Raw genomic sequence first — 214,888 nt, forward strand, 5'->3', positions numbered from 1 at the left:
TAATAATCATAATTGTGGTTCCTAAATTCAGAGCACAAGGACTGATCCCTCCATTTCTCCACTGAGCCTGAAAAGGGAAGAAGGGGAGTAGAATCATGAGTCTGCATCCTCCTGTGAAACCGTCTTAAAGACTGGGCCAAATACACTTGGAAGAGCAGGATGCACTATCCTGAAAGATGGTGTAACCTGAACATATCCCTGCAGGCAATCAGGAAAGCATTATTATTATTATGATCACCTTTGGCGCTCCCCGGACAGCCGCCTGGTTGCGCCTAGAGAGCTCTTGCCCTATTTTGCTCACATGCACCATGGAGTGGCACACATGAGCAAAGGGGGGATGATTAACGCTGTTAATCGAGGCTAGTTTGCTCCAGATTTTTCTCCTGTGGCCCAGCACTATTGCCAACAGTGTACGATTTGTCAACAGCACAACGTTGGTAAGACTGTTAAGGTAAAACAGGCAGCACATCCCCCTCCTTGGGGACCCTTTGTAAATATTCAAATTGATTTTATTCAATTGTACAAATGCTGTAATTATGAATATGTACTAGTATTAGTTGTTTTTTCAAGCTGGATTGAAACCTTCCCCTGTAGGAAGGCAGACGCCAAGACTGTGGTAAAACTTTTACTTAAGGATTTTATACCAAGATTTGGTATACCTGTTAGTATTAACAGTGATCGTGGTACTCATTTTACTGGACAGATTGTAAAAGAATTGTGTACAGCTTTACAGATCCAGCACAACCTCCACTGCCCCCATCACCCACAGTCTGCTGGGACAGTGGAATGCCAGAATGGGATTTTGAAAAACAAACTGGCCAAGATTTGTGCAGAAACGAACTTGAAATGGCCAGATGCCCTTCCATTGGCATTAATGAGCATGAGGGCCAGCCCAAATCGAAAAACTGGACTCAGCCCATATGAAATCCTGACAGGGTGCCCGATGTGATTACCAGCAGCGCCCCAGCTGACCCTTGCTCAAATGGACATTCATTTAATGAATGATATCATGCTTAATTATTGCCAGACATTAATGAAGTGTGTTAGGTCCTTTTATTCACAGGTAAAAGAAGCTGGAACAAAAAACAGGACTATGTAGCACTTTAAAGGCTAACAAGATGGTTTATTAGATGATGAGCTTTCGTGGGCCAGACCCACTTCCTCAGATCAAATAGTGGAAGAAAATTGTCACAACCATATATACCAAAGGATACAATTAAAAAAAATAGAACACCACTTGTCATCACCCACAGCCCCCAACCCAAACCTGTCCAACACACCATCAACAAATGACAGCCTACACTGGAACAGGACACCAAACTCCGAGAGACTCCAGAAGACAGACCCACAGTCTCCTATAAACAACCACCTAAAGACCCTGAGCAACTGTACCATCTGTTGGAACCCGCGACTGGGTCTACATAAAGGTCCATCAGTGACAGACTGCTCTAGCCCCATGCTGGAAAGGCCCTTACCAGGTCCTGCTAACCACCAACACCGCTGTGAAGTGCCAAGGACTGCCTACCTGGACCCATGCTTCTCACTGTAAAAGGACCCCTCCACCTCGAGATGACTCGACTTCGACTACTGACGGGTTTGTCCCTCTTTCTGGTCCAGTTCTTTCTCCTGCTGAATAGCAGAAGACAAGGGCAAGGTGAAGTGCTAGTAACCTCTCCCTTGCCCACTAACAGAACTACTATACCTCTGGTATATGCCAGAAGGACCAAAATGTTATAGGGTGATTGGTTAGTAACCTCTCCCCTGCGTGATTCTGAATTATTACTATTTCAAGAAAAAAGAAGAAAATTCGCTCCTCTGACACTGCCACAGTCCAGAACTTTTTAACAACAAAGGACATTAAGAACTGGCCCTGCACTATACACTGGCAAGGAGGGACTTGTGGGACCTGCAGTTGGGAGTGTGGTGTTGAGTGGTTTGGTGGATTTCTTCCAGGAGCTGCAATCTGTGCTTATGGGCAAATACCAGCAGAATGTACTGCACTCCCCAACTGGCTCTCAGATGATGAATACCAAAAGCATCTTGATGCCACCGTCCTTACTACCTCCTCCACCTTCACTGCCATTCCGGTAACGTACCCAAATACAGATGACACTATGTATTCTGATGAAATCCAATGGCCAAGGCCTTCACATCTTAGTGACTTAGCTAAGTATTGTCTGGAGAATTTATTTTTCAAGGTTCTAAATTTTTCATTTAAGCAAACAATTGAATGGAAGTCAGATGGATCAGTAGAGTTAGGGTATGTCTACACTACAAAGTTAATTCGAAGTAACAGACGTTAGTTCGAATTAACTTTGATAGGCGCTACACTAGCAAACCGCTAGTTCGAACTTAATTCGAACTAGCGGAGCTCTTAATTCGAACTAGGTAAAACTCATTCCACGAGGACTAACACCTAGTTCGAATTAAGAGCTGTGTAGCCACTTAATTCGAACTAGTGGGAGGCTAGCCCTCCCCAGCTTTCCCTGCTGGCCACTCTGGGCACCACCAGGGAAAATCTTCTGCCACGCTCCCGGCCCCGGAGCCTTTAAAGGGGAACGGAATGGCTACGGTGCCCATGCCAGGTGCAAGCCTGCCAGCACCCAGCCAGCTGCCACCCAGCCAGCTGCACCCAGCCAGCAGTCACCCGCTGCCACCCAGCCCTCCGCCTCTTCCCGGGACCAGGCTAGTGGCTCCTAGGAGCCTGCCCAGGTCCGCAAGAGACAGGCGCCCGCCTGGTCTAGTGCAGACATCGTGGACCTCATCCACAACCTCCGCACTAGGTACAGGAAAGTGGCCGTCTAGGGCAGGATAGCTGCCAGCCTGGCCACCCAGGAGCAGGTGTGCATGAAAATCAAGGTGGTCCATCTAGCCCAGTAGCCTGTCTGCCAACAGCGGCCAACACTAGGTACCCTGGAGGGAATGGACCAAAGACAATGACAAAGCCATTTGTCTCGTGCCATCCATCTCCAGCCTTCCACAAACAGAGGCCAGGGACACCATTTCTACCCCCTGGCTAATAGCACTCCATGGATCCAACCTCCATGACTTTAAAGAGAAGTTAGATAAACTCTGTTATAGTTCTAGCCTTCACAGCCTCCTGCAGCAAAGAGATCCACAGGTTGACTATTTGCTTTGTGAAGAAAAACTTTCGCTTATTAGTTTGAATACTGCTACCCATTCATTTCATTTGGTGTCCTCTAGTCCTTCTATTATGGGAACTAATGAAGAACTTTTCTTTATGCACCCTCTCCACACCACTCATGCTTTTATAGACCTCTATCATATCCCCCCTCAGTCTCCTCTTTTCTAAGCTGAGAAGTCCCAGTCTCTTTAGCCTCTCTTCATATGGGACCTGTTCCAAACCCCTGATCATTTTAGTTGCCCTCCCCTCTCCCACCCTCTCTCTTCCCCTCTCCCACCTCCTTTTCCCTGTCTCCCCGAGTTTTGTTCAATAAAGAGAGCTTCTATTTTTGAACACACGTGTCCTTTATTTTGTACATCAGGAAGGGGGATTAGGGAGGGGTAAGTGGAAGGAGGTGAGGGAGGAATGGGGTACGAGCCCCCGATGGGGAGGACTGGGGTGGCTCTGTGGGCTCCTTGGGGTGGAAGCTCTCCTGCAGTCCCCCGATTGACTCTCCTCCCCAGATGGCAGCCTGCGGCGAGTGCAGCCGGGCTGATGGCTGAGTGCTGTGATGTGTCGAGTGTGAGCATTCAGGTCACTCCAAGCCAGGACTGCTTTGCTGTCCCTCATCGAGTTAGACAAGTGAGGAGGGAACCCCTGAGAACTGTCTTTCCGAGGTGGGAGTCGGGTCCCTTTAAGCACAGCCCTCGGCTAGCCTGAGACAGCAGCTCCACGCTCTAAGTCCTAATCTGATACCCTGCCGGCACTGCTTCCAGCCATCCTTAACCCCGGTTCTGGGTCCACTCAATGTGGACATGCTAGTTCGAATTAGCAAAACGCTAATTCGAACTAGTTTTTAAGTCTAGATGTGCTAATTTGAATTAGCTTAGTTCGAATTAACTAATTCGAACTACATTAGTTCGAATTAGTGCTGTAGTGTAGACATACTCTTAGGGATTTATAATATTACTGTACATGAACATGAGCCAGAAAATTCTAGCATTGCAGTTAGGGGGTTTTCTGATGGGGTCGACATGATGGCCATTCCCCGAGTTTGTAGTCTGTTGAAAGGAAGAGGGTCCTATTGTTATTTGGTTACCCAATTAGCAAATGGCCAAATTCAGATTCAGAGAATGTGTTCGCCTCATGGAAATTTAACCTGTACTAAGATAATTCCCCTAACTAATAATCTTACCTGTGCTACATTGCAATATACTCCTTCCTATGCTATTGATATTAGTGTTGCTCAAAATTATATTAGAGTTTTTAATCAACAGATGTGGTATGATACTGTGTCTAAAAGAGATGATGTGTTAGGATATCGATGAACCATAGTTAATGCCACATTAGGGACTGTAAAATTTACACTGCCTTTGCCCAGCTTTCAGGTTACCTCTTTGTATCCAAACTGTTCTAAGGGGGCTGCCATTCAGTTAGCACAACAGAGGGCATGGGTTTCTACCAGGAGGAAAGGGACTTGGGAGACCACCTGTGGGATGGTGCCAATAGTGCAGCAGCAGTGTGGAACATATACGGGGCCAACAACATGAGGAAAGGCTGGGACAGATAGAGGAAGCCACTGGGCTTATTACTGGAGCACAGCTAACCCAAGTTCAGGCTGGAATTGGTGAATTGCATGTTATCTCCGCCCTCAGCTCAATGACCCAGGACTTGCTGACAAAGATGATACTGGATATCACTGAGGCGGAGAAGATATTGCAGTGGGATCTGGCTTGTTCGGAAATTCAGGATTTCCTGAATGACCAGCTGATGGCCATCCAAAGTGATCTTGAACATCAGACCTGGCCCACTGCCCTTGCAAATGCCTCGGGATACCATCAGAACTGTGGCCATGGAGACATACTTGGAGATTTTCAGAGTGGAGATGCAGGCACTCACAATGCTCCTTCCAAGCATACGGGCCAGTTGGAGGGGTGTGGGCCCCCACATACCGAATCTTGCCGGGTCCATTGGGAGGATGCATGTGGGACTGGGTGATTCACCGAGACATCTGGGAAATTAAACAGCCTAGTGCGCCCAGCCGTTTCATAGTCAGTCCTCCTGGAATAACACCTGATATTTGGATAGGGATAGGATGCTTTGGAACCCACACAGCTTCAGTGCATACGAAAGCTGAAACCAGGGGAAGTTGTAACTGTGCACGACAGCATTTGTTGGGAAGGTATGGGACAAGAATACACCCTAACAGGACATTTGCTCTTTCAAGCCAATAATAGTTGCGTACATGTTACCACCACCTTACAAGACATGCCCTTTATCTCACCACTGTTATGAGAAATCACATCATTTATTGGCCCGCAGACAAGGTCCTACAAACAACCCTTAGATTCCAAATACCCCTTGATAGGACTACCCTAGTACCTGACCGATTCCAGAATTTACTTTCACTTATACCAGAGGTCCAGAAAATCTCTGAATGACAAGGTCAAATTTATGTTCTCCAAAATACCTATCAAATTGAGACACATGCTTTCCATACAGTCTATAGAACATCCCTCCTGTGTACTAATTATGATGTATCGTGTTATGTAACTTAGGCTATGCAGCAACCCCATTATAGAATTATTGCGGGTATATTAATGATTGTATTGCTTTTGCTTATTATAGGATTATTTTATTGTTGTTATAGAGGATGTACTAATGGAAATAGTTTTCATTTTCATACTAATCATGTATTACCATTACAACCAATCTATACCTGTGAAGTCAATCATCTCGATGTTAAAACAGAAATACAATGTTTAATGAATATAGAGATTTGAAGGAGTGGTTGTGCCTGGAGCACAAAAGGGGGGAGTGTGGAAGCAGGACTAAGGCAGAGGGGATTTGGGTGGCCATTTCAGAGTTTGTCAGTAGCAGAGCAAGAGTCTGGTTCACTCTGACTCCTGCTAACGCAAGAGCTAGAAGAGACGTTGCGTTCGCCTCTCTGTCTCGCTCTCCAAGATAAGAGTGGAATGCTGACCTCAGTGAGAACCTTGGAGATAAGACAGTGTCTGATGGGAATTGAGTGGGCAGGGAAGTAATTGTTTAATGTTATATGTAAAAGAAAGGTATATATATTGGCTTTTAATTGTTTTGTATTTGAAGATCAGCTTATGCTGTCTTCCCTTGCAATATTGCTCGAATAAACTGCCTCTGGCAACTTGTTGCTTAAACACAACGCAGAGTGAAGGCTCGTTATCTTCCACATCATCTTGCCACTTAAAATGTTCCATATGTCTCACTCAAGTCACACTGGCCTTTTTGTATCATATTACAATTCAAACTCATCTGTAACTGTCAGTCGAGTTATCATCCCTAGATCAATTAGCATTACTACTTTCCAGGTTTTTCATTCTAATTGAACATTTGGGTTTTACATTTTCCCCAGATATAGTATAACAACTTCAAATTTTCCAAGAAAAATATGATTCCCTATTATTTCCTGCCTATATGTCTAACTTTGCCTGATTCTTCTGTATTGTTTTTATGTCTTCATTTAGTATCACCTGTGAGTTTTTCCAGGTTTCTCATTAACTTCCCTATCTACACTTCCAGATTATTAATGCAGATGTTAAATATGACATGTTTATGAGTTTATGTTTATGACTGAGCAATTACTTTGCTCTTCCAATGTCTGGCTCAGATATGGAAATGGAAGAAAGCTGGCTGGCTAAAGACCAATCTGGAAAACAGTGATGCTGTTTGGAGGGGGAAAGTAGTATGTTCTGAGGAACTGGTAATGTATATGACCACTCCATCAGCTAAGGGTTGCCCAGTATCCAAATGTGTCACAATTTGAGATTTTGCTAAATGTACCAAAAAGACCCTTATATAGAAGCCAGAAATACCTTATTAATATTTGGCTTGCCTTTTCCACTCGATCATATGTTCCTTTTTGTTAGCTCTATATTAGACTACTGCAATGCACACTACCTGGCTCCAACAGTGAAAGGCACCTGGAAGATTCAGCTACTGCACAATGCAAGGTACCCGCCTTCTAAGCAAGATGGCCAGGAAGCGAACTGCACCCAGACTAGGCACTCTTCATTGACTGTCAGTTATTGATTAGGTGTGATTTAAGGTGATTGCCTTCCACTAATCTCTGAATAACTAAGTACCCTACTACCACAGAGACTGCTTCTCTCATCTGATCCATCATTTTAACTGTCTTCATTCAGAATGCTAGGGCAAATCTCTCCCACTGTACACTCAAGGTATCTGGAGACAGGATATTGTCTGTGGTAGGTCTTCATTTTTAGAATTCTTCCAAAAGTACATCTAAAGGTGAGTTTGATTACATTAGAATAAATTCTGAAAGATGTGCTGCTTTGACTAGGCTTCTCACTAACATTTAACTTATTAGCAAGTTTTTCTTATCTCTGTCCAGTAAAGATAAGAGATTACAAGGAATGGGAGAGTTGTTCCGAATTTGTGCTTCTTATTCTTGGGAAATGTTATAATCTAAACCATATACAATATGATAGATACTACTGTGAAAGGTGCCATATAAGTGCCTATTACAAATAAACAATAAAAAACTTCTATAGCAGCACACATTACCATCTCCATTCATGATATTTCATTTACTTTTGTCTTATTAGTAATAAATGTCTGCAATCTCTGGAAGAAAAAAAAGAGTTGCTTACCTGGCCATTACCAACCTAACATTCAATGAAGGTGCAAACAGCTCGTTATGTAGATTCTTGTATTAGTATCCCCCTTATCTATTGACTTTGATACTTATCTGCTTCATTTTAATTATCCAATCTTCAGGTGCTTACTGATTGCCAGTTCTGCCTTCCTGTTTTTCCCTTTGATTTTTTTCATAACTTCTGTTCCTTGTTTCCCGCCCCCCCTTTTTTTCCTTTCCCCCTCTCCCCTATTTATTTTGGGTCTGCACATCCTAAACTCAAAATTCCAGTCATCTGAAGAAGTGGGCTGTGCCCATGAAAGCTCATGATACCATCTATATGTTTTGTTAGTCTATAAAGTGCTACCAGACCAGTTTTTGTTTTTGGTTGGTTGTTTTTTTAGTTTATCCTTGTGATGGGATGGATATGCCCTGCACTGAAGAGGAGGAGGCTAAGTCTCTGTGAGCAGAGGAAATCCCGCCCTTCTTCCCAGACAGGGCATGCTCCAACTGCTAGAGCTGTATAAAAGCTAGGGGAGCAGCTCAGTCTGGGTGGACTGCCAGCAGGGCAGGAGCTCATGCCGGAGTTCTTGAGCAGTCACTACAGCCTCACCAGCCCCAGGAGCCACAGCCCAGGCAGCAGCCACCGCAGCCACAGCAGCCCCAGGAGCCACAGCCCAGGCAGCAGCTGCTGCAGCCCCAGCAACCCCAGGAGCTGCAGCACAGGAAGCAGCCACTGCATCCCCAACAGCCACAACCCAGGCAGCAGCCACTGCAGCCTCAACGACAGCCCCGACATCAGGGACCATAGGAAGCGGCTCAGGGCAGAGGTTTGTCCCTCTGGGAGCTTAGCGTGTTTCTGCAGGATGCCCCGCTGAGCAGGCAGTGGAAGTGTCCATTGCCAACAGGGCCCTGGGTTGGGACCTGGAGGAGTGGGAGAGCCCGGGTCCCCCTACCACGCTGCCCCATTGTCACGTTATTAGATTTTGAGGGGAGCAGCCGGGTCACTGCTGCACCCATGGGGGGGTGTTAATCCCAAAAGTGGGTACAAAGGAGCCGTGTGAGGTGTCAAGCAAAAGCTTACTTTATACTGATTCTATATATGCTATTCATGTAATTGTATAATGTCTGCATGTGAAGTTATAAGCGTGTATTCTGTGTGGATACTGAATATTTCTCTGTTTGTGGCTTAGAATAGACGAAGAATGCTCAGCCTATGGACATGCTAATGAGCAAGTCTCCAGGGAACAATGGATCTCTGGAGGATAAAGACACACCTGGCCACTGGCCATGTGACTCTAGCCAGCTTGGAAGAAACCAGAAGGGAGGGATAAATATGCCATGTGGTCGACTCCATGTTGGTCTGCAGATTTGCTCCTGACCCCAGACGCGGCCTCGCAGGGATTCACTGTGGACCCATCCTGATGCTGCCTGGAGCCAGGAAGAACTGTGGACCCATCCTGGCATAGGATGCGCATCAAGGACTTTTAAGCCAGCACCTGTAACATCTCTGCTGCAAGCCTGCATCGAGAACTGGGAGATTCGATGCATGTAATGTATGATACTTTAACAACCTTACTCTCATGTTTTTCTTTCTTTTAGTAATAAACCTTTATATTGTAGATTCTAAAGGATTGGCTCAGTGTGATTTGTGGGTAAGATCCAGAGTGTAAATTGACCTGGGATCTGTGGCTGGTTTCTTGGAACTGGACAGAACTTGTTCAGGGAAGGTGAGATTGGGTTCTAAAACCCCTAACCTGTGTATGAGGCCGGGGGCCATCTGGGGCATGGATATTGATGGGATGTTGGAGGGGTTTTGCTCGTGAGGCTTCAGGCAGGCAGCTGAAGCACTCTGTGGGACTGGTTTATGGCCTGTTTGGGAAGGTCTCCAGTCTGGGGGCTGTAAGGAGCCCCAAATTTGAGCAATTCACCCTGAGCGGACACCCTCAGCTGTGCCCAGACCTGGCCCGCTCACTTCCCTGAGGCATAGGCCTCTAAGCCAAAAAGCCTTCCAGAGGGAGACCACAGACTACTCTGGACTAGGCCAGTGGGCCGTATTTCCCCAGAGTCAGGGGCACTGAATTTTGGACTAGGCTGGTGGGCCATATTTCCCCTGAGCAAGGGACATTAAACAGTGAAGTTGATATCACGGGGTAGGGTGTCTTGCCCCAGGACTAGGGGCACACCCTATGACAATCCTGTGCAGACTAACTTGGCTACCCCCTGAAGCTTCTGTATTGTAACTGTTGTTGTTTAGGAGGTCAGTGTAGATACCTCTAAGTCTGATGGTGGGAGGGGAGCTGCTCCTGGCACAAAGTACCCTGTGTCATCTGTTCCAACATACTGTCACGGCTTTTTGAATGCTGGTACCAGGCTTGTACTCCTATTAGGATCTTAAACAAACATCAGTATTGAAAACAAAGCTGGTCTTGGTCTTGCAGATGGAGCCTATGTTGTAATCAGAGATTGTACCGAAGATTCTATTCACATTAGTGAAATCCTCAGTGCCATGAAGGATTCTGACTGTCCCCCTGTACTATAGTAACCTAGGGTACTGACAACAGAGCTGGCAATGACAATAATTCTGCCATTAATCCAGGAGGAGCAAGGAACACTGAGGATGATGCCACTTCAATCAAATGTTCCCAAATAAGAGGTGAAACGGGACACACAGGCAGCTCTGATGCTGCCTGGTACACAGTGAAAACTGATGGTACGGACATATCTGTTTTCTTTATCTGACTCTACAGACACCCCTGAGACAGTACCAGAGTTGATTATAGTGTTTCCCCATAGTACCTCATCAGTACTGTAGAGCTGACTAATAGCCTAACTTCATCCCCATGTACCTGAAGACTCATGGTACTCATTGGTACTTCCCTTAGATGGTGAGGACAAATCTTTCCAAGCACTGGAATGGCCCTGGTCTATTTTGTGGGTTATTCTTCTTAAAGGTCCCTGTACTGGTCTCTGGCTGGAGGGAGGCCAAGCTGCCTCATTATAGCATGGTTGGACCAGTTAATGGGCCCGGGACGCCCTGATCCAGGACTGGTCCACCAGTGGGTAGGGTGGGACAGCGGATCAACAGCTCTCCTGGATAATAATCCTAAGGTCCAGGCCCTAACTCAGAGCCAAGCGATAAACAGTTTAAAGTCTCAGGCCTGGCTGCAGGCTGAGCAGCAGTTCTATAACGGCCAAGCCCTTAGTCAGGATTGAGCAATAAGTACAAACAGTACCACAGTTCAAGGGCTTAGGCCTGGTTGCAGACCAAGCAGCAGTTTATAAAGCCATGCCCTTGGTCAGGGTGAGGAAACAACAAGCAATCCAAATAGGTAAACAGACTAGCAGACAGTAGATCTGGCCGCTGGCCAAGCAGCATTTATGAAAGCCACACTCTTGGTCAGTGTGGGCTGCCACTGGGTCAGTGGGAAACCTGGTGGCAACATGCCGACCAGGTCACTAGGTCAGTGGGGATCCTGACCACAATGCACTGCCCAATTTGCCTGCATGCCATCAGCCAACCCAGTATTGGATATCCCTGGGCCACTTCCTAGTTCCCCATAGGGGCCTACCTGCCACAGCTTCTCGTCCTAGGGATCCACCAGGGATGATGGCATTGGCAGCATGTCCATGGACTCTGGGTCAGGGTCCAACAGCAGTCCAGCCGTGCAGCCCAATCTCCAGAGCTCGGAATGGGCCCTGGCCATCCAGGCCAGTCTTCTGGGCCTAGCAGTGGTCATGGCAGCCCAGGCAGCTCACCCCAGTCTTTCGTCCTAGGGTAGAGCTGCCATGTCTTCTTTTTCAGGAGAGCAAGGAGTGCATCTGGCTTGCTCACCTTTTGGGCTCCATCTGAGCTCTCAGCCCCTGCTTTTATAGACTCAAGCACGCCTTTCTGCTTCTTGTGGGTGGGGCTGGATTGCTCTGGCACTCCTCACCAAGGGGTCTTAGGGTGTGGATCCCCTTCCAGGTTAACAGGAGGCCAAGCTGACTCACTACAGACCCAATGAAGGAAAGCAATCCCTCTTCCTTCTGGATGAGGAATCTGTGTTTAGTAGAGAAGTTCCAGTCTTTATTAGTTCAGGAGTTCTTCGAGGGGTCTGAGAGTTCACAGGATCTTCTGTGCTGAAGCAAACCTGATTGCCTATTCAAGAAGGAGTTGCCTTTAATCCTAAATCTCGTTGTGCTCTTTTAAAGAATTTATAGGTGAAGATCTTTCCTTTACAATCTGCTCCCCAGGGCTGTGTCCAGACTCAGGGTTTTTTTCGGGAAAAGTAGCCTTTTCCCGAAAAAACTTCCCCTGCGTCCAGACTCAAGCCGCGTTCTTTCGAAATTATTTCGAAAGAACGTGGCTTTTCTTTCGATGGCGGTAAACCTCGTTTCACGAGGAAGAACGCCTTCTTTCGAAAGTTCCTCTTTCGAAAGAAGGCGTTCTTCAATATAAATAGGGCTTCCTCGAAAGAGAGCATCCAGACTCGCTGGGTGCTCTCTTTCGAAAAAGCGGATTGCTCTTTCGAAAGATCCGCCTGCAGTCTAGACGCGATCTTTCGAAAGAGCCTCTTTCGAAAGAAGCCTGCAGTCTAGACATAGCCCAAGGCACGAGAGTCATCTAGTGCTGTTGGGGATAGTTATCCCACACAGAGGACAATGTTTAATCCCCAGTGAGGACATCCTACCAGGAAAAGTTACCCAACTAAGTGCTACTACTAAGTGCATTATGAATAACTATAACTACATACAAAGGAAATCAAAGAAAACTATCGATTGTTATATAAGATCACAATAACTGCTGGAAATGTAGTCATCAGCAGTAAGAAGGAATTGAGGGGTGTCAGGATGGTGCCACCCTTTTGTAACTATGGAAGGGGCTATGAGGGAAAGGGCATGAGCGCAGACCCTATGAATACCATGAGGAAAAAAATCTTTAGTTAGGTATAGTGGGCTCACATGCACCTGAGCAGCATATATACCTGCAACTACTCGAAGGGGAAAAGAAGAGCCCACATTATATGACCAGCCAGCTCAATGCAGAGCGCCAGCAATCACTGTACAGACCACACGTAATCTGTGATCCACAGTTTGAGAGCTGCTGCTTTAGTACATTGTTGTTTATGTTCTTCAACATGCAACTATAAAATATCCAGGGAGTTCAATATAATTTTGCTATGTAAACCTTAACCAGACTTCTCTGTGCTTGGTTTCTCTTTTATTGTTGCATTAGTATTAATTTTTACTTTTGATTAACCTCTGAATTTAGTATTTTTTCACTTTCTGCCAGGTAATAAATTAAGTAAGTCCAACTGTAATTAATTTTTGTACCTAGTTTTTAATTTGTTTATTTTTTAAACTTTGACATGCGAATATAATTTATTTACTTGGAGAATTTTCAAATTAGCATATGTTGGAGTTGGAGAATAAGACAGCTCTGGCCTTGTCTATCTCTGTCTAAAAGATGGTGATAGAAAATAATTTCTAAAAATTATTATTAAAAATGTTTTCAGTTCTGACAGATTTGTTCCCATTGTGGACAGATCACAGTATAGTTAATGGTTTCTGAAAACCATTACCAAAATTAGATTATTGCCCTTGTTTGCAGTGTTAAAATTTGTTAACCTCCCTATGACCTATCTATAGTGGAGAGAAAACTATGCTAGCTCAAATTATTTTAAATAATTTTAATATAACGTTTCCTAGTTTGACCTTTTGGCATAATAAAAAGGGCTAGTGTATCTTAAGGTTATGTAAAGACTAATGACTCATAGCAAGACTAACTATGCAGATGCTGATTTTCCTCAGGGACTGATAATGGTAATAATAGGGCTTGTCCTTACTGGCATTTTTCAGGAAATTATTCTCCATTGCATTTTCTCCTGTACTAGCAATGACTAGAAAATGAGTGTAGACTTAGCACCCATCATTTTTATCACTGCCTCTGATCAGAGTTAGAAAACATGGCAGTTAAAAACCCCTGTACCCAAAATACATCCATCAGAGCTCCAACTATTGTTAGTGTTGGTGAAAATGCAATGGCAAGAGATTTCCTGTAAATTGCCAGCACAGATATAAGTTAAATGACACAAGCTGAAACATTACCTACTCCGTGAAAACACTGAAACCTGATTGTTCTTAAGTGGCTCACACACATAACTAATAACTCGTCTAGATTATGAGAAGGAGCTATTTACTAGAATCTTCTTTTTATTGGTAGTTCATTTTAATACTTGACAGGACTTTAACCCTTACCTCAAGGTTTCTTGTTTTCCTTACTAGCTTCTTGTGAGAGATTTTACTGAATACCTTTTGAAATTCAAATAAATTACTACTGCCCTTTTTGTAACATGTTACAGAATGAAATAATTTAATTGGACAAAAAAACAAAAGGTATCCTTCCAGGCTGGTTTGATTTTATGAGCATATACCGGTACATATTCCAGAATATCATTACTCTGTCCTTAATTACATGATATCAGTTTTCCTAATGCTGAGATGACTCTGCAAGCTTTGTAGTCATCCCAGATTCCTTTTAAAAGATGGGTATCATGTTGGCTACTGTGGCGGGGTAGCCCCACCACCCCCGGAAACCGCCGCGGGCCCGCGGCAACCCGGGTGTGGAGCTGGAGCCATACCAGGGCAGGAAGCCCAGGCCGAGCCAGGACGGGCGATAGCGGCACCCGGACCCGGACGCGGGGACTCTGGGGGGGGTGGGCACCCGTTCGGGACGGCGCCGGGGGCGATGTCACCAGCGCGCCCCGGGGGCAGGACGCAGGCCGATGACGTGGGGCGGCCCATCATCTCCCCACGCCCAGCGGGGAATTTAAAAATGGACTCCGGGCCAGGAAAAGGGGGAGGCCTGGGGAAGGGAGGAGCGGCCCCGGAGGAGGCGGACGGAACCAGGTACTGGCGGCCCTGGGTGCAGTTTAACCCAGGGGGTCAGGGCTAGAGGTAGACTCTGGCTGGGGGGGAAGAAGCGGCCCAGGGCGGGGCCACGGAACCCGTGAGCGGGGGAGTTTAGGGTTCCCAGACCCCCCCCCCCGTTTTGAGTGAGGACAGGCGTCCTGACTCTAGGGCCCTGGGTCGGGGTCCGGAGCAAGGGCGGGCCCGGATCCTCTTCCCCCCAACCAGCCGGGTAGGTTGGTGCACGGCCTGGGCCTTGAGAGGCGCAACGATACCAGGCGTAATTGGAGTTATATTGAGACGAGAGGGACGACCAGAGGGGAGGGTTATCGAGGGGAGGGGGTTCTCCCCCCCTTCTCCGCTGGGGCGCCTTACAGCTATCTTCAAATTTTAAAAGTTTTTATTTTAAGGAATGTACAATATTTACAGTCCCATATTTAGTTTAGATTTCTGTTTGCATTTTTGAATTTAAGTCTTTTACATTTTAATTATAAGTACAAAGCAGTGAGCTAGCAATATTTTCACTTTTTCACCATGAACATGAGGCACACGAGTTATATTAGGCAGTTAAAAGTGTATATTAAAATTAGTGAAAACATTTATTTTAGTTTTATTAATTTTCATAACAAATAATTCAGGGTGAGAATCACTCCTCTTTAGGTCCAGTGCTAGTGAAATACTGAAAAACACTGAACCAGCAAAGTCAAACCCTTCTGTCGCAGGTCAGATATACCCCATTACACTTTGGGACTGAGTGGGGGGAAGCATTTTAGCCGTAGGTCCAAGTCCAAACAAATGCCCTTTTCCTCAGGATGGTATGACCTAATGGTCAGAGTAATCAAAACACCATTCAATGTGAGGGCAGAATGACCTAGTGCCCAGAGTCAATGGAGTTGCCTTTATATGGGGGTAGAGTAGGCTACCAGACTAAGGACCTTCTCTATTCCACCAGATCCCATCCCAGAATCTATCAACCAGAAGTATATCTATCACTGGGTCAGTAGAGATCTCTCTGACTTAATTCCTGCTTCCACAAAAAGATAAATAGTAGTTCCTCTGGGCTACTTCCTTTCCTGTCTGCCTGCTCTGTAGCCCACAAGTCCTCTGGTGCTCTGGGGTAATTGGCTGGCAAAGGTCCAGCTGGAGCATGCCCAGCAGGGTTCAGAGGGTATGGCTTCCTCAGCCCACATATGGGCTGTGCAGTGCTGTCTAGGAATACCCCATCACACCTCCCAATCAGGAATAGAAAGTGGGGCAACTGAGCAGCATCCTTTTGCTAATCTCTTGCAGCTGTTCCAGGATATGAACTGAAATGGTGGTTTTAATCTCTGTACAATATTTGCATAGGTTAATAGAATGTGAATCAATGTAATTAGCACCTGCAGTCTCTCTGTTCATCAGATATATCCTTTGACATTAGCTTATATGACACGGAGACCATTTCTGAACCACACAGTTTGAATGACAGGCATCCCTTTCTTGCTGCTCAGCCAGCAGTCCCCATGCAACCCTTATGCTATTCATGTGGAAAAACTTGCACCAACCCTCCACAGGCAGATGGATTTAATCTTTAGTGCATTTGAAGGGAGTATTTAGGCATCCTTGTGGTCTCTTTTATTCCTGAACTCTTTGTTATTATTTATGTATTACTGAAAACATGCTATGTGTATTATAGACATGCAATAACTATTTCCCTGCCATAAGAAATTACAATCTGAAGACTCAGTCCTGAAGACTGCGTCCTGGGGAAAAGCCATTTTTACACAAAAATTGAAAAAACAACTTTAATAAAATATAATCTACCTCTTCCTGTTCTTGTTATTTTACTTTTTTATTTGTTTTAACTCTCGTCTTTTTTTGTCTGTTTGCTTGTACTGGATATATTTTGACCTTTTCCTATTGTTTTCATCGTTTGTGCACGTTTTCTTTTTCATGTTTTTAAACTTCCATTACAGGCTAGAGATTGAAATTTGGGCATCTAACACTTTTAAACTCTTTTGATAGCCACATCCATGTACTCTGAACACCATTTAAAAATCTTTCATGCCTTGTCAGTGAGAGAACCTGACTCTGCAGCAAGTGGTGAGGGAAAGCACTGAGGTATGTGTCCTCTGCATGTCTTCTGACATTATTCCTGCAAGTTTTATAGCAACTATCTAATGCCAAAATGCATAATATGGCCAATTATGAAAAACGAAGACTACTTATCTATAACCAGAGCTCTTTAAGATGAGCCTTTTGTAGGATCAAGGTGCCGGGCTTACAGAACATTCCAGAAAATGCCCTATTCACTCTCCCATGCTGAAGAGTTTTGAGGGTAGAAAAATAATGGGAGTTTATTGTGCAGTATGACAGACAGGAAATTCTGGGTAAAGAAAGACAGCAGAACTGCCAAAACAATAGTCAGGACTGGATGCCATCCCAAGAATAGATAGACATGACTGATCTTCTCACTCTCCCAAAACAAGTCTTAATGAGGAAAAATTGCTAAACACAGATATATATCTGCAGTATCAGTCATGCAACATTGTATGATGAACACAGCATAAGAGCATACCACAGATGCTGCCTATGTTTTAGATGAGGATTGACAGTTCCAGGAAGCTAAAGCCCTGTCAGATCATGCTAACTCTGAAACATAATGTGTTACATGGACAAACATGGACCTTGATGTATGTGCCAGCTAAGTCTCTCCACGAGTTTGGAAAACTTATAGATAAGTTTTAGTCCCACAATAATGACAAAGTTCTCTGAATCTGCAAAGTATGATACTTATCTACTTGAATATAAATGTGATTCAGGGACATACAAACATTCTAGTGTCTTAAAAGAGACTGGAAATCCACCTAAAACAGGATGCTGATGTAATTATCTCCTATCCTGTAACAATGCAAAAGGAGATATTTACTAAGATACGATCCTTGTGGTCATCTATGCTATCAAGAATAGCATCTTCATTTAGAGTATTTTTTTCTGCAGCTCTTACAACAAAGTAACTACCCCAAGCAGCACTAAAGATGCATATAGCAGTCCTGTTTTAGGTTAGATTATTTCAAAGAGAGGAAAAATTGTTGGTATCTGAGGGTATGTCTACACTACAGCGCTAATTCGAACTAAGCTAATTCGAACTAGCGCATCTAGAACTAAAAACTAGTTCGAATTAGCATTTTGCTAATTCGAACTAGCGCGTGCACACTGATTGGACGCAGGGGGGCATTTAAGGGCAGCTGAAACAGGTTCTGGCAGGGCATCAGGTCAGTAGTTGCTTTGTGTGGCTGCTGTCTGAGGCTATCTGAGGCTCGAGCTTAAAGGGACACCCCCGGACAGCCAGTTCTCAGCTTTTCCTGCTTGCTTGCCAACCTCGCCGAGGGACAGCAAAGCGTTGGTCTCTGTGCCCGTCTGTGTCGGTGCTTCCCTACGGGGGGGCCGCCGCAGGTGGCAACATGGAGCCACAGCTCGCCCTGCACCTTCTGGTGCACTTTCTGGACTTGCTGCTGCAAGCCTGCCACCAATGGCTCGAGGCTGCCTGGCACCACCTGGTGCACGTCAGCCCCCTGCCTCTCTGCCTGGCCACCCTAGGGGCCGTGGAGGAGCCGCGGCGGCGCCCCGGCACCGGCGTGCCCCGCCGCGTCTGGCGTCTGGACACCAGCACCGACTGGTGGGACCGCATCGTCCTGGAGCGCTGGGAGGACCGACAGTGGACCCAGAACTTCAGGATGAGGAGGGACACCTTCCTGGAGCTTTGCGAGTGGCTCGCCCCTGCTCTGCGCAGAACGGACACTCGCATGAGGCCCGCCATCCCGCTCCAGAAGCGGGTGGCCATCGCCGTCTGGAAGCTCTCCACGCCGGACAGCTACCGATCCGTCGGGAACCAGTTCGGCGTGGGGAGATCCACCGTCGGAGCGGTGCTCATGCAGGTATGGCACTCTTCGGCCACCGAGCCAGGAGGGAGGGGGGCTGCGAGGAGGGGATGGGCCGCCCCAGGGACAAAGAGGGGGCGGGAGGAGGCGAAAGCGCTCCGCACCGGAGGGGTCGGTCTGTCCCGGCCGTACTACACGCTGCCAGGGGGGTTGCTACCGGGAGTGGGGCGCGGGGCACTGCCAGGGCACGAACGCTCTTAGCCACTCGGGCGCCCCACTGATTGGCGCTTTGCTGTGTCTCTCTCCGCAAGTGGTCAAGGCCATCAACCGGGTGCTGCTCCGCAGGGTGGTCCGCCTCGCCGACCCGGACGCCGTCATCCGGGGGTTCGGCGCCCTCGGCTTCCCCAACTGCGGTGGGGCCATCGACGGGACGCACATCCCCATCCGTGCCCCGGAACACCAGGCGTCCCGTTACGTGAACCGCAAGGGGTACTTCTCTGTGATCCTGCAGGCCGTGTGTGACCACCGGGGACAGTTCACGGACATTAATGTGGGCTGGTCCGGCAAAGCACATGACGCCCGGGTGTACCGCAACTCCTCCGTGTGCCAGCGGCTGCAGGACGGGACCTTCTTCCCCGACCGCCACATCAGGGTCGGGGACGTGGACATGCCCGTGTGCCTGGTGGGGGATGCCGCCTACCCACTGCAGCCCTGGCTCATGAAGCCCTACATGGGGCACCTCAATCCCTCCCGCCAGGCCTTCAATGCCAGGCTGACCAGGGCCCGCATCGTGGTGGAGGGGGCCTTCGGGCGACTGAAAGCCCGCTTTCGATGCCTCCTCACCCGTCTGGACCTGGCCGAGCACAACATCCCTCCCGTGGTGGCAGCATGTTGTGTGCTCCACAATTTGTGTGAGCGAAAGGGGGAGGCTTTCCTGCCAGCCTGGATGGCTGAGGCTGACCGCATGGCTGGACACTACGGTCAGCCCCGCACCGCCGCCATCCGGGAAGCCCAGCGGGGGGCTGTCCGGATCCGGGAAGCCCTGCGGGAGAGCTTCCTGGTGGAGGAGGAAGACTGACCTCTCCCTTGCATGCCCCACTGGGGCCTTCTTCCACCCTACCCCCCTTCCCCTTTCCCCTCCCTACCTACTGTAAAATAAAGACACCTGTTTTTCAAACAAAAACGTATATTTATTTCACATAACTGGGGTGGGGGAAGGGAGGAATGAGGGTGGGAGAGGGGAGGGGGAAACCTGGGACGAGGGAGCTGGAAGGGGAGGGAAGGGAGGAAGAGAAAGGAAAGCTCAGGGGTTGGAGTCCGGCTGCCTCTCCCGTCTCACCACACTGCGGGACCGGGGGCGTCGGTGGGAAATGGTTGTGGAGGAGGGGGCAGGAGGGACGGGGGGTGTGGAGGAAGCAGGAGCGGGAGCAGGAACGGAAGCAGGAGGGGGAGCAGAGGGAGCAGGGGAACAGGGGGAGCAGGGGGAGCAGCAGGAGGAGGAAATGGGAAGAGGTCGAGCAGGCTCTGGAGGTGGCCTCGCAGGGAATGGCCCTGCTCCTCCAGGGCCTCCAGACTCCTCTGGCGCAGCCTCAGGTCCTCCTGGACCCAGTGGTCCTGGGTGCGGAGCTGGTGATCCATGAACCAGAGATGCCGCCTCTGATACTCCTCCTCATTCCTGGCTCTCCTGCTTGCCCGGGCACGGGCAGCTGCTGCAGGCGGAGTGGTGCGCCCTGCAGGCCCAGGTGCTGCAGCTGTGGTGCAACAAGACCAGCGGTCAATTACCCCAGGGGCCCAGGTGTGTGAAACCCAGCTCCCCTCTGCAAGGCCAGGGCCCCTGCAGGATCCCCAGCTGCTGCTCCTTGGTGGGCAAGGTCCAGGCGCACGGTCCCGGGGCTCCCTCTCGCCCCAGCCCCCCGTACACATAAGGGGAACACGATGGTACTCACAGGTGGACGCCTCCCCAGCCTCGGACGACACAGGTGAGCGGCTCTGTGGGGTGCCTCGGGGGTCCCGGGTCCCGGGCAGGCTGGCGGCAGGCTCCTGGCTCTCAGAGCCCTCCTCCTCCTCCTCCGTCTTCTGGAGCGGGCCCTCTGCTCCGGGGTCTATCACGTCCCGAGGGGCAGGGATGGCATGAGCCCCCAGGAGGCGGTCCAGGGCGTGGGAGTGGGGACAGGCCTCCAGGTCGGCCCCTGGCTGGCAGGCCCGGGAGTAGGACTGCCGCAGGTCTTTGATTTTGGAGCGCACCTGCTCCTGGCTGCGCTGGTGGCCCCTGGCGGCCAGGCTGGCAGCCACGCGGCTGTAGACGGCCCCGTTCCTGTGGCTAGTGCAGAGATCGTGGACATTGGAGGCTTCCCCCCAAACCTCGATGAGGTCCACGATCTCCGCACTTGACCAAGCGGGCGCCCGCCTTTTGCGCCCCCGGGCAGGCTCCTGGGAGCCGCCAGGCTGGTCTTGGGGAGCATTGGAGGGCTGGGTGTCCTCGGGTGGCTGGCTCATGTTGTGGCAGGTGCAGGGTGTGCTGGCACGGGTGCTGGCAGCCTTGCAACTGGCACAAACTGTGTAGCCAGCCCATGGCCCTTTAAGGGCTCCGGGGCCGGGAGGGGGGCAATAGAGTTTCCCTGGTGTTGGCCAGAGTGGCGACCAGGGAAAGCTGGGAAGGATTAGCCTCCCACTAGTTCGAATTAAGGGTCTACACAGCCCTTAATTCTAACTAGCTAGTTCGAACTAGGCTTAATCCTTATAAAATGAGGTTTACCTAGTTCAAACTAAGCGCTCCGTTAGTTCGAATTAAGTTCGAACTAACGGAGCGCTAGTGTAGCGCCTAGGAAAGTTAGTTCGAACTAACGTCTGTTAGTTCGAACTAACTTTGTAGTGTAGACATACCCAGAGATAGGAACACAGATGACAACCAACTGTCTCTTGGAAAAAGTCAAGAGTTGTGCATAGGGAAGAAAAAATGAGGAGAGAACTTACCAGGAGGAACTTACCAGGTCTAACTACTTAGTAGCTGCTTAGTGGGAATATCTCTTGCAATTCATAGAGTATGTTTGATTAATCAAAAACTCCTTCTTTTCAGTAGTCTTTTAGACTACAGTATAAATACTCACAATCAAAAGACCCAGACATCTGGAATCAAGATGTCAATCACAGAAACTTTGAATGGGGATGGAAATTCTTGCCTCATTTCAGAAAACAGGACCTTATGGATATCAATACACTGTTATAGGGCTGGCCCTTTAAGGGAGTTACTTGCCCAACCTTCTAGCAACTGGCTCCACTCAAGGCAATGAGTTATCCGCAGTCCAGCTGGGGATGGTTAACTGCCTAAGGTTCTGGAAAGCAGTTAATGAAGTAAGGAACACCTACGCTAATAAAACTATTAGTAGAGCTCAAGCTCTTTGGATAGTTAGCAATGACGTGGCAGATAAGAAAGCAAAAATGGTTTTTAAATGAAGAAACTTGAACATTCCTTTGAGCTGGAATTTAAAAGTTTAGTTTAAAAAAAAAAAAGAATGTAAAAAGAAATGGCAAGAACTATGGACCAGAAGAAAAGAGGAAGACATTCTAAAACATATCCCCCCAAAATAGATGATAATGCCCTATTCCAAAATAACTAAACGATCAGACAAGTACTCATATTTAGACCATTAACTGTCACTGAATAATTATTATAGTTTTCCCAGGAAAGAAAGATTCTCTATGAAGAATTTAGATGCTTTAAGCAGGGATGGCCAAAAGCATGATGGTGGTTCATCAGGTTTAATCCTGGTGGGCCGCTGCCACTATATTTACCTGCATGACTGCAGGTATCAGCAATCAAAGCTCCCATTGGCCATGTTTTTCCATTCCCAGCCAATGGGAGTTGCAGTAAATGGCACAGCCCAAGACACCACTTCCTGCAGCTCCCATTGGCCGGGAAAGGTGATCCATGGCCAACAGGAGCTGTGATTGCTGGTACCTGTGGCCATGCAGATAAATATAGCAGTGGGGGCCCTCCAGGAGCTAACTCTGGTGGATTCGAATGAACCTGTGGGCTCGCGTTTGCCCATCCCTGCTTTAAACTGACAGAATATACTGTGAGAAAAGTATTTCAAAGTGGGAAACAGTCAAAAAGCCTGAATATGTTTTTAAGGATATAGCACTGGATAAGAGAGCATACAGGCATGTTTGTACAATGAATATAGTTAGTGGCAATTACCAGAAGGTGAATCTACTTCACCACATAGCATAAGAAGAGTAAAAAAGGAAGCTCCAGAGAAGGGAGTTCCCAGGAAGCCTGAATTAGGCAAATGCCTTCCAAGTAAGGAAGACTGTAAGAAAGACTCTGAATGACTACAAACCTACTGCTAGAACTTAGAGTCCATTGTTTTGGGACTTTTTCATTTTATCTGCGCTCAGATGTAAGAGCCTTTAAACCTTTGTACAAATAAATGCTCCTTTCAGAAAGTTTTATTAAACGGAGATACTGCAGTAGAGTGTTTGGCTTCTTCTTAACCAATAATTTCATTTGTACATCATTAAGAAGGGGATCTTGAGGTGGGACACAGGAGAGCCACACTCACACTCAAAGGAGTGCCAGGAAGTGATAGCTCTCCTTTTAAACATACCTGTGATACTGAATGAAAGTGTAGTCAGATGTTCACCCCCATTCAAGTGGAAGGGGTTAATGGAGGCCTTTGGAGGCCTTTCACATTCTGTCTCAGAAAAGAGATAGGGAGGTGAATCCTCCTAGCAGCCTAGAAAACCTGTGAAGAAAGAAGCCAACTGGAGGGAGACTTCATGGAGAGGCCAATCAGGGCCTAGCAGGTTAATACAAAAGAAGCTGTGGGGCAGAACCGGGTCACTTGCTGCCAGGAACCCGAGGAATGCGAATTGCATTCCTAGCATGCTGCAGCAAGGGTAACACTTGGACAGAGCAGTTGATGGCAGGGACTGGAAAGCAATAAGGAGCTCCTGGCTGGCTGTTGGTGATGCTGACTGAACACCCTGGGAAAAAAGCAAAAAAGGAACTAAGGCCATGGGCAAGTGAAGCAGCATTGAAGAAAGAGGAGACACGGCAACAGGCTGCTATCTACAGAGTCCCTAGGTCAGGACTTGAAGTAGTGGACTGGCTCTGGTCCCTCTCCACATTCACAACTGGGGGAGTGGCTTGACTATTGAACAGTGGTATCAACCCCCAGAATAGGGAAATACAAATGGTGACCTAGCTAAAGGGCCAACTCATGAAGAGGATGATATGGTACTTGGACTGAGGAAGCTCTGAAGATGAAAAAAATTATAGAAGAGGCATCGCCTGGAGAGGGTACACCAGCAAGTAGAGCTAATATCTGTGATAGCCACTGCGGTGAGTGGATCCTGTCATAAAAAGTCTTGCCAATCTCTAAACATGGCTACTGACTGCAATGTGGTCTCGATTAGGCCACCATTTGATGGCCTATGCAATATGCTCTTATAATGCCATCCATCAGAATTTAGACAGATTTGAATTTCACTAAGAAAATCTTTGCAATTCAGAGAAACAGCACTCAGCTTCAATGCCTTTACAAGGAGCCAAATTTCACACTGACTTCACAAGACTGGGAGTGAATAGTTATGAAAAGATCATGGTGTTCAAAATCTAGCAAAATACTCCACTGACCCAGTGCAAGATCCTGTACCTCAGTGATATAGAACTATTAGACAACAGGTTCTTAAAAGTCAGAGATATCAGAACTTCCCGGTGTCTGGATCCCAGATAACCAGAACCCTGGCTTGGCAGTCAAGATGTCTAGCCATCAAAACTGGCTGCAGGTTCTGATCCCATATCCATCTGGACTCAGATCAATATTTGTCAGTCCTGTATTCATGCACAACTTGGCGGGGGGGGGGGGGGGGGGGGCTTATATTGGTTAGGAGTTATTTGAGGGGGTTGGTACTTGCCAGATTTGGATCCAGGTTTTTCAGCCCCCAATGCAGGCTTGGCTGCCAGATCAGGATCTTTTCTGTGGATACAGATCCTTTGGAAACTGACTTCAGTAGCCAGAATGCCACTTTAAGCATATAACTAGGTTTCATGGGCCAACAAGCAAGGGGCCAGTCTGGGATGCTGCTTCCTGGAGCAGAGATGTGAGTCTATGGAACACTCTTCAGAACAGACACAGGACTTATTCAGTGCCAACTTACTGGACTGGGCATGAGGAGCTCCCCAATCAGTGGGGTGTGAGAGGTGACTGAACTTGCTCCCATAGGTCTTGATAAACCCCATGCCAGATAAACATCTCCTCTTTTTTTTAAAAAGAAAAATTTGACTAAGCAACAGACTACCTCTAAATACATTTTGCCTCAAAAGAGAAAAGAGAAAGAAAATAAATGCTGATGAGGGAAGCATTGAGGACACTGTGTTCAATCTGAGTTTTCTGTATCTATATGGTTAGAAAAGAACCGGGGAACAGTTGGGGCCATTTGCCCTTTTATCTCCTCAGAATTTTTCAAGATGGGAGGGGTTACTGGCCCCAATAAACATTCCTTCCAGAAGGTTCTGGAAGTTCCTGCTGTAAGCTTCTTGGTTCCACAAATGTGAATATCCAGAGGCCACTTAAAAAAGAAAGAAGTATTCTTAGAACAGTATGCATTATGCAGCCTTCACAGATGTGTTACCAAGGGGTGAATTTGAGCTGCATAGAATACAATGGGCATTACACAGGCAGTGCAAAGGACTAACAAACTCTATCAATGTTTCCTATTAGACAAAGACATGTAATTAAGATTATAAGACTGAAACGCAATTTATGACTACTTAAATCAATTCTTTCTGGAAATGTGAAGATCCACCGTCTTGCCAAAATGTCTCCAAAATTCAAGATGTGTTCAGAATCAATACACCAAACTTGTCTGCTTTTATTTTTAAATCTAGTTTTCAGCTATTTAACATAACAAAATATTCCATGTAAATAGCAACAAAATTATAAATGGGTATTTACTTAAAATCTCTCCTAGCAACTTGGAAATATATTTTAACTTGTTTAGCAATGTTATCAGGTAACTTTTAGCATTCAATTAAAATAATTACCTTTATAACTATGTAAATTATTCACACATGAATCTATGACTAAACGGGAAAGGTTCTATTTTTTAAGTTCTACAAGCTATCTTTGAGTTCAGCCATTAAAGAATCTATTTCTTTAAACTTGTCAGTTATGTTCTCAATACACTCTCCAGCCCTGAAAGCTATCCCATCAATAATAATACAGTCCTCTTTGGTGTAGTTTTCCATTGGGCTTCCTTCAGTACTCTCTGTGCTGCATTTAGTTACCTGAAAAGCAAATATGCATTCTCTAGATGCATTACATTAAACTTAAAAACAACATTAAACAATATTGTTACCAAGTTCAGTCAGCAAGTCAATCCATAATCAAAATATATGCAAAACTCTCACCACAAACAATCAAAGTGTGAATATGCCTGGACATTTTTCTGTACAGGCAGTCCCCGACTTACGCGGATCCGACTTACGTCGGATCCGCAGTTACGAACGGGGCTGCCCCGGAGGACACGGACTGCGGGACCTCGCGGTCCTGCCACCCGTGTACTCCGGGGCTTTCTCAGCGTCTCCCTGGTCTGCAGACCAGGAAGACGCGGAGCAAAGCCGCGGGGGGGCTCGGGCAGCGAGGCAGCCCAGGCATGCCTGGGCTGCTCCGCTGCCGGCTTCCCCGAGGCTTTGCTCCCCGTCTCCCTGGCAGACCAGGGAGACGGGGAGCAAAGCCGCGGAGGACCCAGGTGGCGGGACCGCAGTGCATCTCGGTCCGCCGCCCGCGTCTTCCTGGTCTGCTGGGGTGGGGGTGGGGGGGCGCAGCTAGTACGCCCCCCCCCCAGCAGACTAGGCTTTTCTCCAGACGCCTGTGGCAGAGCAGCTGGGGCGCTGCCAGTTGGTCCCGCAGCGCCGCTCTGGGTGCTACTGGACCAACCCGGCAGCACCCCAGCTGCTCTGCCCTAGGCGTCCTAATTCAGCCGCTGCTGGTCAGTTTCAGCAGCGGCTGAATCAGGATGCCTGGGGCAGAGCAGATGGGGTGCTGCTGGGTTGGTCCAGTAGCGCCGAGGAGCGGCGCTACTGGAGCAACCCAGCAGCACCCCAGCTGCTCTGCCCCAGGGGTCCCCAAGTCAGCTTCTGCTGAAACTGACCAGCGCTGACTACAGGAAGCCCGAGGCAGTGTTGCTCTACCCCGGGGTTCCTGGAATCAGCTGCTGATCAGTTTCAGCAGCAGCTGACTTGGGGATGCCTGGGGTTCTTAAGTTGATTCTGTATGTAAGTCAGAACTGGCGGTCAGTTTCAGCAGCAGCTGAATCTGGACGCCAGTTCCGACTTACATACAGATTCAACTTAAGAACAAACCTACAGTCCCTATCTTGTACGTAACCCGGGGACTGCCTGTAAATGTAAAGCATCTGCAGGAATATTGTAGTAGGTCTAAATGGACAGTATTCATAAACTGGAGATATAAATCTATAGCATTCCAGTAGGCCATGCAGGTCTGGGTAGACCCTGCTGATGCACAGTAAAAGTTCCCTAGTTCCTTTCACATACTGCTGCTTCAAATCACAGCACATCAATGTATTCGGGGAAAGTTTTAGTACCCTTAGACACTTAGTGCTATAAATTTACACCACAGCTTACTGCACAGTAAGTCCTTCTGTAGATGTGCCAATAGTAAAGCAAAATCTCTTCTATATACAGGCAGTCCCCGGGTTACGTACAAGATAGGGACTGTAGGTTTGTTCTTAAGTTGAATTTGTATGTAAGTCGGAACTGGTACATATTGTAGGGGAAACTCTAGTCAAACATTTTTTTTAGTTTTGGATAGCATAGGGAAAGGTTAACTCCCCTCTAATGTTTGTTTTGCTGTCTGTTCCCCTGTTCAGAAGATTTCACATCTATTTCTGTCCCTGTGACAAACTCAGGACTAAAGGAGTAACTCATCAAATACCAAACAGCTCTGCACCATGCTTTGAGCTAATAGCTTTATTTCCACACACCACCCAGGGTTCTAGGAGGAGGGTCCTTTTTTTGCTAACACAATGAGGCCACGCACTTTGTTTGTTTTGGTGGAGTCTTTGTTTGCCCAGGGAGCCCAGCATGTACAGGGGGAGGAGGGGCGGAGAGGCTGCTTTTGTCTGCTGTTCGGCAGCCTGTTGCTCAGGGGAGGGGGCAGCCTGTTGCTGACGGGGGGGGGGGACGTGCAGGCTGCGAGGCCGCGGGGGGGGGGGCAGCGGGTGTGGGGAGGCACTTTTCCTCTGCCCGGCAGCTCTGCGGGATCCCTGTCCCTGCAGCCAGCTGCTGCTGCAGGCAGAAGCCAGTTGGAGCCGGCGGGCCAGAGGAGCCGGCCCGAAGAGGAGGAGGAGGTGGATTCTAGGACCCAGGTGAGCGAGCCCCGGGGATGCTGCTGTGTTCCGGGAGCCTGGCATGTATAGAGGGGAGGAGGGGCAGAGAGGCTGCTTTTGTCTGCTGTTCCGCAGCCTGTTGCTCAGGGGAGGGGGCAGCCTGTTGCTGGCAGGGGGGTGGGGGGGCGTGCAGGCGGCGAGGCTGCGGGGGGGCAGCGGGCGTGGGGAGGCACTTTTCCTCTGCCCGGCAGCTCTGCGGGACCCCAGTCGGAGCCGGCCCGAGGAGGAGGAGGATCCTAGGACCCAGGTGAGCGAGCCCCGGGAATGCTGCTGCGCATGTGCGGGAGTTGCCTCACCCCGTTCGTATCTAGGGATCCGACATAAGTCGGATCCACGTAAGTCGGGGACTGCCTGTATTGTCATTTTACTGAGATTTTAATATGTGAAGCTTAAATGTAAAAACCACTTTCTACCAAGAATACTGTAAAATGTATCTCAAACCAAAAGGAAACAATGCTATCCTGCACTATGCAAGGATAGATTATCAAACCATGGACAAAGATCAGCAAATTAATGTGGGTGCCAGGATATTGCCTGCACAGCATTTTCCTCAACTGCAGATACCCCAGAACTCTCTCTAAGTCTTAGACACTATGGTTCTTTAAGCAAATTAAAGAAGTAGAATAGTGGAGTGAGAAATTTTGCTTCACTTATCCAGAGTATGTCATTCTGGGTAGAGATATGGATCCATACATTCAACAGTGATGGGTTCTATAGTCTCCATGTTATTGGAGGTGGAGTCAGGTGTTTTGATTGACTGAATTTACTTTCTAGCTAACTTTTTACACAGACTAGCCCCTCCAGAAAGCTTCTTCCAAAGCTGTTATCATAGGTAAATAAAACACTTTTGCACATAGCAAAAATCTGTCCAACAACTAAGAAGGAGAACTGTTTAATTCAGTGGTCACCAACCAGTAGATCGGGATCTACTGGTAGATCTTGTAAGCTCTGACGGAATCCTAACTGGTTTGACCAAGAGGCTATCAAGTGCCAGCACTTCAGCTGCCCCTTCCCCCACTGCTGCATATCACCTGCCCTTTGCCTTGGAGCTGTCCCCTCAGGAGCCTCTTGCTTTCTGCAGGGAAGGTGGAAGAGGGGTGCTGATGTCAAGGTGCCCCCCTCTCCCGCTCTGTATCCTTACTAGAGCAGAGACGTGGCACAACAGGACTTGGGATGGAGTTTGCTGGCTGCTTTTGGGAGTGCTCAAGGGCCAGGTCAGGGATAAGCCTGCTTTAGCACCAATGCACCACCACCCAGGAGCCACCTGAGATAAGCAATGCCCATCTGGAGCCCACATCCTGAAACCCTATCCCATCATAAATCCCCTCCTGCACCACAAGCTCCTGTCTTAGCCCTAAGCACCCCTGCATCCAAATGCCCTCCCAGAGACGGCACCTAGAACACCCTCCAGCAACCCAACTGCCTTCCACAAGCTCAGCTCAGAGCTCCCCTCACTCTCCAAATCCCTTAACCCAAGACCAAAACCTGCAGTCCAAACCTCTGCCCCAGCCTGGTGAAAGTGAGGGAGAATGGGGGAGGGAGGAAGGACAGAGTGAGTAGGGGTGGGGCCTCAGAGAAAGCACACAAAGGAGGCAGGGCAACTGTATTTGGGTTTGAGGTAAATCTTGGATTGCAATTAAATTCAAAAGTGATCTTGTGATTACAAAGGTTGGAGACTACTGGTCTAATCTAACAAAAGCACATAAAATGGGTTAAGCCCCAATGGTTGTTGATGAAATGTAAGAGTATTGTCATCCATCAGTTCTCCCTAAAAAGAGAGACAATACAACATTACTGAGCAATCTCCTCCAAAAAGAAAGAGATGAAAATATAGAGGGTGAGAGGAATTTATGGACCCATCTCTCTACCCAGAACAAAAATTTCCAGGTAAGTGTAATAGATTTCCTCATTCTCGCTTTGAGAGATGGTTTCATAAATTCAGTAGTCATGCAATTTTTGTAATACTATAAACCTACCCTGATCATTACCAATTGTTGGGCTGGCTAAGAGCCACATCTTAGAAAACCCTTCTGCCAGAATCTACTTCACCTAACTGAAGTTTATTAGCCTTACAGAAATTAGCCAATGTATTCAGGGACACTCAAGATTGCTGCCTTGCAAAACTGTTCATATATTGCGCTGGACTGAACCACTCATGAAGATGCCATTTCATTCATAGAATGGGCTTTAATTCGCCTTACATTCCTTGGGAAATCTGCCCTCTTCCAATTATACCTTGCTATGAAGGACTGGGAAGCTTTCTGTCACTTAGGCGCTGTCTAGACTATATGCCTCTGCTGACAGAGGAATGTAAATTAGACTAACCGACATAGCGTATGTCTACACTACAAAGTTAATTTGAACTAACGGACGTTAGTTCAAATTAACTTTGATAGGCGCTACACTAGCGCTCCGCTAGTTTGAACTTAATTCTACGAACTAGGTAAACCTCATTCTACGAGGACTAAGCCTAGTTCGAACTTACTAGTTTGAATTAAGGGGTGTGTAGCCCCTTAATTCGAACTAGTGGGAGGCTAGCTCTCCCCAGCTTTCCCTGGTGGCCACTCTGGCCAACACCAGGGAAACTCTATTGCCCCCCTCCCGGCCCCGGACCCCTTAAAGGGGCACGGGCTGGCTACGGTGCCCGTGCCAGGTGCAAGTGTGCCAGCACCCAGCCAGCAGACCCTGCATCTGGCACGGCTCGAGCCAGCCACCCGATGCCCCCCAGCCCTCCCCCTCTTCCCGGGACTAGGCTGGCGGCTCCCGGGAGCTTGCCCAGGACCGCAAGACGCGGGCACCCGCCTGGTCTAGTGCGGACATCGTGGACCTCGTCCACGACCTCCGCACTAGGCACAGGAAAGTGGCCGTCTAGGGCAAGAGAGCTGCCAGTTTGGCCACGCAGGAGCAGGTGTGCATGAAAATCAAGGTGGTCCACTGAGACCCCCGACCCTGAGCCCTGAGCTTACAATGGCCGTACTGGGTCAGACCAAAGGTCCATCTAGCCCAGTAGCCTGTCTGCCGACAGCGGCCAACCCTAGGGACCCTGGAGGGGATGGACCGAAGACAGTGACCAAGCCATTTGTCACGTGCCATCCATCTCCAGCCTTCCACAAACTTTGGGCAGGGACACCACTCCTACCCCGGGCTAATAGCACTCCATGGACCCAACCTCCATGACTTGATCTCACTTCTCTTTAAACTCTGTTCTAGTTGTAGCCTTCACAGCCTCCTGCAGCAAGGAGTTCCACAGGTTGACTCTTTGCTTTGTGAAGAACAACTTTCATAGAATCATAGAATCACAGGACTGGAAGGGACCTCGAGAGGTCATCGAGTCCAGCCCCCAGCCCTCAAGGCAGGACCAAGCTCCATCTACACCATCCCTGACAGATGTCTATCTAACCTGTTCTAAAATATCTCCAGAGAGGGAGATTCCACCACCTCCCTTGGCAATTTATTCCAATATTTGACCACCCTGACAGTTAGGTAAGTGTAATAGATTAATGTCCAATCTAAACCTCCCTTGCTGCACTTTAAGCCCATTACTCCTTGTCCTGTCCTCAGAAACCAAGAGGAACAAATTTTCTCCTTTCTCCTTGTGACACCCTTTTAGATATTTGAAAACCGCTATCATGTCCCCCCTTAATCTTCTTTTTTCCAAACTAAACTAGCCCAGTTCATGAAGCCTGGCTTCATAGGTCATGTTCTCTAGACCTTTACTCATTCTTGTCGCTCTTCCCTGTACCCTTTCCAATTTCTCCACATCTTTCTTGAAATGTGGCGCCCAGAACTGGACACAGTACTCCAGCTGAGGCCTAACTAGTGCAGAGTAGAGCGGCAGAATGACTTCACGAGTTTTGCTTACAACACACCTGTTGATACAACCTAGAATCATATTTGCTTTTTTTGCAACAGCATCACACTGTTGACTCATATTTAACTTGTGGTCCACTATGACCCCTAGATCCCTTTCCGCCATGCTCCTTCCTAGACAGTCGCTTCCCATCTTGTATGTATGGAACTGATTGTTCCTTCCTAAGTGGAGCACTTTGCATTTCTCTTTATTAAACTTCATCCTGTTTACCTCTGACCATTTCTCTAACTTGCTACGGTCATTTTGAATTATGTCCCTATCCTCCAAAGAAGTTGCAACCCCACCCAGTTTGGTATCATCTGCAAACTTAATAAGCGTACTCTCTATCCCAATATCTACATCATTGATGAAGATATTGAACAGTACGGGTCCCAAAACAGACCCTTATGGAACTCCACTTGTTATCCCTTTCCAGCAGGATTTAGCACCGTTACCAACAACTCTCTGACTACGGTTATCCAGCCAATTGTGCACCCACCTTATCGTGGCCCTATCTAAGTTATATTTGCCTAGTTTATCAATAAGAATATCATGCGAGACCGTATCAAATGCCTTACTAAAGTTTCTGTTACTAGTTTGAAGCCTGCTACACATTCCTTTCCTTTGGTGTCCTCTAGTCCTTCTATTATGGGAACTAATGAAGAACTTTTCTTGATGCACCCTCTCCACCACCACTCATGCTTTTATAGACCTCTATCCTATCCCCTCTCAGTCTCCTCTTTTCTAAACTGAAAAGTCCCAGTCTCTTTAGCCTCTCTTCATATGGGACCTGTTCAAACCCCCTGATCATTTTAGTTGCCCTCCCCTCTCCCACCCTCTCTCTTCCCCTCTCCCACCTCCTTTTCCCACTCTCCCCGAGTTTAGTTCAATAAAGAGAGATTCTATTTTTGACCACGTGTCCTTTATTTTGTACATCAGGAAGGGGGTCTAGGGAAGGGTAAGTGGAAGGAGGTGAGGGAGGAATGAGGTACAAGCCCGCGATGGGGAGGACTGGGCTGGCTCTGCAGGCTTCTGGGGGTGGAAGCTCTCCTGCAGCCCCCCAATTGCCCCCTCTCCCCAGATGGCAGCCTGCGGCTAGTGCAGCCGGGCTGATGGCCGAGTGCTGTGATGTGCCCAGTGTGGGCACTCAGGGCACTCCAAGCCAGGACTGCTTTGCAAGCGGGGAACCCCTGAGAACTGTCTGTCCGGGGTGGGGGTCGGGTCCCTTTAAGCACAGCCCTCGGCTAGCCTGAGGCAGCAGCTCCACGCTCTAAGTCCTCATCTGATGCCCTGCCGGCATTGCTTCCGGCCATCCTTAACCCCGGTTCAGGGTCCACTTAATGTGGACATGCTAGTTCGAATTAGCAAAACGCTAATTCGAACTAGTTTTTTAGTCTGGATCCGTTAGTTCGAATTAGCTTAGTTCAAATTAACTAATTCAAACTAAGTTAGTTCGAATTAGCGCTGTAGTATAGACATACCCATAGTCAGTGAAGCAGGGATTTAAATATCCCCCGTTTCATTAAAATAAAAATCGCCGCCATGCTGTGCAAGCTCAGCTGATCGTCGGCACAGCATGGCAGTCAAGATGCGGATCGGTTGACAGGGAACGCCTTTTTCGACTGCTCCCTTATGCCTTGTGAAATGAGGTTTACAGGAGCGGTCGACAAAGGCATTCCTTGTCGACCGATCCGCGACTTGACTGCTGCGCTGTGCCAACTATCAGCTGAGATGGCACAGCACAGAGGCCATTTTTATTTTAATGAAGAGGGGGATATTTAAATCCCTTCTTCATTGACTATGTCGGGTAGTCTAATTTACATTCTTCTGTAGGTAGAGGCATGTCGTCTAGACATATTCTAAGGTACATTGTATATTACAATAAACAAAGTGGAAGATTGACTTAAGGATTTTATACTGTAAACAAACATCTTAATTTATCTTCTAGACATCTAGGTGTGTCAAATACTTTCTTTTGGATTGGGAAAAAAGAGGAGAGCAAAATCTCCTGGGATTAGGAGACAAAGAAAATTATCTCAGGAATGAATGCTGGGTCTGTCTGTCAAACCACCCTTCCATTATAGGAAAAACAATAATTTTGAGTAAAGAAATAGAAAGGTCCTAATACCCTTCCTGTGGGTGTTATCGACACTAGAAAGATGGCCTTAATTGTCAGGAAATATAGTGTCACTTCGAAGAGTTGGTCAAAAATTGAACTTCCCCTTCCCCCCAATAGGATTTAATATTAGAAAAGATCCCACGGAGCTATCTCAAAAAGGAAGAAGATCTGACTGGGACATGAGCATTGATTATTTATTTGTTTATTTATTTTTCATTTGTTATTATGGGGTCAGATAAGTTGACCCTTAGCTGCCAGAACTCAGGCTATAACCAATGCCTGAGATATAAGTGAGTTTACAATAGCTCCAGAGACAGACCAGTATTCTGTAAGAATTTGAGCTGCAATTTAACTAGTGCTAATCCTATTGTGTATCTTTCTGATGAGCATCAAAAATCAAATCTTCTCCATATTACAGTCTGAACCTCTCTTGTCCAGGACTCTCTGACCCAGCAACATTGTGGTCCGGTAGGAACACGGATATTGCTTGACCGGAGAGCCCCTGGACTAGAGAGCTGAGTGACGACGTGTTGGCATAAGCAGCAGCCCTGGGACAGCGGAGCCGTGGCAGCCCTGTCAGCCCAGGACAGCGGAGCCACAGCAGCTCTGGTGGCCTGGAACAGGGGAGCTTGCAGCAGCTCCAGTGGCCCGGATGTGGCCAGACAGCCCGCCTCCATCACATCCATCTTATTTGCCTTCCTGAAGCATACAGGACAGAGAAGGAGCAATAAAATCAGCATAGTCTATGCTGGCTCATCTGATCCTGAGAAGCTGAAACATAGATATGAGGAGAGATCAGGATATGTGAGACTGCCACCGGCTGGCACCTATGTTGATTCGAACACACACACAGTCCCTGAGAGGAATTTCCCACTGAGAAAACAATGTCCAGTACTTCAAAATTTAATCACCTCAAATCTCTCTTACAAGTGTAAATTAAGTTCACAACTCCCTTGTAAGAACTGGTCTCACAGCAGACAGACCAGCATCAATTGGCATTACAGATAAGAAAGAGAAATACGTGACCCCATAAGTATATAAGATGGGCCCAGCACACACTCACTTTGAGTGTCATTCTACCCTCTACCTGCTGGTCGGGTTAGGTGTTTGACCTCCCGAGGTTCTATGGGGACGCCCACCTCGTATTTTCGTCTTTCCTAGGAATTGAGGGACCGGCCCTGGCCTGACATGCTGGAGTCGAGAGGCACAGAAGGGGGTAAAAATGGTACCTGGATGTGGTCCTCTGTCTTAAGTGTACACATAGCAAGAGTAAGCTGTTACTTGGTACCATTATTTCTATTTTTCTATCTTTATCTTCTTTGTAACCATTTTAAGACCTATATTTTGCTAATAGTTAAGAAATAGAATAATAGCCATTGCAACCATATGATTTATAAGCTTCCTCAATAAACCTGTAACTGTTTAAGCTTTAACCTGCCTCCTTCAGTTGCTGTAACAGAACCAAGCACAATTTAAAAGAACTTCAGCCGGTCTAAAGGGACAGTTATAGGAAGAGCTTGGGCGTTTGGATCTGTGTCACTCCCAGGTGACAGGATCCACTGGGGCATCTTTCAGTCTTTCCTCAAGGCTGCCCGCTGCGAAGGTATTATGAAATTCTAGCAGCTGAAATCTAAGATGTAATAAGCTCTTCCTATATAACGGGGCGTCTGTTGGCCTGCTGGCCACCCTCTGCGATGGGACCCCGGTCCTAGCAGTAAAGGCACGGACGTTAAACCTTTTCTTGGAAACATACACACACACACTGCCCTGACCGTCGGCTGACACCGGAGCAGCACAGCTGACCAGAGTAGCAGAGTGGCAGCAGCTCCAGCAGCCCAGGATAGTGGAGCCCCAGCATCCAAGGCAGCCCAAAACAGCAGAGTGCAGCAGCTCTGATGCCCCAATGCCTGGTGGCTCTGGAGATTTAAGAACTGCTAAAACTGCTTCACAGTCTCTGCAGAGAGCTAATTCTGTCAATAAAATTTTGAACATGGGTTCTTTTTTTCTACATTAGATGCTTTGTCTTCACTGAGTTTACCATTCCATTCTTGCAGCCTTAAGCATGTTTGCCAGAATGGAACTGCAAGAGACAGTTCAATCTGAGCCCACTGGAAAATATTTTCAGGTATTTTCTGTCTCTTTAACCTCGTTCCCTTTTTGATCTCTTATTGCTGAACGCTCATGGAAGATACCTCAACAGCAGTCTTATACAGAATAGACTTGAAAAACGGTATGGGGATCCTCTAAGACTATGGTGTCTGTGACGGGGCGGGACCCACATACCCTGGTGAAGCGGGCCCACCCCGCACTGACCCCGTGATCGCCCTGTCACTCCTGGGAGCGGCGCAGGGCTCGGTAGGAGCGTGCGCGCCTTGTAGCGCGGCGGCGGCTCAGCTGAGCGGCAGTGCGGAGGGCACCGCAAGGGAGCTGTCAGCAGGAGGTGAGGGGGGGGCGGAGTCACAGGGGCTGACGTCAGACGACGGCGGTGACGTCAGACGTCCCCGCCGCAGCTGCGGCGGGGAGTTTAAAATGGAGGAACGGAGGAGCCGAGGAGGGAGGGGGTGTGAGGAGGAGGAAAGAATAGGGGAAGCCAAGGCAAGCCAAGTGGGGTGGAAGTAGCCCAGGGCAGGGCAAGGAGCCGGCGCACCGGTGGGTTGAGGGTCGTTACCCCTCCGGTGGGACAGGTGCTGGAGAGTCTGTCCTTAGGGCCCTGGGCTGGGGTCCGGGAGAGAGGGTGGGCCCGGACTCCCCTCCCCGCAGTTCCGTGGCTGCAGGCGTACCAACACGGGAAAAAGGGGACTGTGACTAAGGGTATGTCTACACTACCCCGCTAGTTCGAACTAGCGGGGTAATGTATGCATACCGCACTTGCTAATGAAGCCCGGGATTTGAATTTCCCGGGCTTCATTAGCATAAGCGGGGAGCCGCCATTTTTAAATCCCCGCTGCTTCGAACCCCGTGTAGCGCGGCTACACGGGGCTCGAACTAGGTAGTTCGGACTAGGGTGCCTATTCCGAACTACCGGTACACCTCGTTCCATCAAGAAGAGGAGGGGGAGCGGGACGAACCCCCACACGTGGTGGAGAATGTGGGTAAGATGAACCCCTAGACAAAGGGGGTGTAAAAAAAATCGGGGAAAAAGGGGGGGGTGTAGGTAGCACTACAAACTGGTGGATACTGAAGTAAAGGAAAGGGCCCCCAGGCAAACATGGAGGCGTCAGACATGTTTAAGTGGTTAACAGAAAACCAACGGCAGCAGCACCAACAGCAGACGGCCCTCCTGCAACAGCTGGCAGTACAGCACCAGGATCAACAGCGGCAGCTCCTCACCGAGGTGGCAGACCAGTTTCAGGCGAACCAAGAGCGGTGGGTGAGACAATGGGGGGGTTCTGGGACGAGGACATCCCGGGGGGCAGGGCGACGAGGTGGTGGAAGGGGGGGCCCTGGCCCAGTTGCCAGTAAGGTTGGCCAAGATGGGGCCCTTAGACAACCCCGAAGCGTTCTTGGTCACCTTCGAACGGGTGGCCACAGCCGCCCGGTGGCCAAAGCAACATTGGGCAACGATTCTAGCTCCCTACCTCACGGGCCCAGCTCAGTTGGCCTATCGGAGCCTAGATCCACGTGAAGCCCTACATTATTTTAAAGTAAAAGAGGCTATACTGGACCAGTTAGGGGTTACACCAGAGTCCTATCGCCAAAGGTTTAGGCAGGAAAAGTACCCTCCCGGAGCAAGACCCCGGGCCGTGGCCCAAAGGTTGAGAGAAGCCGGCTGGCGCTGGCTGGAGCCAGAACAGCAGACCGGGCCTCAGGTGGCCGAGAAGGTAGTCTTGGAGCAGTTTATCAATATCTTGCCAGGGGGGGCCAACGGTGGGTCCGCTGCCACCATCCCGCATTGTTAAACGAGGCGGTTACCCTTATGGAGGATTTTTTGGCGGCAGAGGGAGGAGAAGGGGGGAGTGGAAGCCGGAAGGAACCCGCAGCAGGGCAGGGCAGAGGGGGGGTGCAACCCTCCTCACGCTTTGGGGAGAGGGCCGTGGGGGGAACCCCCCCCCGGATCCCCCCAGCCCCGGCAGGAGGTGACTGGCCCCGGTATGGAGCAGACCTACAGTGGCGGAGCCCATGCCACGTCCCCCACCTCGAGAGATTCGGAAGGAGAGCTCAACTCCGGCGCGAGCCCCAACGGGAGGGTGCTACCAGTGCGGACAAGAGAGACACTTCCGACGCGACTGCCCTTATATGGATTGCTCCTACGGGCAGGTAAGGGTGGGCCCAGACACGGGGGAAGCTCAAGGACATGGGAGGATCTTGAGGGAAATAGAGGTAGAGGGTCAGGCGGTCACCGCTCTCGTGGATTCAGGATGTGGCCAGACCCTGGTCTGAGCGGATCTAGTGGAAAGGGGGGGTCCTAGAGGGCCCCCGGTAATGGTCCAGTGCGTGCATGGGCAAGTGGAATTGTACCCCATGACGTGGGTACACCTCAGGGATGGGACGCAAGAAGGGTGGGCCTACGTAGCCCTCGTCCCAGGGTTGGTGTATCCTGTCCTGTCAGGACGAGATTGGAAGGGTTTTGAGCGAGCCCTGCGGGAATGGCCGGGGCAAAAAGCTGCAGCAGGGACTGTAGCCCTCACGGCTGACCCGAAAAACACCCACGAAGGAGGGGGTGTGGGGGCGGAGCAAGAAGAGACAGAGGAGGGGGTAGATTGGCCCTCAGATTTTGTGAGAGAACAGAGGGAGGACCCCCTGCTACAGCAGGCATGGGAACAGGCCGCCGGGGATAAGGGGGAAAGCGATAACCCCCGAGGGGCTTTAACCTACCCCCGGTTCGAGATACAGGGCGACAGATTATACCGGGTCATTGAGGGAAAGGAGGAAGGAGAAATAATCACCCAGCTATTAGTACCGGGCAAACGCCACTGGCGCCTATTAGAGCTAGAGCACAGTAATCCGTGGGCTGGCCATTTGGGGTATGAAAAAACCATCCGCCATCTGCTTCAACGATTTTACTGGCCAGGAATTTACTGCGCCACGAAGGACTTTTGTGATTCTTGCCCAGAGTGTCAGAAGACCAGCGTGGGGCATGTACTGCGGGCACCTCTGGTGCCGCTGCCCGTGGTGAGGGTCCCTTTCCAGAGGATTGCTACAGACTTGGTAGGTCCCCTGGAGCGAACGAGGAACCGATGCCAGTACATCTTGGTAGTCATCGACTACGCAACCCGGTACCCGGAGGCAGTATCCCTACACAATATCACAGCCGCCACGGTGGCGGAGGAACTGGTCAAGATCTTCGCGAGGGTGGGCCTACCGGAGGAAATCCTTACCGACCAGGGGACGAACTTCACCTCCACCTTGATGAAGGAATTATGCCGTCTATTTCGGGTCAAGGCGTTGAGGACCTCCGTATATCATCCACAAACGGACGGACTGGTCGAAAGATTTAATCGAACACTCAAGGGTATGCTCAGAAAGTTCGCCCAGGAGGAACCGAATGCATGGGACCAAGCCCTGCCGCCCCTCATGTTTGCGGTAAGAGAGGTGCCACAGGCCTCTATGGGGTTCTCCCCCTTTGAGTTGTTATACGGCAGGCAACCACGGGGGATTTTAGACGTAATTCGGGAAACCTGGGAGGAACAAGCTATCCAAGCCGTAGGGACAGTACCCTATATCCTTAGGTTGCGGGAAAGACTACAGCGGGTGGGGGAATTTGTGAAGCAGAATCTCCTTGAGGCACAGGGTCAACAAACGCAGTATTATGATAGGAAGGCACGGCTGCGTACGTTCCAGCCCGGCGATAGGTTTCTGCTCCTACTGCCGGAACAGACTTCCAAGCTGTTGGCCCATTGGCAGGGCCCCTTTGAGATAATTCGTAGAGTAGAGGAGGTGAACTACGAAATCAGAATGCCAGGGAAGTGGAAGGCCACCAACATTTATCATGTTAACCTCCTGAAAGGATGGCAGGCGAGGGAGAGCTTGATGGGAGTCACGGTGGGGGGCTGGACAGGAGTTTCAGGTGGGCCAAGAATTAGCAGTAGAACAGCGAGGGGAACACCTAAGTGAGTTAGCTGCGTTTCCGCAGGTTCTTACCGACGCCCTGGGACAAACGGAGGTCACTCGCCACCATATACGGACCAAACCGGGATGTACGGTCTGTGACCCGGTGTGACCCCTCCCTCGGAAGTTGTGGCCGACGGTCTGGGAAGAAGTGAACAAGATGCGGAGGTGGGGTGTAGTGGAGGAGTCGCACAGTGCTTGGAGGAGCCCCATCGTGTTGGTCCCGAAAGCTGACGGCACCATTCGATTTTGTATCGACTTTCGAAAAGTCAACGCGGTATCCCAGTTTGACGTGTATCCGATGCCCCGTGTTGATGAGCTACTAGAGAGGCTGGGAACGGCGAAGTACTTGTCCACCCTCGACCTGGCCAAGGGATATTGGCAAATACCGCTGACCATGGAATCCCGGGAAAGAACGGCCTTTTCGACACCCTTTGGCCTGTACCAATTTGTAAGGCTGCCCTTCGGGCTCCAAGGGGCAGCAGCCACCTTCCAACGCCTAATGGACAAAGTGCTACACCCCCACGAGACGTATGCCGCCGCCTATATAGATGACATAATCATTTATAGTACGACCTGGCCCGAACACCTAAAACGTGTGAGGGCCGTACTGACGTCATTAAGAGAGGCAGGATTAACGGCCAACCCCTCCAAATGCCATTTTGACCAGCAGGAGGTTTCCTACTTGGGCTACATGGTCGGTGGGGGCAGAATCCGACCCCAAGTAAGTAAAATCGAGGCGCTGCGAGATTATCCGGCCCCGAACACAATAGGGTTGGGGGGCTATTACCGCCGGTTCGTGCCCAACTTTTCAACGCTGGCTGCCCTGTTGACGGACCTCACGCAGGAAGCAGCGCCAAAAAAGGTACGCTAGGGGCCCCAATGCCAGGAGGCCTTTAGGAGACTAAAACAGCAGCTGACACAAGCCCCAGTGCTGGCCCAGCCAGACTTCACAAAACCCTTTGTCCTACAAACGGACGCCTCGGAAGTAGGTCTCGGAGCGGTGCTGTCACAGGGGGACGGAGGGGAGGAACACCCCATTGTGTATGCCAGCCGTAAGTTACTGCCCCGGGAACAGAAATATTCCACGATAGACAAGGAAGCACTGGCAGTAAAATGGGCCGTTAACTTGTTGCGGTATTACCTCCTAGGCAACCCGTTCAAGGTGGTGACAGACCATGCCCCCCTGCACTGGCTACTCGCCATGAAGGATGCCAACGCTCGCATTATGCGATGGTATCTGTCACTTCAACCATACCGATTTGAAGTCCACCATCGAGCCGGGAAAGCCCACGGGAACGCGGACTTCTTTTCAAGGAACATGAAAGAGGAACAGGGAGGCCGGGCAGCGGGAGCGGAGAACGTAAGGGGGAAGGCGTGTGACGGGGCGGGACCCACATACCCCGGTGAAGCGGGCCCACCCCGCACTGACCCCGCGATCGCCCTGTCACTCCTGGGAGCGGCACGGGGCTTTGTAGGAGCGTGCGCGCCTTGTAGCGCGGCGGCGGCTCAGCTGAGCGGCAGTGCGGAGGGCACCGCAAGGGAGCTGTCAGCAGGAGGTGAGGGGGGGGCGGAGTCACAGGGGCTGACGTCAGACGACGGCGGTGACGTCAGACGTCCCCGCCGCAGCTGCGGCGGGGAGTTTAAAATGGAGGAACGGAGGAGCCGAGGAGGGAGGGGGTGTGAAGAGGAGGAAAGAATAGGGGAAGCCAAGGCAAGCCAAGTGGGGTGGGAGTAGCCCAGGGCAGAGCAAGGAGCTGGCGCACCGGTGGGTTGAGGGTCGTTACCCCTCCGGTGGGACAGGTCCTGGAGAGTCTGTCCTTAGGGCCCTGGGCTGGAGTCCGGGAGAGAGGGTGGGCCCGGACCCCCCTCCCCACAGTTCCGTGGCTGCAGGCGTACCAACACGGGAAAAAGGGGACTGTGACTAAGAGACTAAAGGGGAAGAAGAGGAGGGGGAGCGGGACGAACCCCCACAGTGTCCAACAAGCTAGCCACTAGCTACATGTAGTTATTTGGTTGTTAAGTGTGGCTTGTTCGCTATAACATTAGCCACTATAGTGGCTACTGCTTCAGAACTGGTTGGACACCACGGCTCTAGAATTTCTTTGCTTCATATTTGCATGTGTGACCCTAACTACAGAGGGAGGAGCAGCAAAAGAGAAGGTTGAGGATATGGAGTCATAAGTCTGCAGAGGACAGCATAAGCCTAAACTTTTTTGCTTAAGAGACTCTAAAATGGCTGTCAAGAAGGCAGACCCAGAGCCTATTTTAAAACAACAGCCTGTGGCCATTGCAACCCCTCTGCAAAAGGAAGAGTGGGCAGAGTGGGGAATACTAATTTTTCAGAGCTGCAAGTGGTTCTTGAGAAACCTCAGGTAAGGGAATATTTTGACCACAACACACACACTAGTAGGAACAGAGGGAGGTCCCTGCAACACTCATAGCTCCCTGGCACGATCCTTTGGCTGGTGGAGGCAGAGGATGGAGTAAATGTGACTAGGGTCCTGCAGTTTTATGGTGCACCAGTTCTGTTGATTAAAACCCCTAGGGCCTCTATTGTTCACTCAGTGATGGGAGCCTACTTTGCATCAGTGGCTGCAGATAGGTCATTGGTGTCCTTGGTTATTTGTTCAGCTCCCAGTGGCTTCCTCAGTGTATGCTCCTGGAGTTGGACACAACCTGGTCTACATCAGGAGGCATGGCTTGGGCCCTAGTGCTCTGTGGCACTTTCTTTAAAGCCTTGTCTTACTAGGGGCCTCATTTGCCTGTAGCTACCATCATACTATTCCATGGAGCAAGCCAGCAGCCTGCTTCCCAATCATGGTAGCACCAACTTTGGAAGAACAAAATAAACTTTTCCACTTCAATGCACTCAATCCCTGTGCTTACTCTTCTTTTATGCTTTTACAGCCAATATAAGGGGTAATTTGTGGTGAAACACTGAAGGTCTGTGAGATGAATTTTAATAGCCCTTTAAAAGACACTTGCACAAAGAAAAAAAGGGGAGAGCAGAAGGGAAAAGAATGTAGAAAAACAGAAAAAATAAGTAGGTTATGGACAAATTACAAAGGTCCTAACTTCATCTGCTTCACTTGTGGAGATAGGAAAATTCTGAAGGGGCTTTTAAGTGGAAGAATTTATCTTGAGAGTCAGCCCTGATCATCAAACCACTGACTCTGCTACTGATAAAATGTAAATAAAGAACTCCTCACTACGTATTGAATCTCTCTTGTCCAGGTCTCTCTGGCAAGGGCATCATTTCAGGTGCGTAGGGGGGCAGCAGCCATGCACTCTGGGATGTAGCTTGCTTTTCATCCCGTTCCCCAGATGCTAAGGAAATGAGGAGAAAGTGCTGTATTCTGTGCATTCCTCTCACACGTAGCTGGTGAGCTCCCTCACACCATTAGCATCTGGGGAACAGGATGAAAAGCAAGCCATGTCCTGGAGCACACAGCTGTTGCCCCCACTACACTCCCAAAATGGTGCCCTTGGTCTTTGGTCTGGCAACATCCATAGTCTGGCAGGACTATGGATATTGCTGCACCAGAGACCCCCTCGACCAGAGGGTTGGGTAATCATGGGGTTGGCCACAGCAGCTCTGGAACAGTGGCGCCATAGCAGTTTCAGTGGCCTCGGGTTAGCAGAGCCCCAGCAGCCCCAGGGTGGCAAAACCACAGCAGCCCTGAAAGCTTTGGGGCAGTGGAGCTGTGGCAGCCCCAGTGGCCTTGGGGAAGCATATCCACGGCTGCTCTGGCAGCCTTGTGGTAGTGGAGCCCGCAACAGCCCTGGAGAGTGAAGCCACAACTGCCACAGCAGCCCCAATATTTCTAACTGAACAATTTGGAAAGGACTTATTTTATTTCCAAAGTTATAATGGGAATATAAGTCCTCCCTCAGTGATATTCATCTTGAAACAAGGTGACTTTTTGTAGTATAGACCATATTACATTTCAATGAAATCAAGTCTTCAACTTGTTTTAATATTAAACAGTCCTATAGATAGTTTCAATATTTAATATATAACTTTAAGCCATTGCTTTTTAAGTTTTTTCAACCAGTATTAAAGCAGAATGTAAACTTGTTTTGTTTACAGTTCCAACTCAGAAATTCCAGACTTCCAGTGAGGTTTAAGCATGACGCACACTGCTACTACTATTGGGCTCACAAATGCTAATTGTCATAAAAATGTTTAAATACTTTCAAGCTCTTTATTCATGTCAATTTATTCTTATCTTTTAAACTTGTAGACTGAAAGGCTAAACAAAATGTATGCATTTATTTTATGCTACACAGACTGATGTCACAGAACTGTAACAGGAACAGAATGAGATAAAACATTCTTAGATGAGAGATTCTGGAATGGGCAAGAACAAGAAAGGCCAGTGATCTGTGGAATGTAGAACATTTATAATGTTGGACAGCATTTTGTAGGATGCTGAGGGTCAATAAATAAAATGATAAATCTATAGCCCATTTTTTTCATTTTAGGAGAATATTAAAATGCTGAATAAAAGTATAGGACATGAGAGGAAGGTAGGAGAGCCTTCTGCTAATGTTGACCTATTCCCATTTCATCACAAAAGCATTAGGGTACGTCTACACTAACCCCCTAGATCGATCTAGGGAGGCTACTGAGGGTGACCGAAATTGCAAATCAAGCCCGGGATTTAAATATCCCGTGCTTGATTTGCATGTTCCTGGCAAGTCGCCATTTTAGAAATTGACTAGCCCGAAGTAACTGCCTGCTTCTACACACGGCAGTGAAACAGGATTCCGATTTAAAGCCCTAACTCAAATTAGCTGGTATTCCTCCTGGTATGAGGTTTACCAGCTAATTCGATTCAGGGGCTTTAAATTCGCACTGTCTAAACACAGGAAGTCAAAGGAAGAATACTCTTCCTTTGACTTCCTTTACTACTTGGGTATGTCTAGACTGCATCCTTCTGTCGGCAGAGGGATGCAGATTATGCAGGTCGACATTGCAAATGAAGCGGGGATTTAAATATCCTGCATTTAATTTGCATTAAAATGGCCGCTGTTTTTGCCGACTCCGCACTTTTTCAGCAAAAAGCAGCAGTCTAGAGGGGGATCTGTCGAGAAAGAAAGCCTTTTTCAACAGATCCTTTAAACCTCCTTGCAGGAGGCATAAGGGATCTGATCTGGAAAGCTGGGGTGGGCAGTAAGGTAGCAAAATTTCCAGATAAAAAAAAGTTTAATCAGGACCAGAAGGGTATATGAAGAATTTCAGAGAGAACTAAATAAGACAGGTGAATGAGCAACACAATAGTAAATGAAATTCAATGCTGATATATGCAAAATAATGTATATCAGAGGGGAAATTTTAACATATTGATGCACCTTACAGGATTCCAAGTTAACTGAATCAAGTCAAGAAAATGTCACTGTAGACAGCTCAATGAAGATCTCTGTTCAACATGCATCTGTTGTCAATAAAGCTAACACAATGTTAAGATAAGGATCAGAATGGTGAATAACAAAGAATATTATAATGCCTTTATATAAATCTATGGTGAAGCTTTATACGTTTCAAAGGCATATTGCAGAATTAAAGGGAATGCAGAGAAGAGTAACAAAAATGATCCAGGCCTGTCAAGGACAGAGATTGGAAAAGCTGTGATTGTTTACTTTAGAAAGGAACAAATGATCAGAGGCATAATAAAAGCATGTAAAACAATAAGAATGCAGATCAGAAAGAGGAAGTTACTCACCTTAAGCGGTAACAATAGTTCTTTGAGACATGTGTCCCCATCAGAGCTCAGTTGTCTTCCTGGCACCACAGATTGGAGTTATCCCTAGCAGGAGCTGGCCGGGGCTCACATGTACACCAGGCGCCTCATGCTGTTCACACCTTTCTCTTTACACGTACGGCCCAGCTCACACCAGTTCTTTGCGTACACCCAAGTATCTGGAAAATATGTAAAGAACAGAGACCACAAAAGAGGGGAGAAGGGTGGGTAATGGAGCACCCACGGAGACATACATCTCAAAGAACCACTGTTACTGAACAAGGTAACTTCCTCTTCTTTAAGTGATGTCCCCATGGGTGTTCCACTGTAGGTGACCTTATAGCAGCACTCGTGAACACAAGGGAGGCGGTTCTCAGAGTCACCATTTAATAACTGTTGATAACACTGTCGAGGCTACTGAGGTATCTTTAGTGAGGTGTTGAGAGATAGCATAATGCTTCATGAAGGTATGGTTTGAGGATCATGTGGATTCACATCAAATGTCCCAGAGGGGAATGGCCCACAGGAAAGCTGTGGAGGATGCAATGGCTCTTTTGGAATGTGCCCTGGGTGCACCAGGAAATGGCTTGTTTCAAATGGTATAGCATTGGGTAATACAATGTACTATGAGTCTCGATATGCATTGTGATAAAATCAGATCTGCCTTGTAGCGCTCCATTATGGAAACTAGTAATTATTGCGACTCACGAAAGAATCAGATTCTATCTATGTAAAATGAAAGTGCTCTACTATATGTCCAGGGTATGAAGGATAGCTTCCTGTCAAGATGAGTGTGGCTTAGGATAAAAGGATGGAAGAAAGCAAAGTTACTCACCTTGGTGCAGTATCTGTCATTCTTCAAGATGGTGTCCCTGCGGGTGCTCCACCACGGGTGCTGGGCTTGCCCGGGCACCGCAGAACTGAGACTTTTCTAGAAACAGTACCCTGCTGGACCACGCATGCACCGTGGTGTCTCACAGCGTTCACGCTCTTTTCTCTGAGTGCACGGTCCAGCCCCCGCCAGTTCCTTGAGGCTGCCTCGGAGTCTGTAAGAGATAAGAAGAAACAGCAGACTCCGAAGCGGGGAGAAGGGTGGGTAGTGGAGCACCCACAGGGACACCATCTCGAAGAACGACAATTACTGCACCACGGTGAGTAACTTCACTTTCTTCTTCGAGGATGTCCCCGTGGGTGCTCCACCATGGGTGACAGAACAACAGTAGTCGCCAAGCCAGAAGTCCCTATTTATCCAATGTGGAGAGCACTGCTGCTGCCACCGCCGCATCAGAGTATCTCCCCTAGAGTAAAGCATAATGTTTGGCAAAGTGTCATATGAGGACCACGTGGCCGCTCTACATATGTCTTTCAGGGGAACCCCTTTGAGAAAAGCCATCGAAGTCACCATGGCCCTAGTGGAGTGAGCCCGAGGTCTGATTGGGAGTGGTATACGCTTCACATGTTCTGAATAAGATCTTGAATAGCATGGAACCTCTGCAGGGGTAGGTAGGCTCTGGCTATAATTGAGTCCAAGTGAGCTCCTATGAATTCGAGATCTTGAGTCGGGTGCAAAACGGACTTTTGTTCGTTGATGTGAAGTCCGAGTGTTTGAAAGGTTCGTTTGGTGACGCAAATCATATTGAGTACCTCGGAGGTGGTACAGCCCTTGAGGAGACAATCGCCCAGGTATGGAAAAATAACTACTCCTTGTCTTCGGAGATAGACCGCAACTTCTGCCAGGATTTTTGAGAATACCCTGGGAGCAGACGAGAGTCCAAAAGGCAGGACTTTGTATCGGTAATGGTCTATGCCGAAAACAAATGTAGAAACCTTCTGTGGGCAGGATGGATCAAAACATGAAAGTAAGCATCCTGGAGGTCGAGGGCCACAAACCACTTGTCGCGATCTAGCGCGGGAATTATGGCAGCTGATGTGATCTTCTTGAATCTTTGTTTTCATAGGAATCTGTTCAAACAATAGAGATCTAGTATTGGTCGCCAGCCTCCTGACTTTTTCTGAGTAAGAAAATAGTTGGAATAGAATCCCTTGCCCTTGAATTCTTTTGGAACTGGTTTTATTGCCCCTAGAGAGAGCAGGTGGTTGATTTCCAGGTGTAATAGGACCTCGTGAGGGATGGGGTAGGGGGGAATGGTAGGAGGAATGGAGATGAAAGGGATAGCGTAGCCTGTTTAAACAATTTCCATCACCCATCTGTCTGTTGTAATTTCGGCCCATTGGTGGAAAAAGGATTTCAAGTGTTGATGGAAGATTTGGGTGAGTTGGTCTTTGGTGCTGCCAAGAATCGCTTACATGCCCCTGACCAAGGAATCAAACTTGCTGCTTGCCATTAGGTGCGGTCTGGGTGCAGTTGTTCACGTTGTGGCGGTGTTGAGGCCTTTGGCATGCACGTTGATGATCAAAACTCTTTTGTTGTTGATGTTGTTGCCACTAGTGATGAATGTGTGTGTAATCGTATCTCCAGTGGTATGGAGTATACCGTCGTCTTCTAAATAGAGGGGTGTACATACCTAATGAAGCTTTATAAGTTTCAAAGGGATATTGTAGAATTAAAGGGAATGCAGAGAAGAGTAACAAAAATGTTCCAGGCCTGTCAAGGACAGAGATTGGAAGAGTTGTGCGGGAGTCCTTTGAGGAATGTAAGACAGTGTCAGTCTTTTCAGCAAATAGCTTGTCTCTGTTGAAGGATAAATCCTTGACTTTATTCTGTAGCTCCTTAGGAACTCCTGCTGCTTGAAGGTAAGAAGCCCTGCGCATAACCACAGCAGTGGCTGTAGAATGGGCTGCCGTGTCCGCCATGTCCATAGCTATTTGGAGAGCTGTTCTAGCTGACGTGTAGCCCACTTGAACCACCGATTTTAAATGGGCTTCTTGGATTCCAGCAAATGGTCCATCAACAGGGTCAAGTATGAAAACAAGTCAAAGATATGGTTGGAAAAATGCGCTGTATAATTGGCAATTCGGAGCATTAATGTTGCCGATGTGTAAACCTTTCTACCCAGTAAGTCTAGCCTCTTAATTTCCCTGTCAGAGCCCAGTTGTTTGAATTGTGGGGCCTTAAACCTCTGTTGGGCTGCATCCACCACTATGGAATTGGGCTGGGGGTGAGTGAAGAGGAATTCCATCCTTTTTAGATACCCGCTTAAAGAGCTCTTGAAACTGCTGGAGGTCATCTGGTAGAGAGACGCCACCAGGGATGACTGCTTCATCTGGCAAAGAAGAGTCAATTGGAGAAACCTCTGATGGTTGGTCATCAAGGTGTGTCTGCTTCGGTTCCGATGGAAGCTGAGGTGGGGATGTAGTTTGCCCTGTAGGAGTGGGGGGCGGGGCTGGAGTTGGTGAATGCCTAGAAGAGCCATAATCACAGCAGGATCGTGCACAGGAGCAAGATCTATAATGGTACGAGTATCTGCTGCGAGAATCACGTAGGAAATGGTTGTCTCAGTAGTATAGCCTATCCAGCAGTGAGCATCTTTCAGGATAGTAGGATTGTGTGCACTGCCAGTGATGTATGTGCGGAGAATGGAGGAGAACGAGAGTGGTTGTAAGAAGCTCTGGAGGAAGCAGGAAAGATGGAGCGATGGGGATGGTAGTGTCTCTTGTGGTGAGGATACGAAGCCAGAAACGGAGATGGCAGTCTGTGAGGTGAACGTGGAGATCTGCGACGGCTACCGTGGTAAGATGGAGAGCATGGTGCTGGTGGAGAAGGAGATGGTGCCAGTGAGAAGACAAGGGAGCAGGAGCGGCTTCGATGTGGTGATGTCATGGGGGTTGGGCTTACGGTGCTGGCTGTAGATGAGCACAGTGCCGTGCTACCTGGTGCCATCCTTCCCCGTGCCGTTGACTCTGGTGCCGTCCGCTCTGGTGCCTCTCCTCCCAGTGCCGCGTGATGGTCTGGCGCCGCAACAGCTACCGGTGCCGACACTACCAGTGCCAACGATGCTCTCGGTGCCAGTCTGGTCATTGGTGCCGGAGGCTTGGGTGCAGGCCGAGCCAATGCAACCCTCGGTGCCGCGGACGGTACCGGCTGTGCGGTCTTTTTTGGTTTCGGCGCCACAGATATTTTAGGGCATGGTTTCACCGTGCCGGGCTTATCCCCATCACTGACTCTACCATGAGAGATGGCAGGTAGAGATCTTGTAGGGGAGAGCCTAGATCTTTTAGGTGAAGCCATGGTAGCTTTGAGGGCTGTTCCTCGGCAGCAGAGGCAGGTCATGGCAGTTGTAAGAGCATTCGGAGGTGCATCTCCCTGTCCCTTCTTGCCCTTGTGGTAAGTTTAGTGCAATGAGGGCACTTCTGGGAGACATGGAATTCTCCTAGGCATCTGATGCAGGAGGAGTGGCCGTCCGATGCAGGCATTGCCTCACAGCAGTTGTCGCACTTTTTTAAATCTGGCAACAATGGCATAGTGAATGCCCGAAGCGGTTTTACTTGCCGCTTATGCTGAGTTTATTCTTTATTTTGTTCTTCTCTCTCTTTTTTTTTAAACGAAAATCTAGTAACTGTTTAACTATATACAACAGGAAAGTGTAGGAGGAAGGGGTACAATAAGAACTCAACTGTATTGAACTACAAGTAATTAAACTCCTTTTTTTTAGATTAATGAAGGGGGTAATCAAACGATATAGGAAAGAGGATAAAGAACTATAACTACAGAACAGATAGTCTCACGACAAGGTGATACTGTGAAGAGCGCAGTTCCTTCCATCTGCAGCCCGAGGCGGTCGAGAGGAACTGGCAGGGGCCAGACCACACACTCAGGGAAAAGAGCACGAATGCCGCGAGACACCGCAGCGCATGCGCGGTCCGGCCGGGTACTGCTTCTAAAAAAGTCTCCGTTCTGCAGTGCTGGGGCAAGCCCAGCACCCACAGTGGAGCACCCACGGGGACATCCCCAAAGAAGAACTATCTGTTCACTGACATGGAAATCAGAGCAGTTTCATGGAACAGTACTGAATACGGATCGAATAATTTGTTATTACACCAGGACATGAATTTGTGCCATTTTTGAAAGTAGGTGGAGCATGTGGTGTGCTTTCTACTATGCATCAATACTTGTTTAACACGGTCCGAACAGAACATTTTGGATTCTAGGAACCAATGAGGAGCCAGGCTGCCAGGTGCAAAACATGGGGCTGAGAACGCAACAGAGTCCCTTGGTTCTGGCTCAGTAGATCATGACAATCACGGAGGGAATAGAGTAGCTAGGAAGACATCTGAGAGAGATAAGGAAACCACATCTGCCGAGCCCAGGAGGGGGCTGAGTATTACTATCGCTCCATCTTTGTTGATCTTCTCAAGGATTCTTGGGATGAGAGGGGTTGGTGGGAACATATAGAGTAGAGGACCCCTATAGTTGAGGAGAAAGGTATCCCCCAGCAATCTGGGGCCAACTCCGGCCCAGGAGCAGTAGTATGGGCACTTGGCATTCTTGTGGGAGGCAAACAGATCTATTTGGGGAAAGCCCCAATGACAGGAGATAGATTGAAGCACTTGATGTAATTCCCACTTGTGATCTGGTGCAAAGTGCCTGCTCAATGCGTCCACTGTGGAATTGTTGATACCAGGTAGGTACAATGCAACCAAGATTACTTTGATGTGGATGTACCAATTCCATAAACATACTGCTTCAGTGCACAGAGAACAGGACCAGGCACTAGCCTGACAATATAATGCATTGTTTTTATATTGTCGGTAAGTATCCTAACAGTGGAGTTGTAAAGGGTGTACAGAAGTGCTTGCATGTGTTAGCAACCACTCTCAATTCCAAAAGATTTATGTGGAGGGCTGTTTCTCCTGCAGACCATTGACCCTGAGCAAGACTATCCAAGTGAGCACCCCATCCAACAGGTGGGCATCTGTGGTGATCTGTACAATACGGCTGACTCAGTGGAATGGGACCCCCACTAGTAGATTGTATGGTTCAACCCACCAATTGAGGGAAGTGAACACATTGGGTGGGAGGGAGACATGTTTGTGGATATGGAGCCTGGAAGGGCCATATACAGATGCCAGCTAATGTTGGAGGCATAAAAAATGTAGTCATGCATAGTGTACTACGTATGTTGTTGCTGGCATAAGTTGGCCCAGGTAAGTATTGGCACTGAAGGTCTCATGGTAACATCTGCAAACAGATCATATATAGTCTGGAACCTTTGCATCAGGAAGTAGGCCTGCAGCATAGTGGAGTCTAATCAGGCACCTTCAAGTCCAGAGACTATGTCAGCTGAAGAGTGAATCGAAGGAATCGTCTGTGAGCAGGATGGATCGTGACATGGAAATAGGCAACTTGTAGGTCAAGGGCTGCAAACCAGTCATCCCCCCCCTAGTCCTGCACTGGGATGATCAGCTAGGTTAACCATTTTGAACCACTGACTGCAAAGGTATCAGTTGAGATTGTGAAGGTCAAGAATGGGTCTCCAACCACACGTCCTTCTCTGTGTGAGAAAGTAGTAAGAATAGAAGCCTTTGCCTCTGAACTCACCTGGTACCCTCTCTACTGCTCTGATGGAAAGGAGTCAGGGGACCTCCTCTTTTAATAGATCTTCATGAGAGGGGTCCCTGAAGAGGGATGGGATGGTTGGGCAAGATGGGGGAAACGATGTACATGGGATAGTGTAGCCATATGTGACAATCTTGACCAGCGTTCCAATGTAATGGTAGCACAATGGTGACAGAATGGTCTCAAGAAGTGGTGAAAAAGGATAACCTGTTCATGGTGTGAATGTGTAAGGGGGAGGTCTTGCATGCCCTCGACCAATGCCTCAAACCTGTTGTTTGTTTGCCTGTTGTTTAGTGGTGCAGTTGTTTTGCAGACATCTCCTCTGAGGCTGCTGTCTCACACAGAATTAGTCTAATCCTCCGTGAAGGCATCAAGAGTAAGAAAAGTAAGAAAGTGTACACCCCTCATGTACGCAAGGTTGTTCTCAAAACTCTCCTTGTGTGGAGGACCTCATTGGTCTTTTCTGCAAACAATTTTTTTTGTCACATGGGAGGTCCTCTACTTTAGATTGCAGCTCTCATGGGACCCCAGCAGCTTGAAGCCAAGACGCTCTGTGCATCGTTATTGAGGTTGCACTGGAGTGTGCCGCTGTATCGGTGACATCCAGAGCCACTTGAAGAGAGGTTTGTGCAGTGGCATAGCCCTCTTGAAAAATAGACTTGGGAATAGGTCTTTTATTATGAGATAGGTGATCAATGAGTCCAGCAAGTTTGGAATAATTATCAAAATCATGATTCGCTACATGGGCCAAGCAATTTGCAATATGAAGTTCTAGAGTCGATGATGAACACATTTTCCGACCAAAGAGGTTCATACGCTTACTCTCTTCGGTAATTTAGACTTCTGTTGGGCTGTGTCCACCACCATGGAGTTTGATTGAGGGTGGTAAAATAAGAAGTCCATGCCTTTGGAAGGGACAAAGTATTTCTTGTCAGCCCATTTGTTGGTGATCAGGGCAGAAGCTGGGGCCTGCCAGATTTCCTCAGTGGCTTCCATAATGGTTTCATCAATGGGCAATGCAATTTTGGCCTGTAGGAAGGGTTGGAGGTTTTGAAGGAGACAATGTTGTTTCTCTTGTGCCTTGGTTAGGTGGACCTCCTGAGTAGCAGCCACTCTTTTAAACAAGTCCCAATACTGCTTAAGTTCATCCATAGGTGAAGTTTCACCTGGGATCACTGCCTCATCTGGGGACAAGGAGGACTGGTCAGTGGGCAAGGTATGAGGCTGTTGTTCCTCAGGCTTGGATATTTGTCCCTCCTCTAGATCAGCTTGTTAAGGGTGAGGAGAGGTACTCACATGAGGTGGTGAGATGGGTCGCCTGTCAGCCAGTGTGGAAAAAACTGTAGACTGGTGTCTCAAGGCAGAGCGGTAACAGCATGGTGACCAGTGTCTGGGTAGGCCGGTGGATAATGGTACTGTGTCATCCAATGGGGTGGACGGTCATAAGAGCATCTACACTTGTAATGCTCATAGTATGAGCTAGTGGGAGAAGACTGTCTAGAAGAAAATACACTCCTACATTTCTCTTGTCTAGCTGTGGAATGCATTGTTTTGTAGTTGATGATTCTTAACAACAACAACATCTTACCAAGATGATTCTTACCAACAACCACAGGACATACCACACTAATACCAACCCTGGTACCTTCCCTTGCAACAAACCCCGCTGCCAGCTTTGTCCTCATATTCACTCTGCTGACACCATTATTGGGCCTAACCAAGTGAGTTACAAGATCAAGAATACATATTCCTGCGCCTCCAGAAATATAATCTATGCTATCATGTGCCGTAAGTGTCCGTCTGCTATGTACATTGGACAAACATCTCAGACACTTCGCCAAAGAATCAATGCCCACAAAACAGACATTAGACAGGATCACAAAGAAAAAACAGTTGCTTGTCATTTCAACCAGAAAGGACACAGTCTTAATGACCTGCTAACCTGCATCCTACTTCAGAAGACATTCAAATCTGTACTTGAAAGGGAATCCTCTGAACTGGTATTCATGCTAAAATTCGACACTCTCCGCACCGGAATTAACAAAGACCCCGGCTATCTTACACATTACAAAGATAGCTTCCCCAATTATCACCTCTAATACTATTAACTCACAGACATTTCCCCTTCCCCGCCTCTAATATCATTAACTCACTGGCATTCACCTTCCCCCCCCCCCCCCACCCCCCTTCTGTTCTGAAATGTGATTTGTCCTTTTCATGTGTGTTCATTTTTTTAAAATTGTATCCTTTGGTATATATGGTTGTGACTATTTTCTTCCATTATTTGATCTGAGGAAGTGGGTCTGGCCCACGAAAGCTCATCATCTAATAAACCATCTTGTTAGTCTTTAAAGTGCTACATAGTCCTGTATTTTGTTTTAGCCTACCTAGGTGCTTTAGTAAACACCACCAAGAGCTATTTGTACCTTTAGATGCCCAAATACCTTTGTAATCTGGCCCCTAATAGAGGGAACAGATTATCCCACATTGGATCACTACTGGATTCTTAAACCTTCCTCTGAAGCACCTGGTCTAGGTCAAGATACTGGACCAGATAGACCTCTGGTCAACCCCTATATTCCTAAGAAATAGTTTCTAGTTGTGGGAAATTGGGGTACTCCATCTTCTATCTGCATCAGTATGGAGTTATTATCTTGATGGAAGGTTGGGGAGAGAGAAGTGCCTGGATACAACTAGTGAACTTAAAGTTATATATAGCTAATCAGTAAAATTCCCCCTGCTCAAGTCATGCAGCAGTTCTGCTGAGTCATTATAAACAGGAAAGAGGAAGTCGGAGGAGAGCAGCAACTCTGCTTTTGATATTTCTGAAGATGATGCTTTTTTTTTGTGTGCCTAGTTGCTCCTCTGCTGGTACAGTAGTGCTACAAAAGGATTCTAAGAGGAATAAGGGATCTTCCGGAAAAGGCTTTATTTTCCAAAAGATCCCGTCTAGACTGGCGCTTTTCTCCGGCAAAGCCCCAAGCCGGAAAAAAGCGGCAGCCATGTTCATGCAAATGCCGCGGGGGATATTTAAATCCCCCGTGGCATTTGCAATTCCGAAGTGTCTCATTAGCATCCCTTTTCCGGAAAAGGGTGCCAATGTAGACACAGCCTATAGGTGTTCCATCTTGCAGCCCTAGGCTGTAAGAAGGAACTGAAGGTCACTTCCTTATGATCGCTGATATGGAGCACTGGAGAGTGCAAAGATGACCCTGAAAGGCAATGCTATTTAACAAAAAATTGCACACACACACACAAATGTTGTGCATGTGCACCAGTAGTGGGATAAATGTGGACAATCATGCAAAGATGATCTGATACAGTGGTGGGTTTTTTTGCACTTATATAGAGGAGTTACCCTGGATCATGTGCAGGGAATGTGCAGATCTCTAAAGACCATTTCCTAGATAAATATACAAATGCAAAATTTGAAATATAGGCATATAAGTATTCTAAATGAGATCTACATTACATTACACACATACAGATATCTGCAGTATAATTAATAATGGGGATATAAGTGGATGCATCTCCCTGAGACTGGAATTTCAACCATGAATATTAATTTCCAATATCTTCTGTTCAAAGGTAGGATACAGTATAATGGTTTGCATTAAATATGCTCTTTTAACAATTTTATTGTATATCAGTATTATAACTAATTACATACATAGCATTCAAAAAGTGAGCAGTATACGTTATTTTCAGAAGCAGTTTATATAGTCATTAAACTATATTTAAGTTTTTCTTAAGCATTAGCATAAATTCCACTAAAAGTAAAAGTTTCCAGTAACTAGTTAGTAGCAACACCATGTATAATTCATACCTTTTCTCCTATATCTTTTCCCTCTGCATTTCCATATGACCCGCCAGCTGTTTTAAAAGGGTCTGCAACACACCTGAGAATTTGTTCTAGATCTTTTAATATAACTTCTGTCTCAGAGACAACTAATAAAACAACAAAATCAATAATTTAGCTAAAATGCACATGTATATTGATGCAATATTATTAATGAAATATTATTTATTAATCAGTCAATTAAAACAATGTGTGAGATACAGAAATTCTACCGGAAAAATCATTATTCCAAACATGGGTTTCATGTGGTAAATTCCATAAATTCCACTATCATTGAAACTAGTGTAAATCCAGAGTAAATTTGCTGGCTTCAAATGTGAGCATAATTCATCTTTTGGTCTTTAATTATTTGAAATCAACACAGGTGTAAAGAATAAGGAAAGAATATTAATACAGTTATTTTAATCAGGCAAAACTCTTGCAATTTGTACAGTACTGTTATACAAGATAGGGGTAGAAGCTTACCTAAAAAAATTAAAAATTAAAACAATTTCTTAAATTACTTTACAAAACATATTTCTTTAGCTTTTTGGATGGAACATCTGAAGTAGATACAAAATGCAACAGGATTCAAAACACCAACAGGGTCTGCTGATACAGAGCTCTTTGGAGACAGGTCTGAGGTGGCTGTTCTTCTCTTTCCTCCAGAAATAGAATGGTGGCAGTTGCAAGCACCTTTTTCTAGGGCAGCAGGAATATGAATACAAGAGGCCATATGACAACCACTGGGCCCTTTTGAAAATGCAACCAAAGACAATATACCAACTCAAGATCAGGATCCTTCTTTTGGCATGTCTATCCTGCTTCTACAGCGAGTGGCCTCAAATAAGCTCAAACCATTGTGTCCTATAATGGCCCATGCTCCTCTCTCCTACGTTAGGAAGCCCTTAAATTCTGAGAGTTCTGCATAGCCCACTTGATGCTTCAGAAGGATTCCTACCTCCCTGGATCTCAAAATGAGCCAGCGGACCACCTCATCAGATCTTTTCACAATCACAAGTGATCCATTCGCCTGGATGCAATAAACAATATCTTCAAACTATGGGAACTTCTTCAGATCAACTTGTTCATCAGGAAGTGCAACACAAAGTGCCTACAATTCTGCTCTTTCCTAAACCAGTCCAGGCTCACTGGCAGACATGTTCCTTCTTCAATGGAAAGATTGCCTCTTCGGATATGTCTACATAGCCAAGGGTATGTCTACACTACCCTCCTAGTTCGAACTAGGAGGGTAATGTAGGCATACCGCACTTGCAAATGAAGCCCGGGATTTGAATTTCCCGGGCTTCATTTGCATAAGCAGGGCGCCGCCATTTTTAAAACCCCGCTCGTTCGAACCCCGTGCAGCGCGGCTACACGGGGCACGAACTAGGTAGTTCGAACTAGGCTTCCTAGTTCGAACTACCGTTACTCCTCATTCCACGACAACTAGAGTATCTATCATGCCTTGTAAGTGGCACACTGTTTAAATCCTGGGGATTTCTGCATAGTAGGAGACACCCAGAGCAAAAAGAGTAATCTAACTAATTCGAACTAAATTACAATATTAAAGCTATAAAAATGTACAATGTATATTTTTTTAAAATCTGGCAAGTAATGAAAACTGAAGCTAAAGAGGAGCTCTGTCTCTTCACATGGATGGTAAGAAGGAAATAAGAGAGAGGAAGCAGCCAGCAACCCCTTTTATATCCTCAGGTTGGAGGACAAGGATGGCAGGGATGCATGTACTATACAGTACTACAGTTGGCAAAATTTCTGACTAGAGTGCACTGGGCACACATACCCCTACAGTGGAATATATATGTGCATTATGATTCTAAGGAGAGTTTAACATTGCAGCAATAGGTTGTCTTAGAGGTTTTTTTTTGTTCTGTGTGTACATACATGTGGCTTGTATGCTACATATTGTTGTTCATGAAAGGCAATCTTTTCAACACAAAAGATAATCAATAGCCTTAATATATTACTATGCTAATTTGTATGTATGGATAGTTTATACGTACTTAGATTTTCCTTTGACAGGAAGTCATCTGAAACCATTGTTTCAAGAGAGCATCTTAGCATACTTTTCCTAGAAAAAGATTTTAGCATATTTAATACAAGTTACAAATGATGCATAACAAAAGCCCATTTTAAAATATAATATTTATTCCTACAACATTTTTCTAGGTTCTTTTTCATAAGAGGTAGTTGCCACATACTGATTTGTGGAAAATACCTTTCTAATTCATATCCTGACAGTAATATTTATTATAGCTACAATCCCATGTTTTTATTAAGAGTTTTGGTCCCAAGGTTTGGATAAGCAGTAAGAAGAAAAATGTTATAAGAAGCAATTTCTATTAAACCAAAATTTCTATTAGACCAAAAAGTCAAATTTAGACACAAAAAGAGCCAAATTTTCAAACTCTGACTCACAAAAATTTTCCAGGCTAAATTTAGATAATATAGATATCCAAGTACCTTCCCGCAAATCAGGTTACTGCAATATTTAAGTGACCTAATTGTGTGTCTATACAAATACACCACTTTTATTATTTGTATCTGCATAATTGCAGGAACAAAAATGAAAGCCTGCTGAAAATCTAGCCAATTATCACTAACAAATTATTTAGCAAGGTAAGTAGCAGTGAATTTGTGAAAGACAACTGAAATCATGCTTAGCAATATTTCTAAGCTCTGAAAAAATAGCATATATATTTCTTTCTTGATGGTCCTCCTGAATTCTCCACAAACATATTACCCTTGGTTTACATATCTCCCATCTGATGAAACCTTCTAGTTACAGAGGGCTAAATGCCTTCTTTTCATCAATGCTCTTGCATTGACTTGGTTCTTTTTACAAAAAACAGGACTATGTAGCACTTTAAAGACTAACAAGATGGTTCATTAGGTGATGAGCTTTCATGGGCCAGACCCACTTCCTCAAATCAAATAGTGGAAGAAAATTGTCACAACCATATATACCAAAGGATACAATTAAAAAAATGAACACATATGAAAAGGACAAATCAAATTTCAGAACAGAAGAGGGATTGGGGGGAGGTAAATGTCTGTGAGCTAATGATATTAGAGGTGATAATTGGGGAAGCTATCTTTGTAATGGGTAAGATAATTGATGTCTTTATTCAAACTTAGGTGTAAAGTGTCAAATTTAAGCATGAATGACAGTTCAGAGGATTCTCTTTCAAGTGTAGTCTTAAAAGGTCTTTGAAGCAGGATGAAGGTAATCGTTGAGACAATGTCCTTTCTGGTTGAAATGGCAAGAAACTGTTTTTTCTTTGTGATCCTGTCTAATATCTGTTTTGTGGGCATTGATTCTTTGGTGAAGTATCCGAGACGTTTGTCCAATGTACATAGCAGGCGGACACTTTCGGCAGATGATATCATAAATTATATTTCTGGATGAGCAGGAATATGTGTTCTTGATCTTACAACTCACTTGGTTAGGTCTTTTTAGTGAGATAAAGTGGATAATCCTTCTACTCCAGCACCCATATCCTCTGAAATGATAGAAGCAGTCTTTCATAATATCCTGATATACTAATCATGGTGCTACCACGCCTTTGGAAAGTAATTAATTACTCAGTAAAAACATTTTAAAAGAACCCAAATCTTACTTTCTATTTTGTCCAATTCCATTTCTATTTTTCCTGAAAACTTGATTTTTCTGAGCTTTTATCTGAGATACAAAAAAATTAGAAAACTTTGTAAGTAGTAATATGATTTTACATTTTAAATTAATTTGTTTATATATTAGTACATTCTCTAACTAAATGAACTTTTATAGGAAATTTAAACTTGTAAATACAAATATGAAAAATTACTTATCAAAACACTTTTAAAATCAATTAAACAATTATAACAGCTCAAGTGATATTCTGTAGATCGCTTAGCTGGACTCAGACTTTTATTACTATACTTAATATTAGTGAGCTTCTTCTTTGACTTTTGTAGTTTGGTTTAATAAGACAGATATGTCACATGTTTTAGGCAAATATATATGTAACCCCAACAGACCCCAGTTTTCTACAGTCACAATCGAACCTAGGATCTCAGTGCATGAGCCTATACTGCATGAGCTAAACGTCAACTCTTAGCAGAGGCTGTAGAGCAGACTCATTATTCTCTCTTTAAGGGTATGTCTACACTAGAAAGTTAGTTCGAACTAACGGACGTTAGTTCGAACTAACTTTCCTATGCGCTACACTAGCGCTCCGTTAGTTCGAACTTAATTCGAACTAACGGAGCGCTTAGTTCGAACTAGGTAAACCTCATTTTACGAGGACTAACGCCTAGTTCGAACTAGCTAGTTCGAACTAAGGGCTGTGTAGCCCTTTAGTTCGAACTAGTGGGAGGCTAAGGCTTCCCAGGTTTCCCTGGTGGCCACTCTGGCCAACACCAGGGAAACTCTATTGCCCCCCTCCCGGCCCCGGAGCCCTTAAAGGGCCACGGGCTGGCTACTCACTTTGTGCCAGTTGCAAGGCTGCAAGCACCCGTGCCTGCACAGCCTGCACCTGCCACACTATGAGCCAGCCATCCGAGGGCTCCCAGCCCTCCACTGCTCCCCACGACCAGCCTGGCGGCTCCCGGGAGCCTGCCCGGGGGCGCAAAAGGCGGGCGCCCGCCTGGTCAAGTGCGGAGATCGTGGACCTCATCGAGGTTTGGGGGGAAGCCTCAAATGTCCACGATCTCCGCACTAGCCACCGGAACGCGGCCGTCTATGGACGCATGGCTGCCAGCCTGGCCGCCAGGGGCCACCAGCGCAGCCGGGAGCAGGTGCGCTGCAAGATTAAAGACTTGCGGCAGTCCTACTCCCGGGCCTGCCTGCCAGGGGCTGACCCGGAGGCCTGCCCCCACTTCCATGCCCTGGACCGCATCCTGGGGCCTCATGCCGTCCCTGCCCCCCGGGACGTGATTGACCCCGGGGCAGAGGGACCGCTCCTGGACACCGAGGAGGAGGAAGAGGGCTCTGAGAGCCAGGAGCCTGCCGCCAGCCTTCCCAGGACCCGGGACCCCCGAGGCACCCCACAGAGCCGCTCGCCTGCATCATCAGAGGCCGGGGAGGCGTCCACCTGTGAGTACCCTCGTGTTCCCCTTATGTGTACGGGGGGCTGGGGCGAGAGGGAGCCCCGGGACCGTGCGCCTGGGCCTTGCCCACTACGGAGCAGCAGCTGGGGATCCTGCAGGGGCCCTGGCCTTGCAGAGGGGAGCTGGGTTTCACACACCTGGGCCCCTGGGGTAATTGACCGCTGGTCTTCTTGCACCACAGCTGCAGCACCGGGGACTGCAGGGCGCACCACCCCGCCTGCAGCAGCCGCCCGCGCCCGGGCAAGCAGGACAGCCAGGAACCAGGAGGACTACCAGAGGCGGCATCTCCGGTTCCTGGACCGACAGCTCCGTCTCCAGGACCACTGGGTCCAGGAGGACCTCAGGCTGCGCCAGAGGAGTCTGGAGGCCCTGGAGGAGCAGGGCCGTGCCCTGCGAGGCCACCTCCAGAGCCTGCTAGACCGCTTCCCATTTCCTCCTCCCCCTGCTCCCCCTCTTGCTCCCCCTCTTGCTCCCCCTGCTCCCCCTCTTGCTCCCCCTCTTGCTCCCCCTGCTCCTCCTGCTCCTCCTGCTTCCGCTCCTGCTTCCTCCACACCCCCTGTCCTCTCTGCCCCCCCCTCCACAACCATTCCCCACCGACGCCCCCGGACCCGCAGTGTGGCGAGACGGGAGAGGCACCCAGACTCCCACCCCTGAGCTTTCCTTTCCCTTCCTCCCTTCCCTCCCCTCCCCTTCCAGCTCCCTCGTCCCAGGTTTCCCCCTCCCTTCTCCCACCTTCATTCCTCCCTCCCCCACCCCAGTTCTGTGAAATAAACAGACGTTTTTGTTGGAAAAACAGGTGTCTTTATTGTACAGTAGGTAGGGAGGGGAAAGGGGAAGGGGGGGGTAGGGTGGAAGAAGGCCCCGGTGGGGCATGCAGGGAGAGGTCAGTCCTCCTCCTCCTCCACCTGGAAGCTCTCCCGCAGGGCTTCCCGGATCCGGATGGCCCCCCGCTGGGCTTCCCGGACGGCGGCGGTGCGGGGCTGACCGTAGTGTCCAGCCATGCGGTCAGCCTCAGCCATCCAGGCTGGCAAGAAAGCCTCCCCCTTCCGCTCACACAAATTGTGGAGCACACAACATGCCGCCACCACGGGAGGGATGTTGTGCTCGGCCAGGTCCAGACGGGTGAGGAGGCATCGAAAGCGGGCTTTCAGTCGCCCGAAGGCCCCCTCCACCACGATGCGGGCCCTGCTCAGCCTGTTATTGAAGGCCTGGCGGGAGGGATTGAGGTGTCCCGTGTAGGGCTTCATGAGCCAGGGCTGCAGTGGGTAGGCGGCATCCCCCACCAGGCAGACGGGCATGTCCACGTCCCCGACCCTGATGTGGCGGTCGGGGAAGAAGGTCCCGTCCTGCAGCCGCTGGCACACGGAGGAGTTCCGGTACACCCGGGCGTCGTGTGCTTTGCCGGACCAGCCCACATTTATGTCCGTCAACTGTCCCCGGTGGTCACATACGGCCTGCAGGATGACGGAGAAGTACCCCTTGCGGTTCACGTACCGGGACGCCTGGTGTTCCGGGGCACGGATGGGGATGTGCGTCCCGTCGATGGCCCCCCCGCAGTTGGGGAAGCCGAGGGCGCCGAATCCCCGGATGACGGCATCCGGGTTGGCGAGGCGGACCACCCTGCGGAGCAGCACCCGGTTGATGGCCTTGACCACCTGCGGAGAGAGACACAGCAAAGCGTCAATCAGTGGGGCGCCCGGGTGGCTGGGAGCGTGCGTGCCCTGGCAGTGCCCCGCGCCCCACTCCCGGAAGCAACCCCCCTGGCGGCGTGTAGTACGGCCGGGACAGCCCGACCCCTCCGGTGCGGGGCGCTTTCGCCTCCTCCCGCCCCCCCCTTTGTCCCTGGGGCGGCCCATCCCCTCCTCACAGCCCCCCTCCCCCCCGGCTCGGTGGCCGACGAGCGCCGTACCTGCATGAGCACTGCTCCGACAGTGGATCTCCCCACGCCGAACTGGTTCCCGACGGATCGGTAGCTGTCCGGCGTGGAGAGCTTCCAGAGGGCGATGGCCACCCGCTTCTGGAGGGGGATGGCGGGCCTCATGCGAGTGTCCCTTCTTTGCAGGGCAGGGGCGAGCCACTCGCAGAGCTCCAGGAAGGTGTCCCTCCTCATCCTAAAGTTCTGGGTCCACTGTCGGTCGTCCCAGTGCTCCAGGACGATGCGGTCCCACCAGTCGCTGCTGGTGTCCAGACGCCAGATGCGGCGGGGCACGCCGGTGCCGGGGCGCCGCCGCGGCTCCTCCACGGCCCCCAGGGCGGCCAGGCGGAGAGGCAGGGGGCTGACGTTCCCCAGGTGGTGCCAGGCAGCCTCGAGCCATTGCTGGCAGGCTTGCAGCAGCAAGTCCAGAACGTGCACCAGAAGGTGCAGGGCGAGCCGTGGCTCCATGTTGCCACCTGCGGCGGCCCCCCCGAAGGGAAGCACCGACACAGACGGGCACAGAGACCGACGCTTTGCTGTCCCTCGGCGAGGTTGGCAAGCAAGCAGGAAAAGCTGAGAACCGGCTGTCCAGGGGGGGTCCCTTTAAGCACGAGCCTCAGATAGCCTCAGACAGCAGCCACACAAAGCAACTGCTGACCTGATGCCCTGCCAGAACCGGTTTCAGCTGCCCTTAAATGCCCCCCTGCGTCCAATCAGTGTGGACGCGCTAGTTCGAACTAGCAAAACGCTAGTTCGAACTAGTTTTTAGTTCTAGATGCGCTAGTTCGAACTAGCTTAGTTCGAATTAACTAATTCGAACTAAGTTAGTTCGAACTAGCGCTGTAGTGTAGACGTACCCTCAGTGATTTCATAGCCACTAGACAGGACAGTAATCCACTCCCAGAAGATGTGAGTTACATATACACAATTTATTTTAAAAATGCCTTGTATTATGTACAGTGTATGTTTTATGTGTATGAATAAGGTGAAAAAACAATGCTAGATTAATCCATCCTAAAGTACTATTGAAAGAATAATTAAACTATCATCTCAAAAAAGATAATATATGTTCTTAATCAAGATTTTTTTTTAAATACCAGTAAATGATGATAAAAGAAAAGGGAAAATAACTAACTTTGTGCAATAACGGAGGCTCTTAAAGATAGCTGTCCCTGCAGGTGCTTCACCATAGGTCTTGAGGCACCACTGCACACCTTGTCAGAGATTTACAGTAGGAGTGCCCTCCAGTGGGCTGCGCAGGCGACGAAGGTGACACACACGGTGCTGCTACCATGCATGCGTGTCCAACCATCCCTTCAGTTCCTTTTCTGCCCCGGAAGGACAACAATGAATCTGAAGCAGAAGGGAGGGAGGACGAGTGGTGAAGCACCCACAGGGAAAAGCATCTTGAAGAACCTCCGTTACTGCACAAAGTGAGTAACCTTCTCTTCTTTTTTGAGGAGTGTCCCTGTGGGTGCTCCACCTTAGGTGACTATATAGCAGTACCCATAATAGGAGGTGGGTGCTTTGGCTAAATGCTGTGTTGAGCTTTGGTGAGGACTGTGTGTCCGAATTTAGTGCACCCTTTCAGGTAAGCCTCCAGGGTATAATGTCTGACGAAGGTGTGTGCAGTAGACCAGGTTGCAGCTCTGCAAATATCCATGAGATGAATACTGATGAGGTAGGCTGTAGAGGTTGCAATGGTCCTTGTGGAGTGTGCATGTAATTGGAGTGGTGGCTCCTGATTAAAGCTGGCATAAGCCAGGAGGATGCAGTCTACAATCCATCTGAAAAGTGTCTGCGTAGAGATTTGCATGCCCAAGGATCTTTCAGCAATGGAGACAAAAAGTCTATTAGATTTATGAATTGACCTTGTCCTTTCCAAATAGAAGGCAATAGCGTGGCACACATCAAGCATGTGCCATTTAGGTTGCTTGGCAGTGGCAAGAGGCTTTGGACAGAAGACGGGTAACACCAGAGGTTCGTTGCAATGCCAGGAGGTAAGTATATTTGGTAAGAACTTCGGATGTGATCGCAGAACCACCCTGTCCTTATGAAATACAGTGAAGGCTGGGTCAGCCATTAGAGCTCCAATTTCACTCACCCTTCTGGCTGACATAAGCATGACTAACAGAGCAACCTTCATTGAGAGGTACAAAATTGAACATGTAGCCATAGGCTCAAATGGCTAAGAGCTTGTAATACGAGGTTTAGGTCCCAGATTAGTACTGGTGTTCTAACAGGTGGGAAGGTGTTTTGAATGCCCTTTAAGAAGTGTTTAGGCGTGGGGTGGGCAAAGACCAATTTCTCTTTGATGGATTAGTGGAATGCAGTAATGGTTGTGAGGTGTACCTTTAATGAGCTGAACAAGAGACCTGTATGTTTTAGGTGTAAAGGATACTGTAATATATCACCCAGTGGAATCATAGATGGATCTGTTGATCTTTGGCTTGCCCAGAAAGAGAATCTTTGTCACCTTTATAGGTAGGATTTTCTTGTTGTAACTCTGTAAGGGTATGTTTACACTACAAAGTTAGTTCGAACTAACGGACATTAGTTCGAACTAACTTTAATAGGCGCTACACTAGCGCTCTGCTAGTTCGAATTTAAATCGAACTAGCGGAGCGCTTAGTTCGAACTAGGTAAACCTCATTTTATGAGGATTAAGCCTAGTTCGAACTAGCTAGTTCGAATTAAGGGGTGTGTAGCCCCTTAATTCGAACTAGTGGGAGGCTAGCCCTCCCCAGGTTTCCCTGGTGGCTACTCTGGCCAACACCAGGGAAACTCTATGCCCCCTTCCCGGCCCCCTTAAAGGGGCACGGGCTGGCTACGGTGCCCGTGCCAGGTGCAAGCCTGCCAGCACCCAGCCAGCAGACCCTGCACCTGGCACGGATCGAGCCAGCCACCCGATGCCCCTCAGCCCACCCCCTCTTCCCGGGACCAGGCTGGCGGCTCCCGGGAGCTTGCCCTGGACCGCAAGAGGCGGGCACCTTCCTGGGCTAGTGTGGAGATCGTGGACCTCGTCCACGATCTCCGCACTAGGCACAGGAAAGTGGCCGTCTAGGGCAGGAGAGCTGCCAGCCTGGCCACCCAGGAGCAGGTGTGCATGAAAATCAAGGGGGTCCACTGAGACCCCCGACCCTGAGCCCTGAGCTTACAATGGCCGTCCTGGGTCAGACCAAAGGTCCATCTAGCCCAGTAGCCTGTCTGCCGACAGCGGCCAACCCTAGGGACCCTGGAGGGGATGGACTGAAGACAGTGACCAAACCATTTGTCTCGTGCCATCCCTCTCCAGCCTTCCACAAACTTTGGGCAGGGACACCACTCCTACCCCCTGGCTAATACCACACCATGGACCCAACCTCCATGACTTGATCTCACTTCCCTTTAAACTCTGTTCTAGTTGTAGCCTTCACAGCCTCCTGCAGCAAGGAGTTCCGCAGGTTAACTATTTGCTTTGTGAAGAAGAACAACTTTCTCTTACTAGTTTCAAGCCTGCTACCCATTCCTTTCCTTTGGTGTCCTCTAGTCCTTCTTTATGGGAACTCATGAAGAACTTTTATGAATGCACCCTCTCCACCCAACCCCTGCTTTTAGAGACCTCTATCCTGTCCCCCCTCCGTCTCCTCTTTTCTAAGCTGAACAGTCCCAGTCTCTGTAGCCTTTCTTCATCTGGGACCTGTTCCCAACCCCTGATCATTTTAGTTGCCCTCCCCTCTCCCAGCCTTTCTCTTCCCCTCTCCCACCTCCTTTTCCCAGTCTCCCCCAGTTTTGTTCAATAAAGACAGAGTCAATGTTGGAAGAAACGTTATCTTTATTTTGTACATCAATAAGAAGGGGGGCTAGGAAAGGGTAAGTGGAAGGAGGTGAGGGAGGAATCGGGTACGAGCCCCCGATGGGGAGGACTGGGCTGGCTCTGCGGGCTTCTGGGGGTGGAAGCTCTCCTGCAGCCCCCCGATTGCCCCCTCTCCCCAGATGGCAGCCTGCGGCAAGTGCAGCCGGGCTGATGGCCGAGTGGTGTGATGTGCCCAGTGTGGGTACTCCGGGCACTCCAAGCCAGAACTTCATTGCAAGCGGGGCACCCCTTAGAACTGTGTGTCCGGGGTGGGGGTCGGGACCCTTTAAGCACAGCCCTCGGCTAGCCTGAGACAGCATCTCCACGCTCTAAGTCCTCCTCTGATGCCCTGCCGGCACTGCTTCCGGCCATCCTTAAGCCCTGTTCAGAGTCCACTCAATGTGGACTTGCTAGTTCGAATTAGCAAAACGCTAATTCGAACTAGTTTTTAGTTCTAGACGCGTTAGTTCGAATTAGCTTAGTTCGAATTAACTAATTCGAACTAAGTTAGTTCGAATTAACGTTGTAGTGTAGACGTACCCTAAGGGTATGTCTACACTACCCTCCTAGTTCGAACTAGGAGGGTAATGTAGGCATACCGCAATTGCAAATGAAGCCCGGGATTTGAATTTCCCGGGCTTCATTTGCATAAGCGGGGAGCTGCCATTTTTAAATCCCCGCTGGTTCGAACCCCGTGTAGCGCGGCTACACGGGGCTCAAACTAGGTAGTTCGGACTAGGATTCCTATTCCGAACTACCGGTACACCTCGTGGGTACCGGTAGTTCGGAATAGGAACCTAGTCCGAACTACCTAGTTCGAGTCCCGTGTAGCTGCGCTATACGGGGTTCGAACCAGCGGGGATTTAAAAATGGCAGCTCCCCGCTTATGCAAATGAAGCCCGGGAAATTCAAATCCCGGGCTTCATTTGCAAGTGCGGTATGCCTACATTACCCCGCTAGTTCGAACTAGCGGGGTAGTGTAGACATACCCTAACTACTATTAAGATCTGCCTGACCTGATCTGTAAATGTGGCTTTAACTGAGGAGAGCCAGTGAGAAGCTATGATCAGTGGCAAAGGACGAGGGGAAAGGGATGCTGGATTTGACCCTTTTGCTTAGTCAGGAGATGAGGGACTATCGGGAGCTGCCAAGGTCTTATGGACATGTGGAACAGGTAAGTTTACCAGGACTGGCACAGCCACGCTGGAACAATGACTATTACTGATGCTGCCCCCGCTCTTATTTTTTTGACCATAGCTTGGTGAAGAAGAGGGATTGGCAGGAAGGCATATAGAAGGAGTGCATCCCAAGGTATTGTAAAGACGTCCCACAGAGAATGTGAGTTAATGTTCACACATGAACAATACCATGGACACTTCTCGTTCGCATTAGTTGCAAATGAATCGATCATTGGGAATCCCCAATGTGTGAATATCATGTGAAGTATGCTGTTGTCCATCTCCCATTCGTGGTTGGAAGTGAACAGGAAGTTGAGGGTGTCCACTGTAATATTGTCTTTGCCTGGAAGGTAAGAGGCATGTATGCAGACATTGTGATCTATGAACCATGACCATAGATGGGTCTCTTCCTTGCACAGGCAATAGGATCTGTCTCCAACCTGCCTGTTCATACAGTATGTTGTGGCTTCATTGTCTGTAAAAATCTGTACAGTGTTCCCCTGTATCTGTTGCAATTTCTGACATGCATATCGTACCACTCTGAGCTCCGAAATGTTGATGTGCAGGGAGCACTCGTGGGACTGCCATCAGCCCTGGACTCTGGGGGGGTCTGAGCGTGCTCCCCACTCCAGGAGGGAGGCATCCATCATGATTGTGATCGTTGGGGGACTTGTGAAGAAGGATACCCCAGCGCACATGTTTTTTTGATCCGCCCACCAACACAGTGAGTGTTTGATCATGTTTGGGACTGAAATCAGTTTGTTGATACTGGTATAACGGGGTCTGTACACCATTCTGAGCCATTGCTGCATTGTCCTCATGTGTAACCACTGATGTGGCCACCGCTGTGTGGCCTAGAAACTGAAGGCAAGTTCTTGTGGGAACTTGTGGGCTCATCTGTAGCACCTCAACAAGGTGTTTGATAGTTTGGAATCATTGGTGCAGGAGAGAGGCTGTTGCCTGAATGCAATAAAGAAACACTCCAATAAACTATAATCTGAGCTGGTTGGAGCTTGCATTTGGATAGGTTTATTTGCAGCCCCAGGGTCTGGAATAAGGACATGGCTTGGGAGACCGCCTCAAGGGCCTCTTGGCTCATGGCCTCTCTGATTAGACAGTCCCTCATTCATGGAGGTGGGTGGCCACCACTACAATAATTTTTTAGAAGACTCTTGGGGCTGTGGAGAGTCCAAAGGGTAGGACTGTGTATAGGAAGTGTGTGTTGCCCAGTACAAACCTCAGATAATTGCAGTGTCCTGGATGGATGGATGGATGGATGGATGGATGGATGGATGGATGGATGAAAATAAGTGTCCTGGAGATCGAGAGTCGATAACCAGCCCCCTTCTTTTATGGCTGCTATTATGGTAGCTAAGGTCATCATCTTGAAGCATTGGCATTGTATGTGACAGTTGAGCCTCCTGAGATCGAGAATTGGTCTCCACCCTCCTGGTTTCTTTGCTGTGAGGAAATAATGGGAGTAGAAGCCTTTGCCCTGTGACATTGGGGTATAGGTTCTATGGCACCTAGGCGGAGAAGATGCTAGATCTCTTACAGTAGAACATTCTCATGAGATGGGTCCCTGAAAAGGGACAGGGATGATGGGTGGGTGGAAGGGATATCAGTAAAAGGAATGCAGTATCCATCCTTAAAGACATCTATCACCCACTAGGCAGTCGTGATAGAGGACTAATGGTGGAAGGAGGGTAGTAGATTGTGGCAGAATAGCAGATGGGTTTGGGGCTGTTCTAGATAAAGGGGAGCTATCAGACTCTTCACCTGACCTTCAAAAACATTTACCTTGAGGTCAAAGGCTAAGACGTGGCTGGTTGGTCAGAGGCCTGTCTGCTCCTGGTTTGTCGTTGTGTCCTCCAGTTGTCAAAATGCCTCAGATTGGTTGAAAGGGGAAGATTTGTATCTTTGGTTAAAATATCTGTTTTGTTTGTGCTTGGCTGCAAGTACATGTATCACAAGGGTTTTCAACGTTGTTCTGGAATCCTTGAGTGAATGGAGAGGCGCATCGGTAGTGTCAGTTAACAGCTTTGATCCTTGGAAGAGGAGATCTTTTACCGCGGCCTGCACTTCACAAGGAAACCCTGACATGTGGAGCCACGAGGACCTCCTCATCATGATGGCAGTAGCAATGCATTGTGAAGTTGTGTTGAATGCGTGGAGGACTGCCTGTAGGGCCGTGTGGGATATCAGCATTCCCTCGTTTATGCTGGCAGAAAATTGTTCATTTCTGCCATCTGATAAGCTGTCAATAAAGAGTGAGAGCTGTTCAAAGATGTGGTGGGTGTGTTTTTCCAGCATTGCTGTGTAATTGGCTGCATCCTTTGCTATCATGTTGGGGGATGGACGAGAAAACAGAAAATCTGCACCCTGTAAGGCCACGTAATATTTATGGTCAGATCTCTTGCAGACCGATGGGATTGTGAGTGGTGTCTGCCATATGATTTTGGGAGGATCCAAAAGTGCAGGGTCCACGGATAAGGCCAGTTTAGAGGTTGGTGAGGCGTGGAGTATGTTGGTCAATTTATGTTGGGTCTCAGGGAGGCAGACCAAGGAGACCTCAAGGACATCTGCAACTCACTTGCAGAGTTCTTGGAAAGAATGGAAGTCGTCTCCCGCCATAGGAGGTAGGGGCATGAGGGTGTCATCCAGAGAAGAGGAGGAAATATGGGTTCAGGATGGGAGGAAGCAGATGATTTCTTGTCACTGAAAGCTATCTCCTCTTCCTCTTGGTAGAGCGATCTGTCAAGCAATGGCAGGGATGTTGCTCTAGAGGTAGGAGCAGTTGGAATGAGCTTTTGCACCCTTTGGGGGTGTTCAACTCGATATGGTGCCCACGGTGCCGTCCAAGGACTCCTTCTCATCATCATTCGACAATGGTGGTGCCAAGCCTGGAGTATCTGAGTATTAGAACCCAATTGATACAAAAATGACATCAGTGCTGAACTGAGGTGTTGTGGGCACCAAGGACACCCTGAGCTCCTCTGCCATGGTGAATGGGGCCAGTACCAGCGTATGTGGTGCCAACACATCTGGAATGGAACTATGGCTGCTATCGGTGGCACCAAGAGTACCAAGTGTGAGGGAGTCAGTGCCATTTGCTTGTGGCTCTTTGGTGCTGGGGCAGCATGGGTGCCGACGGTATTGTATGTAAATTTGTTTTTTTCAGTGCTTGCAGTGCCGTGGCTATAGACAGCTTGGTCTTGTCTTTCCTCAGTGCAGATGTGTGTGCCGATGGCCTTGCTCGGCTTAGCCAGATCCTTGAACCCTCATGAACCATTGGTTCTGCACAGGGAGGCCCCAGAACCCTGACCAGGGTTAGAGCAGAGGGCATGTTAGGTGTTTACTCCCGTTTTTTTGAAGGAGAGTCACCTTTACTCGAGGAGTGAAATCTCTTCCTAGTTTGGTCAGAGGAAGAGTCTCTTAAAGACAAGCTGGTGATGTTGCTCTTTCAGACATGGCCAGAAGTGACAGTTGGTGCAGGGGAAAGGAGTGCTCCAGGTCTGAAGCCAGTATCATCGTATTCTCCAATTAAAGGAGTTTCAGTTGAAGCTCCCATGCCTTCCTTGTGCGAGCTATCAGCTATTTGCAATGCTGGCACTGTGCGATAGCGTGTGCCTGGCTGAGGCAGTGCATACATGGTCAGAGATGGGGATAGAGAGCCTACAGGAAAGGCAGCATTTGAATCCCTGGGAACCAGGCATTCCAGGTAGAGTAGAACTATTAGGCCAAAATTAGCACAGTCCAACAGGAAACTTTTTTTTCCAATAAAGAAAAAACTAATTCTAACTAAGAGGAAGTTACTCACCCTGTGCAGTAACGATGGTTCTTCGAGATGTGTGTCCCCATGGGTGCTCCACTGTTGGCGTTGGGCTTGTCCCAGTGCCACAGATCGGACATCTTTTAGCAGTTGTCTGCCAAACCGCACATACGCGTTGGTTGTCTCGCAGCTTTTTGCGCCATTTCTGGTTGTGTGGTCCGGCTCCCGCCAGTTCCTCCTTATCGAGGTCTGAGAAACATAATCAGAGACTCCAAAGAGGGGAGGGGGGCGAGTCATGGAGCACCCATGGGGACACACATCTCAAAGAACCATCATTACTACACAGGGTGATTAACTTCCTCTTCTTCTTCGAGTAGTGTCCCCATGGGTGCTCCACTGTTGGTGATTCCACAGCAGTAGCCTGTAAAAAGGAGGCAGGGTTTCGAGTCAATGTGTTGCTGCTGTTGAAAGGACCGCAGAGGCAACTGCTGCGTCAGTCACAAAAATGTTAGAAAGTGAGTAGTGTTTTGCAAATGTAAAGTCCAAGGACCACGTGGCAGCACGGCAAATATCCTTAAGAGGGACTCCCTTGAGGAAAGCAGTGGAGGACACAATTACCCTGGTAGAATGGGCCCTGATAGTATGTGGAAGGATTTTGTTTCATAATACATAGCACCACATTATGCAGGAGATGATGATCTTTGATATACGTTGTGTTGATAATGGGAGACCTTTGGAATGCTCAGCTATGGAGAGAAGTAGACACCGAGACTTCCAGAAGGCCCGAGTTCTTTCGATGTAAAAGGCCATTGATCGACGGACATCAATGGCCGAGGTTCAGGCCTCTTCTTTTATTGCCCCCCCTTGCTTGGGTGTGGTTTGCAGGGGAGGAGGAAGGGACCCAGGTCCGCCCACTCCTCTGGGTCCTGGCCCAGGGACCCCATACTTAGCAGTTACCTGCCAAGTTTCAAAGTCCATAATTGCAGTCATGTCCTTGGGCCACATCCCTAGTATGCCGTTTCATCCAGCCCTTCTCTAGGACCTTGTTGCTGAATTCCCCTTGTCCGGGGTTCTGTCATTGGCTAGCCTTTGGCTGCAGGATCTAGCACGACTCCAACTCGGAGCTGTCCAAAGTTCTGGTGTTCCCCAGTCAGCCCAGAAGTCTACCAGGGTTGAGCTCCAGGAAGGAACTGACAGGCCTTACCTAGCAGCTTTTTATATAGCAGCCTGCTGCATCCTGATTGGCTGTTGAGAAGGCTGCACCTCCACCCTGCTTGAAGGACCTCTCCACTGCTCCTGCTGCTGGCCAGGGTGCTGAAAGGCCTCCAGCAGGTATTGTCCACCTCATCACAATTATAAAATGTTAGCAAAATAAATTAAGTTTTTTAGCATATCTACATCCAGCAGGCCACAACTATAAATTGTTTTCTCTATTCTGTCGAAATGGAAGAGAGATCAGATCTGTTATTCTGCAAGGTCTGTCTCACTTGAAGAGGAAAGTGTGAGCTGAGGTATGAATTGAAAAGGATGGAGTAGGATTTTTCTTCTGTAATTGAGAGGTAGGGCTGCAGTTTTTATATCTGTTTTTTCAATATATGCTAAATTCATAGATTTTTAAGCCCAGATCATCTAGTATGACTTCTTGTACAATACAAACCACAGAATCTCACACAACATACTTCTGCATCAAGCCCAGAACTTCTGTTTGAGTTTTAGCATATCTTTGAGAAAGATAATAACTCCTGAGTTATAGATTTAAAGTAATATAAAATCTAGCACATCTCCCAATAATTTTCCAATGGTTAATTAGCCTCCTGGTTAAAAATGTGCATCTTACTTCTCATCTGGATTTCTTTAATTTTACTTTCTAACCACTGAACTGTGTTATGACCAAAGGGTGCGTCTACACTGCAGTGGTTTTCCAGAATAACACGCTACTATTCCCGAAAAATAATACTAGCGTCCACAGAGCAATTGTGTTATTTCTAAAAAAGGCTGAAATAATGGATGGCTTCTTCTGACAGCAGTAGTAAAGAATAAAATTGTCAGATACATAGAGGAACATAATTTGTTGGGGGAAAGTCAACATGATTTCTGTAAAGGGAAATCATGCCTTACTAATATTCCGTTACAAAGGGTAGAAATAAATGGTAATTTTTCAGAGTGGAGAGAGGTAACTAGTGGGGTCCCCCAAGGATCTGTCATAGGACCAATCCTATTCAACTTATTTATAAATGATCTAGAGAAAGGAGTAAACAGTGAGGTGGCAAAATTTTCAGATGATGCTAAACTGCTCAAGATAGTTAAGACCAAAGCAGACAGTGAAGAGCCTCAAAAAGATCTCATAATACTAAGTGATTGGGCACAAAATAGCAAAGTATTGATACATGTAAAGTAATGCACATTGGAAAAAATAATCCCAACTATATATACAATAGGATGGAGACTAATTTAGCTACAACTACTCAAGAGAGAGATCTTGGAGTCATTATGGATAGTTCTCTGAAAACATCCACTCAGTGTGCAGCAGCAATCAAAAAAAGCAAATAGAATGTTAGGAATCATTAAAAAAAAAGGAATAGTGAATAAGACAAAGAATATCTTATTGTCTCTATATAAAACTATGGTATGCCCACATCATGAATACTGTGTACTGATGTAACAAAATACAGGACTATGTAGCACTTTAAAGACTAACAAGATGGTTTATTAGGTGATGAGCTTTCGTGGGCCAGAAAGAAGGTGTTCTTCAATGTAAAGAGGCCGTCTTCGAAAGAGAGCATCCAGACTCGCTGGGTGCTCTCTTTCGAAAAAGCGGATTTCTCTTTCGAAAGAAGCCTGCAGTCTAGACATAGCCATAGTGTCCAGCCTTTTTGTCTCTTTATTGTGACTTGGGTGTTCTGGGGTACTGTTGTTGCTTCACCCTCTGGCTGGCTGCTTTGACCACTAATGAATTAGGGGAAGAGTGAGAGAAGAGGAATTTGACCCCAGTGGGAGCAACGTAATATTTCTTATCTAGTTTTGTTGATATTGGAGGAACCGATGCCGGAGTTTTCTGGATTAACTTAGCTGGATCCATCAGGGTATGTCTACACTACAAAGTTAATTCGAACTAACAGCCGTTAGTTCGAATTTACTTTCATAGGCGCTACACATGCAAACCGCTAGTTCGAACTTAATTCGAACTAGCGGAGCGCTTAATTCGAAATAGGGAAACCTCATTCTATGAGGACTAACGTCTAGTTCGATTAAGTAGTTCGAATTAAGGGCTGTGTAGCCACTTAATTCGAACTAGTGGGAGGCTAGCCCTTCCCAGCTTGCCCTGGTGGCCACTCTGGGCACAACCAGAGAAATTCTTCTGCCCCCCTCCCAGCCCCGGAGCCCTTAAAGGGGCACGGTCTGGCTACGGTGCCTGTTCCAGGTGCAAGCCTGCCAGCACCCAGCCAGCAGACCCTAAACCTGGCACGGCACGAGCCAGCCACCTGCTGCCACCCAGCCCTCCGCCTCTTCCCGGGATCAGGCTGGCGGCTCCCAGGAGCCTGCCCGGGGCCGCAAGAGGCGGGCGCCCTCCTGGTCTAGTGCGGAGATCGTGGACCTCATCCAGGTTTGGGGGAAGGCCTCCAATGTCCACAGCCTCCGCACTAGGCACAGGAAAGTGGCCGTCTAGGGCAGGAGAGCTGGCAGCCTGGCCACCAAAGGAGCAGGTTTGCATGAGAATCAAGGTGGTCCAGTGAGCCCCCTGACCCTGAGCCCTGAGCTTAGAACTTAAGTATATAAGAACGGCCGTACTGGGTCAGACCAAAGGTCCATCTAGCCCAGTAGCGTGTCTGCCGACAGCGGCCAATATCAGCTACCCAGGAGGGGATGGACTGAAGACAATGACCAAGCCATTTGTCTCGTGCCATCCCTCTCCAGCCTTCCACAAACAGGCCAGGGACACCGTTCCTACCCCTTGGCTAATAGCACTCCATGGACCCAGCCTCCATGACTTTAACTAACGTCTCTTTAAACTCTGTTATAGTTCTTCACAGCCTCCTGTGGCAAGGAGTTCCACAGGTTGACTATTTGCTTTGTGAAGAAGAACTTTCGCTTATTAGTTTGAAGCCTTCTACCTATTCATTTCATTTGGTGTCCTCTAGTCCTTCTATTATGGGAACTAATGAAGAACTTTTCTTTATTCACCCTCTCCACACCACTCATGATTTTATAGACCTCTATCATATCCCCACTCAGTCTCCTCTTTTCCAAACTGAAAAGTCCCAGTCACTTTAGCCTCTCCTCATATGGGACCTGTTCCAACCCCCTGATCATCTTAGTTGCCCTTTTCAGAACCCATTCCAAGGCCAAAATATCTTTTCTGGGGTGAGGAGATCACATCTGTACACAGTATTGAAGATGTGGGTGTACCATAGTTTTATACTTCCCCTCTTCCTTCTTCCCCGGCTTCCTCCTTCCAGCTCCCTCCTCCCAGGTTTCCCCCTCCCCTCTCCCACCCTCTCTCTTCCCCTCTCTCACCTCCTTTTCTCAGTCTTCCCAGAGGTTAATCCCCCCCACCACTCCCAGTTTTGTTAAATAAAGAGAGTTTCTATTTTTGAACACACGTGTCCTTTATTTTTTACATCAGGAAGGGGGGCTAGGGACGGGTAAGTGGAAGGAGGTGAGGGAGAAATGGGGCACAAGCCCCCGATGGGGAGGACTGAGGTGGCTCTGCGGGCTCCTTGGGGTGGAAGCTCTCCTGCAGGGTCTCCTGGATCCTGATAGCCCCCCAATTGACACACCCCCCGGATGGCAGCCTGCGGCAAGTGCAGCCGGGCTGATGGCCGAGTGCTGTGATGTGCCAAGTGTGGGCACTCAGGGCACTCCAAGACAGGACTGCTTAGCTGTCCCTCATCGAGGTAGACAAGCAAGCGGGGAACCCTGAGAACTGTCTGTCCCGGGTGGGAGTCGGGTTCCTTTAAGCACAGCCCTCGGCTAGCCTGAGACAGCAGCTCCACACTTTAAGTCCTAACCTGATGCCCTGCTGGCACTGCTTCTGGCCATCCTTAACTTTGGTTCAGGGTCCACTCAGTGTGGACATGCTATTCTGAATTAGCAAAACACTAATTCAAATTAGTTTTTAGGTCTAGATGAACTAGTTCGAATTAGCTTAGTTAGAATTAACTAATTCGAATTAAGTTAGTTCGAATTAGTGCTTTAGTGTAGACATATCCTCAGTGCTTTGTACAATGGTAAAGCCAGCCTGGTACATTGAGGTAAGATGAGTATGCTCGTGAGTTCGTGTTTGGTCTCTGTTACATCAGAAAGTTTTATGGCAAGTGTGTCTGCTACACTTCTAAAGAAATCTTCGAATGTTCTGAAGTCATCCCCTCTGATTGATGACACGGGGAGACTGTGTTCCTCCGTCATGCAATAGGAATTATTGGGCGGAAAAGAGGAAGCCTGAGTTGCATGCTCCATAGATGACTCGCTGTCATGGTCAGTTTGGTCCCAGTCAGCTCATCTTTGGATATTCGTATGAACTGATTGTGCCCCAGGGACCTGCATAGTGTGTTGAAACTGTTGGGTACGGTAAGGCACCCAAGGGTCCCAATGGGGGGGGCATCGGTGGAGGCATCCACTGTGCCAACTGCCACTTCTCCATTTGCTGTTGTTGTGGTTCTGCATACAGAACCACTGTTGCTGGTCCATTGACTGCTCTTCCTTGTCATCACTAAATCTGGAGGATGTTTGTGAGGCTGGTGTTGAGGAGAACAGGGAACCACTAGCCCATGGGGTGCCATCGGTACAAAATAGTAGTGAGCATGGTACCGATCTTACTGCGAGGTCTGCCTCTGTCAAGAATCTCAGTACCAGAGTATGCAGAGGCATTGCCATATAGTTCCATACAGCTGCCTGCATCGGTACCTGTGAGGGGGTCACTCACCACCGTAGCGGGGGTCCGTCGTCTGTCCCCGGAATCAGTCCATTCCGCCCGCACGGGCCTCCGCTCACGTGGGGTTCCCCCTCTGGAATCCTCCGGTCACGTCGTTCTCTTCCCCACACTGCCCTCCGGGGGATTGGTGTCTCTCCGGCAGGCCTTACTTCAGGCCTAGCAAGCTGGCCGTTTGTCTGTCCGAGCGCCCCCTGGCCCAGCCTTGACTCTCTAGCCCTGCCCTAGCTCCAGGGAGCGTCCTGCTCCCCCGGCAGCCAGGCTCACACTCCCTTCTCTGAAGCAGCCCTTCCCTTTTATGGCTCCCAGCTGGGCCTTAATTGGCCAACGCCGCCCAGCTGGGCTGAACTCCCCGGCCCTGCTCCAGGCTGGGGTTTGACTCTTAAAGGGCCAGTACAGGGCAGCTGCTCTGTTACAGTACCGTTGGAGCTTTGAAGTGCGTCAGTATTGGTGGTACAAGCGTTTGTTCAATTCCACTGCTCTGCAGCTTACCGGCTTGCTTGCTCCTCTGTGGTACCATGTCTCCCTCTGGTACTGCATTACTGTATGGAGAGCCTGAAGTGTGGCCAGCAACTCCATGCTTCATATTAGGGTCATGGCTTTTCTTTAAGCCAGATCCCTTTATCCCACTTTTGGGAGCCCTGCCTGGTGGCATTCTTATCAGTCTCCTTTGACTTTTTGTTTGCTAGAGGCTGAGGCTCAGCGGGGGATCAGGAGTGTATCAGGAGTGTATTGCGCTTCACTTCGGGTCCTGCTCTTTAGCACATCCCTGTGAGGGAGTGCTCCTTCTGCCCTCCTCCCCAAGGGTATGTCTACACTACCCCGCTAGTTCGAGCTAGTGGGGTAATGTAGGCATACCGCAATTGCAAATGAAGCCCGGGATTTGAATTTCCCAGGCTTCATTTGCATAAGCCGGGTGCCGCCATTTTTAAATCCCGGCTGGTTCGAACCCCGTGCCGCGCGGCTACACGCAGCACGAACTAGGTAGTTCGAACTAGGCTTCCTAGTTCCTATAGAACTAACTATACTACAAGGAGAGGGGCTAACTGGGAGGGAACTAATACTTGAAAAGCTTCAAAATCTCCTCAAGTTAAAAACGACTGCGTTCCAACTCCGTCCGCGGCCGTGGACGGGTTAGGAGGAACTGGCGATAGACTGTGCTGCGCAGAAAAAGGGCGCGAACGGCGCAAGGCAGCCTCTGCGCATTCGCAGTCCACCGGGGGCTACTGCTGGCTAAAACTCTCTGGATTGCAGCGTCAGGACGAGCCCAACACCTGTAGTAGAGCACCCACACGGACACTACTCGAAGAAGAATCTTGGGTTTTCGTAGCATTTAACTGGTTAACCAACTAAAGTGGTATCCTAGACTGGGGACTGTTCCAGCCTGGCTAGAGCAGCCCCCCGCCATCCACAGGTTCCCACCCCAACCTCAATGGGGCTTGGTCTGTCACCAGCTACCCAGCTCCCATACCCTGCTGGAGCAGCACCTGCCGAAGGGCACCCAGGCTCCTCACAGACAGAGGTTGCTCTGTGGGAACAGCTGCTGCATATGAGGTGCCTGGACTCTATGCTTTCACATTGCTAGTTATAAAGAGGATGGTGATCTATTTTTCTCCATGTCCCCAGAAGGTAGTACAAGAAGTAACAGACTTAACCTGCAGCAAGGAAGTTTGGTTTAGGTTAGATACTTGAAAGATTTTCCTAACAATAAAGGTAGCTAACCCTAGAACAGGCTTCCATGTGAAGTTGTACAATCCTCATAACTGGAGGTTTTTAAGAACAGGTTGGATGGACATGTATCAGGGATGGTCTAAGGTTACTTGATCCTGCCTCAGAACAGGGGCCTGGACTAGATGACCTCTTGAGATCCCTTCCACCCCTACATTTCTATGATCTGATGAAACCTATAAAACAGAAGTAAAAATGCCAACCAGAAGCTTTGATTTCATATTATGGGTACTAAAACATATAACTGAAATCATACTACAATTATTTTTAATAAACACTTGCATAGACATGTAAAATGGGGGTGCTGCAGCACGCGCACACACACACACCCTCCATGGTATAATATAAGTTCCTGTCTGCCAGCCCTGACCCTAGGATCCCAGCCCCAGCTTTGGCCCCCTTATCACTGTCTAGGTCCCCTCTTCTGGAGATGCAACACTACTTCTGGTCTTTCAGCATCCCTACTACTAAAAATACTCCAGCACCACTGTTCACTTGTAGACTACTTGATAATAAACCACCTGAATCATTGCAGTAGTATTTGGGTTGTAAATAATAATTTTAATACTCTTATAAAAAAAGTAATGGTGTGACTGAACTCTGGCAAGAAGAATCCAAGTACATGAAAATTTGAGAGCCAAAAAATAGTTGACAGTGACTAAAGTGATATAGTATTTAAAAAACTAGTTCGAAAATTATTTTTGCGTATGTTTTCAATCAAAAAGGAAATGGGAACCAATCATTTAAGCATGTATTTTAAAATATAGTCTTACTCTTCTCTTGGATACCACCATATTATTACAGGCTTCTGTTTTGTCTTCTAAAAACCCTGTCCCTGAAAAACATTGCAAAATCAATAAAAACACTCATTATTATTCTTGGCAGGTAGAGTATAAATTATTGTAATAGTGGTTTGTTTTCATCATTAAAATATACAATGGTATAGTCAATTGATTTAGTAGGTTACAGTAATGTTACAATAATCAAAGAGTTTGTATGACTCTGACTTTCACAACAGAGGTCCTCTTGTGGGTACAATTTCTAACTACAAATAAAAGTTGGGCTCTTCACACTGTGTTACTAGAAAAATATTTACTACAGCAAAATAAACTATACATATGAAGGTAGAAACAAAGATGGATTCTTCTTGAATAAGTTTACGAACCAAGTTGTGAAACTGTTCTCGAAGGTATACTGCATTATAAAACTGCCATTTTAAAATTTTCTTTTTAACAAGCAATGCATTAACTTTAACTATAACTTCTACAGTTTCTTAATAGATTATTCAAATATCATCTTTTTAGGATATCTTTATGCAATCTGATATAGATATTAAGCTTTCATTATGAGCACTGTATGTTTCTCTTCCCTAAAACAAGTATTCATTATTTAAACATTCCATCTCAGATGTGATCACAGTCAGACTTCTAAATGTAAAAGGTGGGCCAAAAAGTAATGTAACGTCCTGCCATGTAATGCACAATAGGTATATTACTTATATATCTATAGTGTATTCACTTGAGTTGTTGCCTATACACTCAATTTTGAGTCTGAGGAACAGAACAGCATAACTGAATATATTTTTTTTAATTTATTTATAAAAGGCTGCATATACTTCTCTACAATCTAAGGAATATTATTTACAAAGTATATAAGAACTTTAACCTTTCCATAATAGATTTCACTAGTGAAAATATGCCCAGTATAAAACAGTAACAGTCCAGACATTTTTGTTTACAAATGTGTTTACAAAGTCTGTAGCTTGCAGTTTATTTTTAAACTACTTAACCATAACAGGCCAAATGTCTTTTTCTTTTACTTTCCAGCTTTCATAGCCTCCTATCAGAAGAACTGATAGTTTTAACAAAGTATGCCTTTTCTATCTGTTACAGCTAAGTCTATCTTCATTGGGTATCAGCAAAACACAGACAACTCACTGTTCAGACAAGTAAGTAGGCCAACCATAGAGAGCGCTGAACACATTCTCCTTGATCCAGAGACCCAGCAGATTTTGGTCTACCTGGGCCCATGTTTTCATCTATTTTGCAACAAGCAAAGATGGGTGTCTAGAAGCATCTCAAAGCAGAGTTCCAAAACTAAATAAGATAGGGGCATGTCTACACAAGGAAATTATTTTGCAATCCCCTTCTGGCAGAAGGAGACCAGTTCAGATTGGTGGGACCACATCATCCTGCAGTGATGGGACGACCAGCAGTGGCTGCAGAACTTCCGCATGCAGAAGTCCACCTTCCTTGACCTGTACAAGTGGCTCACCCCTTCCCTCAGGTGACAGGACACCTGCATGCTCCCTGCCATCCCCATGAATTAACGCCTTGCCAATACACTCTAGAAGTTCTCCATGCCAGAAAGCTACCACTCTGTCAGGAACCAGTTTGATGTGGGGAAATCCACAGTAGGAGCCATGTTCATACAAGTAGCGAAGGCCAACAGCAGGAAGGCCATAGACAGCACAGGGACAATCGTCTTGAAGAACCTCTGTTAATGAACAGGGTGAGTAACCTCCTCTTCTTCTTCAAGGACTTTCCCTGTGGGTGCTCCACTTTAGGTGACTATAGAATAGTACCCATAATGGTAAGGCAGGTGCTTCAGCTAAATGCTGTGTTGGACCTTGGTCAGGACCGTATGTCTAAATTTAGTGCCCTATTTTAGGTAATTATCGAGCACATAATCTCTGGCGAAGGTGTACGTGGAAGACCAAGTTACAGCTCTGCATATGTCTGAGAGGAATGTTACTAAAGTAAGCTGTACAGGTTTCCATGGCCCTCATGGAGTGTGCCCGCAACAGAAGTGAAGGCTCCTGGTTAAAACTGGTGTAATCCAGGCAGATGCAGTCTCAAATCCATCTGGATAGTCTCTGGGTAGAGATTGCATGCCCAGGGATCTTTCAGCAGTGGAGATGAAAAGTCTGTTTCTATCCTTTCCAAATAGAAGGCAATTGCTCAACGCACATCAAGCGTGTGCCATTTAGCTTCTTCAGCGGTGACATGAGTGGAAAGAAGACTAGTGGAAAGAAGACAGGTAACACCACAAGGAAATAAATAAGAAAGTAAGTATATTCGGTGGTAACTTTGGGTGTGGTTGCAGAATCACCCTATCCTTATGAAATATTGCAAATAGTGGGTCAGCCATTAGTGCCCCAATTTCGCTCACCCTGCTGGCTGGTGTAAGAGCGATCAGCAGAGTCATCTTCATTGAGAGGTGAAGCATTGAGCATGTAATCATAGGGTCTAATGGTATATGGGTGAGAGCACGAAGTACCAGATTGAGGTCCCAGAATTGGGGTTTTAACTGGAGGTTGAACTGGGGTTTTAACTGGCAGGAATGTGTTTTGAATGCCTTTTAGAAAGCACAAAGTTGTTGGGTAGGCAAATACTGATTTGTTTTAAATGGATTGCAAGGTGTACTTTCGCTAGCTTGTGAGGGGTACTGTTATGGCGGCGAGGTGTCTTTTCAATTAACTAAATGAAAGACCTGAGCATTTTAGGTTTAAAAGGTACTCTAATATATCAGATAGTGGGATTGTTGATGGATTCATGGATCTCTGACCTACCCAGAGGGAGAATCTGCTCCACTTGTGGAGGTAAGACTTTCTTGTTACTCTGTGACTACTTATTAAGATCTGTTTGACTTGATCTGTAAATGTTGCTTCTACTGAAGAGAGCCACTGAGGAACCATGCCCAGGGATCTGGAGGGATGGATTCCAGATTTGACCATCTCTACATACCTGCTCCACATGTCCATGAGACCTTCATGGCGTCTCCCAATAGTTCCCCATCTTCTAGCAGGTAAGTCTAGAAGGTCTGTCGTGGCCATGCTAGATCAATAAGTATTACTAATGCTGCATCTGCTCTTATCTTGTTGATCACCTGGTGAAGAAGTGGGATCGGAGGAAACACATATAGAAGGGATGCATTAGAAGGTATTGTAAATGCATCTCCCAGGGAGTGTAGCCCAATGCAAGTCTCATTGTTTTCTCAAGCAATAGAAGTTTCAGTTGAAGCTCCCATGCCTTCCGCGTGCGAGCTGTTAACTGTCTGAAAAGCTGACACTGTGCGGTAGCATGTGCCTGACCCAAACAGCGCACATACTTGGAATGATTGACAGAGACAGGAATAGATAACCTGAAGGAGAAGCAACGTTTGACTCCTGGGGAACCAGGCAGCCCATGTAGTAAGAGTCTGTGAGGCCAAAAAACAGTAGCTGTATAACAGGAGAAAAGAGGTTGTTGGGTTTTTTTGAAGAAAAAACTTTAACTATAAACTAGAAAGAACTGTAACACTAACTAACTATGTGAGTAACAAGACAATTTTCAAAATTTTAAAGTACTTTAAAAGAAATTGGAGAGCAACTGTGGTTCCGATCGATGCCGGCGGCAACAGAGAAGAAACTGAAGGGATGGTTGGCTGCACAAGTGTGGTAGCAGCACTACATGTGCTGTCTGCTTCGCATGCACAGCCTACCGGAGGGCACAGCTACTGTAAATTTCCAACTTGGTGCGCATAGGCACCTCAAAGACCTACGGTGGAGCACCCACAGGGTCACTTCTCTGTATAGACAAAAGGAGCGGGACTATAGCTATAAATGGGCAGTAAGAAGCTGAACAAAATTTTTAAAAAGAACACTTTCACTAGACTCCAAGAAGCAGAATTTTGTCTGAGACAAAAGACAAAGTCTTCAAAATATCAGATGCATCAGCTGCATTTTGGCAGATCTCCTGGGACACTGAGGGTGTGTCTAAACTACACCTCTCTGTTGACAGAGAGATGTAGATCAGGCACATCGAAATTGCTAATGAAGCAGAGATTTAAATATCCCTCACGTCATTAGCATAAACATGGCTGCCACTTTTTTCCGAAACAGAGTTTTTTAAAAAAAAAAGATAGTCTAGACATGGAGCTGTCGAAAATAAACCCTTTTTCAACAGTTCCTGTAAACCTCATTTTTTAGGAATACAGGATCTGTCAAATAAGGGTTTATTTTCGACAGATCTGCATCTAGACTGCCATTTTTTTTTAAAAAACTCCATTTAAAAAAAAGAGGTGGCCATGTTTATGCTAATGAGGCATGGGATATTTAAATCCCTGCTTCATTTGCAATTTCAATGTGCCTAATCTACATCTCTCTGTCCACAGAGAGGTGTAGTCTAGATGTAGCCTGAGAACACCAATATCTAAACTTTCAATGTACCACTACTTGGCAGATTCTGCTTCCAAAGACTGCTTCTGGAGTATGTTAAATACCAGAACTACTTTACAATACAATAATCCAGACACAAGAGGGCCAAACAGGTGTTAATGTGCACATTGATGACATCATGTGGGGCAGTGCAGTCACTGCACACTGAGAAGAGTACTGCAAGTGCTAATACCTTAAATTGAGTAAGTCCAAATGTCAATTTCAAACAAAGGAAATAACATACTTGGGAGAGAGACTGACCTCTAAGGGAATCTTGCCTGATGAATTAAAGAGTCAAGCAAGACTGATCATGCAGAGACCTGAAAATAAAAAGGGAATTCAAAAGCTGTCAGGCATGTTGATTTATGTCATCAAGTTCAAGCTTAAATAGTGAGCTTGCACAACTCACCTAAGACATCTCTCCACAAGGTCACCAAATGGGCATGGATGCCAGATCATAGAAGAGAATTCAATGATTTAAAGCAAATTCTATTAGCTCTGGAGTGCAGTTTTTGACCCAGTGAAAGACATCACATTCTCAATAGATGCTTTGAAAGGAGGGCTGGGACCAGTACTATTATAGTGTCCTGGAATGGACTGCTTTCCAGTCTCAAATGCATCTAACGCTATGACAGCCATAGAGAATTTATGCACAATTTGAAAAAGATGTGCTAGGTCTGGTGCATGTATGTATAAAATTTCATGACTTTCTCTATGGTGGTAGCTTCAAAGCAGGAGCTGATCACAAACCATTGCTTGTAATAAAAAAAAAAGGATTTTGTAGAAGCACCATCAAGGATTCAACAATTGCTTCTGAAAGTACAGAAAAGTATGATGCCTTTCTAGAGTTCCAACATGGATACCACTTAGTAATGGCAGACATACTATCAAGAGCATATAGGCCATGTGACAATACACAGCTGGGTGATCTAGAATAAGTACTAAGCATACATGTGAATGTGATAAAAACATGTGCTGTACCTACAAGCATATGGGATGAACTGGAGACAAAAATAGCTAAAGATGAAATGCTGCAAGTAATAATAAAAGTGATAAGGAGGAAAAGATGAGCTTTTAGTGATTTCTGGCACATTCTTGAAAGGAACATTGATTGTCATTCCCACAGTGATGAGAAGGAAAATATTTAGAATAAATACATGAAGGGCACTTTGAATGACTACATCAAAAAGTAGAGCTAGAGAAATTGAATTCTGACCACGGATAAATAGTGACATTCAAGAAATGATGAGGAATGCTGTGGCACATTAAAGACTAACAGATTTATTTGGACATAAGTTTTTGTGGGTAAAAAACATTGTGTCAGATGAAAGTCCACACATCTAAGAAAGTGTTTTTTTCCCATTAAAGCTTATGTTCAAATAAATTGGTTAGTCTTTAAGGTGCCACAGTACTCCTCACTGGTTTTGTAGATAGAGACTAACATGATTACCTCTTTGAGAACTGAAAAAATGGCAAGCAAGTGTGGGTCATGTCAGAAATACAGAGATTCTCAGCAGAGAGAACCAAGGATATTATATAAATAACTCACAATTCCTTTGGACAAAATTGGAACTGACATATTCTGCTTGGAAAGAACACAATCATCTGGTTGTAATGGACTACTAAGGGGCTGCACCCCCTGCTCACTACACTTGCCCACTCCCCTCTTTCTGGGGATAAGCAGCCCCGGCTCTCCCCTCGCTGCTTCATTTTCTTATGCCAGGTAGCCTAATCTATATGCCTCTGGCGACAGAGGCACGTTGTCTAGACATACCCTTAGACAAACTTCCTGTTTTTCTTAATGTATAGCTAAGCGATTTTACTAGAGATTTGGGCCTCAGGAAGGATACAGGGTCAAGCTGCCCTCTCTGTGACACCCAAACTCCCTTTTTTTCCTGAATGTGGTCTAGCTCTAATTTGGGCCTGTTAGCTTGGTTGCTAAAGTTTAAACAGAGCAATAGTGGTTCAGGGACATTACTGGATTTGCAAAAATCTCCCCGTAAAGGGCGGGAAGGGGGGAGGGAATGGATTGAGGGGGGTGGAAGGGAAGAGGCAGGCAGAAACAAATTTTTATATGTATAGATCAGACCAGTTTCCCAGAAGTCATCACACTTAAAGATACCACAGCATCAGCTGTTGTCAGGCACATTAAATCTGTATTTGTATGTCACAGAATACAAAAAATAGTCATAACTGACAATGGACCACAGTTCAAAAATAGTGAATTTTTGGATTTTGCTAAAATGCATGACATTTAGAGCCCATAGTCCAGCCAATGGATTAGCTGAATTTAGACGATGTATAGACTCACAGACCTCAAGGCCAGAAGGGACCATTATGATCATCTAGTCTGACACCCTGCACAACGCAGGCCACAGAATCTCACCCACCCGCTCCTGGAATAATCCTCTCACCTATATCTCAGATATTGAAGTCCTCAAATGATGGTTTGAAGACCCCAAGATGCAGAGAATCCTCCAGCAAGTGATCCATGCCGCATGCTACAGAGGAAGGCGAAAAACCTCCAGGGCCTCCGCCAATCTACCATGGATGAAAATTCCTTCCTGACCCCAAATATGGCGATCAGCTGAACCTTGAGCATGTGGGCAAGACTCACCAGCCAGACACCTAGGAAAAGTTCTCTATAGTAACTCCTATCACCCCACCATTGGCCTATTTACCACCGATAGTGAAAGGTCAGTTAGTTGCCAAGATCATGTTATCTCATTAAACCATCCCCTTCGTAAACCCATCTAGCTTAATCTTGAAGCCAGAGAGGTCTTTTGCCCCCACTACTTCCCTTCGAAGGCTGTTCCAGAACTTCACTCCTCTAATGGTTAGAAACCTTCGTCTAACTTTGAGTCTAAACTTCCTGATAGCCAGTTTATATCCATTTGTTCTTGTCTCCACATTGATATTGAGCTTAAATAATTCCTCTCCCTCCCTGGTATTTATCCATCTAATATATTTAAAGGGAGCAATCATGTCTCCCCTCAGACTTCTTTTGGTTAAGGTAAACAAGCCAAGCTCCTTGAGTCTCCTTTCATAAGACAGGTTTTCCATTCCTCGAATCGTCCTAGTGGCCCTTCTTTGTACCTGTTCCAGTTTGAATTCATCCTTCTTAAACATGGGAGACCAGAACTGCACACAGTACTCCAAATGAAGTCTCACCAATGCCTTGTATAACGGCACTAACACCTCCTTATCTCTACTGGAAATACCTCACCTAATACATCCCAAAATTGTATTAGCCTTTTTCACGGCCATGTCACATTGGCGGCTCATAGTCATCCTGTGATCAACCAGGACTCTAAGGTCCTTCTCCTCTTCCGTCACTTCCAACTGATGTGTCCCCAGCTTATAACTAAAATTCTTGTTATTAAACCCTAAGTGCATAACCTTACACTTCTCACTATTAAATTTCATCCTATTACTATTACTCCAATTTACAAGATCATCCAGATCTTCCTGTATGATATCCCGATCCTTTACTGAATTGGCAATACCTCCCAACTTTGTGTCATCTGCAAACTTTGTTAGCACACTCCCACTATTGATGCCAAGGTCAGTAATAAAAAGATTAAATAAGATTGGTCCCTAAACTGATCCCTTAGGAACTCCGCTAGTAACCTCCCTCCAACCTTATAGTTCACCTTTTAGTATGACGCGCTGAAGTCTCCCCTTTAACCAGTTGCTTATCCACCTCTCAATTTTCATATTAATCCTCATCTTTTCCAATTTAACCAATAATTCCCCATGAGGTACTGTATCAAATACCTTACTGAAATCGAGGTAGATTCGATCCACTGCATTTCCTTTATCTAAAAAATCTGTTACTTTCTCAAAGAAGGAGATCAGGTTGGTTTGGCACGATCTACCTTTTGTAAAACCATGTTGTAATCTATCCCAATTGCCATTAACCTCAATGTCCCTAACTACCTTATACTTCAAAATTTTTTCCAAGGCCTTGCATACTACAGATGTCAAACTAACAGCCTGTAGTTACCCAGGTCACTTTTTTTCCCTTTCTTAAAAATAGGAACTATATTAGCAATTCTACAATCAAATGGTACAACCCCTGAGTTTAGAGATTCATTAAACATTTTTGCTAATGGACTTGCAATTTCATGTGCTAGTTCCTTTTAATATTCTTGGTTGAAGATTATCTGGGCCCCCCGATTTACTCCCATGAAGCTGTTCGAGTTTGGCTTTTACCTCAGATATGGTAATATCTACCTCCATATCCTTATTCCCATTTTTGCCATTATCCCTAAGCTCCTCATTAGCCTCATATGTATATAGTAATGAGTATGCTGAAAACACAATGAATGGAAGAGAAAATCTGTATTAAGCACTACTCAAATATAGAGCCACACTACTACAATGTAGGAAGTCACCGCCTGAACTCCTCTACAGACATATACATGCTTGATGACCAGATATGGGACAAAAATAAAGGATGAATAAGGAGTCTGTGATCATGAGGAAAAGACTGAGAAATTATAATTAGACAAAATATTACAATAAAGAAGTAAGATCTCTTCCACAATTTAGACATAAAGACTCATTGAGAACTTAACACAGGCACTGACAAGTAGTAATGCGAGGTGAGAATATTCTCTGGAGAATTATTTTCCGAGCATGAGAATATTCTGAGAATATTCTCCAAAAGATTATTTCCGAAGAATTTTTGAGAATTTTCTAATTTTTCATTTCCTCTTGAAATAATATATTGTATTCAACTTTTATAACACCCTGAATGTTAAAGAGCTTTCTTGATCATTCAAGATAGTTTGAGAACATTATAGAATGTTCCAGAATGTTATGGAGCTTTCTAGAACATTCATGAGTCAGGAATTCTGACTGCTATGGAACTTTCTGGAAGCATCACAAAAAGTATATATAGAGGCAATAACACATTTATTCTCTTTTGTGAAAGGTGCATATGTGTTTTCATCAGGATGAAAAGAAGAATTAAGCCTAAAAGTGATGTGTGGGATTATTTCCTTCATAAAACAGTTAAAGACGAAGTGTTATATGAATATAAGTATTGCAAGGCTGAATAGATCAGAAATGCAACAAGGATGAGAGAGCATATTTCCAATTGTTTGAAGACTCCTGCTTACATCAAGGAAAAGGCAACAAAATTCTCAGAGTCCAGAAGTAGATCACCTCAACCATCAATTGCATTAACATCTATAGAACACTGATAGAGTGACAGTGAATTTACATCACCACATTCCACATCTAGTTCAGCCAAGGTGTGTCAGTTTATAAGTCTCTACTTTGATTCTATGAATGAAACTGAAAACAAAGTTTTGGATGAATTTTTTGCACGAGCTATATTCTCATCAGAATTGCCTCTTTCACTGGTTGAAAATGAAGATTGGATTACTTTCATGCAAAAATTAAGACCATCTTACAAGATGCCATCCAGGTACATACTTTCTAACAAACTTTTGGAAGCTGAATATCAATGTGTTGATGCTCTTATAAAAACAAAAATTGCTGACACCTCTTCTCTTGCACTGCAGTGTGATGCTTGGAGCAACCAAAGAAATGAATCTGCTATAAATTTTATTATATCAACACCCCAACCAGTGTTTTACAAGACAATGGCAACCGATGTTGAACGCCATACTGCTGAGTATATGGCATTCCGTATGGAAGAAATAATGACAGAAATAGGCACTGAAAAATTTGGTGCCATTGTCACTGATAATGCTGCAGCAATGGTGAAATCATTATCAATGCTTAAATAAAAATACAATCACATTGCCATGTCCACTTGTGCTGCTCATACACTAAATCTGTTAATTGGTGACATCAGTAACTTAAAATCTGTTCAAGAAACTGAAGCTACTTGTAAAACTATTGTGAAGGAAATTAACAAATCACAAGTTTTACAAGCTCATTTTACTGTAGATGCTGCCATTGCTCTGGTAGAGTGGACCCATATTGTTATTGGGGGCTCACAAGTGAATATGGTATATGCAAGAGGAATGCATTCTGATATCCAGTTGGATAGTCTCTGTTTAGAGATGGGCATGTCATTAATCTCTCTGTGGAAGATTAAAAAATCCTGGAAGAATTCTGAAATGATTTTATTCTTTGCAAGTAGAAGGCCAATGCCCTACAGTTGTCCAAAGTACATAAGGTCATCTCTCTGCTTTTATTGTGAGTGTGACGGGGCAGGCGGACCACCCGCTCTACCCTGCACTGGGACGGCCACCGAGGCGGGGGGCGAAGGCCAGGAGGGGGAATTAAGCGGCTGGGGGTGCGCCGCCGAGAGCCGAAAGAAGACGCCGAGCGACACCGCAGCCAATAGCCCGCAGCCCCGTCTGGCGCCTGCTCATGACGTCAGCAGGGGCGCCGGCCAGGACGCCGAGAAGGGCGGGGGCCCGGGCGCAGGAGTGACGTCAGCCCAAGGCGCCAACCGGCGGGAAATTCAAAAGGGCCGTAGACGCGGCCAGGAGGGGGGGAGTGTTCGGCCCTGGGAGGAGCCCCAGGTCCTGACATGAAGCCCGGACCCCGAGGGGTACAGGCTGCCAGGAACCCCCCGAAGCGAGAGACAGAGGGTAAGCTTATCTCCACGCTGGGGGAGCCAGTAGAGGACCCAGGGTGGGGCCGCGAACCCCACAAGTGGAGGGTTTGGTGGAATCTTGACCCCCTCCACTGACAGGGGATGCACGTCCCCTTCTTAGGGCCCTGGGTCAGGGCTTGGAGAGAGGGAGGGCCCGAGCCCCCTTCCCGGTCCCCCAGGGATCCGCGCAGGCTCGGATCACGCCTAAGGTACGGGAGATACGCCAGGGCCAGGAGGCCGACCATAGGGCAAATCTTCCACACAAGACGATTGCCCACCCAAACTCGGGGTGGCCTTTAAGGGGACGGTTACAGTGAGGCTTGAGGAAAAAGACAGATAAGTATATGGCTTTATTACAGTTGAAAGAGGGAAGAGCTTTTGGAAGAAACTTAGGTTGTGCGCAGAAGACAACCTTATATTTGTGAAATATGGTATATGAAGGATGAGAGTTCCATGTTCCATGCTATCATGAGAGTTCCATGTTCACTCACCCTGCATTGTTGAATGATGGTTACTAGAAAGGCCACCTTCATAGATAAATGCAATAAAGAGCATGCAGCCATGAGTTCAAAGGGCTTTCCCATTAACACCCCTAGGACAAAATTTAGATCCCTAGCTGGAATGGGAGCTTTAGCTGGTGGAGTATGTATTTCCTAGTCCTTTTAGAAAATGTTTGACTGAAAGGTGTGTAATCAGAGGCTTTGTCTACACTACGCATTTTTGTGGCAGAAAATAGGCTAATGAGGGAATCATTAGCATGAGTCACGATATCATTAGCATATTTTCTACCGTTTCTTTTTGCGCAAGGGGTTTTTGCGCAAAAAGAAGCAGTGTAGCCGCTTCTGTTTTGTGCAAAAACCCCATTTTGCACAAGATTCTTATGCCTGTCCCAGAGAGGCATAAGGATCTTGCACAAAATGGGGGTTTTGTGCAAAACGGAAGCAGCTACACTGCTTCTTTTTGCGCAAAAAGAAACAACAAAAAATATGCTAATGATATCACAACTTATGCTAATGAATCCCTCATTAGCATATTTTCTGCCGCAAAAACTTGCAGTGTAAACAAAGCCAGAGAGTAACTATCTACAGGAAGATGTAATGCTGTAATCTCAAGATGTACCCTTGTGTAGCTAAGGGAGAGTCCCGTGTCCTTGAGGAGTAATATTTGGGGAAGATCAGCTGACATGGGAGAGATCTGTTGCTTGTCACACCATAGAGTGAATCAATGCTACTTATTTAAATATGTTTTCTTGCAGATGGTCTACAAGAATTGAGGAGGATTTCCTGTACCGGTGCTGAGCATGTTGTTTCAAGTGGCATTAAGCAGCAATGAGCCATATCTGGAGCTGAAGCTTCAGAACACTGGGGTAACAAAGATCTCCATCATTCTGAGTGAGGAGCCAGGAAACCAAAGGGAAGCGCCAAGGGGACACAAATGCCATCTGGAGCAGGTAAGGGCCCCTGGTCTGCCTGGGCCAATTGGGTGCTATTAGAATGACACTGGCTCTATCTAGAGGATTACCTGTTGGTGTAAAGGCAGTGACAGGAATGCATATAGTAGGGATGCATCTCATTTTATTGTGAACGTGTCCCACAGTGTAGCCAAGGCCTTCCCTGGAACAATACCTCAAGCATTTGGCATCGGAACAGTTTGCAAACAGGTCTATGGTAGGGTACCCCAATCATTTCAATACCCGTGTAAGCATGCTGGGGTTGAACTCACATTCGTGATTCAAAGTAAACAGTCTGCTAAGGTTGTCCGCCAGAATGTTGTCTTTGATGGGGAGGTAAGATGCTGTGAGACTGATGTTGCATGGGATGCACCATTCCCATAGTTGGATAGCTTCTAGACGAAGTGGTTAAGAGCAAGCTCCACTCTGGAGGTTTATGTAAAACATTATTGTCAGATTGTCCATGTAATGACTTGTTTAGAATTTAGTTTACAAAAGGGCGTGATATGTAGATTGGACTCCTCTTGAAACCACTGTTCTTAAACAACGTGGTAGCCAATATGAGTTCCCCATCCTACTAGAGAAGCATCTGTGGTGATTGTCATACATGGGGGTGTGGGATGAAAGGTACCCCTCTGCAAGAGTTGTCCTGATCCGTCCACCAAGAAAAGAATTCCTATATCTTGGGGGGAAAAGAAAGGTATTTGTTTTATATGCTAGATGTGTGGTCTGTAAATTGGGTTTAGCTATACCTGTAACAATCTCATGTGGAGACGTGCATTTGGAACTACAACCGTCACTGTGGCCATATGGCACAGGAGCTGTAGACAAAGCCTTGCTATAACCTTTGGACTGTGCTGTACCAGGGAAATCAGGTCCGTGATGACTGTGGCTCTCTGAAACAGGAATGATGTTATAGCAGTTGTACAGTCTCGGTGATGTGTGGGTTTAAATGTGCACTTCTGGAAATTCCATTGTAGGCTTAGCTTGTTGAACGTGGTTCTGGTGATGGTCACCACTTGTTCTGTGTCGAGGAAGGAGGGTCCTTTTAATAGGCAATCATCCAGATATGGGAAGATGACAATTCTAATTTTCTGGAGATATGCTGTTACCATTGCTGGGGACTTTGGAGAAGACTCTCAGAGCAGTTGAGAGTACAAAAAGAAATACTGTGTATCGGAAATGATTACAAAGTGGAGGAAACCTCTGTGTGCAGGGTGTATGGAAATATGTGAACTGTAGGTTGAGGGTAGACAGCCAGTCTCCTTTCTCCAAGGCAGGGATTATAGTGGCAAGGGACACCATCTTGAAGAGTTCTGTACAAATGAATTGGCGGAGGTTGTATAAATCAAGGACAGGCCTCCATCCTCCGGTTTTCTTTGCCATAAGAAAATAATGGGAATAAAACCCTTTCCCCATGTTGTTGAAGTACATGTTCTATTGCTGCCAGTTGCAGGAGATGGTTCAGTTCTTGCACGAGAGAGCTCTCATGAGATGGGTCCCTGAAGGACAGTGCAGGGGATGCATAGGAGGAGTAACTGAAAAGAGGATGCAGTAACCATTCTGCACTATTTCCAGCATCCACTTGTCCACAGCTCCACACTTGGTAGAAACATGCTAGTCTGTTCCCGAAAGGTGTGGGGAAACTTGGCATTAGCCTTGGAGAGTTTGGGGATGTCCTGCTGTGACAGACCGGGCTGGGTCCGGGCACAGCTGAGGGCATCCACTCAAGGTGAATTGCTCAAATTCGGGGCTCCTTACAACCCCTGACTGGAGGACCTTCCCAAAAAGGACACAAACCAGCCCCACAGAGCGCTTCTGCTGCCAGCCTGGCCAGCCAGAAGCCTCACGAGCAAACCTCTCTGACACCCCAGCTCTCTCCGTGCCCAAACAGCCCCGGGCATGCCCACAGGTGAGGGGTTCTAGAACCCAATCTCACCTACCCTGAATAGGTTCTGTCCGGTTCCAAGAAACCAGCCACAGATCCCAGGTCAATTTGCACTCTTGATCTTACACACAAATCACGCTGAGCCAATCCTTCAGTATCTAAAGATTTATTACTAAAAGAAAGAAAAGCATGAGAGTAAGGTTGTTAAAGTATCATACATTACATGCATTGAATCTACCAGTTCTTGCTGCAGGCTTGCAGCAGAGATATTATAACTGCTGGCTTAAAAGTTTTTGGTGTACATCCTATGTCAGGATGGGTCCACAGTTCTTTCTGGCTCGTGGTTCCTTTCAAGGCTGCCTCTAGGATCAAGAGCTGATTCGAAGACCAAGATGGAGTCGGCCACATGGCCTATTAACTGAGGGCTGTGTTAACAAGTTCATGGAATATCAGAATGATCTGGGCCATGCTAAGGCTGTTGCCATAGGGCTGTCTCCTACCTAATCTTTTTGAGAACTCTCTTTATCAAGGAAACTGGAAGGTATGCATACATAAGCACTGGTATCAGAAACACAGCTAACTCTGGTCAGAGTTGCCTGGCAACCAAGTGAGACCAGCTGGTCCCCATAAGTCTTCACTGTGCTCCCTGGCTGGATAGAAGAGCCAAGATAATCATTTAAGCCTTGTGGCAACAGGAAAAGTGCAGGTGCTCAGTGAATTATGCACCTGGAGCTGCTTCTTGTCCTGGTCTTGTGTCAGACCTGCTTCTTGTACTGGTCCTTGCCATAACGTATGCATGTTCCCACTCCAGACCTCGCCTCTATCTTCTTCTAAACCCACTGACTCCAACCTCTGGCTTATCTTCTATTCACAACTTCAGTTCTGTTCTATCTTCTTTTCCGACCACTAGCTTCCACACCTTATATTCTATGTGTGATACCAAATGACCATGATCTCAGAAAAGCAGCCAACAGCAAGCTAGGATTCATAGTCACTGGAGCCCAGTGTGAACTATGAACTTTCTGGATCACTCAAAGGTGGTAGGGTCTCCTCAAGAAGCCTTCTCCCCTTTGGGACTGAAAAAACCTTCATGAATCCCTGAAGGAGTAAAAGTTTTAGGAAAGCTCTCTGGACATTTGGATCCTTTTTGATAAAGAGCAGCATATTCAACTCTTGCATATTATATGTGCTTCTCCCAGACAGAAGAGACACTTAGGGTGTGTCTAGACTACAGGGTTTTGTCGACAAAAGTGGACTTTTGTCGACAAAACTATACCTGCATCTACACTACCGCTGAGTTCTGTCGACATAACGTCGACAGAACTCAGCAGTTTTGTCGACGCTGGTAAACCTCATTTTACGAGGCATAACGTCTTCTGTCAACACAGTTTCTGTCGACAGATGGTGTTATTGCATGTAAACTGTCCTTTGCGTCTACACTACCATGTCGACAAAGCAGCTTGCTTTGTCGACAGAACTGAATGTAGTGTAGACACTCTTTGTCGACAGAAGTTTTGTCGACAGTATTTGTCGACAAAACTTCTGTCGACAAAAGCCTGTAGTCTAGACGTACCCTAGGTGACTACATAGCAGTACTCAGGATGCGCTCTGGAGTCAAGGTTTATCAGTGACTGAAAGTACTGCTGAAGCCACCATAGAGAAAGTACTGCTGCAGCCACCGCTGAACTATTGCATAATGCTTCATAAATGTGGCATTGGATGACCAAGTGGCCGCTCGGCAAATGTCAGCTAACGAGAGTCCTTGTACAAAGGCCGTTGATGTGGCCATAGCTCTGGTGAAATGTGCTCTTGGTAAGTTTTGAAGGGTTTTGTTGCGAATGGAGCAACAAGTAGTGATGAATGCCACTATAAGTCTTGAAATAAGCTGGGACAACAAAGGGCTGCCCTTAGAACGGTCCGCTATGGATACTAATAAGCGATCCGTTTTATGCCAGTCTTGAGTTCTTTCAATGTAGAAAGCAATTGCTCGACGCACGTCAAGGGTTTGGAGCAGTGTCTCTCGTGCGGAAGCATGGAGTTTCGGGTAGAAAAACAATCGATTCATTGATGTGAAACTGAGAACAAACTTTAGGGATGAAGGTAGGTTGGGCATGTAATGTAACTGAGTCCCTGTTGAAGACTGTGAAAGGTGGCTAACCCTGCACGCCGATGTAATTGTCAACAGAAAGACAACTTTAATGATGATCATATGGATAGACGTCATGGCCACTGGCTCAAACGGTGGGTATATCAGTGTATCCAACACAAGATTCAAGATCCAGTAAGGAGGTGGTGGTCTACGCAGAGGTTTAAGGTTTGTCAAGCCTTTTAATAGCCTCTTAGTAAGCGAGTAGGCGAATACCGACATCCCTTCTATGGCATCGTAGAAGGCACTAATTGCTGATAAGTGGACTCTCAGAGAGGCCACTAAAAGACCTGTTTGTTCAAGAAAAAGAACATAATTGAGGATACGGTGCATAGGTGATGTATACGGGTCGATCTGGTTGTCAGAACACCAAGCAGCAAATCTCCATCTAGCAAGGTAAGCCTTGCTTGTGGATTCTCTTCTGCTATGCAATAAGACTGTCTTTACTTGCTCCGAACAGAGATGTTCCGATGCCCTGAACCAGCTAGGAGCCATGCTGTTAGATGCAGGGTTTCCAGTCTCAGGTGCAAAAGAGAACCATGGTTCTGAGAAAGCAGGTCTAGTAGAGGGGGAAGAGGACGCAGTGGTTGTACAGACATTAAACTGTGAAATGGGTACTACGGTTGCCTTGCCGATGCTGGGGCTATAAGAATCAGTTGGGGCTGTGTCTGCATTGACTTTCTCTAATACCCTGGATATGAGCACCGTAGGAGGGAACGCATAAAGCAGTGACCTGTCCCAGCGGATCAGTAATGCGTCCCCAAAAGACCCCTTGCCTATGCCAGCTCTCGAATAATAGTGGTAGCATTTCTTGTTTTTGTAGGTGATGAACAGGTCCATCTGTGGAGCCCCCAGAGATGGAAGATGCCCTGAAGAACATCTGACTGAATCTACCACTCGTGATCGTGTGGGAAATGTCTTCTGACCACATCTGCCATTACATTGCTCATGCCAGGTAAGTATGATGCTATTAAGGTGATGTCATTTTGGACACAACAGTTCCATAACTGGACTGCTTGTGGGCAGAGCCATTGGGAATGTGCTCACCCCTGCTGATTTATATAAAACATTGTTATGATGTTGTCTGTCAGCACCCTGACGGTTATGCTGGTAATTTGAACCCAGAAGTGTTTGCGTGCAAGGAAAACTGCCCTGAATTCTAGAGGATTTATGTTCAGAGTGGATTCTGTTGTTGACCACTAGCCCTATACCAACATGCCATCCATATGTGCGCCCCAGCCAATGAGGGAGGCATCTGTGATTAACTGACTCAGGGTATGTCTACACTACCACCCTAGTTCGAACTAGGGTGGTTAATGTAGGCAACCGAAGTTGCAAATGAAGCCCGGGATTTGAATTTCCCGGGCTTCATTTGCATATTGCCGGGCGCCGCCATTTTTTAATGTCCGCTAGTTCAGACTCTGTGCCCGCGGCTACACGCGGCACAGACTAGGTAGTTCGGATTAGGCTTCCTATTCCGAACTACCGTTACTCCTCGTGGAACCCTGAAGACATGAAGCGATGGTGAAAGAGGGAGGTGACGTGATGTTCCACATCTGTAGGAAAGACTAGTTACATACCCTTGACCACGAAGTCAAATTTCCTGCTTATTATTCGCCTGGTTGGTCAGACGGGGTGATTGGGGGCGCCTGTGTTGTGGGCTCTGTCTTGCACGGGGTTGATCTGAGATGTGATATTGCTGCTTCTGGAATGGGTAATCGTACCTTCTCTGATATGGGTAGTATCTCCTACGCCTGAAGGGCGGTGTGTACATCCCAAGGGTATGAAGTGTCGTCTGGGAATTTTTCCCCAAATGGAGGACCTCATTTGTTTTGACCGCCAACAGCTTTTTTTTTATCAAATGGGAGGTCCTCCACCTTGCTTTGGAGCTCCTTGGGGACTGCAGCTGAAGCAAGCAAGGACGACCGTCTCATGGCTACTGCCATCGTGGTGATATGTGCGGCTGTGTCTGCCATATCTAGGGCAATCTGCAATCCTGCTCGCACTGCTGAAAAACCTTCTTGCATCCCAGATTTTAAAAGTTGTTTCTTTGAATCCGGGAGATATTACAGAAGATCCGCCATTTTAGAATAGTTAACAAAATTATGATTGATAATAGGGCGTCATAATTTGCCATGCGCAGGAGCAGCATAGCTGACAAGTAAACCTTCCTGTCAAAAATGTCCAATTTTTTAAAATCAGGTGCGATGCTCATGTACTGTGGTGCCTTGGCCCGTTGTTGCGCCACATCAACCACTAATTAATTTGGTTGTGGGTGATTGAAAAGGAACTTGAGGCCCTTGGAAGGCACAAAATATTTCTTGTCCGCTCATTTGCTAGTCGGTAGTATGGAAGCTGGGGTCTGCCAGACCTCAGCAGCCTCCATGATGGCGTGATCAATCGGGAGGGCAATCTTTGAGCTCTGTTGGGGATGTAGGTTCTTCAGAACCGATACTGTTTGGTCTGCACCTCAGCCAACTGGACCTCCTGTGACTGTGCCACCCACTTAAAAAGCTCTTGAAAATTGCTTCAAGTCATCCGGCGGGGACATATCTGCCGGGAAAACTGCCTCATGAGGGGAAGATGACAAGCAGTCCACCACTGGTGGCTCCAGTTGTTGATCATCTGCCTGTGATAACTGACCTTCTTTGGGCTCTGAATGCTAGGTCACCATCACCGGCCTGTGGGAGGGAGAGGTTTGTTGGTGTCTCTCCTGTTGCTGCGGTTCCACTGGAGCAACCTGATGGGTTGGGGAACGACAAGAGCATGGAGATCGCTGATGTGAATGTGAACGATAGTAACACATTTTTTAAATCCTGGTGATCCAGGCATTGCATTTACTCGGTTGTTGTTCTTTCTTTTTCTTATTTTTGTCTTCTCTTTTTTTTTTTTGAGGCGGCAAGACGCCGCTACTTCAGCAAGAAAGAAGGGGGGGGCAGGGGACGTGGCAAAGCCGCAAACTCTAACATAACAGGTTTTGGGGGGGGGGGGAGTTGGAATCAGAACTATGAAAACAAACTATGTTGAAACCTAACTAACTTATGTACATTTGTCTATTTACAGGGAAGATTAAGTAGGTTCTGAGAAGAGGAGAGCTCTGTCTGAGGCTGAGGACAGTTGAGAGGAACTGGCGGGAGCCGGGCCACATGCGACGATCAAAGGGCGTGACCAGTGAGAGGTGCTAATCGCGCATGCACAGCCCGGCTGATTACAGCTATTGAAAGTCTCCAATCTGCGGCGCCAGAATGAGGCCAACACCTACAGTGAAGCACCCAGGGGGAGCACTCGAAGAAGAATAATGCTTCTTTCAAAACTGTTATTTTGAAATAGTGTTAGTGTGCTCAGCTACTGCTATTTTGAAGGAATGCCAACATGTACAGTGAAATGGCCACCAGCCTGGTGGAAAAAGGACACATACGGACCCTTAACCAGGTCTGCATGAAAATAAAAGAACTCCGGCAGACCTACACTAAGGCCAGAGAGAAAAATTCTTGCTCAGTCTGGGGAGTCATCGCAGTGCCAGATCTGGTGTGTGTGAGACACGGAAGAAAGGTGAGAAGTCCCATCCTCCCCTCCCATCCACAGGCTCCTGGTCTGGCCATCATATTCCCATGACTGTTTGTCCGCTGGCTGTGGAGGTAGTGATGCTCTCCTGGAATGTCGGTGCCCCTTCAGGAAAGTTCCCACTGTGTAAACAACAGATTGCCTTGCTTGAAGCACATCGCCATTGTGTGAACTGAGACCTTTGGTATCGGTTCAGAGATTAGGGCTAGGCTTCATGCACAGTGTCTCCTGGGATGACTGCCCTTGTTACTTTTCTTCACAGCTGAACCAGCAGCGAACGTGGCCTTTCCACCATAACTGGGAGCAGTGGAAGGTCATGTGGGAGCAGCTTTCATGCTAGCATGAAGCCATGTGCTCCTCCATAACATCTGTCCTGGAATGCATGGCTACATGCATGGAGCAGGGCACCAGCCACCTCCCCACACCTGCCCCTCAATTCCCTGCCCAACTGCTCACCCCACCCCTCCAGCTCCCTGCTCCCACCCCGGCTCCTCCTCATGGCCCTCACAGGGGCTGCCAGGGCCCCCGAACATGTGGCAGTGGGACTTCACAGGCAACTAAAGCCTCCCAAGGTATCCAAGGCAGGCACCACTCATAGCCCCATCCCTGAGACCTGCTCCTCCCCCTTACTTCCCCTCCCCAATTCCAGGTTCTTTCCTCAGTCGCTCCCCTGTTGTATATTCCCCAAATAAAAAAATCAGAGTTGTCTGTTCAAACAAACAGTCTTTATTGTTTGCTCTGCAGGGGAGGGGAGAAGTTAAGAAGGGAAGGCAGGGGAAAGGAGAAGTAGGGGAGGAAATGCACACAAGGGCAATGCAGGGTCTCCTTGTGGAGAGGCCCAGGGAAGAGTCTCACAAGTGGCCTTGGCTGAAACTCTACCTCAAATCCTCCTGGATGAGCACAGCCCCGACGTGCTCTCCAGATGGCACTGGTGTTCAGCTGCTCGTATGCCATGACCAGCCGCTCAGCCTTTGCCCCAACCCTGGCAGGAAAGTTTGCCCCTTGCTTTCACATATGCTGTGGAGCACACAGCAGTCTGCCACCAAGGCCGCATTTGTTAGAATCAAATCCATTGGTTCTAACTAACATTACTCCTCATTTTAGTAACATTAGTTCGAACCAAGGGGTTTGATTTGAATTAACATGACCTGGAACGCACTTTCAAATCAGCTGGGTTCCGAAACAGCGTGCGGCCGAGATTATGCTAATGAAGCGCAGGATATTTAAATCCCGGCTTCATTTACTATTTCGAATGCCTACATTTGCATCCCTAGTTCGAACTAGGGTGCAAGTGTAGACATACCCTAGGTTGGGGCTTAGAACTACATTTGGATAACCTCAAAATATGCTGTCAATTTGTAAAAACAACAAATGTTTCCATCATAACTTTCAAGTCTGATCAGCTCCTAGGCGATTAAATAATGCAGGATGCACAATATGCAAATGTATCTACAATCCATGAGACTCCTATTTTTTAATATGTTTCTCTACTCTTTAGTTATCAGCTACATGCACCCTTAGCACTTTTCCTTTTTATTAATAATAGGCTACGTCTACATTGCACATTCTTGCACAAGAATATATGCAAATGAGGCATGGCGATGAATATTGCCGCACCTCATTTGCATACTTAATGAGCCACCATTTTGCACAAGATAGACTGCTCCTTCTTGCGCAAAAGCCCCCTCTTGCGCAAATAAGCCTGAAATAAACGGCAGAATGGCTCTTGCGCAAAAGGGGTTTTTGCGCAAGAAGGAGCAGTCTACACTGCTTGAGCAAAAGCCTCTTGGCATTGGCATTGGCTACTGCTGTGTCGGAGACGATGACTCTGGAAAGAGCATAATGGTTTGCGAATGTAAGTTCAGAAGACCACGTTGACACTCAGCAGATGTCCTTGATAGGGACCCCTTTAAGGAAGGCTGTTGAGGATGCTACTGCCCTGGTGGAATGGGCCCTGATCAGATGAGGTAGTGTGATATTTCTCATTTCGTAGCAATTGATGATTCATGACACAATTATCTTAGATATTCACTAAGATGATAATGGATGGCCTTTAGCGCGGTCATTTAGCGAGATGAACAGATGGTTTGTTTTCCGTATATTACGAGTTCTTTCAATATAGAATGCCAGTGCTCTACAGATGTCTAGTGAATGAAACCTTGCATGATGTTTAGATGTATGCGGTCTTGGATAGAACACAGGTAAGACAATAGGTTCATTTATATGGAAGCTGGAGTTGACTTTGGGTAAAAATAATGGTTGTGGTCGTAGGATGACTGCCTGTGGCGTGAAAATGGTATAAGGAAGTGATGCCAACAAGGCTGCCAGTTCCCCTTCCCTGCATGCAAATGTGATTGCCAGTAGGAACACAACCTTCATGGTAAGAAAGTTAAAACTGGATGTGGACAAAGGTTTGAAAGGTGGCCGCATGAGTGTATCAAGAACCAATTGAAGGTTCCAAGGATCTGGGGGGTTGTTTGTGCTCAGGGAACAGGTTGTTCAGGCCTTTGAGGAATCTTCTCATAACAATGTGAGAAGATGGTGTAGCCCTCGACTGGCTGTCTAAAGGCTGTGATAGCCACTAGGTTGACCTTCAGGGATGATAGGGAAAGTGCACTATGTTTGAGGTGTAAAACGTATTCTAGAATGGAGTATAACAGCACCATCCGGTGAACCTTTTCAACTTATGCAGGTAGGTAGTTGGGGTCGAGGTTTTTCTGCTATGTAAGAGCACGTGGTCGACCGCTGTTGAACCATCTAATCTTTCTTGCTGGGAGGTGTCAGGAACCAAGCGGACAGGGTGAGGTGATCCAGTTGTGGATGAAGTAGTTTCCCCTGTTCCTGCATCAGAAGATTGGGCCGACTGGGAAGATGATATGGGGGATGAGACGACATGTGGAGCAGGTAAGGGAACCAAGTCTAGCATGGCCAGAATGGTGCTACTAGGATCAGTGTTGCTCTGTCCGCTATTGCTTTCTCTAGGACCTTGTGTATTAGGGGAATAGGTGGAAATGCATATAGCAGTTGTCGACCCCAGTTGAGCAGGAAGGCATCGCCCTTCAACACTTGGCCTATGCTCACTCTGGAGCAGTAGTGATCGCACTTCGCGTTGTACTATCTTGTGAAGAGGTCCATAGTTGGGTGGCCCCAGCATTGGGACATGCTCTCTAAGACTTCAGGGTGTAGCTCCCATTCGTGCTGTTGTGTAAAATGTTGGCTGAGCGTGTTCACTGTCGTGTTGCTGTCTCCCGGGAGATATGCTGCCGTAATTATGATGTTGTGTCGAATACACCAGTTCCACAGATGCACGGCTTCCCTGCACAGAGTGCGGGAGCAGGCTCCGCCTTGTTTGTTTATATAATAGACTGTTGTCATATTGTCTGTAAGAATTTGTACCCTCTGGTTGCGTATCCAGGGGAAGAAGTGGTTGCAAGCATTGTACACTGCTCATAACTCGAGCAGTTTTATATGGCAGAGCAATTCTTGTGGCGACCAACGGCCTTGCGCTTGTTTGTCCTACATATGGGCCCCCCAGCCAAGAGGGGGGGGCCGGAAGTCACCTGGATGGTAGGCTGGGGTGTGTGGAATGGGATACCAGCTAACATGTGGTGGGGGATTGTCCACCGCTTCAGAGATCACCTGACTGCATTTGGTACGGTGACCACTCTATGCACATCGCATTTGTGAGGTGTGTATACAGTCAATATCCATTGTTGCAGGCATCTGAAATGCAGCCGTGCCTGGGCGACAACATAAATTGCGGCTGCCATATGCCCCATCAGTTGCAAGCAGGTGAGCACCGGAACTGTGGGGCTGGTAGTAAGGACCTGAACAAGATCTTGGATCTTGCTGAGTCTGGCGTTGGGAAGGTAGGCACCATAACAGAGTCGAGACGAGCGCCTATAAAGTCTATAGTCTGTTGAGGGATGAGGAACGATTTCTGGACATTGATTATCAGGCCTAGGTTGTCGAAAAGTAGTCTTGTCGTGGAGATCGTGATTGAAGGATTGGGCCTTGTCAAAGGATCAGGCCCTGAGGAGGCAGTCATCTAGGTGAGGGAAGATTATGATTCCTAGGTGACTCAGGAAAGCCGCTACTACAGCAAGTGTCTTGGAAAACACCCTTGGGGCTGACGAAAGGCTGAATGGCAGTACTTTGTATTGGTAGTGTTCGGAGCCTACGAGGAAGCAGAGAAAGCGCCTGTGGGCTGGGTGCACTGTGATGTGAAAGTAAGAATCTTGTAAATCGAGGGATGCAAACCAGTCTTCTTGCTGCAACGCTGGTATGATGGTGGTGAGAGTAACCATCCTAAATTGTTGCCTCCACACGTATTGGTTGAGACCACGGAGGTCCAGTATGGAACTCCAACCGCCGAACTTTTTTTGTGTCAGAAAATTGCAGGAGTAATACCTTCTCCCCTGAAACGGTTGCAGCACTCTCTCTATGGCTCCTGTACAGAGGAGGTGATCTACCTCTTGCTTGAGGAGCAGCTCGTGAGATGGGTCCCTGAAAAGGGATGGGAAGGAAGGAGTACTTGGGGGACAGGATGTGAAGGAGATAACATAGCCCGTTGTTATGAGCTGCATGACCCATTTATCCGTTGTTATTGAAGCCTAACTTGTGTTGGAAGGGCCGCAGGCGGTGGTGAAAGAGTGTGGTATTCGCATTCGAGGCAGAAAGAGTTGGAATGGTTTGCAATCTCTCAAGAAACACATCAAACTTGCTGTTTCAATTGTGGCTGAGTTATAGGTCTGCAGGCCTGTGGGCATCATCTTTGAGGACGTTGTTTAGGGCGTTGTTGTTCGTACTGTCGTAGCTGTACATAAGGGGATGGTCTCTGTCTCTGAAAGGGTGTATACTTTTTGCGTCAATATGGCAGCATAAACATGCCTAAGGTTCTTAAGGTGGTACGTGAGTCCTTGCCAGAATGAAGTAGCTGGTCTGTTTTCTCCACAAACAGACCTTGTGTGTCAAAGGGCAAGTCCTCTACCTAGACTGATTTTCCCTGGGGACAGCCAACATATGGAGCCACGAGGCCCTGCGCATAATGACAGATGTTGCTGTCGTTCTAGCCGCAGTGTCGGCTGTGTCAAGGGCTATGTTCAATGCTGAACGGGAAGTGCTATAGCCCTCATGAATAATGGCCTTGAGCAGCTGGCGTTTTGTGTTCGAGTAGCTGGACTAACTTCATGTAATTGTCGAAGTTATGGTTGGCTAGCAACGCAGAGTAGTTGGGCATTCAAAGTATGGACATGGCCGAGGAGTAAACTTTTCGTCCGGGAATGTCAAGGCATTTGTTATCCTTGTCCCCACCAGCTGTTTTGTATTGGGGGGCTTTTGCACGTTGCTGCGCTGCGTCAACGACCAGCGAATTCAGTTGGGGATGGGTGAACAGGAACTCCATCCCCATGGCCGGGACGTAATATTTCTTATCAGCCTTTTTATTCATTGATAGACTCCTTCCAGATGGTGCTGGCAATCTCAAATATAACCTCATCCAGAGGCAGCGCGACTTTGGAAGCATGGGAGGAAGGATGTAGATTTCACAACAGATGGTGCTGTTTCTGTTGGACTTCTGTGAGCTTCATGTTCTGCGTATCAGCTACCCAGCGAAACAGGTCTTGGAATTCCTTTAGGTCATCGGAAGGTGACATATCTCCGGTGAGGATGGCATCATCCGGAGAAGAGGAAGCCACATCTGTGGAAGAGGCTTGCTGTGGCGCCTCTACCTCTACGTCTTGTGGTAGTTCTATGATAGATTGTTCCACAGAAGGTAGGTCACAAGACGGAGTCGGTGGTCTGGCTGCTGCCGGAGTGGAGGATCTACTCCTGCCGCAAGTGAACCATGATGGAGCTGGTGATGGTGAAGAGTGGATCGATCAGGAATAATGGTCTCAATGGTCATGATGAGCATACCAGCGGTCATCATAACGAGAGTGGTATGAGTGTCTGTAGTTGTCTTTGTACCTGGAACCTCGAGAATAGGAGGGACATGTTGGTGACCTGGATCTATGGTGAGAGCAGCAGGGAGATGGCGATCGGTAATATCTGTGGTAATTGTGTCTTGGTGGAGGGGAGACACTGTGTCTCAGCCGTCTATGATGCCGGGGTGGGGACAGTGGCTCAGGGGAGAAAGCCGTTGGTCCTGGGCTTATTGGCGGCCATCTGCTCGTGGAGGAGAGGGATGCCTGCATGAGGGGTGTGGGCGGAGTTTCGCTAGGTGTAGAGATCCTCTGGGAATATGATTGGGTTGGAGAGCGTCCCAGCGGTGCCTGTGGTTCCGGTGCCACGTGTGATGGGGCCGACTGGGGCTGTGGTCGGGATGTCGGTGCCGACGGCGCTGTTTGTGCCGATGTCAGTGCCCATTCCAGTGCCGAGGTCGTCGGTGCCTGAAGGAAGGGGCCCTGTTGCACCGCTGGCTCGCCCGGTGCCGGCATCAGTGCTGGGGGGCTGGGCACTGGGTGCGTGATTGTTGTCGGTGCCGACGGTGCCGGGAGATCAGGTGCCAGAGGTGCCGGGGCTGGCTGTGCAGGCATCGTTGCTGGGGTCGGCTTCAATGCGGGCTTTGGTCTAGGTGCCATATGCACCATTGAGCTTGGTGTTGATATGCTTCACACCAGCTTCTCTTTGTGTGGCTTTTGAACTGCCGCTTTCTGAGAGGTGCCCAGCTTGTCCCCGGAGCTCACCCTCATTGCTGGCAGGGAGCGAGATGGGGAGTGACTCCTTCAGGAGCTCGTCGCCACAGGGGAGGGCCGATGAGATGTGGCCGACAGGGATGGCGGTTGTTCTGCAGTTTCCGTCTGCGGCCAGAGCGCCTTGTCGAATAAGAGCATTTTAAGGCGCATCTCCCGGTCACGGCGAGCTCTTGTTGTCAGCCTCAAACGGTGCTGACATTTTTGGGGGATGTGGCCTTCCCCCAGGCACTGTATACATGAAGAGTGCCCGTCTGACACGGGCATTGAGTCCCGGCACGTCAGACACATTTTGAAGCCTGGTGACCCGGGCATGATTGAAGAAATGAGGGTAAACATTTTTTTTTTTAAACTCACTAACTAACTAACAACTAGAGAACTGTAAGAAACTAAGTACTGAACTATCTACAAAACTCTCCTCTCTCTTAGTTCTGGCAGGATCGACATGAGAGGGAGCTGTTTCTCCATCTGCGCCCGAAGATGGTCAGGAAGAACTGGCAGGAACTGGACCGCACAACCAGAAATGGCGCGAAAAGCCGCAAGATGGCCGCCGCCCATGTGCGGTCCAGCGAACAACAGCTGAAACATCTCCGAACTGTGATGCCACACCCTGGCACCCATGGGGACACTACTCAAAGAAGAACTTTACTGCTTAGAGAACAATACAAAATTAAGGCTAACTTAAAGGTTAACTGTGAAAATAATAGTCTGCAATATTACACACACACAAAAAAGAACATATGTTTTTTCCAGGTAATTTAACGCTATACTTTAAAAAAAATTGATCAATTATCTAAGACAAAAACACCTAAAATATATATTTTAAATATCTTTTCTCTAAAGGGTTCTAAAATTATTTCCAGTTTCTCTAGCCAGACTAGCACTAACTGTGCTATAAATCTCTTCACAAACAGAAGTAGTGGGTTAAGCCCATGAAAGCTCATGATACTGTCTACTTGTATTGTTAGTCTTTAAGGTGCTACTAGACTATTGGTTGTTTTTTTAAGTTTTTCTAGTTACAGACCAACTCAGCTATCCCTCTGAAGTTCACAAAGTATATTACAGAGTCCAGAGTCACTCTGGAAAAAATATCAAGAGCATACTTCCTTGATGAGAGTGAGAGGCATCAGAATCACAAACATGGATAGGAAGATTGTCCCATTCTAAATTAATATTTTTCACTCTTCAAAACATTTCCCAAAGATTGAAATTTCTTATGCTTAGTCTTAATCTAAAGATAAATGTATCTGACAGTAAAGCAAAAATTAACAGCGGCAGGAAGAATATTTCCCTTTACAAGACATTGCATGCTTAGATAAACTTGTCTAGATAAACTTGTCATAAACTTATCCTTATGAATTGAAAAGTGCTTTTAAAACAATCAATCTTAAAAAAATCTTAAAGTAAAAAATAATTGCACGTCACTTCCTCATGAGCCATGAGAGGTAATTTATTTTAATAAATACTCAATTATAAATTCCTTTTGAACAAACTTTCCTTTCAATAGAAATGCATCTGTGAAAGTCCACTGATAGTGAGACACATACTCTAACACACCATTTTTCCTATTATAATATTAGCACGTTCTTAAAAAGAAAAACTTCCATGATTGAAAAAAACCTCTGCATATGACCATAACTGTATTTACAAGCAGTTCTGAAAAAATATGGATTATACCATTTTCTGACAGATGGCACATTTCAAGTCTTTGCTGAGCAGAGAAGGTAAGTAATTTGTTTGCTTCTTCCAATGCACTTTTATACCATTCCTTTTTTCTCTTGCATTGTTCTGGCTATGGAAATAAAGAGAAACTTTTACTAAATTCCTCATCATTACTTCATTTTTCTACACTTTTCATGCATCAGAAACAAAATAGCACTTCAAAAATATTTTAAAATCACTAGAAAAGAATTCTAGACAGCAAAGTATTTAGATTAACTCAGAGCTTCCATTCAAGATAAATGCACCTGTATCTATTTCTGCTAAATTACTAAGGGTACATCTAGACAGCACCCTTCTATCGGAATAAGCTACGCAAATTGCTACGCATAGCTCAAATTGTGTAGTTTATTCCGAGTCTCACTCAAAAGAGATTATTTTGAAATTTGACTCTGTCTACACAGCACCAAATTTCAAAATAAGGCACTATTCTGACAAATCCCTTAACCATTATGGAATGAGGATTACAGGGATGCCAGAATAGTGTGTCTGCTATTTCGGGAAATAGTGGGTGCTTTTAAAGACGAAGCATTGCTATTTCAGAATACTTCTGCAATCTAGACATACCCAAAGGATACATCTAGACTACATGCCTCTGCCGAAAGAGGCATGTAAAATAGGACACCCTACATAGTCAATGAAGCGGGGATTTAAATATCCCTGGCTTCATTAACATAAAAATGGCCACCGCGCTGTGCCGACTCAGCTGATCGTTGGCACAGCGCCCGAGTCAAGACGCGGATAGGTTGACAAGGGAAACCTTTGTCAACCGCTCCCTTATGCCTCGTGAAACGAGGTTTACAGGAGCGGTTGACAAAGGTTTCCTTTGTTGACCGATCCGCGTCTTGACTCGTGCGCTGTGCCAACGTTCAGCTGAGCTGGCACAGCGCAACGGCCATTTTTATTTTAATGAAGCCGGGGATATTTAAATCCCCGTTTCATTGACTATGTCAGGTAGCCTATTTTACATGTCTCTGTCAGCACAGGTATGTAGTCTAGACATACCCTAAGTGTACAAAGGATAGAAATTGTCTAGGGTTATTTGTTTGTTTTGTAATTAGACCCCTTTCAACATAGAACATGAATTCCTACATAATGTAAAGACTCCTATTCTAAGGCTCTTTATTGTGTTTACCTTTCTGTTTAATGAAATCAACATTTTGAGTCTATAAGGACTGCAGAGTGAAACCCCAAAATGATCTTCATTCACCAGAATACTTTAAGTATCACTCATAAGCCCTTTATGATACACTCCCATAGAAATTTTATCCTCACCTATAACAAGATGTGACTACATAATATTTAATTTTTATCTCAATGAACTACCTGACTATGGTACTACTGCAGTTCTTGTAAACATGTGTTATATCGGGAAATATCTATTACTCCAGTCCCTGTTCATAAGATTTGTGTATATTTGCAAATGCAGTCCATTTTGTAGTGGGAGAGGAAAGTTCTAGAATTTGTGCCAGTTATTTGGAGAGGAGAAAGGGAGATGATATAGTGATTGTGAGGGTAAGCAGAAGGAAGAAGAAAGAGGCATATGCTTTTGTGAAGGGAGAATGTAATGATGGTGGAAAGAGTGCTGCCATGGGGCGAAGATGAAGTGGTAGAGGCATCAAAAGAATGCCCACCATATGATTAAGATAGGTCTATTGAACACTGTCTTGGGGCTTCTTGGTTATCCTCCTCCAGCTTTTTGCAGCCTTGATCTAGCTTTACCTATATTCTGGATGCAGAGCTCTAGGAACAGAATGAAACACTAAAAAGAGTACAGTTGAGTGCATTGTGAGAAAGATGCTTACTAAAGACAGCTCCTAGAGGAGTTGCAGCACAGTAAGATTAAGTGCCAGATTCCACTCAAATGCTCAAGCAAGTTACTTGCTATGATAAGTAGAAGCTGCAATAATTCATTTATGGAAAGATTTTAAAATGGCATTTTAGCCCTTCTGTAATATACAATGAGAAATTCCAAATGAAATTTTATTATTATAATGGAAACTGATATTTTAAAAGAAAGGACAATCATAAATGTTTGATGTAGAGTGGAATATTCTTGGCATACTAACCTCAGTTCTATAAAGCATCTAAACATACATGGCTGAAACACATTTACCAGGAGCATTTGTTTTAAGTGGCAAGACAAATCCATCTTGAAGAAAATGGTTTTATCTTGTTGGTAGGCCCTAGTATTTAAACCTGAATCTCATCCATACATATTCAGAAGTTGTAGGTTTCTCTCGTTCTGTGATAGAGTACTCAATACTTCTGATGACCATCTTCCACTAACATCCAAGCTGTTTATTGCAGCTTCCCGAAGTATATTTGGGCTCTTTATGTCAACAGATTTTTCTTTATGAGAATATGCAGAAGTGATTGAAAAGACACTACGATGAACTTTCTCTAACAGTTTTTCTTTGAGATACATTGTACATGTCTATTCCAACTAGGCACGTGCTCACCCAAGCTACCAGGAAGTTTCCCCGCAGTAGAATCCATTGGGCCATTTCTGATACCCTCTGAGGTTGCAGTTATAGCAACAGTATAAAGGGCCCTACCAACCTACAGTTCCGGCAGTTCCTTCCTGCTGGCTAATTCTGACAGAGGTATGGGAGGAGAGATCAATGCCTTTTAGATGGTTCTCCAGAAATGAATATTGAAAAGTGGCAGTTTTAATCAGTGTGGGGCATCAGACACTTATACTAAAGCATTTCATTTGCAATTTTAGAAGCAGAAAATTAAACATGCATAAAGTATCACTGCTGTCCATAAATATACAAATATAACAGGCATCTTTCATTCCTAGGTTTGCCACTGATCCACACCTCAGGTCTCTGAACATGTATACATGACAAATTAAACTGCTCCATCACAAAGTTTTAAAAAGTGAGTAGCCATTAACTACTAAAGTGGTAAGCTTTCTCACCATCAAGGGCAAGCATGTACTCAATGGTAAGGTACACTGGTTAATGTCATCAGTTGTCTTCTTTCTCACCGACTTGTGAAGAATTTCATTTTAGAACTCAAGTACTGTCATCAGGAAAATGTTCTCAACTTTTAAATAGTTTTCCGGATTTTACAGTACTTTTATCATTAGTTCCTTATCGGTAAACTATATGCTTAATTCAAAAGTATTTTATTCTGTTAGACAACTTCATTTGAGTACTCTCAAAGACTTTGTTACTATTTTTGTTTGTAGGTTTTTTTTCTTTTGGGTAGTTGTTTTTCCCTCTCCTTGATATAAGCAATTTTTTCTCTTTTTGAGGGAGACAGTATAGTACAAAAGGAAAGCAGATGAACAAATTGGAATGCTGCATTGGATGCACATAAAATACGTTATTTCTTTTGTTTTGTGATAGGCCATAGTAATACTAGATCTGCTCAAGACATCATTTTTTAAATCTCTCTCAAAACTTCTAGACAACAAGGCACAATTTATGCAGAAAACCTTGAGCAAACTTAGGGAAATGTTCATGTCTTCCCAGGAGGTGAGATTTTGTGTCACAAGCCCAACATTAACTGGGCAGGAATGGTCCTTTACCACAGTTCTGATGTCAAGGAGATCCAAAACACTTCAGCTGAAAGGAGACCACTGGAGAGCTTTTCAGAAAATCAGTGTACTTTTCATTATGATGGAAAATGTTAACTCTACATTCAGAAATTTCTTGCTGAGAAAGTTTCCCAGAGCCAATAATAGTGACAGTGTTTCTGATTAATCTGCAAACTGCAGCACTAACTATATCCTATGTCAAAGCACATCTAATATTCAGTTGACAGACATTACTTGAAAGTACATGGAATCTTCCTCAACAAAACATTTAAAGATATTTGATTCTCCAGTTGCATTTCACCATAAAAAGGGTTGCATTGGTGCGATGTTTTCTTGGTGTTCAGTAGACATATAAATACTAGAAAAATACTTGAGTCAAAATATGTTTTCTGCACATAAAAGAATATGGGAACAGTCTCCCATTCATAAAAGCAGAGGTACTTTATGCCTTCCCATCATTTTCTTTGCTGACCAGAACACTGAGAAATATGATACAGGAGACGGCCCTTTACATTAGTGGCCCTTTGATGGACTTGAAGGCCTGAGTTCTTCCTCAAGTGCTTGCTTATGTCCATCCCAAAGTAGATGTGTGCTAATCCAGAGCACAGTTGCCAGAAAATTTTTTCTCAATGGTATCCATCAGGTTGGCTCTGTTGCCCACTGGAGCTGTATGATCATAGTGCTGGTATAAATAGTCCTGCCAGCCTGCAGCCTCCTCACTTCCTTCTTACCACCCATGATGGTCACTGGAATGTTCTTATCCTTGTGTTTCTACAACTACCGTCTCAGTGGACTTTCCCAACCTTTAATGTATATCATTATTTCTTTTTCTTAATAGTTATCTTAGTGGAATCTGCTAACCAGAGTTAATTTCTGCTCAGTACTGTGGCATGTGTTGGTCTACAGATTTTAAGCCTGGTGCCTCATGTCACAAGCCTACACCTGTGAGTGACCTCCATTCAAGCTGCCCTAAGTGCCTGGGGGAATCTCATTGGGATCAGTGACTATGGGGGGAACCTCAGGAACCTTTCGTAAGGTGTCAGGAGTCTTTAGATGGTACAGATGCATGCATAGATGGTGCTGGGGCATTGTGCACAGAGGAGGCAGTGCTTAGTGCAAGATCTGTCAGTGTAGGTGGTTTGGAGCCGGAGTGCTGCCTCTCTTAGCAAGACCTTGAGGAACTGATCTCTATCTTTCAGTATGTGAGGTCGGAAAGTCTTTCAAATCACAAAGCAATCTTTCTGATGGCCCTCTCCTAAATACTTCAGGCACGAAGTGTGAAGACTGCTTCTGAACACACACATTTGCCACAGGTTCCACGGACTTTGAAGCCAGGAGACTCGGGCATGCCCTGGTGCCAAGGATACATGGAAGGAAGAAGATTAAGTTTCCATTGGTATGTCTATCGAATCAACTAAGAACTTTATCTACTAACTATCGACTATCACTAACAACTGAAACTGTGAAATCTTCTGGCTACCAGCCATGTACACGCACACACACCTGATTGGAATCCACTTGAAGAAGAATTTACCTTTCTAAAGGCTAATTCCAGTTTGTTGTAAGGTAATTTCTTAATTTCTTTCACACTTTGATTGAATAATTATGTATGTGTATTGTATTATAAATATACACATGCATGTATTACAATGCTATATTGACTCTTCTAGTTACAGCTAATTAAACATGACTTCTCTCAAAGACTTGGAGAAAATGAATCAACACCAGTTAGATATGCTTAATTAGTAAAACAAAAGTAGGATGGTAATTCAGAGCCCATCACGTGTTATCCAATTCTATAAAGGAGATACATATAGTTTTATTGTAAGTCTTCCAGAAAAAAATGTCTCAATGAGGATTACATGTTGAAGAGACAGTGAACAATGGGAAAATGTTTCAATCTTAAGGATAATATATAAAACACACTTCTTTAATTAAGATCAAAATATTCATGGCCACTGTACATTCAGAACTCTGAATTAAGGCAATCAGCCAAGTTCACTTCTGATTTACCTAGACTTTTGCTAGCAAAAACAAGTCTGTAGGGCCACCACATATGAAGTACCAAGACGAAGTTGCAGCTGCAATCTCACCTCTACCAGGTGACCAGGCAGTCAATACAAGCCCCAAAATGGTACCTTTGCCTAAAGGGAAGCATGGCCAGAGCAGATAAGAAACATATTGACAAGGCTATTGTGAATTCACGCTGGGATTCGAAGCTGCCCTGTCTTAGTGACAGTTATATTATTTCAAAAGGTATTTTACATGTGAAAAAGCTTCAGGTTTGGAATACTAGGCAGTTTATGGCAGATATTTCTAACTGCACTTTTTCTAGTTCACACTGATAGTAAAATGGGTGCGTCTAGACTGGCAAGATTTTGCGCAAAAGCAACCGCTTTTGTGCAAAATCTTGCCAGCTGTCTAAACTGGCCTTGAGAATTTGCACAAGAACACTGACGATCTAATGTAAGATTGTCAGTGTTCTTGCGCAAGAACTCGGATGCTCCCACTATGGAAAAAGCCCTCTTGCGCAAGTGTTCTTGCGAAAGAGGGCCAGTGTAGACAGGGACAAGAATTTTTTGCATAAGAAATCCCAGATGGCGAAAATGGCCACCGGAGATTTCTTGCACAAAACTGTGTCTATACTGGGCACAGATGCTTTTAAGTAAAGGCACTTGTCAATGTAGACGCTCTTTTGCGGAAATACTTTTAACGGAAAAACTCTTCCGTTAAAAGTATTTCTGCAAAATCATGCCAGTCTAGACGCAGCCAATGTGTAGAAGTTTTTGTTTTCTAGACACATTTTAAAAATACAGTAAAAATAGCAATTGGAAATAACTTAGAAATAGGAGCATTTTTTAGATTTGTTAAATAGTTATACTTTTACTAGTGGGCTTTTGAGGTTGTCTGTGATTGTGTGTATAATCCAAAAAAATTGTAAGAACAAAAGTGGGGCTGTAAAACTCCTTAATGTCTTTCTGCATGAGGCTATTACTTTAAGTTCATATTCTCTGAAATATATAGAAATTGATATAGAGAACAGAAATGTGTTTTAAGTACAACTGCATAGCCTCATCCAAATCTGCTTTGAAATGTAACATCCATCAGACCAAAAAATAATTTTTATTAGATGACTTAATTTTCCATCTCTAATTTCTTAAAAGTTAATCCAAGATTTCAAATAGATAACCTGATATTATTATTAACTTCTACACCTAAACAAATATTCTGGTATTGATTCAGGTTATATATCTATTTTCTTTCCCTTTAAAAGTAAATAAATGATATAATTGAAATTATTTTAGAATATTTATCATGTGGCTATATATACACACAAAATGCCAGCATTATGAAATGTTAATATATCATTTTACCTACCTTAATTGAGCTTGGATAATGGCTAATATATTTTACTGCAACCCAACCTCTGGAATGGGGATCACCTAAGAATTCTATGTGATTGCTTTGAACATATCCATCCAAATCATATGTCACATATTGTCCGTTAAGAGGATCAGGACAAAGTATGCCAGGCCATCTTTAAAAATAAAAATTGGAGACACTTAGAAATGTACATTTTACAACAAGAGAAATCCATACATCAGTAACCACCAAATATTTAAGTTTCTTCCAATCTGCAATACCCTAAAGAGTCTAGCACATTTTAATGATCTATACAATAATAAATACAGGCAGTCCCCAGGTTACGTACAAGATAGGGACTGTAGGTTTGTTCTTAAGTTGAATCTGTATGTAAGTCGGAACTGGCGTCCAGATTCAGCCACTGCTGAAACTGACCGCCAGTTCTGACTTACATACAGAATCAACTTAAGAACCCCAAGCGTCCCCAAGTCAGCTGCTGCTGAAACTGATCAGCAGCTGATTCCAGGAAGCCCGAGGCAGAGCAACTCTGCCTCGGGCTTCCTGTAGTCAGCGCTGGTCAGTTTCAGCAGCGGCTAAATTAGGACGCCTGGGGCAGAGCAGCTGGGGTGCTGCTGGGTTGCTCCAGTAGCGCCGCTCCTCGGCGCTACTGGACAAACCCAGCAGCACCCCATCTGCTCTGCCCCAAGCGTCCTGATTCAGCCACTGCTGAAACTGACCAGCAGCGGCTGAATCAAGACCAGAGCAGCTGGGGTGCTGCTGGGTTGGTCCAGTAGCGCCCAGAGCGGCGCTGCAGGACCAACCGGCAGTGCCCCAGCTGCTCTGCCACAGGCGTCCAGAGAAAAGCCTAGTCTGCTGGGGGGGGGGGGGGGGCGTACTAGCTGCCCCCACCCCAGCAGACCAGGAAGACGCGGGCGGCGGACCAAGACGCACTGTGGTCCCGCCGCCTGGGTCCTCCGCGGCTTTGCTCCCAGTCTCCCTGGTCTGCTGGAGACCAGGAGACCAGGGAGATGGGGAGCAAAGCCTCTGAGGACGCCGGCAACGGGACAGCCGCGGGGCATCTGGGCTGTCCCGCTGCCGGCTTTCCCTGCGGCTTTGCAAAGCCTCAGGGAAGCCTGCAGAGGAGCAGTCCAGGCGGCCTGGGCTGCCTCGCTGCCCGAGCCCCTCCGCAGCTTTGCAAAGTCTGGGGAAGCCGGCAGCAGAGCAGCCCAGGCGTGCCTGGATTGCCCCGCTGCCCAACCCTCCCTCCCCTTCCCCCCCTGCGGCTTTGCAAAGCCTCGGGGGGACTCGGGCAGCGAGGCAGCCCAGGCGCGCCTGGGCTGCCTTGCTGCCAGCTTCCCCGAGACTTTGCAAAGCCGCGGGGGGGGGGGGCCTCGGGCAGCGGCTTTGCTCCGCGTCTTCCTGGTCTGCAGACCAGGGAGACGTGGAGCAGCTTTTCTTGCCCGGAGTACACGGGCGGCAGGACCGCGAGGTCCCGCAGTCCGTGTACTCTGGGGCAGCCCCGTTTGTAACTGCGGATCCGACGTAAGTCGGATTCGCGTAAGTCGGGGACTGTCTGTATACTAGTAACAATAGTTTTGTCACAAGAGGTCAGATGAGCCCACACATGCCAATATCTTGTGATGCTGAAGACTGATAATTATATCAGTTTAATTTTTCAGCTCACTTGAGTTCCTAGTTCTCTTTTGTAATTTGGGGATAAGAGATCACCTTCAGGATTATTTGCTGGAAACTGTCCTTAACAATTTGACAAATATAATTATAAAAAAATAAGAGAAACATGAAAGGGACAGATATGGGAGAATTGATTTCCAACTAGGATTGTCCTAGTGGACATTTTAATTAATTGGGTTCCTCTCCCCTGCCTCATTGCATGGTTTAGAAAAAGTCTCTCATTAGCACTGAAAATATACTGGGCTAGGTTACATTGATTGGTTACACATGTGGAAGCCTTACTTTCTTCATTAAGATAGGTGATGACCTAATATTTGTTTAGTCTGACCAAAAGAAATATTTGGGGTAAGGTACTTGTATTAAGAGATGGAGAAACACACATTATAATAAGCAGGGAAAATACGGCTGTGAAAGAATTATTTTTTATTCATTCCATGATAACCTCTTCATGTATATATAATTAAAGAAAAATGTTAAAAGCAAATAATAAAAAAAATTGAAAAAGGGAAAGAACTCCCTTTTTAATCCACATTATAATGGACTGTAAAGACCCCACCACAATGTTGGCAGAAAGAGTGTTAACATTCTGCTTCAGGATGGATCACAGATTTTTTGCAACTGTGCAAACAGACTCAAGAGGAAGGATGTGACTCAGGCTCATGTGACTGGCTGTCAGGACTATGTAAAGCAGTATTCTAAGCTCAGAATGGGGGAGGCCAGGACATGAGAAATGGATAGTGTGGGGCTCTCTAGAGAGACAGCAGAAGGACAGCTGCTGACTGTTTAGCATCAGTCAGGAGTCTGCATTAGTCTCAGCAGAAGTACTTGTGAACAAGAGGAATATTGTGTGAGACATGGGAAGCCCCAATTCTGACCTAAGGTCACTGTGAAGCCCTAGGGATGGGCCAATTAAACTTGGGAAGCTGAATACAAGGGTGAAAGGTTAAACAGATTTTGACAACTCATAAATCAGAAGTGTACATTTTTATTTAGAAACATTTTGTGATGTGTGGTTATCCCAGAGCCTCAGAAAAGTAAACTAAGGCACAGATATATACCCAAGGAAGGGTACAGTGAACCTCTCACATCACACAAACACTTGTCCCACCCAAGTACTAGCCCTCACACAAAAGCATAATGGCTAGAATCTGCCACTTCTACTTCTATTGAATAGTATACTCTGCAAACAGTCCCGAAACCAGCCAGACCACTTACAGAGTGAGATACTACTTCACATGAGCGAAGGTAACTGACTCAAGTATTAAGTAAAAGGATACCCTTTATATTATGCACTGAACTTCAGCGTACTTCTATACTTTCCTGAATCAACAGTGGAAGGAACTTCCAAAGCAAAAAACTGCTCCTGTGCAAACATTCAGGTTCACATTTAGGGTTTGTTAGCTAATGTAGCTAAATGGATCTCAGCTGTTGTGATAGTACATATATAAATAATCTCTGAGATAAGCAGGCTCCAAACCATATGAATATTTATAGATTTTTAAAAAACAACACAAACAAAAACATCATAAGTACAAAATGTTACATATAAGAGTAATTAAAAATTCACTGCAAAAGATTTTTGAAAAACTGAAATTTTGCTCTTTTTTGCTTCTTTATGGTCTGGTCTACTCTAGGGGATACGTTAAAATTAAGATACGCAACTTCAGCTACATTAATTACGTAGCTTAAATCAAAGTATCTTAACTTGAATTTTGGCACCGTCCACGCTGCAGGAACATGAAGGCTGCTTTGAAACGTCATGTGGAGCCTGATGCTGAGCTCCCCATGGCGTTTCAAAGAGGTAGCTCTTTTACTCTTTATAAAATGAGGTTTAAGGGTAATTTCAAAAGAAGGATTTTCTTTCGAAATAATCATGTCTAGACAGCGTTTCTTTTTTCGAAATAGGGTATTTTAAAATAGCGCCAGGATGCGATTATTCAAATGAAGCACGGGAAATTCAAATCCTCGCTTCATTTGCAATTTCGCTCAGCTGCATTTGCATTCCTCTCTTGAAAGAGGAATGCAGTGTAGACATACCCTAAGTATTATCCAGCTACAACTGTGCAAACTTAGTGAATGCAATGGGATTACACTGGTGTCACTGAGGCTATGTCTACACAACAGCGTTATTTCAGAATAACTGACATTATTCTGAAATAACATAGTCCGCCGCTACACTGCAAGCAGTTATTTTGACATAATGTCAAAATAATGTCGAGCTGGAGGACCTCTTACTCCAACTCCTGTAACCCTCATTTTATAAGGAGTAAGGGAAGTCAGAGGAAGAGTTCTATGTAGACCGTGCCAAAAGTCAAAATAAGCTATTTCAACTGAAGCTATGCAATTGACGTAGCTCAATTTGCACAGCTTATTTTGGCTTTACCCCTGCTATGTAGACGTGCCCACTGAGTGTGTAATTTGGAAACAATGGAATTGCACAGATGTATTTTTTCCCCATAGTTAATTTCACTATGAAAGGAAAGAACTCCAATTGTTTCTCAAAATCCATATGTGTTTTTAGGGATCATAGCGAGTGGTAAAAATCATCTTACCTATGTCCTGAGAAAATTACATCCGCAAATCACTGAGAAACAGAAAGTATTACATTTCTGATCCATTTTACTTTTCAAAGGAGAACTGAACTGTAGACCTCAAATTAAGTGACAATTACAAAATGAAGAGATATCTTACTTTTTTTACAGTTATGACTGTAACAATTCTAACCTTACCTTGGCCAACTATGCATTTTCACCAAAACTAGACTTCCTACAGGAAGTTCTGAGTAGACATACTTAAATCCATTTTTATTAAATTCAGATTCTTCAGGAAAATATTCCTCAGAAACAGAACAATTATTAAACCATGGGTCAGTATTCATATAGCAATACCATGGCTCACTGTGATCAACTTGTGCAGCATCATCACTTGATAGCAGTCTCCATTTCAAACAACTGCTAATCTCACACTGAACCCACACTTTGTCTAGATAAAAATGGTTTTCATTTACAGCATCCATAGCAAAATCTCCACGATTTTTCCAGTCTTCTAAAGATCAATTTTTGTCAGTTTATTTCTTCTGAAATGTAAGAAAAATCATATAGATTAGTACAAAACAAGATAAATTAAAGATTTATATTTAAAAAGTTAACTTTTTTCAGAGTTGTCCTTTTCCCATTCAAGGAAAGGAAACATCCTGAATGACCAGCATTCTGTCTCTGGGTACATCTAATCTGCATGGCTATTTCGAGATAACCCATGTTTTCATAAGCCACCTGTTATTTCAAAATATTTTTCAAATAATGGGAGTGCTATTTCAGCATCCCGGTAACCCTCATTCCATGAGGGTTATGGGATGTCTCGAAATCACATAATATTTTCAAATTTGGTGCTGTGTAGATGTGCCAAATTTTGAAATAGTCTATTTCAAATACAAATGAAATTACATACACAATTTGCATAGCGCATATTGCGTATCTTATTTCAAGTTTACAGTGCTCCTACTACTGGTAAGTAAGGAGGCCAAAAAGTCACAACTAACTGTACCTCCTTTCTTATTCATTTGTAAAAATCTAAAGCTGATAAGAAAGAAAGGTGGTGTGTCTACACAGCAGGGCTTAACTCATCAATTGCATACCTTATTTTGAAATAGCTTATTTCAAAATTGGGAGCATTTACATAGCACTTATTTCAAAATAGAGTGCTTTTCCTCCAATTTTCCTTACTTGTTATACAATAAGAGTTACAGGAGTTGGAGTAAGAAGTCCTCCAGCTAGGCAGTATTTTGACATTATTTCAAAATAACTGCCAGGTGTGTAGATACAGACTAGGTAATTTTGAAATAACACTAGATATTTTGAAATAATGTTGCTGTGTAGACATACCCTCTGATATCAAAGAAGGATACTGATATAACAGGCATCACAGAAACTTGGTGGAATGAGGACAATCAATGAGACACAGTAATACCAGGATACAAAATATATTGGAAGGACAATTGTTCCTGGAAACAGCAAGAGCAGCCACAAAAAATTTAAAGGAGTATATGACCGAAGAACAGATATTAAGGGGGAAAAAAAACAGAAAAAAAAGTTGATAGAGTAGTAATACACGATTGACATCATAAAAGAAATATGTACTTTATTATGTTTGAAAAAAAAATGTAATTAGACATCAGAAAAAAATTCTGATAGTGAGGCCAGTCAAACAGTAGAATAATTTGCCAAAGGTTGCCAGCTCACTTTAACATACTTGTGTCACCTCTATTTTAAAAAAACCTTAAAGAAATTCTAATAATTGAAAAGAGATCGCCATACGTTTAACATTGACATATTTGTCTATAAAATGAAGCCGAAACTACCTTGTTGTGAGAATTATCTAATGTATTATTCATACTGCTTACACAGAACATAAACCCAAAACTAAGATGCTTTTCAGGTTCCTGCCTGCAACAGCTTATGATCTAACTGGTTAAAGACAAAGGAATGTAGGAAAAACACATTCTTTTTTTGAAAAATGAAACATTTAAGAGTACTAATCTATTTGTCTATTTATTGCATTGAACCAAAATTTAAATGCTTAGCTAGCTCCCTTCTCTTTCCACTTTTGTACTAGGGAAGGAATCTTAGAATCATACAATACTAGAACTGGAAGGAACCTTGAGAGATCAAGTCCAGTCCCCTGCCCTCACTGCAGGACCAAGCACCATCTACGTCAGGGATGGGCAATAATTTTTGATGGGGGACCTCTCCAAGAATTTGGAAAATGGTTGAGGGCCGCACTCTTCTATTACATTAATGGAGGAGGTGCAGTGTCTGGGATGGAGGTCGGGTGCATAAGGGAGCTTGTAATAAGGGGAGGGAGTATGGGTGAAGGAGGCAATTGTGAGCTGGGGCACTGGTCTGGAGTTGGGGTGGGTTGGATTGCAACCTAGAGCAGGGAATTGAGGTACAGGAAAGGGTGCAGGGATTTGGGTGGTGAGCTAGTAGAATTGCCAGGTGTCCGGTTTTGAACAGGACAGTCTGGTATTTGAGCTTTCTGTCCAGAAAACAAATTGAGAAAATACCAGACATATAAATGTCTTGTATTTTCTAATTAAGTTGTTATTATTATCATGACGAGTATCAGTATCAGTATATAGTTGCGTATTGCCTGGCTGGTAGACACGCTCACACTGTGTGAGTATGTCTACCAACCAGGCAGCATGCACCTACACAGTAGAGAGGAGGGGGGTGGGGGTGGGTGGGATGGAATCCCCAAAGCGAGACTCACCCGTGTACCCCGCCAGGACCGTGTGCAAGATGGGCAGCACTCCGGGATCTGCGTGCGCCCGGGCCAGCCCCACTCCCCGACAGCCAGTTCCCCTCCCTCCTGCTCCCCTCCCTGCTCCCCCCTCCCCCGGCCAGTCTCGCTCCCTGGAGGCTGGTCCCCCCCCCAGACAGCCCTGCTCCCGTTCCCCCCCCCCCACGATCTCCTCCAGCCAGCCCTGCTCCCCCCAACCCCCTCCCAGTCAGCCCTGCTTCCTGCCGGCTGGTTCCCCCTGGACAGCCCCACTCCCCCCAACCCCATCCCGGCCAGCTCTGCTTCCCGCGAATTGGTTCCCCTCCCCCACATCTCCTTCAGCCAGCCCCGCTCCCCAGCCAGTTCTCCCCACCCACGATCTGAGATCAAGTATGTCTGGTATTTTTTTTAAACCATCTGGTAACCCTATGAGCTAGGTCAGGAGGAGACTGTGACCTGGGGCAGGGGATTGGGGTGCTGGATCTGGGAGGGGATATGGGAACAGGCGGGGGGACAAAGGATTTCGGTATGTGGAGTAGAGGGTAGGACTGGGGGGCAGCAGCGGTTCCTGAATCAGCCTCCCTGTGAACCATTAATAACTACTCTGAAAATGGTTATCCAGACAGTTATGAACCTACCTTATAGTAGCCCCATCTAGGTTGTATTTCCCTAATTTATTGATAAGAAGGTCATGTGAAACCATATCAAATTTGTGTCTCGGAGTACTCTGCTTGCTCTCATTCAGGGCACCATAGTACTCTGCAACATGGAACCAGACCTGCCCCCAGGGACTCTGCTGCGTCTCATGGACACGTTGCCGGAAGCCTGGCTGCACTGTCTGCAGGCTCCCATCCGGGAGGATGTAGCCAGACAGGAACCCCCCCTGTAACATCCATTTTTGCTTGCCTGGAGCACACAGGGTACACAGAGCAGTAAGCCTTGAACAGAAGACCCGGATATGCAGGCTGCTGTGACCCTGGATGGCTGTAAACAGAGATACGCCAATTGCTGACCAAGAGGTTGCCAAGGAGTGCCCTTGACTGAAACCCATATTGATATGAACACACACTGTACGGGGGGAGAAATCTCCCGCCTAGTAAAAAAATGTCCAGTACTCACAATTTAGTTATCTCTCTTGCAAGTGTACATTAAGTTGAAACTCCCTTGTAAGAACTGGCGTCACAAAGACAGACCAACACAATTTGGAATCTTAGATAAGAAAGAGGATACGGATCCTATGGGTATAAAGATGGGTCCAGCAGCACACTTACTCTGAGTGTCAATCTACCATCTATCTGCTGACCGGGTTAGGTGTTTGACCTCCCGAGGTTCCATGGGGATGCCCACCTCGTATTCGTCTTTCCTAGGAATTGAGGGACCGGCCCTGGCTTGACCCGCTGGAGTCGAGAGGCACAGAAGGGGGTAAAAATTGTACCTGGATGTGGTCCTTTGTCTTAAGTGTACACATAGACTTAGAGCTCTTTAAAGATTAAGCTGTCACTTGTTACCATTATTTCTATTTTCTATCTTTATTTTCTTTGTAACCATTATTAAGATCTATATTTGCTAGCAGTTAAGAAATAGAGCAATAGCCACTGTAACCATATGATTTATAAGCCTTTTTAATAAACCGGTAACTGGTTAAGTTTTAACCTGACTCCTTCAGCTGCTGTAACAGAACTAAGCACAATTTAAAAGAACTTCAGCTGGTCATAAAGGACAGATATAGGAAGAGCTGGGACATTTGGATCGTGTCACTTCCAGAGGACAGATCCGTTGGGGCATCTCTCAGTCTTCGCTAGGCTGCCTGCTGCGAAGGGATCCTGTATCCTAGCAGTTAAAATCTGAGATGTAATATGCTCTTCCTATAAACTCTGGGGCATCTGTCAGCCTGTTGGCTGCCCTCCGCGATGGGACCCCAGTCCTAGCGGTAAAGACACGGACGTTAAACTCTGGGGCGTCTGTCAGCCTGTTGTCTGCCCACCGCAACAGGACCCTGGTCCTAGCGGTAAAAGACACGGACATTAAAATTCTCAGGGCGCCCTTCAGCCTCCTAGGCTGCCCGCTGCAACGAGATCTTGCGTCTCAGCAGCTGAAGACTTGGGTGTGACTGACAGACACACACACACACACACACACTCTCTCTCTCTCTCTCTCTCTTTCTCTCTCTGCCCTGACCATTGGCTAACAGAGGACCATCGAGGGGATGTCAGGATCCAGGGAGCCCTGCGGGAGAGCTTCCACCCTGAGGAGTTCTAACAGTCTCCCTGGTCTGCCCCACTGGGGGCTTGTGCCCCATTCCTCCCTCTCGTCCTTCCACTTACCCTTCCCTAGCCCCCCCCCTTCCTGATGTCAAATAAAAGACATGTATTTTCAAAAATAACAACTCTCTTTATTCAACACAACTGGGGAGGGGGAATGAAACTGTGGGGAGATGGGGAAAGGAGGCAGGAGATGGCAGGAGAGAGGGTGGGAGAGGGGAGGGGAAAACTGGGAGGAGGGAGCTGGAAGGGGGAAGCAAGGGGAAGAAGGGGGAGGGGAAACTCAGGGATCAGAGGTGGGGGTCTCGCCGGGCCAACTGCCTCCCAGCACGGCGAGGGAAGGGGCCTTGGCGTCCCCAGGGAGATGGAGTGGAGGGTGCGAAGGTTGAGGTGAGGGGTGTGGACATTGAGGAGGATGATGTGGAGGTTGAGGAGGAAGCAGTGGGAGAGGGGGCAGGAGTGGGAGGAGGGACAGTAGCTGAGAGGGGCAGCAGGCGCAGGACCGGCATGGGACACCATGCTCTGCAGCAGGGCCTGCAGGTTAGCGTTTCTGGCTCAGCCTCAGCCAGCTGCTCCCGGCGGAGCTGCAGGTCTTCCCACATCCAAGCCTCGACAGTGCGATGCAGGGCTTTCAGGGCCCCCAGGTGCTGGTCCCAGTACTCCTGCCACATGGTGGTGGTCTGGAGCAGGCCGCGGGTGTGGGAGCATGTCCCGGGCAGGGTGGTATGCTCTGCACGAGCAGCTGGTGCAGCTGTAGAGAAAGAAGAGAAGTGATCAGTTCTCCCTGGGGACACAGTGGAAGATGCCCAACCCCCCCCCCCCCCCCCGCGACGTGAGGGCGACCATGCCCTGCACCGTCAGAGCCACTGTGCTTGCACAGAGGCCATGGTCAAGATGTCTGGCTCTCCCTGGGACTGGGAGCTGCCCCAAGACCGCACCCAGTGCCATGTATAGTGTGGCCAGGGCAGGGGGTGGGAGATGTCCCCTACCTCTGTGTAGAGGGAGTGTGTGAAGGGAGGGTGTCCTGCTGGGTCCCACCCCAGGGTCAGAAGCATATCAGGTCTCTTCACACACGCGTGTGCCTATTGGATGTCACGCAGCTGGAGCCACCTGCCCAAGGGTGGCATGGCACATGCTCACACGTGCACAGGTGGCTGCGTGATCCATGGGAGGCATGGCCCACGTGTGAGGTCCCTGGTCTCCTTCCCCGCCTCTCCCCGGGAAGAGGACAGTGCTGGCACTTACCCGGTATGGCCTCCCTGGACGACCCTGCCGACACCGGAGCCAGAACAGCTGGCAGTGGCCCCTCCGGTGCACCCGGGTCAGGGCCCTCTGGTCCCGGCTCGCTGCCTCCTGGGCTGGCACAGACCACCCTGCCCCCAGGAGTTGGTTGAGGGTGGGGAAGTAGGGGCAGGTGGCAGCCTCTGCTGTGGCACCGGCCCTGGTGGCCCTGGAGTACGCCTGCTGCAGCTCCTTCACTTTCAGGTGCACCTTCTCCTTTCGGGCCATGGTGGCCGCTATGCGGCCATAGACGGCCGCATTCCTCCTCCTAGTGCGGAGATCATGGACGTTGGGAGCCTGCCTCCAAACCTCAATGAAGTCCATGACCTCCGCACTAGTCCAGGAGGGCACGCACTGTCTACGGCCCCTGGCTGGCCCCTGAGAGCTGGGGAACTGGGCGGGGGACGACTGGCTGGCACTGGCTGCCTGGCTCATCCTGGGGCACTGGGTCAGGGGCAGAGACTACTGGCAGGGCTGGCTCTGGCAAGTGCTGTCTGGCCAGAGTCTACCCCTTTAAGGGCCCCGGGGCTGGGGGAGAGGAGAGGAGTTTTCCTGGTTTGGCCCAGAGTAGCCACCAGGAGGAACCTGGGAAGGGCTAGCCTCCAGCTAGTTCGAATTAAGTGGCTACACAGCCCTTAATTCGAACTACTTAATTAGAACTAGGCGTTATTCCTCGTAGAATGAGGTTTACCTAGTTCGAATTAAGTGCTCTGCTATTTTGAATTAAATTCAAAATAGCGGTTTGCATGTGTAGCCCCCATTAAAGTTAATTCAAACTAACGGCTGTTAGTTTGAATTAACTTTGTAGTGTAGACATACCCTTTTATATTACTCCTTTTTTTTTTAGATCATGTTAGTGTTAGTATATAGCCACGTAAATGATAAACATTTTGTTATCTAGGTCTAAAGCATTTGTCAGACTATCATTTCTTCCCAAAAAGACTGACTTTTCTTTAGCACAATGTTTACTGCAAATTAAATTTTATACAGAAGCCCCATACATTCTAGGTTGGACTTGGCTGGTTGTTGGGCATCATAGGGTATGTCTACACTACCACCCTAGTTCGAACTAGGGTGGTAATGTAGGCAACTGGAGTTGCAAATGAAGCCCAGGATTTGAATTTCCCGGGCTTCATTTGCATCAAGCCGGGCGTCGCCATTTTTAAATGTCCGCACTAGTGGACATTTAAAAATGGCGACGCCCGGCTTTATGCAAATGAAGCCCGGGAAATTCAAATCCCGGGCTTCATTTGCAACTCCGGTTGCCTACATTACCACCCTAGTTCGAACTAGGGTGGTAGTGTAGACATACCCATAGGGACCTGACCGGTCCCAAATGAGAGAATTTGCTGGAAGGGGAGGTCTCCTGCCAGTAGCCCCCAAGCCTATCATCTGCTGCAGGCAAGCTGCCCCAACAAGCAACCCTGCCTCACCTTCCCGTTCAACCTGGCTGGACTGCTTGCCCAGCTGTTGCCAGCTCCCTGGGTGGCACAGGCACGGATCTCGCAGCAGGGCTCTGGTCCCACACAGCTGGGATCAGCCATGGGACTAGGACACTGGCCCTGTGCAGCTGGGGGAAGCCATGGGGCTAGGTCTCTGATCCTGACCCCATGCAGCTGGGAGAAGCTGTGGGGCTCTGGCCCCAGCACTGCACTCTGGGGGTGCCACGGGGACTCTAGCCCTGCACTGACGTGTGTGGAGGTCCAGACCCAGACCCATGCTCCCAGGGGCTGCTGGAGGCTGCTTCACTGCTCTGGCCTCAGTCCGGTGCTGCCCCCAGATGGGCTGCCAATCTTGGTGCCCTGCCCAGCTGGCCCTCCTGCCCTTAGGCTCCCACTGAACCACAGAGTGCCAGATTTTGGAGGTGCAACCTGTACATGTTTATCTGCTGGTACCATAAAAATATATGAAAATGTAATTTGCAAGAATCTTTCCAGATCATCCACCTGTAAAAAACTGTCACACTTGTAAAATTCCATTATATCAATTTGGGTTTCAATTATATCCCCCATTCTCTCTTTTTCTAATCACTAAATTTGTTATCTCTTTTTATGAAAGTAGAATTGTTCACTCCTTTGTATTACTGTGCTGTTGCATAAGGACAGAATTACACTCAATCTCCATGTAGAAAACATTATCCCCGTCTGCTTTAGTATGATATGTAGGTCAAAACTCATGAATTGTAAAAATCTGAACTGCAGGTAACAAGAATTGTTAGTAAAATATTTTAAATATGACTGAATAATTTTTATATTAAAGACAGATGGACAGGTGCTATTTTTAAATGTTTTATATTTCAAACTACAAAGAACAAAGTAAAAGTATTCTACATCATCCCTTGTTTCAGCACAAACAAGCTACCTTCAATTTTAGGAATAGGCATGTCTGTTTGAGAGGAATAATGACATTTACCAAATAGCCTTGCCCATTAAATCTCATCACATAGATTAAGTTAAATTTTCCACACACACAAGATAAGATTAGTGACTACACTCCCATTCTTTCCTGATTTTGAACCTGAGGCCACAAAAGACAAAGCTCAGACTGTTTAATTGTCCCAGGTAGAAAAGAATGTAATGTAAATTTGTAGCCATCTGTACATTAAGGCTAAGACTTCCTATTAAGATAACACTTCCAATTATTCCCATTTCCAAGTTTATAACTTTGCCACACTTTAACTGTTTAGACTGACATTTTCCATGCATCTTCTTATCATTATTTTAAAAGGTCAAATATTGAATTCATATCAAAGTCCATTCAATTTTGCTGACACATTCAAAACAGTTAATCTCAAAAATTTTGGACTGTCACTAAATACAAGAAGTGAAATCAGTGGGAGTTTCGCTATTAATTTCAATCAGGCAATGAGCCTCTCCCAAGAAATTAAGGTTAGTTTTAGGGCAGTCAGGCAAGGGGGGAACACCACAATGTTGTACTGTTCAGCTTCTTGTTGTTAGGGAATTTGGGTTGTTTTATTGTGCCATTGTTCATAGCTATCTGTTTTGTGTTTTCTTTGCTCAGATGCTTCCAATAAGGAGATTCTGGGGTGGTTCTGAAAAGGTTTTCCTTCCTCACCAGTAAAACATGTAGGGTTAACCCTATAAAAATGTAATTGTTTAGTTATGAGGTAGTAAAGAAGAGTTTAGAATAGACCAATTATTTCAATATATCCTTATGGTACTTCCCTAAGCAATGAAATATTTTATTCCTTTTATTTTACACTGAGACATGAAACAAACACTTTCTACAATGTGCCACTTCTAAGCAGCAGCACTACACCTAAACATATAGGCTATGTCTAGACTACAAGCCTCTTTCGAAAAAGCTTCTTTCGAAAGACAGCATCTAGACTATAAGCAAATTTTTCGAAAAAGCGAGCAGCTTTTTCTTTGCTCAGATGCTCCCAATAAGGGAGCTGCTTTTTTGAAAAAGAGTCTAGACACTCTTTCGAAAAAGCAGTTTGCATTCAATAGTGCCTCTTTTCGAAAGAGTACTTCCTTGTAAATTGAGGTTTACCACGATCGAAAAAAATGCCACTTTTTTCAATTTACTTTCGAAAGAACGCGGCTGCAGTCTAGATGCAGGTGAAATTTTTTCAAAAAAAGGCTACTTTTTTAAGAAAAACCCTGTAGTCTAGACACACTCAGGCTGTGTCTACACTGGCAAGTTATTCCGGAAAATCAGCCGCTTTTCCGGAAAAACTTGCCAGCTGTCTACACTGGCCACTTGAATTTCCGGAAAAGCACTGATGAGCTAATGTAAAATCATCAGTGCTTTTCTGGAAAAACTATGCTGCTCCCGTTCGGGCAAAAGTTTTTTTCCGGAAAACTGTTCTGGAAAAGGGCCAGTGTAGACAGCACAGTAGTGTTTTCCGCAAAAAAAAGCCCCGATTGCGAAAATGACGGAAAAGCGTCCTGCCAATCTAGACGCGCTTTTCTGAAAATGCTTTTAACGGAAAACTTTTCCGTTAAAAGCATTTCCGGAAAATCATGCCAGTGTAGACGTAGCCTCATAGTATACATTTCCATTTGCTCTGCCCATCCCCAGCCATGAAGGCATAGGAGATTCGTGGTAGCATTTGGGAGTTGCATCCTCCCACTTCCCCCCAAAAAATTTTAATTGCTAAGTCGGGTGTCCCACATGCCCCTTCCCTGCCCCTCTGGGTGGCCCTCTTTGCCCTTACCCACGGGCACCAGTTGCCTGTGCCAGATGCAGGAACCACGCACCTGCCATTGCCATGGATACTGCTTGCCTTCATAGCTCTACAGTCACCCCCATACTGTATGCCCCCCTCCACAATTCAACTGCTCACACCCATACTGCAGGGGCACTGGAACCATTTTTATAGTGGGGGATGCTGAAAGCTGTTGGAAACTGGAAACCCTGTGTATAATGAAAAATGTTTTAAGTAGGGATGTAAAAGAGTAGTCCAAGTGTTGACTACTCACACTCCCTCCCATCCCTCCCCCCCCCCCCCCCCTCCGCCTCTATATCAGAAGCAATAAGGGGGGGGGAGAAAGAGCTGGTGCTGGGGGGAGCAGGCTTAAAAGCCAGCTCCTCCCAGCACTGTCTCCACGGTGTGGAGTGAGGGGCAGGGGAGGCAGAGGCACAGCGGTGCTACAGCTCTGTCTTTCAAATGTAGTAAGAGCTACCTAGCTCTTACTACATTTAAAAGGCAGAGCTGCAGCACAGGAACCGGTCTCCGACTGCTGCGGCTCTGCCTTTTAAATGTCGTCAAAGCCGCTGGGCCTAGGGCCTGTGCTGCAGCTCAGGGTTAGCCACCCCCAGGAGCTAACCCCACTGCAGCTCTGACGTTTAAGGGCAGTAGTGAGAGGTTTCCCCCCACCCCCAGCAACGGATTTAGGGCAGGGCGAGTGGCGCTTCCCGAGGCCCCGCGCATGCGCCGTGTCAAAAGGGGGGGGGCACGAAATTTTGCTGCCTGGGGCCCCACGGTGCTGCCCTGGGCCCCGCTGCACTCTCATCCACCCCTGCCCCCCATGACTAATCAAATAGTCCATAGAAATTCCATCGACTACTCAATTAGCGGTTTAACCGCAAGTTAACATCCCTAAGCCAGTGGCTGCTGCAGCAACCCCCCCCCCCCCTTGTACCAGCCATACCCCGTCCCACCCCCACCGCTCACTCCCACACCCTGCGGACTCCCTTCCCCACCGCTCACCCGCACAGAGCTACGACAGGGGGGTGTAGGTCGTCGGAGAAGGTGGGGGGAGGGGCTGAGGCGGGGCGCGGACTGAGGCCCAAAACGAGCCCTCACGAGCGACCAACGGAATTTCAGGCCAGAGCGTCGGCTAAGCAGCGCGCGCGCAGACTCGAGCCCGGCCGGGCACCTGAAGCGCGCGTGGCTGCAGGCGGCGGCCGCGCGGCAAAAGGCTCTAGCTGCGGGGCTTGCAGCCGGGCCACTCGAGCGCGCGCCTGCTGCGCCGCTCCGCTCCGCCTTAGCCCGGCACAGGCACCCGAGCCGAGCGCCCGCTGCCCTGGCGAGAATCGCCTGCGGCGCCCAGCCCGCGGTAACGGCCCCACTGGTTGGGGGACTGTGAATCCTGCCCGGGAGAAGCGCGTCTCCACTCTGTACCTCCCCTGCACGCTCTGCGCTGGAAGCCCCCTGACATCGCTGGCGCCGACCCCACTATTATTGCGGCTGACTGGCCTTCAGCTCGGGCAGGACACCTTCAGGAACACGCATGGGACCTGCCTTTTCCTTCCCGGCTTCGCTTTCCAATAAAAAACAGAAAACGCGCAGGAGCCTTGAGTCAAACAAACCCGAACGGGAAAGACAAAACAAGCAGCTTCAACTTGGCGGCGCTCACGTGCGCACGCAACCTCGCCGGTCAGGCTGTTGTGACAGAAGAGTAGCCAGCTGGACTGGCCCTTTTTGAGTGGCCTGGCGAATGGCACATTGTGTTGCGTAGATGGGAGGTTGCCTTGAGCAGCCTCCTGCTCGGGTACGTCTTTGCTACAGTCTTGTTTACTTACAAAGTCCTGTTTCCTTAAACACAGTAAAAACCAAACTGCAGGAGATAGGCATGTAACTGTGAAACAGAAAACTTTCTGCCAGCACTTTGCTCTAGTGCCTTTTTTCTTGTAGCTTTTTTTCTTAGGGTCTAGCTACCAGAGCTTCTTTGACTACGTATAATATAGACTTCTTTCTCCATCTTTGGGGGCCCTGCTTCTCTTTCGCTATCCAGGCCCCACCAACCTAACCCCAGAATTTTGCATTTCATTTTCCAGTGAAATTGCTTGAGGCCTATGCTTCAATTTCTGCTCAAGCCTTGCAATATAGTCCATGTGTTCCCAAACTGGAGGGGGGGAGGGCGTGAAGACATTCCAAGGGGGGTGCGAGGCGACCCAGCCAGCCCTTCCCGTCAATTCCTTTCCCATAAGTTTTTCTGCTATATTTGTTTTTCGGTCCTGGTCAGTTCCTTTTTTTTTTTTTTTGCTCAACAAGTTTTGCTGCTATTGGTGGGAGGGGAGCATAAGGGTTTCTCAAAAATCAAAAAGGGGGCGTGATGCCTAAAAGCTTGGGAACCACTACAATATACCCATTGGCGTCTATTGCTTCAGCTACCTGGTCTCCTAAAGGAACCTTACATTTATCCTGATGGTGCCCTACCAGCCCCACTAAAGTTTCCTTCAAATTCTCAGCATAATAATAATATACCGTATTTTCCGGCGTATAGGGCGACTGGGTGTATAAGACGACCCCCTATCTTTTTAATTAAAAGATAGGGTTTCATCTTATACCCCAGCGCCCCTCCGCCTCCTTTGCTCCCGGTGTCCCTGGTCTGCTGGAGATGGTCCCCAGCAGACCAGAGGCACCAGGAGCAAAGCCGCCAGGAGCACCTGGGCTGCCCCCCCCCCCCCCGCCGGAGCCCCTCCGCGGCTTTGAAAGCCTCGGGGGAAGCCGGCGGGGGGGGCATCCCAGGCACGCATGGGCTGCCCCCCCGCCGGAGCCCCTCCGCGGAAAGCCGCGGAGGGGCTCCGGTGGGGGGGCAGCCCATGCGCGCCTGGGATGCCCCGCCGCCGGCTTCCCCCAAGGCTTTCAAAGCCGCGGAGGGGCTCCGGCGGGGGGGCAGCCCATGCGCGCCTGGGATGCCCCCCCCACCGGCTTCCCCCGAGGCTTTGAAAGCCTCGGAGGGGCTCCGGCGGGGGGGCAGCCCATGCGCGCCTGGGATGCCCCGCCGCCGGCTTCCCCCGAGGCTTTCAAAGCCGCGGAGGGGCTCCGGCGGCGGGGCATCCGGCGTACAAGACGACCCCCGATTTTTGGGGGATGTTTTTTAACATCAGAGGTCGTCTTGTATGCCGGAATATACGGTATACAAGTTTGCTTCCACTTAGGGACATACAAGGAATTATCTTCCTCTGTTTTGTAGGACGTGGGCATTATTTGCAACTTTAACCACCAGCCCTTTAATAAATTTGCTATAATCTATACCACAGACAATAAATTCAGTAGTTAACCAGGAATAACTTGATAAATTCACATTATTTTACCCCAGTGCTCTTAATCATCTCATGTGAATCTGATAAAAAATTAACAGAGATATATGGGTGGGAAGAAGACTTTTTATAGAAATCTTCACTTTATTCTTTTGTGGGTGTTTATATTAGGTATGTATTCCAGCAACAGTTTTTTATAATGCGTAGAGGACATACAGGAATAGCTATTATAAACCATGTCTATCTCTCCACATATGTGCAATGTGCTTAGCCATTTCCTATCACCATAATCAGTCACTTAGGCTGTGTCCAGACTCAGGGGTTTTTTCGGGAAAAGTAGCCTTTTTCCGAAAAAACTTCACCTGCGTCTAGACTGCAGCCGCGTTCTTTCGAAATTAAATCGAAAGAACACGGCTTTTCTTTCGACGGCGGTAAACCTCATTTCATGAGGAAGAACGCCTTCTTTCGAAAGTGCTTCTTTCGAAAGAAGGCGTTCTTGAATGTAAATAGGGCTTCTTCAAAAGAGAGCATCCAGACTCACTGGGTGCTTTCTTTCGAAAAAGCGGCTTGCTCTTTCGAAAGTTCCGCGTGCAGTCTAGACGCTCTCTTTCGAAAGAGGCTCTTTCGAAAGTATCTTTCAAAAGAGCCTCTTTCGAAAGAGGCTTGCGGTCTAGACATAGCCTTAAAGAGGTGGTAATCAGCTGTTGATGTCAGTCAGCTCTCACTCATCAAGGATATGTGACATAACCTAAAGTTCACTGCATCTACATTGTCGGTCATTAGAGAAATCTCATTAGAAAAAAATGACCCCACAATTGCTCAGGCCTGTTCAACACTGGTTCAGGGAAGACTACAATGATCTTGGGAAATCAAAATCTGATGGGCAGAAAGTTGAGTCAGTGGTGAAAGAGTGAATAACAACTGTCATTGCTGACCACTCAGCAGATTCTGCTATAATGTCTATAAGTGACCATAAAGGGTGTTTAGAAGACAGGCAAATTGGTGAGTGATTGAAGAGGGCTGAGTACAAAGGCAAGTTGTTCTCAGAGATCTTGGCCAGGAGCATGATGGAGTCCCTCTTGCAGCAGATGTGGTGCAGTGCTGTGTTACTAAGTCATGGCTAACGAGTTCCACATAAAGTTCTGTAACAATGCACATATCTTTGTTAAGTTCTATATCGATGAGCCTCATGTGAGACGAGACAACAGGCAGGAGCACAGTACTCTGCAGCAGAATAACGAGGACAATGACGGATATTAAGCATCCCAGAATTTGCACCCCAGGTTGAGCTGGACAGTTTTCTGAGCAATTTGTTCCGAGTGCTACGTTGAACTGCTACCTTCTTCAAGTGGTTGTGGTACAGTAATTACTCGTTTAACATGTTCCCGCTTCACACGTTTTCATGATAGCACGATTTTTTTAAGGAATGTTTTTTTAATAACATGACCGTCCCAAAATAACACAAAAAAAAATCAAGTGGCGGACTACTTTGTGCGGCAGTATAAGTTGTGAAAACAGCAGTAATACTGTACTCTATGCATGAGCAGATGAATACTGTACATGGGGTCATAGCGCTCCTCCGCTCACTCACGTGTTTATCCTGTGTTAACAAACAGCGGCGACTTGCATTGCTAGATACTGTATCTTGCTGTGTATTACTATATCACTTACGAGTGGAAAGCGTAAAGAAAGTTATACATCTGCTTCTGCAAGCAAGAAGCATAGAAAATCGTCTACATTAGAAGAGAAACTTGCAGTGATTAAGCAAATTGAAAAAGGTGAATGCAGTTGTGGTATCTCCTGCACTTTGATACAGTGAGGTATCATTAACTATTATAGCTGTTTAAGTATTCTAGGAAAAGCTTAGGAAAATGCATGGTAAAGATTTTAGCTGCTTTATTTAAAATTAATTAGTTGGCATATTTTATGAAGGACACAATCCTCCGTTGGTATAAATACCCATAACTCCATTGATTTCAACTGGATTATGACAATTTATACAAGCTGAAGTTCTGGCCCAAGGTGTCTTAGATTGACCCTAACTGCTTATTGTTGTATTTGACGTTCCTAATTTCATACTTAAATCTGAGTATGTTGTTTTGTACTCACATTTGAGTTTGTTGATGACATACTAGATTTGTTTAAAAGACAACAAAATAAAGTTGCCATATTCAGATAAGAATTATGACCTGGATTAAGCCCAAAGAGCATTTTGAGAGCCTTATTTCAATATAACATGTTGCCATCTGTATTTAGTGCTGTTTACACTGACACTGAATCCATAAATATTGAATAAAATATATTTTAAAATATAATCAGGTCGCAATTAACAGAATACAGGGTGGCAAGGATAATGACATTCTGAATGCATGTAATACACATGAAAATTGCAAATTATGCTAATGGATAATTTCTCACTTTATAATGTAAAAGTACTGGAATTTTTATTTGGTCATATTTATTTTCTAAATTTCTGAGGCACATTCATTATTGGAAATCAATGCTAAAAACAATTGGGATAAATGGGAAGCTTCAGTTTATAATTAAATTGAAGGTATTTCAGCACCACTATATCTGATTTTTATACCCAGCTATTGCTTTGTATGGTTTTATCTATAACACAGTCCAGTAGCTCACATTTATTTCTGTTCCTGAATATTGGAGCAGTAACTGCTCAGTTCTTTTAATTTTGAATATATGGGTGCAGAAGTTAATATTGGCAGAGTATTTGTTCAGAAAAGCATACACTTGATATCAAATTACCTAATCCAGGGTATGTCTATACTGCAGTGTTTTTCCCGAAAAATTGATGTTTTTCTGGAAAAACTACACTTACGATAGAAAGTCGAAAGAATGCAGAGGGGTTTCCGACAATGGTAAACCTCCTTCTACAAGGAAGAAGCCTTTTTTCTGAAAGAGCTCTTTCGGAAAAAGGTGTGTATGGATGGGGAAGAAGGGTTTTTTTCCGAAAGAACAGACCTCCAGGAAAAAGCACAGGTGCCCTAGTGACCATTCAGTCCACAGAAATCAAAACTTAAATGTGAGATAGCATCCAACATCGCTTTTTCGTTGTGCTTTTGCTGTTTAGACACTCTCTTTCGAAAGTAGTTTTTCCGGAAGATCTCTTACGGAAAAGCTTTTTCCAAAAGAAGCCTGCAGTCTAGACATAGCTCCAGAGATAGCCAGACTGAGACTCTTTACTGAGTCTCCTGCAGCTCTTTGTAGCACATCATATTCAAACTCTGTGTGATTTAATTATAAACCAGACTACTTTTATTATGTTAGTAGCCAATTGTAATTTATAAAATAATCCTTTGTTAGAATTATCTAATCTATCTATATATCTAATGAACCAATGAATTCACACTAATGTGGATCTTTTGGGTAATGTTAATCACTACTTTGACTTTTTAACTTCTGAGTTCTGAGCATCACTGAGCTAACCTATCATATTAAGCAGAACAAGATTTGATTTTAATTTAGCATAGACCTAGAGCCGTGGTCACCAACCAGTAGATCGCGAGCTACCGGTAGATCTCAGGGGCTCTAAGAGTAGCTCTTGAGCCCGCTCTGAATTGCGTGCCTGCGCAGTACATTTACATTAGATTTCCTCATTTGAGGAGCAGCTACTCACTGAGCAACAACACAGGTGAGTAGCTGCGAGGAATGGTGGGAGCTGGGAGGTCGGGAAGGCTGAAACACCACAGCCAGCTGACTCTGGCTTTCAGCTGAAAGAGGCTGCCCGCGCTCCAGCTGATCAGCGGCTTCTCCTCTGCGCCTGCCCATGTGGAGCGTGGTGCACTCTGGCTGAGCGCCATGGTCAGCTGGCCGGGCAGCCACTTCTCTTCGCTTCCCTCCATGGCTGGTGTAGGGAACTCCCTGCTCCCAACCTTGTTCCCTCTCCTCTGCCCCAAACTTGTCCCCTGTCCTCCTGGCCCCCTGTTCCCTCTCCTTTGCCTCCCCACCCCATTGCAGAAACCTGCCCCCCCCTGCAGAAACTTGTCCCCCGGCACCCTGCCCCCCCTGCAGAGACCAGTTCCTTCTGGCACCCTGTCTCCTACTACAGAAACCTGTCCCCCTGCTCCCCTCTGCAGAAACCTGTCCACCCCAGCACCCTGTCCCCTGCTGCAGAAACCTGTCCTGGCACCCTGCCCCCTCTCCCCTGCCCCCACTGGCACCCTGTTCCCTGCTCCAGAACCCACTAGCACTCCTCTCCAGTACTGTGTCCCCTGCTCCCAAATGACTTTTCTATGGGTCAGTGACCCCTGACTCAAGGCAGGTTTCCTGCCATTCTCATAAATAAAGACAATGCAGAAACTTTTTGTGTTTGACATAGTATTTTATTTAAAAATGAAGCCTGGCTATAAAACCCCCAATTGGGGCCAAGCCCCCATCTGGCCACAACCACTCCTGCATTCCCCCTTCCCCAGACCCTATATCTGAGCCTATCAAACACTGGAACCTCCTGCCCTCAACCCCTCACATACCCCAACCCAAATTCCTGCACCCTCACATCCGCAAGCCTGTGGCTTGCTTAGTATCCCAACACTGCCCAGCCTGGAGCCCCCTCCCCGAGCCAGTGTCCCCTTCTCCACCTCCTCCTACATCTAGATTTCCTCCCAGAGCTTGCACCACTCACCCCTTCCCACACCCAAATCCCTCATTCCCACCCCAGAGCCTACACATCCTGTCTCAACACAGCAAGGGTCCAGCAAGACTGCAGGAGTTTTTCAGGATTCTGGAGATATCCCAGAAAAACTCTTCTGCATCCAGGGTTCCGTTTGTTCTTCCGCTTTTTTAGTGGAAGAGCAAACAGGCTCTTTTGGTCACCCCTATATTCCTCTTTCCACAAGGAATAAGGTGGCTTCCAAAAGAAGGGTTTTTTTTCTGACATTTTGTCCAGTCTAGACAGGCCAAATGTTGGAAAAACCTCTTCCTACAGAAGGATTTAAAAAAAAGCAGCAGTATAAGGATTGGGGATAGCAAGTGATGGAGAGTAGGAGAATAGAGAGAGCGGGGCTTCAAGGAAGGGGCAGGGTGGTAGATCTTGGCTTGGTCTGTCATTTAAAAAGTGATCTTGGGTATAAAAAGGTTGGAGACCACTGACCTAGAGTAACCAGACATCCTGATAAAATCAGAACTATGTTCCCTGTCTCAACTGATGTACAATTGGGTTGCCATTTGTCCTGATATTTAGGTGAAGAGATGAGAGGGAGAGTAAGGAGGGATGCAGCAAACCAGTGGCGGGCACAGGGGTGAGCAGCATGCCAGTGGCAGGTGGGGGCATCTAGCAGTGAGCAGTGGAGTCGTATGTGGGAGTGGGCAGGTGGGGGTGTAAGCAGGCTGGCGAGGGGTCTCCCCCTTACCCCCCAAGCAGAGTGCAGCTCCCGAGTTCTGATTCCTGGCACTTGAGAATAAATTAAGTAGAGCAAAAGGAATGGGAAAGGGATGCCCTTACCTGAGGCTGGGAACAAAAGTCAAGTTTCAATTCTGCTGTCACCTGTCAGCCCTTTGTGACCAGGGGCTCAGAGAGGCGCTGCATCCTAACCCACTTTTGGTGAATGAGTTTGGGATCTGATCCAAAGTGAACTGAAATTGCAATTTATTTTAAGGGATGGGGGCAGCACCCCCAGGAAGCTTTGTCATTTAGGACATGCACTCTGCAGAGGTAAGAGAGGAGGAAACCCACCCTAGTCAATTCAGCCCCAGGGGGCTTCTGACCCCTCGCCTACTCCCAGTAGCATCCCAGTGTTTCTCAGCACCCAGGGCCGAGTGACAGTCCTGGAGCAGGAGCCCTCTGTGTTCCGTGTGCCTCTAGGAAGGGCTGGGTAGGGCAGTTCACACCCACAGCCAGGCATGGAGTTCCCCAGAGTTGGCTCTGTGAATGCAACGGAAGGGCCACAACTGCTGGCTTTGAAATGAGAGGCAGCTCTTTCTGGTGGGGGAGGCAGCTAGAAGTGGAATATTGTTGTTTGTAAGCTCGCCCCCTCTGCCACCTGTTTTTGCAAAAACCCTACTCCCATAGCAGTACTGGAGACCCAAAGTTCAGTCTATAAGGAATTTCAGCAAGGATTGCCCAGTGTCAGCCTTCTTACATTCAAGTTGAAAAAGATACTGAAGAAATGAATTTAATTAAATAACTTTATAAAATCTTATGATGAAACAAATAATCTAATTCTTACAACATAACACAGCTATTTTATAACCCACAGATAACGTCCATAGTTACAGTAAACATAAGTAAAGAGAAAACTCTGTCTATGTCTAGACTACAAGTTTTTTTTGAAAAAAGTGGCCTTTTTCGAAAAAACTTCACTTTTGTCTAGACTGCTACCGTGTTCTTTCGAAATTAAATCAAAAGAACATGGCGGTTTTTTCTACAGTGGTAAACCTCATTTTACAAGGAAGAACACCATTTTTTAAAGAGCTCTTTCGAAAAAAGGCATTCTTAAACGCAAACAGGGCTTTTTTGAAAGAGAGCATCCAGTTTGCCTGGGTGCTCTCTTTCGAAAAAATAGACCCTTTTTTCGAAAAAAAAGAGTGGCTGTCTAGACAATCTCTTCCGAAAGAAGCATGTAGTCTAGATGTACCCTAAAAGTGAAATTTGAACAGTTCAGTCTACACAAACACAATCAAAAAAGACTGAGAGGTTCCAAAAGCTTAGATTTAGTTCACCAAAGTCTCAGTTTGTGCCTGTGATCATCAAATCTGCACCATATGCTGAGTCTGACCCATCTCTCCACTTGCTTGTAAGAAATCTGCAGTCGGACTCTAGACAAACTCTTCCTCTGCTGTGGATTGCTCTTAGACAGCAAGCTAACTGATTAACCAGTCTGTTAACTCACAGGTGAACAGACTTAAAGAAAACCCTGTTACAAGAAAACACAAAAAACTGAGAATAACAAAATAGAAATTACTCTTTCCCTATTACCACATTTAAAGAGGAGCTGAAGAACCACACTGACTGAGAAAGTGAACTAAAAGACTGCATCTAGACTGGCAAGTTTTTCCGCAAAAGCAGCTGCACTGCTATCTACACTGGCCGCTTGAATTTCCGCAAGAACACTGACAATCTCATGTAAGATTGTTAGTGTTCTTGCGGAAATGCTATGCTGCTCCCGTTCGGGCAAAAGCCCTCTTGCGCAAATGCTTTTGCACGAGAGGGCCAGTGTAGACAATGCGGTATTGTATTGCACAAAAAAGCCCCGATCGCGAAAATGGCGATCAGGGCTTTCTTGCGCAAAACCTTGTCTAGATTGGCACGGACGCTTTTCCGCAAAAAGTGCATTTGCGGAAAAGCGTCGTGCCAATCTAGACACTCTTTTCCGCAAATGCTTTTAACGGAAAAACTTTTCCGTTAAAAGCATTTATGGAAAATCATGCCAGTCTTGACGTAGCCAAACAGTTTGGCTAAAATCAAAACAATATTTAAAGCATACAATTAACACAGAAAAAAGTATTTTCCCTCCCAGGTTCTCCTTGATCTAAGTAGCATTGCCCGTGATCCCTGGTAGAGGGTTAACAAAATCACTACCTGCTACTAAGTGCTGCGGAGTGAGGAACAACAGTTTGCTCTCTGTTCCTGGCTCAGCTTCTCCCAGATCACAAAGGCTTTAGAAAAGCATCTGCCCTCCCTGCTTCCTCATGGAATCTGACCCCAAACTACCATATCCAGCTCCAGAAGCTTCTGGGTGTGGAGTGCTAAATCTGCCCAGCAACAGTAACATTCAACTCACTCTTACCTCCAATACAGGAGTCTCTTAAAGAGATAGCTCTTACCTCCCACACAGGGGTCTCTTCATGGGTATGTCTATATTAGCCCCCTAGTTCAAACTAGGGAGGCTAATGTAGGCATTCGAAGTTGCAAATGAACCCCGGGATTTAAATATCCCGGGCTTTATTTGCATCTTCTCGTCCGGGCTCCATTATTTAATCCCCCTAGTCCGAACTAACTGCCCGCGGCTACACACGGCAGTTAAACATTAATTCGAACTAGGTCCTTAGTTCGAATTAACTGTTACACCTCATTCCATAGTCTGAATTAACTGCCCGCGGCTACACGCAGCAGTTAAACGTTAATTCAAACTAGGTTGTTAGTTTGAATTAACTGTTACACCTCATTCCATAGTCCGAACTAACAGTTAATTCGAACTAAGAACCTAGTTTGAATTAATGTTTAACTGCCGCATGTAGCTGCGGGCAGTTAGTTCGGACTAGGGGGATTTAAAAATGGCGCCCGGACGGGAAGATGCAAATAAAGCCTGAGATATTTAAATCCCGGGCTTCATTTGCAACTTCAAATGCCTACATTAGTCTCCCTAGTTCGAACTAGGGGGCTAGTGTAGACATACCCAAAGAGATTAGGTGCATGGGTTACACCTAAAGAGTTAGGTGGCAGGTGAGCAGGAGTTTTGAGGATTTTAATGTCACCTAAATTTTGGATGTAGGCATCTAAGTGAGGAGGTAGGTACTTAAGACCATGTCTTCATGTCCCAAAAGATTGACACTGCGGTGGTCTATCTTCCAGAGTTCGATTTAGCAAGTCTAGTAAAGACCCACTAAATCAAATGCTGAGAGCATGCTCTTTGATCCCAGAACTCCTACTCCTCACAAGGAGTAAGGGAAGTCAATTGGCACATTTCTCCCATCTACCTCCCACCAAAGCTCAGCTTAAGGTATGTCGACTCCAGCTATACTTTTTATGTAGCTGGAATTGTGTACTTTAAGACGACCTTTGGCTATAGCATGGACCTGGCCTAAGGCCCTGTGTGGATCCAGGACTACATCCCTAATTTTCTCAGCACCTAGATGCTTGGAAAATCTCACTAACTGCATATCTGCATTTTTAGGCACCTAAATATCTTTTAACATCTGAACTTTAGTCCCCATTCTATCAATATGTTTTCCTGATTAATTTTTTAAAGCAAAATTGCAAATTTTTAAATATGAGAAAGTAACAATAGATATAAAATTATGCTAAATTGATACATAGAAAAATAGGGTGGAGGAAATACTATAATATTAAAGTGGCTTATATGTTGATAATTTATTTTTTTAAATATAGCTGGCATACTAAAGTGAACAGTGAAATCCTTAAGTCTTTATACAATTTTAACTCTGGCTAATTCCAAACCACATTAACAGCAGTTTGCTTGATGTTGCCCTGATCCTCAATTTAGAACATACAAATGGAGTGCAGGGCCCTACTAAAGTTAGCACATATGTGTAAATTAAAAGATAGAGACTTAAGAACTGACCTCAGGATTTGGCGCAGTGGTTTATTAGCATGGAAAAATGGATTCTAAATACAGCTGAAAACAGAGGTCTATTTTTCTCTGAGTTTAAAAAAAGCGTCAACAACGCCTGACCTACATTTTTTGCAATATTTTAACTCAAATGTAACAAAATATTTCTAACTGTTCATAGTAAAATAACAAAATTTCTTAGAGACCTATTAACTATAAAGACAGATCTTTTTTTCTTCTTTCAAAAGAAGAGTTTTCTCATTTAGAATAATCGGATACTTTTCCCTAACTGAGATCATTTTTTCCAACAGATGTACAGAGAAGAAACTCTGTAACCACAATTCTATTCCCTGAGTCACTATTTTCAGCTATTTTCCATCTCTTTATTCACATTGTAGTGAGATCTTGTGGGGTGGAAAGTTAATGATATATAGTTATGCTATAATATGGAGCAATTTCTGTACTCAGCTGTACATTCATTTCTCCAGGTTGCTTTGTGGCATGATACACAGTTCCTTTGGGCCTCGATTGGAGAACTCTAAATGTACAAAAGCATTCTGCCTTGATTATGACACAGAATTAAATTCCTAACATTCTTTTAAATAGCAGAGGACAGCAGTGTGATCTAGCTGCCCTCCCCAGGGAATCTATGTGGATTGGATTTGTTGAATGAGGGCTTTCTGGAAGGAAACTCCTATATAGGGTATGTCTAGACTGCAGGCTTCTTTTGTAAGAAGGTTTTTCAGAAGAGAGCGTCCACACTGCCAAAGCACATTGAGAAAGCAACCTGCTTTTTCGAAAGAAAGGGTCCACAATGAATGGACGCTATCTCGCATTTAAGCTGTGATTACTATGGATGGAGTGCCCACCAGGGCACCTGTCCTTTTTCCTGGAGGCCTCTTCCTTCGAAAAAACTCCCTCTTCCACGTCTCCACACGCCTTTTTCCGAAAGAGCTCTTTCAGAAAAGGCATTCTTTCTCGTAGAATGAGGTTTACCAATGTCGGAAAAAACTCTGTGTTCTTTCGATTTTCTTTCGAAAGAACGCAATAGCAGTGTGGATGTAAGTGAAGTTTTTTTTGAAAAACTGCTGTTTTTCTGAAAAAAACTCTGCAGTCTAGACACACCCACAGTGATAAAGTGAGAATTATTCCTTCCTCATCTTGCATTGGACTGAGGAAAAGCAATCATGTTTCTGCTTGACCTAGTTAGTCAGAACAGGTGAACCATATTACAACTAACTCAGCTCCAGATTCCAGTAGTGTCCCTAGAAGGGTATGGAGCCAGGAAAAATCCTCTCTCTGCCATGGGCCCCACCCCACTTCTTCATGGCCCTATTCTGCCTCTTCCTACCCCCATTGTAGTCTTTCCTGAATACTCCCTCCTCTGTGCAACACAACCCGTGGGATTACCAGAGGAACCTAGCACTGGCCCTATTTCTTAACTGTATGCCTTGAGGTTGGTATTTACACTTACGTTCTACTCCAGACATCTTGACAATACCCACCAGATTAGGCCCCACACATGAGATAGGTGGTCAAACACCTGTCTACTCCTAGTTTGTCAAATGCTCTGGGCTTACGTGCCAGATACATAGAATAAAACAACTGTCTGCATGCTCAGAGATAGATATGTAGGCATACAAAACCCTTTACTGCAAAAACTTAGGTGCCAAGTGAAATTAGGTGCTTATATCATTTAGCGGGAGCTTTGTGGATCACAAAACTCTGAAACTGGGATTTAGGCACCTAACTACTATTATGGATCCATCCATGGAACCTGACTTCCATTATTTTTTTTCTTCTTCTTTGTGTAGTCATTTGCATTGTAGCAAAGTCAATGAAAAGTGAGTGTAAAAGCTGCTCTTATAATTTTTTGCAACTTTTTATGCCGACTTGCAAGGATCAAAATTATTACAAAAGGTAACAAGTGGTGGAGAACAAGTTTCTTGTTTTTACCAAGCTCTGGTCTACACAATTTCAGTAGCTGAATTAAAAAATGGCTAATGTTGATTAAACCTAAGTAGTTTATTAAATGTTAATTGTATACAGGGAGTATGGCTTTCTGACACTTAGCAATGATTAGAGGAGTGAGGTTCTGGAATGGCCTTCCAAGGGAAGTAGTGGGGGCAAAAGATCTATCTGGCTTCAAGATTAAACTAGATGGGTTTATGAAGGGGATGGTTCGATGAGATAATATGATCTTGGTAACTAATTGACCATTCATTCCATGTGCATGGAACAAGGTGTACCAGTAGTTTGAATTAGAGAGCCTAATTCAAACTACCTACTCCGTGCCGCGTGTAGCCGCGGGCACAGAGTCAGCACTAAGGGGGATTTAAAAATGGTGGTACCCGGCAAGATGCAAATGAAGCCTGGGATATTTAAATCCCGGGCTTCATTTGCAACATTGAATGCCTACATTAGCCACTCTAGTTCGAACTAGGGTGGCAGTGTAGACGTACCCTTACATAAAATGTCTACAGAATCAGGGCCATTGAGCAGAAGTTTAAACTGTATAAGACCGTGAAAATGTACCAGTTTAAAAAAACCTAAGGATGTTGCTCAGAGAGCAACTGAATTCAGACAGCAGAATTGGAAAACATTTTATATACTTCTGGAGGAATTTTGTGCCACTGCACATGTGCAAAATTAATGTCCCTGCAATTTCTTTGCTTTCCCACCGGAAAATGACTTTCTGACAGGGAAGCAAAGGGACGCTGCAAGAGCAGTCAAGTATCATTCCATAGCAGTGCAGGTACATCATTGTAGGCACCCAGAGCACCCAGCAGAGAGACAAATCACTGGGGAGGGATAGGGACTACTCAGCTAGTAACTTCTAAAGCTGGAATCAGCAGCTAGTCCCAGCTGGGTTTTAGGTAAAAGAAGACAGGACTTTCTCTTTCCATGCAAAGAGTGCTTGGGGCTGTGTCAGACTATTCCACAGCTGCAGTTAGCTCAACTTTCTCCCCTGCTTCCTGCCCAACAACTCCTTAGCTGTGTGTGAAGAGGTCCCTGTAAGGGAGCTGCTCCCCCAGTCACCCAACTCCCATTCCTAAATATCCTTTCCAAAACCCACCTGGTACATCCAGAACCCCTCATATCCTACCCCTCCATATTCAAACCCCTCAAACCTCTCTCCACTGAACCTCAGCTTCTATATTTGGAACCGCCCTGCATCCCACTGAGCTCTCTGCACTCAAATCCTCATGTGGACGAGCCCCACTCCCTTCCACCACCTTGAACTCCCACATACAGAGCCCCAACTAGCTGCACCCAGACTCCCACCCTACTTAGCCCCACTCTTCCAGCATCCACCCCCCCTCACTGAGAGGCCCACACCCAGACTCCCCTCCAATGAGCCCCAGCTACCCTCACCTGGAAGCCACTGCAAAGTCCCATTGCACTTGGGACCCCATCCCATAAGCTTCTGTGCATCCATATCCCCCCACAGTCCTAGACTCCTGACTGAGCCACAGAGAATCCTCTCACTGCACACCTGGATCCCCACACATTGAGCCTCCATACTTGGATCCTCCCTAACTAAGCCTGCTTGCCCCACACCTGGTATGCCTGTCACAGAGAGGCAGTCCCAGGATTCTTCTGGGGCAGGCTAAAGCCTTGTACTGTGTAAAAGTTGGGTGCAGCCTCACCACTGACTTTGTGTCCCAGAAGTGGGAGGTGGGGGCTTCAGGGTGATCTGACATCTTTGTGCAGCCAGTGGCTTGCATTTATTTGTTGATAAATACAACTTACAGAACTTTGCAAAAATTTAAAATATGATGTGCAAAATTTCCAGTTTTTTGTGCAGTTTTTAATTTTTGGTGCAGAATGCCCTCAAGAATATTTTAGAGTGAGGATGCTGAAAGCCATTGAATAAACCTGTAAACCGGGGTTGGGGAATCCTTTTTGGGTCAGGGGCCACTGACCCTCAGAAAAATCAGTCAGGGGCTGCGCAAAAATGAAGAGGGAAAACCCCCCAAAAAACCCTTGCACACCAGAACGTAGGGAGGCCAAGGCTAGTAGATTGTGTGTGCTTTGGCCCTGTGGGGGATGGTGAGGAGGCTGGAGCACCAGCACAGGCTCTCCAATGCTGTGGGGAAGCCTTGAGCCACAGGGGCCAGAGCTAGGCAAGCAGGGAGCCACGTGGCCCTCTGAGCCTTAGGTTCCCCACCCCTATTGTAAACACTTCAAGCCTGGAGTATGCTACTACCCTATTAATTCCAGCACTGCCAAATACAGGTTTGAAATGGCTGTGTTTGGATAGCCAATTAATAATTTTGTTGTATTTCTGAATGTATAGGTAGTAGGGTTGCTCTAAGATAGACTCTAGGGGTACGTCTAAACTACATGGCTCCATCGACGGAGCCATGTAGATTTGTTTGTTTGGTAAAGTCAAATGAAGCCGTGATTTAAATGATCGCAGCTTCATTGAAATTTACATGGCTGCCGTGCTGAGCCGACAAACAGCTGATTGGCTGTTTGTCCACTCAGCGCGCTAGTCTGGACGCTCCCCTGCCGACATCAAAACCCTTTGTCGGCAGCCCCGGTAAACCTCATCCCACGAGGAATAACGGAGCTGCCGACAAAGGGCTGTGATGTCGGCAGGGGAGCGTCCAGACTAGCGCGCTGAGTGGACAAACAGCCAATCAGCTGTTTGTCGGCTCAGCACGGCAGCCATGTAAATTTCAATGAAGCTGCGATCATTTAAATCGCGGCTTCATTTGACTTTGCCTATGTGTCTAATTTACATGCCTCTGACGACAGAGGCATGTAGTCTAGACACAGCCTTGGATTCTCCTAGAGTCTCTGAAAAATTAAAGATTATATGATATGATGAAACCTTCAGGAATACATCCAACCAAAATTGGTAACTGTGAGGTAGATTTCAGAGGTAGTCATGTTAGTCTGTTTCAGCAAAAACAAGGAATCCAGAGGCACCTTAAGGACTAATTTTATTGTGGCATAAGCTTTTGTGAGTTGCAATGCATCTGATGCTGTGAGTTTCAACTCATGAAAGCTTATACCTTGATAAAATTATGAGGAATCCTGTGACATCTTAAAGACTAAGGGTATGTCTACACTACAGTGCTAATTTGAACTAACTTATTTCGAATTAATTAATTCGAAATAAGTTAATTCGAAATAACGCATCTAGACCCAAAAACTAATTTGAATTAGCGTTTTGCCATTTAGAAATAGCGAGTCCACACTGATTGGATGCTGGGTCGCATTTAAGGGCAGCTGAAACTGGTTCCGGCATCAGGTCAGTAGTTGCTTTGTGTGGCTGCTGTCTGAGGCTCGTGCTTAAAGGAACCCTCTGGACAGCCAGTTCTCAGCTTTTTCGCTTGCTTGCCTACCTCGCCAAGGGACAGCAAAGTGTTTTCCTCTCCACCTGCCTGTGTCAGTAGTTCCCATTGGGGACAGTGCTGCAGTTGGCACCATGGAGCCAGAGCTCGCCCTGGGCATGCTGCTCCAGCAATGGCTGGAGGCTGCCTGGCACCATCTGGTGCACGTCAAATTTAGATGCCTCCTCACCCACCTCGACATCGCCGAGCACAATATCCCTCCCATGGTGGCAGCATGTTGTGTGCTGCACAATGTATGTGAGCGGAAGGGGGAGGTTTTCCTGCCAGCCTGGATGGCTGAGGCTGAGCACATGGCTGGCCAGTATGCGCAGCCCCACACCACCGCCGTCCGGGAGGCCCAGCGGGGGGACGTCCTGATCCGGGAAACCCTGCAGGAGAGCTTCCAGGTGGAGGGGGACTGAACTCTCCCTGCATGCCCCACTGGGGCCTTCTTCTACCCTCACCTCCTTCCCCTTTCTCCTCCCTAACCCCCCTTCCTAATGTAAAATAAAAACACCTGTTTTGCCAAAAAAACCTTCTCTTTATTGTACATACCTGGGCTGGGGGAGGGAGAAACCTGGGAGGAGGGAGCTGGAAGGGGGAGGAAGGGGAGGAAGGGAAGGTAAAGCTCAGGGTTGGGGGTCCTGCTGGCTCTCCCGTCTCGGGTGCAGGGGCGTCATGGGGTGAGTGGGTGTGGAGGGTGGGGCAGGAGGGACGGGGGGGTGCGGAGGAAGTGGGAGGGGGAGCAGGAGTGGGAGGAGGAGCGAGAGCTGGGGCGGCCACAGGGGCTGGAGCAGGAGGAGGCAGGAACCTGTCCACCAGAGTCTGAAGGTGACCTTGGAGGGCACGACCCTGCTCCTCCAGTGCCTCCAAGCTGCGCTGCCGCAGACGCAGGTCCTCCTGGACCCAGTGGTCCTGGGTGCAGAGCTGGTGCTCCAGTAGCCGCAGGTGCTAGTCCTCCAAGTTCCGGGTGCGCCTGCTGGCCTGGGTGCGGGTGGCTGTTGCAGGCGAGGTGGTGCGCCCTGCAGGCCCAGGTGCTGTGGCTGTGGTGAAACAAGAGCAGTGGTCAGTTCTCCCTGGGGACACAGTGGGTGAAACCCAGCCCCCCTCTGCAAGGCGAGGTTGGCGTGTGGGGAACGGGGGCCAGGGCCCCTTCATGATATCCAGCTGCTGCTCCATGGTGGGCAAGGCCCAGGCGCACGGTCCCTGGGCTCCCTCTCCCCCCTCCGCTCCCCATACACATAAGGGGAGCATGATGGCACTCATGTGGAGCCCTCCCCGGCCTCGGACGACACAGCCGATGTGCTCTGTGGGGTGCCTCAGGGGTCCTGGGTCCTGGGCAGGCTCCTTGCAGGCTCCTGGCTCTCGGCATCTTCCTTCTCCTCCTCCTCTGTGTCAGGGATGGGTCCCTCTGCCCCGGGGTTGATCACTACCCAGGGCATGGACTGCGTGAGCCCCCAGGATGCTGTCCAGGGCATCGTAATGAGGGCATGCCTCCGGGTCTGCCCCTGGCTGGGAGGCCCTGGAATAGGCCTGCCACAGGTCTTTAATCTTGCAGCGGACCTACTCCTGGGTCTGCATGTGGCCTCTGATGGCCAGGCTGGCAGCTTTGCGGCTGTAGACGGCCTCTGCCTAGTGCAGAGATCATGGACGTTGGAGGCCTCCCCCCAACCCTCGATGAGGTCCACGGTCTTAGCACTAGACCAGGCGGGCGCCCGCCTTTTGCGGCCCTGGGCAGACTCCTGGGAGCCGCTAGCCTGGTCCTCGGAAGAAGTAAAGGGCTGGTGGCAGCGGGTGGCTGGCTCATCCCATGCTAGGTGCAGAGTCTGCTGGCTGAATGCTGGCAGGCTTGCAACTGGCACGGGCAGACCGTGTCCCTTTAAGGACTCCGAGGATGGGAGGCGGGCACAAGAGTTTCCCTAGTTTGGCCTAGAGTGGCCACCAGGGCAACCTGGGAAGGGCTAGCCCCCAACTAGTTTGAATTAAGTGGCTACACAGCCCTTAATTTGAACTACTTAATTCGAACTAGGCGTTAGTCCTCGTAGAATGAGGTTTACCTACTACCAGTTAAGCGCTCCACTGTTTCAAATTAAATTTGAAATAGCGGTTTGCATGTGTAGCCCCTATTAAAGTTAATTCAAACTAATGGCTATTAGTTCGAATTAACTTTGTAGTGTAGACATACCCTTATAGTCTAGTCGAACCCACACTGGGTTGAGAGAGGAGGTGTGGGCTCTGGGGTGGGAATGAGAGATTTGGGTGTGGGAAGGGGTGAATGGTGCAAGCTCTGGGAGGGAATTTGGATGCAGGAGGAGATGAAGAAGGGGATGCTGGGTCAGAGATGGGGTTTTAGGCTGGGGAATGTTGGGGTCAGGTGGAGGGTTGGGGTGCTGAGCAAGCCACAGGCTTGTGGATGTGAGGGTGCAGGAGTTTGTGCTGGGATGTGTGAGGGGCTCAGGGCAGGGAGGTTGGGAGTATGATGGGCTCAGGACACAGATTTGCAGTGTGTGGATGGTGCAGGAGTGTTGTGTCAGAAGACTAAGGATATGGGGCTGCAGGAGTTTGGGGATATGAGAGGCTCAGGACAGGGGGTTCCAGTGTATGATAGGCTCAGGTTTGGGGTCGGGGTGAGGGGTATAGGAGTGTTATGATGCTATGGCCAGATAGGGGCTTGGCCCCAATTGGGGGTTTGTTGGGCAGGCTTCACTTTTATATAAAATGTTATGTCAAACACAAAGGGTTTTAGCATTGTCTTTATTTATGAGAAGGGCGGTGAACCTCTTTTGAGTCAGGGGTCACTGACCCACAGAAAAGTCAGCTGGGGCCATACAAGTGAGATTAAAAAAAAAAAAAAAAAAAAAAACCAACAAACCTTCTCCAAAAACCCCCAAGCCTCACTAATGTGGCCCCATCTGTGCTAGTGGGGACAGGGGACAGGGTGCCAGTGGGTGCTGAAGCAGAGGACAGGGTACTGCGGCAGGGGACTGGGTGTTGGTGGGAGCAGGGGACAGGGTGGTGGAACAGGGGACAGGGTACTGTGGCAGGGTACAGGGTGCCAGTGGGGGCAGGGTGCCAGTGGGTGCTGCAGCAGGGAACAGGATTCTGGCAGGGGACAGGGTATTGGTGGGGACAAGGGACAGGGAGTCTCCAGCACGTGCCTCCTCCCGGGACTCTTTCCCCCTTGCCCCACTGCAGGGGAAGGATGTCCTGGCACGCGCCTCTTCCGGGGACTCCTGCCCTCCCCCTTCCCCCCCATGCAGGAAGTCCCTGGTGCATGCCTCCTCTGGGAACTCCAACCCCCACCCCCAGTGCAGGAAGTCCCTGGTGTGCACCTCCGGGGAGTCGTACCCTTTTCCCCCCTGGGTGCAGGGAGTCCCCGGCGCACCACAGACCTGGCCTTTCAGGTACCACACCAGCTGTTTGGGAGAGGAGGAGCAGCAAGTGCACTTCCTGAAAGCCCGGAAGTGGCGCACAGCTGCAGGTGCTACCTCCACTGTTGCTGGAGGTAGTGTTAGTGGGGCTTCTTGGGGGAGCAAATGGAGGGGGCAAACACCTTGCGAACGACTGGTTGAGCCCTTCCGATTGAGCAGTCAATTGCGATTGATGGGTTGGTAACCACAGCCTTATGGAGTCTGTTTTAGGTCTATCCTTATAAGGCGGGGCTGGAACAGGGGAGGAGAATGGGGAGAAACAGGTTGAACCAGTCTTACAGCTCACTCCTGGAGAGCATGTAGCTTGCTAGTTCAAGCGCCTTCCCCCCTAATCCAATCCACTTGATTCTGGAAGGGGAAGGCTTGTCCATCCAAGCAGGGGCGGATATAGGGCAGGGCGAATGGGGCGGCCGCCCAGGACCTCACGCTTCAAAAAGCCCCGCGCATGCACTGTGGCGCTGCTGCGCATGCGCATGGCATCACTGCGCATGCGCCGTGGCAAAGGGGGGGCCCCCCACGGAATTATGCTGCCCGGGGCCCCGCAAAACAGTCATCTGCCCCTGCATCCAAGACTCTTTGGGTGTGTCTAGACTACATGCCTCCTTCGACGGAGGCATGTAGATTAGCCAGATCGGAAGAGGGAAATGAAGCCGCGATTAAAATAATCGCGGCTTCATTTAAATTTAAATGGCTGCCCCGATCTGCCGATCAGCTGTTTGTCGGCAGATCGGGGGAGTCTGGACGCGATGCCCCGACAAAGAAGCCTTTCTTCATCGACACAGGTAAGCCTGGTTTCACGAGGCTTACCTGTGTCGATGAAGAAAGGCTTCTTTGTCGGGGCATCGCGTCCAGACTCCCCCGATCTGCCGACAAACAGCTGATCGGCAGATCGGGGCAGCCATTTAAATTTAAATGAAGCCGCGATTATTTTAATCGCGGCTTCATTTCCCTCTTCCGATCTGGCTAATCTACATGCCTCCGTCGAAGGAGGCATGTAGTCTAGACACACCCTTTGCAATGACAGTGTCCCTCTGCAAGCACTAGTGGTCACAATTTACAACTCCCACATCTAGGGTCAATATGGCCTGTGACCCACAACAGCCAAATTAGTTACAATACAAAAATTTCCATTCTAATAATTGACCATCCATCAGGCCTATAGCACTGACTGAATTGGATTTACATATCTACACCTCGGATTCCTTTCCCAGCCTAGCATGTGCTGTATTTACATATCAACAGTTGAACACCTTGTGGGGCTAAACAACTGAATGAGCATAACCACACCGAAGACTCCTCTCCTCTTTCAGCTGGCTGCATTGGAAGCGGTGGTACAGACCCTGCTTACATGTATAAAAACTTCAGAGGGGTAGCCGAGTTTGTCTGTAACTGGAAAAACTTAACAAGGCATGCATTTTTCCAGCGATACCCATGCCAGCGAAAAGGACTGAATCCTTGGAACAACGTATATAAACTGGACCTTTAATAACTCCATTCATCTGAAGAGGTGGGCTGTGCCCACTAAAGCTCATGATACCATCTACAGGTTTTGTTAGTCTCTAAAGTGTTGCAAGACTAGTCCTGTGTAGGTGTGTATTGGTGTGTGAGAGCGAGCATATCAAAGAGCATATGGAAAGCCACAGGGAGGGGCCACATGCAGGACTCTGGATGGCATACAAAGCTTACAGGAATGCAAAGCTGCACAGATGCTCCAGGGAGCAGCAAAACCGTAATTTTCTAAGAGGCACGTGTGCTGCGCAAGGGGGCGGCTGTTGCAACTCTTGGGCAGGCGGCGGCGCTGGCGCCCGCACGAGGAGGGCCCTTAACGGGGGTTGGCCACGGGAGAGGACACCCAGTAATACAGCAACTATTCAAAGGAGCAGGACGACAATTCCCGCCATGCTGTGACGCACACGCGCACTCCACATCCCGCCCCGCGCTCTGCATGACGGGAGTTGTAGTCCTGCCCCTTTCTAGAGCCCGTCTTTTTCCGGGACCTGCCGGTGGCCTGCGGGAGGGCGACGTTAGTGTCACGTGAGGGGTTTGTTGACTTCCTCAAGAGGGCGGGAGGCCCTGGGAGCAGCGTCGTCAGGCCGGGTCCCGGGCGGAGGCGATGGGAGCCCCGAGCAGCTGCTTCCTCTTCGCTGAGGCCGCTGCCTGCCACTGACAGGAGCCGAGCAACCCCGGGCAGGTCAGGCCTGGCGCTTCCCCGGGGGGCCGGGGAGGGGTTGCGGTGAGTCGCTCTCTCTGCGGGTGACTCGGGCTGACGCGGCTCCCCGCCCAGAGCGGCCCGGCCTGCTGCGGGACGCGTTCCCCCTGCCTCGGGTCTGCTCTGGGCCCTCCGCGGCTTGTCTTCAGTGGGACGGCGACTGCGCGGTCCCTGCGGACCGGAGCCTGAGTCCTGGGCGATGGCGTCTGTGCCACGGGCCTCCACAGAAGTTTCCTTCAACCAACCTCCCCGGGCGTATTCGAGTCGCCCTCTGGAGAGAGGAAGCTGGCCAGCTGATGGGACAGGAGCAGCGAACGGGCTGCCGTGCTGCTTCCTGCCCGGTTGCCCCGGAGCTGGGAGGCGTCTGGGAACTATGCAGCGAAAGTGCTGTCTCAGAATGGCACCGGGAGAAGGCTCCCTGCCAACGAAGCCCTTTTATACGAGAATGTATAAAATTCCATAACATAGGTAGTGAAAATTGAGAGGGGAGAAAAATATGAAACACCAGGAAGTCATGGGTGCACGATCGAATTCTACTGTAATGGGCGCATTCCAAACGTGGCTGCCATACCAATAACCATTCCTCTACACTTGTAATAGTGTGGACCTGAGAAATTCACCTGCAACTGTGATATGAGCAGGTGATAAGGATGGGGAGATGTAGTTTGTCCAATTGTGCAGAATTTAAACATTCAGATAAACTAAATGTTTTGGTTCTTTTGGATGCCAAGATAACCATATAAATGTGAATTTATGCAGGTGTGGTTGTGCATCTGCACATAAATCTCTCTCCGGTGCTTCTCCTAACTTTTCCCCAGCTATTACAAAATTAAATTGACAAGGATGTCTGATATCTTTGCTCCAAGTCAGAATCCTGTGAGCTGGGGGTGAAACTGAGAAGAATCATGTCCATGTCACTACTGAAGTTAGTGGAATGGTATAAGCAGCGCCTGCCAAGGCAAACACTGGAGTTATTTTCACAGGAAGAATAATAGAGATTTGGGAGACTAGAAACCCTGATTCCATATAGCTATCATGTGAGGTATAGTGTGAGATCAAACATTTTTATATTGGAAATCAGTGAAATAATTCTTTTTTTTCCCCACAAATATCACAGCTGTGTGAAGGAAAGCGTGAAAAGAGAAACAAATGTTTCTTGTTCAGTGTTCAGATAAAATCATGGGGAAATGGAACCTTTATTAAAAAGGAAGTCTAGTCTAAGTTCAAGGCACCAGGAACTTTAAGGCATTTTAATTCTGATTGCCATGAGTCCTTCTGTACCCTTTTACAGTTTGCTTAATCTCTGTTTCAGTTTCCCAATCTATAAACCGTATATTATGCTTAACTACATCACATGGTATTGATGATTGTGTAATGCTTATAAAAACCTTTGAACAAGAAAAGAATAAATGCTAGGGATTATTACTAAGCAAAGGGGAAATGATTATGCCCCAAGATAAAATATGTTAAATCTCAAAAGCTGTTTATTACCATTTCATATAAATTATAGAACAAAAATGTTTTTCATAAGCCCACAGCAAATCTAGGGAGGCATATGAAATGTAGGATCTTTAAGTGTATGCAGCAATATTTTAGTGTCATGTGCTCTTATAAGGAATTAAACCAAATATTTCTAACAGGGAAGAACAGGACTGTGTTTTTTGCAGACACAGACTTATTTGGGATCTATAGTAATAATTCTGTTTGCTTTAGCATATCTCTGGAAGTAAGAGTTAAAAAAACAAGTATTAACATTCAGTCACTAGAGATGTTAAAATTGCTTTTTTTTTTTTTTTTTTAAATAATGTAACCACTGAAATTGTCAGAAGTTACACGTTTACATGCAGGGGCCAGGCTGGAGCTGGTGCTCATGTGAAGCCAGGTTTTAAGCCACCTCCTGTCCCCCTCTCATTACTGCCACTGTATCTGAGGCAGCAGCACTGGTGGGAGGGGACAGGTGACTCCGCAGGAGCTGATACGCCCAGTAAGCCAACTTAAAAGACCGATCCCTAGGTGCATTGCTCCTGCCTCCCCTCCTCTGCCCCCCCACTTCCCCGCTGCCTCTGAAATGGAGGCAGTGGGGGAGGGGAGAGGCTGCATGTAACTGTGAGGTTTGTAGATTAACCATGTACACAGGTACATGTTCATATCCCTATTAGTCACTTTTTTCATGAGATGCACATCATTCTGAGGATTCATATAAATTGCATAATTCTGTGCCATGGCCAAATAAAAGTAACTTATTTTTGGATCTGGACTTTTAATACTCCATTCATCTGAAGAAGTAGGTTGTACCCACGAAAACGCATGATACCGTCTACATGTTTTGTTCGTCTATAAGGTGCTGCTAGACTATTTGTTGTTTTTCAAGTTACAGACTAATTAGGCTACCCTTCTGAAGTTTTTATTTTAATGAGATATAGCAGATGAAAACAAGGAGAACCAATACCATCTGACAAGCTAGTATCTGATCTGCTGATGCAGATCTCCATCAAGCACTCAGTGACCCATGTACTGTAGTTTGAGAACTACTGATTTATGGAATAATGCATATATTTAACATGAGGAAACATTTCTGTAAATATCACCTATTCATAGATCATAAAATCAATTTAATTGTGTCAAACATAATATTTGAGAAACTGGACTAATGTAAGAATAGCCATATTGGGTCAGACGCAGTGGTCTTTCTAGCCCAGAGCTACTCAACTTTGGAAGCTCCAGGGGCTATAATGATACTCACAGCACATGCTGAGGGCTGCAATTTAAGTGTGGTTGCATATACATGAAAATATATGCAAATAGCTTCTTTCACACTGACAGGCAAGAATACAAAGCACTTCCCACAATGCCCCAGGTTGAGTCAAGAAACAATTCTCAATGAGCACAGAAATAGACCTTCATTCGCAATTCAAGGAATTACATTAGAATACAACTAATCTATATCTAAACGGATTTTTATTACTTGCTTTTTTTCCCCTCTCCTTCTTCACCTGTAATTTGTTACTCACTTTTTGCATATTTTCTTAGATTGATTGTAAGCTGTTTAGAGGCAGTGACTAAATCTTCTTGTGTATGTTTTTGTATTAATTTTTAAATAATGCTTGTATTTATTGTGTCAAATTGCTATCTTTAGACTATGGTCCCTTAAGCCCCTAAAGGAATGCTTATGCTGCCACTGTCAATAGTATATCTGTTTAGTGGATAAAGAGGACTTCTGTTTTCATGGGTATCCTGCTAACTTTCAAAATCAGAAAATGCTCTATAACAGACCGGTCAATTTACTTCAATATCTTTGGGAGACCGTATAGTATTAATTGTATGACTGGTTTATGAATTGAATTGAGGGAGGGTTTCCACAGCTCTTCCAGGAAGCACAAACTGGATGATTAAGGCAAATCTGTCTGGTTGTAACACTTTCAGAGCTATACTGTCTCCTGGGGATGTTTGCATATTCTGGTTCAAAGTGGACTCTGCGAAGACCAACAGACTTTTGGAAAAATAGCCTAAGGTTAAACTGACTAAAGGCCTTTTTCCTGGTCTAGCAAAGAGACGGGACCTGTCTAACAGGACTCCAAACATTTGTAGAAGGGTAAGAAAGATTTTTGGCTTACTGTGGCCCTATAAAACTGATAGATGTCCTTTGGTATGCTGTTAACATGTAAAGGAATGTTTATAGTTTATCTCTGTATCTCACTGAAGAATAAATGTGCTTGCTTAGAAAGAGCTCTGTTGTAACTTGTAAATTACTGGCAATTTCTCTGTTCAGTTCTCTCAGAGAAAGTCAAAGCACACTCAGAAAGACTGGCTTGCTGGGTGCATCACAGTATAATCCAGGAAGCTCTATAGTCCTAAAATCCCTGGTCAGGAAAGATTCAGGGGGGTAGCTGAGTTAGGCTGTAACTGGAAAATGGAAAAAAAGTAATAGTACAGCAGCACTTTAAAGACTAATAAAATATGTAGATGGTATCATGAGCTTTCATGGGTACAACCCACTTTTTCAGAGTCTCCATCAGGGCAAGGGGGGGGGGCAGTTCACAGTTAAAAACCTTTCTGAGTGCCCTGAAGGTGCCATAGATGGGGATATACAGGTGCAGTTACCCTGCAGCTTTGATACTTTGTTTCCTTGCGTATCTTAGCTTTTGTGGGCAGAAGCCATGCAAACCTTTCAATAATGCAGAAGTAGATTACAAAATCAAAGTCCAACTTTAAATCACTCTTATCTATTTATATGTATTATGCAGAAATTTTTAGAATTCTTAAACTGATTTCACTAAACCAAATCAAGTTTTCTATATGTTGCTTGCGACCCATTGACTCCATTTTCAGATTTAGCAAATCTGATATCTTGGTTCAATGTCCAGTTCATGTGCATGTAATATTGTCACATTAATGTGCAGGTTTGGAACCTTACTTGTGCTTCTTCCTTTCATGCTGTAAAAATATCAGTGTTCTTCCTAATCATGTTTTTCTGATTCTCGGATGTTGTTAAATATACCTTGTATTAATTGCGAGATTAGAAATAATATTTATTTAATTTCATGCAGTATATATATTGAGGCACGCTCCTAAATTTAACTCATCCCATAGCACCTTTAAATTTCTTCTCTAGTGTGCTCTTGCTGATTTCTCTCAGAAGCAAACCATCTAAAAATTACATCTGTGCTCCTGAACTTTCTCCTCTACTCATCACACACTCACCAGTTTTCCTTCCCATAATGATCTGCTAAGAAACCCTCACCTCTGCTAGGGAGATGTAGCTGAGGGTATGTCTACACTAGCTACCTTAGTTCGAACTAGGGTGGCTAATGCAGTCATTCGAACTTTCAAATGAAGCCCGGGATTAAAATATCCCGGACTTTATTTGCATGTTCCCGGGCGCCACCATTTTTAAATGCCTGGTAGTTCGAACCCCCTGCCCGCGGCTACATGCAGCATGGGCTAGGTAGTTCGAATTAGGAGCTTTAATTCGAACTACCTAGCCTGTGCCGCATGTAGCCGCAGGCAGAGGGTTCGAACTACCGGGCATTTAAAAATGGCAGCGCCTGGGAACATGCAAATAAATGCAAATTAATTTGCAAGTTCGAATGACTGCATTAGCCACCCTAGTTCGAACTAGGGTGGCAGTGTAGACATACCCTGAAGGAGTTGATGTTGGCCATCCAAACATCCTGAGAGGAAAAGTGCCTGTTTGGGCACCTCTAATTTAGCATAAGCTGGATGTTTCTCATGAATAGATTGTCTTCATATGCCGTGTAGAACCAAATAAAACATTCCATACCAGATCTTCTGTTGCAGCTGTGTTGTTTCCCCAACTATTAAAGGGACAAGTTTCTGTTGAGTGAGAGAAAAGGAAAGAAGCTTTCAAGATCACACAAAACTCTTCTTTAGGTTCTGTCTCTCTCACTAACAGAAACTGGTCCAATAAAATATAGTTCCTCACCTACCTGGTCATATCAGATATGACTGTACTGATGATTGCATGTGCAGCATTACATTACATTAACTTAAAAAGGGTTACTCAGCCTGTCCAAAAAAAAAATAAAAAATTGGAGAATCAGGCTAAGCTGACTCTCTCTGGTGTTGTGGCTTGGACTTCTAAAAGTTAATTTCTTCCACAGTTTAATGATTGTAATTTTAGGAAAGATATACTGTAGTCTTACATTAGGTGGGGATTCAAGCATTTCATTAAGTGTAAAATTCCATGTGACTGACTAAGGAGCCACAACTGTGCTTCTGTATAATGGTCAAAGACAAAGCACTAGTCTAGATATATGAAGAACCAGTTCTAATGTAGGATTTTAAGAATATATTTTAAAAAACTAAAGATCCTATGAAGCACAAATTTTTAGTGCAGCAAAAATCCTCACAATAGGCACAGGAGAAATGTATAACCCCTGAATTTATAAAGCAGCATTTATACATGCTATGTCTTGTATTGGTTCAGAAAGTTGGGTCATAAACTTTTTGAAAGAGAGCCCAAAGATGACAATATCTGGAGTATCAATTTGTTGTTTATTAATTAGGAGAATAGCATGGAAATAAGTATAGGCCATGAGGTTTGCCTCTGGGAGTTAGTATATCAGGGCAGACTATCAGAAAACCGTGGCAGACATCCCAGACTTCTATAACTGTATTTCACCAAGCCAGTAACAAATGTGAAATCCTGGATCACTGCACTAGTCTTACTGTGGGGTCATAGACAGTCGGCCTTAGCTCTCCAGCCTGTCTTTCCACCCATGCTATCTGAACTTTGTGATAAAAGATAATTTAAACCTAAAATCATGTCACATCTGATTTCTCATCTTGGTGCACCAGTCACATATCCCAAATCCATTGATACTCTAGATCTTACACCAAAGACAATTCTGGATGACAGTTCTTTAGTAAACAAAAAAATTGTGTTTATTTGAGATGTTAAATCAGGTAAAATTATAACAGGTAAACCACTGTTTATAACTCAAATGGTGGCAGTGATTTAACAGACTGCTAGTTTTCCAAAAGGTTTTTCTAGGACTTTCCAGAATAATTTTGGAGCTCTTTGAGTTATTCTGCCCTGTTAGAATTTCAATAGTCCAGAGATAAAGGAGCTGTATTTGAATCTCTATGTGTACCTTACTGAAGACAAGCTGACAGTCTCTCTAATCATGCAGGTGTTTCCTTTGATGAGAGTGAGTGAGGAAGGCACTTAAACTTTTTTTCTCTCGTCATAAATAATTTCATAGAAAGTGGCTATAACAGAAAATATAACTAAGGTCTTTAAGTGCTTTATCTAAGGAAGCGTGTGAAATGATAACTTAGTTGCAATGGTACTTTGTAAATGTTTGCTATTACATTATGACAAGAATGGTTAAGTGGAAAACTACAAGTAACCTTCCATTAGTTTTATGAAGTTTAAGCCCTCTTCCCCGCCCCCAAAAAAACGTACACAATTATAATCCCTTTGATTTAATTCACAGCTGAACTGACTGGAATATACTCTCTAGCGTAACCTGGTCGGTTAGCCAGCATCTCAATGACAAGAATGAAAAACAGGAGATCGTATCTGAAGTGTAGTAAGAAATTATCAGAATTGAACCTAATAAAGGCTAAGAGCTACTTGAGTGTGCAGAGAAAGAGGACTAAAAGCTGACTAATGCATATACACAGTTTTCCAGTAATACTGTTTTGTTTTTTTTTCCTAAGGGGATTGTTAATTGGATATTAAATTGTTCTAGTAAATTTGAATCTAGCTCCAGTCAGTTGCTAGTTGATGGCTTTTGGAAGGGTACTTACCTTAAGCAAGCCCTGAAAGCCCCTATCTCATGGGATGACTGAATCAGTTTCTCTGTCTTCAGTATCCACTTCTGTAACCACAAAACTCTTTCATTGGCCAAACAAAGTGAGGTCTAACACTCAACTTGGTGGTTGTTGATAAGCCAATAACTATCAATTGCAAACTTTTAGAGACTGTTGATTTTATTGCAAGTTGGAACACCATAAAAGCCCAATTAATAAGAAAAACTGGGGCCCCAGGCAGGGCTGGCCTTACCATGAGGTGAACTGAGGCGTCCGCCTTAGGTGCCAGATTGTGGGTGGGAGGGGGCATCACTAGGACCCAGAGTGTGGAAAATTGTGTCTTCTGCTGGTGCATATGTAGGTAGCAGAGCAGTACCATAAGAGAAGTAGAACAGGAAGAAGGCAGAATTGAGACCTTTCAAAGTTTTGGCCTGGGCATGGGGGAGTCATTCGAGCTTCCTGCCTCAGGTGCCAAAGTGTTGTGGACCAACCCTGGTCCCAGGTTTCCTGGTGCAGCAGGCTAAGGTGGAATCTTTCTTCCACTTCCTGCTATGCTAAAACACATCACAAGCAGCAGGTTTTCTTGCTGTACGGGGTTGTTGGCTATTGCCTGGACTCTATGGGTATGTCTACACTACCCTCCTAATTCGAAATAGGAGGGTAATGTAGGCATACCGCAATTGCAAATGAAGCCCGGGATTTGAATTTCCCGGGCTTCATTTGCATAAGCGGGGCTCCGCCATTTTTAAATCCCCGCTCGTTCGAACCCCGTGCCGCGCGGCTACACGGGGCACGAACTAGGTAGTTCGAACTAGGAAGCCTAGTTCGAACTACCTAGTTCGTGCCCCGTGTAGCCGCGCGGCACGGGGTTCGAACGAGCGGGGATTTAAAAATGGCGGAGCCCCGCTTATGCAAATGAAGCCCGGGAAATTCAAATCCCGGGCTTCATTTGCAATTGCGGTATGCCTACATTACCCTCCTATTTCGAATTAGGAGGGTAGTGTAGACATACCCTATTAGAATTAAGCGTGCCTTACAAGGGAGAGTTTGGAAGGAGTTAAGCAAAGACTGGTGAGGCAGTGGGGCTGCAGAGTGGTGGGAGAAGTAGAGAGGATTCAGAAGGGAGGAACTGAGTTGTTGAATGTGGAAGCAGGAACTGAGACTGGAGAGGAGATGGGAAAAGTGGGACCTATTGAAGAGAACACAGACTCTGGCAATGAGGGAGACAAAGACCAGAGACTGGAGCAGGGGCACAGAGACGCCCTGGCATGAGGGAGTTCTTGGGAGTGTCACAGAGAGCTCCTGCTGTAGGAAAGGACAGTAGGGTGACACACAGGCCGGGGGATGTTCTCATGGGCAAAGAAGATTAGACAAACCCTTTCAGTTTTTCCAGTACAGCTTCCAGATTAAGTATGGGTAAGGATTAAATTTAGTCATGGGTATGTTTAGTAAATGTCATGGGCAGATCATGATCAATGACAAAAAGTCCATGATTTTTACTATAAATATTCCTGATTAATATTCGCTGCTTGAGGGGAGGATGTGGCTCAGACCATTGCTGCTCTGGTGCTGCTACAGGTTGAATGTCTAATCTGACATCAGAGAATTTATTGAATCTCTGGAGGTCAATATTGTCTAGCAGCACTACTAACACTTTCACCGCCTTATGGGCTCTTAGAAGACACTTACAGGTAAATTAGAGCTAAGTAACAGCACAGAACACTGAGAACCAGGACAGGTGGCTGTAAACAAACTTTATGGGATTGTGAGAAACTTGGGAAATAAAAAATAATAAAAATCATGCCAGACCATGGATGTTGCCTGATCAGAGTGCCAGAATAGAGAGGTTCAACCCGTACACTGGGCTGATCCAGGGTCTGCTGATTCTCTGGCAGTACCCAAGGCCTGCAGCACTAACTGCTGGCTAGGTGGCCCTAACCAGCAGCTAGTGCTACTTTGCAGTAGCAGGCCCCAGGATCAGCCAAACCAGCCATTACAGTCTTAAGTATGTAGCACAGGAGAGAGCATTTGAGGGAAATGTGTGCCGCTTGTATTTAAAATTTGAACATGTGCAGTCATTGTATGTGCAGTTTGTTTCTCACAGATGGAAGACTTCAGTCTCATTGGCTGGATCTACACTGTTTTCAGACTCTGTCATTTTTGCAGCTTCTGTGATGCGAATCCGGGCAGAGTTCCTCTGGGCGGCGTCCACTGGCTCCATCGACAGCTTTGAGGAGCAGTGGGCGCTGTCCGGGGTTCTCTGCTCGGTGTCCCCATCCGGCTCCCTTATTTTGAACCTCTAGCCCGCACTTCTTGATCCTTTAGTCATTATTTGTCCCAAGCAATCAGTTGAACATGGGTCCAGTGTCCCTTCCATAAGGTTGGGGAGGGGCTTTTAGAAGGTGGGCGGGCTCCGCCCGCCCACCATCCCATGATTTCAAATAGGTGTTACAGTGTGTACCATTGCTTCAATGGCCTGCAGTACAGTTTGTATCAACTACATGATTAGTCGATAAGAGAAGGTACTCTGTCTCGTCTAGCACCGGTCCAGGAGCTACCCCCACTGTGGCTCAGCATTTTAAATGAGCTGCTTTAGTAGATTTAAAATGCAGAGCCGCAGCGGTCCTGGACTGGCACGAGCCAGGACTGATCTGGGCTTGCTTGGCCCATTGCAGGTAGAGTCTGTTTCGTGGCAGCCTCGCCAATCACCCTTCCTGGTGCCTCTGATAGAGGCAGCAGAGGGATTTGGGGAGACAGGTGGCATCTTGGAGATGGTGCTGCAGGAACTGGCTTCTGAGCCGGCTCCCCTCAGCACTGGCACTTGTTTCTCTCCCCCACTTGCTGCCTGTAATATAGGGCGGGGGAGGGAGCGAGTAGTTGAGTACTTGACTCGCTCATAAACTTAAGCTTATTGGGTAGTCAAGTACTCTACTACCCGCTTACATCCTTAGTTATGACATGACATGACATGGCAATGGAAAAGATAAAGAAGGATTTTTTAAAAAAAAGTTTCTCTGGCATTATGTCTCAAGGCATTTTAAATTGTACATCAAAAAGCACTGTATCATGGTGAGAATTTTTTAAATAAATGTCTTTTCAAACAGCTGTCATGGATGAGCTGGGAGAAGATGACATCTATATTTTGAATCATGAAAAAGCAGATGGTACTCTCAGAAGAGAGAGAGAGATTCCTGTTCCAACATATGTAGGGGATGAGTCCATTGCTTCACATTTTGCACTTGTCACTGCGTATGAAGATATCAAGAAACGACTAAAGGAAACCGAAAAGGACAACTCCTTTTTGAAGAAAAGAATAAGACTCTTAGAAGAAAAGGTAAGTGTAACTATTTTACTACTCTGTAATAAGAATTTTTCCCTGATAGTCTGGATGGATAATCATTTCATAATATTATTAATTTTTCTATCTTTAAAGAAGAAAAAGAAATACTATGTTTGTAATAAATTATTTATTGATAGATACACCATCTTTTAAAACCCATTTTGTTTTCCTCTGACAGCCTAGTTTATTGTTTAATAGCCTTTTGCTTTTGAGCAGGGGTGGATGTAGGGCAGGGCGAACGGGGCGGCCGCCCCGGGCCCCACGCTTAAAGCCCCGTGCATGCGCCGTGACGCCACCGCGCATGCGCATGGCGTCGTGGCGCATGCGCCGTGGCAAAGGGGGGGTCCCCGCGGAGTTATGCTGCCTGGGGCCCCGCAAAACAGTCATCTGCCCCTGCTTTTGAGTTCTAATACAGAGCTTTTCTGTGAATAAAGTTAGTAAATAGAAATATAAAAAAATCTTAACCAGAAATGTAAAACAAAAACGTTTGACTCTTAAAAAGGGCCAAAATTGATGTTGAGAGGTAAGAAATAATTGTTCTTATACTGGTCTTCTAAAACTTAACTTGAGCGAGTGGGCATTTTTTGTGGATTTTTTAACCACCCAAGTTATGAATTTCCTACAGTATAGCCATCTCTTTACCTCCCTTTAAAGCTCTAAAGTTATAAGTGGGGAATGTCACTGTCAAGTGAATATCAGTGAATATGTTAATTCACTGGCCAAAAGGGTTCTAGATTTGAATAAACTAATTGTCTTCACATTAGATAATGACGGGTAGTTTCTAAATGAATTAAGAGTGACTTAATGATGTATTCAGATACACTTATTTGCCTTTAGGTATATAGTGCCTTATAAAAAGATGGATAAAGTCTGGACTGCTGATGTTTAGAACCATTTGAAGCTACAAGTTGCTGTGATTTGTGTTTGGAAGAAGGAACTGTGTGTTTAGGGCTTCCTAGAAACAAAACAAAATACCCAAGTTATTGAGGAGAATTTTCTGGAGGGGTAATTCTTGAAGTAGTTATGCTGGCAAATCTTTAGTGAGCTTTTTGCCTATGTATGTTATGATTTGGCCCTGAATTTGTATAAACTTGAGAAAATACTTAATTTGTTCATGAAGATGTCATAGTGGAGTGATTTTTAAATTCATGTAATTTTAAATCACCAATTTTAATAATGAGTTAAATAAGTAGGCAGGGTTGCTTACGTGGTGCTTTTTTGTTTTTGTTAAATAATACCTTTAAATGTTCTGAGTGGATAAGAAAAGTTATATTAAAGTCTTTATAGCTGATTTATCAAATAAAGGAAATATCTGTAGATAGTGAATTGGCATGATATCATCCTCTCACACCTAGATTTTATTAAGTGATTTGAGAGGAAAATGAGCTCTCCTGCTATCAGCTCCTAATTAGTTTCTTAACTTTGAATAAGTTTGCATTAAACTGAACTAGTCTGAATAAACTGAAATGAAGAAAATATTTTGTCTTCACTTTGCAGAAAAAGTTCTATTTGTTGAAAGTTGGTTTAGCTGGTTCCAGGTGCTTAGCCAGTGACTTAAACCAGTTCAGTGGTTTGACCTTCTTTTAAAACAGGGCAGCAAACATGCAGTGCTGAATATTTTTTTGTATTGATGTCAATTATGTTAATAGATTATAATCTAAATTTAGACCTCGTCATAGGTTATGTTTCTAAATAGCTTAAAAAATTAAATACAAATCCTCTTTTAAATGCCTTGTCTGTCCTGGCAAACATTATGTAGAACATGTTGATTCCATTAATACCTTTGTCTCTTAGAGTTTTTTTTGAAGAGATTCATTTATAAGCAGTTGGCATAGAATTCTGATTCCAGTCTGTAGGAGTGGATACAATAACTGGATGACAGGAAAAATATTAAGTATATTTTTTTCAAATGAATGCAAAATATTTAACACATTTAATTTAGTGTTGCATTATTTAATAGCTCAGGTAAAACTGCTATGAGTTACGATTGGCAGCCCACTTATGATTTGCGACAGGCTATACTTAGATGGTAATTCAACTAAATTGCATAGAAACCACATTTTAAATATCATTTAAATGCACTAAGTACATATGAAAAAAGCTTATCAAAAAGATAATTAAAACATGTTCTGCATTTAAAACTAAGTGATTTATTAAACAAAGGCAATATTATCTGTAGCTGCTGTTTTAAACTGTTTCTGGTTGCTATGTCCTTGAAGATTTTAGAACTAGTTTTCATCCTTTTACCTTAATTGACAGAGAAGAAAGCAAGGAACCTTGCTTTCAACTCTTTTCTTTTTTTTTTTTTTTTTTTTTTTTTTAAACTTTGAGGAAAACTAGTTGAATAAATTGAAGAAAATATTCTCTGTATCTGCCGAAGAGATTACTGCTGTCGAAAGCTAGTTTAGCACTTCAACAAATTCTGGTTACAGATTCTTAGCTTGTGTCTTCTACCAGTTCAATGGTTTGATTTTTTTTTTTTCCTTTAAAAAGTGTCAACCAACATACAATGCTTAATATTTTTTTTGTATTTTAATTAAAGGATTTTAATAACCTATTTTCAGACCCTAACATAAAGTGTCAGTTTCAAATTTAATTTTAATTAGGTTTAAATAGTTTAAAAAAAAAACCACCAATTTTTACTCAATTTTCTGAGCAGGTAATATTAAAATAATTAAAAGTTCTTAGAAGAATCAGAACTTGAACAACAGCAAAGTAAACCTTCTGTCTACAAACATTTTCATTAGAGAGAGAAGACTGTATGCACTACTCAACCCAATTTTCATCTGTAATTCAGAGCCTTTAAAGGTAGAAGAGGTCATTGTGATGTTTCAGTTTGACCTCTTGAATTACATAGGCCAAATAATCTTACCTGTTAATCTCCATCATAAAACACACACTCCTGCATAATTGTTTGTTGATTCTGGTCTCCTGAGACATACATTTGCGTGAGTGAATCTGTCTTAGGGTATGTCTACACTTGCACCCTCTTTCAAGAGAGGGATGCAAATGAAGACATTCGAAATTGCAAATGAAGCCAGCATTTAAATATCCTGTGTTCCATTTGCATATTCGCGTTATGGCACTATTTTGAAATAACAGATGATGTTAGAAGCGGTTATGTCTGGAGAAAACCCTTCTCTCGAAATAACTGGTAAACCTCATTGTATGAGGAATAAGGGTTATTTCGAGAGAAGGGTTTTCTCTCGAAATAACCACGTCTTAACAGCGTCTGTTATTTCGAAATAGCTCTATTTAAATCCCGGCTTCATTTGCAATTTCGAATGTCTTCATTTGCATCCCTCTTTTGAAAGAGGGTGCAAGTGTAGACATACCCTTAGTAATTAGTTCACTCATTTGGGTGTGAGGAGATGTGAATTCGCATCTTCTCTGAATCAGGCAGAGAGACGGGATGTGGAGCATCACGAGACCTCTAACTGGAGAGACTGAGACCAACCTGTACCAGAATAATCTATTTTCTGGTGGCTAGGATGCTCATCCAGGAGGAGTGGGGAGAGCTGAGTTCAAGACCCCGTTTTAGAGTGGGGATTCAAACTTTGTACACATTCCTTCTTCACCCCTTTTTTGCAGCTTAACAAATCAGGTCAAATTCAGGAGTGGTTTTGGTTGGCCAACCTGCATTTTTTGGGGTGTGGGCAAATAAACTGTTCTTCTGAATACTTTTGCCCAACTCTATTCGTAATAATATACAAACTTCTGGATTATCCTTGACTTGAGTTTTAAAAAGGATCATTCTTAAATATAATCTAACCAACACTAATGATGACTAAAAGTAGATTGCAGAAGTCATAAGTACTTTTTATTACTGCTCTCTAAAATGTTCATGTATATAAATGTGCATATGTGATATTGCTTAGTTTTCCAGAATATGAAAGTGCCATTAAGTTTACAGTTGCTAGCTGTAAAATATCAATAGTTTGATATGCAGACAACACTGACTATTAAAAGCTATTTCAAATATAATAGATGACGATTATTTCTTTCTCTTACTAAACTCAGCTCCTTGGCTCCCGTTTGGAAGAAGAAACCAGCTCAGTTGGACGGGAGCAAGTAAATAAGGCCTATCAAGCCTATCGAGAGGCTTGCATCGAAAGAGATAATCTGAAAAGCAAACTGGATAAGATAGTATGTCCACTTACATAGTGAATTAAAAACAGATGCATGTCCTGCAGGATTGTTATAGAGTAAATATATGTAATGAAGAGAGAATTCTTGGATTTATTGTACTGATTTCCTGAAGACCTGTATTGCTTTAAAAATCTAAACAAGGGAGCCTATGCATTAAATACATTTTGGTGATGTTTTATATAGGAACAAGATAACATTCTCAATGCCTCTTTCTGTGGGCCACCATTTTCATGGTTTTGTTTAATATTGTGGCTAATCACTAAAACCATGCAGGAACTTTTATTTACAGATTATGTTTCAAGTTATTATAACTAGCAAACTGGAGAAGGTTTCTTGATAATTTTTTTTCTTAAACTAGATAAAAGAGAATACAGAGTCCTTGAAAATCTTGAGTGAACAGTTGCAGTCTAAAGAAGTGGAGCTCCTACAGCTAAGAACCGAAGTGGAAACTCAGCAAGGTATTCAGTTTTGTCACTGTCTGCTTTGGTCATGGTTTATTAGCTTGCACCAGAGAGGTGTAAATTTTAGAGTGCACAGAGTTTTTACTCGCTGTCCGTTGTGAATCCTGCTGGCATGCAGTAAATGTTTCCTAGTGCGTGTTCATGTCATCCCATTTAAAACTACATTGAGACTACATTAACATTCACTGGGGAATATTTAATATACACCATCAGGATACCCGCTGGGCCAGGTAGTGAGCAGCATGCTAGTGAGCACTAGAATTTAGTCCTCTAGTACAAGCTGACAAACTCTGTAGACAAGCCAAATATCTTGGCATATGACTGTAAGTAAATGTCTCAGCATAAGAAATGTATACTCTTCAGTAGGGTTGCCAGGTGTCCGGTATTCACCCGGACAGTCTGGTATTTTCACCTTCTATCTGGTTTAAAAAAAAAAAAAATTCAGAGAATACCGGACACCTGAGATGTCTGGTATTTTTTCTGAATTTTTCCCCAGCCAGGAGGCGAAAATGCTGGGCATTGAGCAACCCTACAAACACTCAGCGCCCAGCCTCCCCCCACCCCCCAAGCCCCTTCTGGCCCCCAATGACCCCAGCCCCCATGCTTACCTGGTTCCCCAAGGCTCCTGGCACAAAATGGCTGCCGGCCAAAAGACCTAGGGGAAGCAATGCTTAGTCTTAGTGCTCAACCGCTCCCCTGGTCCTATCCCTACACTCACTCCTAAGGGGGACATTTATTTATTTATTTATTTGTCTTAAGAAGTCCTTGGAGTCCCTTCCTCCCCTCCCCCCCAGCAACTTTGGTCTCTCTTCCCTCCCTCCCCCCCTTTTTCTCCCCTTCAACCGATTTTTTTCCCGATGGTTTTTTTTTTTTGGAGGGGGCAGGGGGCAGGGGGGTGTTTTGTATTTTTGTTTCAACCATCTGGCAACCCTACTCTTCAGACCTCATTTAAATAGATCCCAGGCTCATTTGCACTTCTGAAGTGCTTGTTTTGCATCCCTCTGTTGGCAGAGGGATGCAGTCTAGATGTAGCCAAAGTGTACATAGTGGTGGCTTGATGTGTTAATGAGTAAGATTGCAGTGCACTATAATAATGGAAGGACTTTGGGTTAGTATGTTGTGTGTCTGTACATAATTATCAGCAGGGCTCGACAAATACACTCGCCCGCTTGCCCTGGCGAGTAGATTTTACCAGCTGGCGAGTGCAGGGGCGGGCTGGCCGAAGCCCGCACTACGGACGGCGTGGCCCCATCTGATCCGCCAGCCAACGGAGGGGCAGAGCACTGCTGGGGAGGAGGAAGTGCGGTGATTCTCAGCGCTGGGCTGCCTGCGTACCGCTCCGGTGCGAGGAGGCGGGGTGCGAGCCAGAGGATGGGACGCTGGTGTGACATGGCCCCGCCGATTTTAAAGGGCTGCAGCAGCTCGGCTCTGGCTGCAAGTCCCCGGGATCTGGCTGCGGTGTGCGGTGCAGCCAGGCTATGCCCTACCCCGCCCCGCCGGCTCCAGTCCTGCCACAGCCCCAGACCCCTTGCCGGCGAGAGACCGCTCCCTGTTGACTGCCCGGCTCACTGCGTCTTCCCCGCGCCCCTTTGTCTCCCCGCGCCGCCTGTTCCTCGCGCCACCCCTGCACCCCGGGACTCCCTGCTCTCCCTCTTCCCTGCGACTCTCTGGCTCTGCGCCGCCCTTACACCCTGCACACTGCTCCCCCCCCCGATCCTTCCCCCTCCCCCCCCCAGTTCTGTGCTGCCTGTTCCTTGCACTGCCCCTAGAAACTGGTCCCTCTGCCCCTTCTGTTCCCTGCGTCCCATTCCCTGTGCCTCCACCGCACCCTGCTTCCCCTGATCTCTGCGTCCCTCTGGCTCTGTGCCTCCCATTCTCTGCGCCACCCTGTACCCCCCTCACTGTTCCCTGCACCCCTCTGGCTCTGTGCTGTCCCTGCACCCTGCTACCCCTGTGCGTCGGGAGTGAGGAGTGCTTGTCCATAGGGAGGGGCTGGACAGGGCAGGGAAAAGGCTGCTGTGACCCAGCAGCGAGTGAAAGGGGGAGTTCACTTGAAGCGCCTTTGCCTTTATGGAGGAAAAAAATGAATGAAAATGCTATTTGCTATTTATAGGGCTAAAATGCTGGGACAAAACCGAAAACAAACAAAAAGCTCATTGCAAAATGCAAACGTGTAAAAGACAACAACAAGGGGGGGGCAGCCAAAAAATGTTTTGTTTTGGGCAGCAAAAAACCTAGAGCTGCCCCTGGGGGAGGGGAAGGAGCTGGGCTGGGCTGGGCTGAGGGGAGGGAAGGAGAAGGGGAAAAATATGGGGAAGGGGCTTGTGCACTGTCTCGGTGGAGGGGCGCAGCAGGGAACTGGCAGCGCTTCCACCTTTGAAATGTAGTAAGAGTGGGGCTCATGTACATTTTAAAAGCAAAGCATGGGTGGGGCGCACAGGGTCAGTGGGGGACTCAAGCAGTCCTTTTCTGGCCCCGTGCTCCCTGCGGCGCTCCTGCCTTTGAAATGTACAAAGAGCTGTCATCGACTGTTTGATTAGTTGGTTAATCTAAATTTACAGGGCTTGACAAGCGGTGGTGAACCCCGCTCGCCAGCCGCGCAGTTTGTCACGCTGTGCATGCGCAGACCGTGCTGCGGCACCATGCTGGGCTAAAATCTACTCACCACGGGCAAGTAGATTGCCCTAATTGTCGAGCCCTGTAAATTTAACATCCTTAGCTCTTAAGTACCAGCCTTATGTTTGAGGGCGGGGATGAGTGGTTACAGCTAGCTCAGACATGCATGTCTTTTAAGATGCAATACAGGCATATTATGGGTTGTTTGTTTGCCTCTGCTGCTGCATGATTGGCTACATCTGATTTCATATAGTGTCTGGTTGACTGGTCTGTCCATAAAACTGGTGATTGTATCTTTGGGACTTTACTGTATCATATCAAAATACAAATGGCATATACATGAAATGTGGGGGATGCTCCTTTCTTCCAAATTTGACTCCTGCTACTTTCTATAGAGAATCAAGAACACTTTGGGGTATTTTTTGAAGTGATGCTTAGGGAATTGTAGTTCAAATCCCACCCTAAGAAAGTTTGCTTATGATTGTCACATCTGTATTTATGGGAACTATGCCAACCTAGCTATGATGCAATAACTCCAGAATATAGACACCACCTACAACAATGAAGGGGTTTTTCTATTTCTAGAAAACACTACCTCCATGGCTAATGGTAGTTAGGTTGATGGAATGGGTGAAGAATGGGTTTCAATGTGGATTATATTTATACTGCACTGTAATAAGGTTCACTAGTTACTGCTGCTGCACCTCCTTGTGGCTTATCTGAGAACTAGCTCACCACTGATCTATCAGGTGCACTCCCTGTCCTCAGTTGCTCAGGTCATTGACTCTTCAGGACTCATTACTCCTGTGACTCAGCTACTCCCTCTTTGCGATTTGGCCCTGTGGACTGGCCACTATAATTCTCTTCTTCCAGGGTGTGTAAGAGCCTCTCAGGATAAGCTGTACCTGTGCCATTTCAGGCAATACTTCATTCTCCATGCATGGGCTGTGAGTGCACTTGCCCGGTAGCCGGTAGGGTAACCTGGCCCACCCTCTACTCTTGGTTCCAGCCCAGTGACCCTATAAGGATCTGCAACTATGGTCTGCATGCTCCTATTTCCCTGGACTCTGATCTCTTATATTTTTGCACCTCTGGGCTTATCAGCCCTCTGAGCTTCTTCCACTCCCCAGGGCTCCTCTTCTTCCCAGACTCTATCATCTTCAACACACCTCCCTCCAATCAGGAAGCAACTATAGCATACTTTCCCTGCAGCCTCCTCCTGGTCTCAGCTTCTTAGCTTTATAGAAGTCTGGCCTGTTCCAGCCTGAGTGAGCTTCATCCTTAATTAAGTAACATTAATTCCTGGTTCCTTCTCAGGTGCAGCCTACCGTAACCCTTTCAGAACACTTAGGGTAGTGGTGGCCAACCTGTGGCTCGTGAGCCACATAAAAAAATTGCAGCTCCTGGCAGAACTGGGATGGAACCCAGAACTGCACAGGTCACCTGCTCTCACGGCCGGGCCACTGTGAGCTGCATACGTGCTCATGGCCTGCGCCATTCTGCTCTTGGCCCCCCAACACATTGCATTGTACAGGCTGGGTTGCGCACTGCGTCCCAGCCTGCACGTGCTAGCAGCTGGCTGCTGAGCTCAGGCAGTGATGATGGCTTTGGGTGTGGTGGTGGCAGCTCCGGGACCTGGGCATAGGATTAGTGGGGGAGGAGAATTGGGTAGGAGTGGGGAGGGGAGGTGTCTGGCTCTGGGAAGGGCAGGGGGATTGGGTTGGGGGGGGTGCCCATGGTGTGCTGGCTGCTCAGCGCACGCGCCCCAGTGCCTGGAGGGAGACACGCGGTGGTGGCAGTGGCTCCGGGACCTGAGAATTAGGTTAGAGCGGTGGGGAGGAGGGTTAGAGCAGGAGTGGGGGTGCCTGACTTTTTAGTCTGGAGAAGGAGGGAGGGAATTGGTCGGGGGGAGATTTGGTTTGGGAGGGGGGTGTGCCTGGCTCTGGCAATGGGGAGGGGGATTGGGTTGGGGGGGTGCCTGGCAATGGGGAGTGTGAGTGTGAGTGTGTTCGTGCACGCGCACACACCTAGCTCTGGGGCAGGGGAGGGGGATTGGGTTAGAGCAGGGGGTGCCTGGAAAAGGGGAGGGGAAGAGCAGCCAGCACGCTTCCTGAGACCGGGATCCCAGCTGTCTGTGTCCCCTCACCCTGGCCAGATGCCCCCCACGAATACCCTGCCCCAGCACCCTGTTCCCCGCCCCCACCAGCACAGTTGGGACCACATTAGTGAGGGGTGGGAGGGTTTGGAGTGGTTGTTTTTTTTGCATCTCAGTTGTGTGGCTCTGACTGACTTTTCTGTGGGTCAGTGACCTCCTGACTCAAAACAGATTCCCTGCCCCTCTTATAAATAAAGACAATGCTGAAACATTTTGTTTGACATAATATTTTATTTAAAAATGAAGCCTGGCCAACAAGCCCCCAATTGGGGCCAAGCCCCCATCTGGCTGCAGCATCATAATACTCCTGCATCCCACCAGACCGCAAACCTGAGGCTCTCATACACCGGAACCCCCTGTCCTGAGCCTCTCTCATCCCCAAACTCCTGCACCCCCACATCTCCAGTCTTCTGCCACAACACTCTTGCACCATCCACACAATGAAAATCTGTGACTTGAGCCCATCATACTCCCAGCCTCCCTGCCCTGAGCTCTTCATGCACCTCATCCCAAACTCCTGCACCCTTACAGTCACAAGACTGTGTCTTGCTCAGCACCCCAACCCTCCACCTGACCCTGACACTTACCATCCTGGAGCCCAGACCCTGAGCCAGCATCCTCTTCTCTACTTCCTCCTGCATCCAAATTACCTCCCAGAACTTGGACCTCTCACACCTTCCACCTCTATTTTGGCTTTGTCTCTAATGGGTTGGTCACCCCGACATAGGGGATAAACATCATATCACATACACAGTATAACTCACTAAAAACTAATTCATTCAGTTTATCTAGTATTTGGATAAGTGGTGTTTGTTATTAAGATTGCTAATCTTGTAGTGGGAACCTGTATGGTTATTTGAAACTTCCCAGTAGGCATGATTGAGGAAAAACTTCTAATAAACATAGTTTGTATAAAATTAAAGGAAAAGGAGCAATATTTTCCTATGCATGCAAGTTGGGCATGCACCAGTTTGAGTAGTTCCTACATCTGGATCTGATCAGTTCACAGTATCGAATCTGTTTTCAGGTGTTCATGATGTGTGTGTGTGTGTGTGTGTGTTTTTTTTTTTTTTTTTTTTTTCTTCAATCCTGTTTTTGTACTGAGGCATTTTACAATGTGAACATAAGAACGGCCATACTGGGTCAGACCAAAGGTCCATCCAGCCCAGTACCCTGTCTGCCGACAGTAGCCAATACCAGGTGCCCCAGAGGGAGTGAATCGAACAGGTAATGATCAAGCGATCTCTCTCCTGCCATCCATCTCTACCCTCTGACAAACAGAAGCTAGGGATACCATTCCTTACCCATACTGGCTAATAGCCATTTATGGACTTAACCTCCCTGAATTTATCTAGTTCTCTTTTAACCCTGTTATAGTCCTAGCCTTCACAACCTTCTCGGGCAAGGAGTTCCACAGGTTGACTATGCACTGTGTGAAGAAGAACTTCCTTTTATTTGTTTTAAACCTGCTGCCCATTAGTTTCATTTGGTGGCCCCTAGTTCTTATATTATGGGAACAAGCAAATAACTTTTTCCTTATTCACTTTCTCCACACCACTCATGATTTTATAGAGCTCTATCATATCCCCCCTTAGTCTTCTCTTATCCAAGCTGAAAAATCCCAGTCTCTTTAATCTCTCCTTACATGGAACCCGTTCCAAACCCCTAATCATTTTAGTTGCCCTTCTCTGAATCTTTTCTAATGCCAGTATATCTTTTTTGAGATGAGGAAACCACATCTGTACGCAATATTGCAGATGTGGGCGTACCATGGATTTATATAAGGGCAATAAGATATTCTCCGTCTTATTCTCTATCCCTTTTTTAATGATTCCTAACATCCTGTTTGCTTTTTTGACTGCCACTGCACACTGCGCGTATAGTTCTTCAGAGAACTATCTACGATGACTCCAACATCTCTTTCCTGATTAGTTGTAGCTAAATTAGCCCCCGTCGTATTATATGTATAGTTGGGATTATTTTTTCGAATGTGCATTACTTTACATTTATCCATATTAAATTTCATTTACCATTTTGTTGCCCATTTACTTAGTTTGGTGAGATCTTTTTGAAGTTCTTCACAATCTGCTTTGGTCTTAACTAGCTTGAGCAGTTTAGTATCTTCTGCAAACTTTGCCACCTCACTGTTTACCCCTTTCTCCACATCATTTATGAATATGTTGAATATTCCTAGGACTGACCCTTGGGGAACACCACTAGTTACGCCTCTCCATTCTGAAAATTTACCATTTATTCCTACCCTTTGTTTCCTGTCTTTTAACCAGTTCTCAGTCCATGAAAGGATCTTCCCTCTTATCCCATGACAACTTAATTTACGTAAGAGCCTTTGGTGAGGGACATTGTCAAAGGCTTTCTGGAAATCTAAGTATGCTCTATCTATTGGAACCCCCCATGTTTGTTGACCCCTTCAAAGAACTCTAATAGATTAGTAAGACATGATTTCCCTTTAAAGAAACTGTTGACTTTTGCCCAACAAATTATGTTCTTCTATGTGTCTGACAATTTTATTCTTTACTATTGTTTCGACTAATTTGCCCAGTACTGACGTTAGACTTACCGGTCTATAATTGCCGCGATCGCCTCTAGAGCCCTTTTTAAATATTGGTGTTACATTAGCTATCTTCTAGTCATTGGGTACAGAAGTTGATTTAAAGGATTGGTTACAAGCCGTAGTTAATAGTTCCGCAATTTCACTTGATTTCTTTCAGAACTTTTGGGTGAATGCCATCTGGTCCCGGTGACTTGTTACTGTTAAGTTTATCAATTAATTCCAAAACCTCCTCTTATTACATTTCAATCTTTGACAAGTCCTCAGATTTGTCATCTACAAAGTACGGGTCAGGTTTGGAATCTCCCTGACATCGTCAGCCGTGAAGACTGAAGCAAAGAATTCATGTAGTTTGTCCGCAATGACTTTATTGTCTTTAAGTGCTCCTTTTGTTATGTCGATCGTTCAGGGGCCCCACCGGTTGTTTAGCAGGCTTCCTGCTTCTGATGTCCTTAAACATTTTGTTATTACGTTTTGAGTTTTTGGCTAGCTGTTCTTCAAATTTCTTTTTGGCTTTTCTTATTACATTTTTACACTTAATTTGGCAGCGTTTATGCTCCTTTCTATTTACCTCCCTAGAATTGGACTTCCACTTTTTAAAAGATGTCTTTTTATCTCTGACTGCTTCTTTTACATGGTTGTTAAGCCACGATGGCTCTTTTTTAGTTCTTCTACTATGTTTTTTAATTTGGGGTATATATTTAAGTTGGCCCTCTATTATGGTGTCTTTGAAAAGTGTCCATGCAGCTTGCAGGGATTTTACTTTAGTTACTGTACCTTTTTAATTTCTGTTTAACTAACCTCTTCATTTTGCATAGTTCCCCTTTTTGAAATTAAATGCCATAGTGTTGGGATGCAGAGGTGTCCCACCACAGGAATGTTAAATGTTATTATATTATGGTCCCTATTTCCAAGTGGTCCTGTTATTGTTACTACTTGGACCAGATCCTGCGTTCCACTCAGGACTAAATTGAGAATTGCCTGTCCCCTTGTGGGTTCCTGTATCAGCTGCTCCAAGAAGCAGTCAATTAAAGTATCAAGGAATTTTGTCTGTGCATCTTGTCCTGAGGTGACATGTACCCAGTCAATATGGGGATAGTTGAAATCCCCCACTATTATCGAGTTCTTTGTTTTGATAGCCTCTCTAATCTCCCTTAGCATTTCATAGTCACTATTACTGTCCTGGTCAGGTGGTCGATAACAGATCCCTACTGTTATATTCTTATTAGAGCAGGGAATTACTATCCATAGCGATTCTATAGAACAAATTGATCCATTTAAGATTTTCACTTCATTTGATTCTAAATTTTCTTTCACATATAGGGCCACTCCCCCACCCACACCACCTGTTCTTTCCTTCCGATATATTTTGTACCCCGGAATGATTGTGTCCCATTGATAGTCCTCACTCCGCCAGGTTTCTGTGATGCCTATTATATCAGTATCCTCCTTTAACACGAGACACTCTAGTTCACCCATCTTATTTTTTAGACTTCTAGCATTTGTGTACAAGCACTTTAAAAACTTGTCACTGTTTATTTGTCTGCCCTTTTCTGATGTCAGGTTATTTTTTATGTGAATGTTTTTCATCTAATTTGGCCCCTACTTGATCCTCTTCCATCCTCTCCTCCTGACTAAAACCTAGAGAATCTATCAATAGACCCTCCTCTAAGAACTGTCTCTGTCCAATCCACATGCTCCTCCGCACCAATCGGTTTTCCCCCATCTCTTAACATTAAAAAGGTCGCAGAGCAGTTTTAAAACTAAGTGCCAGCAGTCTGGATCCACTATGGTTTAGGTGGAGCCCATCCTTCCTGTACAGGCTCTTCCTATCCCCAAAATTTTCCTAGTTCCTTATAAAACTAAACCCCTCCTCCCTACACCATCGTCTCATCCATGCATTGAGACTCTGAAGCTCTGCCTGCCTACCTGGCCCTGCACATGGAACTGGAAGCATTTATGAGAGTGCCACCATAGAGGTCCTGGATTTCAGTCTCTTTCCTAGCAGCCTAAATTTGGCTTCCAGAACGTCTCTGCTACCCTTCCCTATGCCATTGGTAACTACATATACCACGACCACTGGCTCCTCCCCAGCACTACACATAAGTCTATTTAGATGCCTCGAGTGATCCGCAACCTTTGGACCAGGCAGGCAAGTCACCAAACGGTTCTCCTGGTCTTCGCAAACCCAGCTAACTACATTACTAATGATCGTATTTCCCATTACTAACAACTGCGTTTTCCTACTGACTGGAGTTCCTTCCCCCAGAAAGGTAACCTCAGTGCGAAAGGATACCCTAACATCTGGAAGGAGGGTCCCAACTATGGGAAGGTTTCCTTCTGCTCCCATTGACTGCTCTCCTTCCCTGAGCCTTAACAGCGCAGGGGCTGTCTGACTGGAGGTGGGACAATTCTACAGTGTCCTGGAACGACTCCTCTACATACCTCTCTGCCTCCCTCAGCTCCTCCAGTTCAGCCACCCTGGCCTCCAAAGCCTGTTGCAGTCTCTGAGGGCCAGGAGCTCCTTGCACTGAATGCACATATACGCCACCCGCCCATAGGGCAGGTAATTATACATGCTACACTGGGTGCTATAAACAGAATAGCCCCCACTCTGCTGCTGGGCTTCTGCCTGCATTCTCTCCTACAGCTACCTATGTTATTGAAAGGTTTTTTAGTTAAATCAGGAAGTTTTGATTACAACCTTTAAATTAAACTATAAAGAATGGCAAGTGTCCCTGGCCCCTTCCCACTCCTCTTCAAAACTCTGTTTGCTGCTCCAGGTCTCTGACTCACTGCTTTATAAGCCCTGGCCTGCCTGATAGCCCCGCCCCCTGACTAAGGCTCAGCCAATTAACAGAGGCTTCTAGATTTCAAACCTTTAGAAGCTCACAGTTTCCCACTGCCGGCCACAGCACACGCTCCTTTAAACAAACAAACCAACCAAACAGACAAACACAAGCTCAGGCACACAGCAAGTAACCCCTAAACACACACTACAGACAGCCACTTACCTCAAGGGTCCCATATTTGCTCTTTTTTGCTGGAGAATGCCCTCTCAAAACTCCCTGTTTGCTGCTCCTATTCGCAAAGGCTGTTGCTCCTGTTCGCAAAGCCTACTTTGGAGAAGTTACATAAAAGAAAGAAAAACACAGCTACATGCTTTGTCCCTCTAATCTATTTTCTGAGTTTTCCTTTGTCAAAAAGTTTCTATTCGCTTTCTTGATAAATATCCATTGGGAAACGTAATGCTTTCACTTCCTGTAGTGTAAAGTATGATCTTTGTACAAGAAAGGCTAGTCAAGAAAACCTGTTTAGGAAAGTAGATATGAAATATCAGATGACAAGTAACTCTGTATTATACAAAGCAAGACACTGCTAAATATTTTAGGTTAGCAGGTGAGGCCTGTTGTTGACCAGGCAAAGTCACTTTCCATAGATTACACTTACAGGACAGTTAAATAAATTTTAATAAATTCTATTTATTTTAAATTATATTTATATGCTTGCAAAAAACTTCAAATGTTATTAATTTTATTGAATAATTACCATACATAGTAAATTTGAATCAGAAACTCATAAAGCTTCTATTACTCTTTCCGTAACTAATTTGAATGATTTTGTGATTTGTAACAGTAAAAATTTTCTTTGCACGAAAATGACAGTTGAATAGGTGACTCGATTTTAATGTTGTTAGCAAATATTTTTTATGAACTCTTATCATAATAGCCATGACTTTTTTCCAACAAAACCCCAAAATAATTATTTAAACCTTTCATCTAGGATATTACAGTGTAAAAAGTAGTGCATTCAGGTAATTTAAATGGCAGGATTGTGTATGCAAAATTTGATATCTGTAGGTAATTGCAAAGTATGACTTTATTTTGCACAAACAAATACACAAACAATCTATTATATTTTGAAGAGTTTACCTTTATTGATGAAAAGTAAACTTTAAATCTGTTGAGTCCTTTTTATTTTGTCTGGTGCAGATAATCATGAGCCATAACACGGTGTCTAACTCTGAAACCTTATAATGGGAGTGCAAATCAGTCTGTTGCTTATCTTTTTTGTAGTGATGAGGAATCTGAACTCTGCTCCAGCTAGCTGGGAAATAGAGAAGCTGAATAGTGACTTGAAAGTACACAGTTTGGAACAGGAAATAGAAAAGCTGAAGAAAGAATGCAACAGTCTCAGAAAAGAACTGCAGAAGGTACTGTTGTTAAATTATAGAACTGAAACATGAATAGGCTTATAAAATTAAAACGAGTATATAATATTGAACCTTAACTTTACTTCAAATACTTTTGTTCCCATGAGAAATATATACATGAAAGAGAGCTAAATACATATAAAACAAATGAAAAATGAAAACCTTCATAGTAAAACTACAATGATCTTCCCAGGAAACTAATCTCTTGTAAATAATGCTGTATTTATATGTGGGGCTGATGGCACAGCCTTTTGCAAAGGTTGCCCATCACCTGATTATAAGACTGTTTTAGTTACTTAAAATGTTGCCGAACTTCAACCCTGTGAGCTGAAATTTTCCATGCCCAATATTTGCCTCAGTTTGTGGGGGTTTTTTTGTGGCGGTGGGTGGGGGGTAACTTTAGCCAGGTCAACTATTGTAGACAATAAAGTTAAAGAAAAAGATGTTTTGCCCATCTTTAAAACAAAACTAAAAGCTTGATGACCTTTCATTTGAACAGCTCTGTTATCACATGGTTAACGTCAGAACTTGAAACTTAGCAGAGCAGTGGCCTTTTATTGGGCATACGTATTCTGCTGACCCTGTGAAGATTCACTCAAATAAGCTGCAAAGCCTTTTGAAATACTGCAGATTGAACTGCTGATAGCCACATCTTAAGATTTATGAGCAGCAAAATTCCCTAAGATTCAGACTGCAATGAGCATGCCCGAGTCTCTCACTATTCCCAATGCTGACCAAACTATAACATGCCCCATTTCACTCAGAACAACTGAGCATGCTCCAATCCAGTACTAAAAGGGTAAAGCTAAGCTGTCCCTGCAGTGGCTACTCCCACATACTCTGGGCGTGAGGGGTCCAGGACTTGAACTCTGAGACCAGAATCCTGTTTCTCCTGTGTTCTCAATTGCCTCTTTTTTGGCATATATGTAGTCTGAAGTAGGAAACCACCTGATTCCTATGCAGTGGGGAAAACACAAGACCAAGGATCAGGAGGGAGTAAATTGGGTCAAGGAGTCTGGTAGAATTGGCACTGGAGGCTACTCAGAGAAATGAAGTATGAGAAGTGGCATATAGTTGGTATGAGGAAGAATACTGAAATTAAATGGGGGGAGACTGGGACTCCCTGGGCAAAGAAACTGGGACAAGGAATCAGGTAAGAAGAGAGGCAAAAACATGAAAATGGGAAGGCAGTTCGGGAGAGACTGAGAATGAATTAAAACCCTGGTGGGAGAGGCTGAGACTGGGAGCTGTTAGAGGGAAGGGGAAGGCAGATGAGGAACTGGGGGAAAGGGGGCAAGGGGCAGACTGGAATTGGCAGGGCAAGGAGACTGAGAACAGAAGTTAGAAAAGTGGAGACTAAGTCAAAATAGACCAGGAGAATAGGACTGGGACAGACAGTCAGGAATGGGAAATAGAGAGGACTGGGAAAGGAAGTGGATGTGTCAGAATGTTTTATGGTTAGTAGGCAAACTCTTCTGCCAGTTCCCCAAGAGTCTGCTCCCTTCCAGATCCTGGAAAAAATTCCAGGACTTTTACTATTTCTATGCTCTGCTGTCAGCAAATGTCTCTGAAATCTACTGGCAAAAATGTGTGTTTCATCCCCATCTAGCTTTGGTGCATAGAGGTTGTCGACTTAGTACTACCATTACTATGTTAATTCAAGGGGGAAAGGATGCTCAATGGAGATTCTAAAGGTTCCAACCTTGCTGATGAATCATGTGGATATTAATATGATGCCACGAAATAGAATTTCTCTTTTTTTTTTTTAAGTAATTTGCTTTTTTAACTTCTTAAGTGACAAACTCAAACTATTTTAAGAACATTATTAAGGTTGCCAAGTTAAGTGCTCAAAAGTTAGGAAATGCCAGAATTAGGGTTGCCAGTGCAAACTGAATTTGGCCTCTTATTATGTGTGAAATTTAATAGTCCTTAATCACATGATAACTTACTGTTTTTCCCAGAAGATCCCTGCCTCATCTAGTACACAGAATAAACTTGTACTATGGATGAATCAAAGCTGTGTGGTAAAAGAAGCTTTGTTTATAGGACCTTTGCGTCACAGAATTTGCAAGACATCTAGACTACGTCTACACTACGAGTTTTCTTGGCAAAAAATATGCTAATAAGGGACTCATTTGCATGAGTCACAATCTCATTTGCATATTTTCTGTTGATCTGTGTTTTGCATAAAAACAAGTAGTGTGGACATTTTCTTTTTGTGCAAAACCCTCTTTTCCCACAAGATCGGTATACCCATCTTCTCATCCCTGTATAGTGAGGTTGTATCCATAGTTGATGTGGGAATTTTTTTTTCCCCCAGTATCTTTTTATCCAGGACTGTATTAGAAATGCCTGTGGAACTGATGGTAATATTTAGATCTTGTTTTTATATGCAGCCAATCTAGAAACAGCCAAGGTCTGCTAAAGTTTTGATCTCATCAGGAGATGACCAGGGATTGAAAACTTCATGTAATTTTTCTTATTCGTAGTACCTTCCTCTTTGGAGGGCTGTTACACTGAGGATGCTTAAGCCTAGATTTGCAATCTGATTACTATTAATTAATTAATTAATTAATTAAACGTCAGTGGAAGTTGCAGATACCGCCAAACCTCATCTATCATAGGTGTTTGTTGATTAACATGCCGCAGAGAAATAAAAATGTTACACAATTTAAAGGGGCCAAACCATATATTGTAAAATTTAAAAGGTACAACAAGGAAATAGGTGAACACTCTTAATATCCCACAACCCAAGAAGAAATAGGAGGATAGTAAAGTACCCCACAAACACAAGGATTACACAGACAATAATTACACTATCCAGCTGTCGACAATGGACGTGATGCACCTGTCTCTCAAGTCTTTGACTAATTAAAGGCTCTAGCGAGAGACTAGGAGGAGATCCCTTGCAGCGATGCCCTCTGCGGTGCTCTCGACCTCAAGCCGTAGGCTCCTTCCGAGCCCTTGGCGAGGAACAGAGAGGCAGTCCCTCGTAGACCCTGGGGACGGGTGGAATGCAGGCAGGTAGTGAAGTCCTCCTCCGGGGCCTTCCGCTCCTGGACGCAGGATTCACTGCTGGTAATTTGCCTGGCGCTGGCCTTCAGGTTGATTCCGCTCTTCAGCTGGAACCAGCGATAGACGAGCCACTCCTGTACCCAGACTGGATACACAAAATCCTAACTAAACTAACACGACGCCTCCCGTCACGATATAATACCCCAGCCGCTTGAGCGTAGAACTGACGCATTATACTAACAGACAGACTTGATGACGAACCTCTAACTAACCTAGCTACCTATAGACATGGATAGGGGATAGGGTGGAACGCTGCAGACGCAAAAAGGCAGAGAGACGCAAACAACGAACAAGCAGAAAAGGTTAACCAGAACTTAAGTAGGCTCTCCCCATGAATATTTATGAGCTGTAGCTTTAAACTCATTGGACCTTGTCTAGGTAAACAAGGGTCTCTGATTGGGTGCCTGAATAAACAGCTCTTAACTGTCTGGGGTGAGTGTACTGTGTGCAGCAGCACATGGTGACGTGTGCAGCAGAAACTAGAACCATCTATGTAAATTCATGACAGTCATTACATATTGAGTGTCACTGCTCATGCATATTGATGAGAAGGCGGGGGACCACATTACAGGGCTAAAAGACCACTTTGTGGTTTTTCAAGTTTAAGGCCAAAACCTAGAATCAGATTTCTTTTGGTGTGTTGAGGGCACAATTACTATTATTTGTTATAATTAACATTTTCTGTAAATGTATTAAGCTACTGTTTGCCTTAGTCTTTAAAACTTAGTTCATGTGGAAGGAATGTAGTCATTTGTGCACATTGTTTGTAAAGACATTTAAATTATGCTGCAGTCATGCATGAGCTCTCAAATGTAAGCTGCTGATCTGATTTAATGCAGCTACATTAGAGATGTAAAGGGTTAACCGATTACCTAGTAAGCATCGCCCTTACTGGGTAATCAGTTAAGTGGCAGCCTGCCCAGCCTGGAGCAGTTCCCCTACCTGCAATTTCCACTGTACTGCAAGCGGGAGATGCTCTTGTGTGTTGGAGCAGCCCCTCACCTGTGGCACGATGCAACAGGACCAGCCTGGCCAAGCAGCTCCCCCACCTGGCTGGATCCTGCCTGTGGGATCTTGGTTAACTGGTAAACATAATACTTAATTGGTTAACTTTCTAAAAGGAATTTTATATCCCTAAGCTATATACTGCAGAGGAAAACAGATGAAATTGTTACTTTTTTTCCCTTCAAACAGAGGCTATGCTACCTTTCTTTTTTTTTCTTTCTAGTATTTATTAGCAACAATGAATAGTCCTGTGGCACCTTATGATACGTCTACATAGCAGGACTCAAGTCCAGTTAAACTACACAGCTTCAGCTACATCAATTGTGTAGCTGAAGGTGAAATGACTTAACTTGGCTTTTGGTGCTGTCTGCACAGGAGGAAGTTGAAGGAAGAGCACTCTTCCTTGGACTTCCCTTACTCCTTATGAAATGAGTTACCATGAGTCAGAGTAAGACGTCCTCCAGCTTGACATTATTTCAAAATAACTGCTTGCAGTGTAGATGTGCACTGTGTTTTTTTGAATAATGTTAGTTATTACAAAATAATGCTGCTGTGTAGAGGTATGCTTAGAGACCAACAAAAATATATAGGCTATCATGAGCTTTCGTGGGCAAAACCCACTTCTTCAGATGAGCTCATTTGAATAAATGGATTTTGCCCACAAAAGCTCATAATACTATTTATTTATTTATAGTTTCTAAGGTGCCACAGGACTACTCATTGGTTTTTAAAGTTACAGATTAACATGGGTACCCCTCTGAGACCTTTAACGCTATTAGTTTACTCCTAGCTGCTGAAAATTATACATTGAGTTTTTGTTAAGATACACATCGTTAATACTGGCTGTCAGGCTTTGGAGGCTTTGTTGGCCAGCCTGATCAACTGATTCTTGTCATTTGTTATGTTTGCACAGAACATAACAAGGCTTAAAATTTTAAGTGTTTGAGCTCTTCTTACTGAAACTTTTTCTCCGTCTCTATATGCTCATCTATATTTTGTCCACTAGATGGTGCTAAAGGGAATTGATTATCTTGAATTGAGAATTCATTCACTGTTAACTTTCCTCTCCTTAATAAGTGGTTTTTTTTTAAATGTCTAGTGTTATTGTAGGTGTCTTTTCAAAACATTTTGGAGACATAACTGGGGACGGTCTATTAATTGTGTGATACATTCTGAGAGATTCCACAGAATTAGGAGGCTAGTTTTGTTTTGATAGTGCACTGAACTCTGTTGAATTAATAACTGTTGCAGTAACTGTCTTGTCTTAAAGAAGAAATACATCTTCCCCTCAAATCCACTAACACACATCAAGGAACAAGGTTTTATATTAGCTTGTTTATAGCACTGAGACTGACTGTCTTGCACGTGAGCAGTAAAAGAGGAAAGTAACATTGCCAGTTGAAACTTTGAGAGAGCTCTGGGATTTATGAATTAGGGATGTTAAAATGCATGTGTTCAGGCGAACACATAACCACTGAAAATGTAAGTGGTTTCATGAAAACTCACTGGAGAGGAAGCTGCCTGACTTTCCCCACTCTCTGCGGGGCAGGTGGGAGCTGGTGTGTGCAGGGAGCTGGCTTAAAAACCAGCTCCCCATGAGCTACCTCACACACAGAGGCAGTAGTGAGGGGAGGGAGCTTGGAGGGGGAACGGCATATAACTGAAGGGTAACTAATGAGTCATGTTGGTGAGTTAACCGTTTACACTATTACATCCCTATTATGAATACGAAACAGTTTAAAAACATAAAATTAAAGAGAAATGGCTGCTATCAGGACATTCTGGTTGTATTTTTAGTATTATAGATTTTCTTATTTCAGTTTTGCATAGTGGGCGTATGGGAGTCTCATTTTGCATCAACTAAAAGCTTTGCTGCTAATAGTGGATCCTTTTATAGTCACAATGACAATTGATAGCATGTTTACGAGAATCGAATTGAAATTTTTTTTGCTCTTGTAATACTAGATTATATTTAATAATGAACTAAATTACAAATGCTGTTTTTAATGTCATTATGAGTAGGGTATCCTACTTAAATTGTACAAAACTTTTATAGGATAAAATCACATGAAAATAAGCGCTTCAGAGTTAATAGAAAAGTTACTTAGACTTTCAATGAGTTAATTGTGAACTTTTTATTCAGAAGGTAGAATTTTCAAATCTAGATGTCCAAAGTTAATTGATACATAGAAAGCCTAAAGGTGGGATTTTTCCAAAGCATGTAGGTGACATGGGGGTACAAATCTCATTGACTTCAATCTGCAAACTGTGATGCAGTATAATGTGGTCGAAACACTTCAGATTAATTATTTTGTGATAGTTTGATAAAGCAAAAGGTGGTGTCTGCAAGTATAGGCCAGACTATTTTGTTACCAATTTTTTGGTTGATTTGTTCTCTCAGGAATAATGTTAATGGGGCTCGAGATTTGCCATTTTGTGTGAAACTTCTTAGTAGAAAATATTTAGGCCCCATAACTTTCTGAAACATTCACAGTGAGGGGATAGTATTGTTTCATTTTACTCATTTTCTCAATACAGAATTGATCTTGGTGTTTAAACAGTAATTCAAATAAGCAGAATTTTTGTAGGAAATTCATGTATTTTTTTCAAACTTTTCATTGTAAAATGACACATCTCCTTCCCTTCCTGATATTCATCAGCTAGTGAAAGTTAAGACCCTCCTGCTTGTAAGATCAGATACCACATAATTGACTACTTTTGTTATAAAGCTTTTGAACATGAACATGAAATAGAGTTGACTGGCTGTTTGTTTGTGTTTTTTCTTTCAGGACCAGGGTCAAGAATTAAATCTGTCAAATGGAGATTTCCTCCAAAAACAAAACGTTCAGAGGTATGAAGATTTGTGGTTCTTCTGTGTTTCACTTTTTTTGTTGGTATTTGATTTAGAAATTATCATTGAGCTGATGTGGCAAATTATTCTATGAGTGAACTTATTTGAATAATAGGCTAACTCATCCAAGGTAGCTTGCTGTATAAGCAGTTACAAACTTAATTACACTTCCTGTTTGACAAAATTTATTATTTTTGTTCTTGTTGATAAATTAGGATAAAAGTTAAATCTACTGTTAACTCTGTCAGAGACTGTATTTTTAAATCTTCTGGATTGTTTCCAGATCACATACATTAAATACTAGATTTAAGGATGGTATAGCAAGTGTATGGAGTTTTTTGCAAGCTTGCATTGTGTGTTGAGTTTGCTTTGGGTAGCGGTATCAAGGCTAAATGTGATGGAGGATGGATCCATGATTCTGCTTTCTACATCTTACTGGTATATCTGGATTCATTTAAGTTTAGACACCAGGAGTTGTAGTTCTTCTTTTTGTACAGTGTTACGTAGCCATTATGGAACACTGTCGTGGAGTGAATTAGTCCTTTAAATGCAGTGGGCTCAGCTCTGCCTTTGTCTGGTTTCTTCTGAATCCTAGAACTGGAGTGTCCTCGGGAGAAGCATCTGAATGGAGGGAAAATGTAACCATCAAGGGTCTCGTGAGTAGGGTTGGATGTCTAGGCTGGAAGAAGATCCTGCTAGAAAAGATTTTCTTAGACTCAGACACATCAGCATTTGGGAAAGGCTCTGGGTGAGGCCCTTCACAATGACCAGAAAAAGGTTTGTGAAGGACAAGAGGAGTTGGGAATGCCTAACATGGGATGGCTGCAGAAGCAGGAGACAGATTTGAGGTAGTAAAAATCTAATAGTAGTGCAGAAAATAACCTCAAAGAAATAGCGATGTCGCTACGTGCACTTAGAGCAGGTGGCTGTTTCACAACTTGGATCTGTGAAGCAGAAGACTGGGACTAGAATCCCCTTCATCTTCCTCTGCTTCTGAGTGAGTAATCCTGACATATGGTAAAGGATTGATTGTGCTCTTTGTGAGAGTGCTATGAAGATCTTCTGCATGAAGGGGAGAGAGAATGTCATTGGAACCTTGGACTGTTCAAGGAAGGACTGAGGACTATTCAGTTCTGAAACCGGGACTGTGATCCAACACCTGTGATGAAGGCCCCTGCATTGCAAGACCCAGTACTAAATCCCTACCTTGAAGGAAAGAATAGTGAACATCAAGAAATTCAGAAGCTCATTATAGAGGCTGACAAGACTTGTGTTATGTTGAGATTTTTTTGTTTATCCCTGGAAGAAGGGCTTCTGATTGAGCTAGAGAGCCAAGTCACCTTAATGCACCAAACCACTGAACCAATAGATGGTAAATCTGAATGGAAATAAGGGCGAAGAGCAGGAACAATAAGACAGTACTTCTGGAGGACTTCTGTGCCACTGTGTGCATGCGTAATTAATGAGCTATGAACATTTTAATTTTTTTTCTGCAGAAAAAGCTTGTGCTGGAAAGTTGCTGCAGCTCTGCCTTCTGCCCACCAGAGAGTGCTGTGGCAGTAGAACAGAGCAGCAGGTCCCAGCCAGTTAGGGAAGAGGGAGGATTTGCCTTCACAGTGCCTGTTGGCCAGGTCAGGAGACATGGGGTTCATAAGGACTAGTGGGGGAGGATGGACTGGATCAGGGACTGAATGAAAGTTGAGGTACAAGACCACATGGGGATGGGAGGAGTGCAGGGCCATCTAGAGATGGGGGAGTGGATATCTGGGGGGGGGGAGGCACACATGTGGACAGAGGGTGCAAGGTTATATTGAGGTACAGGGAAAGATGGGGCAAATGTCTGATTGAATGGGACAGGCTGGGAGTCAGCCAGGGTCTGCAGGGGAGAAGCTTCTTAAAAATCCTTCTTTACCTCCCCAAAAAACCCATTCCCAACTTTTCCCACCTACCCAATAATTGTCCAAGTTCACACTCAGGCTCCTTCCCAGCAATTACTTCCTTCTCCATTACTCCTACCCTTTATGTTGCTTCTGAGGGGTGCAGGACATATTGTTCTGAATTGCAGTTTAAATGAATTATTACATAGAGTTCTGTGTTAATACGCCTAGTAAGGAATCTATTTGTCAAAAACATTTCCTGAATCTTTTTTGTTCTCTGTATTGTTACAGACATTGACAGGCAGGTATTTTGAAATAAATTATCAGTAAATTAAAACTGGTGATTATATTGTTTTACTCTTACTAACAAAATGTGCAGAATTTAAAAATTTTGCAGACAGTATTTTTAATGTTTTGGTTCAGAATTCCTCCAGGAGCAGATATAGATGCTAGGAAAAGGGGAGCCACCAGTGTTACAAATGTGATCAAGTTAAGAAAAAGGTATTCAGTAGAGGCAAAGTGGTGGTAGAGACTAATTCTGGAGAAAGTGATGGCGACAAAGGGTCTTGTGTCAGGGATGATGTCAAGATTCTTGGGCTTGGGAGCAATGTTACTTTTTTTTAATTAAGGGGAACAATAGCGGAGTCACGGAATGAGATTAGGGTCTCTCGAAGTGTACTTCAGTTTTGAAATATTCATTTGTAGGTAGGTAGATGTTCAAAACAAGCAGATGTGTGATGGCATTGGAATGTGAGTCATCACATAACAGCATGAAGCCACTTAATGTGCTGGTGACATTAGAAGCTAAAAGATCAAACAAAAGACAGGACTATGCAGCACTTTAAAGACTAACAAGATGGTTTATTAGGTGATGAGCTTTCGTGGGCCAGATCCACTTTCTCAGATCAATATGTGGAAGAAAATTGGCACAATTTGTTGGAAATAGGCATTCAAGGCAGCAGATGAGCATGCATGAGACCTTAGCTACTTGATCAGTGTAGTTGAAAAAGATAGTGACTAACATCTGAAAAGCCACACTGATAACAGGTTGAGAAAAGGAATCTGTGATCAGAGATAAGAGTAAACTAAGTGCTTTGAATGGTGGTATCAATTATGTGCAAAATACTCTGCTGTGTGAGCACATTATGTAATTTGAGGCTTTGTGTACAGTGCTTTAGCATGGTTGTGTGGTCAGGGTACCAGCACTGTAGGTAAACCACCTCCACAAGGGATGTAGCTTACAGTGCTGGGAGCCAGTTCATACTGCGCTTTATAGTGCTATAACTTGCTGTCACACGTGTCTGAGCAAGAAAGTTGCCGTGCAGCATAGTGGCATTTAGACAAGCCCTAACACATGAGCCAGAATTGAGCATATCGTGGAGCAACAATAGCTACCTCCCATCAGTGACCATAGCATGCCACTTAATCTTAACATCCATAGTTTTATCAGAAGGCAAAACAAACTTTTGCGAAGAAAAATTGAGCTCATATGGCAATTTTAAGGCCAGAGTTTTACACCTGGAAGTTTTCTCATCTTTTTATTAGTAGTAAAGTGAAGCAGATAGAAGATTCTTGGGTAGCTAGACTGCAATCTGATATAGGGCTTAAGATGAACACCTTGCATCATTCCAGGAAAGAGAGGGAAGCTAGCAAAAATTCATGGATCACGTGTGTAATAGTTATGGTAACCTGTTCCACTTAAGTTATGTGGCCCACTAGATTTTGCATTGGCTAAAGCGTAACTGACCTTTGTGGCTTGCCCCTTATGCAACCTACAGATAACAGGGGCATAAGACATCAACTAAAAGAGTTCCTGGCTTTCTTATCTATTCTTTTATTTCCCAGACATTCAGACATTAGAAAAGGCTTGACATGTAAAAGGAACTTGCAGCTGCTAATAGGAAGGAGTTGTGTCCTTCTACTAAAATTGGAGCTCATGTGGGGCCCAAAGACTTTGTCTGAACTGCAGAAACAGCTGTTGAATGTGTTCCCAGTTGAATTTTACCCTTTTCTCAAATAATGTTATCAAACTTAGATATCTTCATGCTGACATATTCTAAGATGTCAGCAGAAGTGGAGAATGCAAATGACCTAGCCTAACCTGGAACTAGGAAGTGAGGATGATGTTACAAATTATTAATTCTCTTCACTTGACAAAAACACATAGTATTCCTACTGAAAAATAAAATCCGATGACTGCTTGATTATGGATCTGTGCTCCATAATCATGTGTGTATTGTAATGTGATACATTGTTATTGTGCTTGCCTACAGGGAATGCAGAATGGCAAAGAGTTCAAATGTACTTGGGAAAATGCCCTTTTAAGGAAAAGATTTGGGTTTAAAGGAATACAGTGGTTATACTGATAAATGTGTTGGTTTATTTGTCTCTCACATCCAGACAGAAACAACTTTGTGTACTTATGTAGTTTTCCACAAGAGGGGGGAATAGTACTTAGTAATAGGAAATTGTTAGTCATAGCATGTTGAGCTTACTTTGCCTGTTCATAGGGGGAAGGAAATCAGAGGGGGAAGAATCAATAGTACTGTTGGTGTTCCTTTCATTTACTCTACAGTATTTTTTTATGACTATTTCATAGGGCATGTTGTATCCGAACTATTGCTACTTACTCTTCATCTTAAACTTGTCGCTAGTAGTTTTTTCTTGTGGTTCAAGTTGCAGCGTGACAGTCAATCTTGCATGTCTGACAGCAGAAGTGTTATCTCAAGATAATGTAGTTATCTGTCCTTCAGTATAGAAGAGTAAATTTAGTTGTTTTTTTAAAGCAGCTTTCAGATAGCAGCTCAGTGCATGAATTAGCATATGTATAGTGTGGTTTGATTTTGTAATGTGAATAACTATTCGTAATACCATTGAATGTACAGAAACGTACAGAGCAGTCAGGAGCTCTTGTCAAATTCTGAGACCGGTTTCTCTGTTAAACATTTATTGTAGCAAACAACTTTATTGTTTACTGAGGGAGGGCAGATGTGGTTAACTAATTTTTTGTGGCGTAATCATTTCATGCTTGTCAACAGCTTGAAAAATCTCTGATTTAATATATCTGTTTTGAAATGCCAGTTTGCTGAAGACTTAAACAGTTATGTTTGAGCTAGGAGTTTTCCAAGCAGTATTTCTAAAAAGATTGTACAGCGGTAGATAATTTTATTGAGGAGAGAAATGTTTTAGTAAAATAAGTTGTAGTATTTCACAGACGTTTGCAATTAATACATTTTAAAAATATTGCAGTAATGGGATGTATGTAGTGAATGGATCAGATTTTTTTATATTAAAAACATTAATAGATCTGAGATTAAAATAAAGGTGTGTTTATGTATACGAGTAGAGTTGCCACTGTTGCTTAGTAATTACAGTTTACAATCTGCGTATATAGAATATTTAACTGTGAAAAAAGGTTTGTAGTAATTCAAGAGTTAATACATGTAAGGTTCTATCCACGTTGTACATTCTCATCTGGAGGAAAATTGTACATGAAGTGAAATTATCAAAAGTGATAGGCAATTCAAAGTAGGGATGTTCGATACCAGGTAATAGAATAGTCAAGTAACCGCATGAATTCTTAGTCGTTCCTAACTATTTTGTAGTATCCAGGGGTGGGGCCAGCAGCCAGTGCGCTCAGGCCCCACTCCTGGGGAGCCCCATGCCACCCTGCGCTGTTGCCTCTGTATCTGTTTAAGGCAAGCCAATTTATAAACCAGCTCCCCTTGTGGACCAGCTGCCTGTTAGAGGCAGCAGCATGGGGTGGCAGCAACCCCTGTAGGGGATAGTGGGGGGCTGAGCTCCCGGTCCCGGTGTGAGCTGGAACTAAGACTGGCTGCCTACCCGCCTGGCTCCTTAAATATACTTTAAATGCACAACTGCAGAAGGCGTAGGTTCCGGACCTGGTGCGAGCCAAGACTGGGCTGGGCTTCTGGCTAGCCTGTTAAAAAATTTACTGGCAAGGGGGGTGGTTTGAAATTCATGTAGTCTATAGCATTAACCGATAAGCATTTGCTTATGGGTTAATCGACTACACTATTGCATCCCTAATGTAGTTTCCACTCTAAGCAACTTGTGGTGAGCCAAGGATTTTGTGAGAACAGAATTCTTAATTTAAAAAAAAAAAAGGGGAGGGAGGGGATTTTCTTCCAGCAGTTGACTGACAAAATTGTAATACCTTTGGTGTAAAGCACTGGGCTAACAGTGAATGCGTATTTTAAAATATTCCAATAGGTCTTTCAAAGTGGGAGTTGATCTATCTGCTGTTCAATCTTGTAGAAGCATGAATGCTACTATCCAATGATTCTATTTGAAAGCACAGGGACAGATTTTCAAACCAGGTTAGTTCTCAGCTGCTTGTGTTCTCAGTAGGAGCTGCAAGGTACTGAACACTCTTTGAAAATAATCACTTTATGTGCTGCATAAACAGAAAAGGAATTCCCTTGAAAATCTGGCTCTGGTTGTGGGGTTTTGAGCATTTTTGAAATCTGGTTCATAGAATTTTATGTTCTGAAATAATGCAGTTCTGCAGTGTGTGATGTGTACCTTCGTAAGCATCTATTATGTATTGGAAAAATACTCTGAAGGCTGAATTATCTGCTTATCGTTTAGATTATTAAATAGTTCTTCATAACTGATATATTTTGCTTAGACCCTTTCATAACTTTTCTTGGCAAAATCTGCCTTGCTGTTTAACCATGGTGATTTAAACAGGTAATAAAGTGCCTTAAATAACAAGAATCTTCATAGGACAAAACAGCTCTACCTCTGCCCACCATCTCTTCTCCTCTTCATCCACCAACAAAAATGAGCACCGGTTCTTGATAACTTGCACTGTTTTCTCACATTGATGTACAATCAACAGCATTAGACAGCCCTGTCAGACATAAAGCAATGTAATGCATTATTTTAATTTGGCCTGGGCATGTGTTCAGCAGTTTGGATATCAAGTACCTAATTAATCTGAATTCACTGTGGCAAACTGACTGGTGTGAAGACTGAAATATCAGATACTTAGTTTTTACTAGTACTGTATATGCATTAACATGATCTGAAATGTTAGTAGTGTATGTAGCAACGTTCACAAACAAAGCAATTCAAATTTGATTTCTTAACTACATCTGTTTCATAGTATCCATTACCTGTATTTGAAATATGTACTGAGGATATTTTTGAGGGCATTGGTTTTGCATCAGGAGTAACACTTTATCTTGTATGTGAAACTACCAGAGTATTCTTAATCTTAATTTTCCATTTACAGAGTTTTAAATTAGTGCTTTAGTTCAGTGTTTTATATACTAGTATACACAGCTTTCTTTAAGAGCCAAATAAAGCCATCTGATAGCCTTTGACTTAGTGGGTATGCTGTCCATTGATAATGTCAATTTGAAATGATTCTTTAGTAAAACTGAAAAGAGAATACACTCAAGTGCAAAAAAAAAGGGGGAGGGGGACATTGTACAGTGTTAGTGTTTTCTGTACAACTCAAGAACTGCAAAAGAGTCAAGGTGACCAGTCGCAAGGACAACAAATTAATTTTTTTAAAATGTCTTTCAGTGAAAATGTGCAGCAAGCATACTGGGAACTGAAGAGAGAAATGTCTAACTTGCATCTGGTGACTGAAGTGCAAGCTGAGGTTCTACGAAAACTGAAAATCAACCCAACTGCAGCTAAAAAAGGCAAGTTAGTGTTTGCAGGAATAAGCCTTATAAGTACAAACCACTGATCCAATCTATACCATTTTAAAGAAAAGCTAGCTATCATATCTTATCAAAATCTCATCAATTGAAGTTGATAAGCCAGTGTATTATAGTTCCAACCTACCCATTTACTGCTTTGGCTTCTGTCTCATACTGGTCAACTTCACACATAAAGGTGTTGCTGATGTGTTTTTTCTTCAGTACTGTATTCTGTTCCCCTTGTGGCTTTTTTCTCAGCCAAGTGTCGCTGATGTGTACAAGGCTGAGGTGTTAAGTTTACTCGTATTTGACCTTTTACCACAACTACTTCATTTTTTTTTTTAAATAAAACAAGGATTTTACTTTTCAAATGCATTCTCCTACATTAACAGTATAGAATATATAAAACATTTTGGTGGCATTTTAAAATTCAGGAACAGATTTTTTTTTTTTAACTCTTTCCCAGTAGCTATGATTTTTCCTTAGTTATGATGAAAATATTCTGAAAACTTTTATCTACCAGTTAAATAAAAATCCAGATGATGACATTTGCAGCATCAATATTTTCATTATAGGGAAACTGGTTTATCTGCACCATCCTCTTAAAAACAATTGACTCCATTGGTCATTTGCTTTGGCCGGGTTCAGTGCAGATTTTCTACATTGCTGACTGAAAGTGTTTCTATTTCAACTCCTCTGTGTCGTATTTCTTTCCAGTGCAGGCAAGAGATGAATATTTGGCAGTCACCTGTGATCTAATTATTGAAACCTAAAGAAGATAAGAATCAGTTAGTGAGTAGCAGCATCCCTATTTTTCACTGGATAGGAAATACAACAATATAGTGATCAATAGGATAAGCAAAAGTCATTTGTTTTTAATGCACTTCTTTGATTAAAAAATATAAGCAGGTCACAGCTCAGATGAGAGATTCAAAAGACTAAATATTAGAAGGACAACCTTACTAATATAGTATTGGATGGCTAAAGGAGTTGACAATGGGGCTCACCTTTAGGACACCAACTTGTCTTTGATGGTCACTATGTGAGGTATTCTATTAAATGAGTTGGTAGCTTCAATACCATTCCCACTGGATGAGTGTCTGTCTATGTTGGAAAGTTACAGTGCTGACACATTCAACATCCAATTTCAGAAGAGAAATCAAGGATTGCCTGGATTTTGAATAATTCTGTAGTCCAAAGAACTCTGTTTTGGTCCGGGTTGTGTGAGGGTATTGCAAAGAAGCATGCATATGCTGTGCTCTAGTGGTTCTGTGGTGGTTGTCATATGTGTACAAGTGCTAACAACTCAACTTCCCCACAGGGAACTCACTGCAGCAACATTTTTCTGAAGTCAGTAATGGAGTTATTAATCAAGGGATGTAGGAGGCATCATTTTATAAATTGGGGTGTGTGGATTTTTTCTGTATTTTTTGTGTAGGGTTCTTTGACCACAATCATTTATTGATGCATACCAGTATTTGGCTTAAGATTGGAAACCTGCAACAGGGAATAAAGTTGGACTTGGATTACTGATTCATCATAGTTTCGTATCAATGTAGTGCAGTCATAATACACTTGCTTTAACATACATAATATAATCTTGATTTAACCATGTCTTGGGCTATCCAGAGGAGAAAATAAGTTTGCCTACTCACTGTGTTAGTACAGTCTTCATCTCCTTTTAAACAGTAATTGGCTTTTAGGGATCATGATGATAAAAAGAAACTTCTAGAATTAAGAGAGCTAATAGATCAACGTGATCCTCACTTTAAGAAATGTTTCCAAATATTTCACAACCTTTTAAAATGATCTCCTTGCATATTTTAGGGCTAACTCAAGTCAAAGATTGGGCAAGTAAATCAGTGATGTCAAGATGACTGGATTGTGAATGAATAGAAGGGAAAGTTGTGATAACAGCAAAGAACTGAATTGCTTTTTCTTTTTTTCTTAAAAAATTGCTATTTTCAGAATATTTAGATACATAGAATAGTGGGTTTTCCAAGCAGGCACTTTATTAAGGAAAAGGTCAGTAGAATCTGGAATGTTGCTAGAGAAATTCATGAAGCAATCTCTATTATGTCTTGATCAAAAAGTTGTATGTGGGGTAGAATGAAATTCTCCTTCTCTTCCCTCACAGTGTTTTACTTACTAGTCTGAATTCCATTTTTGAGCACTTTGAAGTCAGTTCTATAATAGAAGCGACGTATTTTTTTCAGAAAGCCTTTTACTTTTCAACACCATGGTTCATATTCCTCATAGGATGGAGGGGAGAGCAATTATTTTGACCACTATGTATTGATGCTACATGTTAACCTTGCCAACAGATTTGTCAGTTACAACATGTGTGTGGATTCTATTAATCCATATATATGACACTATTCATGAAAAGAAGCTCATGGCTTCTAGAAGCATTTTGGAAATCTTTTTAAGTGATGGTAGATGAAAAGCAATATGAAACTAGGATGTTTTCTGATGCTTTACAGTAGGTTAGTATATACAGGCAGTCCCCGGGTTACGTACAAGATAGGGACTGTAGGTTTGTTCTTACATTGAACTTGTATGTAAGTCGGAACTGGCTTCCAGATTCAGCCGCTGCTGAAACTGACCAGCGGCTGACTACAGGAAGCCTGAGGCAGAGTTGCTCTGCCCTGGGCTGCCTGGAATCAGCCGCTGATCAGTTTCAACAGCAGCTGAATCTGGACGCCTAGGACAGAGCAGCTGGGGCGCTGCCGGGTAGGTCCCCGCAGGGACGGCGCTGCGGGGACCAATCGGGCAGCACCCCAGCTGCTCTGCCCTAGGTGTCCCCAAGTCAGCCGCTGCTGAAACTGATCAGCGGCTGATTCCAGGAAGCCCGGGGCAGAGCAACTCTGCCTCAGGCTTCCTGTAGTCAGCCGCTGATCAGTTTAAGCAGCGGCTGACTTGGGGACACCTGGGAAAGAGCAGCTGGGGTGCTGCCTGGTTGGTCCAGTAGCATCGAGGAGCGGCGCTGCAGGACCAACCCAGCAGCCCCAGCTGCTCTACCCCAGGCGAGAAAAGCCTGGTCTGCTGGGGGGGGCGCACTAGCTGCGCCCCCCCAGCAGACCAGGGAAACCCGGACGGCGGGACCGCGGAGATGCGCCGCAGTCCCGCCCGCATCCTCCCTAGCTTTGCTCCGTGTCTCCCTGGTCTGCTGGGGGGTCTCCAGGAAGACGAGGAGCAAAGCCGCGGAGGGGCTCGGGCAGCCCAGGCGCGCTTGGGCTGTCCCGCTGCCGGCTTCCCCCGAGGCTTTGCAAAGCCTGGGCTGCCCGGCTGCCCGAGCCCCTCTGCGGCTTTGCTCCGCGTCTTCCTGGTCTGCAGACCAGGGAGACGCAAAGCAGCTTTTCTCGCCCTGGAGTACACGGGCAGCGGGACCGCGAGGTCCCGCAGTCCGTGTCCTCCGGGGAGAGAAAAGCCCCGTTCGTAACTGCGGATCCGACATAAGTCGGATCCATAAGTCGGGGACTGCCTGTAGTAAGTAGAACATGAGCAAATTTTAAGATTGAAGGCTATATAATGCCATAGCTTCTTGCATTCTGTGACTCTTTAATGTTGAGACAGATCCAATCTAGGAAGCTGTATGAATTTATACAGTTTTGCTGCTTGATGTGTTTAGAAGCCAAAAATGTTCCTGAATAGATAAATTGCTATCCCAGAAAAAATCAAATCTTGACTGCAGCAAACTTATCCTGCTTACTAGTCAGTTCTTGACAATGCCTCACAGGAATGAGGAAATGGGTTGTTTCTCTTTCATTGCTGTCACTGAGAATACCCTCTGTCTATGCAAACATAAATATTTTCCTTCAGATTTATTTCAATATGGACTTTTTTCTGGCCTGATCTAGCTGCAGACCACTGAGGCTCAGTCATCATACAAAGGCCACAACAAAGAGCACTGATTTTTGGGGTGCTTTTTCTCATTTCATTTAGTTCCCAGTAGGCCATTTCTTTGTGAGTGCATATGTGAGAATATGTGCTCGTAAGCAAAATACAGCAAGCTCCTCAGGGATCACCTAATAAACAGGGCACCAGTCCCGATTGTTTTATATCTGTGGGTAAGCCCAAATAGATAGCATATGGGGGCGGGGGTGTAAGCTGCCTAAGTGAGTTTATATTGCTTCTAGTCAAATAATCTTAGTCTTAGAGTATAGAAACTTAGGTCATTTTACTGAGATGTTAAAGTACTTCCAGCTTGAACATCAGAAATATTGACCTTGAAATTTGTATTAACCAGTTATAACCCAGACTGTTAGTCACACACAATAGAGAAGTTGCACTGTCCCATGCTTTGAGATGAATAGCCATGCTACTCTAGACAGCCAAGCTATTAGAAGTTTCTGTTTGAAAGTATCCAATGAGCAATAATACAATTCCCCATGCTGTCATGGTGACTGAATAGCACCGCATCTGCCCTAACACTTCAACAATCCCAGTATTCACAGCATTTGGAGTACAGTATATGATTTCCATTTGTCCTTGTACCTATGAATAGCTTACGGCACAAGCACTACTTTTTGCAGGATGAACGCAGACTGGGTGAGTCACAAATTCCCTAACTATATCTTCTGGATGTGACAAATCAGCCACTGGAAAGTGCTTTTAATTGAAATTTGCTAATTGGTCACCAATTTTGCACTTCTACTGGCAGGGTGATGCTACATCCTGCTGCAAGCGCACTGATTCTTGTGTTTGTCCCTTATGAATAGGGTCCTACCAAATTCACAGCCATGAAAAATGAATCATGGACTGTGAAATCTGATCTTTTGTGTGCTTTTACCATACGCTGTGCAGGAGAACAGCATTTCTCAAATAGGTGCTCCTAATACAAAAGGACATTGCAGGAGCATCACAAGATTATTTTAGAGGACTTGCTATATTGTCACCCTTACTTCTGCACTGTCTTCAGCACTGGACATTTGGAGAGCTGCAGCTGCTGGCCACGAGCCAGCTCTGAAGGAAGAGCTGGTGCTAGAAAGAGTACAGAAGTTAGAGAGGCAATACCATATGAAGCAATCCTTACTTTTGTGCGCCTGTTCAGCAGCCGCTGCTCTCCAGCTGTCCAACTCTGAAGGAAGTACCATTGCCAGCAACAGCACAGAATTAAGGGTAGCAGTACAGCCAACCTTCCCCCCTCCTCCCCCCCCCCCCCAATATCCTTGTGATACCCCTGACAGCTCCTTTTGGTCTAGACTCTTACGATTACAACACAGTTAAATTTCAGATTTAAATAGCTGAAATCACTAAACTTGCTATTTTTAAAATCCTGTGTCTGCAAAATTGAACAAAATGGCCCATGGATTTGGTAGGGTCCTGTGTATGAGCACTGTGTTTATAAACTAGAGGATGTATTCTATATTCATAGCTATTGTAGGAAACTTTGCTTCATGTGCTGAGGCTAAGTTCTGGAGAGTTGCTGCCTATTTTCAAATGGTCATCCTCACCTTGGATTATTTGAAACCTTACCCTTGAGCAAAGCAGCAGCAAGCCCCATTCCATCTCCCTCAAAGTTGCTTCATAGACTAAAGATTAATTCAGAACGTTGCAGCAGAAAGAGGCAACTCACGAGGAGACCGTGAAATAGGGTGCAAGATTCTATACAGGCAGTCCCCGACTTACGTGGATCCGACTTATGTCGGATCCCTAGATACGAACGGGGTGAGGCAACTCCTGCACATGCGCAGCAGCATTCCCGGGGCTCGCTCACCTGGGTCCTAGGATCCTCCTGCTCCTCGGGCCGGCTCCGACTGGGGTCCCACAGAGCTGCCGGGCAGAGGAAAAGTGCCTCCCCACGCCCGCTGCCCCCCCCCCCCGTCCCCCTGCCAGCAACAGGCTGCCCCCTCCCCTGAGCAACAGGCTGCCGAACAGACAAAAGCAGCCTCTCTGCCCCTCCTCCCCTCTATACATGCCGGGCTCCCGGAGAGCAGCAGCGTCCCGGGGCTCGCTCACCTGGGTCCTAGAATCCACCTCCTCCTCCTCTTCGGCCGGCTCCAACTGGCCTCTGCCTGCAGCAGCTGGCCACAGGGACAGGGATCCCGCAGAGCTGCCGGGCAGAGGAAAAGTGCCTCCCCACGCCCGCTGCCCCCCCCCCCCCCGCGGCCTCGCATCCTGCACGCCTCCCCCTTCCCCCTCTGCCAGCAACAGGCTGCCCCCTCCCCTGAGCAACAGGCTGCTGAACAGCAGACAAAAGCAGCCTCTCCGCCCCTCCTCCCCCTATACATGCTGGGCTCCCTGGGCAAACAAAGACTCCACCAAAACAAACAAAGTGCTGGCCTCATTGTGTTAGCAAAAAAAGGACCCTTCTCCTAGAACCCTGGGTGGTGTGTGGAAATAAAGCTATTAGCTCAAAGCATGGTGCAGAGCTGTTTGGTATTTGATGAGTTACTTCTTTAGTCCTGAGTTTGTCACAGGGACAGAAATAGATGTGAAATCTTCTGAACAGGGGAACAGACAGCAAAACAAACATTAGAGGGGAGTTAACCTTTCCCTATGCTATCCAAAACTAAAAAAAATGTTTGGCTAGAGTTTCCCCTACAATATGTACCAGTTCCGACTTACATACAAATTCAACTTAAGAACAAACCTACAGTCCCTATCTTGTACGTAACCCGGGGACTGCCTGTATAGGCAAGCAAGATTGATAAATTCCAAAGCCAAAAGGGACCATTGTGAATCAGACATTTCTCTGAGCACAGAGATCATCCTGGTGCAGCACTCTATCTATGCCTCACCATAGATACACTCCCCAAAATACACTAGAACTTGCCACATGTCGTGGTTTGGTTTTTGAGAGAGTGCTATTTAAAAAGTTATGGTGAAATTTGCAAAACTGATTCAACAAGAGACTGTGTTAGAACTCAGAAGCAAGATATGGGAACCATTAGCTGAAAAAACTTGTCATGTTTCATTCAGAAACATACATAGTGAATCTACACTATATCTTCTACTTATGTACATTAAGAATTACATGTAATTGTCTTCTCTCTTCAGCTTCTACTTGTGCACCAGTACAGTGTGTCGAAGATGTGGAACAGAACCTCACAAAATTATATTTGACGACTTCTGGGGCAGTCTACAAAAAAACCTCTCTTTCACAAAATGACAAACTTCTCTGCAATGCCATAGCTCCTCCTTTCTCAAGAGATGTAAAAATCCTGTCCGAACGGGCCAATCTTCAATCATGGACAGATGAGAGACCCATCCCAATTGGTGGCACAACCTGTCATGAACAAAACTCATATGGAAAGAGCTCTCTAGAAGATAATTCCTGGGTATTTCCAAGTCCTCCAAAACCTAGTGAAACAATGTTTTGGGAAATGAAAAATAAATCCTCATTGTCAAACTACCCAATAGATTACTTGGATCAGTGTAATCAAAACTGCCTGCACAAGAACTAAGTAGTTTGTAAGAGAGACTGGGGCTGGTTCTGAATAGGCACCTGAGTGCTAAAATGTTTTTTAAAAAAAAAGACAAGTAGTTACCTAAAATGTGAAGGTAACTTTTGTCTTGTTCCAAGAGAGGAGCCTAACTCACTGCTGTAAATTGGGAGTAACTCAAAGGAGCTGCACTGGTAATACAGATGTAAGCAAATTGGAATCAGGCCCTAAATGCTTGCCCTCTTCTACTGAAAATTATATATCCTTGCAAATATTACACAGACTGAATATTTGATTCCTGGAATATATCAACATAATCCAGCTGTGCATTTTAATTTGCTATGTGTACATAACACTGCTTGTAAAGGCTTCAGGTATCCTGCATTAGAAACTTCTAAAAGCTGTGAGCTTACCTCTGACAGAAGTGTCTTTCAGATTTAGACCTCTCAGGTAAAGAATGGAATTGGAATGTTATTTTCGCCCCCTCTGGTTCAGGGACAGTCACTGGATTTATAAGGTGTGATATATGCTAGGAAGAAAAAAGGTGAGACTTAATAGGGTTTTTTCCAAATCATGTTTATGTAACATATAATAAACCAAAACTGCTAGGATATACTATTCAGACTGCACCTGTACTTTGGCCTTACTGTAAGTATTTAAAGGTCACAAATAGATGCTGCTGACAGTTGTAATTCATGGACATAGTTTTTGTTTTTTCTCCATTCACATAAAGGAAATGAATTACATTTGATGAACATTGGACCCTCCTATTGAATCATCCTCACCAAAATGCAAAGCTCTTTGTGTGCCTCATTTTATACATCACCAAAATCTTCATTTTTAACTATATGGTTTCTAAGGCTGCCAACTTTTTTTTTTTTTTCAAGGAGGAAGGGCTAGTCATGAATATTCAGAAGCCTTAATTTGAGCAGCTCAGATGTTGTGTATTGTGTAAAATCATTGTGCCATATCAATTGGGTTTTTAATTTGTTGTGTAGAAAACTAAATTGTTTAAAACTATAGCTGCTAGCTTTCTACAGTTGTCCATGTACTGATGTATGTGGGTAACTGACATAAAAACCTATTACTCTTTAAACAAAGGTAGCATCTAGGCACTTACAAGTCTTATTTGATAGAGCAGTTTTAGAACTGTTGGCTTCATGCATCAGGTTTAAAGTGAAATGACTAAAAAGTACAAATACTTAAGAGGAAATGCTACAATAGGTATTTCATGTTCTCAGCAAATATAAAGTTTAATTAGTGGCAAAATGATTAGTAGTGGTAATTTGTTCTCTGTATACAGTGCACAAGCATCTGACTTGTCTACTCTACCTTACTCAATATAAAGAAAAAATGGATTTCACAACAGTTAATCGGTCATTTTTTTCAAAGTGCCAGTAACTTCTATAAGAAAGCTTGACTTTGCAATGCAGTCATATCAATGATGTACTATGAAAGTGCAATGGAAAGTCAGCGCTAGGTGATCTGTGGGTCGTCTCTCCCGCCCCTCCCCCCCGCCCTACCTGTGCCTTCAGTGCTTCATGTGATAGCCATCTCCTTTTTATGTATTAGAGTTTTGTCTATGTTGAAGTCAAAAGAATCTCTTTGATACCATCTACTGTATTATGAACAGCATACGTAAATAATATGCTTACCATTCACCGGATATGTTTTTCTTTCTATCATCTTGCTCACGTATACTGGCTTGTCTGTGATTAATGGAAATGGTGTCAGATGCTGGAATTTATTCTGACCAATGAACACGGCTGACTCAAGGGAGTACAAGCTCTTGCAAAGTAATAGAACAAACCCCAATATGCATAAAACAAATCCAAGACACTAGGCTTTAGCTGATAGAACCAACTACCTGTATAATAACAAAGCAGCAGAACTATTTCTCATGTGGCTGCTGAGACTGTATTGTATCTAGTTCTAATATAATTTACTGGGTTTACTCCCTTGGTTTCAAAGATTATTTTTTTTGGCCCTTTTTGAGAAGTTTAATGTAGTCCACAGATACCAACCTGAGGTAGCATTTGGAATTATGCAAGGAAGGAATCCTGCTGTGTAAAATTTTAAATAAATTTATTTTTGTTTGAAATGGGCTTCACTTATACATCTTCTTAATCTTTGGCAACCATAGCTATATCCTCTGCTCTCAAAATTCCTTATTTTAAGGCTGTGTGCAAAACAGAAGAACTTGATCACAGATCCTTGAAAATTTAAATTCAATGTACCTTCTTAGTCCTCAGGAGCAGTATACATCTCCATAGATTGCTCTAATATGTAGTGGAGGAGTATTTTCCTCCTGGGCACATGGAGGTAGTGGGATTTGCTACCTTAGGCTATAGCACATTCTTGTATATTGCTTTACTCACCTTCCTCATCCAAAAGTGCCCCTGTCCAATCTTGTTCTACTTTTCACCTTTTGTCAACAGCCAGGCTGCACTTTCTTGCATAGAGAACAGAGCAGCTTCATGCTGAAGTCCCTATTCCTTGGCCTCTGCTACAGTTCTGTGCTGAGGAAGAGAAGAACAAAAGGAAGCAGCACTCAGGGCAAGGGACTAGTGAGTAGAGTGAGAGTGTGAGTTTGAGGTGCAAGGTGGTGTCTTCTATCCTTCCAGTCAGAGGTAGAGGTTTAGGCAGAGAGATACAGCCTGGAGGTGAATGCCCTACTACAAAGATGGTGTTGCCAGGAGGCCTTTGGCTTCCTTGACCATGGGATGCTGTGCCAGGAAGAAGTACTGCTAAGCAGAGATGGAGCCCACCATTGAGGAAGGGGAAGAGAGTATTTGGACTCAGACTGGCTAACCTAGTGAGGAGGGCTTTAAACTAGGTTTGATGGAGGCAGGTGACCAAAGCCCACAGGTAAGTGGAAAAACAGGGAGACCGGGGAGATAGATGGGTCAGAAATTGGGGAGAGTAAGGATAATAGGGATTAATTAGATGAAAGGCAAAACAGGACAGTGGGAAGGGTCAAAATCAAATCAGTTGATTTGTCTGTATACAAATGCAAGAAATATGGGGTATAAGCAAGAAGAACTTGAAATGCCAGTAAATCAATACAACTATGACATAGTTGGTATCACAGACTTGGGATAATACACAATTGGAATATTAGTATAGAAAGAAAGAAGTGGTGTTACCTTGTATATTATAAATGTATATACTTGGACTGAGGTAGAGATGGACATAGGTGACAGACTTGTTGAAAGTCTCTGGGTAAGGTAAAAGCAGGTAAAAATCAAGGGTGGTCTATTACAACCATCTAACCAGGAAGAAGAGGTAGATGAGGCTTTATTTTGCTGTAAAAAAAAAAAATCTGTTATGGGGGACTTCAGCTATCCAGACATCTGTTGAGGGAAATGAGGGAAATAAAGTAGGCTACAGATTATCCAACAAGTACTTGGAATGCACTGGAGACCATTTTTTATTTCAATAGGTGGAAAAAGCTACGGGGGTAGGGGGGCTGGTCTAGATTTGATTTTAACAAGGAAGAACTGGTTAAGAATTTGAAAGTGTAAGGCATCTTGAGTGAAAATTATGAAGTTCATGATTTTTAAAAGGGAGAACATTAAAGACAATAGAGTTCAAGAAGGCACATTTTAGTAAACTGAGGGAGCTGCTTAGACAAGGCCCTTAAAAGGGGTTTCAAGGAGGAGGGAGAAAAAATTATTCTCCTTATCCTATCATCAGAGGTTAAGAAGCAATGGGCTTAAATTGCAGCAAGGGAGGTTGAGGTTGGACATTAGGGAACACTTCCTGTCCAGGTGACTAAACACTGGAATAAATTGCCTAGAGAGGTTGTGGAAAATCCATCACTGGGGATATTTAAGAAAAGGTTAGATAAACATATCTCAGGATTTTTTCTACATCAGTGATTTTCAAACGATGGGTGGTAAATGAGCACTGGGTTGCATAATGTCAGGAACTGGTTCACCTGTGACTAATGAGGAGGACCATGTTGCATTCTGGAAGAAGTCAGCAGCAGGTCTGGCTCCTAGGCCAGCGGGTGGGCATGAGGCTCTGTGTGCTGCTCCCACCCTGAGCATTAGCTTCACATTCCCACTGGCCAGTGGGAGCTGAGGGGAGGGTATGTGCCTCCAAGCCAGAGCAGCATGCAGATCTGCTTCTGGACCTCCACCTAGGAGCCAGACCTGCTGCTGGACACTTCCACGTCACAGCATTGTCTGAGGTGTTAGGAGAAGCAGGAAGCCTGCTTTAGCGCCACTGACCAGGAGCCACTGACGGTAAGCCCTTGCTCACCCACAAACACCAACTCCCTATCCCTGCCCCTCCTGCACTGCCAATCTCCCATTCCTAGACCTCTTCCCCACTAGAGCCTGCACCTAATCAAAAGCTATAATTATGCTGGGTCATGTGCATCAACAATTTTTCTTCAACTGCCTTTTGAGGAAAAAGTTTGAAAACCACTGATCAAAAGAGTGCTTGTTTCTGCTGTGAGGGCAGGGGACTGTATTAGATGACCTCTTGCGGTCCCTACCAGTTCTAGTATTCTATGACTCCATGACCCATGTGAACTGGTCATAGCTGTGGCTTAGAGACCTATTCATTCTTGATGGAAGTATTAGGAAAAACTACAGAATACTGAACTTTTCTTGGAAAAACATGGATAGTATTCTGGTATAAACATGTTTTGTTGCTTTTCATATCAAGTGAGCATAAAGCAAGTTGACTGCATACCGAATATCTGGAAAGTCATTTCCTATATAGAGGCATTGTGTGTTTTAAATTCAAAAGGTAGTAACCATTTCAGAAAGTTGCATCCTGAGTGCAACTACTGCCTTTGTGGCTTTCTCCTGTCTTGTTGCTGTCTGAAATACCCAGGTCAAGGAGGGAAGAAAAGTGAAGCACCAGAACTAGCTTCCTTTAACAAGCTGTCTATGTGAACAGATTTTTTTTTCTTCATCTCCTCTAGTTGCAGTAAACTTGGTGGTGGTTACAATTAAGGCTGCAAAAAAGTTCTTTGAAGTTTGTTTCTTTTGTTTTCAAAGAGTAATACAAACTAAACTTGCACTTTCTTCCATAAAGTGTGTGTGTGGGGGGGGGGGGTATTGTTTTAAATGCTGATCAATGTTTGTGTGAAGGTCTTACATAGCTTTGATTAATACTACCACTCCTCTGTATAGCTAGTAAATTTTAATTATGGTGTGAAACCCGTTAATGATGCCAGTGCCTCTTCCCCCTGCTTTTATTCTAAAACTATGCAGATGGCAAAAAGATGGCTGACGGCCATGTCATTTCAATCCTGTATGGGAGACATTCTGTGGCATACTGCAGAGATGTAGTCATAAGAAAGTAAACTACAGAACCAGATCCTTCTTTAATGTGTGTCAGCATAATTGTACTGCCCTTTCTCTGCTGGTATTAGTATCTGGCTCACATTAAAAATTAACTATAGAGCTCCAATGAAGTATCCAAATTGTCAATACCAACTCTTGTAGATGCTGCAAACAGTTATAAAGCCTCCAGTGTTTATTTCAATGCCTTGTTGGGTCACCATTAACACATAATTTACAAGCACTGATAACTATTAATGTCACATTTTTACGCAGATAAAAATTGAAAGTTGTTTTCTGTTAACTTCAGAAAGAAGGAAGGGCAGGCAGTGACTGAAACACAATACTAAAACAGTTGTTGGGTGTTTGACCCCATTTCATAGGGGTTTGTTTTTTCATAAGACAGCTTCCTTAGTAGATATAGTGTCTCTATGAAGTACAGTGAGGTACATTGAAAACATTAGAAGAATGTTAAGATTGCAAAGTGCCCTCAAAAGAGATTTTACTCACCTAGTGCAGTAACTGGTGTTCTTCGAGATGGGTGTCCCTGTGGACGGGCAACTGCTGGTATCTTGGCACACTGTGCTTGTAATTGGAACTTTTCAGCAGCAGTACAACCCCTCCCCCCGTGTGTTGGTGTGAATGGTTGCATTGGCACATCCGTCTGTTCCTTCTCTACTGTGGAGAGATGTTACAACTCGAAAGCAGAGGGGAGGAGGGCAGGTCATGGAGCACCCACAGGGACATCCATCTCAAAGAACACCGATTACTGTACAAGGTGAGTAACCTCTCTTTTCTTCTTCGAAGAGTGTCCCTGTGGAACACTCAGTCTGTGGAAAGAGGGACTTTGGATGTGAATGGTGGACAACAGCAAGGGGCCACCTGTCCAAAAGTGGTACACTGCGAAACGTAAGTGTCTATAGTATAATGTTTTGTAAATGTATGGACCGATGCCCAAGTTGCTGCCTTACACCAGTGGTCTCCAACCTCTTTAAGCATGAGATCACTTTTTTACTTTAAATACAATCCAGGGTCTACCTCAAACTCAAACACCCTTGCACTGCCTCCTTCTGGCCTCTTCTCCAGTGCTCTGCCCCTGCTCACTCCATCCTCTCTCCCTCATCCTCACTTTTATCAGGCTGCGGGCAAAGGGCTGAGGTGTGGGGGAAGGGGATGCAGACTCTTATCTTGGGCTAAAAGAGTTGGAATGTGGGAGTGGCTCTGAGCTGAGCCTGGGGCAGTGAGTTGAGGTGCAGGAGGGGTGCAGGGTGCTGGCTCTGGGAGGGAGTTTGGGTGCAAGGGGACTCAGAGCTAGGGCAGTAGTTTGGGGGCTGGAGGGTTCAGGGTTTGGAATGCAGGCTCCAGCTGGACACTGCTTACCACAGGTAGCTTCCGGGTGGTGGTGCAGAGGACTAAGGCAAGCATACCCCTACTCTGGCCCTGCACCACTCCCAAAAGCAGACACCAAACTCTCTCCATCACTGTCCCCCCTCTGCTTTGTGAAGATGGGGTACAGGGTGGGGGGAGGGCACTCTGACATCAGTAACCCCTCTTCTTCCTGTGCCCTGCACAGCAAACAAGAGGCTCCCAGGGCTGAGGGCAGAACTCTAAGGCAGAGGGAAGAAGCAACACAGCAGAGATTAGAGGCAGATGAAATGCTGGCACTTGACAGCCTCCTGGCCAAACCTGTCAGGATCACCTGTCAGAGGCTCCAAGATCTATGAGTAGATCCTGATCTACTGGTTGGTGACCACTGCCTTACACAATGTGCCCATCAAGGGCACCTGTAGGAAGGCTGTAGAGGAGGCTACCGTTCTTGTGAAATGCTCCTGCCCATCAGCTGGTAATGGCACCTTACTGACATGGTAGCATTCTTCAATAGGAGTTTGTTATCCATCTTGAAAGACTGTTTTGAGATTGTGGCTCCTTTGAGCAGTCTGCTTTAGAAATGAATAGTCTAAGAGAAAGTCTAAACTGTTTGCTTCTATCTAGGTAGAAGGTAAATGCTCAAACGTCTAAAGAGTGGAGCCATGCTGCATTGGCATCCGGATGTGGCTTTTGGTGGAAAATAGGTAATACAGAGGTTTGTTAAGGTGGAATTTGTGAAAATATTTTTGGAAGAAATTTGGGATGTGGTTTTAAAATTACTTTGTCCTTGTAGAAGATGGTGAATGGTGGATCTGCCATGAGTGTGACCAGTTCGCCTACTCTTCTTGCTGTCGTGATTGCTAGTAGGAAGGCCACTTTTGTGGAAAGGTGAGTGAGGGAATGTTGCCATAGACTCAAAGGGTGGGTACATCAAGATGTTAAGACCAGGATTGAGATCCCAAGGCGACACTGCTTGCTTTATAGGGGGAAAAATGTTGTTGAGGCCTCTTAGAAATTTCTTAGTGGTGTGGTGCGAGAATACATTTTGGCCATCTATCATCTTGTGCTCACTTGAGATAGCTGCAAGGTGTACCTTTATTGATGAATTGTAAAGGAAAAAATGGTATTCTAACATTATCAACTGTGCCAAGTGAGGATGCAGTGGGTTTTTTTATTTGTCCTTATTTTAAGAGGAATAAGGGATCTTTCGGAAAGGCTTTATTTTCCGAAAGATCCCCGTCTAGACTGGTGCTTTTTTCCGGCAAAGCTCCGAGCTGGAAAAAAGTGGCAGCCATTTTATGCAAATGAAGCAGGGGGATTTAAATCCCCGCTTCATTTGCAATTGCGATGTCTAATTTGCATCCCTTTTATGGAAAAGGGATGCAGTCTAGACACAGCCGTAGTGTTTGCAACAATTCAGGATTATATTGTGGACTTCCTCTAACCAGGTCTGCTGTCGAGTATTCACCCCTGGAGGATCCAAGCCCAGAGATGGCGTTTGTGAATATGTGGAGAACTCAAACCCAATCCAGAGAGAAAGTATATCTGGCCTCTTTAGAAGAGAAATCGATGGCATAGCTGCCAGCTGTGATAGTTAAGGAAACCAGGTTTATCTGGGCTATGCAGTAATCATGACTTGGCGCTGCTTTATTTTCTGTATGGCCTTGCCGAGAAAGGGAAGTGGTGAAGAGGCATATAGGAGATCATGAGACCAGCTGATCAACATAGCATCCTCCATGGAGTCCTTGCCCAGCCTTGCCCTGAGGTATTGTGTAATGGCAAATAAGTCTATTTCCACAAAACCCCACTTGAGGAAGACGAAATCTAGGGCTCGAGAATGCATCCCCATTTGTATTTCTGATGAACTGTGCGGCTTAGATGGTCTGCAGTTATGTTTTGGTTGCTTGTTTGGATACCCTGCTGGGAGGGTAATGTGGTGAATGCACCAGTGCCACAGTGTTGCTGCCTCTCTGCAGTGGGGATGTGATCTTGCCCTCCTTGACGATTTATGTAAAACATGCAGGCGGTGTTATCTGTGAGTATCCTTACAGAGTTGCTGTGGATCAATGGTAGAAAGTGCTCACATGCTCTTTGCACTGTGAGAAGTTCGAAAATGTTGATGTGCAGGGCTGACTGTCGGCGTCCATCTTCCCTGGGTGTGTGCTTGTTGGTGTGCATACCCCAGCCTTCTACTGAAGCATCCATGGTTATGCTTATGGATGGGGGCATCTGTTGGAAAGCCACCACAGAAGTGACTCTGACCCTCCTTGTGAGGCTGAGCATTTTCTGCATATGGTGCTCGTGAGGTCAAAAGCATGCATGAAACCATGGCTGGAGATATCTCGTGTAGCCTGGTGTGGGGAACCACGTATGTGGTTGCTGACATGTGGCTTAGAAGCTGAAGGCACTGTCTGGCCCATACTGTGGGGCTGTCTATAATAGTTTGTTAGCGTAGACAGTGTTTGGAACTTCTATAATGGTAGTCGTGCCTATGCATTTGTGCAATCCAGTGCAGCTCCTATGAACTCCAGCGTCTGGGATGGCGAGAGGTATAATATTTGTGCACTTATCTGGAGACCTACAGATGTGAATAGATGAACTGTCTCTGCAGTGAATTGGATGGCTTCATGGTCTGAATGTGCCATAATTAGATCGTCATCCAGGGAATATTATTGTGTCCTGCTTTCTGAGATGAGCTATTGCCAGAGTCAGTATTTTGGGGGGAAAAAAACTCTCTGGGTGTGGAGGATAGGCCAAATGGGAGGATCCAGCCCTGAAAATGTTGATCCTTTAGAGTAAGTCTTAGAAATTGTCTGTGTGATATGATACTTGATATGTGAAAATACATGTCCTGTTCCCTGTTTGAGGAATGGAATTATCTTTGCTAGAGTTACCATAGTGAATCTTTGCTTTTAGATATTTGTTCAGTCTGCATAAGTCCAGGATGGGTCTCCAGCCTCCTGATTTTCCTTTTTTGGCGTGAGGAAGTATCTTGAGTAGAAACTCTTTCCCCTGAGATGAGCTGGTACAATCTCTTTTGCTCCCATATGGAGTAATCTGTTTCTCTCCTGTTGTAGCAGGAACTTGTGAGAAGGGTCCCTGAACACAAGGGCTGGAGCAAATGTGGTGAATGGTATTGCGAGGCCTTTTGGTATGACTTCTGAAGCCCAATTGTCTGTGGTAATCTGGGTCCATGCATGGTAAAAGGGCTGCAGAATGAATTGGTATCAAGCATTTGTTATAAATGATATTGAACCCTTGGCCAGACGTTCAAAAAGTTTGTTGCCCATTGGTGGACTGGGACATGGTAGGTTGTTCCTGTGTTTGTCTGTTTTTGTTACCTCTGCCTCCTTCCTAGATTGTACACATCCCAGAGAAGCTACAATGAGGATGCTCTACCCCGAGGTGTGAATTGTCTATTTAGTTTCCTTCTGGGTTGGGAAACATACATGCCCAGGGTGTTTAGGGTTGCTTGTGAGTCCTTGAGCAAATGTAGTGAGGCATCTGTGGTCATTGGGGGGGGAAGGGGAGGAAGCTTTTGTCCTTCAAATGGGAGATCCTCAACAGTATTCTGTACCTCCCTAGGGAATCCTGAGACACTCTGCATGACTACCGACATAAGTAAGGATCATGCTGCAATATCAGCTACTTCGAGGGATGCTTGCAGAGCATTCTTAGCTATAAGGAAGCCTCCTCTATGTTAGACTGGAAGGAAGCCTTATTATCATCGGGTAGCCATTCAATAAAATTTTTCATGTTCTCAAAATGGTGATATGTATACTTTGCTCACAGCGCCTCATAATTAGCTATCCTGATGAGCAGGGAGGCAGAGGAATGTGATTTTTCTGTCTAGGATATCAAGCCTCTTCCATTCCTGTGCTGCGTGCCCAGGGGTGGGGATGACTATATGCCACGTGCCTGGGGTTGGCACCGCTCCTGTGCCGTGTGCCCAGGGGCGGGGATGCCCATACACCACAAGCCTGGGGGTGGGGCTGCTCATGTGCCATGCGCCTGGGAGCAGGGCTGGCCCTGATCACTTGGCGGACGCACAGAAATGGCCCAGTGGGCGCCATGGCGCCCGCGGGTACTGCATTGGGGACCACTGTTCTAATGTATAAAATCAGTGCTTCTTGCACAAATGCTCTGATGCTCCCGTGCAGGGATAAGTCCTCTTGTGCAACTGTTCTTGCGCAAGAGGCCAGTGTAGACAGGCAACGTTAATTTATTGCCCAAGAAAGCCCGATGGCTAAAATGGCCATTGGAGCTTTCTTGCGCAAGAGGGTATCTACACTAGCATGGATGCTTTTGCGCAAAAGCACATGCCAGTGTAGATGCTCTCTTGTGCAAATACTTTGACGCAAAAACTCTTGTGTTAAAAGTATTTGTGCAAAATCATGCCAGTGCAGGCATAGCCCTATAGTGGAGATCCCACCGGGACACTTCTTAAAGAAGAACTTAGCAAATGCCAAGCTACCATTGCATGTGCATTGCAAAGGAAAAGAACCCAGCTGGCATCCCAGCCTAAGCACTGAATGAAGGTCATGTTCTGTGTATAAAGACTGGCAAAAGAGGAGGGTGTAATGAATGTCAGTGCTGTCAAATTAAGATTTGGGCCAGCCAGCTTGGAGATCCTGCAAATGCTAGCTCTGGCAGCTGTGACTTTATACAACTGCTCAAGTACTAGATCTATAAAATAGAGTGGTACATGAAGGGGCGGAAAGGCTTGGTGCAGAGCTATGAAGTGCACAGAATTAAAACTAGTGAACGGAAGATGATCTTTTGACTTTCTCCTTGGACTGTCTTTCTAACTAAGCTACAGGAAAATTGTGCTATGGGTGTGTTAGTCCTCTGAAGTTCCAGTGCTGTGCCTTCTAGGCAGGAGATAGTGTGGGCTGGGAGCAGGTCCAGGGCACCTGGTTGGTAGGAGGTCTATGCATGTGATGACTGTTGAGGCTAAGTCCCACAGGCCTTAAAAAGAACGATTAAACTAGTCCTTGCTGGAGACTTAGAGCAAGCCACTAAAGAGCTCTTCCAACCATGTGCAAATAGGGACCTTCAGAATTTTCTGAGGAACAGTAAATACAATCTGTTCTCAAGGCCATGCCACTGCAAACTTCAGTGTTTTTCTCTGAAGAAATGGTTGGAATTAACACTCGATAAAACTTTTCCCTATCCTGAAAAACAGCTTCTCCTTTTGCTGAAGCTTCCCCAAAAGATCTGCCCAAGGCAGATAGCAAATGTAGAAAACCTTCACATATAATTAACCTGGCAACTGAAAATAGTGTTTAAAATAAAAACTGATCGGCAACTCTTAATAGGTGGCACTGCCAGTCTAGCTACATGTTCTCAGGCTTCCCAGTTCATTAGGGTCCACCTACGCTCTTTTGAGTGCAGTAGTCTAAAAGCCACTAAAGCAAAAGGCAGTGTCCTTGATTATTCAAGAAACAGGCAGACTTCAGATAGACAAGACTGTAAGTTTTACCTATAATGTGTTGTGAACATTTTCCAAATGTCTAGGACACCAGAGTTTCCATTTCAAGTCAGGAGCAACCCATATTTTGTGGTGATAAAAGGAATTGAACAGGCAACATATAAATAAAAAATCAATAACACCTGTATAGGTTTTTCCCCCCTCTTAAATTTTTCAGATGCAGTAACCGAGGTGGATGATGGCACTTTAGAGAAACAGCTTCTTTCAAACAGT

At 45.6% G+C, this 214,888-nt stretch overlaps 4 protein-coding genes across 4 annotated transcripts; 3 read left to right on the forward strand and 1 right to left on the reverse strand.

Moving 5' to 3' along the window:
• Window positions 1–16,625: 16,625 nt before the first annotated feature.
• On the forward strand, window positions 16,626–19,691 carry LOC142826818 (uncharacterized). Its single transcript, XM_075919808.1, has 2 exons — window positions 16,626–18,565; window positions 18,820–19,691. Exons 1-2 carry the CDS (start codon window positions 18,160–18,162, stop codon window positions 19,584–19,586), a joined length of 1,173 nt encoding a protein of 390 aa, XP_075775923.1. The 5' UTR covers window positions 16,626–18,159; the 3' UTR covers window positions 19,587–19,691.
• A 5,688-nt stretch (window positions 19,692–25,379) lies between these two features.
• On the reverse strand, window positions 25,380–133,038 carry ZCWPW2 (zinc finger CW-type and PWWP domain containing 2). The gene is made up of 9 exons (XM_075921989.1): window positions 131,353–133,038; window positions 120,084–120,430; window positions 115,678–115,837; window positions 108,708–108,822; window positions 80,284–80,345; window positions 59,683–59,744; window positions 58,066–58,133; window positions 56,030–56,151; window positions 25,380–25,799 (listed from the first exon to the last, which is right to left on the reverse strand). Exons 2-9 carry the CDS (start codon window positions 120,368–120,370, stop codon window positions 25,626–25,628), a joined length of 1,050 nt encoding a protein of 349 aa, XP_075778104.1. The 5' UTR covers window positions 120,371–120,430; window positions 131,353–133,038; the 3' UTR covers window positions 25,380–25,625.
• LOC142827425 (uncharacterized) lies at window positions 60,590–61,926 on the forward strand. The gene is made up of 2 exons (XM_075923069.1): window positions 60,590–61,139; window positions 61,335–61,926. The coding sequence occupies exons 1-2, from the start codon at window positions 60,590–60,592 to the stop codon at window positions 61,805–61,807; spliced, it is 1,023 nt and encodes a 340-aa protein (XP_075779184.1). The 3' UTR covers window positions 61,808–61,926.
• Window positions 133,039–153,639: 20,601 nt separating the features above from the next.
• On the forward strand, window positions 153,640–203,852 carry AZI2 (5-azacytidine induced 2). The gene is made up of 8 exons (XM_006134305.3): window positions 153,640–153,843; window positions 164,244–164,473; window positions 168,500–168,625; window positions 168,987–169,086; window positions 180,506–180,642; window positions 187,512–187,573; window positions 195,007–195,128; window positions 202,131–203,852. The coding sequence occupies exons 2-8, from the start codon at window positions 164,249–164,251 to the stop codon at window positions 202,535–202,537; spliced, it is 1,179 nt and encodes a 392-aa protein (XP_006134367.2). The 5' UTR covers window positions 153,640–153,843; window positions 164,244–164,248; the 3' UTR covers window positions 202,538–203,852.
• The last annotated feature ends 11,036 nt before the right edge of the window (window positions 203,853–214,888 follow it).

This window comes from Pelodiscus sinensis, chromosome 2, assembly GCF_049634645.1.
Source record: "Pelodiscus sinensis isolate JC-2024 chromosome 2, ASM4963464v1, whole genome shotgun sequence".
NCBI classification, from domain to species: Eukaryota; Metazoa; Chordata; order Testudines; family Trionychidae; genus Pelodiscus; species Pelodiscus sinensis.

What these genes read in the sequence shown, in the direction of transcription:
- LOC142826818 (XM_075919808.1), top strand. Translation starts at nt 18,160, where the DNA reads ATGGCTCGAGGCTGCCTGGCACCACCTGGTGCACGTCAGCCCCCTGCC. An exon ending in TCGGAGCGGTGCTCATGCAG is followed by an intron (nt 18,566 to 18,819) that starts GTATGGCACTCT and finishes TCTCTCCGCAAG; the next exon opens with TGGTCAAGGCCATCAACCGG.
- ZCWPW2 (XM_075921989.1), bottom strand. Translation starts at nt 120,370, where the DNA reads ATGGATGCTGTAAATGAAAACCATTTTTATCTAGACAAAGTGTGGGTT. An exon ending in TGGTGGTATCCAAGAGAAGA is followed by an intron (nt 59,745 to 80,283) that starts GTAAGACTATAT and finishes TTTGTATCTCAG; the next exon opens with ATAAAAGCTCAGAAAAATCA. An exon ending in GAAAAGATATAGGAGAAAAG is followed by an intron (nt 25,800 to 56,029) that starts GTATGAATTATA and finishes TTTGCTTTTCAG; the next exon opens with GTAACTAAATGCAGCACAGA.
- LOC142827425 (XM_075923069.1), top strand. Translation starts at nt 60,590, where the DNA reads ATGAGCCAGCCATCCGAGGGCTCCCAGCCCTCCACTGCTCCCCACGAC. An exon ending in GGCCGGGGAGGCGTCCACCT is followed by an intron (nt 61,140 to 61,334) that starts GTGAGTACCCTC and finishes CTTGCACCACAG; the next exon opens with CTGCAGCACCGGGGACTGCA.
- AZI2 (XM_006134305.3), top strand. Translation starts at nt 164,249, where the DNA reads ATGGATGAGCTGGGAGAAGATGACATCTATATTTTGAATCATGAAAAA. An exon ending in TCAGAAAAGAACTGCAGAAG is followed by an intron (nt 180,643 to 187,511) that starts GTACTGTTGTTA and finishes TTTTTCTTTCAG; the next exon opens with GACCAGGGTCAAGAATTAAA. An exon ending in CCCAACTGCAGCTAAAAAAG is followed by an intron (nt 195,129 to 202,130) that starts GCAAGTTAGTGT and finishes TTCTCTCTTCAG; the next exon opens with CTTCTACTTGTGCACCAGTA.